Here is a 288358-nt window from a genome sequence, read left to right on the forward strand (position 1 = left end):
CAATTTCTGTCATTATTCCTAGTTCAACGTTTGTCTAGTGCAATAGACCTGTCGAAAAGGGTGTCCACATTTGTCAAAAAGGAACACTTTCCAGTTCCAAAATTAGAGGTGAAACCTGTTGTACCCAGCTCTGCCGAACATTCCACGCTCCTCAGTGGAGGAAGGAGTTGGCTCTGTCCAGGCGAGGTCTGAGGATCTGGAAGGTGTTCAGCCCCCACAGCTCTTGGCACGGTGTGGGGATATTTCAAGAGTGCCGCAAAGGACTGAACTTTGTGTGACTGACTGGGAAAATGTTCTGCCTGCACAATCACACATGAAACCTTTTCTTTTGGGAAAGTGTCATAAATAATACAGACAGCAAATCTGTTAACCTTTTCTGGACAGGACAACGTGTCTTGCTTATTTTAACACATGCTTCATGTATCAGTTAGCAAAGCTCTTATTTCACCACTAACTGAACATCACCGCAGCCTTAATTTGAACCAACCCTAGACTTTCCATGATGTCATGGAATTATCACATGTGGAAAATGCATTGTTCCAGTTCCTGCCTTCACACAGGAGGATTTAACTTACTCAGGGCAGAGTATTTTTTATGCATGACTTGAGTACCTTCAAGGAAGTCCATGATCTCCAGTGTTTGTGATCCGACGTTGACCTTGCACACTATTGTGATTTATATTGTGCTAGAGTGAGTTGTGTCCATGGGTAGAAAAAAAAGACATGGAAAGAAAGACAGCAATGCCTTTTGTATTAGTCTGTTTTCACGCTGCTGATAAAGACATACCTGAGACAGGGTAATTTATAAAGAAAAAGAGGTTTAGTGGACTCACAGTTCCACCTAGCTGGGGAGGCCTCGCTATCATGGTGGAAGGCAAAAGGCACATCTTACATGGTGGCAGGCAAGAAACAATGAAAGCCAAGTGAAAGGGAAACCTCTTATAAAACCATCAAATCTCGTTAGACTTATTCACTACCATGAGAACAGTATTGGAGAAACCCATGATTTTATTAACTCCCACTGGGTCCCTCCCACAACACATGGGAATTATGGGAGCTACTATTCAAGATGAGATTTGGTTGGGGACACAGCCAAACCATATCACCTTCTCTGGCAGTGTGGCAGAACAGGAAGACCATGGACTGAAAGCCAGGCAAAGCAGGTTCCAGCCCTGCCCCTTACTTGCTGGCTGTGTCACCTTGTCCAAGTAATATAACCTCTTTGACCTCAGTTTCCTCATCTGTAAAGTGAGGATAATACTAGCCTGTTTAATTGGATCATGAATAGTGATACAACTAGCTATTATTTATTGAGCACTTACTATGTAGAGTATTTGGCCCCAGCGCTTTATGTGTTATAACTCACTTAATATTCTCAACCACGCTAAGAGATAGGTTCTATTGTGATCCTGAAGAACCTGCGGCACAGTTCTTCATATAGCCATAAAGGGAGCCATTATGATCAATTATCATGATGGTGCTAATATTGTTTGACAGCATTGACAGCTAACGATGAAAGGAAGTAAAACTAACAGGAATTTCTTCACTTAAAAATATTATAAAAGCAAGATTTATATGAAAAAATACTGAGTAGGGGAAAGACACATCATTCTTTAGATTTACACTTGAATTTTTACCCCATGCATCTTTCTCCAGATTGAAAGGGACTAGCACACCAAACAAGAAAAGACCCATCCCAAGTCACAGCATCAAGGAAATTTAGGTACACCAAAAAGCAGACAAGATCCCAGAATCTTCCCAAAAGGGATAAACAAGCCAAGAAAAGCTGCTTACATACAAAGAAATGTCAAATAGCATTAAACTCCCCAACAGGAAATTAAAAGAAAACGGAGAAATGTCTTTGAATTTTTGAGGCAAAATTATTTTCGACTTACAATATTAAAACTGGATAAATTATCAGTTAATCTTGATTGTTATAGGATAGTCAAAGGCTCAAAATTTTACCTCCTATACTCTCTCTTAGAAAAATATTGGAGAATGCACTCCAGAAAAAAAGAGGAAGTAAATGAAGAAACAGGAATACTTGAGATACAGGAAATAGAATATGTAGCAAACTAAGAAAATTCCCGGGAGATAGTGAAGGAATGTTCCAGAATGACAGCTGTGCAGCCGCCCTAGATAGCACATTCATATTTGACCAAGTGGGGCAAAAGCTGTAGGAGAGAAATCTCCACAGAGGGGGAAAATGGAACTGATTGATCTGCTGTCTTTAGGTTTGGGGAAAGTTATTTTTAGTTGTTTGACAGATATGTTACAGCATTAGAAAAAAATATATACTGATAGATACAAAGAAACTAAGCAAATAAAAATATAAAGAAAGCAATTATTAATTCTAGGAAGAATGAAAATTGTACAAAAAGTAAACAATCGAAGTATAATAACTGAAGGAGAATAAAAAATATTTACCTAGCCTTACTAACATAAACAATGACTGCTGTTTTTGCCAGAAACTAAAATCTAACTCTATTGGGCAGATGGGATGTGGAAGTGGAAGGTAGGGCATAAGACAATGGCAGCCTCACCTACCATAATATGAAGCTTACATTGTCTAAAATTCATAAACCAAGAGACTATACTGTAAGTATTACCTAAAATGTGGAGAAACAGCTGAAATAACTGAACATGGCTGCTGCTAGGTAGTCTGTTTGGGAAGTAAAGAGGGATGGGAGGAGGACTGTTGGTTTTCAACAATAAGGCTTTTAGATTTTTTAATTTTAAAATATGTACAGGCCAGACACAGTAGCTCACGCCTGTAATCCCAGCGCTTTGGGAGGCCAAGGTTGGAGGATCACTTGAGATCAGGAGTTCAAGACTAGCCTGGCCAATATGGTGAAACCCCATTTCTACTAAAAATACAAAAATTAGCCTGGCATGGTGGCATGCACTTATCATCCCAGCTACTGGGGAGACTAAGGACTACAGAGTGAGAATTGCTTGAACCCGGAGGCAGAGGTTGTAGTGAGCCGAGATCGCACCACTATACTCTATCCTGGGTGACAGAGTGAGATTCTGTCTCATAAATAAATAAATAAATAAGTAAATAAATAAATAAAGCAATGGGAAAGGAAATATTTAAGACAGCAAATAACAAGTCATTTTTAAAAAAATTACTGGTTACTGATTTGAAATGAGTTCCTAAAAAGATTTATTCTTTCTCTTTGAGCCTTAGAAAGGAAACCCATGAAAACATGCGCCTAAAAGAGAGGAAAGAACTAATATGTTTTGAGGAGGAAACAGAACATTTCCAAACAGGCTGAAAGCTCTTCCTGGTGTGCATAACAGGGACTCACAGGCTGGGGGTCTGTCGTCTTCTTTGGGACAAGGGAGGATTTAGGGCAAATGAAGAACATGGAGAAAGAAAAATGTAAGTTTCCTTCTTTCCTAATTGGAGACAGGTTTGTCTCTGAATTAATACTCCTTTCCTTCTTCTATAGTTTAATAACTATTTGTGCTACATATGTTTCCAAGTGTTCTGAGTTTCTGGGTAAAATGACATTTAAAGCCTCATTTCCATTTGTCCAATGCATTGTGAAATTTGAAGGCTTGTGCACCACTATGGAAACTATGAGTCACAGGTAGATTGTTCTGAAGCAATGGTTGCCATTTTGATATCACCATTATTTATGGTACCAGAAGTTTGAAGTCCCTTAAACTCTGAGAAAAGAAGAACAATACACTAGCTTTTCTGTAAGACAAATATAGACACTGACTGTTTATTCCACAATTTATACAGCCATTTATTTTTTAATCATTTCTAATTATATTAACAAGAATTCTAGGAATAAAGGAGCCCTGCTCTAGAGTATTATTTTCTCTTAAGTTCTAAGTCTGGGTTTCAGCTTCTGTCCTCTGAAGTGGAAGAGCAAGGCATGAGTCTTTCCTAAAGTTCTCCTCACCCAGCTTCTTTTAGCATTGCTTTTTACCAGTCAGCTGGCTCTGTTGGCTCATCTCTTCCAATGTCCTGCTGGGGCTAACCACTGCAAAGGGTACCACATAAATTAACTATTTTTTGTAAGAGACAGGGTCTTGCTCCGTGACCCAAGCTGGAGTGCAGTGGTGCAATCATAGCTTACTGCAGCCTCAACCTCCTGGGCTCAAGGGATCCTGTTGTCTTAGCCTCCTGAGTAGCTGGGACTACAGGTGTTCACCACTATGCCCAGTTAAAAAAAATTTTTTTTAGATATAGGGTCTTGCTATGTTGTCCAGGCTTCTCTTGAACTTCCAGCCTCAAGTAATCCTCCCCTCCTTGGCCTCCCAGTGTGCTGGGATTACAGGGATGAGCCACCACACCTGACCACTAATTTTAGTTTAATGTGATTGAAAATAAACATGAACACAGAAAGTGTATAAAATGTATTTCCTTTATATACACACCCATACATGCACATACTCTGTGGTATACACTTCTGCATTAGAAAACCTCTGATTTCAAGTAAAGAAGCTTGGATTAAATTTTGTAAATTCAGTCTGGCATGTAATCTACATGGTTGAGTCATGAATAAGACCCAGGCCATGTTCTAACAGAGAACTGGTTTTTACAAAAACAGGGAGTGGTCCTCACTTGTCGTAGAGGATGCTCAGGCAATTTGGTCCATTTTATCATTTATACATAGGAAGACTTCACCAATAAAATGATAGAAAAAGCATATTCATTCAACAGATATTTGTGAGCACCATCTTCGAGGTGCTGAGGATTCAGTCAGAAGCCAAAATGTACAGAAAGCTCTACCCTCCTGAAACCTACCTTGGGGTGGAAGATGACATGAGAAGGAGAGTCGATGGAAAAGCAGATTTCCTTTTATAGAAATGTCCCGGCAAGCCAATTTGTAAGATGCTTCTCATAAAATGTCAAAAATGTATACAGATATTTCCTAAGTAAAATATTTCTTGATTTAGAAAACTTCTGGTTAGAGATTGGTTAACTTTTACGGTTAAAATTTTATTGAAGTATAATAAAATCCTGTTATTCAGCAACTCATCTATACTATAGATTTGATTCTGGTGCAAACACATGCAGTGTTTACATTTAGCTTCTTATACCATGGAGAACCTACAAATAAGGTGATGTACGCCAATTCTTATATTGTAACATGGTTCTACTTAGATGTAGCAAGATCTCTGTTTCTGTAACATGGGTTTTATATAATTTCAGTGCTAATGTCTGAGATTAATCAACTACTATCAGCCTAAGGAGGTATTATACTTACTACATGAAAATCCTCTACTTTCCCCACACAGCAGCAGTGATAATAGCAAGAAATAGAACAATAAACTCGGAGTCAGAATAATCATTCCGATTTTTTAAATGGGGCAAAGATGTGGGAAAAGATGGGTGAAAAACTACCCAATTAATTCAGTTGACATGTTACACAGGGCATTACTACTGTGCCTCTTGTTGTAAGGCAAACGGCAACCAGGATAAGAAGGTGGAAGCAGGGGCTGCCAGGGAGTCACAGTCAATATGGGAGAGCCCCCAGCACGACAAGTTTCAGAATCTATGTTCCTCCTGAGTTGCTCATCAACTAAGGATTAAGACAGCTAGTGGAATATGGTTAGGCTATTTTTTTTATTCTGTTTTGTTTTAATCAAGGCAGAGAATAGAGGAAGTTACTTATAGTATGGCACTAAAATAAAAGACCCATGGGTGAGGCAGTAGCTTTTAAATTTTGGTGTGCATCAGAATCACCCAGATGGCTTGTTAAAACACAGATGGTTGGGCCCCCAGAGTTTCTGATGCAGTAGATCGGGTGTGGGGCCGAAGAATTTGTTTTTCTAACAATTTCCAGGTGATGTTGGTACTGATAGTCGAGGGATCATATTTTGACAACCATTTGGGTTAGTAGATATACAAAAAAAGATGCAAAAAAAGGGAGGAGGAGGTGATAGGCAGAATTCTATGATGATCCCTGTTATCTGTGTGTGCTTCCCCTTGAGCACAGGGGAACCTGTAAACATGATGGCATATCCCTACCACAATTAGGTTAATAATAAGTCGACTTTGTAAAATCGAAAGAGAGATTATCCTGGTTGGGTCCTACCTAATTACGTGAGCCTTTAAAGAAAGGTGACAAGTCAGAGGCCAATCCAGCTGGCTTGGAAGAAAATAAATATCCATGTTGTGAACTGCCTTGGGGAGCCACATGTCACCTATATTTAACTGACCAAGTATTTATTAACTGACTAGTGTTTGCAAGATTCTGTTGGGCCCAGCTGTGGAGTTCAAAAAAAAAGTTCACAGTTCTTTTCCTCAAAAAGCTGACTATCTACTAAGAAGGATAACATAAGAACACAAACAATTTTTCTTCAAGGCAAATTACACTAAAAGTCCTAGGAGAGACATATGCAAAGTGTTATAACATTTTAAGGAAGAACAGGTCACATCTGGCTGGGAATGGAAATATTTAATAAAGAGGCATGGGAGAAAGTATTAAAAAATAAGATTACCATAGGCAGAGAGACATTGGAAAGAGAAGAGCAGAGGGGTTGGATAAAATGGGATCATATATTCCAGAGAGAGAGATCAAATAGACTAAGGCTTGCAGGTATGAAAAATACATAGCATATTTGTGGAATTGCAAGTAGTCTAGTATGGCTACAGTACCAAAACCAGTGGTGGAGCAGGAGGAGGACAGGACCAGAAAAGTCACTAGTAAGGGTTTCTAAATGTTAAGGGAGGATCAGTGTTCGGGAGAAGCAAGCAGGAGTGGGTGATGGGGCCTGTCCATAGAAGTCAGCGGGACTAGAATTCACTGACTGGATATTAAGTTGATGATTTACCAAACTCAAATCCTTCTTTTCTGCTAACAGGTCCAGGATTGCTCCTAGAGCCTTATAGTGCCTTGACTTTATTTATTTATTTATTTTTGTTTTTTGAAACAGAGTCTCGCTCTGTGGGACAGGTTGGAGTGCAGCAGCACAGTCTCGGCTCACTGCAAGCTTTGCCTCCCGGGTTCAGATGATTCTCCTGCCTCAGCCTCCCAAGTAGCTGGAATTACAGTCGCGTGTCACCACACCTGGCTAATTTTTGTGTTTTTAGTAGAGACAATGTTTTACCATGTTGGCCAGGCTGGTCTCGAACTCCCGACCTCAGGTGATCCATGTGCCTTGGACTCACAAAGTGCTGGGATTACAAGTGTGAGCCACAGCGCCCAGCCAGTACCTTCACTTTATACATGTGTGTTTGGGAATATTAAGAATAGCAGCGATGGACCAGGCGCAGTGGCTCATGCCTGTAATCCCAGCACTTTGGGAGGCTGAGGCCGGTGGATCACCTGAGGTCGGGAGTTTGAGACCAGCATGACCAACATGGAGAAACCCCATCTCGACTAAAACTACAAAATTACTCAGGTGTGGTGGTACATGTCTGTAATCTCAGCTACTTGGGAGGCTGTGGCAGGAGAATCGTTTGAACCCGGGAGGTGGAGGTTGCAGTGAGCCGAGATGGAGCCATTGCACTCCAGCCTGGGCCGCAATAGCGAAACTCCATCTCAAAAAAAAAAAAAAAAAAGCAGTGATATGAGGCACAGGACTCCATTGTACTTAGAAAGATAAGCTTCATGGCAAATTGGAAATCTCCTATGTATTTCTCTTGCTGTTTACGTGTACTAAAAACAGCTTATCATAACTTTATCACTTACACATAAATTTAATGTGGTATCTATATCCCAGTAGCTTATCTTCACTGCCAATTTGGTGTTCATTGAGAGGGGATTTTTATTTCCTTGGCTTTCCTTTTCTAAGGACAGCAAATTCTCATATTGCTTTTCCTATGCTGGTCATTAGAAATATGGCTATCTCTATGAGTCAGCAGAATTCCTTATCTTTCTGGAACTGGTCAGATGTTTCCCTGTCCCTAATCCTAGGAAGTATCACATGGAGGAAAAGAGATAATGTGTTTTCTGTATGTTGAGTAGCACCTCCTTCCTGTAACATAGATTTTCTTACCTTGTTTATAATTTCACAGACTTTTCTCGAAAGGCCTTGTTACAATTGCAAACATTAAAAATATTATAATCTCTCTTTAAGCATCACTTCTAGAATTCTTCTAAATTACATATAATGTATCTGACAGAAAGTGCTTAGTATTTACTAGTGTTACTGACCTTACTCAGCAATACATGGAAAACTGGGCTCTCATAAAACATGGCTTAATTGCAAAGTTTAATGTGAAAAATCAACTTCCATTTTAAGATATGATGGAGGAGCTTAGCATACACCAATGCACCCATGGAGAAAACACAGAAAAAGCTAATGAGATACACAAAATATCTGTTCCAGTGCATCAGTGGTTTGCTTCCTGAAGCAACCAGGAAGAAGAGAGCCCAAGATTGTGAAGATTCTGGAGAAGAGACAACAGTGGAGAGACTAGCTTGGAATCTGCAGCTGCTTTTACCATGGGTAAATTTGCCAATTTTGGATTCTAAAATCTGAGAATTGCCTGGACAGAGGGCTACTGGGAAAGAAGGAGACCAGCAGAGTTTTTGGTGGTCTTGCAGTACTGGGACTAGAAAACTAGACATATGAAGGGCTAGTGTTTGATTGAAAGGAATGAGTTAAGCACTAGAGTTGGCACAAGAAAGTTTCCCCCACAATATGTGCTGAATTCTGAAGCTGCATGAGACGGAAAAATAAGAAACTAAGAAAAAAGCCCCAGAAAAGGTCTGCATTTCTGATTCAGGACAACAATAATAATAAAGTTAAGAACTAGCCAAGAGAAGCTCCAGTGTACAGTATAGGTTTCCATGCGGAAGCCTTAGAGAGCCACACTCTAGAGAGGTAAAGAGAGTCTTTACCTGTGTGAATAAAGCTTAGTCCCTTGTTGTATTTGTTATCAGTCTTCATTCTATCTACCCAGAAAGGAAAGATGAAACTTCTCTGGAGAAGATTATGTGATCTGGAACCTCTATGATTTTTTAATGTATAGTGTTCAGAATTCACTTTTTAAAATTACTTAACATGCCAAGAAAAATATCATAAAATCAAGAATCAGTAGATAAAAAAGATCCCTATATGATTTGGTGATGGGATTTAGCAGACAAGGACTTTGAAATAATTATGATTAATATGTTCATTGAAATAGAAGAAAAGGACAAAAATATACTAAGATACTAAAAAGGGCAAGAATTGAAAGTAGAAACTCAGCATATGGATTTAACAACATATTATATATGTGAGATTGAAAGCATAAGGAAACCCAAAGTGAGGCCAATTCAACACTGAAGAACAGAGCTAAAAAAAAAAAAGTGTAAGTTACAGAAAAGAGTATGAAATAATACATGTGAAACATAGTGAAAATGTCCAAGAAACATGTAATTAAAGTCTCAGAAGGAACTGGAAGAGAGAATGTAACTAAAGCAATATTTGAAGAGATAAAAATGACTATTCCAGAAGATAAAAGACATCAAACACAAATCATTAAGCTCTGAAAGCCTTAAAAGGAAAAATACAAAAAAGGATAAATATTCCTGGCACTCTAGAATAAAACTGCTTTAAAAAACACATAGACAAAAAGAAAATTTTAAAAGCAGCCAGAGAGAAACTTTACTTTCAAAGCATCAGAACTGATTAATTGATGACTTCTCAACAGTAATAATGGAAAACAAAAATCAATAGTATGACAGAAGAGTGCTTAAAGATTGTAACTGCTGATCAAAAACTGTAATCCCCAAAGTCCTTCAAAAATTTAGTGATGTAAAGACGTTCCAGGAATACAAAAACTGACACTTAGACAATTTGTTGCCAATAGACAAGAAGTTCAAGAAATACATGAGTTCTTCAGAGAGAAGGAAATGATCATAGACAAAAATATCAATAAGTTACAAAAAGCAAGAGAAAAAATAAAATTTTTTGATAAATATATTAATAATTGAATATTGTCTGTATAAGATGATGATAATGATAATGCTGAGTCTTTACAGAGTTTAAACTACATAAAGAATTAAAAGGCAAATAAGAATAAGTTTAAAAGTGGGCAGGGATAAACTGAATCTAAAAGATATTAGGTCTTAGCATTATCTGGGAAGTATTAAAAGTAATAATCTATATTAGCTTATAATAAGTCAAAAATGTGAATTGTAATCTCCAGGGTAGTTACCAAAGAACAGTTAAAGATGAATAACAAGATAACAGTTGAAACAAAATAATCAAATGATTAATACAAAAGTGGACAAGAAAGGAGAAAAAAAAACAAAACAAGTGGGTTAAATAGGAAAAAAAAGAAAGAGGGAACATTTAAACCCAACAATGTCAATAATTACAATAAATGTAAGTGAATAAAATATTCCATGTAAAAGACTAAGATTTTCAGACTAGAGGAAAACAAAGAAAAACAAACAAAAAAATCTAACTATATTCCTTTTACAAGAGACATATTTAAATATAAGGATACAGGTTAAATATATAAGTATGAAAAAATAGTTGTTTTAGTTATACTAAGATAAGAGGCATTATAAGAGATAATGAAGAACTTTTCATAATGACAAAGGATTCAATCCACCAGGAAATATAAAAATTTTAAATTTGTATGCACTCAAAGATTCAAAATGTATACATCAGAAATTAATAGTACCAAAAGAATAAATCAACCAAATTATAATTACAGAGGAGTTTTTTTTTGTTGTTTTGAGACAGAGTTTCGCTCTGTCATCCACGCTAGAGTGCGGTGGCACGATCTTGACTCACTGCAAGCTCCACCTCCTGGGTTCACGCCATTCTCCTGCCTCAGCCTCCCGAGTAGCTGGGACTACAGGTGCCTGCCACCATGTCCAGCTAATTTTTTATATTTTTAATAGTGACGGGGTTTCACGGTGTTAGCCAGGATGGTCTCGATCTCCTGACCTTATGATCCACCCGCCTCCGCCTCCCAAAGTGCTGGGATTACAGTCGTGAGCCACCGCACCCGGCCAATTACAGAGGAATTTTAACACACTTGTGTAAATAGTGACAGAGCAAGCAAATCAAACTTTGTTAAGATTATAAAAATCTAAACAACACAATTAACAACTTGGTTTAAATAACATATCTAAAAAGGAGAATTCGTATTATTTTCAAATGTACATGAAGTATTTACCAAATTCAACAATATTATGGGTCATTAAAAATGTCTCAACAGGCTGGGCATTGAGAGAAAAGAAGAACAAAGAGATACTGAGATTGTTACAGCATTTCAAGCAAGTAACCTGAATTTTACTCTAATATGGCTGATTTGGATCACATGTTCACTTCTTAATTAGTTCACTTCTTAACAAAGCCAGGAGGGTAGATTGAACTGATTAATTTAGTTTGATCCTATGCTCCATCTCCTGAATCTGAGGGCAAAAAAGGTCCCATATCTATATGGAACCCCTAAAGAGACATGAGTTGTTGGGAAGAGGGTAATGCGGAGGTTCCCAAACTTACTTTCTTCTCAGTGCCCTTAGTGCCTCAATGATTTTTTCATAGTGCCCATGAATCAAAAGAAATATCAAACAGGTCCTTTCTTCTTCCTTTTATTAAGTAGTAACATGCAAACAACTCAATAATAGTAGTTCATGCAGTGTCCAACGAATGTCACAATATTTCTCTTAAAATTTAAAAATATTCCACAGTCCTTCTCTGAATTTTCTGTGGTGCCCCAGAACACTTCAGTGCATAATTTAGTAAGTGTAAGGGTAATGGCTGAATGGGAGGCAGCCACACATATCCACAGACTTCCCAAGTTAACAACCATAAAAAAAAAATCAAGCCAATTATTCAGGAAGAAAGGATATAAACTTTCATAAAGGAGAAGCTAAGAAAGTATAGTTGCAGACACCATTTGTCAATATTTCATCTTGAACATCCATAATCTCTAACAAGACCATAGAACGTGGAAGAAGAATGGGGCTCAGGGAAGGGGCAGAAAAGAGATGATAAGCACTCAATCTTGCTGCTACCCTCTGAGCCAAGAGCTTTGAAAGATGCTGAAAGTTCCTGTGCTTGCATTTGAAACTCCAGGTCCTTGGTTCTCTTCTACACTGGCTCATATGCAGATCAGAGCTCTCAATCAAGATAACTAAACCACTTTGTAGATTTGTGTTTTAGTCAAAGAGCTAGATTAATGGCAAATAAGGATATTAAAATGGCAAAACTAGAGGGACAAAAATAAGAACACTTAATAGCTCCTATTTTAAAGGCTATGGTTTTTAATATTAAAATTTAAAATATATGTATAGCTAATTAGGGTAATCTGATTTCAGAGGTCTTTCTGTCACCTGCTAAAACTGTTCCCTAGTTTTCTACGAACCTGCCCCAAGTGTTTCTAGGAGTTCCCAAAGCCTGTCTTACATGAGCTCACTAACAAATCTGGTTACTTTTCACCAAGAAAGTCAGAGTAGAAAAAGAGAATTCACCATCATAAATGGTTTTAATCCCTTTTTGTTCTGTGTCCCTCCACTGCTTATCACCACATCCAGGAGGCACTACTGTGTCCCCTGGGCATATCCAGGCCAGGCCCGCCAGGCACATAAGGCAGCACCACATTGTATGTGCACAGCTGGACACTACTGTCTCTTCACTCAGGTACCATTTCATCTACAGAATACAGTTGCATGGTTTTCCATGAGATGAGATACAGAATGCCTTTTTCCTATTGTGTACTACAGTATCATTGAAGGGAACCAAATAAGTGCTTTTTGTGTCCCAATATTTTATAGTAATGTTAGTGAAATTGTTTGAGTCAGTTGGGGTCCAATCAGGAGACAACACCTGTTCCAGTTATTTGAACAAAGAGAATTTAACATAAAGGACTGCTGCTATGGTTGGAATGTCTGCTTCCCCTCAAGAGTTATATATTAAAGCTAATCACCAATGTGATGGTATTAGGAGGTGGGCCACTGGGAGATGATTTGGTCATCAAGGCAAAGCCCTTATGTATGAGATTAAGGCCCTTTTATGAAAGAAGCTCCAGAGAGCTGCTGCGTCCCTTCTGCCATGTGAAACACAGTGAGAACTTGCCATCTGTGAACCAGAAGGCAGGTCCTCCCCAGACAATGAATCTGCTGGTCCCTTGATCATGGACTTCTCAGCCTCCAGAACTGTGAAAAATAGATGTCTGTTGTTTGTAAGGTATCTAGTTTATGGTATTTTATTATAACAGCCTTCCACCCTTCCAGGTTCTCTATAGCAGCTCCCCTCCCTGTACTGGCAGAGCCTAGAAGGATGCCAGCTGGCAAAGCAGAACTGAGGTCTGCAGAGTCCCGGCCACAGCATCACAAAGCAGAGGCTAGAAGAGGCTTTGGTGCTTAACAACTGGCATATGGTTCATTTAGTTTATTTACTTGCAGATCTAACACCTACAGAGGACTTAAGTTCACAGAGGCGTGAGGTGGAGAGTAACAAATCATCTGCTATATTTAATAGTTTCCTTTTCTCAATAACTGAGTTTTGGTTGCTCAGGCAACTTCCCTATATAACTCTCTCTTTCAGATTCTCTTCTCTTCCAATGAATTCTTTCCCAGAAGCTTCCTTGGCCATTCATGCAAGTAGACCTCTGTTGGACCTACTCCAGCCTTTCCCCAAAGAGCCAGCATTCCAGTGCAGGACACACTAGCTCAAATTAGGAATCTCTCTCACACTAGCATGCTGGAGAGTGCTGGTTCATGGGTGGTATAAGAGGTATCCATAATAAATTAGTTTGTATTCCTTCTCACCAATGATACAGTTCCAGCTTTAGATTTTATAAAATGAGATCATCTCATTGGAACATTCAGTCAGAGGTTTAGGTTGATGCAAAAGTAATTGCGGGTTTGCCATTGAAAGTAATGGCAAAAACCGCAATTACTTTTGCACCAACCAAATAATATAAAATACACAGTGGCATAAATGGAGTGTAATGGACTTGAGAGATATTAAGGAGATAGTATTTGTAGGCTTTGGGGACCATTTTGAGAGAGGGATAAGGAAGAGAAAGCAAAGTCGACACGCAGGTTTCTGGCTTGAAAAAATAGGATACATCTTGGTGTCATTCACAAAGAAAGGTGACCCTGAGGCTGAAATACATCTCAGATGTAGACACGCTGACTGTAGCTTTTTGGGGAACATCTTCATGGATATGTCAAGTAACCAATTGAGTATACAGATGTGAAGCTCGGGAGAGAAATCCAACTGGACAGATAGATTTTTGAATAATCAGCATTTAGATGAAATAAACTATGTAAATCTATAAGATCACCCAGAAGGAAAGTTAGGTGACATGTAAAGAGAAGCTGGCCATAGACAAAACCCTGAAAAATAGAAAAATTTAATATACCAAAAGTAAAAAAAAAAAAGAACCCAAACTGAGCATTTTTACCTGATCAACCAGAGAATTCACAGGAAAAATGCAAAGTTATGGTGTCTCATTTTGCAAGAGGAATAAGCAGATCATGGATGTCAAATGTTGTGATTTCTTTTTAGGATCTGCTGTGGTAGTGGTTTGCTAAATGTGGTCCAGTGCCAGCGACATCAGCATCATCTGTAACTTGTTAAGACATGCAAATTCTTGGGCTCCACCCCACACCCACTGAGTCAGAAATTCTGGGGGGTGGAGCCCTGCAATCTGAATTTCAAATCTTCGAGGTGATTCTGAGATGCACACTTAAGTTTGAGAACCATTGCTCTAAAAGGCTGGGTAGGGGCAGGGGGTGGATATTCAAGCCTAACCCTAAAAATTCTGACTCAGTTGGCCTGGAGAAGGGCCCAAGCACTGGTATTAAAAGTAAAACAAAACAAAACCTCCAAATGTGCTGGCAAAATTAAGAACTACCATTTAATGGTGACATTTCCTGTGTATTGTCATTGAAATGAGAAGACTTACATTTTTAAAAAATTAGGAAAAGTTTAGAGATACTATGCGTTATGGTCTGAATGTGTCCCTCCAAAATTCATGCTGAAACCTATCCCCATTGTGATGGTATTAATAGGTGGAGCCTTTTGAGATGTGATTAAGTCATGAGGGCTCTGTCTTCATGAATGGAATTAATGCCCTGATAGAAGAAGTTGAAGGGAGCTTCATGGCCCGTCTGCCATGTGAGGACACAGCAAGAGATACCATCTACAAAGCAGAGAGTGAGCCCTCACCAGACACCAGATCTGCTGGTGCCTTGATCTTGGACTTCTCAGCCTCTAGAACTGTGGGAAATAAATTTCTATTATTCTTAAATTACGCAGTATTTTGTTACAGTGGGCCAAATGAATGAAGACACTAAGTTTTGTGAGATTATTTGTTCTCCCTCACCACACTCCAACATGTGAAGAGCTTGGAAGTTGTCACCTAGCTTCCTTACAAGAAAAAAGCTAAATAAACTGAAAATCAACAAGTCTTCTTAGATCTGTCAGAAAATTGAAGTCACAGGGCAAACTGCTGTCTCCAAAAATAGAAAGGCAGATAAATAAAAAGAATCACAGCTTATCAGAAGCAGAAGTTACTGAAATAAGTAACTAGCAGGAACACTTAAATAGTAATTGATAAATTTCCAGAGGCTAAGGGTGAACTAGCTTGAGAGTTTAAAACCCCTGGGGCCCACACTTTCCTGAATTTAACTCCAGAAGCTTCATCAGGTTCTCACTGTGAAGATCAGAGAAAAATTCCTTTCTTCTTTAGGCAGGGAGAGGGGAAAAGTAAGAATTTTTCAGTACATCCAGGGGATAAGTAACCATTTTTAGATACATCCAGAATGTTCTGTTCTCTTCAGCAAAGACCTGATTTCAAAGAAAACTCCTTTACCAGAGCCTTATCTCACCTAAGTAAGGGCAATTAGACAAAATGAGCTCTCCCTAACCTTCTCACACAATGAGAAGGGTAAAAAAGGCTAACAAATGCTTTTGAAAGTCACAGTCCAGAGACTCAGGCCCACTAAAACAACCCCCGAGATTGAATCATAAGCTTAGAACACACTTCCCCTCCCCAGTACGTTACCATTGCATCAACAGGGCTTCACAATAATAGCAGTGGACTACGGTTGAGGGAGCTCATTACAGACTCTATTTGAGAAGGAGTTCTTAGGGAAGCTCAAAGATAACAGAGAAGAAAAAAAAAACACACCAAAAACCAAAAACCAAAAACCAAAACCTAGAGGAAACATAAGCCTCTGGCACAGCTACAACAAATTAAACATAGCTCAGCTCCTAGCCAGATTGACATAATATCTCACACTAAAAGCCTGATTACCTTAGTTCCTGTTGCCAGATACATCACATCTGGCTTTCAGCAAAAAATCACAAAGTTAAATGGCAAGACAAGGTTATGACACCCAACTTCCCAATAACACATCTGTAGAGACATCTGCCCTGCCTAGCTCCTCTTCCCAATGGCAAACGGATATTTTATGACCCACTGAGATTCTGTGGGCTTCAAAGTGAGGTACAGGGAAAAAGAGGTTGAGCCTAGGGGTTCACAAGTTTAAACCAAATGAATCTTCAGCTTTAGTGACATTGTTAAGGGTAGGGGCTCTGTAGCCACAGTACCTGGATATGAATACCGGCTCTGCTACATACCAGTTGTTGACTTGGCTTAGCTTTTCTATGCATCTATTACCAGTCTGTTAGATAGTGCTTATTTTCCATCTACCTCATAGGGTTGTTATAATGAGTAAATGGAATAATACAAATTAGGCACTTACAAGTGCACCTTGCACATAACAAGCACTCAGATATCTGCCACTATTATGCAGAAAGGCTCGAAGTCATTCAGTGATCTAGATTTCCACTACATCTCCTGTTCCCTTACTATTAGTGATCTTGTGTTATGTCAAGGAAAGATTTTATTCTGACGCATGGAGGAGGTAAATGACAAGGAGCCACAGTACTAATTTGCTGGCTGTAAAGAAAAAATTTTATTTGCTCCCGTCTAAATTTAACTATCTTTAGAGCACATTAATACATATAATATCCACTGCTTTATCACTAAGAGATTCTGATGTCTTCATGTCCTGGGGTTAAACTAAAACCCAATGTCAGCGGTAGGTACAGATTTAAACCACCAACAATTGTCCATTAGAAGAAAAACTCATCCTTAGAACAGCATGACTCAAGGATGATGGATTTTCAGAGAAAATGTGGCCTAATTCTGAGAAGACAATTTCTAATTTTAGGAATCTAAGTGAAACATTTTACTTGACTATAAGTATTATAAATTGATCACTTAATTATATTGTATTATAATTTCTATCTATCAATGTTGGCTTATAGTTTTGTTTGTCCATATTATATTTGACATTAGTTTTTATTAACTACTAAGGAAAAAATGGGTGATATGGCTATAAGCTTGGGGCAGCAGTAAATTATCTCCCATATGTATCCCTTTCCACTAAATCTCACATCAACCTTTAATAGTCTTCTTGCCTTAAGAGACACATTGGTTTCCATGTTGGTGCGTTACTTAAATTCTTGATTACATTTGTTTTGCTGTGATGTTGTATCCAGTAGCAATGACTACTCACAGAAGTATGGTTTGAGTTATTTTTAGTATTTAAAAATATTTATACTCTTAACCCAGCAGTTCTTGTATTTTCTGAAATATATGAAGATGCACACATATGTATGCACACACATGTGTAAGTACGCAGATGTTTGTTGTATCATTTTTGTAAAGAAAAAAACTGGAAGAACACTATTAGTAGAAGAAAGGCTAAATAAATTATGAAATTTCTCTACGTTGGAATATTATACAGCCATTAAAAAGAATGATACAGATATTATCTATATTTAAAGGACTGATGTAGAATGGATGTAGATATTTATGCACTGATAGGTAAAGTGCTGAAACTGTATTTGTGAAAAAAAAGTTGGAAGAGTATGATCTCAAACTCTGTAAAAAAAAAAAACACACACAAAAATGAAAACAAAAACCCACAATGGCATACACATGGAGAATCTTTTAACATGCTTGATTCTGGGAATTAGTAATGTGGGAGGGCAGAGGTAAAAGGGAGTTTATTTTCTATCGTCTGATGACTTTTAATATCTTAACATTTTATAAAAATATATTAGGTAGACAGACATTTGTCTTTATAAATAGATTTCAAACATATTTGAGGTGTAAAATAAGTCACAAAATAATATGTAAGGTATTATCACACTTCATTTTTTAAAAAAATATATTTTACATGTATTGAAAATGCAGGCATAGACTAATGTCTGGACCACAGAAGAATGTATTCATTTGGAATAAAAATATTATTTTAAAAAGCATTTATTTGATTAAGTGCCTCTTAAAACATTGTTTTCCCATGCTTGTGAACCCAAAATATCCAGGAAAACATACAGTAATAGGTATGGCCAAGGGTATGTTTTCCTGAGGTTCTACTATATTTATTAGTTCACATAATGCCTTTTCCAACAATTGTAGCACACTGAAACAGAAACAAATCAATTGGGAAAACAGGCAAACATGGTACCTATTTAGTTCCTATATTGCAATGGGGATTTTAAGAAATCTTTTAAGAAATATTGTAGTATAATAGAGACATATTAAAGTATAAATCATAAGTGTCTATCTCAGCAAATTAACACAAAGCGAACATTTTTATAACCACCACCCAGGTCAAAAAATAGAATGTCAGTAACACTAACATTCCAAAATCCTCCTCTTGGTCCCTCTCCATATCTAAACCCTCTCACTTTCTGAGAAGTAACCAATATTCTGATTTTTATCACCATAGATTAGTTTTGTCTATTTTTGAACTTTATATAAATGGAAACACAATGGTTAGTGTTTTGAATGCCCATTGTTTGAATGGACATTTTACACTGCTATTTATATATGTGCTGCTGTGGACATGTGTGTACATGTCTTTGCACTTATGTATGCAGGTGCACATATGTATGCAGTTACATCTAGGAGTGGAATTTTGCTGGGTCATAAGGCTTGAGTCTGGTCAGCTTTAGTATATAATACAAAATAGTTTTCTAAACTGCCACTACCAATTTACATTCCTACCAGCAATATATGTGTGTCCACTGCTCCACATCCTCTCCACAGAGCCCTGCCAGGCTTTTCTGTTTTATCCATTCTGGTGGATTTGAAGTGACATCTCTTTTATGGTTCTGTCTTCCGTTCCCCTGAAGAGTGATGATGCCCCTTTCCATAGCTTTATTGGCCATTTGGATATCCTGCTTTGTGGAGCTCTGTTGAAGTCTTCTGCTTGCTTTTCTATTTGGTTATTTGTATATTTCTTACTCATCTGTAGTTCTTCCATAGTCTCGGTATGAGCTCTTTGTTGGTTATACAGGCTGCAAATGTATGGGTCTTTTATGCTGTGGTTTTCAATTTTACTTTCTTGATGTCTTTAAATGATGGGAGTTCTTAATTTTAATACAGTCTAATTTATCAATCTTCTTCTTTTTAGATAATGCTTTTTTAATTCTAACAAAACTTCGCCTCTCCTAAGAACCTGAAAATAATCTTGTATTTTATTTTCTGGAAGGCTTAATGTTTGAAATTTCATATTTATATACAATCACTACAATTTGTTTGTATGGATTTTTGTGTATGGTATTAATTCAGGGTCAAGTTTCATTTTTACCATATGGATAGCCAATTGACTCAACACCATTTATCGAAAAGATGCCACCTGTCACAAAAGAAGAGTCTATAAACATACATAAATCAGTTTTTGAACTCTCCTTTCTGGTTCATTAGCCTTTTTTTTAAAATCCAAACTCTTAATTACTTTGTTTTATAATTTCTCTGTAATTCCTTTTCTTCTTCAAGACTCTTAGCTATTTTGGGCCCTAAGCATTTCCATGTAAATTTTAGAATCAGCTTGTCAGTTTTCATAAAAACCTACTGGAACTTTTATTGAATATGTTTGAATATATTCATTACATTAAACCCAATGAATGTAGGGAGAACTAACATCGTCCAATGCATACATATTTATTAAGGTCTTCTATGCTTTTGAAAATGTTTTATGGTGTTCTGTATAGAGGTGTACATTTTTTATTAGGCTTACTCCTAGGTATTTGATGCTTTGAAGAACTGTTCTTTATGATGTCTTTAATTTTTTTCTAGATGATGTTTATTTCTGGTATGGAGAATTACAACCAATTTTTGTGTATTGATTTTGTACTTAGCATTCTTGCTAAATGTTCTTATTCATTCTAAAACTTTATCAGAAGATTCTTTTGGGTTTTCTGTGACCCAATCATATCACCACTGAATGATTAATTTTATTTCTTACATTCTGATCCTTATGCATTTTATGTCTTTTTATTGCCTTATTGCACTGGCTAGACCATCCATTATAATACTGATTAGACATCATTATTTCACTTGGATCCTAGTGAGAGATACTATGTTTGATATAAGGTTTTTTCAGGTACTCTTCGTCAGATTAAGTAAATTTCCTTCTATTCCTAGATTTTAAAGAGCTTTCTTTACATCATTAAAGAATGTTGAATATATCAGAAGTGTTTTATGCAAATTTGAGATAGAGATAATCAAGGTGATCTTAAAATTATCAAAATTGAGATAATTTTTATTTTGTTAATATGATGAATTCATTAACTGATATTATGATGTTGAACAAAACTTGCATTCTTGGATTCATTTAATAACCATATGTTATATTTCCTTTTGGACAAAGGCACTTAATAGTCCCTTTTTCAGAATCATCTGGGCCTTCTCCAGTTTCTCTCTTATTCTCTTTCTCTCGCTTGCTCTCTCTATATAATACATATACACACATGCATGTACATGCACACACTATATGTGTATATATGTTTTATGGTGTTCTGTATAGAGGTGTACATTTTTTATTAGGCATGTGTATATATGTTTTATGGTGTTCTGTATAGAGGTGTAAATTTTTTATTAGGCATGTGTATATATGTTTTATGGTGTTCTGTATAGAGGTGTACTTTTTTATTAGGCATGTGTATATATGTGTGTGTATGTACATGCATGTGTGTATATGTATATATGTGTGTGTGTGTGTGTGTATATCTTTTACCACTGTATCCCCCAAACACAGGACCTGAAATCTATGAGTTTAGAGTAGATGGCAGCACTTAATAGATACTAAATAAACATTTGCTGACTGTATTTAGATGCTTTTAGTTGAATCACTCATAGTTAGTATGTACATATCAGATGTCAAATAACTCTGTTAGATATTTTTCTAGGTAGTCTCATAATTGTTTATGCCAGATTTTTGGAAATAACCCAGGAGAATGAAGTACTCTGTTTAGAATTCCTTTTAATAAGGGCATTTAAAAACGAGTATATGATTAAGGTAGTAGTATATTTTATGAGAATATTCTCATTAGGATTTCTGGAGAGTCTCTATTAAATTATTTAGATTTAGAATAGTCTTTGGAATCTGAAAACCCTTGGTTCTAACTCCCGCTCTAAGGCAGGAACATACCTGGTATATTCAAGGAGCATTGAGGAGGTGGATGTGGCTAGAATAGTGAAGAATGGAGACTGCAGGACATAACGTTGGAGGGATGAGTGTGGACAGACCATGCAGACCTTGAAGACCATTGTAAGAATGTTGGCTATAATTTACTAAGAGGTGAAGTCATTGGAAGTTTGAACAAAACCATGATCTACTTATGTGTTTACAGAATTACTTTGGCTCCTCTATTGAACCAGGCTGAAAGATGACAAAGGTAGAAACAAGAAATGCCAGTAGGGGAGGTGATAACACTCACCTGCCAGCAGATGAGTGATGATGGTGGCTAAGCCCAGGTAGTGGGAAGGGAACTGATTTAAAATAGTCAAATTCTGGAAGTATTTTGAAAAAAGAACATATGAGTTTTCTTAAGAATTGAACAAGGGGTTTAAGAAAAAGAATAGTCAAGTTTAACCCCAAGGTTTTGGCCCAAGCCTTTCAAAGGATGGAATTACTACTGTGTGAAATAAAAGATTGAGATTGCAGAAGGAACAGATTGGTGAGTGGGGTTGGTATCTGAAGCTCAGTTTGGGGAAGTTTTAAGTTTGCGGTGTCTATTAGCCATCCAAATAAAGAGGCCAATTAAGCCTGGAGTTAATTGATTCAGACTGGAGATATTTATTTCGGAGTCACTGGCATATAGATGATTGGCATAAAGCTAAGAATATTTATCGCTTAGAGAAGGTATGTGGACAGAGAAGGAAAGACACGCAAGGACTGGGCCCTGGCAGTCTAATGTTGATAGTTTGGGGAGAGGAGGACCAACAAGTAAGGGAGCCTGAAAGGAGTACCTAGAAAAGCATTAGGGAAATCAGGAGAGTACAGCATGGTGTCCTACAGGCCAAGTGCAGGAAGTATTTCAAGGAGGATAGAGGACCAACTGTGAGGATTTGCCACAGGAAGGAGCACGAGGACAGACAACCAACCACTGGCTGTAACAATATTACAGCACGTTGTATTACTGAGGGGGATACTGATGCAGAATAAAGAAGGTTAAGTTCAGGATAAAAGTCCTTGAGTAGATGAGAGGCTATAGAATTCCATATTCAAGGAGAGGGACTTCCCTTCTTTCTAGTTAAGAAGAAAACCAGGCAGAAAATCCCCAAATCCAAAAGTAGTACCTATTTGAACAATAAGGAAGACTATCCTAATAATCCTGTAAAGATCTGGAATGAGGCTGTTAAGTTTCCTTACCTGGGAAGTTATTTTAATCTTTAGAGACACTCAATAAATAATATGATGCTTTCTTCTGGGAGTGGGTGGGTGGGTCATTCCTGTTGGATAATGCTAAATTTCATCTCATTATTCAATATACAATTAAATTTGTTTACCAATTTCTTAGAATGCAAAAAAAAGAGTCTTAAAAGACTCTAAAATTTTTGAACTGCAAGAAAAAAATCCTTTAAATTTCAAGAATAGTAATTTTTATTGCCGCTGTTTCATAAAACAAAATGCCATAGGTTATTCTTTTGCAAGTCTAGTTAATGACCAGACTTAGGAAAGAGAGACCTGAAGCAAAGCCTATGGCAATTAATGTTCTAGAAACTCATTAATTGATAGAAGACTAAAATGACCCAGTGTTTAGCAATTCTACATCTGTAATAATTGGGACTGGAATATTTCACAAATTTCAACCCTAAAATTTTGGTTTCATTCATAAATTATAGAGAGAGTGTTTAAAAACTGGCTTTGAAATATTAATTTTTACAATATCATTTGAGAATTTTTCAAGCTTAAAAATTATGATTACGAATTATTATAGAAGAGATGATATAGAAGAGACAAAAATCTCTGCCTAGCAGAATTTATATTATAGTAAATGAGACACGTAACATGCAACAAATGCAATAAATAGATAAATTATATAATATATGTGAAGAGGATTAAATGCTATGAAAAAATAGAGCTGGGTAAGGGTTGTATTTCACCTTGGTTAAAAAGTTTACAGTTCATACACTAAGTGAGCATAAGATTAAAAATAAGCCAACTACAATTCTTTTTACATACTTGGTTGCTTCCCTTGCTGGAGATTATAACAGTTCTGTTCCTACCCTCCTGAGATGAAAAGAAAAGGTGAGATGAGGTGAGCAGAGCTGCTGGCTGGGGCAGGAAACAGAACAGTGGAGTGAAAGGAAAGATGCTTAGTCATGTAATGATGGGCACTGACTTAAACAATGCTAAATCTAGATTTGGTAAACTCTATTAAATACTTTTTCAGGTTTTACAACAAAACCAAGTCCCTTAAACAGAAATAACTTAGGTGTTGCTGTTTGTTTGTTACTGTGTAGTATTCTTCTTGACCCAACCCCTAACTAACCCCACTAGTTTGGTGACCTTGATAAAGTCACCTCTTTCTCAGGTTCCAAGGAACACTGACATCCTGACATCATAATGTTATTATAGGATTAAGTGAGATTTTAACTGGTAAAGAGCGTAAAGCTCTTTAGAACTATTATTACTGTGGCTTAATAATAATACATTACTTTCTTAATTCTAATGTTTTTTTCAAGGGTTGAGAAGAAAAAAGCAGAGGTTCCAATATCTATACGGTCTTGAATTTGAGTGTCATTAACAATAACCCCTACTGAGACTATTACTGCAGTAACATAGGTGCATAAAATTAAAAAAGCTAAGCAAAAGATACATGAAGCCAAGCCAAAGGCCCTAGCCTATCCCTAAGTTAGTAAATCTCTTCATATTCTTCGGTCCCTGCTCAAACGCAGGAGCTGCACATATTTATCTGTGGTAGTTAAATAAATTATTCCTCTTTTCATAAACATACAAACATAGATGATTATATTATCATTAACATTGATGGAAAAAATGTAAATGTTTTGTGACTAAAACTGCACATATGTTCAATTATTTTGTTTTAAAACAGTAGTGAAATGGTATTTGACAAAATGAAAAACAAAAGTAAGGTAAATAAAGAGAACAGGTGTTAGGGATTCAATTAATGGGAGACACCACAGATTTTGTTTATTATAGAACTCGTGAAAAACTATGTATTTCTATTATGAGAATTCTACAACTCACTTTCTGCTATAACAACTGCTTTGAACCATTCAAGAATTATTTAGTTAAAAATCAAACACTCATTTACTGGACAACCCCCGCCCTCGATATGCCTGGCTCCACAGACATCCCCCTTGATATACCTGGTGTGCACCTTTCTGAAAACATGTTGTAGAGGCACTCAAGTTTTCATGTCTTGTAACTTAAAAGAGGAAATCACAATTCCTCTGCAACTCCAATCACTCTTACCCGGCTCTATTTTTTCATAGCATTTAATCCTCTTCAAACACATTATGTAATTTACCTATTTATTGCATTTGTTGCACGTTACGTGTCTCATTTACTATAATATAAATTCTGCTAGGCAGAGATTTTTGTCTATCTGATTCCTTAATGTATCTTAAGAACTTAGAATAGTGCCTGGGTACGTAGAAGCAGGTCAATAAATATTTGTCAGAAAAATGAATAAAGGAATTCTTCTTAAGTATCTCTCTTTAAAAAATATTAGGCACTTTCCCTTGGATCCAAACTAGGGTTAGAAGGTTAAACGGCACGTTTTGACATATTTGGCTTAATATTTGGTCTCTTAATATTTTATCCTACATAGGTATGCAGCTCTATCCAGTTTTCTAAAAACATTCTAGCAGTATTTTCTGTAATGACCTACCGCATTGACCTTCCTCTCAACTGAAAGAACAATAATTACCATGCCTGAAACCAATAGTTAGCTCTACTCAGAATCCCTTAAATAATCATTTTATTTCATTGTGATTTCTTTTTTCTAAGACCATTGTTAATGAGTTGGATGACTTTTTTTAATTGACGAAATTGTATATAATTATGATGTAGAACATCTTTTGATAAATAAATACATTACGAATAGCCTAAGTCAAGCTAATTAACATATGCATCACCTCATATACCTTTTGTGTTGACAAAACTTAAAGTCTACTCTTCTAGCAATTTTCAAATATATACTATATTGTTATTAACTATAGGCACCATGATATACAACAGATCTCTTGAATTTATTCCTCCTAACAGAAATTTTGTATCCTCCGACCAGCGTTTCCCCAGCTCCTCCACCCTCTAGCCACTGGTGACCACCATTCTACTACTCCCTGCATCTGTGAGTTCAACTTTTGAGATTCCATATGTAAGTGAAATCATGCATTATTTCTCTTTCTGTGTCTGACTTATTTCACTTAATATAATGCCCTTCAGGACACTGTCACAAATGACAGGATTTCCTGCTTTAGGCCTGAATAGTACTCTATTGTGTGCATATACCACATTTTCCTTATCTATTCATCCTCTGATGGAAACTCAGGTTGGTTCAGTATCTTGGCTACTGTGAATAATGTAGAAGTGAACATGGTAGTGCAGATATCTCTTCAACACACTGATTTCATTTCCTTCAGATATATATGGCAGTGGCAGGATTGCTGGATCATATGGCAGTTCTATTTTTGAGAAACTTCCATATTGTTTCTCATAGTGGCTGTACTAATTTACGTTCCCACCAACAGTGTACAAGCGTTCCCTTTTCTCCACATTCTTGCCAGCACTTGTTCTCTTTCATTTTTGTTAATCACCATTCTAACAAGTAGGAGGTAATAATTCATTGTGGTTTTGTGATTGGTGATGTTGAGCATTTTTTCATGTATCTATTGGCCATTTGTATGTCATCTTTAGAGAAATGTCTATTTATTCAGGTACTTTGTTCATTTTTTATTTGAGTTGTTTTCTTCCTACTGAGTTGTTTGAGAACCTTATATATTTTGGATATTAACCCCTTATCAGATGAATACTTTGCAAATATTTCTCCCATTCCATTGGTCATCTCTTTACTCTGTGGATTGTTTCCTTTGCTATGCAGAGCTTTTTCTTTTGATGTAATTCCATTTGTCTATTATATGTTTGCTTTTGTTGCCTGTGTATTTGTCATCATATCCAAAACAATCACTGCCCAGACCAATGTCATAGAGCTGTTTCCCTATGTTTTCTTTGAGTAATTTCACAGTTTCAGATCTTATGTTTAAGTTTTTAACCCATTTTGAGTTGATTTTTGTATGATATGAGATAAGGTTCTAATTTCATTCTGCAAGTGGGTATCTAGGTTTCCCAGCACTGGAACAACTTTTAAAAGGTATTCTCTGTTGATATTTCTTTCTGGAAAAATTGTATTAATTGTATTTATATTTACACTCTTTCAAGTTTATTTTTCCCCTTTGGATAGTGTCGCTAGGCCCTTATCTTTTTATCATAATCATTTTTCTGAGATATTCAGTTAATACACATTTTGTTTCATTTTACTCTTTAAGATTCTCAGTCACTACATCGTGTGTATGTGTATGTGTCTCTGTGTAAAACTAAAACTATCTTTATTCTTATGGAAATCAGTTTTGAGGATCTGAGACACAATGACTCTAAAGTGTCCTAAAACATTTTTTTTAATGTGGTGGTAGGGAATTCTTTTCTTTTTTCTCCCTCCCTCCCTTCTTCCCTTCCTCCCTTCCTTCCTTCCCTTTGCCTAAATTACCTTTTTGGTAGGCTTCTGAGATTTCTTTCTACTCTGCAGTCATTTTTGACTAGAGGTAATCTTCTGATACATCTTTTTGAGAAAGGTTGCCCTGCTGTTTAAATTTCTTCCTATGACAACTATGTCTTGTGATATCTTTAAAAAGTTTTCTTTCCTTCACCCCTCTTTCTACCATTTATTGATTCCTCTATTTAACTAATTTAGAAGGTGCATATTGAAGACATGATACCTTGAGAGTTCTGAAAATTAATTATATATGTGGTTGGCAATTTATTTTGGTCCAAAAGGAACTACTATATTTATTACCTCTTGGTTCCATATACTACATTAACATAAATTTTTTATGTTCCAAAAGAATTTTAATGATATTTGTGGGTTATGCTACCAGCAATGGAATATTAGCTTTTCTCTCAGCTTAGTTGTCTCCAGGAAAGGTATACTCTTGAGAAGATATACTCTTGACCTTTTCTGTCTCCATAACTCCAGAGATGTATTATTATGTGTCCTTACATTCACGGGCAATCTAGATCCATTTTTATTCCAGAGCTATTAAACTCTAATTCAGAGTTTAAGTTGTTTTTGATAGTGGACATCTATCAACTTCTGACTATTTCCCTTTTTGATTTTGCCTAGTCATGGTAAAGATGCCTGCTCCAAAAATCAATCTTTTTTTCCTTAGCTCACAGGACTCAGATATACAATACACAAATACCATATGCAATGGTTCTAAAATGTAATGGTTAATCCTCGGTAGCTCATTTAAAAAGAGTTATCACTTTTTCAGCCTTTGTGCTTCTTATTGGGTTAGGTTCAGGTTATTTACTCCTCTGAGACAAACTGTGATCTCCTTCTATATCAGTTTCCAATTAGAACCCTTGTCCCATACCAGCCATAGATGGTATATCCATGGTATATCTATTTTTAAAATATGTTTTTCAGATGCGCTCATCACTATAACAGAAGTTATTAGTTATGGTGTCTATCATAAAAGTGTTTATAACATAAGGCATGGAACAATTGATTATAATACAAATATGGTAGATATTTGAGGTGGGTGGTCAGAGACTAGGGGAATCAAAAAAGAATAAAGGACAGATGGGGAGGGGTAAAGGGTGGGAAATGAGAGGATCTTCCTGACAAGTGAAACGTCAGAGAAGGAGATGTTTTGTGTTCACAGAACTGCCAACTAAAGAGGAAGTAGAGAAAGAATTATGTCATTCAAAATTGTGTATATTATGGAAACATTTATATAAATACTGAACATATAACAAAATATCCACTGAAATACTTCTCATATTTTTTTCTGAATATTTACACTTTAAGCTTTAGAATATTGTGCTGGCAGAGCTCTGAGTTTATGTTTATTGAGTACAACAGAATTTAACCATGGGATTTGTAGTTATGAAGAATAATGGGTAGATGGGGAGGGGAGGAGAGTGGGGAATAAAGAACCTTCCTTTCTTCTAGAATCTAAACGCAGAAGATGTATCATTCACCGTCTTATTGTGAAATGAGGCTTTCATTCTTTTTCTGGAACATGGCAGCAATCATTCTCCAGTTAGAGCTAAATGATTGAATTGCAAGGTGAACCGTCTTGGTGACTAACTCATTTTCCCTCACCTCCAGCACCCTCTTTTCCCAAGATCAAGCAATTTTCTTGTGTAATGAACTGTATCTGCTATCAAGTGGCCTGGAAATTAAGAGGTCCAAAGTGTCTTCCAAATCCTTGTTTCCTATTTGGTATCATGATGTCTTTCGCAGCTACATCACTGATCTATGTTTCCCAAGACTATACAAAGGAGGAATGCAGAAATGAATGGAATGGCAGAATAATGTTATATGTGGGGGAAAGGCTTCAATCGATTTTGGATTATTCAGGGAATAGTTTTCTAGCTAATGGGTTGTCCAATTCTTTGCATCAGAAGCTTTTGTGTGGTTGATAGCTTTTGGTCAGTTCTGTAATGACTAGCAGTGGAAGGAGAACGGATACAAGGACATTCTTTAAAAGCAACACCAACCTCCAAAAGTGGATCTGAGTGGTTTGATTTATACCCATGACATACCCAAAGTCTGGAGAAAGTGAGTTCAAGGGAGGACAAAAAAATGTAAGCAAACTGGGTAGTAAGGAAAAAAACAGAATTCAAGCTGTACGTTTTCTTGATTTACCATGACTTCCACAGACACAGAAAACAAAACCAGAACTGTAATCAATTTGTTCAGTTCAAGAGACTAATTATATTTTTTCATATAGTCAATTTATAAATCTTTATTTTAGCAGACAATATCTGTATACTTTCTTCTACTAGCCATTTCTGTTATTTATAAAGTTTATGCTAAACATTTGATGTTTTATATATTCATATATTACTTTTTGGCATTTACTAAAAATGTCACCAGTTGGCTAATGAAAATGTCTGCCAGAAAATCTTCCATATTTTTATGACATTATTTTTTAGAAATTAACATAGATATTTATTGGTGCTTACCAATCAATAGCATGATATTAAATGGGCAGATTCAGGAAATAAGCTACTAAAGAGAAAATTTACTTATTTCACGTAATTCAATATATGGAAAATAAGAAAATTCCATAACTATTTACAATATTAAAATAACATAAATTGTTGTTAGTAATAGCAAAACATGCTGATTAATGTTGGTTTCCCATGTGTATGCTTTATATACTATTCTAATTAAGAATGGCTTTACCTGTAGCTAAAATATGGCTTCTGAAGGTAAAACAACATACTTATCTAAGCCTATATAGCAATAATATAAAGCAGTATCAAATCTAGGAATAATGTAATTTGACTCTTCGTGGGCATTTTTTATGAAGTGCAGGAATACCTTATAAAGTAAACTAGAAAGAAACATGTGATTAAATTCAATCACATTTGACAATTAATAGAACACCTTGGCCAAAGTCTAGACAGATAATTTCAAAGACAGAACTGGTCATAAAACCAAAGCCATTCCTTTGCAAAAGCCTTCAGAAATAAAAAGTAACATTTTTTTTTGAAATGCTATTGGTGAATTTAACACAAAAGACCTTAACTAGGTCTCAAGATACTGAGCTAGCAGGATCACTGGCTTAATCAGTGGTGGAATTTATTACATATTTATATATGCTTGTGATTAGTCCATTTAAGTGTTTTCATATATATATATTCTAAAATGTTGAACAATTCATATGTTCCAGTGTGAATAAGCTACCAGTTTTGAAAAATTTTGAAGCATGGTGAGACAAACTCATATACTTCTAGTGGAAACACACATTGGTACAATCCTTCTTGAGAGGAAGCTGATAAAATATTTTAAAAGACACAACTGTGTTCACTCCCACTGATTAAGTAATTTCAGTTTTGAGAATACCTTCCCAGGAAATGATCAAAAACCAACCAAACAAAAACTATATCATAACAATGTTATTTACAAACAAAAAAGGGAGTAATTTAAACGTTCAACAATATATAACTGGCTTAGGAAATGACAGTATATCAATTTGAGAAACATAGCAGTCAAATGAAAAAGGATAAATATAAAGACTATGTACCTGTATCAGGAAAATGTATGTGATATATAAGTGAAAACAGCAGAATACTAAATTACATGTAGTTATCCTAAGTATATGGAAAAAACTAATTGTTATGTAACTATATAAACTATACACGGGAAAACAGATTCAATAATGCAGGCTTTATTGAATAACTCAGTTGGGGGTAGGAATAGGGATAACTGTTTTGACTCTAGGTATTGTGTGATGTTGTTATGGTGGGCATGTATTTGTCTCCTCAGACTTCAGAGTTCTGAGTCCATACCACCTTCATGCACTGCAGTAGGCCCTGAAAGAAAACAAAACGGAAGCATAGACAGACTCAGAGGCAAGAATGGAGTGGTGCTGCTTGCCTATCTAAAGGTGTTCCGATTCTTCACTTGTGTGACCTGCCTACATGTCTACTCTCAGGGTCTGTGAAAAAACAAAAACAAAAACTCTTATATCCTTATTATAAATTCCTATCATTTGGCTTGGACCAGTTTGAATTGGTACAAACCAAGAAACAAGACTAAGTTTTAATATTTCTATTATAGTCTTTAACTTGCGCTTTTTTTTTTTTTTTGAGACAGGGCCTCACTTGTTGTCCAGGTTGGAGTGCAATGGCACAATCTCAGCTCACTGCAGCCTTGACCTCCTACGTTCAAGGGATCCTCCTGCTTCAGCCTGCCGAGTAGCTGAGACTACAGGTATGTACCACCATGCCTGGCTAATTTTATTTTTTGTAGAGACAAGGTTTCACTATGTTTCCCAGGCTGGTCTCAAACTCCTGGACTCAAGCAATCCTCCTGGCTTGACTTCCCAAAGTGCTGGGATTACAGGCATGAGCCACCATGCCCAGCAACTTGTATTTTTAAAAAGAATTGTGTAAGAATGGTAAGAATCCTATGCCATCTAACTGCATTGCAAATAATTTATCCTAAGGTAAAAAGTTTACTTTTTTTTATTGATGCAGAATAGATGTGCACAGTTTTGAGGAACATGTGATAATTTAATACATTCATATAATTTGTAAAGATCAAATCAGTGTACTTGGGATATCCATCACCTTAATTATCTGTCTTTTCTTTATGCTAGAACCATTCAAACTGGAAGTTTACTTGTTGTGTAGACAGTTCCTTAAATAATAGAGCTAATGTAAGCTAACAGTTATTCTAGACAACATAATATTCTAACTAATGTTAAACAAACAGCATGTTAATATCTCTTCTTTTTTTATTATACTTTAAGTTCTAGGGTACATGTGCACAACGTGCAGGTTTGTTACATATGTATACATGTGCCATGTTGGTGTGCTGCACCCAGTAACTCATCATTTACATTAGGTGTATCTCCTAATGCTATCCCACCCCCCTCCCCCACCCCACGACAGGCCCCAGTGTGTGATGTTCCCCTTCCTGTGACCAAGTGTTCTCATTGTTCAATCCCACCTATGAGTGAAATATCTCTTCTTTTTGCTCTTTAGGTTAGAATTAATCCAACTATGTCTGAAGTGACATTTTTAGGGATACAAATGATCTTACCTTTAAGCCTTGAACAGAAAGGCACTGTGTAGAAATCTAGTGGATTATGCCCTTACTATCTGACTCTAATCTTTCCTGAGAGTCTGCTTTTGCTGTTTTTGTTACCTTTCATATACTATTTACCATGTGCCAGATCCTACATAAAACACTTCACATACACTGTCCCACTTGCCCTTCATAAAACTTCTGGGCCAGAATGTTTTACCAACTGCAGAAACTTTCCCTCTTTTCTACAATTATTGAGTGTACTTCCCATCAGACAATGTTTTCTGTATCAGAAATGCAAAGATGAAAGCTCAGACTAGGAGACAGATGTTAAAAAAAAAAAAAGTAGTAAAAGTGATAAATGTGGCCGGGCGCGGTGACTCACGCCTGTAATCCCAGCACTTTGGGAGGCCGAGGCAGGCGGATCATGAGTCACGAGTTCGAGATCAGCCTGGCCAACATGGTGAAACCCCATCACTACTAAAAATACAAAAATTAGCTACGCATGGTGGCACGTGCCTGTAATCCCAGCTACTTGGGAGGCTGAGGCAGGAGAATTGCTTGAACCTGGGAGGCGGAGGTTGCAGTGAGCTGAGATCGTGCCATTGCACTCCAGCCTGGGCAATAAGAGCAAAACTCTGTCTAAAAACAAAAACGAACAAAAATAAAAACAAAACGAAAAAACAAAAGTGATAAACACCACAGTAGTGATATGTACAAAGTACTTGGACGTATGTGAGGGAATTACTAGCTATTCTGGGTATTCTTGGGTATTCTAAGTCCGTACCAGCATGTGGTTGTCTAATCCCCAAGAATTCTGATACACCTGGAGAAATGCTGAGATAATTTGAAATCCAGGGAAAGAAAACTAATTTGCCTTCTCGGAAATATGTCAGGTAATCTAGAAGATGCAGAATCTGAATGACAGGACATTAGTATATGTTAGGCTGCAGTAAATATAATAATGAAAAACTAGCAAGTATTAAAAAATATGTTGGGGACCCTTTTTATATTAATTCATATATCATATAATTTTGAGGGCATGCCATGTACTAAGGCAGTATGAGGACCTGGAAAGACCACTGTAAAAAGGTATCACCTGGAACAACTTTATTAATATTGTAAACATGGGAAATATTAATTATGCTTTATATTGCTGAACTTTTAGCAGCAGTGCAGCACTACTTGTTAAAATAATCTAGGCTGCATAGGGAGGCCCATTCCTGTAATCTCAGCAGTTTGGGAGGCTAAAGTGTGAGGATCATTTGAGCCCAGGAGTTCTAGACCAGCTTGGGCAACATGGCGAAACCCCGTATCTACAAAAAGTACAAAAAATTAGCCAGGCATGGTGGCGCACACCTGTAGTCCCAGGTACTTGGGAGGATGAGATGGGAAGATCGCTTAAGCCTAGGAGGTCGAGGCTTCAGTGAGTCATGATCGCACCACTGCACTCCAGCCTGGGCAACACAGCAGGACCCTGTCTCAAAAAAAAAAAAAAAAAAAGATAATCTGCAAATATTATTGTTCATGTGTGCTTAATTTGCAAAGTCACATCTTATTTTTGTGTTGCTTTTCCTTGCAGAATTATTCCTTCTTATATGATTATTCAAAATTAATGCAAGAACAGAAAAATACACATACCACATATTCTCACTCACAAATGGGAGCTAAGCATGGAGTACACGTGGACATAAACATGGGAACAACAGGTACTGCAGACTACTAGAGGGAGGGAGGGGTGTGGGTTGAAAAACTACCTACTAGGTACTATGCTGACTACCTGGGTGCAATATATCCATGTAACAAACCTGCACGTGTATCCCCCATGTCTAAAATAACAACTGAAATTTTTTAAAAAGTTAAGTTCTCTTGATGCTGTCCTGCTCACTTTTTCGTTTCCCTCACAGAACACTAATTCACATCTTCTATACGGTAGATGCTGTTAACTTCAAGGCCCTTCACGGCCTACAGGTGTTTCAATGCAACATCCCACGTCCTTAGCACCTTTGTATGGCTTGGCTCCTACTTACTGACCTCTGAGGCCTCATCTGGAACTATGAGCCCATTTTATTCAATGCTTTAATGCTATTGGATTTGTACCACAAAGCACTATACTTTCATTTTGAGATTTCTGTATATGCTGTAACTTCTGCCTTTAATACTCTCTTCTCCTACTCTTCTGACAACACTATTACTTCTCCAAGAAAGATTTCCTTGACTCTGGGTTTGTTTAGATCTTCCTCTTAGGTAAACCATATTTCCTTGACATTTGTGTATCAGCCTTTTAATACATGTTTCTCCCACAAACCTGTAAGCTTCCTGAGGTCAGGGACCACATTAGGCATTTACAGTTCCATGCAGTGTCTGCCACATAGAATATGCTCAAGAATGTTAGACCTGTAATTCCAGCACTTTGAGCGGCCAAGGCGGGTGGATCACCTGAGGTCAGGAGTTCGAGACCAACCAGGCCAGTACGGTAAAACCCCGTCTCTACCAAAAATACAAAAAACTGGCTGAGCACGGTGGTGCATGCCTGTAATCCCAGCTATTCAGAAGACTGAGGCAGGAGAATCGCTTGAACCCACAAGGCAGAGGTTGCAGTGAGCTGAGATCCTGCCACTGCACTCCAGCCTGGGTGACAGAGGGAGACTCTGTCTCAAAAAAAAAAAAAAAAAAAGAATATCAGTTGAATAAATGAACTAATGAACAATTAAAACTTCTACATGGCACAATGCTAAATGTTATATACAGAGTAATGACCAATTAGCATAATGCTATAAATCTACAAATTAAAGATGAACAAATAAAACATATATCTCAATCATGAAATACAAAACTTGCATACTGTGAGTGGCGGAATAGTGGCTTCCAACGATGTCCACGTCCTAATCCCCCAAACCTGGGAAAAGGTTTGGTTATATGGCAAAGGGGAATTTACATTGTAGATGGAATTAAGCATGCTAATCGGCTGACCTTTAAATGAAGAGATATTTTGAATTATCTGGGTGGGCCCAGTTTAGTCACTAAGGCTCTTATAACTGGAAGAGGGAGGCAGAATAGAGGAACGAGCGAGCTGGCAAGATGCAAAGGACTCTGTTGGATGTTGCTGACTTTGAGGACAGAGGAAGAGGCTCAAAACCAAGGAATGTGAGCAGCATCTAGAAGCTGAAACAGGTCAGGAAATGGAGTCTCCCCTAGGCCCTTCTGAAGGAACTCAATTCTGCCAAAACCTTGATTTGAGTCTTGTGAGATCTGCTTTGGACTTCTCACTTCCAAAATAGTAAGATAATACATTTACTTTTCTTTTAATTAAAACAATTTTTTTTTTTTTTTTTGGAGACAGGGTCTCTGTTGCCCAAACTGGAATGCAGTGGTGCAAACATGGCTCACTGCAGCCTACACCTCCAGGGCTCAAGTCATCTTCCCACCTCAGCCTCCCAGGTAGCTGGAATTACAGGCCTGTGCCACCATGCTCAGCTAATTTTTGTATCTTTTGTAGAGATAGGGTTTTGCCATGTTGCCCGGCTGGTCTTGAACTATTGAGCTCAAGCGATCCGCCAACCTCAGCCTCCCAAAGTGCTGGGATTAAAGGTGTGAGCCACTGAGCCTGGCCGATTTATGTGTTTTAATCCACTAAGTTTGTGGTAATTTTTAACAGCAGCAATAGGAAACAAATACACATGCCCACATGGAACAGGATTAACTTTGGCTGCATATGACAGAAAACCTAAGAGAATGGCAGCTGAAGCAAGAGGTACATTTGTTTCTTTCCAAGAGAAAGAGAAATCTGGAGGAGGAAGTCCAGGGCTGGTAATGGTATTCCACAGTGTCAAGGACTCAGGTTCCTTCAGTCTTTTTGCTGTGCATAACTTAAGGAGCTCTAGACAGCTCTGCCGAAGTTGAGAAAATCCAGCAGGATTTCAATCCACAGGAAGAAGGTAAAGGATGATGAAGCATCTCTTCTTGAAGATCTTTGTCAATGTTGTGCACACCACTTACATCTCTTTGGCCAGAATTAAGTAGCATAGTGAGACCTAGATACATACAAGAAGAGAAACAGAACCTTTTTTTTTTTTTTTTCCTAGAAGCAGGTCTCACTCTGTTGCCCTGGCTGAAGTGCAGTTGTGTGATCAGAGCTCACTTCACCCTTGAACTCCTGGGCTCAAGTGATCCTCCTGCCTCTCAGCTTCTTGAGTAGCTGCGACTGTAGGTGTGGTTTACGATGCCTAGCTAATTTTAAAATTTTTTGTAGAGAGTAATCTTGCTACGTTGCCCAGGCTGGGCTCCAACACCTGGCCTTAAGCAATCCTCCTGCCTTGGCTTCCCAAAGCACTGGGATTATAGGCATGAACCACCACACCCAGCTAAGAATTATTTCAAGTGTGATAAAAATGGACAGTTCTATCATTTTAAAAGAGGAAGAAACATATTAGGGACAACTAGCTCTCTCTAACTTAATATTGTGGTATGATTTTTTTCTCTCATTGTTTTAAATATGTAAAAGTTGTCTCGCCTAGATTTTAGATTAAGGCAGAGGCCATCATTCCACAAATATTTATTGTTATTGAATAATTATTCAATAATAATTCATAGTTATTGAATAATTACTATGTGATAGTATTTGCCAGATTTTGCAAGTACGTACATTAGAACATAAGTATATACTTGTTCAACAAATGATGTAAGACATTTATATCACATTTAACATTAGTATTGTAATTAATGGAAATAGCAGAATTATTGGTTGGTAAGAAATAAGGTTAAAATGCTTTATTTCTATATGCATATTACTCAGGGTCCTGGCAGGAAGCATATAGCACATTCAAAGGACACACTGTAGAGAGTTTAATGAAGAGACTATTTACAGAGGTGTGGACAGGTTTTAAGGGAAGGAGTGATGAAGCAATCAACCATTACCACCCTGGGCCTGAAGACACAAAGAGAAGAAGCAGTTTCTGGAACTTGGCAAGACCTGTGGCCATGGGATGAGGGTGTCGGACAGGAGCCAGGGACCTCAGGTAGAGGAACGAAGCTAGAGCCACAGCCAGGCAGCAGGGAATAGAATAAATATCCTGACCTCTCTCTTCTTTCTTTCTCTGATCATTTGCCAAAGCCTCCAAATTGGCTGAAACCAAATAGGAACTAGAGGGCAAAGAAGCCTGGGTGATGTGACTTCCACAGAAGTCAGCCTCGCAGAGCATGGAAAGGCAGAGAATGAACTTTGAAGGACAGAGCATAACAAGGATAATATGAAAAAGCAAAGCATTTCACAGAGTTGGAACGATTCAAAAAATTTTAAACAAAAAGAGAAAGGGAAATGATCCAAACAGAGCGGGCACAAAGAAAGACAGAGGAAGGGAATGATTACAAAGTAAAACAGTGGGGAGGGGCACAATGTCTGATCTATTTATGTAAGTAGGATAGAGAGAGAGAGAAAAGAAATAGAGGCATGAGGTCTGAAGAGAATGAGAAGGGTGTGACCAGGGATCTTAAAGTTGTGGATATAATTGGACACAGCGTATTTATCACCAACTTTCTCATGTGAGTTTAATACAATGGTAGAACATCTAAAACCTGTTACTGACTGCAAACATTTTAAATGCATGTACACCAAGGATTGAACAGAGGCAACGACTGTAACTGAGGATCTGTGGTTTACAGAACACCAGCACTGTAGGTCAAAGAAACAGCCATACTCTGTAACAGAATCAATCAGCTGCTAAAAGAAGTCAAGATGACAGAAAAAAGACATACATGGATACAAAAGAGAAAAAACAGCAGTAGAAACAAGCTATCAGACCACTGATATCATGGTAAATACTTAAAATTCACTTAAATCAAAAATATGCGTGTTGCTTCCTCTCAAGTTACCTACGTATAATTAAGTGTAGAAAAAATTAAATGTTATTCATATTCATAAGTAATATTAGTAATAGAAACTACAATCTAACTTCTATGGAGGCAGCCTTTGAAAGAAATCCTTTTCAATTATTGTGACTTCATGGAAAATACTAGTTTTACTTTTTGGATGTTCACTGACATCCTGCAAACATCTTTCTCCATATATTTATATCTATCTCTGTATTAGACACGTTCCTGAAAAATCACCTCGTAAATAAGAAACTTCATGTGTTAACATTTCATTAACTTACATTAAAAATAGGAGCCTCATTCCCCAGAGGGGTAAAAACCATTTTGTGGTAAACTATGTAACAAAAATCACATGGAAGTATGGAGAAAACATTTGTCCCTGTGATACCTCCTGGGAGGCTGTATTCGAAGGGCTGGCATGGGTCCTGTGGCCAACTGTGGGTTCTGCATCACCCTGTAGTCATGTTTCCTTCCTGACTCAATAACTGCAGAATTTGGTGAGACTGCAACAGTGAAATGACCATTGCCCTTCTCTGTTCCATGGTGAACTGCAAATCCAGAATTACTATAGGTCAGGAGCCATGGTCAGAGCCAAGAATTGAGTAGCGGCTTTATGGGACCTCTAAATTCTGTACTTTGAGGGATAACATGTATCACATTCTTTTTCCTTCAAAAACTCTAAGATTAAAATTAGGTATTGAATTCAAGAGTTGCATTTACATGCTAGCCTTCCATGAAATTAGCCAACTTTAAATTTTGATGAAGACTAGAGAATTATACATTGCACTTCTCAATGTGTTTGGAAGAGGTATGTGGGAATGATATGCTTCATGTGGAACACCATGATTTTAAACTCTACATTTTAAACTTAACATAATTTTATGTCAAATTTTATCCTAATTTATACATGAATCATATATGAAAAGCAAATAGGTGCAAAGGGTTTATGAAAAATTTATAGAAAAAACTCAGTATTGGAACTATTCTATCCATTTACATTTTTCCCTGTAAATTTGGAATAGTATAGAAATTCATTTTTAGAATATCTCCCCTTCAGCATATATAATCCCAGTGCTCAGTAGAAGCAGTGTTAACATTTCATTGACATATTAAAAATAAGCATATATATTGAATGTATGCTGTATGACAGCACTACAATTACTAAAACCAAGAATGCAGGATACATGTTAAACTCATATATTAGTATTCCCTACCGTTTGATTTGAATAAACCTAAATTTTAATAATTTTCTTTTATAAATTGATTCTAAAGATTTTCCTCCTATTCTTTAGTTGTATTTAAGAGATAAGAAGCAACCGTCACACATGCATCATGTTTAAAGCAGTAATTTATTCTGAGATTTACTTTTGTCTGTTTTCTTTCCAGTCCAGATATCAATGTTTTCAAGAACATTAAAGTATAATAATCAAACATTCAATTAATAACATATATGCTTATCAGAAGCTTTTACAAAATGGAAATTTTATGTTAGAAGATTTGGGCTACCAGTAATATTCACTGTGCATATTTTTAAAAAAAGATGAACAGAGTTCATTGTTTAGGGAAAATGATTATGGAGAAACTAAAATCAAGAGCAATTTTAATCTGGATATTAATGACAGTAATCACTTTCATATCCATGACTTTATCTGTTCCTAAGGACTAAGGGGATGAAGGCAGATTATGTATTTTACTGTCAAGAACAGGGTCAGAAAAGGTCAACAATATTAATTTAAGAAATGTTTATTAAGCATCTACTATTGGCTACATACTCCACTAGGTGTTGAGGACATAGAAATAAGAAAAAAAAGGTTACCTGAAAAGGTACTTGTCCACACAGTTTGGCCCAAACTAACTAAACCAGAAACCACTAAAGTAAGGAAGAAAATGACTTCTGTTTGTCTCTTCACTTCATCTCTTTATGAGGTGAGGATGAACACTGAAGGAAGCTTAAGGGGTAGGTACAGGCCAGAAAGAGAACATGAGAAAATGCTATTTGTAATACCTCCTAAGTTTAAGAATAGGTAAAATGTGTGATAGAGCTGGAAAGTTTTTTTTCCTTTCTGGTCAGAAATCAGGGTAGCTGTAAAAATGTTGGTGGGGTGGGGGCAATTCCATAGTCTATGACCTGATTCGGCAGGCGATGAAAAACATTGTACAACTCTTAAAAAAAAAAAGGGAGGAAGAGCTCACACTTAACCAAGCAAAGTAAGGACACCGTGTTGACACGCACAAGTTTCGGTTAACACGGTATCAAGGAAAGCGAGGACTGCCTGTACTTAAAATGATCATTAAGACTAATGATTCTAGTTTTGGCATTGAGGATGAATGCAGATATATAGACATAATGTATAGCAAAGAATATTTACAGTCACATTTCACGGACCAATAAATGCAATAAATAATGCATTTACTTCTCAAAATGCCCAAGAAAATATGGGAGAGAAAATGTTCATCTATATTCAAGATTAAACTTTCTAACTTTAAATCATCAGACTTCAGCTGTAAATTTATTTCAGTTGAAAGGTTTGAAGACATTATTAATGAATATTCTAAAATTCCGGAAGGTATTTAAAAGATAATTTTAACCTAATAAATCCTGCCACAGAAGTGACAAAAATTATAAGCATAAATTTATTGAGCACCTACTATGTGTCATTGTGCTAGGTGATGTACTACGTTATTTCCAATACTTCGGTCACGTTTCAGTTTTCTCAATTTCTCTATCAATAACTCCTACATTGTTAATTTATAGTACTTGAAATACAGCTCAGCTTATTTATTCCATAAAGTTGGTCCCAAAGACGTTTCCTTATTCGAAGGAGGTGGGAAGCAGGAAGGAAATCTAAATCTAAATTCTACTTAATACTGAAGACGACTTTCTTGATATTTGTGGTTATCTGTATGGTCTTTTCAGAAATCCCAAAACTTGTACCAAGTCAAGGATAAAATAAAATAAAATCAGCAATCTATCAGGTTCAGAGATCACATCTGTCAGCCGATGCTTCTTGCCTTAAGGTCCTGCACGGCGATGACCGCTCATTTAGGAAGGAATTCATGGCCTGTGGATACCTTAGCTCTGAGTCCTGCCGCCTAGGATCCCACGGGTCTACGCGAGGAAGAGGGCGGGGAGCGCGGACCGGGTGGAGGAGGCGGAGGTGACAGCAGGTGAGGGCCGGGTGCGGATGGGGAAGTGAGACAAGCACCGTGTGGGTATTACTCATTCCGCTCTACTAACGAGGCTGCTGGCAAGCGGAACTTCTAGCCTCTCTTTCAGTCCAGCTGAAGTTCAATTTCATTGAAGTCACTTCCCATCCCGGTTCGCTTGGGGGGAAACCAGGCGTCCCTGGAAGGGAAGGGAAGGGAGTCCGGGCTGCGCGGGTCAGGTAGCCTCTCTCTGGTCGCCGCGTGTCCTAGCCGTCCCCAAACCTGCCCTTCCCCTCATCAAGGGAACTCCCCAGGGAGTCCAGACCGCGATCCCTTTCCTTGGCCCCGGGGTGCGAGGGGCGGACACGCGAGGCGTGGGACTGATGGTAGCCCTGCCTCCAGGAAGCAGGCAGGCATGGACCTCTGGGCGCTCGGAGGGGCAGCTCCGAGGGCACAGGGTACAGGGAGAATCAGCCAGATCCCTCCCTGCCCCGGGCAGCCGCGGCGGGTGTGGCCAGCGCGGAGGCAGGACGCCGCCGAGCCTCCAACTTTACCTTTCCAACTCCGACAGCCCGTCGCCTTTCTGACCACGTCCCCACGGTTTCCCGGCACCCGCCTCCCTCACCCCACCACACCTGAGGAAAACTTTTCCCTCGCCCCTCAATTCAAATTCAGCAGTGCCCACGGTTGCCGCAAACCGCCCGATCCCTAGCAACAAGGTTCCGGCCGTAGAGCGAGCGCCTCTAGGTGTAAGGAAGGTGATGTCGTAAAGCCGGGAGTGTCGTAAACCAGGTGCGGTGGGGAGGGGGGAGGGGTGGAGGCGGAGGGGTGGGGGGGAAAGGGGAGGGAGGGGGAGGAGGTGACTCGAGCATTTAGACACAAGCGAGAGGATCATGGCGGATGGCCCCAGGTGTAAGCGCAGAAAGCAGGCGAACCCGCGGCGCAATAACGGTGAGTGGCGGAGGGGACCGGGGAGCGGCGGAGTCAGGGGGAGCTGGGCAGCCGGGGCGCCCCCGGGGGTGAGGGGGGCGAGCCGGGCTGGGGGCGGCCGGAGCAGGGACGGCAAAGTGGAGTGGGAAAGTAGAAAGTAGTGCTCTCTGCCCCCCTCCGCTGCCGCCGCTGCCGGAGCCGCGCCGCGGCCGCTCGCTCTCCCTGAACCGTTATGTCTCTTACCTGGTCTCTCTCCGCCTAGCGGCTCCCGCCGCCCCTGCCGCCTTCCTGGACCGTTAGCCGCCGCCGGCGCCGCCGCATCCCCGGCGCAGGGCTGGCGGCCGGGACGCGCTGGCCACTTTTCTGGTCCCGGGTGGAGCGGCTGTTGCTTCTTTCCGCACTTTTCCCCACTCTTGTGCCCTTCGGCGCCTCCCTCTCCCCCTCCTCCTGGCCCCCTCAGCGGGATTCTCCCTCAGCGCCCAGGCCCCCGGGAGCCGCGGAACAAACTTGTGCCCGGCGCTGACCGTGCAAAGTGGCTTCCGCGCGCCGCGGCCCCGGCCAGCGCCGTCGCTCGGGCCCCGCGACTCGGGCCGGGCCGTGGGCGCGCGGCGGGCGGGCGGCGGCGGCGGGACGGGGCGGCCGCGGGTTGCGTGGGTCTGTGCGCGCGTGTGCGCGGGCGCCGGCGGTGCGCGCCGCGGGCGGACAGGGCTCGGCCGGCGGCAGTAAAGTTGGGACCCGCGGGCCGGGCGCGCTCGCGGAACGGGGATTACAGGCGCGGGGGCGCGGGTCCCTAAGCGCCCCTCCTCCCTGGCGGCTCCCGCCGCCCGGCCCAGAGCCCCGGCCTGGGGACTCCGCGGCGAGCCCCGCGAGTGGGGTCCACGTTTGGCGGGGCGCGGCGGGGCGGCGCGGGGAACAGGGCAGGAAAGGCACCCACTTAACGCCGCCGGGAGCCGCGCGGATGGGGGCGAGCTGGGCGGCGGGTGTGTTTTCGGAGTTGTTACCTGGGCTTAGAGACCGGGAAGCACCACAGACAGATCCCCCTCCCGGGGCAGACGCGGTCTGCGCCGGGATGGGCCGATGTGCGTGCGCCTCGCGCTTTTCTCTTTCGGTTTTTGGGGAAGTTGTTACCTGGGCCGGACGCACGGAGCGCTGAAGCCGGATAATGGGGCTTGGATGGCGCTCTGGGTCTCGGGTGGAAGGAGGGTGGGGGAGGGGGCGGACGGACCGACGGACGCGCGGGGCTGCTACTCGCGCCGCAGCTGCAGTGTTTATTGATTTGTACTGCTGTGCCAGGGGAAACACACACCCCTCTGCCTGGCGTGAGAGTTAAAAAAAAGAGAGACAGCCCTAGGGATCGAGACCTGAACATGTGGTGGTGGTTGCACAGTCGCCTTTTCCAGTTTGGAGAGACGTTGTAAGTTGATTGTATTTCTGGTTATCTCGGGGCGATGCTGTGCTTTCTCTCCCTCTCGTGCAGCAGCGAAATGTCTGCTGATTGTTATTGTCTGGACAGTTCCTGTGGCGAGAGGGGCGAGACTTGTCCGCCCGGGGGCGGCGGGAGCGCGGGGAGAGCAGCCCCCGCCCGCGCCGCCCCGGTACCTGTTTGTATAATAATGGGCGGCAACGGCCCTGCCGCCGGCCGCAGCCCAGGCTATATAAGGAATTACACGTACATTTCGGACCGAGGGGCTCGCTTTGGTTCCTGCGTTATTTTTAAAACGACTTTTAAGAGAGGGGCAATACATGCGTCTATAATGGGACCGCTGCAGCGTCGAGAAAACGAGGAAATACGTGTTTAGGAGAAAAACTCTATCGTGCTCCCCCCGCCCCACCCCCCGCGCCTGGGCTCCCTTTCTCCCTCCCCTCTGGGATGCGAAACGCGAGGTTTTGTAACCTTTCCTGGCAATTTTAGATTTTGTGTGGGATTTCCTGTCTAGAAGCAGATACGAAGATTTTTAAGCTGTTTCAAGATGTTTCCTTCCAATCCATAATTATATTTTTAATATATTGGAGCCATCATTAAAATCACTGCTTTCGTGAGTGATTTTAATTATTCAAATAAACACTTGCATTTTAAAGACGTCTGTTGATTATAATCGAAAGGTATTTTGGTATCCTCATTGTGGAGGGATGACTTGTTATAGCAAGGAGTGGAGCATAGGCTATTGCAATTTTAATTTCCTGTTTTAGCGTCAAATAGTGTGTGTTCTATATTGAGCTGTTGCCGCCGTTGCTGATGTGGCTTTATGAAAGGTAAGTTGGTTCGGAAAGAGCTGTTCGCTTTTTACCTTATTTAAAATGTTGATAGCCAGAGAAAGGGGCTTTTCTTGTTGCTGACGACATGTGTGTGACATGTGAGTCTGAACCACCCAGCGTCTGTGCAGCTGCTGTAAACATGTTTACCTGAATAGGAAAGAATGGATTTTTCTCCTTGAGATCCTGTGATATGAATATTACACTCGTAAGGCATATCAACAGATGACTTAAGGGGGGAAAAGCGATCCTGAAAGGTACTTGAAATCAACAGGAAAGAGAGGTTCTTGATCGCTGCAGCAAATGGCAACTTGTGCAGGTAGAAAAAAAGATGGTGTTTAGTTTTCTCCTGCATGTATGTCAGCCCCCTCCTGTCTGCTGCTTTCATTCTCAAGGGAGGGATTTATTTACCACGCTTGCTGTCAGTGTTTTTCCTTTGTGTTTAATATTAGAAAAACAGATTTGCGTCTGTTTAGCACAAAACGTCTTGTCTGCAGTATGCATTACTCTCAGAAAACAAAAGGTGTTTTAAGATAGCACTGTACTACTACAGGTATCTTCCATTTTCATCACTTTTGGCTCTGTCCTTGTATTTCTTTTTGTTCTCAAATGCATTTCATCCATTGCTGGTGATTATAGCCATGCTATTTGATTTAGCCTTATATTTTGCAAATTAAAAATGAAGTTATATTCCATTGTGTTGTGAAACCTCAGTATATGTGCTGGTTAATATTTCTTAGCAGTGCAGTCATATTTAAGTTGCAGATGTTTATTGGAGAAAATTGCCTGGCAAAATGTTAACTCTTAAATCTTTTTAATGAAGAAATATGTGATGTATACAGTGGAAGATTGTCGTAGAGATAGTTTATGTTGTTATATGTATGTAAATAATGTTTTATTCATTTTGAAATAAGATACGTGGATTTTGCTGCTAAGCCTTCTGTAAAATATTTTAATTTCCTTTCTGGAATATGTCTGAAGGTAGGATATTAAAGGGAGTATCAGGTAATGTAACTGACAGGGGTAAACCAATTGAGTAAGGTTTGGCCAAAGCATCAAACCTTGTGTGGTAACTTGATGATGTTAGTCATCCATAAAGGAGTGACATTAGAATTGCTTGAATTAGTTTTTGCCATTTATAATTTCATGCTTTGTTGCATTTTAAAAATCTGTCTTTTCTCTTTTTCTGCTTTCTTCTATGTGGTTTTCTTCTTGTTCTTCCTTTTTTTTTTTTTTTTGAGAGAGAGATGTACTCTACTAATGACCACATGCTGATTAATTCTCTTTAGATGGAATAGCAGGTACATATCCTTCTGTCATCAGCACCATTTCTCCTTGCTGTCATTGGAAACCACCAGTAGAGGATGCTAACAAAAATGATTATTGGGGTAGTAGCATCATAAGTCTCTCTATCGACTGTGCTGATTGGGACCTTCAGTATAATTCTAAGTCTTATCGTTACTTAAAACTAGCCTTGGTTAAATTAGGCATAAGCATTTTCTAGTTTGCCGAAACTAGAAAGAAGCAGGACAGTTTTAACTTGAATAATTTTATAAATTTGAGTTATTTAAGTCTCTAATTGAGATTGCTATTAATTCATTCTTGTTTTAGAGCAGTTGTATTACTCCTTATTTTAAAAAGATTTTATTTTATCTTCTTAGGTTTGGAGAAGAATATGTAATAATTGACCCATATTTATTTTGCATATTTAGAATACTTTTAAATCACGCCTTTTTAAAATTCATAGTAAGATCCCTTAAAATATATATTTTAGATGTTAAAATACATCTAAAATGGTAAAAGTTTAAGAGTAGTAAGGAAAATTACAATTGATAATACTGTGTAATTATTTTTATATAACTTATGTAGACTTAGACTATGGATGGGTTGGCAGAGAGCTACTAACGGAGGTGGTAACTAGCAGTCACTCAGATGTTAGCGATTTTTAGATTTTATCTTTTCCTTCCCCTTCAGGTCTTTTCCTACTGGTAGCCCTCCCCCACCTCTTTAGTTAAGAATCAGTGAGTGCATATGTTTTAAATTTGTCAGTTGTAATTAAGGAATATAAGTTTGCTTTGAGATCTTATATGCAGTAAAAAGTCTCTGTAGTTCGTACGTTGCTGTATGCTTGTATTAAAATAATTCCTTTCAAGAAACTATATAAATTGCATGTAAATAATTGCATGAGACAGTGTATTTAGTTATGTCTTTTCATTTTGTGTCCTTATAGGTATATTAATATAACTGTAAATTTTAAGCCTCTCATTAGGTAGAACATTAGAAGTATTTATTTCCTTAATTATTTTTAGTGGTGTTTCTATAAATGCATCAATATCAGTACCATAATGGAATAGCCATACTGTTTATCTTGAACTAAGTAGGTATTGAATTGCCAGGTAAGCCTGTGTTAATTTCTTATTTTAGGAAGTCATGGTTCTTCGTGTGTGTGTGTGTAAATAGTTTTTCATTTCCTGACAGGTATTTCTTGAATTTAGTATTCTAATTCCTGAGGGCTCAGTAGTGAATAGGTGTGATTCGCTTAAGTGTTTATGAACTCAGAAACTTTGCCACAAAGTCACGAGATACATTGTAGCATGGAGCAAAACTTAAAGTATCTTATAAATTGAAAGTATTAATCATTTATGAAGATGACCCTGATATAAAAAGCATGTGAAATATTTGTTTAATACCGTTTTCTTCCTTTCTCTAGTCTCTAGTATCTTTGAAATGGCATACGTCATATGTAGTAGCTTTTGAAGCATGTGCTGAGAAACTTCTGTTAAATTGAGAATGATATTTTTAAAATAACAGCATAATGATTTCTCATAGTTGTGTTTTTATTTTGCTTTTTCCTCTTTTGGATTTACCTGTATAAATCACTTTTAAGCATGTGGTTAGAGCCAGATGTAAACACAGATGCAGTATCATGTGGAATTATATTGTTAGCTACTCTTAACTACCTGTATTGAATTGCAGCGGAGGAGGAGAAAAATCATGGAGATGTTGGAAGAAGATATGCATTAGTGTGCAAGAGTACAACGAGAGGTTAGAAAACTTGAAGCTGTGGAAATAGGATTGAAAAAGGTTTCTTTGCAGTACGGTCACTAATTTATGTGGAAATGCATGCTCTTTATTTCTAATTGAGATATAAGCTAAAATAAAAGTACATTGTTGAAAGAAAACTCAAAAAATTTTAAAGTAGAAAAGGTGTCCTGATTAGGAAATATGATAAAATGATTTTTTAAACTACTTTTTAAAAGGGTAGATGTTGTACATATTACTGGCTAAATAATCATTCAACTAGGTATGAACTAAAAGTAGAAAGCAAATTGAAATATATGTAGTAGAGAAAGTTTTGTAGCAACCCTAGTTAAAATTCAGTTTGATCTATTATGTAGGCATTGCCATATAAACTAATCATTCTTTTGCATGGGGCAGTGTTTCGAGTATTATATCACTAAAGGAAACATCTTTAGGACATCAGTTTTACTAAATAAAAATTTCAATATGTTATCAGTATGTCTGGATTTTAGCCTTGATGGAGGTGGGTTACACTGTTTGTTAACCTAAAACTGGGTTGCTTAAAAAGATGGCAGTGTAATACAGTACTTAAGTAGCAAAATGCTCTCTAATAAGTAAAATTTGCTTTATGATTGTTTTCAGAGAAAACAACTTAATTTTTAGAACTTCATTAATTTTGTTAAAGCATATTTTTGGATTATATAATACGGATGTAGATAAATGGAAAGATTATGAAAGGAAAAGCAAAAAGTTGAATTCAAGTGTCTATTTGTATTATAGCGGTGAAACTTTAAGCTTTTTTCATTCTCTACGAAGTTACTTTTCTCTTTCTTCAAACAGCTCCCTGTTGTTTAATACAGGTTCCCTCTATACATAGGGATTGCATTTATCTGTCCATATGCACATTTCTTCTCCTAATCAACATTATGTATTTATTGAGACTTGGTACATGGAGGTTGAGGTATGAACTGTGGCTGTTTGTAGAAAACCTTACAGTATGGCAACCTGGGAAAACCTTCATCTCTTTTGCAGTAACAACTACATCTGTGCTGAAATTATTCACAACAGATGTTTTGTGATCTCTTAATTCCCTCCCTCTCCCTTCCCCTCCCCCATTCAGATTTAAAATTAAATGTGAATGGAAGATAAATTTATAAATTATGTTAATTTCTTTTTATTGTTTTATTCTATATTGAAAGTCCTCTGTTTTCTCTTTTTAAAATATTCTAATTTTAAATGTTTAAGATATTTTAAGTATTCTGATTTCAATTTTCTTTTAATAAAATGTGACATCATTATTTAGATATCCATTACTATTCATGCTCACCGCCTAAAATATATTCTGATTTCCCTTACTCTTAAGGTCTTTGTATTCATTTAATCCACAGTTCTAGCAGAGTGTTTGGTTTTGGGTTTTTTTTTTTTTTTTAGGTAGATAGTGCTGAGTGTAACTAGTTTGCTGATGAAAAAAACTCATTTTCTTGGAATCATATATTTTTAATATGGAAGATTCATCTTTTCCAAAATAACTTTTTATCTGAAAACTGACACAGATAAGCTGAAATTTAGGGCCTTTAAGTAGAAACTCTAGAGGAGACTTTAATGTGTGTTTTAAGAAGGGGTAATGCCAAGCAGATACAGCGACATATGGAATAGCATGTAGTGAAATCCTTCAAGGAGTAGATTTTTTGAACCTGGGCTCAGGTTAACCTTGCTCTGCCTTGAATACTTGAAAAGGCTGTCAAAATCACTGTATCTCTTTAATGATTTCTCCTTTCTACCCTAAAATTGCTATTTGCTCCTGTTGCTACATCACTTTTCTGAATCTCTTTTGATACACTTGGCTTTTGCTTTATTTGGGAGGGAGAAAGTAAGGGAATGAGGAATTGGAGTAGACAGAAAATAACTTTATATGAATAAATATTCATTAAGAAAATGAAGTGGAATAATTTTGGACTGGAGAGATTTGGGAGAATCATCCAAAGCCATTTTGCAGTAAAGCAGACAATCAAAGAGATAAGATGACTTTGCCAAGTTTACGTTACTAGTTAGCTTGGACTAGGTCACAGCTTTTTGGGTTCCTAGTTCGGTATTATTTTCATTAGGTCATTTGAGCATATTTATCTAAGACGGTAACAAGCAAGAACTAGATACCATGAATTTTCAAATTTATTATAGTTAAAACCAAAATGTGTAGAATGCTTCATCATCTCAAAAAAAGGCAAGTTCTAATACATATGCATACATGTATCAAATTTAGTAGTTGATGTAGTTATATCACTTAAAATATTTCAGATGCAGAGCGTTAGTATTATTTAGAGGCATCCTCTCATTTGGATTATACTTTTGGTCATTATTCCCAATTTCAGCTCCCATTCACTCTATCCTTCCTACCTTGGACCCAATCTAATATGTTTTATATATGCTGTTGGTTTTGTAGCTAGCTTTGTAAAATTTTGTACCTCTTTTGTGTGTTTTGTATTTACATAAGTGCTATAAGTGCTACTTTGCTATATCATTTACTTTCTTTTTTTTTTCTTTTTTTTTTTTTTTTTTTTTGAGACAGTTTGACTCTTGTTACCCAGGCTGGAGTGTAATGGCATGATATCAGCTCACTGCAACCTCTGTCTCCCAGGTTCAAGTGATTCTCCCGCTTCAGCCTCCCAAGTAGCTGGGATTACAGGCACATACCACCATGCCTGGCTGATTTTTGTATTTTTAGTAAAGATGGGGTTTTGCCATGTTAGCCAGGCTGGTCTCGAACTCCTGATCTCAGGTGATCCACCTGCCTCAGACTCCCAAATTGCTGGGATTACAGGTGTGAGCCGCTGCACCTGACATATAATTTACTGCCTTTACTTAGCATTGTTTGATAGCTAGATATGTTGCTATATGTACAGCTAGTTCATTGCTTTTAACCTTGCAGTAGTTCATTTGCGTAGTAAGCACAAATTACCTATCAATTCCCCTAATGGCAGATTCCCAGATTGACTCCATTTCTTGGATACCAATAATTCTGTAATAAACATCCTCCTACATGTTGCTAATGGCTGTGGAAGAGTTTCTCAGCACTACCATATCTAGGGACATGGTATTGTCCAGACATAGTATTGCTGAGTATAGGTCAATCAAATATTTAATAATTACTAAATTCTGTCAGATTATTTTAAAAACAGCAACACCATTTTTTACGCTCACCAACAATGTAAAAGAACTATTTTCTCACGTTTTTGCCAGCCTTCGGTATTGTACAACATTCTACATTTTGCTAATTTTTCAATTGCTAAATATAATCTAATAGTTGCTTTAATTTATGTTTCTCTGTTTATCAGGGAGGTTGATCATTTCTTCATATCCTTGCTAGCTGTTTGCGTTTCCCTTTCCATGTCTGGCCTATTCATACCCTTTACACCTCTTTTTGGATAGATTTCCATTTCTCTTGTGTATTTGAGATGATAATCCCCAACGTTTCAGTCATTTGACTTTGGTACAGGAATCCTTAATTTTAATGTCAAAATTTTGACTTTATGGGTAGTAAGAAGTCCTTCCTAATCTATAGATTATAAAGATATTTTCCTGGATTTTCTTCTATTAGTTTCATAGTTGTATTTTTCGTATTTATATGTCTAATGCATCAGGAGTTCACCTTTTGAATACAGCCTTTCTTAAGAGGAACAAATATAGCAGTTAAGAGTTTGGGTTGATCCTGTAACGTACTACCTATCACCCTGGTCAGGTTACTTAGTCTTTTTATGCTTGAGTTTCTCTGCATGTAAATTGGACATGACAGTCTCAGAATTGGGAAAGTTTAAATGGAGTACGTGAGGCATTGTGCCTAATACATGTTTTAAGCTTTCAACACATGTTCATTTAAAATTTTACTTATTAAATTAATTTATTTTAAATATATCTTGGATCAACTGACAATTTTTTATCCTTTTGTCCAGTATTAACTCCAGCTAATGTAACTACCATCTGAAAGGGGGTTGCTGTAAAATTTGTTCATTGTTTGTGTAGCTTTGACATTTAACATTGCTTAGTTCAGACCTTGGACAAACCTGTTAAATGATCAATGGACACTGAAGCTTCATCTTAATGCTACTTTTGGTATGTCTTTCAGCTTTAGGAAGGATTCCTTGGACTCTTTTTAAGGGCCATTATATTGAGAGAGACCTTACCATATCACTTTTATGTATAACATTGACATGAACTTCAAGGATAATGTCCCATTGTTATTCTGTTACATAAATCAAAGAACTCAAGTCCAAGGAATAAAAGCTGTGCATTCTATATTTGAATAGTCTAAGCAACATGGAGTCTGCACCTTGTCATACATCCATTTGGCTGGGAATATATTTAAGAAGATGACTGTCTTACTGTGTTCCTATGGTATAGATCAGGACTATTCTAAGCCAAAATTTAAAACCATACCCTGGTGTGTGTGTGTGTGTGGGTGTGTGTGGGTGTGTATGTGCGTGTGAACTTAATTGAGGTATAATTTATATACAATAAGATATACCACTATGCATGTACATTTTGATAGAGTTTTGATATACTTATATACATGTGTAACTGTTACCACAATCAAGATGTAGTAGAACATTATTTCCATCATCCTAAAGAGTTCTTGTGTACTTAATCTCAGCCAATCTTCCCTACCTGTTGCCCCCTAGCAATGATCTGCTTTTGGTCACTAGAGGTTAGATTTAATGTTTCTAGAGTTTCATATAAACCGAATCACGCAGTGTGTACTTTCTGTGCACCTTCTTTTGCACAGGATATTATCAAAATTAATAAGTATCAGTAGCTCATTCCTTTTGTATTGCTGAGTAGTATTCCATTGTATGAATATTATGTCACCAAATACACAATTTGTGTCGCCATTCACCTGCAATGGAACTATTAACTTGGGTTGTTTCTGGTTCTTTGCTCTAATGAATAAAGCTACTGTGAACATTTACATAAAAATTTATATGCATATATATCTTACATTTTTCTTGAGTCAGTACTTAGGAGTACAGTTATAGTACAGGTAACTGTACTCCTAAGTACATATAGTAAGTGTATGTTTAACTTGGTAAGAAACTGCAAAATTGCAAACTGCTTGTAACAAACATTTTTACATTTCCACCAGCCATGTATGAGAGTTCTAGTTGTTCCACATCCTTGCAAACAATTGTCCATGTTTTTAATTTTAACCATTCTAGTAGATGAGTGGTAGCATCATTTTGGTTTTGATTGGATTTCACTGGTGACTAGTGATGTTTGAAGATCTTTTGGTGTATGTATTGGCCACTTGTATATTTTCTTTTGTGAACTGTCTGTTCAAATAATTTGTCCATTTTTAATTGGATTGTTTGTCTTTTTATTATTTAGTTGTAAGAGTTCTTTGTATATTCTGGACCAAAATTTTTTGTTGGATACAAGTATTAAAGATATTTCTCTCTTTCTGTTGGCTTATCAGTTTTCTTAATGGTACCATTGAAGTGCCAAAGCTTTAAATTTTGATGGAGTTTAATTCATAATTTTATTCATTTAAGCTTTGTGTCCTTTCTGAGAAATCTTTGCCTATTCCAGATCTTCAGGATTTCTCCTATGTATTTTTAAGAAGCTTATAGCTTTACCATTTAAGACTGTAATCCATTTCAGGTTAATGTTTGGTCTTAACTCACCAGAATTTGGCATAAGAATTTTTATTTGAAATTTTTAAAAATGTTTCTCAGGGCCCAACTAAGACCCAAAGCTCAGGATTATAGAGGAACACAAGTCCTACTTCCCTGGTTTTGAACATTTTTAACTGAGAGTGAGTACATTGTGCCTAGTCAGGGTTTTCAAGATTCTTCATGTCCTTGACACATTTTAATTCACTGAAATATGCTTTATTGAGGATACAGTTTCAGAGAAAGATGCCTAAGGAGAGTGGCCCTAGTTAGGGGAATGCGAGTGTTGTCTTCAAGATTTCTTATTTCCTACAAGGTTTTAAGGAATTTAGCACTATACCAATTCATTTTCATGTTCCGTAGCTTTTATCTTTAGATGGGGAGTTTGTTTAAACCTAACATTTATCTTGAGTTTTTAAGGGATGTAGTTTTCTCCTTGAGATAAATGCTTGATCTTACTGATTTTTGGCTACATATTTTACCTCCTCACTTTGTTATAGCTAAAGAAAAAGTTTTTAGTTACTTTTAACTTTGATAAGTTGATTACAGATGAGTTTATTGTATTTGTTTCTTTCATTTCTTAGAACATATAGATGTTACTTATTCCTATGTAATTCTTAAGATAGTTTTTTAAGTTTAACTTTTCTGTTTTATTTTATCACCTATTCCTATTCCTTGAAAATTCATTATAAGTAACCTGTGCCTTATTTTTGTTTTTAAAGATCTCGCTTTTTAATACTCCTTTTAGCTCTGTGTCTCTCTTGAACGTTCTATATATTAATGCATAACTCCTTCTGAGCTGGTATCCTTAGGTGCATTTATAGAAAAAGCGTTGAACTGGGAAGGAGTCTTAAATTTCATTTTCTTTTCTTTTTTCTTTCTTTCTTTTTTTTTTTTTTTTTTTTTTTTTTGAGACAGAGTCTTGTTGTGTTGCCCAGGCTGGAATGCAGTGGCATCTCGGCTCACTGCAACCTCCGCCTCCTGGGTTCAAGTGATTCTTCTGCCTCAGCCTCCCGAGTAGCTGGGATTACAGGCATGTGCCACCATGCCCGGCTAATTTTTTGTATTTTTAGTAGAGATGGGGTTTCACCGTGTTAGCCAGGATGGTCTCCATCTCCTGACGTCATGATCTGCCCGCCTCAGCCTCCCAAAGTGCTGGGATTACAGACATGAGCCACCACGCCTGGCCCAAAGTGTTAAATTCTAATATTGAATCTGCCATTATTTGGCCTCTGAAATTGAGAAAATAATTCCATTTATCTTGGCCTATGTTTGTTCATCTGTGGGATGAATATGATGGATTATTGTATGCAAGGTAATGAGACTCTGAAGATGAGAGATATAGTACCTTGCCCTAAGGAGATTATAGTGTGGTAGGGAAGAAAAATGAGGAAAGAAACCTTTAGAATACAGTTTGGTAACTGATGGTGATATTCTGTCTTATATGCATAGAGGGGATGGTGCTTAAACCAAGTCTTAAAGTATGTGTGTGGGTTATCCTAGTAAAATATACTAGTGGAAAATAATATTCCATACAGGGGGAATAGTATGTGCAAAGGCATAACACACATGCACACACATATTGTGGGACTCAAGTCACGTTTGGTAAAACTGTGTAGGGTGAGCAGAAGAATGGCTAGAGATGAGGCTCGAGAATTGGATAGTAAGCAAATGAAGAAAAAATGCTTTATATTGCTTTCCTGAATTTAGATTTTATCTTGGACATGATGGGAAATTACCACAGGTCTTGAAGCAAAGAGTGACATGATTACATTTATATACAGTAATTCATAATATTATGTTTCTTTATATACTCAGTATTAATATGATTAAAAATTTAAGAATATATATGCTTGCTTTACTAAAAGTGAAAAAAGTTGTAAAACCTGATGTATCCTGCTTTCCTGAGTTTTTGCTTATCTATTCTGATAATACTAATATATTTGCATAGTAAGTGCTTCGAAATGGTGCTGCCACTACCACTTCTACCACCACCATAAATTAGTAGACGACTTATGCTACTAGAAGCATAAGCAGCCTTACGTTAGAGTGGCTGGTATCTATGCACCAAGTTCGGCTGTGCATTTCTAGTCCCTGCACTGTTAGGGGGAATTGTATATTTTTATTTTTTTCCTTTTCTCAAATTAGTAAATCAGTGCAAACACATATGTTGTGGATTTACAAACCTATGGAATAAAGTGTTTTTACTTCTATCAATTATGACTCTCCAAAGACATAAAATACTCCTCATTCACTACTACTAGATAATTTTCTGGATTATTTCTGGCCTTTGTTAATGGTTCTGCATAGAACTCCACCTTGTGAACCTGTTATTGTACTTCGATATAAGTTCTGTGTCATAGATATTTAATAAATAAAATAAAAGTTTATTTACCTGAATGTTTCTCATTCAAAATAGCTGAATTCAGGCCTGGTATATGTTTTTATTTGAATAGAAACAGTTCACTGTTTTTTTTGGAAGTTATGCCATATACTACAAGATAGATTAAAACCAGTGCCTTTTTTTAGACCAGCTGCTGAGGAAATACCTTTATCATGTTTCAACCTCTTAAGTTTAATAATTCTCATGTAAAAATTAGTGCTTGATTTATGCATCAATTTTCTAAACATTTCACATGTGATCTACTTTGTGTATTAATTCAGGGACTTTTGTGTTCTATGTTATTATATAGTGTATTTTTTAACCAAAACTTTAAAAATTAACCCCATTTCATTAGTATTTGTTTATACTGTACTATACCTTGTTTACATGCTTAATCTGCCTATGTATTATCTGTGACAGTAATGAAACTAAATGGTTATAAAATGTTAAATAATTTTATCAAGTTAAGCTGACTTTTTTGGTGGGGAACATCATCTTCCTCTTGCTAATAGATAAAGGAGTTTTACTGTACTAATTTCAAAAATGGTATAAAGCAGTAAGGCAGATCTTCACAGTCTATTCTTTGACAGTATATTAAGCATGTGGAGAGGAAAGCAAGGTGTTAGCTATTTTAAGTTTTCACAGCAACACTCCCATCTTGTTCATTTTCACCTGAGTTGTATAGAGCCTGGGAATTGCTATATGTCTTTAATGTAAAGTCAGCAGTGCAAGTAACAGTATTGGATCATACTTCCACCATTACATTCTCTGAGTTTCTGATCACCACATTCTCACAGATAAGGAAAATAGTTGTAGATGGAAGGTCTGAAATGTAAAAAGGATAAGGAACACAAGAAGTGGTAAATATGTTTAGGTTCAGACAGACATTGTATAAAACTTAGGAGGAGGGTAAAATTATTGATTAGCTATGGGTAGGCTTGGTAAGTTAACACATGCATGTTAAAATTTCTAAGATAAGGAATAAAAATCTAGAAGGTATGTGTACCTTCCAAACTAGTAGAGAAGGGAAGTAGAACAAGAAAAAATATTCAATCTGAAAAGAAGGTAAAGAAGCTGAAGAAAGAAAACATGGAAAAGAGAAGACAAGTAGAAAGCACAAAAGTATATAGCAGCAATAAGTGCAAATATATTAGTAATTACAGTGCATATGAGTTGAAAAAATCCTCCACCTAACAGAAACTGGTTATTAGATGGGATAAAATAACAAAATATATTTATATGCTGTTTACAAGCAATACCTTAAAAAGCATATTCTCGCTTGAAAGTAAAAAGGATTTTAAAAGATATTCCTGACACTACTAACCAATAGAAATGTTGTATGGCTATATTAATATCATGTAAAGTGGACTTTGAGGCAGAAAACCTGTCTGAGAGAGTGAGGGTCACTAAATAGTTATAAAAGGAAGGTATAATTTTAAATAAGTGACTACCTGATAATACACTTTCAAAATACATTAAGCAGAAACTAGGACTGCAGAAGAAATAGGTAAATTTATCATTATTGTAGCTTATTTAAAATAATCTCTGTTAATGTGAGAAGAAGCAGAAAAAAATTAACAAATATAAATGATTTTAATAACAGGACTTACAAGCCTGCTGTAATGGACATGTATGGAACATTGTATCCCACAACTAAAGTAGAGGAGGAACACTTAGAAAAACTGATCACATTCTGGTCAAATACAACCAGTTTTAACAAATTTCAGTGGATTGGCATCACATTACACTTTCTGTTTACAATACCATTAACTTAAATAGAAATCTTTTGTGTGTGTGTTTTGGAAATTAACATGTTTATTTCAAAATAACTTGTGGATCAAACAAAAACTTGTAATGATAGCAGTAAATTATTGTACATGACAACTTATTTATAGCTAAAATGGGAATTTATAGATTTTAATGCTTATATTACGGGACTAAAGGTTGAGGAATTATAAACATGCAATTTTAAGAATTAGAAAAAAAGCATTCTCCCTGATTGAAATAACAGGGGAACAATTAATGAACTAGAAAAAGTAAAAGTAATTCAAAGAGGAACAATGCAACTAAAAATAGATTATTTGAGAAGAGTAACAAAATTAGCAAACCACTGGCAAGATTAATAGGTGGGGAAAGAAGTCATAAAGCAGTATCTGGAATGAAAATGGGAATGTTACTACAGGTGTTTCATGAATGATCAACTTTATTTTATTGCAGTTGAAAGATTAAGTGGACCAATTCCTAAAAAAATGTAGCTCATGCTGGCCCAAGGAATAATAGAAAATGGAATAGCCTTAAAACATAAAGGAAAAATATTCTTACAAAGAAAAAAATACCAATTCTAGACAGGTTTACTGGCAAATTCTACAAAACATTCAAGGAACAATAATTCCAGTTGTACAGAGAGTATTTCATGGTTTGGAAAAAGAAATGACTGTCTCCAACTTTTTTTACGAAGCTCTAAGTATAAAAAATGATGATTGTTTTTAACTCAGACCTATGTACAAAAATTCATAGATTAGATACCATCACATGGTAGTACCCCCTTATCCATCCATAGGTGGTTACCTATGCTCAACCACAGTCCAAAAATATTAAATGGAAAATTCAAGAAATAAAAATTCATATGTTTTAAATTGTACACCCAGGATGTGGATCCTCCCTTTGTCCAGCATATCCACACTGTATATGCTACCTGCCCATTAGTTACCATTAGTAGCCATCTTGGTTATCAGATAAAAAAAAAAAACATAGTATTTATGGGGCTTCCATGCTATCCATGGTTTCAGGCATCCTCAGGGAGTCTTGAAACATATGCCCTGTTGATAAAGGGGAATTACTGTACTTGACCAATAATGTGTAAGAAAGTAACCCATCATAACCAAGTTGGGTTTACTCTGGAATTTCAAAGTTGGTTTTATATTAGAAAGTCACTTAATAGAATTTACCACATCATCTGTTTAAAGGAAAATAATCATGTGAGCATCTTAATAGATCCATCTATGATAAAACTCTTAGCAAGTCAGTAAATGAGAAGGCCCCTTTCTTAACCTGATAAAGGCATTTTTTTTCCGAAGAAAATTTCCAGCCCTACCTTCTTTCCACTTAATGGTAAAGTATTGAAGGCACTGGTTCCCTTTGATATCAAAGGACAAGTGTGCCTGCTAATGCCACTTTTAGTCAACATTGTACTAGAAGTATAGCTAGTACAGTAAGTCAAAAAACAAAGATACAATGATTAGAAAGAAAAAGCTATTATTATTTGCAGATTATATGATTATCTGTGTAACCCAGAAAAATTCACAGGTGAATTACTCAAAGTTTAAATTTGGATGCAGAATTATTATACAAATTCAATTACTTTTCAGACTTTTTGCTGGCATAGAAATGCAATTAAAAGGTAGCATTATATCATTATAAAAGTATAAAACACTGTGACTAAATCTAACAACGTGCTCAATATCTTTATGGAGAAATTATAAAACATTGGCAGACATAAAGATCTAATTAACATAATGTACCATGTTTATAGAAGGAGACTTGAACATTGTAATGGTGCCATTTCTCCCCAATTTTATCTGTAAGTTCTGTGCCATCTGATCAAAATATCGACAGGTTTTTGTTGAATTTGACACACTAATCCAAAAACTTATATGGAAGAGCTAAGAGATAATAGCAAGATACTCATTCATGAAATGGATCTGTGATGGCACTGGGATTGCCAATGAGTGAAACAGGATGACCCTTTCAATAATTGGGGTTGTTGGTTAATTAAATGGAAAAAATTGGGGTTGGACTGCTGCCTCACACTATTTAGAGAAACGAATGGATGGATTATAGATCTAAATCTATAGGTAAGGTAAAGGTATAGGTAAAGTAAAATGGTAACACTTTCTAAAGATGATAGGCTAGAATATCTCCATGACTTTGAGTAAAGATAAAAAGGCATAAAACACAGAGCAAAAGATTGGCAAATATGACTACATCAAAATTAAGAATTTTGTTTCACTAATAGATACTGTAGAGTGCCTAATCCCGTATTTAGCACGTATCAAAATCTACCACCCAGGGAAATAAAGACGAACAATCTGATAGAAAACTGGGCTTGAATAGGCACTTCACAAAAGAATAAACTCGTTTGGCCAAGGAATGTATTATAAGTTATTCAACCTCATTAGGAATCAGGGAAATGCAAATTAAAACCACGTTAAGAAGGCATTTCACGTCTCCTAGATTCTCAAAACTTAGAAGCCAGCTAATACTGCTGTTGGCATAGACATGGAACAAGTGAACACTTAGGCATTGCAGATGCTAATGTAAGTAGGTACATTCACTTTGGGAAATAATTTCACATTATTAAAGTTGAAGATACACATAACACTACGACCCAGTATTCCTAAGTATATGTCTTAGAGAAATCTCTATACAGACATGCCAGGTTATGTATGTAGTTGTTTATACAGTACTGATCATAATAACAAAACAAAAAAATAAATAATAATAGGATAAGTAAATCGTAGTATATTTATACAATGGAATGCAACACAATACTGAAAAATGAATGAATTACACCTGTGCTCAACAAGTTGGATCTTCCTAGGAAAATAATGTTTGAACAAAACAAATCACTGAAGAATATAGTGTGATTCCACTTATATAGAATCCAAGAACATGCAAAATTAAGTAATATGTTGTTTAAGGATACCGATACACATAATACAAGTCTATGATAAACATAAAATTTAGGAATGAGTGAGTTTGGCCACAGAGTAGATATCACAGGTCAGGATAATGTGTGTTTAAAAAAAACGATGGTGGAACTCAGATATTTATTGTATTACTTATTATACCTTAAATTTATTTTATAGAATTCTTTAATGTTTGATATTAATAATTACTGATAGTAATTTATGGCTACTGATAATCAGCATTTAATCTAAAATAGTAACTGAAAAAATGAAAGTGAATGATTTTTGGGAGAACTCAGTATTTGCCATGTATTTCCTACGTACTTATGTTTAATTTTTGAGTTCTGAAATGTAATCAGTTTCTTTTGAGTATCTTTGAGTATTTTGTACTATCTTTGTATTTAATATAGCAGATAAAGCATAATAATTTCTTTCTTTCTTTTTTTTTTTTTTTTTTTGACAGAGTCTTGCTCTGTCTCCCAGGCTGGAGTGCAGTGGCACAATCTCGGCTCACTGCTGCCTCCGTCTCCCCGATCAAGCGAATCTCCTGCCTCAGCCTCCCCAGTAGCTGGGATTACAGGCACCCACCACCACGCTGTCTAATTTGTGTATTTTTAGTAGAGACGGGGTTTCACCATCTTGGCCAGGCAGGTCTTGAACTCCTGACCTGGTGATCCACCTGCCTTGACCTCCCATAGTGTTGGGATTACAGGCATGAGACACCGTGCCCGGCCTAAGCATAATAATTTCTAAACCTGGTTGTGTGATACTCCAAAATGTATTCATTTATTTTTAGGGGTATAGGCATTTTTAATTCTTTTATATTTTTCTAATCACTAAATTTACATGGCTTCTACCTTTACATATTTTCTGTTTATTGACCACCTTTTAGGAAGTTTGAGAAAGATATTACCTTATTATATTTTTTTCTAACTTAAAATATGTGTATTCTTACTACTGCACTTGTGGATATAACATTTCATTTTAGAATATTTACATTTTATTTTGTTTATCAAACTATAGCATTTTTGTATCAGGCACTATTCTCAATGTTGTTAAAATATTAATTCATTTAGTATTCATTGCAACCCTATGAGAAAGATCCTGCTATCTTTGTTTGATAGGTCAAGGGAAACTGAGGCACGGAAAGTGTTGGGTAAGGTCACTTAGCTAATAAGTGGAGCCTGTGTTCAAACCTAGGCAGTCTGGTTCCACAGTCTGTGCACTTAACCACTAAGCTGTAAAAGACCATATGAAGTAGATCTCTAAGAGGAGTGTGTCATCTATTTCAGTGTTCTAAACAGGGTACTATTTTTGAGCAATGCCAGCATGTTGTCGGATTATGATAAAATATATTATTCCCTTTGTTTGATCTGAGAATGTAAAAAGCAATACTGGTAAATTACACACTGTTGGACATTGCTTAGATTTACTCTTCAATGAATTTTGTGTCCTTATGTTCATGAGATGAGAAAAATAGGCAAAAGTACCTGTTAGTCTGATTGCAGATCTACCCGTAATGCACAGATGGTGATAGTGTACTTTCTTCTTCCAAAGGTGGGTTAATGGAGTCATGATTTAAAATAAGAGAGTTTAACAGTAGCATGTATAAATTTGATATTTATACATCATAACTGATGTATAAATCATTTATAGGAGAGTGATATTTGATTCAGGGATGTTGACATGATACCTTTGGGAAATTCTCATAGTAAAATAGAGTTAGACTGTCAATAGAGAAAATTCTAAGTAATTTGTGAAGAAACTAGTAGTAGTAGTCTAAAGTGAGGCAGCAGGCAAAGAGAGAAGAATCAGACAAATCCTTTAGAGTAATAGTTCTTTACCCATTCAGACCCACACTCCATTTAGAGCATTTACTGTAGAAGTTCTTGAGAGAAGATCCCATCCTATAGCCATATATGCTCACTATATATATAGATATAAAACATCTCTAAGAATTTCAGCTTCTCTTTGTGCTTTTTGTTAGCTACTTTAAATAGCGTAACTTTCAGTGACACATGGTTTTAACAGGCAAAACACATGACTGTTAATGATTTTTCTTTAGAGCAGAAATGGTTTATATTGCCTAAATTGACTTTTAGAGATTATTCTAAGAGAGAGTATTTCCTGTCCCTTTGCATATGTGTGGCATATTGTAAGGACTTATTTACTTTTAAATAAAAAGGAAAGGTCTTGCAGTGAAGTAGACATTTATTTTGTTAAGAACCTATGTAAGGCCAGGCGCCGTGGCTCACGTCTGTAATCCCAGCACTTTGGGAGGCTGAGGTGGGTGGATCACAAGGTCAGGAGTTCGAGACCAGCCTGACCAATGTGGTGAATGAAACCCCTTCTCTACTAAAAATACAAAAAAACTTAGCCAGGTGTGGTGGTGCACACCTGTAATCTCAGCTACTCAGGAGGCTGAGACAGGAGAATCGCTTGAACCGGGGAGGCAGAGGTTGCAGTGAACTGAGATTGTACCACTCACTCCAGCGACAGAGTGAGACTCTGTCTCAAATTAAAAAAAAAAAAAGAACCTATATAAAATAGTTTATAGCGGTTTATAGCTGTGACCATCAAGTGAGATAATTTGGGATGTTCACAGAGAGCTCTGGGTAATTATGACAGTGTACCACCCACATCTCTTATTTGTTTTGGTTCATCTCTCTACTAGGGAGAGGAGGTCATATAATATATGGTATTTTTATGTTATTTTAGATAAATCCATATCAACACAGCACAGGAGAACAAATTATACCCCTGGTAGATTTTGGGGTATAAACTTCATGAAATGTTTCTCAGAAAGTGAGAAATATTTCTTGATTGTATCTTTAAAATTAATGCAAAATTGTTACGTTACTCCATAATTTATTTGTGTGCATTACTGTAAGGTTCATGTGTATTCATATTAAATTTTTTCTTTTAAAAATTGGGTTAAATGAATTATCTAGGATGATTGCATTGTTTGTGGCATCAAGTGTTGTTTCTCCCTTTCCATACCAAGCATATCCTGCTTTTGGTACAGGATATATTTTTTTTCAGATGTCAAAACACCTAGGGATACATTTTATGAATTACTAACTTTTTTAGGACAGACTTGAAATCATTTAGAGGGTAAACTCTAGCAATATAGAAATCTGTTTTTTGTTGAATGGAGTAGCAGCTAATCTTTAAGACCCATTGATAGCATTTTAGTAGTAGCACTTAACATTCAGAAAAGAAAAACAAATCATCCAGCTTCTGATCTTCAGTTTTATGTAACTTTACAATTTGGTACTTGATGACTTGGTATTGGTATGAGACTGGAGAGTGTGATGTTACAAACATGTGATGTTTGCCTACCATGTTCTAGGCACTGTGCCAAGTGCTAGAGATGGAATGGTAGGTAAAGCTGTGGTCTGTACTTAGGGAGTTCACAGTCAAATGAAGGATACAGTCACAAAACAGATACTTGTATAAAGTATGGTCACTATAATACAGAGAAATGGAAAGAATGGCCAGAGAAAGCTTACTTGAAAAGATAATGCCTGAACTGAATACTAAAGGGAGGTCAGTGGGAGAGACAAGGAAGGGTAGATATTGATTGTGGGTGTATGAACATTGAAATGAGAGGGCACAGGGGAATAGGAAGAGAGGAATAGCCTAAAGGAGAACAGGAGCAAAGGCACATGGGTGAGAAACAACATGGAATGTTCTGTACATACAAGCAGATCTCTGTTGGCAGGAGTACGAGATAAGGGTAAGAGAGTGATTGGAGTTGAGTCTGGAGAGATACGGAACCAAATCATGGAAGCTTTTTAAATGCCATGTTTAGGAGCTTGAACTTCATCTTTTTGTGAGTTGGACAGTCATTGAAGTGTTTTAAGTAAGGGCCCAATTTGATTGTATTCAGGTTTAGTAGAGTACTCTGATAGCTGTTGTGAAGGATAAATTTGAAAGGAAAAAGATTGGAGGCAGAGAGGCCATTTGGGAAATAGTTAGCTTGATAAGAGGTGATGAGGGCTTAAACTGACACTGTTAATAGAAATGGAGAAGAGGGAGTAGATTTCAGAGTGTACCTTTTTGTTGTTGATAAATAGTAAATTTAGTAGGACTCGATGCTTGGAAATGACCAGTGGGAGAGAAAAAATAGATGAGATTAACTCCAAAGTTTCTAGCTGAGGTGATTCCAGTGATAGTGATGACACCAAACAAAGAGTGACTATATGAATAATCAGTTGAGACAAACGGAAGTCAGTTTTGGATATTTTGAGTTTAAGATGGTTGTGACATCACTAGTGGAGGAAGGCTAACAAGGCAGTTAACCTTTGAACTTGATGCTGTGGGATATAGATGGGGGTCCTGGGCTGGAAATTCAGCTTGAAGAGTTCATCAGTTTGCAGGAGATGATTGAAAGCATAAGACCATCAAGGGAAGGTATGTGAGTTGAAGAGAAAAAAAGGTCAGAAGACAGGAGCTTGGGGAACAAAAGTGTTTCAGAGTCAAGTAGAGAAAAATAAGCCCCACAAAGATAAGAAAAGGCACTGAAAAAAATGAAATAATCAGTGGGCCAACCTGAAGATCCAAGCAAGACTAGAAACCACACATTTTTAATGGAACAAATCTATATCATTGTAATTTCCTTAGATAATAGCCTTAAATTAGTGAGGGAGATCGGAATGTAACATTAGTCTAGGATTGAGGTTTTACCAGATGGTACAGTAAAAGTGAGTTTAGGGAAACAAAGTTGTTGAAGTTAGAGCAGTTTAGATGATCAGCTGTGCCAAATATTGCAAATTATGGGCTGTACATTATTCTTTACGTATATTAACTTTTAACCCTCACCACAACCATAATTGTTACAGAAGATTCTAGAATATAAGTTCCAAAAGAGCAAGGTGGGTATGCTTTGTTGTCTGTGCTATTCTCAGTGCCTGACATACAGAATAGGCTCAAATGCTTGTTGAATAAATGAGAGAATATGAGATACATACTATTCCCATTTTACAGATATGGAAACTGGATAAGAAGAGATTAAGTAACTTACATACACAACTATTTAGTGGTAGAGCCAGTAGGAAAGGAATTGATCCCAGGATTAGGGAGCTGATGGAAAATAGAGAAATTTTAGGTCTGGAGATCTCTCTGAGGATAGTGGAAATGAAGGCATGAGAGCTGTAGAAAGGGTGAAAGTTATCATCAGAGAGTAAAATGGTGGAGGTTATGATTTTTTGAGATAGGGTTTTTCAGTGTTATGACAAAGGGTCAACACTTAGCAGTGGAGTAAAGGATGTTTATTATTGAATCTCTGTAGGCGTCTATGTAGATGTTGAAGGCTCCTAATGTTATACTAGAAGTTTGAATAGAGAGGAACATTATGATACCATCCTCATAAATGAAGTGGTATAATTGGAGATCTATAGATAAGAAGCAACAGAGAGTGGAATAGATAAGCTTTCTTATTTCAATTCTAGCTTTTTAAACATAGATTGAGGTTAGATCTGGTTTGCTGAAAAGACAGGAATCAATTGGGCTTGCTGCATATAATTTATTTCCCCCATATGAATAAGCTTGTTGGAAAGCTCCAGAAATATTCAGAATATAAATACAAAAGTTTCAAATTTTACCTGACGTGCCAGCTCTACTTAAGGTATGAATTCTAAATCTTGTATCTCTCCCTTGCAAGAAAAGCTACCTCCTCCTTTTTATATAGTAGTAGAACAAAATTTTTGTTTGTGTTTGTGGCAGCACATTTCGCCTCTTTGTTTCATAGCTGTTGGGTACACATTCCAAGGACGGTAAAAACAAAATGCACTTGCTCTTCTAAATCTTTAGCCACTGGCTAGTGGATTGCATTTATTCTCAATTTCTTTGCCGATCCTTTTACCCTTCCCCTCCCCCATTTTTCTTTTTGAATGGTTTTGTTTCATGAAGCTCTTGAGAGCTTTCTATGTTATATTGTGGCACAGGAAAAAGTTAATTCATTTTAGCACTAAACTATAGTTAACATTTTAAGTTAATCATTTTTAGAATGTTTTGATAAGCAATCCTGTTTCATTTTTAGAGATGATTCAATCTGATATTTCATTTGCTTTTAAAGTCTCTAATTTCTTTTCATCTATTTCCATAGCATTGTAATTTGTATCCTGAGTGTTTCTCTTCAGAGAAATATAAAAATCCGATAATCCATTATAGTATTGTATTAAGCCTAAGATTTCATTATTTATCATACACATTTATTTATTTATTTTTATTTTATTTTTTATCATACACATTTAAAGCACGGCTTTTGATTTATAGAATTTTTCATTTTGTGGTTGTGCCTGCTTATCTTTGTTTTTGTGTGTGTATGTCTTTCACACAAATTAGTATCATTCTGTCATAGCTCTTAGGAAATTCAGAGTTAATCAAATATGTTATAAAATGTGTTTTATAATGAAAAGCTTGGAGGAGATGATTCTGAAGGTGCCATTTAGAGCAGGTGTGCTATGGTTTGGTGGCTCTCTATTCTCTGCCCGCTTTAAATCTTAGTAGGCAGCAGGTGAAATACTACTAAGTGACCTTTGATACAGAACCCATGAATGCTCCAAGTATGATTTCATTTTACCACGTTCTTTGTAAACTCAAATGCCTGTCAAATCAGATGTGTGTTTAGGTGTTTTTACTGAATGCGCCTTGAGGAGGAGAATAAAGCTTCGGGTCAATTTGGCATAATCCCCACTTTTCTTTTTCTATTATAGAGGTTTCTTGGGGAAGGGGTGACATTTCTTTCTGAGGAAAAGGTGCAGGCTAAGTGTAGGTGGACTTTCTGTCTTCTCCATACTTTTTCTGACAGCCTCACTGGATCCTGGTGATATCATACATAAATGCAGAGCAGACTAGATGGGTTGCTGGTTGGTATTTTTGGTTACCATTTGATCTGGTGTCTTTGGTTATGTAATAGGCACATTAACTGACAAATTATATTAAGTAAATATATAGCCATGGGCTTTTTAAAATCTCACTTTTTAAAATCAATAATTAGATTAGATTGTCTCCCAGTAATTAAGTTTTTCATATGTTCATGGATATATGTAGTATATGTTAAAAGATTATTTGTGTATTTTTTACGTTAATTTGGTAATTTTGACAATTTGTCAACTCAAGTATAAAATATTTACATATAAATATACTTAAATAAGTATTTAAGATTTAATGTCTTAACTTTACAGTAATGAAATAGAAAATTCTTGAATGTTACTCATTTAAATTTTCTGATTTGAGTTCTGATAATCTGTTAGAAAATTAGTAATATGCTTAGGCTCACTTCAATTTCCACTGCAGAAACTGTTATATACTTACTGGTTAGAAGCTGCCAATAGTCATTAATTGTTAAAATATAAGAAGGTTGTGGGGGACCATATGACAAAAGAACTAGTTACCTTTACAGTTTGTTCGCTGTACCTCATACACTTTGTGTTAGAAGAAAAGCTCTATTCAGTGCCTTGAGTGAAAAGATCCTTACCTCCTTTTAGACTCCGATTGTGGGAATTTTCTTGCTGTCCTGGACATTTTAACTTGTTCTGGGTTATTTTGAACATATTAAGGTGGACTCCTGGAATAGTTGAGAACTAATTCATGTTTGTTTGTTTTTCTGAATCAGCAGTTTAGTGATTAAAGCTTAAGATTCTTTTAATAGTTTTAATGAAAAAGAAATCTTAACTTGAAATTTAAATTAATGAAAAATATTACCAGAGGAGATGTCTGATATTTTGATATGGGAAAATACAGAAAATAAAAATATTTAAAAATTTATCCAGATGTTAATGTTTGACTAGAAGTTTTCTACTGGAAGAATTAGTTTGGATTTTACAATTTGGGAGAGGCAGAAGGGAGCTGGGGAGGTGGTCAAGCCCAAATTAGCATGTTGAATATCCAGATTCACAGACATTTCACTAAACCATTTATGTATTTAGCATTTTTTTTTGACTAATCTTTTCATTTATAGTGCTCTTAAATCACTCCATTTGTCAGTTACTCCATTTACCTGAAAATTAAAGTATACACTGTGATAGAAGAAAACAGATTGGTGGGGGCGGGGGTTGTATTATATAATGTAATAAATCCTATTAAACCTTTTAAAGTAGAAACATTAATTTTACGTTTTAGAATTTTCTTAATGACCGGAAAGTAAACTGGTAACTAAAATTCATTTTGTTCCGTAGGTTTGTGGCATTTTATGTGGGGAATGTAGATCCTAAGTGTTACGAGTTGTCCACCTGTATAAAACTACTTCCCAGAAGCCTTGATGTTCCCATAAAGAGCTAAAGACAAAACCAAATCAACTGCTAACACCTTTTATGGGAGATCAACTTGTGTGGGTTATGAGGCCCACCTTGACTAAGCAGGACATCTCGGTAAACCTGCCCAGTTGGAATTAGTAGCTGATACTCTAAAAGGAGAATGGTGAACAGGAGGCCATTAGCAGAAACAGCCTCATTCATTTATGGAGATCATCTTGTTAAAAGGGAAATCAGCTTCCCTAGATCCCAAGGGGGTATTGAAAATGCTAGGAGAGAGCCTAGAAAACTTTTCTGTGCAGATTGTCAGAAAAAGGTGAAAATATTTTCTTTTACTGCAAAAAGAAAGAAATTTTTTTCCTTCTTCCAAAGATGCCTTACCACCTTTGAAAAAGATTTTTAAAAGTCTCAGAGAAAATGAAATATAGATTCTTAAAGTGGAAAGGGACCTTAAAAATCCATCTGGTCTGGTTCATTTTATAGATAGAACTGAGAACCTCAAAAAGTTATGTAATTTGGTTTACATCACAAGAGCTAGTTTGAAGCAGAAGCTACAATTTTCTTACTGGGTCCAGTTGGTTAGAAGTATGAATAGTCGTCATTAAAATGTAAGGAGTTTGTAGGGAAGCTTATGACAACTACTAGTTAATTTACAATTTGTTCACTGTACCTCATCTGCTTTGTTTCAGAAGAAAAATTCTATGTCTTGTGTGGAAAACTCTTAACCTCCCTATGAACAGAACTATAGGAAATTTCTTGCTAACTTGGATGTTTCAGCTACTTCAGGGTTATTTTAAGTAACTAGATAGTTGGTTTTCAGAATTCTAGTTACAGAAACTAGTAAAAGAATATGAGTTGTTGATACATGGAAACTTTAGACCCAAAATAAAGGTAGGATGATGTGAGTTTAGTGCTTACAAATTTAAATGAAATAGTATCTTTTTGAGGTGTTTTAGTAGTTGCCCTTAATGATTTATTTTAAATTAGATGGCTTTGAGAGTAAAAATACTGCTTTTAGCAAAAAATAAATATATAAGTGAAACTTTTGCATGTAGAGTTTTTTTTTCTTTTTGAGGTAGATAAAGCCATCTAATGTCCTTCTCTATCATGTCTTGATAAGTCAAGAGCAGACCACTTATTGAAAAAAAATGAAATATCATCTAAAATAGAAAAACATCCTGTTAGGAAAAATACCACCGTTTTTTCACTGCCTTTAGTCTGGTTGTTCTTATTGTGTGAAGGGAACTTAAATCTTGTCAAATTACATAGATTGTAAGTCCCATTTCTGTCTTAAAAGTGTAACTATGCATGCTCAATTAAGTCAGTTATCGTCTTCAGACTGTACTTTTGCTAATTCAGTCTTTTCCTTGGGGTTAAGATAAGACAAGATTTACAGATTTTTAAGTTTAAGGCCTGTAACTACTGAGGATGGTTTAAAGCGTTGATAAGTGAGATGTGGTGCTTTAAAGGAGGACTTCCTTTAGTCTCTCAAAAACACTTGGGAGATATTTATTACAGTTTTCCAAAGTAAGATAAAGCTCAGCTTTAATAATGAGGACCTTGAAGTTTTTTTATGTGGTAGGGAGGTGTTAGGAAACTCATTTTTTAACTACCTTCAAGTGATTATTGAGGCAGGTTTTTCTTCCCTATGAGGAAGAAAATGAATTGTGCAATGCCAGTTTAAAGAAACTAAAGCAATGTATTTCTTAGATAAAGTAGATCATTCTCTCTCCCTGTGTAACTGCCACCTGTTTAAAATAAGATTCTAGTCTTGCCTCTGTCAGTCTTAATGTGATAGAATCTCACTCAGTGAAGATCTGTGGATTTATTTTATTGAAAACATTTGTTTAGCATACATCTGTGTTATTTTAATTTTAATGTTTTTAGAGATGAGGTCTAGCTATTTTGCCCAGGCTGGCCTTGAACTCCTGGGCTCAAGTGATCCTTCTATCTTGGCCTCCTAGGTAGCTGGGACTACAGGCATGAGCCACCATGCCTGGGTAAGATCTAATGATTTATTTGATTGAAAACACTTATTTAGCATACATTCATGTATTTTTATAACTTGTTGCCTCCTGACAGGTCACTAAACATAGGAAAGTGCCTCTTTGAACACTTTCATAAAACCTTAACATAAACATTTTAAATTTCTTCATTATAGTGGAAATAGCATCTCCCCTTATTATTGGACATTTTGAAAAATTAAAAAAATTTAAAACAATTTTTATCATAAATACTAGACGGGAATAATTATATATGAAGCTTGTCTGACAAGTTGGATTTTTATGATAGGATAGAATCCCAGGAGTAGAATTATTGGGCATACGCTTTTAAGCCTCACGGTAAATTATTACTAAAGTGTGTTGCAAAGATTTTATCAGTTGTATAGACTCCCAGATATGAATTCCAGGGCCCTTCAGGGGAATTAGTGGGGACATTTTGCAAAGAGCAACAGATGGTGTCTGGAAACATGTCTTTTAATCTTTGCTGTGCCACATACTAGTTGTAGATATCTGGGTTAGTAACATAGGTTGTGTGGGCCTTACTTTCCTCACCATAACTCAGGTGAATTTTAACTACTCTACCGGCCTTGATTCTCGTTCTGTAAAATATGAGTATAATCAAGGAGAATCAGTGCCTATATATTACCAAGTGATTTGTCTGGGAAAAAAGCAGAAGCAGGGAATATCAGGTGTACCTAGAAAAAGGAGAAAGTTAGGGGAAATGCACAAAACATGATTTGCTCTTCTGGTTTTTTTAAGAGTAGAGTCTAGGCTGGGTGCAGTGGCTCACACCTGTAATCCTAGCACTTTGGGAGGCTGAGGTGGGTGGATCACTTGAGGGTGATCACTTGCCAACATAGTGAAACCCCATCTCTACTAAAAATACAAAAATTAGCCAGGTGTGGTGGCGGGCTCCTATAATCCCAGCTACTCAGGAGGCTGAGATAGGAGAATCGCTTGAACCTGGGAGGTGGAGGTTGCAATGAGCTGAGATTGCGCCATTGCATTCCAGCCTGGGTGACAGAGTGAGACTCGGTCTCAAAAAATAATAAAAAATAAAAAATAGAGTCCCATAAAATTATGTCAGATAGACACTCCTCCTGAGACTTAGGGATTTTCAAACCATTTCAAATAGAAAATGAAAGTGTAAGGAGACAAGTGTGTAACTTTCCAAAAGAAGTTGTGTTCTGTGTCAGTTTTAGATTACAGAATGACTCAAGCCAAAAAAAAAAGTATGTTATTCATTCATTTATACAAAATGCAAAATATTTTCATTCTCTTCTGTTATTTGTTTAAATTGATAAAATTATATTTATGATCTACAACTTTATTTTTTGATATATGTACACATTGTGGAATGGCTAAATCAAGCTAATTAACATATGCATTACCTCATATACTTTTTGTTGTGAGAACACCTAAAATCTACTCTTCACAATTTTCAGGTGTACAGTATATTAACTGTAGGCCTATGATGTACCATAGATCTCTTGAATTTATTCCTCCTGTTCAGATGAAATTTTATATCCTTTGACCAACATTTCCCCAGCCCTTCTACATCCCAGCCTCTGGTTACCACCATTCTACTCTCTGCTTCCATGATTTAGACTTTTTTAGATTCCACGTGTAAGTGAGATCATTGGCATTTCTCTTTGTGTGCCTTAGCTTATTTCACTTATTATAATGTCCTCCAGGTTCATCCGTGTCATTGAAACTGACAGGATTTTCTTCTCTTTGAAGGCTGAATAGTAGTCTGTTGTGTGCGTATACTACATTCTCTCTATCAGTTCACCTGTTGATGGATACTTAGGTTGATTCCATATCCTGGCTCTTATGAATAATGCTGAAATGAACATGGGAGTACAGATACCTCATCAACATACTGATTTCATTTCTTTTGTATTTATAACTAGCGGTGAGACTGCTGGATCATATGATAGCTCCAGCGTTAGTTTTTGAGGACCCTCCATACTGTTTTCCATAGTGGCTGTACTAATTTACATTCCCAGCAACAGCGTACAGGGGTTTCCTTGTCTCTACATCCTCATCAGCACTTGTTCTGTTTCATTTTTTTGATAATCACCAATCTAATGAGAGGTAGTCTCTCATTGGGTTTTAATTTGCATTTCCCTGATGATTAGTCATGTTGAGCACTATTTCATATACCTGTTGGCAATTTGTATGTCATCCCTTATGAAATGTCTACACCCTTTGCATGTTTTTTTATTAGGTTTATTTATTTTCTTGCTATTTAGTTGTTTTAGCTTTTTACATATTTTGGATACTAATTTCTTATCAGCTGTATGGTGTGTTTTCAAATATTTTCTCCCATTCTGCAGGTTGTCTCTTCACTCTTGATTGTTTTATTTGCTGAGCAGAAATTTTTAGTTTGATGTAATCCTATTTGTCTATTTTTGGTTTTTTTGCCTATACTTTTAGGGTCATATTTAGAAAGTCATTGCCCATACCAGTGTCAGAGAGCTTTTTCCCTATGTTTTCTTGTAGGAGTTTTATAGTGTCAGGTTTCATGTTTAAGTATTTAATCAATTTTGAGTTGATTTTCATAAATGATGTGAGATGAGGGTCTAATTTCATTCTTCTGCATGGGGACATTCAGTTTTCCCAACACCATTTATTGAGGAGACTGTTTTTTCCCCATTGTGTGTTCTTGGCATCTTTATTGAAAATCAGTTGACCATAAATGTGTGGTCTCTCTATTATATTCATATTTTTTAAGTAAATTATTTTGTGATGAGAAAGGTGGCAAAAATTCTGCATCATCTTTGATATGTAAGAAAAGGCCATTTGGGCACAGATTGGACCTGATTATTTCTCTTTTCAGGAAGCAAGTACCTTATCTCTATTCTTATTCCAAAGTGATTTAATCCCTATTAATAATTTAGGCAACCAAACATCATTACTGATTGTAAGAGAAATCTGACTCTAGTCTGTCTATACTGGTCAAGAACCAGGACTACCTCATGGAGACTTTGGTAAAATAAATCTCAACAGCACTCACCAGATGAAGAAAGGTTTTCTTGAACTAGTTTAAGATACTTGGTTATCAGTTGAACACAAGTAGTAATAATTTAAAGTTTCATGAATTGACATGTCTATAATTAGCTTCTTAAACTAAGAATAACAAAAAATGAGTAGTTTGTTAATTCCTAATAGCCTGTGATGAAAGTTATTATCTGGGGTTTTTTGGGGTCTGTTTTAAAAATTAACACTTTGGGTCTGATTATAAAATTTATAAATTGGAAATTGAAATTACTGGATAAAATACAATTTATGTTTTAAAAACATTTTCAAATGGAAAAAATTACAACTTGGCTGAATAGTGATAATTTTCAAACTTAGCCTTTGAGTTCACTATTTAGAATTCTCCGATAAATTGTTAGAGTTAGAAGTAGTGAGTTCATTCCTTGACTGAATAAATAATTCATATGGCACAAAAGCAGCTTTTTCTTTCTCTTCAGTTCCCTTCTCTCCCATTATGTTCACTTTCTCTCTTTTAAAAGGCTCCTTTCCAGCCAAATAGCAACCTTGTGTGAACATGCAGGGACTTGGGCATAGTTTCAACCTCAGTGTTAGCTGAGTATCTGGAGTCATGGAAGAGAATTAAGAATCTGTCTTGAATGTATATTTTCCAGTAGCAACTGAAAAGAAATATAGTGATTGTAAATTGCTAGACCTTACTCTTATGGTACAGTTGCCCTGGAAATCTCTTTTTAGCAAAATAGGATTTTATTTCTGGATATAGAATCTTTCGTGGTGTCTGCCTCAAAACAAAATTAAGTTTTAAAATTGAGTAAATCATTTAATTTTTTCTAGTTTTTTCAGAAACTCTTTTTTACCAGACTAAATAACTTTTCAGCATCAGTCAGATAAGCATAAAATTTTAAAAATTCTTTACTTGCTATTTTAGAATTCTTTATTTTCTAAGAATTATGAAGACTGTATTAGGTATTTATGTGGACTTCCTTTTTTTCCTACCTTTTATTATAGCACCAAAATTGGAATTATGCTAGATTATTTTCTCTCTGCTGTTTAAATCATAAGAGACTCTGTTTTATTGGGTCAGGGCAATTGTCTTTCTAGCACAATAATCTTCTTTGATAATGTCACTACTGGAAATTATGTTTATCCTTCATAAATTAACTACATCCTTATTTTTGTAATAAATTATCTGATATCCTTTAGAGGTTATCTAAAAATATTCCTTTAAGTCTGCATGTATTCAGCACATTTCATGGTATAACAAGACTTTTACAGTTGTATAACAGAAATTTAAAATAAGGCAATGGACTGTAATCCAGCCTTCTGTCAACTGGAAAGTTTTATGAAGTACTATTTTGCTGGTACTGATACTTCACCAAATACAATGTTTATCTTTAAAGAAGTTTCTAAATAAGACAAAACATTATGTTTAGTAAAATTCAATGGGGTATGTTTTACTGTATACTAATTCTTTATATAGCCCATAATCATAATACATAGGCTGTATAATACATGTAAAGCATATAATTTATAATACATAGGATACAAATAAAACATGAGCTTTATTTTGATATAATCAGACTTTATTCTGTTACCTATTTGTCTTTCTTTTTCAAACTTTAAGTGTTGCCCTTATTTTCATAAGACTTAGTGTGTCAGTCACTATTAACTTTATCCATAGTCATTGTGATTTTATGAAACATTGTGATTTTAAGTGCTGAACTATGTTGTTTTTTGATGTAAAATTAGTGTAATTTTTAATAATTATTGAAATTTAAGCTTTACTGTGATTTTTCATAATTCTATTTCGGTAGTCACAAAAAAACAAAAATTTGGTTTCTTTTTTTTTTAAATTTATTTATTTATTATTATTTAGGTTTTAGGGTACATGTGCGCAATGTGCAGGTTAGTCACATATGTATACATGTGCCATGCTGGTGCGCTGCACCCAGTAACTCATCATCTAGCATTAGGTATATCTCCCAATGCTATCCCTTCCCCCTCCCCTCACCCCACAACAGTCCCCAGAGTGTGATGTTCCCCTTCTGTGTCCATGTGTTCTCATTGTTCAGTTCTCACCTATGAGTGAGAATATGTGGTGTTTGGTTTTTTGTTCTTGCGATAGTTTACTGAGAATGATGATTTCCAATTTCATCCATGTCCCTACATCCCATTACTGGGTATATACCCAAAGGACTATAAATCATGCTGCTATAAAGACACATGCACACGTATGTTTATTGCGGCATTACTCACAATAGCAAAGACTTGGAACCAACCCAAATGTCCAACAATGATAGACTGGATTAAGAAAATGTGGCACATATACACCATGGAATACTATGCAGCCATAAAAAATTAGGGTTCTTATTGGCCCTTTAAGTGCCAACACTGGTGTTGTTGAAATACATTTCTAAGGAAGATGGTGAGTGTTTCACTTCACTAGTAGCTGCATGACAAGCCACCCCAAAGTTTAATGGCTTAAAACAACAGTAATTCATTATTTCTCATAATTTTGAGAGTTGACTGAATGAGTCTTCTGCTTTGTGTGGTCTTGGCTGGGGTGCTAGGAAAGAGGGCAGTCCGCAGTGGCCTCACTTACATAGCTGGCAGTGGATGCAGGCTGCTGGCGTGGAGCACAGTTGGGGGTGGCCTGGGTGCCTCAGCTCTCCTTAAGTGTGCCTCTCTGTGAAGTTAGTTGGGCTTCCTTACAACATGGTAGCTGGATTCCAAAAAGAAATGTTCCAAGGGCAAAGAAGCTGCAGCCTTTTAAAGGGCCATATTTAGAAGTTACTTAGCATTACTTCTGCCCATTCTGTTGATCAAAACAAGTCACAAGGCCAGCCCAGATCAACAGGAAGAGAAATAGGCTCCATTTGTTAAAGATGGAGTAGCAAGATTACACTGTAGAAGAGCAAATGGGATGGGATATATTGTTGCAGCCATCTATGGAAATGCAAACTACCACAAGGAAGTGCAGTTTTTGCTGAGCATGGGTATTTGCCATTAGCACATTTCAGAAACTGGTATAGTCAGGCACACATGGATTTGAGCACTGGATTTACACTAGGGTCACTTAAGAGCTATCAGCCACTATTTTCTTATCTGTATGACAGTAGTAGTATCAACCTCACAGGATTGACAGTTAAGTGAGATAATTTGGAAGTACACAGCATAGTGCTGGAAATTCCATTACTCCTATCCTGTTTATTTTCCCATGTCCCTCATGTTTGATTAATTTTTATATTTGTGATTATAATACTTAAAGTATGTTTTAAAGGTAAATCATAATTCGTCTAAAGTCTGTCTTACCAAGATAGTTCAGTAGTTCCAATCTGAATAAAGTTTATAACATTAACATAATTTATAGATCTTCTAATACAAGCATCTGTCTAATGCTAGAATTCTTTATAAACCACTGTATATAGGCTACTCATAATGTAATGAGCTACTAATTGGTAGAAACAAACAAGTGGCTATTTGCCATAGTTCTACATTCTATTCTACCATTTTGCAGAAAAATCTTACAACTTTCCTAAGCCATCTTTTTAGGTCAATTCCAGAATTTGTTTATGATCAAATTGACAAGTCCCTAGCCAAAGAGATTAAGATACTGAATCAGAGAAAGAAGTCTAAAGAGATAATTTTCCAATGATCATTTCTAAAGAAGGAATAGAGATAAAATATTTTAAAACAGGTACTGAATAGTCACAGTCAAAGTTTGATTATGAGTCAGCTTTGTTGGTTTTAGTTTCATTAGTCACCAGCACCACCAACCTGTCATATTAGCAATACATAGTTTTGGTCACCAGGTGAAGGAGTCATAGAAAACCAGTACTACTACTTACAGAAAATTAACTGAAAGCACATGTCCTGATTTGTTCTTGAAGATAAGACTGAGGTGAATATTGCTTAAAACAGTATCAGCAAAATACAAAACCAAGTGAAATATTACATTAAATATAACAATTGAAAGGATGAGGATAGACATAAAGAAGAACGTTCAGATGCTAGTGAATAGATATTAGAATTAGTTTCTCAGGAGAATATTTAAAAGAATTTAACAAATGACAGTGTTATGAATTATGTGGGCAGTGCTTAAAGTGGGAACAGAGCAAAAGAAGTGGATTTAGTTTTGTCAAGTCTGTCCATTCAGAGTTAGGGGGAACATTTTATTTCTTCTGAAACAATGATATTGGAATCCCATTTCATCTTTTCATTTTCAAACACTGACTTTATAAGTGACTTTGGGAGAAGCTTGTAAGTTTTATATAAAGCACTTTTTTTGTACCAAGCACAAAGTGGGCACCTTTAAAATTACCTGCTTGTATAGCAGTTAATTTAAAGAATATGTTCATATATGTTACTATATTTTCTCGATTCTAAAAGCTCATCAATTGTAAGGCACATTCTTTGATTTCATAACAACTTTTTAATGTCTCTTTTTGGAAAAATAAAACACTTTTCTTGGGGGAGGAGGAGCATTTATCTAAGGATTATTCTGAATTCCTTTGGGCCATAGGCACTGTAGCAAATGCTGCTCTTCCTGATCTTTAACACTTTTAGGATTGATAGTGTCATTCTGAGCGATGTCCAGGAATTACTTTGGTGAGGTTTCCATTTCCTATTTAAATTAAAAAAAATTTTTTACTAATTATATTACATTTCACTAGAAGTTAAATAACTTCTCTTGAAAGTCATCCAGAAGACTTTAACAGCCAGATATTTGGTATCTGCTCAGAATTATCGCTTGTGAAACCTTCATTAAACATAATTCAGCCACATGTCACAGAAAGTTCTGCATATATAATAACTTTTTGTTTCAATGCTGCATTATAGTGATCTTTAAAAGATATTTTAAGAGGTAATTTAGGGATTTAAAATTAAGTTAAAATTTAGCTGTGCATAGTTCTGTTGATGCTGATAAGTGACAGAAGGTAAATTCTTAGTCATGTCTAAGTTCACACAGAGATACAGTAATACACGTGGGTATAATACAAAGCATTATTTTGTGTAATATCTCTTTTGTTATTAAAAGTTCTTTTGATATCTTCAGTAAGACTCCTATTGATTTGAAAAATGTTAATGTGAAAAAAATGTGCTTTAAGAGTTGAGAAAGTAAATTATTCCTTTTTTTTTCTCAGCAGCTGTTTAAGGAAGACAGAGCAGGCATTGGATAATATTCTTATTAAGGTAAAGAATCTGAGTGTTTGAGCCCTAAAGTCACACAGCAAGTAGTTCACCTGGAATTATGAACCAGGTCTTCAGGACTTCCAGATATTTGTGCTGTCTACTATGCTGCATTTTCAACAATAATTCATTTATCTGTGGGTTAAATCCAATTTAATGAGACTCATTTATTCAACAAATATTTATTAAATGCTATTATTGCCAGTCATTATGTTAAATGATAGTGTAAGACAGTAAACAAGACAGATATCTTTCCATGTCCTCACGAAACCAGCAGCTTTGGAACTAAACAAATAATTATAACTAAGATGAGCATTAAGGGAGAAATCATAAGATGATAGGAAAGAATATAACAGGCCGACTTAACCTGCTCTGGGATGGTGGGGGAGCGTTGAATGTGAACTGAGAGTAGGACATGAGAAATAACTTTTGGGCTGAGATTGGAAGAATCACCATGAGTTAGCTTAAGCCTAGGAATTAGGAGAAGGGTTAGGATGGAACATTGCAGGCAACAGAAATAGCATCTACAAAAGTAAAAGGAAGAATTGAAAGGATTCCAGTGTGAGCATTGAAAAGAAGGATAAGTAAATGTAGAGAAGAATGTAGGAAAGAGATTATACATTCTTCAGGAGTTTTTGACCTATATCCTAAGGGATATTGGGAAACCAGGGAAAGGTTTTAAGCATCGGGGTATGCCATGATTAAATTTTTCATTTGAAAATCATGAGTCTGACTATAGTATATATAGAAGCAATGTTGTTAGATGCTATTTCTGTAGGCCAGGTTGGAGATGATGGTTACAGCAGTGGAGCTGGAGAGAAGGGAATAGATTTGAAATTTGGAATGTGGACAAAGCCTTGTATTTGACAGAAATGTAAAACTATTAATGGTATTATTGTTCCACCTATAGAATCTGATTGTAAGATTCTCTCTAAAATACTTTCAGGTAACTTGTACTTAACGTTAGGAGGAAGTGACTATATTATAAATACAATTTAGAAAACATCGTTCCTTAAAAAATAATTTTTGAATTGTGCTAATTCTTGTTATTGTTTGACTTCATTAACTAATATAGGGAGTATAGGGAGAACTTAGTTTTAAAAGACAATTTGACTTCCTAATTTATACATAAAACACATAAGTAATTTTGTACATATATGATGTATATATATATAGTGCAGGTCGTCTTGTTTACACCACTTATTAATGAATATCAGATTTGGAAGGTGACTCTTTAGGATTTTCCTATTGGTTGATTGATTGAAACTTACTTGAAGAATTTAACCTTTTGTTTCAAATAGCTTTCTATTAAGAAACACTTTTTTCATGATTATTCAGAGAATTTATTGCTGGATGATTGGCTCTAGAAATAGACTGCTGGTTAAATTAAAAGACGCCGGAGGAAACATTTTGGAAACAGACTTTACAGAATTCCTTATGAACTTCTGTACTTTCTTAGCCAGTCTTATTTCTTTCATGTACCTATGGCTATTACTAGCCTGTTGTATCAGGGATACCATAGTCAAGTACCTATACGGGCCTTAACTATAAAGAATTAGGCCATTTAGGGAAATAATAATGAGACTGGGGCTTTAGAGAATTTGTGCTCATCTAACTGAGTAGAGGGACAGCTAATATTCTGCTCCATCTGATGGTGATCATGGGAGTGTTCAGGCTGATTGTTACCCAATATTTCAGTTTTTCCAAAGGATGCTAAAATACAGATTTTTATGTAAATTAGTTGGTAACTAATTCAGGTGTTTTTAAGATACTCTGTGACAATAACTCCACAGGGCAAAATTGACCTGTTAAATGTATTTGGCCCGTAGGCTGTTGTTTTATAGCCTTGACCATATAGAAATCTTCAATATCTATTTAAAAGTAAGAGGTCAAAAGTATTTCTAGGTAAAGTGAATGCCAAAAGAAGGGAGGAAGGGAAGGCATAAATGAGATACTTTTTTAAAGAAGTACAAAACTAGTTATCTAGGTTATATTTTTAAACTAAGTTCAAAAAGAAATTCACTGTCCTGAGAATAATTTTCATATGCTTCAGAACATAATTCTAGCAACTTCAGCCATCTGCGTGTGTATAACTGGGAACTCAGAGTAAGATGAGAATGCACAGGGCATAGAGAACCAATGAACTGTAGATGAGAGCGTAGTGGTTCTCTGAAACTGTTGTGAGCAGAGTACAGCAGGAATAAGAGACAGTTGATATTGGAGCAAAATCAGGCTATAAGAACATAGCGATCTGAGTACATCATGGGCCCCTGAAAGCATTACTAGACTAAAAGCAGAATTTTTTATACTGATGATCAAGAAGAGGTCATATTGGTACACTAAGATTGAATAACTCTGCTTCCAATAGCACATGTAATACACAATCACTGTAAGAAATTAGGAAAATATACAAAAAGTAGCATATGGTTTTTTTTAAAGCTAGGAATGGGTAAAATTCTAAGGTTTTCTAAAAGTAATGAAAATAGAACTTGGCAATTGTTAGTTTCCTAATAGCTAATTAGTTTCCAAATTAGTCTAATTTGGCTTAAATAAAAAGAATATTGGTTAGCTCACATAAGAAAGTACATATATTAGGATTAGTTATGCCAGTGGCTCAGTGATTTTTTTCAAGGACTCAGTTTGTCGTCTACTCTACTCTTTATCCACAATATTTCCTTTATCCCAACACTAGTTGCCAAATGGCTGCTGGCTGCAATCAGGATTGTGTGTTTCCTCCTTCAGATCCAAAGAGAGAAATAAACTTCTCTTGGTGTTCTCATGGGCAATATAGGTTCTTTTCCCTGAGAAGTCCTCATGCACTCCTGCCCCCAACTTGCTCCTTATTGTCCTGAATTAGCTTAATTCTAAATATGCCTAAACTAATCGTTGGCAAAAGGGATGAGCTTACCATAATGGATTAGATTAATTGTGGTCTACCCTTGCAGCTCAGGACAGTCAGCTTACCCTGAGGTGCATTGACCACTGGGAGAAATGTGGATATAGAAATCCAATCATGGATCATTAGGAAGAAGGAAGCGTTGGATAGGCACTCAGTATGGTCCACCACGGGTGCATTAAGGATTGTGTATTATGTTTTTTACTTACGTGAAACGCCGCCTTCCCCCGTCAAGCCTGTAAGTATGAAGTCGAGTCCCTAGTGAATCTACTCTCTGACTCCTGTGTTTCAAGCACCCTCATTAGCAGAGCTTATATAGCTTCGGAGTTGAAGAATTTTTTTTTCCCAAAAATTCTCTTCTCATTTAATAGACACCTGTCTGTACAGTAAACTATGCGGGCCGTAAATGGAACAAAGATAGTTTAGGAAAATACAGTTTCTTAAATAAATTTCTTTTAAAAAGTATATTTTCTCTCAGCTCTTCTCTCCAAAGGAGTTTTGTATCATAACCTCTGTAGTAAATAGTGTCATCTTTATTGTCTGATTATAAAGGTGAAGTATAATTTATGGGATAATTTACAAAGCAAAAAAGAAATACTTATTTTTAAAGTTTAAAAATTTTCTGTGTAGAAAATACTATAATAATGCATGATTTTAAGAATCTGTTATTTTGGCTAAAATATTTAGCCAGCCAACCATATATCTTATTTCTTTCAGTTGCTAGATTTCTGAATGTTAGCCAAGTATTTTAGTATCTGGGTCACATAGTCATTACAAACAAATCTAGGCCAAAATGGTTTATGCTTCTCAGTTGCCAGCTCAGTTCTCTCTTTGACTTTTTATTATTTGTTTCTCTTTGAACTAAACTTTATTTACTTATATTAGCACAGTACTGTGTTAATTCTTTGTGTAGAACTGGTCTTCTTGTGTCATTTTGCCCCAAATCAAGGTAACAAACAAATAAATGACTGTGCTCTTGGCTGTTATTTAGAATTGTTACTATACAAAAGGTCACACATGTTAAATTACCTACTGCAGTGCTAATTATTGTGAAACCTTGTTCAAAATGCTAGAGAGACTGTGTTTTGGCACTTCTACTGTAACAGTTTTTAAAGATCCAACCTGTATGCATTTTGGTATTGAAATCCTCAAAACTCCTAAAGACCCTATGTTAATTTAAAATGCAAAGTTGTCTCACCTTTTTATACTAGATGAGATAGCATTTTTCTTAAAGTAAAATGAGAACTCTTATGTGTTATGATATAGAGGTAAGGGCAGGGAAAGAGAGGGAAAGAAGAAAGGAGTACATTGGAGTAAAAAAATTCCACCTTCATTTATAAAGTGCTATAGGCTCTAAAACTCCATTCTGAAATACTCTTTTAACTTTGAAAGGGGTATGTTTACTGCCAGCTTCTGTTAACACAGGAACCATAGTTTTTCTGTTCTTAAAATTAAGAACCTTATACCTTTTGGAATTTTTAATATTTTTCTCTATGTTTATAATGTTTTTAATTATGTTTATTACTAACTGATGTTATTAACTGTATAATTTGTACATTCTGTTCTGTTTGGAAAGTACAAAATGATACCATAGATACTTCCTGAATTTTTTTAGAAAAATCAAAATTTTATTCATCTTTATTCATAGCATCATTGGACATTCAGTTAGTAAATTTTCCAGATAACAAACACCTATCTTCTTTGATTGCTAGAACAGTTAATCTCAACCCTTCTTATTATAAAATATAGTGACTGTGGATTGTTGATGAAAATTTCTTAAGACAGTGTCTTCCTGAAGACACTGCCTCAGGGCTACTGAGGTATGTCACAGGGCCATTTGTCCTTTCAAAAATAATTCTCAGTAGCTATTGTTGCTTTGCATCTTTATAAAGTGTCTGTTTTTTCAAAGCTTGATATTAATTCTTATAGCTACTAGTGTACAGAGAAGGGTGTCTGTGAATAAAGTAAGAGAAAGAATGTTCATAATAGATTTGAAGAGCACTTCAATGAGTAAAGTACTTGGACTTTACAATGTTTGCTTTTACTTCACTGCCCTGTGCCCCTGCCCCTGCCCCTTTATGCCCTAGCCTCTTTTTTAACATGGTACTTGGCAATGTTCCAGGTATTTATTGTAAGAAGGATGAGCTTAGACTTGGAGCTAGACAAACATGAAGGGAATTAAAACAGGATAATTTAATAGCTGTGGGACCTTAAGCAAGTTCACAGCTGTAAAATGGGTTTGTATATACTATCTCTCAGGGTTGTAAGGATTAAATATAATGGACATAGTTTAGGAGGTATTTTAACAAATGCTAGTTCCTTTCCTTATACTTTAAGATAAATGACCCACTTACTTTGGAAATGGTATTTGCCTATTTTAGTATGATGCTATAAGGTTTAAAGGGTCAGTATCCCTAAAATATGATAGCTGTTAAGATCTCTTTAATTATTCAGAAATGAATGGTATGTGACAAGATATTATTGGTTAATTTGGTGGATCAGATGAATAAAATATGCTGAAATATTTTGGAGAGTGAAAATATAAATTTAGATGCAAGAAATATATTTTACATAAACATGCAAAACAGTTTTTTATCCAAGTCTAATCATGTTGAAATATTTTATGAATATCCCCAGAGAGTTCATAAATTAGTGAGTGATTTTTTTAAATGCAAAGGTAAATACCTAGAAACCATATATACACTTAAAGTAAAATCTCACAGAGTTCTCAAGGCCATTTTGCATTTACTAGTGCCACAGTAGTGGCATTACAGTGAGCTGCAGTAACCTGAAACAGTACTGCATAGATGCTCTAATAAATTGCATGTCTGTTATTATGGAATTTTATAACTGTTCATACCTTTTATTTCATCCATTCACAGGTCATATTATAGGATATCTTTCATTTAATAAGTGTACTAAATCCATACCTTATACCATTGAGTTTTGATAGTACCAGAGGGAAAAAAGAAGAAAAGCATGGCCTCTATCTTTAAGGAGCTGTTTAACAGTCATATGAATCACTTGATTGAGAAGATCCATATGTGTAATATAATGAATTCCATAAAAATTGCCTATTAAAATTTTTTGAAAAAGTAGGGGTGAGATTGAATATAGCAAAGCTTTATTGTTGATTTTTGTTGTTGGCCAGGCCAAATTTGTGAACATTTTACATGATCAGCTATATCGAAATACATTTGTATGCTCTACTGAATATAGGGAACATAATTTAATATTTAATTTAAACTCCAGATTACCATCATTTATAGGCTTTCTATGCATTAAACTGTTTTGCCTCTTCTTTCTTCCTCAGTAACAAGTTTAGGGCCTTTTGATGCATTCGAAAGAAAAGGCAGTTGCGAGCTGCCGGCTCTAGCAAATCAGAGCTAATCAACCTGAGGATAATGTTTGCACTTTCCCGCTCCCAAGTCTTTGCTCAAACTGTTCTCTACCTTTGCTCCCACAGGTTAGTCCTTTCCCCCTAATCTAAACTCTCTCTGACTAGCCCTGAGCTTACTTTTTATAGCTCTCACTGTCTACCATCTCCTTCATCTTGAATATACCAGGACAGACTGAGAAGTTCCAGAAAAAAAGACGTAATACTTAAATCATCTTTGATACCTAATTTGTCCTCACTGCCAATTAACTAATTAATTTTTTTTGTGTTATTTAGTTTTGTAAAGACAGGGTCTTGCTGTGTCACGCAGGCTCCTCTCAAACTCCTGGACTCAAGTGATCCTCCCACCTCAGCCTCTCAAAGTGCTAGGATTAGAAGGCGTGAGCCACTGCCCCTGGCCATAATTTAAATAATCCTTTAGATTCCCGTCTCTGTCCATTTTCAAAGCCAGGGTTACACTATCATAACATACCCCATGATGCACACCATTGTTTGCTAAAACAATCTTCCTGAAGTACTAATTAGATTTTTGAGCAGAGAATAAAACCATCCTTTCCAGCGTTGGCAAATACTCAACGTACTGTCCTGAAATACCTGTAGTACTTCCAAGTTTCTGCTTTGTGCTCACACTGTTTTCTTTGACCTGAAATGCAATTTTTGTGTATAAAAATCTTAGTCATTATGAGGTCTAGCAAAGATCTTTTTCTTCTATGAAGCCTTCCTGTCGACCCTAACTAAAATCTCTTCTCTGAGTTCCCAGCTTATACTGCTTGAGCTGGAGCAAGACTTCAGTGATCCTTGGAAGAAAGTGGGAGGTTATTTTCCCAATGAGATTCCAGGAAAGTTTTATGTCTTATAGTTCAGTCCCCTTTAGCGTTCCACATACAGTTAGTGCTCAAATATTTGATAATTGCTCTACTCATAAATTTTTTGTGTGTGAAATTGCTAGCTATTCTCTATCCAAGAAGTAATGAAGTATATAAGCTTCTTCAACTCTTTGTTGAGCCCGGTGCCTCTTACTTATTTCTGTATCCTTTCTACTCTTGAGTAGCAGGGTCATTGGAAAGCAACCACTGGGTTTGGGGATAAGTTGTGTGTATTTTAGAGGAGGAAGTAAAGGTGTTACTGGACTTCTAAAACTGAAGCTTTTTCTGTTTTAAAGTATTTTGCTTTCCGTTACTGTATTTATAAGATGATACTGGTATACATAGTGTCTTGGCTTTTTATCTATTCCCCTTTCTCTTTAACACAATATTCTCGAACTTTGGTGTGATACTGAATTAGAATCTCTGGGAGTGTGGCCTAGGACTCTACACTTTTACTAAGAATCAGTTGAGATGCTTATGAAGGTGGTGGTAGTAGTGATAATGGTAATGATGATGATGATGATTGTAATAGCTCTGCTTTCGAAGGCTTATGATGTACTTACTGCACTTTTCTAGGCAGTTTGCAACTATTAACCTAATGTTCACAGCAAGCCTATGTGGTAATATGCTATTATCTTCATTATACAAATGGAGAAACTGTGGCAGATAAAAATTAAGTAACTTGTCGCCAAAACGACTTTCTTATAAATAGGTCCAGAATCCATGAAAAGGATGAGGCATATTTTTTTGGTTGATAGTTTTTAAACTCACTTTCTAAAGGATTGCTTTAAGTAATGTGAATAATATGAATGTAAACTGGTTCTTATATAAATTGAAATATCAATATGCTGACTCTATATAGAATACTTCAACAACTAGACCTAAATATAGATACTTGCTCTTGCTTTTAGGAAGCCTGTCACAATTCTTGGTGAAAAAGTAGGCATGCACCCAAAAACTTGGACCATTGAGGAAAATTTTTAAATAATTACACTTTCTAAAATACTCACATGATTTTAGGAAGAGTGCTTTATTATATACTATATATATATATACACACACACATAGACATACACACATGTAGATGCATATATATTTACTCTATATGGGTGTGTGTCTATATATATAGTCATTCCTCAGTATCCTCAGGTGGTTGCTGCCAGGACACCCTTAGATACCAAAATCCAAATACTGTGCCATAGTATTTGCATATAAGCTATGCATATCCTCTCATGTACTTTATTTATTTATTTATCTATTTATTGAGACATGGTCTTGCTCTGTTGCGCAGGCTTGAGTGCACTGGTACAATCATGGCTCACTGCAGCCTCGACCTCCTGGGCTCAACCGATCCCCCCACTTCAGCCTCTCAAGTAGCTGGGACCACGAGCACGCACCACCATGCCAAGCTAACTTTTGAACTTTTTTGTAGAGATAGAGTTTCATTGTGTCGCCCAGGCCGGTCTTAAACTCCTGGGCTCAAGCGATCCTCTCACCTTGACCTCTCAAAGTGTTGGGATTACAGGCGTGAGCCACTGCACCCACCCATCCTCTTGTATACGTTAAATCATCTCTAGCTTACTTATAATACCTAATACAATACAAATGCTATGTAAATAGCTGTTATATTGATTTTTATTTGTATTATTTTTTGTTGTTTTGTTGTTTTTTAAATTTTTTTCCCTGAATATTGTGTGTGTGTGTATTGAGATGTTACTTTGTGATTTAATGTAATTCAAGTAAAACTCGTTAAGCATTTATTTTCTGTTTTAGTAGCATAAGATAAATCTTGGTTTCATATGCTAAAATATTTTATCTTTTTAATAATAAATGATAAGAATATTTTATTCCCTTTTAGTTCATAGACTGTGGGAAGTGGAGTAGGGAATGAAAGTGGTGGCTGTGGTGGTGGTATGGTGGAAATAATTTGTTTAACATCACTGCCTGTCCAAAATAATTTTGATGAATGATTTTAGGTGTTGCCTAATAAGTGCTCTGACTTTTGAAACCAGTTGAACTAGTAAGCATGTTGTGCTTTACTAGAAACATCTTGTAAGTTCTGACTTTGAATAGACAGTGGAATCTAAATTGAGTTAGTGGAGGACATATCTTTACAACTAAATCTAAAGTGTTTCAACTATTTCTTTTTTAATCTCCTGTTTATTTTTCTTGTAAAATTAATATTTTTGATTGACCAATCATAATTGCATACATTTATGGGGTACAATGTGTTTTGATATATGTATACAGTGTGATGTGCTTATGCTAATTAACATATCTGTCACCTCACCTATAATATTTTATATTGAGACATTTGAAATTTACTTTTATTATTTTGAAATACTTAATACATTATTATTGACTCTTGTCAACTTGTTACGGAATAGATCTCAAACTTATTCTTCCTCTCTACCTGAAACTTCGTAGCCCTTGATCAACTCCCCCCACCACCCTCCTACCCTAGCCTCTGGTAACCATTGTTCTATTCTCTACTTCTATGAATTTAACCTTATTAGATTCCACATGCAAGTGAGATCATATGGTATTTGTTTTTCTCTGCCTGACTTATTTCACTTAGCATAATATCCTCCAGATTCATCCATGTTGTTGCAAATGACAGAATTTTCCCCTTTTTAAATGCTGAATAGTATTCCATTGTATGTATATACCACATTTCCTTGATTCATCCATTGATAGACACTTAGGTGTTTCCGTATCCTGGCTATTGTAAATGATGCAACGATGAACATAGGAGTGCAGATATGCCTTTGACATATTGACTCCAATTCCTTTGCCTATATAACCAGAAGTGGGATCACTGGATCATACAGTAGTTCTACTTTTAGTTTTTTTGGGGGAAACTTCCATACTGTTTTCCATAACGGCTGAACTGATTTGCATTCCCACCAACAATGTACTGTATAAGAGTTATCATTTCTCCACACCCTGTCCAACATTTACCTTTCATCTTTTTGATAAAAGCTTATCTAACAGGTGTAAAGTAATATCGCATTGTGGTTTTAATTTGTAATTCTCTAGTAATTAGTGATGCTGAGCATTTTTTCTTGTACCAGTTGGCCATTCGTGTGTCTTCTAAGAAATGCCTGTTCAGGTTCTTTGCCCATTTTTAAAAATTGGGTTATTTGTTATTTTGTTATTGAGTTGTTTGAGTTACTTAAATATTTTAGATATTAGCCCGTTATTAAATGTATGATTTGCAGATATTTCTTTTTATATTTCCTGTTTACAAATTTTCTGAACTTCTCTTGCTGCTCATTTATATAGAGTTGGAATGAGTTATGTCACCTGAAGCAGTCAAGATAAGACTGTCTGCTGCTATCCATGTGGCAGGCTTACTTTGTTACCCAATCCAATGAAAAACGGTGCCAGGATGTGAAAGAAAAATAGATGTGATGGCCAGGCGCAGTGGTTCACGCCTGTAATCCCAGCACTTTGGGAGGCCGAGGCAGGTGGATCACGAGGTCAGGAGATCGAAAAATAGATGTGATGCCACGGAACATTCTAGGGAATTATCTTTTTTAGAGAGAGTTTTGATAAAAAATTTTACATATTTTTAAAACTCATATTCTTAGTCTGAAGAGTTGGGAATAAGGTTGAATGTGTGTCTTAAAGCTAATAGTATAAAAAGAGAAGTATAAAATTTAAGTTAATCATACAACTTTCTTTCCCTAACTTTATGAATTGATCTTTTGCAATTTCTGGAGCTAATGAGGTGAACGTCTGAAATTGAGTATGTAGCTTAAAAAGTTGAAATTTTCCTAATAAAATTATATCTCTTTCTACGGTGTAACTGTTTCTTTCTTTGATTATAGTAAAAAGAGCATCTGTGGTTCTTAAGAGGTCTTGATTTTGCTGCCAGCTAGTTGTGTGACTTTGGGTAAATAGTGTCATATGACTGGACCTGTTTCTTTATTTGTAAAATTGTGTGTGGTGTTAAATTCTAAGACTGTTTTTAAAAAATTTTTTGTGGAGACTGGGTCTTGCTTTGTTGCCAAGGGTGGTCTGAACTCCTGGTTTCAAGCAGTCTTCCCCACCTTGACCTCACAAACTGCTGGGATTACAGGCATGAGCGTCCATGCCTGGCCAAATTGTAAGACTCTTATAATGGAAGAGTAGAATATATTTAAGATTATATAAAAACACAAGTCACTTCATGATCATCATCTGCTGGAACATGAAACCAGCTTTCTTGTGTAGATGTGTTATCAGTAATGTTATTCACACCAAGAGGATCATTCTGTGGTTTTTAATTCATGATTTTGTAATCTGATAGTGACTTTTCATTATGTCTCCTAATTTATAATTACATCACAGCCATTATGATTGGAATCATTGGGAAGAGTTGAAATGAGCAATTTAGAATTGTTTCTGAAATACAGAAAGCCTTATTTTTTGGTGGGGGGTGTGATGGAGGAGATATCTCTATGTTCTGTAATTTCATTTGACTAAGGATTTTATCTTTGGTCTTCTTCCAGAGTGAGGACATGAATGCTTCCATAGCTGTATTCCGTATTAATCACAGTTTGCTTTGTGGGTTTCATTAGGCTAAATAAGAAAAACGTAGTTATGTATTTTCTGCTTTAAAAAATGCTGCTTGATATAAATTCTTCTCAGATCAGTCCCACATGTGATAAACCTATTCAAACTATTAAACTGCCCCAATGTGCTTGTTTCTCTCTTGGAAATCTATCCATTTCTGTGTCTTTATGTACCACTCACTCTCCCCCATCATATTTTAGGTTATAAGCTCCTTTCCTTTATATCTCATAGCACCCAGGAAAGAACTTTATTAGTCTCTGAATAGTTTATAAGTGTTATTGATATTGAGAATTTTGGATTTAAATTATTGGAATGAATAGAATAATGCTATTTCTAGTATATCTAACTGGGGGTCGGTGTTATTAACTCAAAGATATAGCAGTTTTATTAAGCTCTAGGCTTTGTTTCTGAAGTCAGTTTCTCTTAATCATAAGCAGATTATTCACTTTATATTCTCTTATATAATGCCTTGGTATCAGGTTATTGATAGGTAAACATCAGGAATAAGTTGGATAGATATGCATGCATGTGTACACATGCACATGTATGTGAGAGAGAGAGAGAAGGATTACACATAGAATATATGAGAATTTGAGGTGTGTGTAATGTTTATAACTCAGCTGAGTCTTACATAGCTATCTAGTTATGTACACTTAATTTTGCACCTTTTATAGTTGAAATTCAGAAACATTTTTTAAGGAAAATAAGGGCGTGTTTTTCTTTCCTTCATGTTTTCAGTTTAGCTTTATTTGATTGTATTTTTGCTAAAGACTTAAATTGTCAATAGTAACTATTGAAATGGGCCAACTTACAGCTGAGCACAAAGTATGTTAGGGAACTGAGATATATCTTAACATTTGGGAATAATTTAATGTGTCTAATATTTGAGAAGGATCAAAACAGACTGTACAACCCAATAATCATAAAGCCTGTGGTCAAAAATCGTATATAATTGACAGTCCCTATGAAGAGTAGCTGTAAGAATCAAGAGAAAAAGAGCCTAAACTGGTACAGAAAAGGAACTGAGTCATTTTTGTATTGTAATTAGAAGTTGGTAACCATAAATTTTGTCTTCCCAATACAAAAAGTATCATGATCAGGCAGGGTTATGCTAAAGTGTAACCTCTAACTTCTTGTGGTATGTACTATTACAAGTAGTTGATGATTTAATAAATATAAATATAGATGATACTGTCAGAGTGTTTCCAGACATTACAGTTAGCTTTTAGGTGAAGGCAGTGCTTGACAGAACCTAAGTTTGTGACTCCATAATTTATTATATCATCTAATGTATTAATTTGGGTTATAGGATAATTGAGGTAACTTTTTGGTGAGGGATTGAAATTTTCTTAAAAGCATTTTCAGAAGATACTAGAATTTTATGGGATTCTTTTATTATATAGCATGTCTTCTGAAATATAATATTAGGACTACTTGAACAGGAGGTAAATCATATTCACCTTATTTTCCAGTTTAGAGTTATTGCTCTTATCAGTTGGTGGGTGTGGGAACAACTTAATAAAGTTTGGGTAATTTAGTTTTCAGTTTAAATTCTCAACTGGCAATTGGCCGAAAACTTCCATCTGAAGACATGATCATCCAAATGTCATTTTGTGATTTGGCTACTGTCTGCTTGACATAGGAAAGCACTATCAAGAAAGACTAATGGAGTGACTATCAAAAGGAAGTCAATGGTAAGAGTTTTCATTTAAATTGTGTGTGTGTGTGTGTGTGTGTGTGTGTGTGTAAAGCCTACCAATTTATTATATTTGAATTAAAATTTTAGAACTTTTAAAATCTAGGACATAATGACAAGTGTTTGAATTTTATATGTCTGTCACTTATATTTTAATAAAATATATGCAAAGAATGGTTTTATAGATAAGAGATTTTACATACTTAATGTTGATAAATAGTATAAAAGTATGGAAAATCAATTATATAGTTCATGTCTGGTTTAAAAATTCAATTTTTGTATTTTTATTTTAGTTATTTAAAATAGTGTATTATAAATATTGCTTGACTGAAGTTTAACTTCTAAAAAATTTATACTAAACTGAGTTTTTCTGTTCAGTTTCATAAGTGCTTCTTAAAATAGACATAAATTTTGTGGTAGTCTTTTGAATGCTGTTTTTGTTTTTTACTTTCATTGTAAAATAGGAAAGAAAAAAGTATAATATCATATGACAAAATCCATTTAGTTTAACAATAGTTCTTTAAAAATGTATAATTGCTACTATACTTTGGCGGAAACTATTAAATTTGTAGGATAAGATGTTTATACTGTATACCCAAAACAAAGTGGAGTAGCTGTTCATAATATGGCGCAGAATTAAATTTTGGTGATAAAATCAGACATCTCTCTCCTGCCTTACACATACTCCCACTGAGAAAATAATTTCTAAATTTGGTTACATTTTCATATACTTCAGATGACCTTAAATTTATATTTTTCTCCTGAATATATTTGATTCCTGCGTATCCCTTCTTTTGGGCATCTGTGTCCAATCAGATCCATGATTAGTCATGTTAACTTTGGACAAGAATGGAGGTAGCATCTTAGCAAGTTTGAAATCTTTAAGATTGATGTTTACCTGAGATTATTCCAGCATGTCCACGGACATAGTAGTTTTGTGGTAACAAGATAATGGCTGATGAAGATTAGCATATTAATAATAGATTATAATTCTGTTAACCATTCTATTGTCAAATATGTGATTTTTGCGATTCACATAGTTTGAGTAATTTTTCATGCCCAATTAGAGATATCAAAATTATGTTAATTGAATCTGGCCATGTTCTTAGCTGTTTTCTAGAGCTTAATAACAAACATATCAGGAAGAGCTCTTGTGACAAGCACCCAGCACAGCATCTGTCATTATGTAATCATTCCAATGTTTACAGTGAACTAAGTACTTGAGATGGCAACATTCATACTTTAGTCCCTCTGTCTAATAATTCATATTTGTATAGTCTGTCTACTATGTGTCACCCATTTAGGTAGGTGCTGAGAATAAAATGGTGGGGTTAAAAACAGATATTCCCTAACTGTTATTGAACTTCCAGTGCCAGTGGTAATTACCGTGTAGATATAATTACACACTGCAACTGGAACCAATACTATAAAATGGCATAAGTTCCTATAAGAGAAGGAACAATAAAGTTAGTGTATAAATAAAGCACAGAACCTACACATTTATTTGAGTGAATTGATAACTTGCTTTTGAACTTTTAAAATTAATTCTATTAATATCTGCTAAGCTAGGCATCAGAAAGACTAAATTCTAACCATAGAGAAATACATTTTTTATGCTGCTATTCTATTTTCTTAGATTTCTTAAGAATTTACAACAAAGCCCTGTCAAAGCAGCATTCTTACGTGAGAATTTCACTTATGGGAGAGTTCTTATAGGATTTCAAGAAGGAAAGCCCTGAAGAGGGACACTGATTTCCTCAGCTGAATTTAAAATTGTTACATGCAGACATTTTTAAAGGTAGTATGATTTTCCTTAATCAAGTCAACTTTATATCTTTTTAAAGAAGGGAATGTGACATTTATGTTTTTCATACACACACACACACACACACAGAGAAGCATACATGTTGATTACGTTTTGGAAAATAAAATCCAAAGAGCATTTGGATGTCTGAATGTTTATGCTTCATCTCTGCAGTGACTTCTAAATTTAGTTTTTTTCTGGATATACTCAAAGTCACCAACTGGAGTTCAAGTATTCTGATTTAAAGATCTCAACTTAGAGATCTAGGCAGTCCCCCTTGTCAGTGCTAGGAGAAAGATGTCCTTCCCATACCTTCCAGAAAGAGTGTCTTGAAGAAATATTCCTTCCTGGGTAACGTGCTTTGGAATATACATGATATTCATTTTTCTTTGACAGCTCTTTTTGGTTCTGTTTAATTGGCTTTGATGGGTTCATGATGCCCTGTGGAGAATTTGGTATTTAGCCACAAAAAGATATTTAAGACACGTAATTATGTAAATATTGCAGATGGAGGATGATACATAGCATTTCTTTTATCGAAATGAATTTGAAATGACTTCTTTCTAAAACAAAATTCTACCAATAGTCATCAGTTTTTAATTATATAACTTCTCAATATAGGAAATAATCAGGGTCTGATTGGCTGTGTATATTGGAATGTAACGGCTTTTGTTTTGAATTTGGCAGTTTCTACTGTCAGAAGAAATGAGTTGCGAATTACAGTGGTGTTAGAAGAAATGAATTGGAAGTTCAAATGAGAAAAATTTAAATAAAAGTTATTGTTTATAGATATGGAAAGGAAAATAATGTTTTCAGTTCAATATGAGAAAGAACCTTTTAAATGTAGAAAATAAAATGGGGTGCCTCTCTACATCCATTCTTAAGAATTTGGCAGAAGTTAAGAAGAAGTTAAAAAGGAGTTCCTGCTGATATAAGTCACAAGGATTATTTGAAGGAAATTTATGTCACATCTTGTAAAATCATGATATTGATAATTATAAATATGTAAAACGTGAAATAGTTATTACTAAAAATATTGAGCTACGATTTATGGTGAGATCATTATTAAATAAATTTAACAGATGGAATAGCAAATCACATTTATTCATTCAATATATTCTTACCAACAACCTGCTATATGTCAGTCATTGCACAAGGCATGGCACAGTCATAAATAAGACTGATGTGATCCCATAGGTCTTGCAGGGAATATAGACATTAAGCAAGTAATTACAATAAAGTGTAGTGGCTTATGATATTATAAAAACAAAGCAGTCCTTTCTTAAGTATACCTTGAAATTGATCTGTAGTATGTTAATTTTAATCCATTCATATTCCTCATGAAATGAGGTTGTTCATTTTGATGTAAAAATTAGACTGACCTTCTTTACAGTTAGCAGAGACTGAAAAAGGTCTTATTATTTGTATAACTTATTTAAAATGAGAAACTGCTGTGGAAAGATCTACAGGTTTCTGAGATACCAAGAAACGTGAATATGAGCAGAACAAACACTTGCATATTATACACATTATAAACGTCATTTAAGACAATTGTATGAAGCAGTTTTACATTTAAAACTACCAAGTTGTAGTAGTTAAGAAGCTGGGCTCCAGAGTCATACTGGTTGGGTGTGAGTATTAACTCTGACACTTACCAGCTTTGCAATCTTAGGGAAGCTGCATAACTCTACTGTGCTTCAGTTTCCTTACCTGTAAAATGGGGATAATAAGAGTATATATCTTGTGGAAAAATATATTATTTGATATATGAAAATGCTAGAAGAGCATCTAGCATATGGAAAGTGCATAGAAAGGGCTCCATATGTTGGTTTAGTTAATAATAACAATAATGATAATTTCTTCATCTTAAAAATATCCTGCTTCATTCATAAAGCTGTGCCAACGGAAATAATTGCAGATGATGCTTAAAATACATACAATATATGTTTCAGAGTGGTATGTAAAGAGCTTTTATTATTACTGCTAAACAAAAAAAAGTCTGTGAAATTCTCATCTAAGCTTTGGGGCCTCTTCAGCTGAATTTCAGCAGTCACTCAAAGGCTTTCTAGAGATGCCATCTAGAGATACTTTATAACCTAGTGTCTTTTTTTTTGCAATACAGAATTTTTTTTTCATTGTAAGATGCTGAATGAGAGAAAATTATTTCAATACTACAAGTATGGTTTCCCATGACCACAATTAGTTCTAATGTAACCAGTCAACAGTTGTCTATTGAAAACCACTAGCTATTAATATAGTGTCATGGTAGCCTAAAAAATTATGCTATCCTTCTACTTAGGCTCTAGGGAGACAAGAGCCATGTAAAGAATACTTAAAGCACAAAATCTGAAACCTAGTTCCTGCTCTGCCACTAATAAACAGAGGTATCTTAGATATATGAACCTGTTAAAATTATGAGGCCATCTTAGCATCTCAGTACTCTTATATATATCGTGTGTATACACACATGGCCATCCAATATTCCTTTTCCAAACTGAAATGAGAGGAATTCATTAAGGTTGTTTTCATTTCCAAATTTACTGAGTAAAAGAATTCTGTTCTAAAAATTATTTTGTATAATGCCTTCAAATTGAGTTTTACATGTACTATTTCAAGGCTTCTCAGATATTCCCACATAAATTATCTAGTGTTTCTGCATCACTTTGTGATCTTTTCATTAATGTCAAGTGTAATGTTTTTTAACTTCACAAGGGAAACATGAAATTCCTTTAGTGTGCCTCATTTTCACACATTTTCTTGTTGATTAAAATTCCTTTTTTAAATAAACTTTCAGCATGTACTAAATAATTTTTTTACCTTTGAATGAACTTTTTATAAGTGAATTTTAAATAATGACAGCCGTCATTACAAACTCTGCTGTTGGCAACACTAGAGGGCATTTCTAGTTCTTCAGACAGTGTCGTGAGTTCTCAGAATAATTTACCAATTCATTAAACAGCAGACTAGCATTTTAAGGGAAAGGAACTAAAACAAGCACGATATATGTATCATACATATATATAGTATGTATATATTATGCATAGACAGATAATATAAATATCCATATATAATATATACATTATATAATATATGGATAATACATATATATTGGATGTATGTATACACACGTCTGCTTTACCAAATGTTCTCACTGAATCACTACTCCTAAAAAGGCGGGGGAGTATTTGTGATCTGCTCATTGAAGCACCACTATATTATCCAGTTGTTTATTAGTGTCGTGGAGGTCTATGCTCTGATATGTTTAGCATCAAGTGAACATTGAGTAAAAAATATATATGTATATACTCATACATACATACATACATACTCATCAGAAGTTAGTTGCTGTGCTTATTGAACTACTAGATGCTAACATAGTCATAATTAGAATAATTTTTCAGATAAAAAATGAGAGTTAAAATAGATCCCCTTTATAGGCTTAGTAGAAGATTTAAGAATACCTATATTTTGAATTACTGTATTTTAAATGTTAAAATATTTTCAAGGGTTTTGAATGCAAACATTTTTAGGGAAAGGATACAATTATATAATATTAAATATATAATATTAAATATTAACATGCAATGATATGAAAGAAGACTGAAGTTTATAAGAAAATTCAATTAGCATAAAGAAAAACTTTTTTTCTTGGGAGGATTTGCTTACTGTGGTGTATTGGGGAAAAAATCTTATATATCATTAAGTAATCATTAACACGGTAAAAGTAAAGTCAGGGACCAGCAAAAAAGAACCTAATTGTTGTGAAAATAAGGTGACAAATAGACAATCCCATCTTACACTGTAACATACTTTGTATAAGAGGGGATACATGATAACCACTAGAACAGTGGTGGATGTGCAGGTGGTAGATACACAAGGGGTATAAGAAAGTCTTTCTAGTTCAAATGTATTTCTACCATGTACTCTACCCAGTAGAAATGCATTTACATTTTTAAGAGGAGCATATAAATCTTTCAAATATTTCTGTTGATATATATACCTATCATTCATTTAAATACCTGAGTACCTACTAAGTATAAAATACCCCGTTATTTTATGTTTGGCACAGTGAGGCTGTAACAGTTTATACTCCTATTTAGCTGAGACCAGTTGGTCTCTTTTAGAGAAGGGAGTATCAGTTAGTTACAGAAGGACTCATTTGAATCATGAGATAATTTGTGAGAATGCAGACCCAAGTAATATGCTCTAATAAAATCAGAAGGCAGCATGCTTTTGTTGAGAAATGGAGGTAGGAAGGTAACAACATAAAATAACCTACAATATATTGGTTCAGTGTACCCCGTAAACTGTCATCTCTTGTTTGCTTGTTTTGAGGGTACAAATTATTTCATTTTCTGATATTCTCTTTCCTAAAGTATTGTTGGACTGAAACTTAACAAATTCTCCTCTTTTTCTGTCTCTGTCTGTCTGTCTGTCTCTCTCTGTGTGTGTATATATATATACATATATTCTTTCTACACACACACAGTAACAGTATGTGCAAGTCAAATTTAATTTTAAAATGAATCTTTTAAAGCGTGGGTGAATCTGTGTCAGTCACACACAGGGCAGTCTGTCATATCTTTTGCATCCTTGTTTTGTATTGGTTGTGAATGTTTGTTATATAGTAGGGTAGGTAATTCCATTTTTACTTGTACTAGACTATATCTGGCTTAACAGATGATGTTCAAAAGGCTTGAATTTAAAAAAAAAACAAAAACCTTAGTGTAAAAAATTTCAGGCATACACTCAAGAGAGACTAGTGTAATAAACCGCATGGCCTAGATTTAACAATCAGCAAAATTTTGCCACATTTGCTTCATCTACTCTCTTCTTTTTCCTCAACTATTTTTAAAGTAGATCCCAGACTTCAAGTCTTTTCACTCCTACATTCTTTCATATGCATTTCTTTAAAAGAAGGAATTTTTCTTATATAACCACAGTACCTTTATTACATCCAACAAAATTAACACAACTACTAACCACCTCATATTCTCTCTGTATTCAGTTTCTCTGCTTTTGACTGAAAAATGTCATTTTTACGTTTAGATTGTTCTTTCAGAATCCAACCAAGATCTGTATAGCATTTGGCTGTTAGGACTGCTCTATAATTAAAAGGTCTTTTCTTTCCCACCACTTGTTTACCTCACTCACCCCAAACCCCCTCCTTCCTCCTTCCCTCCCCTTTTCCCTTTCATGTGTTAATGACAAAACTGGGTAAACTATCCTGTAGAATATCCTCCATTCTGGATTTCTCTGTTGCCTTCTAACTTGTTCCTGTAGCCTCTGAATTTCCTGTGAATTAAAAGTTGGCTTGAAAGACTTAATTAGTTTCAGGTTCAGCTTTGGTTTTGGTATTGAGGATGGAAGGCATGCAGGAATACTTCGCACATGGAACTGTTTCTTCATACTGCATCACATCAAGGAGCATACAATGTCTGCTTGTCATACTCTTATCAATGCTAAAATTGGGCAGTGGTGCCAGCCCAATCTCTCTATTGAGAGTTTTCTACCAATCTTTCCTCCCGTGGAAAAAGTTGCTGCCTGTTCTCCAAATCAATTCTGTCATTAGGGTTTGCAAGAGAATGAATTTTTAAATCTGCCACCCCTTACACATTTATTAGTGGAAATTCTTCTATAAGAAGAAATTTCCTTCATAAATTACACCTTTTTGATTTATCTGAAACAATGTATACTGGAAAGAAGCCTGGTGTCTTAAATATCATCTGTTAATACCTAGTGTAACATTCCAAAGGTAACTTGAGATACTGCAAGGACCACATAGCACCTTGAGTACCTGTTTTACATGTGACTCTGAGGACTTTCACAGAATAAAGATATTTCTTATTTTATTTTAATGAACATTGTCAGTATCAGGATAATTTTATGTAGTCAACATATATACAGTGTTGGTCCTATAGGAGTTGGAGACCTTTTCCCAGTTTTATTTGGTCAAATACATTATTTTGTGATGAAATAACTGTGAGTGATGAGTTGAGCCTCAAACAATGATACTTCATTAAATCAGCAAGCTGAACAGTATCATCTAACCAAAGCTGTAGAATAAATGGTGAAAACTTAAATTCAGGAATAAAACAATCACCATTTTTGTTACAAATTTGTCCACCCATCATCACTAACCCCATTTTTATTTAATACTGGTAATGAACAAAACCTGAAGAAGAAATAAAACTAAAATATTTCATTTGTAGATGACATGATTAATTATCTAGAAAAATCTACAGCAATCAGCTCTAAAATCATTTATTAAATAATAAAAATTTAATAAAGTACCAGATATACTGTATCTTTATACCATGTGAAAATCATTCTGAGAAAATATCCCATTCAGAATTGCAACAAACAAGATGTAGTATCTAGCAATACATTTGAGGGAGATGTTAGATCTTTGGAAAATAAATTAACATCCAGTGTATTTGAAACAATTTTAGATTCAAATAAAAGCAGAGAAACTGTTTCTAAATCAAGAGTATTGGCTAATTATTTGACTAAAAGTAATTTATAGATTTTTGGGTTTAACCTCTAACTTCCAAAATTTCTAGTGATTTATTTTATAGTGATTCTGTAATGAGAAGTCTTGCCCTACTAAATATCAAAAGGTTTTAAAGCAAGAGTGTCTAAAACAGTGATAATGTTGTAAGAATAGGTGTGTTACCCAGATACCAGAAGAGACTTCTCTGTCTGTTGGAGATTTAAGTATAAATTTTCTGGCCGGGCCCAGTGGCTCACACTTGTAATCCCAGCACTTTGGGAGGCCAAGGAGGTCAGATCACTTGAGATCAGGAGTTCAAGACCAGCCTGGCCAACATGGTAAAACCCCATCTCTACTAAAAATAGAGAAATTAGCTGGGTGTGGTGGTGCATGCCTGTAGTCTCAGCTACTCAGGAGGCTAAGGCAGAAGAGTCACTTGACCCCAGGTGGCAGGGGTTGCAGTGAGATGAGATTATGCCACTGCACTCCAGACTGGGCGACATTGAGACTGTCTCAAAAAAAAAAAAAAAAAAAAGTAAATTTCCCTTAAAGCCCAACTTCATGGCCAGTGAGAGTCAAGAGACATGGCCTGCATCCCGTGACTTACACAAATCCCTGTGGCTGACTCAGACCTTAGTTTCTCTGCCTCTGCTTGCATGCCACCTTGGTTTCTGCCAGTGTCAATACATATGTGAAACCAGCCCCTTTACTAGTTTCAAACATTTAACATTTTGTGAGTTAAGAAATCCTGAATAGGTGATAGACCAGCAAATGATTTTCTTATTTTTTGAGTGGAACATGCTATCTACGTTCATTCTTTTCTTCTACTCATACTTCCCTGAATTAATGCAGTTGTTTTCTTAAGAGGAATACTGAACAAATGAGCTTGTTTTCATTTTGTAAAACATAGATTACCGGAGCACTATGAGGAATACAAAATTTGTCCCATCTATTATCATATACAATAACTAAATGTATGACAAAATATTCTTTCCTAAGAGAGGGGCACTTAAAGGATATTTGTTAAGTGGTGTTGGATGGTACTATTCAGTGATATGTCTCAAAACTAGACAAAAATCACCCATATATTACACAACCATAGGAATAAAAAAGAAAAGGTAGCAGAGAGAATACCTTTACATCTCATATTTGAAGAATTAGTAGAACTCACCCAGAAGATACTTGAATATTAAAAATTTTTGTTGGATCAAAATATTATGATTAAAAGGATAATAGAAAATTGTGGAAACTACATTAAAAATTATAAGGAAAGTGATAATAGCTATAAGTTATATATTGTTGTAAATATGCAAGTTTAGATGTCAAGATTATAATACATAAATGAGAAATGAATATGACAGATTAAGGATATGAAAGTAAAGACATATGAATAATAAAGAAATATGAGGTTTTTTTCATTGTATTAAAGGACATAAATTTTTAAAAAGAGAAATCTAATATTTGCAAGTAAGCAGTGCCAACAGACCCTTTCGGGAAATAATGCAGGAATACATGCTGAGAGTCACAATAATGTTTAGAAATTTCATAATAACATATTAGGAAACACTGTGCTAATTATCAATCATGTATATATATATAGAAAATGCCCAGCTTAAAAACTAATTATAGAACAGCAACATAAAATATTACATTTAAATGATTATTTTTGGAGACTATAGAACAACACTGTTCAGGAGAGCTTTGTGGTGATAGAAATATTCTATGATTGCACTGTCTAATATGTAGCCATTTGGCACATGTGGCTACTGAGCCCTTAAAATGTGGCTAGGGCAACTGAGAAACTGAATTTTTAATTTAATGTTAATTATTTAAATTTAAATAGATAAATGGGGCTAGTGGCCACAATTGTAGATAGTGTAGTTCCAGAAATAAAGAGAAATGTTTGGTATAAGTGAAAATAAAATAGTAAATTTATATGCCATGATTACAAGTATGTACATAATGTACATATGGAAAGTGATAGTCACAATTAAAATATTTGTGTTAGGATTGAAGGAAATAGGTAATTTTTTTAAATGCTAAATTTTTAAAAGGTTACATGACAATAATGTAACACTTCAGCACTGTACTGGTACTGTTCAGTATGGTAGCCACCAGCCTGATGTGCAATTTAAACTTACATCTAAGTAAAATTAAAAATTCAGTACCTTAATCACACTAGCCACATTCCAAATGAGCAGTAGTCATATATGGCTAATGTTTACCTTTTCGAACAATGAAGCTATAGAACATTTTTGCCATTGCCAAAAGTTCTATTATACAGTGTTGTAGAAAGAACTGATAAAAGGAATATACTGGAATAAGTCACTGATAGTTTGTCAGTAGTTTCTAAGGGCGCATGAGAATTAAAACTGGAAATTGGATTCAGTAAAAAGTATAAAGGAAGAGTATCATAAGATCCTACTCCTGTAACCTAGATTAGTGCTCCTTTTTTGTTTTTTTTGTTTTTTTTTGAGATAGAGTCTCACTCTGTCGCCCAGGCTGGAGTGCAGTAGTGTGATTTCAGCTCACTGCAGCCTCACCACCTCCTGTATTCAAGTGATTGTCCTGCCTCAGCTACCCAAGTAGCTGGAATTACAGGCATGTTCCACCACTCCTGACTAATTTTTGTACTTTTAGTAGAGATGGGGTTTCTCCATGTTTCCCAGGCTGGTCTGGAATTCCTGAGCTCAAGTAATTCACTTGCCTTGGCCTCCCAAAGTGCTAGGATTACAGGCTTGAGCCACTGCACCTGACCTACACCAGTGCTCCTTGAAGAATGGGCTATGAACTGGTGCTGGTTTGTTAATCAATCCATGACTAAATGCTTACTCTCAATTTCTGTATTGGTTTAGAAACTCTTATAGTCATGTGATATTTGTGTCATTCAGGCACATCACCTGTCTCCCTGGTTGAAGTTCAGGCCAGTAGTTTTAACGCAGTTGCCTGGAGAGTTTTATGCAGAGTGAGCTGAGTATAGTCATGATGGTAGTCCATGAACCTGGGTCCCCAATAGGGAGAAAACAGTCCTTCACTACAGATTGCATGAGAAACATTGGCCAGCATTAAAGAAGGAAAGTAGATTGCTCAGGGAAGTTTTGTAGGGAACTTAAAATGAGATGTTAGTATGGCTTAGTAATCTGTATTTGCAGGTGAAATGAAAAATTCAGCCCTAAATCTCTGAATGTGGTAAACTTAGACTTCATCTTCTGCAGGTGGAAATGAGGTAAGGGATCCATTATCCACAGCATGAGTAAGTTTCTTGTCAGTTCCTCTGTCTAGGGAGTTTGTTTTCCCTTTTTGCCCTTGTTGGCCTGGGAGATTCAACCAGCTAGTAGTCTTTTCCTTTCAGTAAGATTTCCAACTTTGTGTTGGTCTTTACCCCTTTTTAGCTCTTTTTGTCATATTATCTGCACTTAGTACTTTGTAACTGTTTTTACCCCTTCCCCCAAAGTTAGTTCAAAGGCTTACAGGATGTTGAAAATAGGAAAATTGTTTTTAAATTAAGTGAGTTTTTGTGTACACTTATTTCTTTAGTCTAAAGTTTTGTTTTAAATCTCTTTTTCACATTTAAACCTGATTCCCTGAGACAAGATATAAAATAGAATTATTTGTGAAATGCGGAAAGGTTTTTACTGCCTGTAATCAAAGCATAATCTGTTCATTAAAGCATTATTTTAGTGATGAAGGGTGGACATACATCCCAAGTTTACTATCTGTTTTCTTACTGTGGTTTTGACCATACAACAAATGGTATTTTATACTCTGAAATGAAATGCACCATACACATTGTCCAGTATGTTTTGAGTTTTAATTCTACATTTTCAGATTTTGGGGTCAAATGGAATCAAATACTTTATAAATAGTTGCTTCTTCTGATTCTACTGGCCTTACATATTAGATTTTTTTTTAAAGTATACACATTCAGTCCTTTATCAGTACCATTAATCTAATGTTGATTTTAGCATTCCTTCATTTTTTTTTCTTTTTTCTTTTCCTTTTTTTTTTTTTTTTTGAGACGGAGTCTTGCTCTGTCACCCAGGCTGGAGTGCAGTGGCACAGTCTCAGCTCACTGCAACCTCCACCTCCCAGGTTCAAGCAATTCTCCTGCCTTAGCCTCCCAAGTAACTGGGATTACAGGCGCTTGCCACCACGTCCAGCTAATTTTTGTATTTTTAGTAGAGATGGGGTTTCACCATGTTGGCCAGGCTGGTCTCGAACTCCTGACCTCGTAATCCGCCCGCCTCAGCCTCTCAAAGTGCTGGAATTACAGTCATGAGCCACCACACCCGGCCAGCGTTTCTTCTTTTTCTAATTTATCAAATTTGGAAACAGTTGGAAAATATTTAAAGGAAATAAGTCTCTGTGTTTTTAATAATAGTTTAAAAGTTAAACAAATGAATAATATTCTGTTTATTACAGTGAGACAAAATGTACATATTAAAATACATAAGGAAATATAGAATGGCATCTTCTGATTTCAATTAATATGGTAATGATTTACTTAGGCAGAATTATAGCTATAGACAACCATTTTATCACTTGATTTATATTGATCTACTCTCTATGGATGAAAACAGTTAATACTAAAGCATTAAGAAGGTATATTACTTTTCATCTGTATTAATATTCTTCTGATATTTGATATTTAATAATATGTTTTAAAGTACTATGCATGATTTCCTGATCTTAAAGCATTCCATTCCTTTCAAGGAATTTGGATTATAATAATTTATTTATAGTATTTTCTCATTAATATTTTAGGATATGGCATCTTAAAATATTGTATTCCTAACAGTTATTTAATATATAATTAAACATCTATATTAGTATTATTTTATATAACATATTTTCAAACTCCTCAGAACATTTGTAGGTTTTTGTTTAATTTTATGTAAGTTTCACCTTAAGAATATTGACTAATTGGTTAATATTCTTCTTAATCATCAAAATTTTTTTAAATGCTTACTATTTACCAGGACCTATTTAAGGTACTACAGATAATCAGTGTGTCAAAAAACAAAACCAAAATTCCTTTCCTCATGGAGTTTTACATTCTAGTAGACTGGTTCTACTGTTGATTCATACTAAATTAATTTATTAATTATAGTAGATTAATTTATTGATTCTGTGGCATTTAACACAATTCAAAGGGCTACTTTTCTGTTGTTAGGAAATAGCATATGCCATTATCTTGGAAATACAAAGGGAGGACAGAATTTCCACTGGCTCTAACTCATTGCTTTTTAATGAGTTTAGCTGTGTATATGTTTTTTAATGGAATTTATAATTATGATCATTTGGCAACCTACAGGTTTTCTGTATTTTTTTCAACTTCTCAACTTCCCAGTGATGGGGGTGGATGTTGAACTAGTCACTTAAGGTTTTGGGTCTAAGGAGTAATGTTTGAAACATGCAGTATTTAGAGGAGATACTTTTTGTGAATGAAGAGAATGTGATTTTAAGAATACTCGTGATTTTATCTAATTTCTGTTCTCAAAACTTCATTTTGTAATATAGAAAGATAAGCTTGATCAAAATAGTATGATCTCAGTATAATCTTTTACTCTTCTCTCCTCCCTCAGGACAACCTTAAAGTTCCACCACAAGAGGAATATAAAGAGGTCCCTCCTGCACCAAGAAAGATCTGCAGATCTTTTTCAGTGTTCTTGGAGGTGTGGGGTGTGAGAACTTGATCAGTTTGTGTCAGCCACCTTGTTCTCTAAAGGTAAGCACTGTGTAGTGAGTGCACACTCGTGGGCTCAGGCTCCTAACCTAAGACTGGTTTTGGAATGCTCCATCGAGGGTGTGAGACCTTCAGACGTTCTCACAGAAGGGAGGCCCAGACAGCTACCTGTGGGTAGGACATCACACATTCATCAAGAGGTGCTTTTTGTTATTTAGAAGTGAAGCATGTCTTGGGGATGTATGGATATTTTTGTTTTGTTTTACTTTAAAAAAAAATCGCAGTCATGGTAAAACCTTCGAGTTTAGTCTGCATTTATTCAGTTAATAACTGCTGGGGTTAATCAAAAATTTTTCTTGTATGTCTTGAGATACGGATTAAGAATTTTGAAACAATGACACCATTTAGGCAATCTAGTGACATAATAGCTTCAGTTGATAGAGGCAGCTGTGAAGAATTACTTTTCATGATCTTTTTGAAGCTGTATCTTATCTTTACTTCAGGGAAAGTCCCTCAAACCATTTTGTATTCTGTATTACACTTCAGAAAGTGTGGAAGCAAAGGTCATCTAATCTTTAAAAGGTATGTAATCATAAAATTTTTTATGTCAGATCTTAATTGAAAAATATTACTTAAAACTTGAAAAAATTACTTAAAATTGGCAATTTCTTTTTCATCTTACAACTTTTTCCTGTCTTCAGGAAATGAAGAATAAATATGTTGGTTCCATCAGGGAAACCTTATGAAGGATAAACAAATGAATGTCTGTGCTTTACTTCCAAATTCTAACATCAGAAAACCTTATTGTTAACTAATATAATCTATAGATGTCTCTCAAAATGACCAGTCTTAAATTAAAATGTCATTTGGATGTCATTAATTGACTATGGAGAAGAGCAGAAGCATGCTGATTTCGAAAATGTCATTAATATTAGGATTAGGTCAGTCTTAGACAAGAATACTTTGAATAACGAGAGACTAAATGTCTAGTAAAACATTTTAGATTGTGATTCCCAGTATTCTGTAGTATTAACAATGAGACTTAAAGTGCTGGTGAAGAAAATAAATTTGTCCATTTCATTTCATTCATCTTTTCTTAAAGCTCTTAAAGTGATCCTGAAGACTTTAGTTCTACAAAATGTGAACTTCTTATGGACCATTAAAGTGGGAAGTAATCTGCTGATTTTTGTCTAGCAACCCTACCTCTGATGCAGGATAATTTTTTTGTCTTTTCAAAACCGTTGTTCTTCCTATATCTGTATAATCAAAGATATTAAAGAGGAAAAGTACTTGTGTGTTTGCTGTTAGAATGAGGAAAAAATACAAATTGGACCTTTTTGAAAAACCTTGAGAACCAGTTTACTTTTTTTGTATGTAAATGGTCAAGGAGTTAGAACTAGTCTTGGTTATTATAACTGCAGGTAAACTTAAAAGATTTAAATCTTCAAAACAGATATCATGTAGGTTTTATTAGAAAAGAAATATAGATTATTGGGTATATAGAGATTATACATATATACACAGTTTTTAAAAAATTTTTATTTGCAAGAGCATGCTAAATATCTTAGCCTTTATAATAGCATAGAATAGAATGGACAAATGTGTTATCTCTTTTTGCCAGTTGAGAAAACACTTTGAAATCTCCAACCTAATGAAAATTATAAGGTGGGTTATAGAAATAACTAAACAGGTTATTATTTCTTAACCAAACTAAAGGTTTATTCTAACTAAAATACATGTAATCTAAGAAGTCTCCCTAAACATACATCTTTTTTAAAGTGAGCTTTGTTTTATGATAGTACATATTTTAGCAACATATTTTAGAAAAGAAAAGTTTATTTCACTATCCCAGAACTCGTGTTCTAATTTCAGATCAGTTTTGTAGGATGTATAAATAAAAAGGGGACCTATGAGATCTATGAGATCTTGCCGTCTGTATCTACAGTATCAAAAATAAGATCATTTCCTAACAATTCTTATTAATAACTTACCCATCTCAATTCATAGTAGGTGACAAAATCAACTATTGTTCTATGATTTTGATCACATGTAGGAGGGAAAACCCAAAATAATGGTACTGAGGGCTTCTTCCATTGAAACTAATATCTGGGAGAAGATATGATTTTCGTGTGTACATATACCCATATTAGTGTTTATTTCTTTTTTCTAATCATGTAAGAATGATTTGTCAAAGATCAGTTTCTGATTTGTTTTTCATCGGTATCGGTGTGCCACATTTTGTTTTTGTTTTTGAGGTGTTCCTAGCCAGTTCATGCTAGTCCCTACTAGAAATTTTGTTTCCCTGGCATGATCATGCTCTTTACCTACTCTGGTAGCTGGAGGCAGGTGAGAGAAGCAGTCTTATGTGTTTACCGTACTGATTTTTTTTTAGAGATGGGACAACAAAGAAATTCTAGCCTTTGGAGGCATCTAGACCAGCACTATATGGTACAAAGATAATTCGAGCCATAGATAGAAGCTACGTATGTAATTTTAAGTTCTTAATGGCCATATTAAGAAAATAAAAAGAGGCAAAATTAGTTTTCATTACATTTTATTTAACCCAATATATACAAAAATATTATTCCAACATATAATTAATAGAATATTTTATGAGATTTTTTTCATACTCAGCATTCAAAATCTGTGTATTTTATACTCACAGCACATCTTATATTGGACTAGCCACAGTTCAAGTGCTCAATAGCCACACGTGGCTAGTAGCTACCATATTCTACAGTTCAGATCTAGACAATGAGTGGAATTCTCATTTTAGCCTCATACATGCTAAAATCCACTGGATGACCCTGTGAACTCCCCTTGTTTAGAGTTTCCAAATTTAGCAGAAGGAAAAAAGAAAACAAAACAGGATGTCCAGTGTAATTTGAATTTCAAGTAAATAACAAATAATGGTTTAGTGTAATTATGTCCCATGCTATATTTGGGGCAAACTTTTACCAAAGAAGTTACTGCTTATTCGAAATTCAAATTTGACTGGGTGTCCTATATTTTATCTGACAACCCTTCTCTGGTTTAACTTGAGAAGAAGACATCATCAGGCTTCCTGGAATCTTGGAGGACTGGAAAATAGAGCATCTCTTCCTCTGCGCAGGATTTTAACAATACTCCAAAAATCAGCCTGTAAACTAGAAAATATCTCTAGCCCATTTCTTCCTGATGACCTAGTATATTTAAGACAGAAGAGGGGCTCAAATGGCAAGGATTTAGTCCATACATATTTAAACATTTTAAATCTAAATTATTACATTAAGGTATAAGGTTTACGAAATTTTACAATTTGAATGATTACTTGAATTTATAAAATGTAGATCATCTAACAGCACATTGCTGCTATCATTTCTCTTGAAAACTAATTCTCCTTTGACAGTAACCACAGCAGTTTTCAGGGTCTTGGCCATTTCAGGGTATTTTCCTACCATTGGTTTCCATTGCATCTGTCACATAAACCTCTGGTAGTCAAGCATGAACACAAAATACAAGGCTACTGAATGCCGGGATTAGGCTTACTTCATTACAAGTATTTAAGTACTTGTAATTCTTAGCTCTGGTGTTGACCATTGGATCCTGACCAGTTCAGCAATCAGTCTCCTAAGAGCTTCTTTTACAGAGGAACATCTTTCCGTTTTCATTCTTTAACATTTTTAATGTATTAATTTTAGTACATTTTTGAAGCATACGATCACCTCCTTAGTAGTGTGGATCTACCCTCCTTAAGCGCTATAGAAGAGACTGTTTGTCTCAAAGACAGTCATTGCACCATCTCCCTCCAGAGAATACTTTTCCTTCACAAGGTACATGACTCTAGGTGACAGGCTTACATTATTATTTATGTAGGCAGGTGGATGCCAACTGCCAGTGCAGGGTGGCATAAGTTAGCAGTTCCAAAGTTAAGCTATGGTGCATTCCAAATCCATTCACACTTAGGAGAATGTACCCAAGAGTGTGGGGATGTTTTCAATTACTGCATTTCCTTCAGAGAACAAGAACCACAGGTAAGTTTTTTTGTGTGTGTGTGATCCAATAATTATTTTTAAATAAGAAATTTCAGAATCTGAAAATATTGCCCCTCCCCCAAAACAGTCACCTGAAAGGTCTCAAATATAGCTTTGTGTATATAATATTTTTCTTCCTCACTCTAAGAAGGAAGGTATTGGAGTTGGTGGTGATGGTGGAGTTGGGATGAGGGAGACAATTTACTGTCATTTGAAAGCTGTGAATGTCACACATTTTCATGTCTAGAAATATCCTGGGTTTATGTAAGAATCTGATTTTGCCTAACCTCTACTGTCTCAGGTATGAATTATTTTGTCAGATTAACACATCTATATATAAGTAAGGTGTTCAGCCTTGCTTAGCTAATGTCTTCAACAGCAATGAGTAAACTAATGAGTTGTGTCTGCATGTTCACTTTTATTCTGAAGACTGACTTCCTTTTGTTTAAAGGCTTTTGCCTTATTTCTGAAACCATAATTTAAAGCTACAAAAGACCTGAAATATAATCTAGTACCCTTTTTACCTGGGGATCCTTGGATGGATTTCAGAGATTCTGTGAATCCCCTAAAATTACAGTCATATTTTGTATATATGTGTTTTTACTGGGGAGAATGTCCATAATTTTCATCATATTTTCAGAGTATTTCATAACAAAAAATTTGGTCAACAACCACTGTGATCTAGTCTAATGTGATCATTTTACTGATAAACTGAAGTTGAAAGAATTTAACTTATCTTCATTCATTTGAAATTTAATACTTGTGAAAATTAAAGTTTATTTCTTTAAAATTCATACCGATTTTTAAAAGAAAAATACATTTAACTTCAATTAATTAAGCTTGAAAATACCAGCCTAAATGGGAGCAGTTAGTTTGCTAATGGTTTCTTCTGTTCTGCCCTTTGAGTGGACTCTACTAGTTAACATTAAAATGGCCTTCCAATAAAGTATGAGACTGTGTGATAAGTTCTTGAAGATAGATTAAAAAGAAAATGAATTATCCATTATAATTTGAATCCCTTTTTCTCTTTTCAAATTCTGTCTCCAAAACTGAAACTCAAGAAAATAGGTGAATAATGTTATTTTTGTATTTCCAGAATATTAAAAAAGTAGGTAATTGCCTTAATAAACATTACACTGGGCATTATTGGGACAGTTTTAGGTTCTGAACCCTAGTTAAAGAAATTCTTCAGTAGCCTATATACATTTCCTGTTGTTTTTCAGTGATAAGGGCATTTTAAGGTCTTTTTGATAATAAGATGCTTTTAATGTTATAGTAGGACTTTAGAAATGGTAAGTAAGCAAGTTCTGTATTAATTAGGGAAACTAATACCTTTTTCTCAAAATAAAAGAAATACTATTTTTTCTTTTTCTTTTCTTGGTACTAACCAGTAAAGTCTGCCTAGTTTAAGATCTAGTGCATTTATACCATAAACTGAATATTAGAATAAAAAGAAATATAGGTGATGATATATAAAAGACAATTATTTTCTGAAAGGAGTAGAAAACAAGGCAACTTGGAACACTACATATATATAAATGTAAAATATATTAATATACTTTTATATAGGCGATATTATATATCTATATATATATATACATATATATGTATATATATATACACATATATATGTATATATATATGTGTGTATATATATACATATATATGTATATATATATACACATATATGTATATATATATATGTGTGTATATATATACACATATATATGTATACATATATATGTGTATATATATACACACATATATATATATGTGTATATATATACACACTCTGTCACCCAGCCTAGAGTGCAGTGGCACAACCACAGCTCACTGGAGCCTCGACCTCTGAGGCTCAAGCCATCCTTCTGTCTCAGCCTCCTGAGTAGCTGGAACCACAGGTGTGCACCAAGATGCTGAGCTAATTTTTCTGTGTTTTTTGTTGAGATGGGGGTCTCATCGTGTTGCCCAGGCTGGTCTCAAACCCCTGAGCTCAAGCGATCCTCCCACCTTGGTCTCCCAAAGAGCTGGGACTATCAGGCGTGAGCCACCATGCCCAGCTGTACTATTTATATTTTTTATTTAAATTAAATTATGCTTAAAGATTCTAAAATGTATAGTATAAAGCTCATTATAGAAAATGGTATTGACTTCTGAAACATTATAGTTTTGGTTTTGTTTTTATACCTTTGGACATTTTTACTTAAGGTAGTTATCACTCATGCTTTTCTGCTATTATAAAAAGTGACCAGATTTTGCTTTTTTATCCACAGTTTGTGAATGCCACTTGATAGGCCACCTGTGTTATTTTCCATGGATATTTCTAACAAATAAAAAGTTATATTTTTACTTTGTATTCATCAAATTATTTTATGTTTAATTTAGAAAAGCTTAAATTCTTCTTAGGAATGTTTGCAAATATTCGTAAATAGTTTTTTTCAAAAAAGCTGAGGTAGACAGATATTAAATATTTTTGTGACTTCTCATTAAAAGAAACTGAAGCAATTAGTTGACCTCACTCAATTCATTAAAATAGTGCTAGATTCCTGGTTTTCGTGACATTAAAAATAATTCAACATCTGTGTGTAGACAATGACTAAAACTTTATGATTTTGTTTCGGAGTTTTATTACCATAGATTATTGTTTAAAATAGAACTTTCAAATACATTTAAGAACCATTAAAAGTGACTTCTCCCTGTGCTTGAAAGATACATGCATGGCTTATATCTTTTTGTGTATAAACAATTTAACGTTTAACTTTTATTTCCTTTAAGTTTGCATATCAAACACTCTTAGCAATCTCATCATTTATACTGGAGTCCTTAGACTTTGAAACTTTGCCACAGCTACCTGCCACGTCCTTGTATAGGATATAAGTAAATATGTTCAGTCATCAAATCTGTAGAGAACTGTGAGAATAGAGTGGTAAATAAAACACATTGCCTGCCCTCACAGCTAAAGAGGAGTGATGGTGGGAAAATGGAAATGATCAGAACCCAATCTGAGGTCAGAAAACAAAACTACAATCTATTTCAGGTTGCACAAATGAAATTTTAACTGAATCTGAGGGACATTAGATTTAATCAAACCAAATGAGAAGGCAAGGTTGGTGTTTTGAGCTGAGGGCACAGCAGATGTGAGAGTCATAAAGGAAGAAGAACAAAACACATTCAAGATAAAAGACATGGAGAGAGGGAAAGATGACACTGTATGGTGAAATATCTTGTAAGTCAGTATTAGATACTAGCCTTTGGGCTTTAGCTTGAGAACAGTGGGAAGACATTGACGCTCAGATTTGTATTTTTTCTAAAATTTTTTATTAATGCCTAATACATATAGAAGCATGAGTATACTGCTTCGTGAATTTTCACAGACGTAACACACGTATGTGATGAACACCTAGATGAAGAAAAATAGTAATATCAGCATCCTAAAAGTTCCCCTTAATTTTCCTTCCAGTCAGTCCTGTCTCTTGCCCACCAAGGGAGACCTCTTGCCTGACTTCTCACTGTATATGGAGGGTGTTGCCTACATTGTACTTAATATAAATAGGGGCATACAATGTGTATTCACTTGGGTGAAAGAAGCATTATGATTATGAGATTTATCCATATTGTTGACTATGGTTGCTAATTGTTCTCATAGCTGTATAATGTTCCGTCGTATGCATGTACCACAGATTTGCATTTTTCTGAGATTGCTGAATCTGCATCATGAAGGATGGAAGGGTGTGAATTTAGTAAGCTTCACAGTAAATCTAGGAAAGAGATACTGGGGCTTGAGCTAGTGTGGTGACAATGAGGATGAAGAGAGGTGGGTATATAGAGAGATATTTACAAGTTAGAACTTAATTGGATGAGGAGATGAAGAATCAGATATACCAGAGATAACTCCTGGGTCCTGACTTTGGCGGGGGTTAATGGCAGTGCCCTTCATTAAGTCCAGATACTGGAGAGGAAGTGGGTTGTTGCTCATGCTTTAGTGATAGAGGGGATTAACGAATTCAATTTCTGATACAGTTAAGGCATCTGTGAAACATTGCATAGATCTGCTTTATACAACTAACTGTTTTATTAACTGAATTATGAATAACTTTACCTTTATTAACAACAGTGTGCTAACAAATAGTTCTACATATGGAAAACTGCAAATCTTGTCTATTCTCACTGTTCTTCACTTCTGAATCTCACGAGATACTCTTTTCCTAAATGTGTTAGGAGTGGTTTTGTTGCATCTCATGCTTTTTTTCTTATTTATAGAATATACTTCATCTAAACTAGTGGTAACTTTATGCAAAAAGAGTAGCACTTCCTAGGTATATGATATGAAAGGCATTGGTGAAATGCCTTCATACTTAAAAACATTGTTTTTCCAACATTATGGTCTTTCCTTTAGCACAATAAAGACACCTTAAAATGAATTTGTTTATAGGAAATAACCTACTTATCTAATAAGACTTTAATGGACTGAAGTAAATATTCAAGAGATTTGGGCAGGGGAAAGAAAAGAAAGATAGGGATGAGGTCTGACCTGAGCACAAACCTAGGCAGGGTGCCACAGGGGGAACCCTGAGCATCAGAGAGCAGATTGAATGCACCTGATTTTAAAGGAAGACTATGCCAAAAGAGTGATGTAGGAGCTGTAAAGGAGGGACTTCACCTCTTTTCGATGCTGCCTGGGACTAGTTATATTTCTGGAAAATTTTATGTGAAGATAACCAATAAGTCTAGCACTGAATGAAACAAATGCCTGAGACCTACTGGAACATTAAATAGACTTTTATGCCAGCCAGTTATGATTCAGTGCTATATTTAGACCACAAAATTTGAACTAAAATCAAGGCAGTTTATTCTTGTCCCATCATGTCCATGGGGTGGAGAGGAACAACTAAGTAATCATGATCATGCACTTCAGTTTATAGTGTTTTCTCTAGCTTTGGGCATTGTCACTTAACAGACAATACAGTTTTAAAAATTAAATGCTCAATTTCATTTCATTGAGGTTTTTTGTTGTTGTTGCACAACATTGTAAATATACATTGAGTTGTTTTTTCTTTTAAATTGTTGCGTCTAATTCAGGTTTACATTGAGCAACCAAATCAGTATTTTCAGAAACCATTGAAGTTAATTCATTTATTTAATAATTACTTATGAAATATGTCATGTATAATAGTGCTATAGCCTAAGATGATGATGGTGAGAAGTATTCCTACCTTTTGTTACTGGCACGATGGTGGCGATACTCAGAACAAACAAAAACAGTGTGATAACACAAATTATTATATGACTCGCTGTTTTAATAGTGTTTACAAAAGCAGTGAATCCTAGAAAAATAAACTATTGGCTACAATATCAAAAAAGAAATGATGGAAGTGGTAGAATTTAATTTGGGTCCTGACAAATAGGTAGGATTTGAACATGTATGGCAAGAACACTGCAGGCAAGGGTAACATCTCATGAGAATTGATGCAGAAAAAAATACAGCATGTATTGGCAGAGTGAGAAACTGGCCAGACTGTAGCAGAAATCACAAGCTGGTGTGAGGAGAGAGAGAAAAGCTTCATTAAGGAAGCTTTGAATTACTGAAAAATTCACCAGTCATAAGAACATGGATTATTGTGTTGCTGTTTAGATTATCTGTAAATGTAATTTTACTTTACTCACCACCATGTGATAATTATGTAGGTTTTTATCTTTTTAGAAACCTGATGTGAAATTACCTGAAGGAATGAAGTTAGTGTGCTTTTAAGTTAAGAGTATCTTCACTCAGTATCCATGGATAGGCTTCAGGGAATCTGGATCTCTCTGAAATTAAAGTAAAAGTTTGGATGTATTTCTTTTTCTGGAGGAAGGATCCATTGCCTTTATGAGTATGTAACAGTCTAGAAGAAGTTAATAAAATAGCTCGAGCTCTCCTAACTTAAAACTTTTTTATTTATTATTATTATTATTATTATTTTTTGTAGAGATGGAATCTCACTCTGTCACCCAGGCTGGAGTGCAGTGGCGTGATCTCGGCTCACTGCAACCTCCACCTCCCGGGTTCAAGCAATTCTCCTGCCTCAGCCTCCCGAGAAGCTTCATCTTAGGTTTTTTATTATTAATATTATTATTATTATTATTATACTTTAAGTTCTAGGGTACATGTGCACAACATCTTGGGTTTTTTTTTAATGCAGTAAATTAAAATGGGGAAATTAAAACATGTTAAATGCTTTCCTTTTATTTCACTATTTACTGATACGGTATTTAAGAGATAATCCTGAAAAGTTTATCAGCTGGGTTGATTATATAACCAGAGATAGTGGCTGTTTTATCAATTCCGTGGTTTTCAGTAAAAGGACAGCTCAATTGCCTTTTTAGATACAGAATGTTTCTGAATATGCTATTTCAAGTAGAAATTCCTTCCTATTTTTGGACAGGCATATATCTACTTTCTGCACAATATAAAGAATTTTCAATGTGTCCAGCTTCAGTCCTGAAATTTGACACACCTGGATCATATTTAATCTTTTGTACAACTGTTTAAAGCAGGAGTCAACAAATTATAGCCCATGGGCCAAATCCAGCCCTCAACCTATTTTTGTATGGCCTATGACCTAAGAATTGTTTTTACATTTTAAAATTGTTAAATTTAAAAAAGGATTGTAAGGGATTAGGGTTATAAAAAGAAGAATATGCAACAGAGATTTTACATGGCCCTCAAAGTCTATGGTGTTTACTAACTGGCCCTTTTTTTAAATGCCAATCCATGATTTAAAGTACAGTTTTTAAGTTCTCCTAGATGCATGTGTTATTCTACAAGCAGATACAATGCTTGTGGATAGATACTATTTTTGAAGTTGGGAGTATATTTATATAATTTTAGCAAAGTTGACTGAATAAGATAACCTGTTTTCTATACTGAATATTCAGCTAATAGTTTAGCTTTCTAAAGTCTGGATTTAAAAGTGTATGAACAAAATGTGGACTTAGTAATCTACTTCAAAGAACTATGTGAATATGAAAGTAGATTTTGTTTTTCATGAATATATTACACAGCAACCACAATTCAGATCAAGTGAAAAGTATTAAAATACCATCTTTGTTTTAGAAGACACCACTTAAGGCAAATAAGGCAAAAGAAAACGTGTACCTGTTAATGTGTTGGGAAGGGCAGCTATTAAAAATTATACTATTCATTGGTTTATTCAACATTTATACTTATTTTTAGAACCATTATATATATTGGCTTCTTTGTATTACATTTTATTAATATTATTGTATGAGATACTATGATTCTAAATTTTGGATAAATATTGAAATTATTTTTAATGGGGATATGTCATAATTAGTGAGTCTCAAAAAATTGGGGCAATTCTGCCTTCTGTCTCTGCATCATTATTTTTCCTTCACTACTGGATCTTTTCCACCAACATACAAATAATGTTGGGTTTTTTCCCCATCTTAAAAAAAATCTTACTCCCAGTTCCTCCTTTAGTTACTACCCCATGTCTTTCATTTAAAGCCGGTATCTCTGAAGTATGTAGTTGCCTGTGCTGTCTGAATTCAGTTCCTATAACCCCTGCCATTTCACCAGAATTGCACTTCTTAATGACTGCCATGCTGCCAATCAGATGGTCATCTCAGTCTTCCTCTTATTTGACCTGGCAACGGTGTTTAACACTCCTTGTTTGGCCTTTTAGATACCGTACTACACTCTCCTGTGTTTTCCTCCTACCCCTCTGGCTGCTGCTTTTTCAATCTCTTGCTGATTTCTTCTTGCCTCCCCATCTCTAAATTGGGAATGCTCCAACATTTGGAATTTTGAGGCCTTTAAAACTGCACGTTCACTCCCTTAGTGACTTCATATAGTACCATGGCTTTATATGATCATCCATTTGCTAATGATCAGAAGTCCTTTAGTCTTTTTTTTTTTTTTTTTTTTTTTTTTTTTGATATGGAGTTTTGCTCTGTCTCCCAAGCTGGAGTGAGTGCAATGGCATGATCTCGGCTCACTGCAGCCTCCTCCTCCTGGGTTCAAGCAATTCTCCTGCCTCAGCCTCCTGTGTAGCAGGGATTACAGGCGTGGGCCAGCACACCTGGCTAATTTTTGTAATTTTAGTAGAAATGGGGTTTTACCATGTTGGCCAGGCTGGTTTTGAACTCCTGACCTCAGGTGATCTGCCTTCCACGGCCTCCCAAAGTGCTGGGATTACAGGTGTGAGCCACCGTGCCTGGTCCCTTTAGTCTTCTTAGAATGTAACTTAGAATAGTAAACTTAATTCCTCATCTTTCCCCCACCAAAACCTCCTCCGGCAGTTTTTCCCATCTGAGTAACAGCACCTGCTGTCTTTTAATCAGCCTTGGTGTCACCAAGGATGCCTGTCCTCCTTTCATTCCACATATGATAATTCTTCACATTTCTGTTACCAAAATATTATCTTGCTTCTGTCCCAAAAATATTTCTGAGATTCAGTTATTGCTTACCATCTCTACTCCTACAACCCTAATCCAAATCACCTTCATCTCTTACCTGTATTGATGCAAAAAGCCTCCTGTAATTGGTCTTCCTGTTTTTTCCTGTTGACTTACTTCAGTCCATTCTTAATATAGCAGATAAAGTAGTTATATTGAAATATAAGCCATATTATGTCACTCTTTTGATGAAAATCCTCCATTGACTTTTCCTCTCAACCAGAATAAAAACTAAAGTTCTTAAAATAGCCTACCAGGCTCTGTGCTCTGGGCTGTCATTCCCAGACAGCCACTGCCAACCACTCCTGCCTGCTCACACCCACTTTGCTCTAGTCATCCACACTGGCTTCTTTGCTGTTCTTAGAACATGCCAGGCAAGTTCTTGCTTTGGAGCCTTTGCACAGGATATTCTCTGTAATACTCTTTCCCTGTATATCTACAGGGATCATTCTCTCATTACTTGAGATTTTTACTCAAATGTCAATTTAATGAAGCTTTCTTTAGCCACTTGATCTAAAATTGCAGATTTCCCCTACTTCACCCCAGTTCTTCTTCCTGCTTTATGTTTCTTTTCTTGAAGACCTATTAACCATCTACCATCCCATGTATTTTACCTACTTTTTTCATTTATTTTTTGCCGCCTTCCACTAGAATATAAAGGCTTTTTGTTTCCTTTGTTCACTGGTCTGTCCTCAGCACGTAGAAATATAGTGTTTGGCCCACGTTATACACTTAGTTAATATTGATGAATTAATAAATAAGTGGAATTTAAAAATAGCCAACACAAAATTTTAACATAGTTCAGGGATTTTTGAGAGCTCCTGGGATCATTGAATAAGCATTCAAATATTCCAGTAAATAACATGCATGGAGCTAAAGGTATTAGAAATATGACTGTATACATTGATATCATTATATACATAGAACTTTCTTTTTTGCACAGATCCTTAGCTTTGACCATTTATTCCATTTTTAAAGTATGGAATACTCAAAAAATAAATATTATTTGAACTTAAATATGATTACTATTTGAGTATGCTATGATGTGGATACTTTTTAAAAGAATCTTATCATTAAAAGTAGTCATTTAAGTACAGTAGGAATTTTTTTTACAAAAAAACTTATAAAATAATTTAAATTTTCAGAAGAGTTTCAAAGGCAGTACAGAGACTGAACTTTTCAGGATCCTTGTTCTGTGTCTTATAAGTTTATATCTTCGAAAAGCATGGAACAAATACTAATTCAGCCTACCAACATAGCTTTTGTTAAAGTAACTGCTTTTTAAAATAATTTTTAAATACATAAAGCTACCAAATAATTATTTTCAAATTTCATATGAATTTTGTCTTGACTATGTGCATAACTGATTTAGAGTCATAATCCAAATTTTCTCAATTATGACATACATTTCTTCAAGTTTCATTATAGTCTTTTTAAATGACTAATAATAGACCATCTTGCTGATGTATCATTATTAATGTTTTCTTCCTGTTGGACATCTTAAGGCTGTTTTGTTTTACTATTATTAATAATATGGTAGGTGATATATTTGTGCATGTAACTTCTTGCATTTGCCTAAATTATTTCCTTTAGCTAATTACCCAGAATTAGATTGGGCAATAAAAATCATAGGGCTTATGAGGAAAATGGGGTTGGAGTACAGCCCACAATAATTTTGTCAGTGACACATTTTTAAAAAGACAGAAAACTAATAACAAGTGCCGCACAGTTTTACATATGTTAAATGGTTAAGAAATACATAATCACCGTTATACATGTGACACTTTACCTTGAACAAACCCTGATGTTTGCTTGTGGAAGTAGGTATGGGATTGTGATCTCCAAGTTAATGTGAAGTGGTAGAAGGAGGATTATCTGAAATCAGAAGGAAAGTTGTAACATTGCATGTGATGGGTGTGGCTCGTAACAGAAGCACAGTGAACAGAAGTGGCTGGTAACTTGAGATGTGTGCAGGTGTGCTTTTTGTTTATTCTTATGTGACTTAGTTAAGCTGGCAGCAATTTTCTGTGTTCACTTAGTGTTTCTCGCAGATAAAATCATGCATAAGCAAAGGTGAAATACTCTTTATGCTCACCTAGTTCTCTAATAAACCAACTGCACTGAAACAAATTTGCATTTTCAAAATAAGTGTTATGGCAGAAGAGACTACACTAATTTGTTATCCCACCAATTTTAACATCGTGCTAGGTTTTTAAGCTTTTATATGGTAATTTTTCTGATATATTTTTAACCAAAGGCCTTTAGAATACAGTTTGGTGCAGTCTTAACAGATATAACTCCAACCGTAATAGGCAGTGGAGATGTTATTTTAAAATAATAATAAAGCTTGGTTAATTGCACAGAGACAAGAAAAAATGGAGGACAGGTTTCTTTCAAGAATGGCTGAAGCCAGAATAGAGGTTAGAGAAAATAGAAGAAGAAGAAGAAGAAGAAGAAGAAAAAAAAACCCTAAAACCTGCAAAGGGAGTTTGTACCTAGGTAGAGCAGTGCCTTGAATACCAGATTAAAGTTTCAACTTTCAGAAGGCAACCAAAAGTCAGTATTTTGTTGTTGTTGTTGTTGTTGTTGTTGTTAACAGGAAAGATGAAAGACCAGATGAGGAGGAAAGGCCAAAAAGGAGGACATAGGAAAAGTGTAGGTTGGAGATGGTATGATTACCGTCCAATAAGAACAGAAAAGAAAGCATAAATGTAAGGGTTTTGTTAGCAGTAGTATTTGCCTCCTGATTAAATGATAAAGAAGATGTAAAATAAATGTTTGTCTAAGATTACTCCAAAGTATTATCCTGAGTGGCTAAAGAATTAGTGATCCTAGAAAAAAAAAATTGATGATCAGGAAGAAGAGCTGTATGAGTGGGAGAAGGTATTCCTGAAATGATGAGTTTAGTTTGAAAGGAAGCCTGACTGAGTGGACATAGCCCCTGATTGAGCATTAAGAAAATTTTTGATTAATTTCTGGTGGGGCCCTGGACAGTAGTATACTTCTCTGGCTTTCAATTTTCTCACCTGTAAAATAAGTGTTGAACTACTAGTGACTGCTGAAGTTTCTTCCAGCTTTGAAACAATTGCTGTGTGTTTTTTTTTATTTGAACTTTATTACTGTTTCTTCATGATTGCTGTCTAGTGACCTTTTATGAAGACTTTGGTTTATAATGAAACAAGGATAAAATGCTCAGTCCTGAGTCTGTTGGAGATTAAACTTTCCTGACTCCTGAAATGCTTGACTTGACACCGGAAGTGCCACAACTGCCATCTCACTTTATCTTTTTTCTGCCAAAGGATGCTTCTTGCAGATCAAAATTGGGAGCAAGGAGAATTGGATGTGTAAAGCCAAACTTGGAAAAAGCATTCTGCAATTTTTCTTAATACAGTCTTTTGGAGCTCTATTTGTTATTAGCTGTCAGAAATCCCAATAAATTATTTGGAAAGAAATTCAGTACAAATATAATAATGTTATAGAAGTATATGTATATAGTAAATATAATCTAGGAGAGGCTTACCATAGAAAAGGTGCAGGCTTTGGAATTAGCTTGAATTCAAATATTAGTTTTATTACTCTACTAGCTATGTAACCTTAGGTAACCAGAAATGAAAAGCTTTATTTTGGAGGATGATTTTATTTCTTTCTGTGTAAAGTGGAAATAGTAATACTAAGTTTCAGAATTGTTGTGAGAATTAGAGAGAATGTATGTAAAGAACTGAGTGCACAACCTGATACTTAATAAACAGTAACCTTTATCAGTTACCAGGTAATGGTTATTGTTGTAGTATGAGGACTTGGTAAAAACTTTTTCAAATTCTTACCTGTATTAAACACTTACCCTACATTCTCCTCTTGTAATCAGAATCTCGTATGCATGTGTGTAATGATGGGTTCTCTAATACTCAGTTTTCTGGCAGATTAAAACATTTGACAAAACTAAAGAATTATGTTAAAAATATTTAGAGTGTCAACATATTCAATTCTTAGATGGAATAATGATCTTTAAAGAGATGAGACTAGTATGTAAAAAGTTCATTTTTAAAAGTAAGAATCTTCATCCTAATTATCTGCTAGCTCAGACAAAATAATAGAATCAACATTCTTACAGATTTTGGTTTACACTGCCTCCTTTAAAAGATGCCCAATACTGTGGATATTAAAGAGTGATTACTAGTATATTATGTATATTATATATTCAGCTTGCCTTTTATAAATTGATTTTAAACCTTTCCAAGAAATAGTTTCAAACTAGGTACTTCTTAACATCTCTTATAATTTTGCCTTAAATAAAAACACATTGATAATGCTAATTATATGGTAAAACTGTTAGGTCTGCAGAAGTCATATTTTTTTCTGAAATAATAAAAATACATTTTAAAACAGATGCAGAAAATGTGAAAGGTAGATTGCTGCTGGAAATTCACATAGTCTTTAAGGAATAAACTATGTACGTGTTGACTATGAACAGACTAGTCTATATTTACTATATTAAATTTTCACCAAGTTATAAAGATTCAGTGTATTATCCTTTTGGAAATTTAAAAAATAGTAAAACACATTCTTTTTAAGAGCAGGAACAATGTACTTGAAGCAACAAATTTATGATTGCAATTAGAGTTGAAGATTATATATCAGTATAATCCTTGCTTCTCTGATTGCTGTGTACCCTTTTCCGCAGCCGTTTTTTTTTTTAACTCTTAAAGTCTGTGCTCTATTACAGTGATTCTTTTTCTTGTTTCTAAAAGAATAAATGAATAGTTTTTTGTTAATAATTAATGTAGGCCTCTGCTTACCTGCTTTATACATTCTTTACCTGCCTGTACGTAGCACTTGCCTATACAAGTATTCATTTACTGAAAAAGTTACCAACTTTGTAGCCTTGAAATCATTTTAAAAATATGTTAACTGACTTGAATACTCTGGTTAGAAGCAAAATGCGTACCTTCTACTTGAAGGAATTTGTTTTCACCTTTACTGAAAAAAATACGTATTTAGTCGTATTTTAAACACTACTTACTTTGACATAGTAATCACTTTATATAGTTTTCTAGCAAGTTCATATCTCCTTTTGTTGCACCCATCAACCCATCATCTACATTAGATATTTCTTCTAATGCTATCCCCCACCTAGCCTCCCACACCTCAAACAGGCTCCAGTGTGTGATGATCCCCTCCCTGTGTCCATGTGTTCTCATTGTTCAACTCCCACTTATGAGTGAGAACATGCGGTGTTTGGTTTTCTGTTCCTGTGTTAGTTTGCTGAGAATAATGGTTTCCAACTTCATCCATGTCCCTGCAAAGGACAGGAACTCATCCTTTTTATGGCTGCATAGTATTCCATGGTGTATATGTGCCACATTTTCTTTATACAGTCTATCATTGATGGACATTTGGATTGGTTCCAAGTTTTTGCTATTGTGAACAGTGCTGCAGTAAACATACATATGCATGTATCTTTATAAGTAGAATGATTTATAGTCCTTTGGGTATATACTCAATAATGGGATTGCTGGGTCAAATGGTATTTCTAGTTCTCGATCCTTGAAGAATCGCCACACTGTCTTCCATAATGGTTGAACTAATTTACACTCCCACCAACAGTGTAAAAGCATTCCTAGTTCTGCACATCCTCTCCAGCATCTGTTGTTTCCTGACTTTTTAATGATCGCCATTCTAACTAGCATGAGATGATATCTCATTGTGGCTTTGATTTGCATTTCTCTAATGACCAGTGATGATGAGTTTTTTTTTTTTCATATATTTGTTGGCCGCATAAATGTCTTCTTTTGAGAAGTGTCTGTTCATATCCTTTGCCCACTTTTTGATGGAGTTGTTTTTTTCTTGTAAATTTGTTTAAGTTCCTTGTAGATTCTGGATATTAGCCTTTTGTCAGATGGATAAATTGCAAAAATCTTTCTCCCATTCTCTCAGTTGTCTGTTCACTCTGATGATAGTTTCTTTTGCTGTGCAGAAGCTCTTTAGTTTAGTTAGATTCATTTGTCAATTTTGGCTTTTGTTGCCATTGCTTTTGGTGTTTTGTTCATGAAGTATTTGCTCATGTCTGTGTCCTGAATGGTATTGCCTAGTTTTTCTTCTAGAGTTTTTTTATGGTTTTAGGTCTTATGTTTAAGTGTTCAATCCATCTTGAGTTAATTTTTGTATGAGGTGTAAGGAAGGGGTCCAGTTTCAGTTTTCTGCATATGGCTAGCCAGTTTTCCCAACACCATTTATTAAATAGGGAATCCTTTCCCCATTGCTTGTTTTTTGTCAGGTTTGTCAAAGATCAGATGGTTGTAGATGTGTGGTGTTATTTCCGAGGCCTCTGTTCTGTTCCATTGGTCTATATGTTTTGATACCAGTACCATGCTGTTTTGGTTACTGTGGCCTTGTAGTATAGTTTGAAGTCAGGTAGCATGATGCCTTCAGCTTTGTTCTTTTGGCTTAGGATTGTCTTGGCTATATGGGCTCTTTTTTGGTTCTGTATGAAATTTAAAGTGTTTTTTTCTAATTCTTTGAAGAGAGTCAATGGTAGCTTGATGGGGATAACATTCAATTTGTAAATTACTTTGGGAAGTATGGCCATTTTCACGATATTGATTCTTCCTATCCGTGAGCATGGAATGTTTTTCCATTTGTTTGTGTCCTCTCTTATTTCGTTGAGCACTGGTTTGTAGTTCTCCTTGAAGAGGTCCTTCACATCCCTTGTAAATTGTATTCCTAGATATTTTATTCTCTTTGTAGCAGTTGTGAATGGGAGTTCACTCATGATTTGGCTCTCTGTTTGTTTATTATTAGTGTATAGGAATGCTTGTGATTTTTGCACATTGATTTTGTATCCTGAGACTTTGTTGAAGTTGCTTATCAGCTTAAGGAGATTTGGGGCTGAGACAAAGAGGTTTTCTAAATATGCAATCATGTCATCTGCAAATAGACACAATTTGACTTCCTCTCTTCCTATTTGAATACCTTTTATTTCTTTCTCTTGCCTGATTGCCCAAGCCAGACTTCCAATACTATGTTGAATAGGAGTGGTGAGAGAGGGCATCCTTGTCTTGTGCCGGTTTTCAAAGGGAATGCTTCTAGCTTTTGCCCATTCAGCATGATATTGGCTGTGGGTTTGTCATAAATGGCTGTTATTATTTTGAGATACGTTCCATCAATACCTAGTTTGTGGAGAGTTTTTGACATGAAGGGGTGTTGAATTTTATCAAAGGCCTTTTCTGCATCTATTGAGATAATTATGTCGTTTTTGTCATTGGTTCTGTTTATGTAATGGATTATGTTGATTGATTTGCATATGTTGAACCAGCCTTGCATCCCAGGTATGAAGCTGACCTAATCGTGGTAGATAAGCTTTTTGATATGCTGCCGGATTCAGTTTGCCAATATTTTATTGAGGATTTTTGCCCTGATGTTCATCAGGGATATTGGCCTGAAATTCTCTTTTTTTGTTGTGTATCTGCCAGGTTTTGGTATCAGGATGATGCTGCCCTCATAAAATGAGTTAGGGAGGAGTCCCTCTTTTTCTGTTGTTTGAGACAGTTTCAGAAGGAATGGTAGCAGCTCCTTTTTGTACCTCTGGTAGAATTCAGCTGTGAATTCATCTGGTCCTGGGCTTTTTTTGGTTGGTAGGCTATTAATTACTGCCTCAATTTCAGAACTTGTTATTGGTCTATTCAGGGATTTGACATCTTCCTGGTTTAGTCTTGGGAGGGTATATGTGTCCAGGAATTTATTCATTTTTTTCTAGATTTTCTAGTTTATTTGCATAGAGGTGTTTATAGTATTCTCTGATGGTAGTCTGTATTTCTGTGGGATCAGTGGTGATATCCCCTTTATCATTTTTTATTGTGTCTGTTTGATTCTTCTCTATTAGTCTGTCTAGCAGTCTATCTATTTTGTTCATCTTTTCAAAAAACCAGCTTCTGGATTCATTGATTATTTTAAAGGGTTTTTCGTATCTCTATCTTTTTCAGTTCTGCTCTGATCTTAGTTATTTCTTGTCTTCTGCTAGCTTTTGAATTTGTTTGCTCTTGCTTCTCTGGTTCTTTTAATTGTGATGCACTTATTCTAAAATCAACCACATAGTTGGAAGTAAAACACTCCTCAGCAAATGCAAAAGAACGGAAATCATAACAGTATATCAGACCACAGTGCAATCAAATTAGAACTCAGGATTAAGAAACTCACTCAAAACCTCACAACTGCATGGAAACTGAACAACCTGCTCCTGAATGACTACTGGGTAAATAATTAAATTAAGGCAGAAATAAGTAAGTTCTTTGAAACCAATGAGAACAAAGACACACCATACCAGAATCTCTGGGACACAGTTAAAGCAGTGTTAGGAGAGAAATTTATAGCACTAAATGCCCACAAGAGAAAGCAGGAAAGAACTAAAATCGACACCCTAACCTAGACTCTTTTTCTAGGTCTCTTTCTTGCCAAAGTTTTGCTTATTTTATTTACTGCACAATCCAACTAAAACCAAATTTTTTACATCATTTCATTTGAGAGTTACCTTTTATTCTAATAAACTGTGGAATAACTGGGGTTGGGGAGGAAATTGCTGAAGTTCATAAGGATTCTTGCAAACTTGAATGTGTCGATATAAGATTATTTTTTGAAAATTTGTAATTCCATTTCACGATCTCAACCAGAATTCATTATGTTTAAACCACCTGATATAGACTAAAACATTTTTTCAGGAGCACAATTGTAAAAAGGATGGGGAGAAATATTTAAAACATTACTTATTTCTTTGCAGATTTAGTGAAAGTATGTCCTACTTTTACGAAATGTCTTATTTTCCTCTCTTTTTTACACATATAATAGAGAACTAACTTTTAAAAACTAGATAAGAAGGGAATACTAATTTTTAAATTATGATGTCACTTGTAGAATTTGTTTTAAAATTGATAAAATACACCTCTTTTTTATTATTATACTTTAAGTTCTAGGCTACATGTGCACAACATGCAGGTTTGTTACATATGTATAAATGGCCATGTTGGTGTGCTGCACCCATTAACTCATCATTTACATTAGACATATCTCCTGACGCTATCCCTCCCCCCTTCCCCCACACCACGACAGACCCCGGTGTGTGATGTTCCCCACCCTGTGTCCAAGTGTTCTCATTGTTCAATTCCCACCTATGAGTGAGAACATGCAGTGTTTGGTTTTCTATCCTTGCAATAGTTTGCTGAGAATGATGGTGTCCGGCTTCATCCATGTCCCTGCAAAGGACGTGAACTCATCCTTTTTTATGGCTGCATAGTATTCCATGGTATATATGTGCCACATTTTCTTAATCCAGTCTATCATGGATGGGATAAAACACACCTCTTTAAGACTGCTTATAGAATGCTATGGACTCATTGGCTTGGTTTTTTATTTCCTTGGTTTCAGTCCAAAGTGTAACAAGCTTTTCAGAAAGTTTCTCCTCCTGGATGTGTAAAGAATACCAACAGATATCAGAAAGCATATGGCTGAAGGTTTAAGCAGGGAGTATTGCTATTTATCCAGCGAAGGTGGTAAAACTCTCCTATATCCTGGAAGTATAACTAACTGAGAGAGAGAGGCCCTATATAAAGCCAGCTGACTTACCCTGCAATTGCTTGTCTGGCAAACAGACAATTTTTAAAGACTCATATATCTAGGAATTTTTAAATGCCATAGAATCTACATACAAAATGATTTTCATTTATCTTAATCCAAAATCACAAGATTGATTATATACTTAGGTTATATGGAAAATCAGCATTAGAAGCATTAGTTCTACACCTCATTTGCATGACATTGTTACAAGGTATTAACTGTAAAAATGAAGTAAATATAATATCTGTTCACCAGATGCCTAAAACATACAACATTAGTATAGACATATAGAAGGATCTACAAGCAACTAAGCAAGTAGCGTAAATCAAAGATTATACTGATAAAGTGGTAAGTGCCTTTTGGGCTTCTTAGGTAATAAGCCTTTGTATCTGCCAGAATAGTCTAGCAAAAAATGCATTTTTTTCTTTAGCCTAGGGAAACTTTTCACAGGAGATGGAGTTTTAGGTATCGTGTAGATGATGGGAGAAATTGCTTTTGATAAGCTTCAGTGAAAAAGGAAGGGAATGTGTTATTGCAGATAGGGAGAGAAACACTGGTAGTTGGTCATAGACTGGTAGTGGTGTAGAAATAGAAAGTAAAACCTATTGGACAAAGGAACTGAACAGATTTGTCAAAAGAAAAAGGAATGGGATAAACAGATATGAAAGATAAGGAGTAAGCTGATACAGGCTGGTGAGCTCACTGATAGCAGAGTCCACCAAGAGGCATTTAGTGGTTTTCCTTCAGGGCAAAAAGTTTGAAAGAGAAAAATATGATCTCTAAATAGGGCTACTCATAAAAAATGTTGACTATTAAGAATATAGATACAGTCTGTATCTTTAAGGCTGCAATTTAGTACAATTTAATTTTGTTTATAGGCTGAACATTTTTATAATTTCATAGTGATTAACTTGATATTCTTAAACAAAAAAGGGAAAATTTCTTGGTCTTTCTGCCAATCTGTGTTTCTAACTGACCCTAAACAACTCTGTTGGTTTCCTGCTCTTGCATTAGAGCTTGTCGATGGCCACAAGCCCCTCTTTTCCTATCAGCCCTGCAAAGACCGCCCCTTCCAAATTGCCTTCTCCTCTTGATGGCACATCCAAGCACTAGCAAATTCGGAATCATTTTTGACTTATCGTTTCCTTTTACCCTTTTTAATCCTAGGTACAATCTTTTGCAAGTTGCTTAATCTCTCTGACCTTAGTTTTTTCATATATAACATGGAGTTAATAAAACAATATTGCCATTTTCAGAATTCAATGAGTTAATGTGTAAAAGCACTCAACATAGTGCATGGCATATAATAGTTGAGCTTTAATTGTGCATGTTACTTGTTTTTTCTCTCTTCTCAACTGGTAATAATAACGCTACTGAAAAGGTAGTAATTTAATGAAAAAAATTAAATGCATTATGGTGTTTGCCAAAATTTTTGGTTTGTATGTACGCACTGGATTACAGTTTTATAAATTTGTCCTCATGAGATTGATTGTCAGGTGTTTTCTCTTTAGTTGTTTTGTTAAAAGGTTAATTGGAGCATAACAAATGCATCACTATCCTATGTAGCTCCTATAAAAACATAAATACTTTAAAATAAATTTGAAAATTAGAGGGGCTACTACATGCAACTGGTTATAGTTCTAATTTTAGTTATGAAATTTACTTCTCAACTAAGGCAGAATCTCTAATTCTGTATCTGCATTGATGACTCAGTGATTTTAGAGGTTGTGAGTTGATATTTTCACATTTCTACCTATGATAACTCATTACAGAATGTCTGATCGTGATATCCTGTTCTGTGTAGCATCATAGTGGACACTTCATGATATTTCTGCTAAACCCTTTACCTGTCATAACTGTCTCCTTTCTGTTTTGCAAATTCCCTCAGCAAAGTCAAATTCAGTCCTCACTTGGTTATAAATAGCATTATAAACCATATTTTTGATTTAAATAAAGCACACAAATCTCAAAGAATGATAAAAGCATTGTTCATACTTTGTAAAACTTAATCATTGATTAGAGATTGAAAATGAAACAACATGAAGGGGTCAGACTCATTCACAGAAGGTTATTGAGAACCAGGAATCATAGATTTCATTCAATTCAAATTACCAGTTGTACATTGTTTCTTGTTCAAAATCATTTTACAATCCACTTTGCCCACCTCCATCTTCCTTACATTACAAAGAACTTTGATCTGCTAGGCACTGCTGATGGCAGAATGCCATGCCTTTAAGGTTTCCCTTTGGAATATAAAGTCTATGTTTTCAATAGAATTAACTGTTCAACAGAGAAAGAACAGGATTTCTGTGCAAAGATAGTACAGTGCTAGTAAAATATATAGCCTCTTTACTGTATACATTAAGCAAGGATGATACCCTAAGAATTCTAGCTGCTGCTGTTGATGCTGCTGCAACTATTGCTACTACTACTTCTACTAATCACGAGTATAGAAAAATATCTCTTTGATCCTGTGTGTGTGGTGATAAGGTTTTGGGAGAAGCCATTATCTATGGGTGGTGGGATCACATATATTTTGAAGTCTTTTCAACCATGTTCGTTTTCTAATTTTTCTCAAGTAAAAGATTCTTCTATACTTTTAAAAAAACTAATTAAAAAAAAATCTTATTGGACTTGTTTAAATTATCAGATATTTTTCAGTTATGTAATTGGTTTCTGGCGTACATAGACTTTTACCATTTGCTCTGCTTTAACATACCTTTATCAGTTTTATAAATACAGTTCGAAAGGATTGTTCTAAATATATATAAAGGGAAAATTTCATTTGAAAGCAAAATCTGTATTTGGGACATTTGTTGTCTTTTTTGCCTTCTAAAGGGTAATCTAGAAACACTAATATTGATTGGTTATTTTGTTTCATAATACTTTATAGCTGATTCTTGGCAAAAATGGTTGATTTCTCTTTCATTGTAAACAATAACAAAAAAGTTACTCAGAATTTCTCCAGTGTTTTAAGAGCTGTCCAGGTTGACATCCAAAAATTTAAGAAAACATTAGAACACGGGATATCTAATTGTTAATTGAGACTGGAATTATTTCTAATAATCTTAGATGTAAATACTAATGTCTTATTAGTCTTCTTATCTTTGCTAGTATAAAAATGGTTGAAACATTTGAAATTATTTTCTCAGTTACAGTTATGCCCTGTGTAGAAGTGTGATTATCTAAGAAGTGATTTTTTTTCAGATTTCAAATATGAAGTATTGTTTAATACTAACATATAGTTACAAAGACTATCGTGACTATTTTTGGTGTTCTTAATTATGATTTAATACTTCATATTTTAGGAAAGACGATTTAGTTTTAAATATATTTATAAGTGAGTTCCTAATTTTTTGTGTGCTGTAGATTTCTAAGCTAAAATTGATTAATTGAATGTTAAGCATTTTCATTTTTTATGGCTTACTACTTTAATGCAAAGTGGAATAAAATACTACTTTGTTTCTTACCCTCAGATGATGATGTGCTGATGTATATTTTCCAGTCTTGTCATAAGCTCACAATTACCTACATAATGGTCTTGAACCAAACGATTAAATGGAAGACAACATTTCTGGTCTTCCATTTTAATTAGTGTGGTGCAAGACTATTATGTAGGTTTTTGTGTGAAATGTGGAATGTGAATCCTCAACTCTTTAGTCATTCTTCCTATTAGATATTGAAGCAAATTTTTAAATATGCCATTTGACTACAGATATCAAAGTGCTTTATAAAGATATTACAATGTACGTAAGTCTTGTTTTAGAGCACCAGAGAGAAAAATAGAAGCTCATAGAAGGAATAAATTCAGTTGCACATTTTGTATTTAATCTAATGACTCAACAGTTACATGGGCACATGTTTACCAAATTAAATGCTTTCATCAAACATCTTCTTGATTATACCATAAAAGCCCCCAAAGTTTTTATTGGTAGCATTGCTCTGATTAATGAAATGAGCTTCAGTGCAAAAACTTGGACTGTTAGAATACTTACAAAACCATTATTGTCCGGTTCTATAGCTGCCACCCTAGTCCCTGGCTCTCATCTTTTTATACCTGGTTTACCACATCAGCATCCATGCTGAGAACCATGCCTCAGTCTTGCACTGCTCAAATACATTTAGTCGTGAACTTATTTATTCAGCAGACCTTTGAGGACCTACAATGTGCCAACAATTTATTTAAACAATATTTGTATATTTTCCATCCCCAGGCTAGGACTTATAGTCCCCAGTTGGTTATCAAATCTAAACTAAACTCAGCCTAAAAATTTAGAATTTTCTCCAAATCTCACTTATTCTTGTTCTTTCATGCCAGTCTCCTCATGGTAACATTCATTCTTATCACAATGCGTGTCTGTTCCCACTTCTTGTCCTAGTGCATCATCTTTCCTCTTCAAGCATGTACTCCTTCTCCTCCTTAAAATTTTAAAAATTACAGCTAAAACTGCCCTGTGAGGTGTGTGGTTTAGGTTGGTGTAGTCATCTGACTTGGATCATTCTTTTTATTCTGGATCCTGAGAGTATCTAGAGGAAATTGCGTATTCTGGTTAATGAGTGGCTTATCACATACTGTCTTAACAACACTAAGCACTCTTTTTTCGGTAAAAGTTCACACCGTAAGAAAATATATTGTAATGTATTTAGTGCTTCTTCGGTGATATATAAGGTGTTCTACTTAGAAATTTAGATTTGTAGGAATGCTGGTTAATAGAAGTTTCTAATATTTACTGTCTTCCATATTTCCTGATGTTTTGTTTATTTTAAGCTATTTTAAATATTTTCCATTTCATATTTTTAACCAGGCAGTATCTCTGTTCCTCATTCTGAACACCTAATATGGTACTTTGAACATAATAGAGTTTCATAAAGTGCTTGATTCAGTCAAAAAAAATTGAACGTCTACTATGTTCCAGGCATTTTGCTGGATTTCTGGACTACAATCATGAAAAGACAGTCTGTTCTCTCAGCCTGCTTATAGTCTAGTGGGAAAGATAGGTTGACAGACAGCCCTAATATAGTATAAGTTATTGAATACAGGTAAATACAAGAGTATAGGGTACCTAGTCTCTTCTAGGGGTGTCAAGCAAACTTTTTTAGTAGAAGCAGCCTCTGCACCAAGGAGGGAATTGGGAAATTTTAGTGCCTAATAATCTCCTTCAGTCTCTTAAATTATACCAAATGAAACAAAGTAACAGTGTGTGTTTGCTATGGGAATACACCTGGAAGTCAAATATCCAGCATGCACTCCCTAAAGCGTGCCACCCTAAACCTTCCCATGTAGGAATGCCAGCGCCACCTCTGAGAGGAAGGGATGGCTAAACAGAGGCAAGCAGCAGACAAGAGCAGGAGGATTCCTGCAAGGGGAATATGAACAAATGCCCAGTGGCAAAAACAAAACAAAACACCAAGGTGAGTTGGAAGAAGTCATTTTCCAAGGCCAGAATGTAGATTTGGTTGGACGGAGTGGATGGGGGGATATAGGCACAGTCATTGAGCTGCAGAGGAAGGCAGGAGCCAGGTCTTAAAGGATTTTAAATCAGTGATTTTTTAAAACCTTTATTTTCTTAACAGTAGAATTCTTAAGAATTTTAAAATTTTAACTTTAGCTCAATATTTAAAAAATAATAAAAACAGAACTAGTTTGGTTTTGATGTTGTTTAAGGTTTATTTTGTTGTGTGTTTTGGTGTGGTGGTAGAGGTGTTGGTTTCCTTGGTTGCTTGCTTCTCTCTGTACTCTACTGAGGTTAGGAATTGTGTTCTAGAGTCACATCATGTTACTAACTGGGGCTCTGTGTTCTGACTGGTAGTAGCAATAGGTTTCATCCTTTGTGATTGAGTAGTCTCCTAGGAATTTACTTTCGTCTGTTCAACAAAAATGTGTATACAGGTTGAGCGTCCCAAATCTGAAATGCTCCAAAATCTGAAACTTTTTGAGTGCCAGTATGATTCTCAAAGGAAATGCTCAGTGGAACATTTTTAGATTTCAGATTTTCAGACTAGGGATGCTGAACCAGTAAGTATAATGTACATATTCCAAAAGAAAAAATCTGTTATCCAAACACTTCTTTTCTCAAGGATTTTGGATAAGGTATGCTCATCCTATATTCTTAGTACTGGTAATGTTTCTCTGAGCAAAATAGACACAATCCCTGACCTCATGGAGTTTCCAGTATAATGTCAGAGATGGTTATTAAAAAGTAATCCTGTAACTATAAGCTGTGAGATAAATGCTGTACAGAAGAGGTCACTTACATTGAGAGATCTGTAAAGAAATGACATTTAGATAGAAACTTAAGTGGAGATCTGAACAATGAGCTGGTGGTGGTAGACAGTGCTGTAGGTGGGGCTGTAACATGCATGAATGCCCTGGGGGGATAAGGTTTGTGGCAGTAGTAAAGCTGGAGAGGAAGGTAGAACCCAGATTATGGACAGCCAAGTTAAGGATTTGGATTTTATCCTCAGTGTAATGAAAAAATCATCAAAAGGTTTTGAACAGTGGAATAATATAAGATGACTTGTTTTATTAAAATATTAATTACTATGGCTAATGTGTGGAGATTGGCTAAGAGAACAGGTAGAATGAGTGAGTACGGGGACATCAGTTACAGGAGTCATATTCTCACATCTGCCACGTAGTGGGCACTCATTCACCGTTTTGCGGTTAGCTGAATGATGACTAGATCACTGCCTCTGTTGTAACATCTCAAATTATTTGTACTTTAACCATGAGTTAAGTTGGATATTTTTGAGGAATCATGAAGTGTTGCTGATTTGTACTAATTTTTCCTCATAAAACTTTACATATTTTGAACTGCTGCTTCATCTTGCCCAGGGTGAAAACAAGGCATTTATTCATTCATTCGAGAAGTGCTTAAGCTGTGCCAGGTACTGGCTGAGAGCTGAGGATACAGACTGAATGAATAAGTTAGGCATGATATCTGCCATCAAGTGGCTTGTAGTCTGGGTAACCAGAGCTGAGTAGAGCAGGCAGTATGTTGGCCTCATACCTCCGAAGTAGTATGTCTGGAATTAGCCTGTCTGTAGTCCCAGCCTCAGTATCTGGAATATCCTAGGTGAAGATGAGATCTCTTAACAATTTAATTACATTTTCTCCTACCTCCTCTTTGTTCTAATGTATACTACTACATTTCTACTTTGATGACCTTTGCTGAAAATACAGCCACTCTTAAGTCCTATAACACATGTGCCCAGGACCTGACAACCTAAAAATTAAATCCTGATTCTTCTTTACTCTTAAAAAAGCTGGGACTTTCCTTAATGGATTAACCTTCTATTGCTGCATAACAAATGACAAGAAATTTAGTGATTTAAACAACACGTATTTATTATTTCATGCTTTCATGGGTCAGGAGTCCAGGCACTGCTTAGCTGGCTCTTCTGCTTAAGGCAGCAATCACAGTACCAGCCAGGCTACATTCTCATATCTAGCTCGGGGTCCTCTTCCAAGATCATTCAGGTTCTTGACAGAATTTGTTCCCTTGCACTTGTAGGAAGGTTGCTTCTCTCCACAGGCAGTTCACAATATGGCTCTTCACCTTTTCAAAAGTGGCAGAATAGAGAGAGTCTACTGCTTTGCCTCTCTGAATTCAGAGAAGGCCTAACTCCTCTTTTAAGGGTTCACCTGATTAAATCAGGCTCTCCCAGGATAATCTCCTTTGATAAACACAAATAGCTGTTTGGGTACCTTAATTGCATATGCAGAATCACTTCACATTTGCCAGATAACATAATCACTACAGTAATATTCCATCATATTCTCAGGTCCTACCTATACTCAAGGGAAGGCGATGATAGAAGACCACGGGTCATTGGAGGTCAGTCATCTTAGAATTCTAGCCACCTCACTTGCTTTTTTGTAAAAACTCTCACATCTTTTAGTTTCCAACAAGTGATGCTTGTCTCAATCTCATCATATCTTTGATGACTTCTTTACCATTCTTTCTCTTCCTTCATTCCGTAGATATTGAGATTTCTCAAAACATCTCATCAACAATCCAGCCTGTTTCTTGACGCTGTACCTCTTATTTTTCATTGGCTGAGGACCAATTTTCTTGTTCTAAAAATAAAGCTAAGAGCGGGCACTTTTTTCTCCAGTCATTTGCTGAAAAACATAAACTCATCAGATAATAAAACAAATGCTGTTTCTTGCCAGCCTTGTACCAATTTAGGGAGAAGTCTAGGGGAGAATGACTGGTTTTAGCTCCAGCCACTCCAGGTAGGGAAAACTGTGCATGGATGATTGGGAGAACCTTACTAGATGGGGGACAGGCAGTTGTGTCAGTGAATTCTAGCAGATGCACCCTCCATGGCATGGAGGAGTATTGTCCTTTTATGCCAGGGTACCTTAGAAGAGTATGGGTGTGGGTTGTGACTTATGAGAGGGGCTACACATGCATGGGTTGGGACAACCATGTGGTATTAATCTACCAATGGTTTCAAGTTATATTGATAAAACAAATACATTCTTACAATTTAAGTGTAGCCTTTATACCTGAATTCAACCATCTGCTATCTAGCAAAATTCAGTATCTTGCAAACTTAAGGCTGTCAGGCGTCTGCTGCTAATTTAAGGATAGCTTGGTGGAATTTGCATGGAGGGAGCGGTTCTCTTTTCTCTTTCTGAAATGACCTTCATCTCTCTTTTTTATCTGATTGGTTTATCCGTTAAAACCCAGCTTAGGAAAAAAAAAGCTTAGACATTGCCTCCCTGCTAAAGCCTTTCCATTTCTAGAAACCTATCTCCAGGGTCCATCCTTGAGAAAGTCAATCCTTCTTTTCTCTCTTTGTTCTCTACCTGGATTGAAGTTGTTTCTGTCAATTAAAACTACCAGATTTTATTATAATTTATTTACATGTCTGTCTCCCCTACTAGTGAGATCCTTGGGGATAGAAACTGATTTATTCATTTTCTTAACTATAAAGTGCCTGACATGTGACAAAAGCTCAATACATGTTTTGAGTAAATCACTGCACCAACTCAAATCACAGTATTCCCCCCTTCCCCGCTGATTTCAGGTGACCACCTCTGATCCCCTTAGACACAAACATTGACCCTGATTAAACCTTTGTTTGCTTTGATCCATAGATACACATTTGAACTACAGGCCATCCTTTCTGGAGGGGGTTTTGTTACTCTGGCCTACAGTTCTTTATTCTTTTTCTCCCCACTGACCAGCATGTATTAAAGTCACAAGACCAGTCTTTCAGATAGATGTTCTGAGTGGGGCAAAGCCTTTTTGTCTTGAAGCCCTGTAAGTCACTCCAGAGGGTATGGGAAAAGCAAAGTGCTTGGCATAGGGTACGGTAGTAGCAGAGGATCTTAATTATAGTTCTTCACATTTGAGCGAAGTTCTGAAGCTATGAAATAGAAAGTAGGAATTATCATCTCAGTTACCTTAGTTTTGATGTGTGGACCAAAGAAAATGTTCAGGAATCTTCATATTGTGAAATGTGCAGTACATGTTTAAGGTTGTAGAATATTGGCTCTAAGGAGAATTTTATATTCATTCTTAAAAGAGAACTAAGTTAGAGACAGTATCTTCAGATTATCGTCTCCCCCAAAGACCCTTACCTGGTTTCACTGTTGAATTAAACAGTAAAATTAAACTGTTGAATTAAACAGCATTAAAGATGGTGCAGTAGCATCATTAGATGTATGGCCTTGGAAGAACATAGCTTTCATATCAGAAATGTACTTTTCAAAAAATCTGTATTTCCTTTTTAATAATTTTATAATCTCAGCTTTCATTTTAGAGTTGGGGGTACATGTATAGGTTTGCTAGGTGGATATATTGTGTGATGCTGAGGTTTTGGGTGCAAATGATCCTGTCACTCAAATACTGAGCATAGTACCCAATAGGTACCTTTCCAGCCCTTACTCTTTTTCTTTTGTTCCTCCTTTGGTTGTCCCCAGTGTCTGTTCCAATCTTTATGTCTATGTGTGCCCAATGCTTAGCTCCCACTGAGAAGTGAAAACATGTATTTGGTTTTCTGTGCCAGTATTAATTTGCTTAGGATAACGTACTCCAGCTGCATCCATGCTGCCACAAAGGACATGATTTCATTCTTTTTTATGGCTGCATAGCATTTCATGGTGTGTGTATATATATAAATGTATACATAAATGTACTTTTTCATGTGAGAATTCTTCCAATAAAATATTGATGACTGTGGCATAGGCGTGTAAAATTAGAAGTGCTTCATATGGATAACAATGCCTACATTTCAGAAATCTTCATGCAGCTCTTCTGGAATGTGGGCAAATTAGTCTCATGGTTTTCTCTATGGTCAACCATTTTCTATTATACTCACCTTGTCAGAAGATATTTAATTTACCACAATTAACTACAAGCTTTTGTTTAAAAAGTATGTCTTATGGAAAACAGAACAGAGGTGACTAATCTTTTGTGCGCAGTAAATGTTTTTAAGTAAACATTTCTACAACCAGGTGAAGGAAATGATTAAGTAGAAATTGGGACTTGCATGTAATTTTTTAAAAGATTGTGAAACTTGTTGATATTATGCATGTGTCCAACTTCTTTTCTATTTTCAAATTATTCCAATAACAAAGGTTTATGCAATAGGTATACTCCCAAAATGTTGTGTTACTATATAATGCAAATGCATGAGGATCAGTGTTTAAGCAATTAGTCAAAACCTCTAATTTACCTCTTCCCAAACGTAATGTATTATCTCTTGAGTTATCTATAAGCAGCCAGTTGTAGGAAAAAATGAGAAAAGTTGGCTATATAGCAAGTTTGTTCATCCAGAAAACTTCAGGGTTTTTAGTTTGAAACCTTCATTAGAAAATTTTAAATAGTTAAAAGCAACTGTAATTGTAGCTACTTGTTATCAGTTGTTCTTCAGGCCTAGTTCTTAAAAGAGATTTTAGGAGTATGCTACTCTAATTTCAACAGATAATCATTTAAGATGCTGTAATGATAGAAAACAACTCCTGAATAATAAGGATAGTTGATATGTTTCTTAGAGATTCTGTAATGATCAATTTTTAGAAAGTACACTTCATACAAAGCCAAATATTTGCTTTTGTTTTTTTGTTGTTGTTGTTTTTCTTTTGTTTGGTTGATTTCAGCCAACCCCATTTACCCCATTATACTCAGTTTTAATTTAATTGTTTTGAAAAATGTTGTTCCATTTCATTACAACATTTTACATTTTCTCTAATATGTGTTTATGTAAATTCACTTTGAAGAAATGCGTTTATACCATCAGCTTTATGGAGTTATTGCAAACCAATGCCATCATCAGTGACACTATAAATTTTTTTTTGTAGACTAGTCTTTTCATCATGACTTTGCATAACATTGTTCCAGCTAGACCAACAAATCGATTCTTATGTTTTACTATATCATGAATAATGCCCAAAGGCTTAGTAATATGAGTGAAACTTACTGGGGATGATATTTTATTTAAGCTGCTGTATTTAAATGGTGCTGCAATTTAGGTATTCCATTGAATCTACATATAGTGCATACTTGACATAGTTAAGAAAAGGTTTTGTTACTTTTCTGTATATTGAATATTTGAGTAATACACAGTTCTGTTGTACGTTAGGATTTGAGTCCCTTATGTACAAAAATATTTACTACCTTCTTTGTTTCATTTCAGAATGACCTTATTTAAAAATGTATGAGGCTATTTATAATCAACTCTGTGGAAGTGATTAAAGAGGTGTGAATAATAGGTTATTGGAACTTGACAGCTCATAGTTTGCTAAACTAGTGTTAGAACATTTATGCTGCTCAGATGTACCTTATTTTCCTTAGGTGAGAATTTCTGTTTTGACATGTGGTTTGTTGATATAATATATTGCCTAGGTTTTTCTCTTTTAAGTGGTTTACCAAATGTTGATATTTTATTGCCTTATTTTACATTTTCAGCTTGATGAATCAACATTTTATGCTTAATAAGAATAACCTTGGTACAGGCTATAAACAAAACAGTCAGTATAGACAGAGTACGGTCCTTAAGTGGAGCATCAGCCTTCCATTTCAAGCTATCCTATAAAATAAATACAATCAAGTTTTTTTAAAATGGGAAAAAAAAAACTCTTACAGAAAATTTGAAAACATTTGGTAGGTTAGCATTCAGCAGTTGTTACTCTGGGAGGAATGTTAGAACTCCTGAAGAAATTTGGGATAGCCAATATATCCATAAAAAGAAGAGGTGCGTATTTGGTATTTCATTAAATCTTTACTAATTTTAAATACAAAGACCAGAAAACCATGAATCTGAATCAATCGAATTTGAGTTAGACAGCCTTTTTATTTGAGAATAAAAAGAAATCTAGGAAAGCATTTTTAAAATTTTGAGTAAACCATTACTTAATGAGTTTCCACTGTTAGTTCTAATGGATTCAGAGCATTGTCATTTGGTAGTACTCTCAAGTATTCTCAAGATTTACTAAAATGCATTTTAATAATCGCAATTCAGTTTTCCCTAACCACCCAGGAGGTAATGTTTCTAAAAAGAATGTGGTTGGGAAAACTGTGGCCGAGAAAATCAGGCCTCGTAGACAACAAAGGTTAGAGAAATAAAAGTAAAAATTACTGTGTATATATTCTACAATAAACCTGAGAAATTCTTTATTAAAGAAATCCAAAATTAACCACATTTCTCAACATGAAAAACTTCCTAGACTAATTCATCCCTGGACCCATTTACTCAGTTGTGATCTGTAGCATTAGTCACCCACAAATTTTGAATTATGTAAATTACACCCATTTTAAAGTTTTTAAACTATCTGGCTTGAAACCTAATTTTTCTGTTGATTTCCTCTTGTTTTATTTTTCAAGTCTGAGAAATTATTGTGTAGCAGTCTATATTTTGGTGGAACTTAAGGGTATATTTTTCTAGACCTGACCTCATTTATTAAAAAATTGGAGTACAAGTGTTTATGAAAGGATGGTATAATTGTTTGAAAGTATCAGTTGTATATGCATACATATAAATAGCCCAAATGTTTTATAAAAATGAAGTGTGATGATATATTCAAAGAATGCTGCAATAATTTATTTTTGGAGTACAATGGTACTTTGGAGAGAACTCTAGAGACCTGTTTTTAATCCTTTTCTTCCAATTACTCTCTGTGTGAATTTGAATAGTTTGCTTAGCTTTACTAAGCTTCCTATATCTTTTCCTTAAAAAGTGATGATAATACCAACTCTACCAGTGTTATAGTATGTTGTTCTAAGGATGTTCTAGTTAAAGTGCTTTGTAACTTGTGAATTGCAAGGGAATTGTAAGATTTGCCAATGTTGCACTTGTTGCCAATCTGAAGATTCAAGCTATAAGTTGAATACAAAGTATGTGACCTAGAGAAAACATTACTCTGCCCCCTACCCTACCCTTATCCCACCCCCATGACTCAGGTTGACAGCTATTCTTAGTTAAGAGATACTTGGGGAAAAGAGGACAGTTTAGAGAACTTCCTGTAGATATTCATTGACTCGTAGTTCATTTTGGTCTTCTCAGACACTTTTCTTAAAAGACAGTTTTATATCGGTAACTTCACTCTAAAGTCTGTAGAATAATAGGACATTCTGATTATAGAATCAGTCTAACTTTATAACCCTAGAGTAGTACAGAGAACTCTCATGTTGTTTAGGTTTTCCAACTGGGGACATCCTGTGATCTGACTTCTTAGTGCACAAGCTAATCCCACCCATATCCTGTTTGTGAGTAATTGGATGGATGCCTGGAAAATCTAGTGCCAGATTGTATAGTGCCTTTTACAACAGAAATCTCTAGTTTGAGTTGATTTACCCTCTACCTAAACAAACACCTCTCATAGGTGAGCCTCTATTCTCAAAAAGGCAAGATTATATAACATAGATCCCTAGTTCTTGTTTCCATAGTCATGCTTTGGATGGTACTCCCATTGATCTGGATCAGAGACATATGTAAAATACAATTTCAGGGTGTTGTTTTTCTGTATAACTGAAGCAGTAGATTTTGATTTGTATACTTCTTCCCATGAATATAGAAGACAGCTTTGTAGGAAAAGAAATAATTTCTTCTTAAATTATCTTTTTTATCTAAATTATTAAGAATAGGAAAATACCATTTGCATCATTGTAGTCTCTCTTACTTCTTGGGGTCTCTTTACAAGATATCAAAATATGTTAAAAAAAAAAAAACCCGGATACATATAGGTGTGTGCAAGCTTGTCGTAATTCAGAAAAAAAATCCATTGTTACATTTCAAAGACGTGTGATAGTGCTAGCATTTACTACAGCATTGTGATAAAGGGCACAAGCTCTAGAGTCAGTATCCTGGGTATAAATGCTAAATCTACCACTTACTGAAGAATTCTACCAGGCATGGTGGAAATAAAACCTTTCTTCTAATTGCCATATTCTTAGCCATAATTTGTGAATTATTCAAAATTAATAATTTGTTTTGGAACCCCAACTCAGTAGGTATAAGCCAAAAAAGGGAAGGACTGGAAAGTATAAAAAGTGATAGCTTCAGTGAGCCCTGGTTGATACCAGGGCTCAAATTATATTATAACTCACTCTCTTTCTCTCCCCCCACCTCCCTTGTATTTCTTCCTCCCTTTCCTCCATCTAAGACATAGGTCTTGAACTGATTGCTTTAAAAAGCAATGAATCTTGGCCGGGCGCGGTGGCTCACGCCTGTAATCCCAGCACTTTGGGAGGCCGAGGTGGGTGGATCACGAGGTCAGGAGATCCAGACCATCCTGGCTAACATGGTGAAACCCCGTCTCTACTAAAAATACAAGTGAAAAAAATTAGCCGGGCGTGGTGGCGGGTGCCTGTAGTCCCAGCTACTCGGGAGGCTGAGGCAGGAGAATGGTGTGAACCCAGGAAGTGGAGCTTGGAATGAGCTGAGATTGCGCCACTGCACTCCAGCCTGGGCAACTGAGCAAGACTCCATCTCAAAAAAAAAAGAAAAGGCAATGAATCTCTAATGGTTGATTGTATTTCTGTGGGGTCAGTGGTAATATCCCCCTTGTTGTTGTTTCTGATTGTGTTTATTTGAATTTTTGGTCTTTTCTTCTTTATTTGTCTAGCTAGCAGTCTGTTTTATTAATTTTTTTCAAAAAAACTAGCTCCTGGATTTGTTGATCTTTTGAATGGTTTTTCTTGTCTCTGTCTCCTTCAGTTCAGCTCTGATTTTGGTTATTTCTTGTCTTTTGCTAGCTTTGGGATTTGTGTGCTCTTGATTATCTTGTTATTTTAGTTGTGATGTCAGGTTGTTAACTTGAGATCTCTCTATCTTTTGATGTGGGCATTTGGTGCTATAAATCTCCCTCTTAACACTGCCTTAGCTGTGTCCCAGAGATTCTGGTACATTGTCTCTTTGTTCCTATTAGTTTTAAAGAACTTTTTGATTACGTCCTTAATTTCATTATTTACCCAAAAGTCATTCAGGAGTAGGTTATTCAGTTTCCATGTAATTGTATGAGTGAGTGAATTTCTTAGTCTTGATTTTGAATTTGATTGCACTGTGGTCCAAGAGACTGTTAAGATTTCAGTTCTTTTACATTTGCTGAGGAGGGTTTTACTTCCAATTGTGTGAGCAGTTTTAGAGAGAAAGTGCCATGTGGCAATGAAAAGAATGTACATTCTGTTGTTTTTGGGTGGAGAGTTCTGTAAATATCTATCAGGTCCATTTGATCCAGTGCTGAGTTCAGGTCCTGAATATCTTTGTTAATTTTCTGTCTCAGTGATCTCATATTGTGAGTAGAGTGTTAAGTTTTCCACTATTATTGTGTGAGAGTCTCAGTCTCTTTGAAGGTCTCTTAAGAAGTTACTTTATGCATCTGGCTGCTCCTGTGTTGGGCACATACATATTTAGGATAGTTTGATCTTGTTGAATGTAAACCTTTACTATTGTATAATGCCCTTCTTTGTCTTTTTTAAATCTGTGTTTGGTTTAAAGTCTGTTTTGTCAGAAACTAGAATTGCAACCCCTGCTTTTTGTTTTGTTTTGTTTTCCATTTGCTTGGTAGATTTTCCTCATTCCCTTTATTTTGAGCCTATGTGTGTCACTGCATGTGAGATGGATCTCTTGAATACAGCATACCAATGGATCTTGGTTTTTTATCCAATTTGCCATCCTGTGTCTTTTAATTGGGGCATTGAGCCCATTTACATTTAAGGTTAATAGTGATATGTGTGGATTTGATGCTGTCATAATGATGTTAGCTAGTTACTTTGCAGACTTGTTTATGTGGTTGACTTTATAGTGTCACTGGTCTGTGTACTTCAGTATGGTTTTGTAGGATCTGGTAACGGTCTTTCCTTTCCCTATTTAATGTTTCCTTTAGGAGCTCTTGTAAGGCAGATGTGGTGGTAACAAATTCAGCATTTGCTTGTCTGAAAAGGATCTTATTTCTCCGTCACTTATGAAGCTTAGTTTGGCTAAATATGAAATTCTGGATTAGAATTTATTTAAGAATGTTGAATATTGACTCCCAATCTCTTCTGGCTTGTAGGGTTTCGGAGACCATTAACCTTAGCAAACTAACACAGGCATACTGCATGTTCTCACATGTAAGTAAGAACTAAATGATGAGAATACATGGGCACACAGAGGGGAACAACAGACACTGGGGCCTACCAGTGGTGGAGGGTGGAAGGAGAGGATCAGAAAAAATAACTAATGGGTACTGGGCCTAATACCTGGGTGATGAAATAATCTGCACAACAAACCCTCATGACACAAGTTTAACTATGTAACAAACCTGCACTTGTACCCCTGAATTTAAAAGTTAAAAAAAAAAATAGCCAGTGAATCTGTTGTGAATACTTACAGGCAGAACTTTTTTTTTTTTTTTTTTTTGAGTTGAAGTCTCACTCTTGTCCCCCAGGTTGGAGTGCAATGGCATGATCTCGGCTCACTGCAACCTCCGCCTCCTGGGTTCAAGCGATTCTCCTGCCTCAGCCTCCTGAGTAGCTGGGATTACAGCCTGCTACCATGCCTGGCTAATTTTTGTATTTCTAGCAGAGACAGGGTTTCACCATGTTGGACAGGCTGGTCTCGAACTCCTGACCTCAGGTGATCCACCTACCTTGGCCTCCCAAAGTGCTGGGATTACAGGCATGAGCCACCACGCCCAGCCATAGGCAGAACTTTTACTTGAGGGAAGGATTGATATAAGATTCTGACATTCTGTTTTTTATGTTCTTTGTATATAATTGCATATGATTTTGAAATATAAATCTTTTAAATTTCTTATTAAATTTCTAAATGATGTTTGTAATCGTATGCAATTTAAGATTTCATACTAGTTAAGGTATAGACTGTTAGAATGAATTCAGGGTAAACTGTGTATGTTTGTGTACTGGGGAAACTGTGTGTGGGGATGGTTTATAGGGTCATCTGTTAATTAGTTACTGCGATAGGCAGTTTATATAAATTGCTCATTCAGTCTTTAAAAAATCTTATAAGTAGTTATTATTCTCTCATTATATGTGAGGAAAATAACAAGAAACTGCTTCCTTTTGCAAACCAAACACTGCCTTTAAACTTAGCATCTTAGACTGCCACTACCTGCAGACATGACTAGAACTTATTAAATATTGTCTATTTTCAGTTTAATAGTTACTTAGTAATAAGGCCTTTATCTAAATTTCCTAATTTTGCTATGTTAAAATGTAAACCTATTTGAACTATGAACTTTGAATTTACTTTAATAAAAACAATTTCTACCACTGCTAATACAATGTAAAATGTTTAGGCTTAGCATAAGATTAATGTTACTTTGGAAATAAATTGCTGCACATTTACACACGTAATTTATATAGGAAATAAATCAGTCTATGGAAATATATTTAGATTATAAGCCTTTTTAGCTACAGAAACAAAATTGTTTAGAATGAACTTACATAGCAAGACAAAATTGAAAACAGAGGCTTTAGAAGTTAGTGTAATATAAAGTTTACAATTTACAAAAATTACTTCGTTTAAATAGCAGTTATTTTTATTTACTTTCACTGAAGAAATAAAATCCTATGATTCAACTTACAGTATACAGTCTTTTTGCATGGAGGGATGATTTTGTAAGGCCCAAATCAGTACTGCTTAAATCAGTACAAACAGTGTATTTGTTTTATGGATCATGTTTCTGGTGTTTTCACCCAGAACAAAACTTTAAAAGGAAAAATTTTCTTCTGTTTCCAAAAGGAATCTATTGGGGTATGTGGAGGGATTGATCCACAACCCTAAATTGGCAGAGAACTTGGGTGTGTATATAAGCAGCTAATCTCTCACCTAGTTCCAGGTACATATCTTAGTTGTTGACCAGAAAAGTGCCTGACCAGAAGTCCACACACCTCTCCTGTTATTTTCCTTCCTATAAATGTGGCCTTGCCTGCCAGGGAGCATTGCCTTAAACTAAACTGGAAATAAGAAGCAGCATTCATTATGCTATACACTTGATCTTAGCCAAAAGGCCAAGAAGCAATCATTCATTATACTATAAATCTCTATTGTATGAGGAGTAATAGAGGGCAGATATATCACTACAGGACATGCCTAGTATTTTGACATCCCAGAGTATGTTGCAGGGATCCTAGTATGTAAAAATCTCAGAAGCATAAACAAAATTTATTTTAAATTTTAGTTTTAATAAGCTTTTTTAAACTCCACATCATACTTTTAGTGGGATATAAGGGTTATCAAATCACACTTCAAAAAGTTAGAAACCCTACAAAGGCCATACAGAAAATAAAATCCTCTGAACCTAGGTGCTACTAATTCATTCAAGATAAATTTAATCATATTATTATTTATGGATATAATCTAATGGAATAATTTTAATACTTTAATGAAAACATGACTTTCAATCAGATGTACAGAACTCATAGGAAAACTTGAAAATTCTTAATTATAACTGTAAGACCTACGTAGTATAACTAACAGATAAAAGGATTGTCTTGACACTTCTCAAAAGAAGACATTTATGCAGCCAAAAAACACATGAAAAAATGCTCACCATCACTGGCCATCAGAGAAATGCAAATCAAAACCACAATGAGATACCATCTCACACCAGTTAGAATGGCAATCATTAAAAAATCAGGAAACAACAGGTGCTGGAGAGGATGTGGAGAAATAGGAACACTTTTACACTGTTGGTGGGACTGTAAACTAGTTCAACCATTGTGGAAGTCAGTGTGGCGATTCCTCAGGGATCTAGAACTAGAAATACCATTTGACCCAGCCATCCCATTACTGGGTATATACCCAAAGGACTGTAAATCATGCTGCTATAAAGACACATGCGCACGTATGTTTATTGTGGCATTATTCACAATAGCAAAGACTTGGAACCAACCCAAATGTCCATCAATGATAGACTGGATTAAGAAAATGTGGCACATATACACCATGGAATACTATGCAGCCATAAAAAAGGATGAGTTCATGTCCTTTGTAGGGACATGGATGAAACTGGAAATCATCATTCTCAGTAAACTGTCGCAAGAACAAAAAACCAAACACCACATATTCTCACTCATAGGTGGAAAGTGAACAATGAGAACACATGGACACAAGAAGGGGAACATCACACTCTGGGGACTGTTGTGGGGTGGGGGGAGGGGAGAGGGATAGCATTGGGAGATATACCTAAAGTATAATAATAATAAATAAATAAATAAATAAAAGAAATACTAAAATAAAAAAATTAAAAAAGGATTGTCTTTAAATCTTTATGAAAACGTGAAATGAAGCAACATAAACATTAATTCATTGACAAAATAGTTTATTTTAAACACTTAAGAACAGAAAAGGTGGAGACTCAGTGGTTGTAAATTTGGACAGGAATATATTGAAATATCATGTGTATGTGGATACAGATATCAGTATTCTGGTTCCTGCCCTCAAAAAGCATATGTTCTTTTTAAGGAGTTAACACAGATATGATAAAATACTGAAAGAATAATACCAGTGATACTTAGTAAGTGCTAATAACTACCTTCAGAATATAGTATAGACCAACACTGTCCAGTAGATCTTTCTTGGATGAAAGAAATGTTCTCTATTTTATCTAATAGCCACTGGCTACCTGTGGTTATTTGAGCACTTGAAATGTATGCTGTATGAATGAGGAATTTAATTTTATATTTTATTTAGAAATTTAATTAACTAATTTAAGGATAGACATGGTGGCTCACACCTATAATCCTAGCAGTTTGGGAGGCCAAGGCAGGTGGATTGCTGAAACCCAGGAGTTTGAGACTAGCCTTGGCAACATGGCAAAACCCTGTCTCTACAGAAAATTTAAAAATTAGCCAGGTGTGGTGTTGTGTGCCTGTGGTCCCAGCTACTGAGGAGGCTGAGGAAGGAGGATCACTTGAGCCTGGAAGGTTGAGGCTGCAATGAGCTGTGATCATGCCACTGCACTCCAGTGTGAGCAACAGAACGCAATACCCTGTCTCAATTTTTTTTTAATTCAGTGTGAGTAGATACATTTGATTAGTGGCTAACCTTATTAAATTCTACATTTCTCAAAAGATGCTTGTCTCAGGAACCCTTCATTTAAAAGTGATTTACGGCCCCAGAGTGCTTTTGACTATGTGGGTTATATTTATTGATATTTACAGCATTAAAAATAGAAAAATTTTAAATATTTATTCATTCTTAATAATCAAGTTACTACATGTTAACATAAAATATCTTTGAGGAAAAACCGTTTTTTAAAAAGAGTGTCATTGTTTTACATGTTTACAAATCTCTTTAACGTGTGGGTTAATAGAAGGCAGTTGAATTCTCATATCTGCTTCTACATTCTAGCTGTTGCAATGTGTTGAACTGTATTAAAACCTAACCTCACATAGATACGTAGTTGGAATTAGCCTTTTTAGATAATTGTGGATATTCTTTGATTACTATACCAAAACTCACCAAGTAGCAGTTTCTTAAAGTTTAGTTGTGATGTAAAATATGAAACCATGTCAATGAATTTTATAGTTTGTTACATTAAAAACTCACTGCTCTTTTGAACTTTGAGTGGGCCTTTTACCCACTTATTAATTTGCAACATCATGCATTAGTTATTTGGAAGATATTGGTTCACTGAATTGTCCAGATCTTCCAAATGTTGACACATTCCATTTTACCCAATCAAAAAATCACTAATAGCAGCACCAATCTCTTCAGAAGGGTCTTCAAAATTAGGAAATTGCAAAATTCAACTCAGCTGCAGTTAACATGTTTTCCAAAATTCTCATTTACATCTGAAAGCTCAAATTTTATTGGCAACAAATTTGGCCAATTTGTTTTCCTTTAAATGACAGGCTTATTTGGCTTATTTGGCTTATTTTTGAGAAAATATCTGCCAAATACTCAAACCTGAATAACCATTGTTTGTCAGTTGGTTATTCTTTCAAGTTAAATAGATGTACCATGAAAAAAGCAGCTAGTTCGGTAGCAACTTAAACAATTCCAGGAGTGATTTTCCATAAGACATCTGTTATACTTTGATGTCCAGCAGAAGTGTTTTGTGTATACATCCCATTTTGTTGTACACAACACTAAAAAGACATACACTACAGGGTCAAAACTTATTAAAGTAATTTTTACTACTTCATCAAGGATGTACTTAAGTGAGACTGGCAAATTTTTTTAACTGGAAATGAGTGGCAGTGAGGGCTGCAAGGATATAGTTTGCTGCTGCTGCCTTGGTAAGTGCTAAGATGCCAACAGTTTGACCTACCATTGTTTTTGTATCATCAGTGCAAATGCCAAAGAAGTGAAAAGGGCAAGTAGTGCCTTAGTATTATTATAAAAATGGTTTTGACCTTGCTGGAAAGACAATAATGGAGGCAAGAAATTGCTTTTAGTTCAAATAAGTTAAAGAAGACTCCATGATAAAGATCAATGTAATAGTCATGCCCTACTTTATTTATTTTTCTTTACCTACTTTTTTCTATAAAAATAAAAGTAGGAAAGCAATTAGCATGTTAAAAATTATTTAACCATGTTACTTTTAAAATCATTCTTTGATTCAGCAATTATTTATTAACTATTTTGCATAAGTTATTTTTGTTGTTGATAAGTGGGCAATATGTAATGTTTAGAATAATGAGCATGCCAATAAAGCATCTGTGCCCCCACTATAGAGCACTACTGTGTGCTGGGCACTGTGTTTATGTGCTTTTAAATGCATTCACGGAATCTTCATGGTAACCTTAGGAGGTAGGTTTTATAGAAAGTTAACTGAAATTAGTGCCAGTTCACAATTTTTATAAAAACTAGATAAATTACTTAGCTTCTTTGGGTTTCAGTTTTCTCAAGTATAAAATACGAAGCTGAGACATATCTTCAGATGCTTACCAGGCTTAAAATTCATTAAATAAACATGTATTTCACAGCAGGATAACCCTTTATTGCCACATTATCAGAATACTCCGAATTTTATTAGGAAGCCATAAAAACAATTACCAAATCATTAACATAGACTTTTTGAAACTTTATGTCCCTTTCATTTTAAAATTCTTTGAGTCAATACATTTTTCATAGCACTTAATCCTTTACTGACACATGATCAGAACACTGAACACTTGACCAAAGACCTAATGATAGATGTGAACATAATGTAAACATGATGGGATATAGTCACTATTGTAGCGGAATAAAAAATAATACAAAAGCTCAAAGAACAAGAGTCAGGAAAGGTCAAGAAGAGCATCAATAAAGCAGCAGTGTTTTAGTTTGTTCATTAGTTCAACAGATGTCTTATATGCCTTTGTTATGCCCTGTAAAGCTTGGAATTTAGACTACTGGAGGGAACAAAATGATGTCCTTGCCCTCATGGAGCTTACATTTTAGTAGGGGAGTATGGTAGGTAGGATAGTGACCTCCAAAATATGTCCATGTCCTAATCCCTAAAACCTGTCAATATGTTACATTACTTAATAAAGGATTTTTAAGTAGCAAAGGAATAGGGAGATTACTTTGGGTTACGTGGCTAGGCAAAATGCAGTGTTAAAAGTGGAAGCTGGAGTTTGAAGAAGGGTCAGTGTCAGAATGATGCGACATGAGAAAGTTTCAGTTGGCCGTTTCTGGCTTTGAAGATGGAAGGAGCCATGTGCCAAGGAATGCAGCAGCCTCTACAAGCTGGAAGAGGCAGGAAAGTGGATTCTCCTCTAGAGTCTCCAGAAAGAACACAGTTCTGCCAACATCTTGATTTTAGTCCAGTGAGACCCATATTGGGTATCTAATTGTGAAATAATAAATGTATGCTATTTTAAGCCTCTTAGGGATATGTTAATATGTTACATCAACAATAGAAAACTAATACAGAGTATAAGAAAGTAAACAAGTAACTGAACAAGATAATTACAGACTGCGATGGATGCTTTGAAGGAAATAAATAGGATGATGTGAAAGAGTAAAGGATAAAGCATGTTAGTTTAGGTGATCATGGAAGTCTTCTTTGGAACTATGACACTGGAGTGGAAAAGACACACCCAGCTGTGTGGAGTGGGAAACAGAATCCCAGGCAGAGGGAAGGGCAAGTGGAAGGGCATGGAGTAGAGAAGGCTTGCCATTTACGAAGAACAAAAACAGGTCATTTAGCGAGAATAAATAGAATAGTGGAAAAGGTGCAGGCCCAAAAATGTGGAGCCTTGCAGGAATGATGGAACAATGGAGAGCCATTGAAAGGTTTTAAGAAGGAGAGTGATACATTTTGCTTTACATTTTTGAAAGATCACCCCGGCTGCTGTGTGGTAAATGGAAACAAGGGACCAATGACATGGTATTGTAGTCCGGAGGAGGAAGTTTACAGGTGGAAACAAACTAGTGGCATTGGTGCCTGGAGAGGATTGTTGATGATAGACGGGATATGAGTTCCAAAAGATGAGTAGGAATTTGCCCCTAGAGAAGAGGAAGAATACATAGCAGAAGCATGAAAGTTCAGGATGTCTGGGAAATTGAATATACTTTGCAGAACAGTAGCAAGTGAAGATGAAGAGATTGTTTAAGCGATAATGTATGCAGTCAGGAGACCCTTATTTGCCATGTATGGGAGTTTGGAATTTATGGCATATGCAATGGAGAGCCATCTGAAATTTCAAATCAAGAGAACAAAACAATCTCTTGACCTGAAGTTTTGTGATTATTATGTACGTCCTTCATTTTCATTCTGAAGTAAAGGAGAATAATAAGGGTGCTTTAAATTTTATCATCTTAGATTCTGAGAAGTTCAGAAAGATTTGATTAAGTACTTGTCAATGAAGTCTTTAATAATTCATTGGGAACCACATTTTTATTCTGTTTTGGTTTTTTGTAAGGCCTTTTTTTTTTTTCGTTTATGGGCTCTACTCTTCTGCTGTCTTTGGAGAGACAGCACAGTAACCTGATCAGAGCATGTCCGGAGCCACGTGGCCTAGGGTACAGTCCTGGCTACCAGTACTAACTGGTCAACCTTTGGCAAGTTATGTAATCTAAGTCGTAATTTCATTGTCTATAAAATAAGGATAATAAAAATTCTTACTTCAAGTGGCTTCTGTAAAGATTAATGGATTCAGTGCATATAAAGCACTGAATATGTAATAAGCACTTTGTGGATCAGGGTTGGAGCAGGGTGCAGAAGTACACGAGGAGCATTGGTTGTAAGCTTTTCTATTTATCAGTAGTAGAAATGTGACAGGTCATAATTTCTTTAAAGTACGTTTAGAATACCTATTTCCCACTTCATTTTTATATATGGTATTAAATTTGCTACTTGTGTGTGTTTTCCAAGAATTTCCACTTCTTTCATCACAAAGCCCACTTATTCTCCAAAAAGTTTGTATAAGAAAATGAGTAGTTAGTTTGCATGATCTTCTGCTTCATTGGATATTATTTATTTTCTGGAATAAGTTATGTCCAGAGATGATTTTAATTCACACTGCTACTCAGGTAACTTAGGTAAAACAAAACATCAGGATTTTTTGGTACTACAGTTCAAATTTATTTAACTTCCCAACAATATATTTCAAATCAAAAAGAAACAAAATACTCAATTTTACCTCTGTGGCACATTAGCAAGGCATAGAAGAGAGATTAATATAATTAGGTAAGGACTCTTATAGTATTTATTTTCTGCATCACTTTTAATTTAGCATTTAATTATGTACTATGACATTTCTCTATATAAAACTTCATGTATATTACTCATATTTGCAAAGATTACATGTATCTCAGAGGTGGAGACTAGATATTAAATGTCTTCATTCTCCTATCTTCTGAAGCACTTAAGTCAGAGGAACTAAATTATTCATTCTGATTTGACAACTCACTAGCTTGTAACATATTATAATGCTTAGAAAAGCTCAGTAAAACTAAACTCTAGTTACCTATAAATTGTTTGTTTTTAATACTTCATCAGGAAATAAATTCCAATTAAAATTTCGTTAATTATCCCCCTTGTTCTTTCATGTCTTTCCAATGAAGGAGTAGAAAGACTTTCTTTACAAAACTAGGCTCAGGGAATTAGTACCCCATGTTGAAATTTGGCTCTCAGGAAAGCTCCCAGAAAGGAAGTCTCCTAGTTGGCAACCAATAACCCTTACTTAGATTACTATATGTTGTCATTCCCATGGAAGTAAGGGAGGATCCGTCCTCAAACTACATCCTTGGGTTTCATGATCTTTTTCTTTTCACTTTTCCTATGATTTATCTTCCCATGGTCAGGAGTTTTAAATTACACATACAGCATTACTAGTTTGAAGGAATCTTGGGGAACCAAATGAAATGAATTAGAATATAATTCTTGTCCTCTTCCTTCATCTTATTTTTCACAACCAGTTCTGCTACTAATCGATGAGCCTCAAAGCCAATCAAAGGAAAATTACCTTCTGGGATTAGTAAATGTCAAAATATTTCTTAAAATTTTTTCATAAAATGAGAAAAACTGAAAATCATGCCAACTCCTGTGGTTGAAACTATTTAAATAATTGACTGTGTGTTTAGGTGTATGTGAGATACTATAACCTGTACTTTGGGGATGCTCATTGCCCTTGACAAGTGAAAGCATGCGCTCTCCACGAGGCCTCCCTCCTGGTGTCTGTGCAGTAAGAGAGCAGCTTCCCTCAGCACTAGCTGGAAGGAGAAGTCACTTGTGCTGGTGTTCAGCAAGTATTACCTTCCTTTTCATTTTACATAACGTTATGTAGCCATGAATAGGAAAGGTAAATGTTTTTCATACTTTAAATAGATTACTATCTTTCAAAAATAAGAAAACAGATCTTATTATTGTCTCATAAAACCATAAAATAAAAATCGTTTTATTTCAAAATCCACAGATGTTTATTTACAACATAGTATTCATCAACTAATAAATGTCCTTTTTACCTTTCATTATTCTTTAGATTTTATTTCAGTATCCTGATTAGTGTTTTTAATTGTACCTCCTATTCACTGTGATAACAAATTCAAATAACATAAAAATGTTAAGGAAGAGAGCTGGGTGCAGTGGCACATACCAGTAATCCTAACACTTTGGAAGGCCAGGCCGGAGGATTGCTTGAGGCCGGAGTATTGCTTGAGGCCAGGTGCTCAAGACCACCATCGGCAACATAGTGGGACCCTGTCTCTATAAAAAAAAAAAAATTTCTTTAAATTACCTGGGTGTGGTGGCACAGGCCTTTAGTCCCAGCTACTTGAGAGACTAAGGCACGGAGGATCGCTTGAGCCTAGCAGTACACAGGTGCAGTGAGCTACAATCATGCCAGTGTGCTCCAGCCTGGGTGACAGTGAGACCTCGTGTCTAAAATATACATACATCTATGGAAATATACACATATACATACGTACATGCATACATACATAAAGAGCCAGCAAATGTTTTGCCCAATCCCAGTTCAGTTTTCTAAAGTTTGCCACTAGCAACATGCTGAAAATTATTTGGCTTTTTCTTTGCACATTTAAAATATATCTTTAAAATTTTTTTAAAGTTAATATAAACATTAAAATAATATCAAAGGAATAAGGCAGAAAAACAAGTCGCTCTTTTGGTACCTGATTTCCTTATTTGTATGTCCTAGACATCATGAATTGATCTTAAGGTACATGTATAGTATGGATACTATACTGCATCTACTGTATTTTCTGCAAGGATGGAATCACACTATTTTGGAAGACTTTCTATATCAGTACCAAACAATGTGTCTTAGATGACTATTAAGGTTTTTTTTTATAGTTAAAAACAAGTTTTCAGATAAACATACGTATGCATATTTGCATACATGTGTTAATTTGTAGGGTGCCAAGAAATTGTTAGATCAACAGGTCGGCATTTTAAATTTTGATAAATATTGCCAAAGTAACACAGCATATAAGAGTGTACTCTTTTATTTAAACCTTGCATATGTCAGGCGTTACTGGGACTTTTTTGCCAATTTACTAAACATCATTTATCTAGGGATTAGTATCTACAGCCAGTGTTCTAGATGAGGGGAACAGTGGTGATCAAAACAGAAAAAATTCCTGTCCAAATGGAACTTGCATTGTACTGTAGTAGACAATCAATCAGTAAGATATTATAGTGACAAGTATTTTTAAAAGAAATAAATTGAGGGAGAGAGTAGGGAGTGCAATGGGGGTGGGGGTGGTATTTAAATAGAGCAGTCATAGGAGACCTCCCTGAGGAGGTGGAATTGGGCAGTTAGTGGCAGTAGTCAGTGGCAGGGAATTGGTAGTGAGTGGTCAGACCTTGAATATATTTTTATAGGTATTCCCTTCCAGATTAGATGCATGGGATATGAGAGAAAAAGAGGAGTCAAAACTATCACTGAGACTTTTGGCCTGAACAACTGGAGGAATGGAATTGCCGTTTACTGAAATAGAGAAGACTGAGAGACCAGGAATTGGATTTGGCTATGGTAAAAAGTTTCCCATTAGAAATCCAAGTGGTGATATCACCAAAGACAAAAGCCACATTGTTATCTCAATAGATGCAGAAAAGGCCTTTGACAAAATTCAACAGCCCTTCATGCTAAAAACTCTCGATAAATTAGGTATTGATGGGACGTATCTCAAAATAATAAGAGCTATTTATGACAAATCCACAGCCAATATCATACTGAATGGGCAAAAATTGGAAGCATTTGCTTTGAAAACTGGCGCAAGACAGGGATGCCCTTTCTCACCACTCCTATTCAACATATTGTTGGAAATTCTGGCCGGGGCAATCAGGCAGGAGAAAGAAATAAAGTGTATTCAATTAGGAAAAGAGGGAGTCAAATTGTCCGTGTTTGCAGATGACATGATTGTATATTTAGAAAACCCCATTGTCTCAGCCCAAAATCTCCTTAAGCTGAGAAGCAACTTCAGCAAAGTCTCAGGATACAAAATCTGTGTGTAAAATCACAAGCATTCTTATACACCAATAACAGACAAACAGAGAGCCAAATCATGAGTGAACTCCCATTCACAATTGCTTCAAAGAGAATAAAATACCTAGGAATCCAACTTACAAGGGATGTGAAGGACCTCTTCAAGGAGGACTACAAACCACTGCTCAACGAAATAAAAGAGGATACAAACAAATGGAAGAACATTCCATGTTCATGGATAGGAAGAATCAATATTGTGAAAATGGCCATACTGCCCAAGGTAATATATAGATTCAGTGCCATCCCCATCAAGCTACCAGTGACTTTCTTCACAGAATTGGAAAAAACTACTTTCAAGTTCATATGGAACCAAAAAAGAGCCTACATTGCCAAGACAATCCTAAGCCAAAAGAACAAAGCTGGAGGGATAACGCTACCTGACTTCAAACTATACTACAAGGCTACAGTAACCAAAACAGCATGGTACTGGTACCAAAACAGAGATATAGACCAATGGAACAGAACAGAGCCCTCAAAAATAATGCCACACATCTACAACCATCTGATCTTTGACAAACCTGACAAAAAGAAGAAATGGGGAAAGGATTCCCTATTTAATAAATGGTGCTGGGAAAACTGGCTAGCCATATGTAGAAAGCTGAAACTGGATCCCTTCCTTACACCTTATACAAAAATTAATTCAAGATGGATTAAAGACTTAAATGTTAGACCTGAAACCATAAAAACCCTAGAAGAAAACCTAGGCAATACCATTCAGGCCATAGGCATGGGCAAGGACTTCATGACTAAAACACCAAAAGCAATGGCAACAAAAGCCAAAATTGACAAATGGGATCTAATTAAACTATAGAGCTTCTGCACAGCAAAAGAAACTACCACCAGAGTGAACAGGCAACCTACAGAATGGGAAAAAATTTTTGCAATCTACTCATCTGACAAAGGGCTAATATCCAGAATCTACAAAGAACTTAAACAAATTTACAAGAAAAAAAACCCCATCAAAAAGTGGGTGAAGGATATGAACAGACACTTCTCAAAAGAAGACATTTATGCAGCCAACAGACGCATGAAAAAATGCTCATCATCACTGGCCATCAGAGAAATGCAAATCAAAACCACAATGAGATACCATCTCACACCAGTTAGAATGGCAATCATTAAAAAGTCAGGAAACAACAGGTGCTGGAGAGGATGTGGAGAAATAGGAACACTTTTACACTGTTGGTGGGACTGTAAACTAGTTCAACCATTGTGGAAGACAGTGTGGCGATTCCTCAAGGGTCTAGAACTAGAAATACCATTTGACCCAGCCATCCCATTACTGGGTATATACCCAAAGGATTATAAATCATGCTGCTATAAAGACACATGCACATGTATGTTTATTGTGGCACTATTCACAATAGCAACGACTTGGAACCAACCCAAATGTCCATCAATGATAGACTGGATTAAGAAAATGTGGCACATATACACCATGGAATACTATGCAGCCATAAGAAATGATGAGTTCATGTCCTTTGTAGGGACGTGGATGAAGCTGGAAACCATCATTCTCAGCAAACTATTGCAAGAACAAAAGACCAAACACCACACGTTCTCACTCATAGGTGGGAATTGAACAATGAGAACACTTGGACACAGGGTGGGAAACATCGCACACCAGGGTCTGTTGTGGCGTGGGGGAAGAGGGGAGGGATAGCATTAGGAGATATACCTAATGTAAATGACGAGTTAATGAGTGCAGCACACCAACATGGCACATGTATACATATGTAACAAAGTTGCACGTTGTGCATGTGTACCCTAGGACTTAAAAGTATAATTTAAAAAAAAAGAAATCCAAGTAGAGATATCAAGTAGACAGTTTGCTATGTAAGTATGGGATTCATAGGAGAAGTCACCTGGGATATAAAACTGGGAGTCAACAAATGGTATTTAGAGCCATGAGACAGATTGAGGAAGTGGAGGAAAGAAACGAAAAAGCAGTTGGTGAGTTAAGAGGAAAACTGATAGAGTCAAGAGAAGAGATTGTTTTGAAAAAGAGAGAGTAATGAATTATGTCAAATGCTGCTAAAAGATCAAGTCAAATGAATACTGATAATTGTCATTGCATTTAGCAGTGCTCACAGTCATGACAAGAACAGTGTTGGTGGAGTGTTGTAATTGGAGTAATTTAAGATAAAATAGGAAGAAACAAATTAAGAGACACATGTAGGCAACTTTTCCAAAAAGCTTTGAAGTATAGAGGGACTGAGATATAGAATTAGGAGTGCTGGAGTTTAATCAAGGTAAGAGGTTAGCCAGAATAGAGATTTTGAAGCCAGAGAGAGCAAGAAAGTTGAGAGTGTATGTGAGAAGTGATTATAAAAATGTAAGATTAAAATGGATATTTCTTCCGTTACTGAGGTTGAGCATCTTTTTACGTGTTTATTGGGCACTCATTTTTGTGGGTGAATTGCTTGTGCATATTCTTACTGGGTGGTTCATCTTATGAGTGTTTAAGAATTCTCTGTATAATAAAGATGTCAGCCTTTAGTCATATGTGTAGCACATATTTTTCACAATTTGTCGTTTGTCTTTTGACTTGATTTTTTTCTGTGTATAGTTATGGGTTTCATGTCATCCTTATAATGGCCTTCTTATTCCAGGTTTGTAAAAGGATTTGCCTATGTTTTCTTCTAATACTTTTATGGTTTCAATTTTTTTTCTAAGTTAAAGTCTTTGATTCGTGTGGGTTTCATTTTGGTGAAAGTCATGGGGTGGGGATCTGATTTTTTTCCAAATGATTTTTATTAAATAATGCATCTTTCACCCCACTAATTTGCAAGACTCCTATTTGTTTAGGGTCTATTTTGTATTATGTTCAAGTCCATTGATTGCCCATCCCTGTGATAGTACAAATCTATTTCCATTTCTGTAGCTTCAAGATAAAGTTTATTCTCTGGTATATCTAGTTCATGTTCTCCTACCACCACCATTACTATTATTTTTCTGAATTTTCCTGAATATTTTAATGTGTTTATTTTCTCAGATAATAATACCAACAGTATGTATCAAGAATATATGTGCAGTATTACTAAGTGTTTTGCATATATACCTATTTTCATGATTGTGATAACCATGTCAGGGGTATATACTATTATTATTTCAATCTTGGCAATGAGGAAACTGAGACATTAGAAGAATATATAACATGCTCAAGGTGACAAGGCTAGTAAGCAGTGAAGCTGTGATTTGAGCCAGGCAGTTAGGTTCCAGAGACCATGCTCCTACTTCTCTATATAAACTGTAGACGTATTGATCTAAGTCATTTAGATTTAGAATCCAAGATACCGTGTGTAGCATTTGGATCAAAATTGCATTGAATTTATAGAAAAATTTAGGTAGAATTGACACATTTATGATACAAAATCATTCTATTCAAAACCAAGATACAGCTTTTCATTTATTCAAGTATTTGATGACTTTTACATAGAATGCTAGTTTTCTTCGTGTAGGTCCTCCATGTTTTATTTTAAGCTTTTTCCTTCATGTGTTTCATTTGTGTTGCTAGTGATAGAATTTTTTCCTCTTTCGTGTTTTTAGCTGGTTATTGTTGATTATTGGAAAGCTGTTGATTTTTTTCTGTTGGGAATATATTGATTTTTTTTGTTTTAAATTTGTAATTAACCATTTACCAGATGTTCTTACTGCTAATAGTTTTTTCATTGATTTTTCCTGAATTTTCTATAAATGTTATTTCGCAAATAATTTTGCTTCTCCTTTCTAATATTTATACTTTCTCTTTTATTCTTTTTAAAAATTGGTTTATTCTTTTAAAACATTGTTAACTAATGATGAAACTAAGCATCTTTATCTTAGAAATGCCTCTCATTCATAATCATTTATTATGATACTAACTTCAGTTTTCTTTTCATGCAAAAGTATCAGCAAGGGAATGGTGAATTTTTTTCAAATGCCTTTCTGTATCTATAGATGTCGTTTGTCCTTTATGTTAATATAGTAAAAGCTCATATATTTTCTAATGTTAAGTAATGTTTGCTTCATTCTTTTAATTGAATATTTTATTTAGGACCATTGCATATTTTATTTAGGACTGAGCGTGTGTGTGTGTGTGTGTGTGTGTGTGTGCACCACATGCATGTGTATCCTTCCTCAGATTTTAATTATTATGTTGACTTCCTAGAATTCAGACTTTTCATTTCCCTCTCTCTTTAAAAAGTTAGAAAATTATCAGTCCTTTAAAGATCTGAAGAAATTTACCTGTGAAAACACCTGGCAGTTTTGAGTGGTTAACTAGTATCTTCCTAAATTTATTCTATGATGTGTCTGTCTATGTCTCTTAAATAATTTTCCAAGTTCTATAATATAGTGATAATTGTTTACATTTTCCTAGAAAGGGTTTTCATCTAGGTTTTCAAATTTATTTGCTTAGGTTTGGACAAAATATTTAAAAAGTAAGTTTCCTAAATTTCTTTATAGTTGTAGTTAACTCCATTTGCATTTTAATATTGAACATTCATGCCACTTAATTTTTTTCTCTAGGATTAAGTAGGCTGGTGATTTATCTGTTTTCTTGATTCTTTAAAGTTTGGGCTTTTGGACTGATATATCAATTACATGGCTTCTCTATTTTTTGACTAAGTACTTTCCACATTTGTATTTTTGATTTTGTCTTCACACTTTTCTTAGATTTTGTCATACTACCTATCTTCCATAAGTAACAGTTTCTATGAATTAAAAAGCATCCTTTTATAAATGCAGACTTTACTTGTGAAGGAAATATTAGTTATAGGTAATTTAGTGTGAATTATTTTAATCCAAATACTTTCCTCAACACAAAAAGGAATCATCTTTTTTGGGACTGAATTTAATCTCTTGAGGACTTTGCTTTTTCACTGTTTAATCTATCTGTGAGTTGTACGAACACTGGCTGAAATTAGCTCATTAAGTGGATGGGAGTTTAGATAATGCAAGAAACGGGGAAGGTAATTTGGGAGGATGGCTCTTGTTGGGGGCAGATAGATACAGGATCTGTGGAGGAAGAGAGAAAGGCCAGAACAAGAACTGAGAGAGTAACAAAGAAATCCTATGAATCCTTAGTAACTTTCATGTAATGAGAGACAGGAGAAAATAAGAACTAGGATTCTGTGAGCAATGACAACCCTTTCCCTGCCTTTGCCTATCAGTTTTCATTCTATTAATAGCGTGTATCTGAAGATATTAAAAACCACCAACCCTTTTGCAGGGATAAAATTTAGAATAATTGACTTTTATTGGAGTTAGGTTTTAAAAGATATTTTGAAAATATAAAAAGAGTTTATGAAGATTTTACCTAGAGAAGGATTTAAAAATTTCACCCAAAATTTACTGAATCATTAGAATTACTAAAATCTAACATGTTCATGGTACTTGGGGTACTCTAAAACCATTATGATACCTATTTTTAGATTATTTAAATTAAAATTAGATAATATGCACATTGTACATTATTATATTACATTTGTATATTACATTATATCCTTCATTATACAGTAAAATATATATAGACAGTAAGCTAACGTTATCAGTTCAGTCAAAAGTCAGATTAACAAAAATTTACAGTACATGCTTAGTATTTATAGACAACTTAAGCTTCTCTTTCCTGGAGTAATATTATATGCAGAAGTTTTCTCTGATCCTATGAATTATCACATGACCTCTCCTTTCCATTTTGTATGCCTATTTGCCTGGTCTGGTTATGACTACAGTTTTGTTTTCATTTTCCTGAATTATTGCTAACACTTAAGTATATTGACTTGTTTCTTCACTGAGAAGAAAAAAGTGTGGTCCCATATTCAATTCAGCAAATAATTCTATACCTACTACGTAGAAGGCAGTATGCCAGTGACTGTATTTAGGATAAAATGTGTGTGTGTGTGTGTGTGTGTGTGTGTGTGTGTGTGTGTGTGTGATGTTATTGTAGTCCCAATTGATGTTAAAGAAACATTTGGTCAGTGTCTCCACCGTATCTTTGCATCGCTCAGCATTCATGCCTAAATTTGTGGTGTTCTCAGCATTGTGCTAATGTGTAAAATATTCTAATACTTAATATGAGTACAGTCTTTTGGCTCTGTAGAACACAACTCAAAGTGTATGTATTTTTCTAGGTGTTTCTTAAATTATGACAATATGCTAATCTGATATATGTGGAACCAGTTTGTTAAAAGTAGTCTGTTAGTTTTTAAGGATTAGTCTTCTTTTCTAAGAAAGATTTTCTCTTAATCCAGTCTATCATTGTTGGACATTTGGGTTGGTTCCAAGTCTTTGCTATTGTGAATAATGCTGCAATAAACATACGTGTGCATGTGTCTTTATAGCAGCATGATTTATAGTCCTTTGGGTATATACCCAGTAATGGGATGGCTGGGTCAAATGGAATTTCTAGTTCTAGATCCCTGACACCGCATATTCTCACTCATAGGTGGGAATTGAACAATGAGAACACATGGACACAGGAAGGGGAACATCACACTTCGGGGACTGTTGTGGGGTGGGGGGAGGGGGGAGGGATAGCATTGGGAGATATACCTAATGCTAGATGACGAGTTGGTGGGTGCAGCGCACCAGCATGGCACATGTATACATATGTAACTTACCTGCACGTTGCGCACATGTACCATAGAGCCTAAAGTATAATAATAATAATAATAATAATAATAAAGACATGAAAAGCAAAAAAAAAAAAAAAAAAGAAAGATTTTTCTCTTTCTTTTCTAACATGCAAATGAGTGCGTGCTTAGGGGCTTGATGGCAATGAGTGGGATATAGTTAAGCACATATTAAAGGCATAACATAATAAGAGTGTCCTCTGGAAAGAAAAGCCTTTACACAACCCAAAATAGGTAAAAATGTGGCCTTCGCCTGTGGCTTTAATCAATACATGCCACAGTTATCATTGGACAAGAATTGAAGACCTCAAAGTTAATCTTTTCCATCCTCCTTCCCCACTTCCCTAAGTTTCTTCCTCTACATGGCCCTATCCTGCTATTCCAAGTCACAATAAATGATGATAGTGAGATTCTTTATGAAGCATTTAGGTGATCTTGCTTTCATACCAATAAATAAAAAATTGAGAATGTATTGGTTTGTTTTGGAACCATACTCATATAAGTTATCTAATGCTTTTTTATGATTGTACATTACTTAAGAAACAGATATTTACGTGAGACTTTAATTACTATAGGTTGATACAGTGCTGCATGCAATCGTGCTAAAAATAATATGTGAAAGTTCTTGTAAAGATTTATTGACCTCGCAAATAAACTAGAAAATCTAGAAGAAATGGATAAATTCCTGGACACATACACTCCCAAGTCTAAACCCAGAAGAAGTCGAATCCCTGAATAGACCAATAACAAGTTCTGAAATTGAGGCAGTAATTAATAGCCTCCCAATTAAAAAAAAAATGTCCAGGACCAGACGGATTCACAGCTGAATTCTACCAGAGGTACAAAGAGGAGCTGGTACCATTCCTTCTGAAACTATTCCAAATAATAGAAAAAGAGGGAATCCTCGCTAACTCATTTTATGAGACCAGCATCATCCTGATACCAAACCCTGGCAGAGACACAACAAAAAAGGAGAATTTCAGGCCAATATCCCTGATGAACATCGATGTGAAAATCCTCAATAAAATACTGGCTAACTAAATCTAGCAGGACATCAAAAAGCTTATCCACCACGATCAAATCAGCTTCATACCTGGGAGGCAAGGCTGGTTCAACATACACAAATCAATAAATGTAGTCCATTGTATAAACAGAACCAATCACAAAAACCACATTATTATCTCAATAGATGCAGAAAAAGCCTTTGATAAAATTCAACACCCCTTCATGCTAGAAACTCCACAAGCTCTAGGTATTGATGGAATGTATCTCAAAATAATAAAAGCTATTTATGACAAACCCACAGCCAATATCTTACTGAATGGGCAAAAACTGCAAGCATTCCCTTTGAAAACTAGCACAAGACAAGGATGCCCTCTCTCACCACTCCTATTCAACATAGTATTGGAATTTCTGGCCAGGGCAATCAGGCAAGAGAAAGAAATAAAGGGTATTCAAATAGAAAGAGAGGAAGTCAAATTGTCTCTGTTTGCAGATGACACGATTGTATATTTAGAAAACCCCATTGTCTCAGCCCAAAATCTCCTTAAGCTGATAAACAACTTCAGCAAAGTCTCAGGATACAAAATCAATGTGCAAAAATCACAAGCATTCCTATACACCAATAACAGACAAACAGAGAGCCAAATCATGAGTGAACTCCCATTCACAATTACTATTAAGAGAATAAAGTACCTAGGAATCCAGCTTACAAGGGATGTGAAGGACCTCTTCGAGGAGAACTACAAACACTTCTCAAGGAAATAAGAGAGGACACAAGAAATGGAAAAACATTCCATGCTCATGGATAAGAATCAATATCGTGAAAATGGTCATACTGCCCAAAGTAATGTATAGATTCAATGCTGTCCCCATCAAACTACCACTGACTTTCTTCACAGAATTGGAAAAAACTACTTTAAATATCATGTGGAACCAAAAAAGAGCCCGCATAGCCAAGACAATCCTGGGCAAAACAAAGCTGGAGGCATCACACTACCTGACTTCAAACTATACTACCCGGCTACAGTAACGAAAACAGCATGGTACTGGTATCTAAATAGATATATAGACCAATGGAACAGAACAGAGGCCTCAGAAATAACACCACACATCTACAACCATCTGATCTTTGACAAACCTGACACAAACAAGAAATGGGGAAAACATTCCCTGTTTAATAAATGTTGTTGGGAAAACTGGCTAGCCATATGTAGAAAGCTGAAACTGGATCCGTTCCTTACACCTTATACAAAAATTAATTCAAGATGGATTAAAGACTTAAATGTTAGACCTGAAACCATAAAAACCCTAGAAGAAAACCTAGGCAATACCATTCAGGACATAGACGTGGGCAAGGACTTCATGTCTAAAACACCAAAAGCAATGGCAACAAAAGCCAAAATTGACAAATGGGATCTAATTAAACTAAAGAGCTTCTGCACAGCAAAAGAAACGACCATCAGAGTGAATAGGCAACCTACAGAATGGGAGAAAATTTTTGCAATCTATCCATCTAACAAAGGGCTAATATCCAGAATCTACAAAGAACTTAAACAAATTTACAAGAAAAAAACAACCGCATCAAAAAGTGGGCAAAGGATATGAACAGACACTTCTCAAAAGAAGACATTTATGCAGCCAACAGACATATGAAAAAATGCTCATCATCACTGGTCATTAGAGAAATGCAAATCAAAACCACAATGAGATACCATCTCACGCCAGTTAGAATGGTGGTCATTAAAAAGTCAGGAAACAGCAGGTGCTGGAGAGGATGTGGATAAATAGGAACACTTTTACACTGTTGGTGGGAGTGTAAATTAGTTCAACCATTGTGGAAGACAATGTGGCAATTCCTCAAGGATCTAGAACTAGAAATACCATTTCTAGCCATCCCATTACTGGGTATACACCCAAAGGATTATAAATCATGCTGCTATAAAGACACATGCACACGTATGTTTATTGCAGCACTATTTACAATAGCAAAGACTTGGAACCAACCCAAATGTCCATCAATAATAGACCGGATAAAGAAAAGGTGGCACATATGCACCGTGAAATACTATGCAGCCCTAAAAAAGGATGAGTTCCTCTCCTTTGCAGGGACATGGATGAAGCTGAAAACCATCATTCTCAGCAAACTATCACAAGAACAGAAAACCAAACACCGCATATTCTCACTCATAGGTGGGAGCTGAACAATAAGAACACATGGACATAGGAAGGGCAGCATCACACACCGGGGCCTGTTGGTGGGGTGGGAGTCTAGGGGAGAATAGCATTAGAAGAAATACCTAATGTAGGTGACGGGTTGATGGAGCAGCACATCACCATGGCATGTGTATACCTATGTAACCTGCACATTCTGCAATGTACCCCAGAACTTAAAGTATAATAATAAAAAGATTTATTGACTATAAGGATGATATTATGCTGTAATATACTGTTAACATATTATGACATTCTAATGGTTAAAATTGTTTAGTCATTTGAAAATATCTGCAGTGGTAAATTGTTAAGTATGGAATTTCATTACCCCAAAATAAGTATACACACAAAAGTTAAAGAATATTTTTCATCAGCGCAACGATTTTCAATCAGGAGCCTTTGCACATAATGAAGTATTTAGGCTGTGGAATCTAGCCAACCTGGCTTTCACTCTTCTACTTAGTAGCTACATAACCTCAGACAGGCTACTTAGGTACTCTATTTTTCTTTGTCTGTCAGAGGGATATATAATAATACCTACTTCTTAGGAGCTGCTGTAAAGATTTACCAAGATAGTAGTAGTAGCAGAAAACACTTCTCTAGTCCTTACCGTGTACCAGACACTGATCTAAGCACAATACATTTAAAAATCATTATATCTTCACAACCACTGTATGCAGTGGGTACTGTTGTGTCTGGCATTAAATATTAGCAAATAATACCAACAACTACCACCATCAAGAAGTCAACATGTCCTTAACTACATTCTGATGACAATAAGAATGCATTGAAAATGTTACCATCTTTTATTGAAGTTTAAATTCATATTATCTATCTTAAGTCATGTTTAAAGATTTTTAAAACTGTTTACTATATTTTTTACCATTGCTTTCTTGATATTTTAATTAAAATAAGAATCAAGATGTGATGATCACCTATGATTGTTATCTTCAGATAAACTATAATATATTTTCAGCCACAGGTTGAACAGTTCAGGGGTATAGAGATCATTGGACAGAACATTTAGATAACTGAAGCCCTCATTGGCTACTAGAATTTATCAAGGGCCTGCGTTACTCTGTATGCTTTTGGTGGTGGGCCATTTTTTAAATGAGCTGTGTAGATCCACAAACAAAATGATAGATTCAGAAATACAAGTAAGCTTGACTATTAATTTAAGTTTCAGTCATTAATATCAGTAGTTTTCACTGGTTTTTTTCTCTCAGCTAAGTGACAGAAGCAAAAGACAGTAAAAATCTTGGAAAATAGTTATTGGTCTTTTTTTCCATCTCAGCAGATAAAATACATTGATTTTTTGGATTTTTCCCATTTTATGACACATATCAAACATGCTCTGGGAAAATTCACAAGATAGTTATAAAATACATACAATCTCTGTGTTTTAGATTTATGACATAATCTATCTTACAATGGCAGCTTATACAGGGGACAGGAAGGAGTTTTGCTAGAGTCCCAGAAAGTGATAGGCAGTCTTTAAGAGTGCTTTGAGCTATGGTTGACTCGGGCAGAATAGAACACCCAGTATCTCTGGTTAAAAAGAACTCAGTAAAAAAATATGAACCATGCAAGCAAGCATTTGAACCAGAATGCATATATGTCTTAAAGCCTAATTTGGGGGAAGTTTTCAAGCCCAAAATACTCTAGATATAAATGTGTTAAATGTGCAATCCAAGGTCAACCAGAGAACCTACAGCTAACAAAATTGATAATATAATGCTAAGCTGCAATATTGCATCATTAAAAGGTAAGAGTAAGAATGGCACCAGCATAAAACCATGGCCAACTCAAGATACCAAACATGTCCGGAAGCCTCCCTTCGCAAAACAGCAGGAATGTCAGCTATCTAGGCATGCAGTTTCACTGGTCAAGCATATTTGAGAGCCTTGCAGTGAACCAGACCTTACATGATAGCCAGATCTTAGTGGAGTGTAGAATTGATTAATCCTCAGCAAATACTTACCATGTTCTAATTTTAGCTTGTCATATATAAATGCCAACTTAAAATGACTTTAACAAGTAGGTTGCTAATAAGTACTGAAAGTAAAAATGAAAGTTAATAGCATTGTGCATCATTTGCCAGTAAGCATCTCCATTCCGCGCGCGCGTGTGTGTGTGTGTGTGTGTGTGTGCGTGTGTGTGTGTGTATTTGCCTGTTACTATGAGTTAAAGGCCCATCAGGAAACTCTTAACAGTCAGGAAGCTTAAGCTTATAGTCAGCTGTGAAACAGCCTTTTAAAATCATTCCCCTTACCCACACACGGACTTCACTCTGCTTATAGTGCGGCTGCTAATAGTGTGGCTGTTTTGCCATCTTGACACGTATTTTCTCATTACTATATTAAAGTGACCTTTGTCTTTATTATATTGATATACTGAATAGACCTCCTCAGATAATATTTATGGAAACATAAAACCATTCTGGAAGGCAGTTTAACAGTATCTACTTCATAAGTCTTCCCTTTTACTCAAAAGTTTCACCCCTACTAATCTGATAAGTATATTTAAGGAATGGCCAAAATTATACATATTTACAAGAAAAATTATGGCATTGTTGCTAGTGCTTAACACAGGCAAAAAAATTATCAATAGACATAGGTTGAAGTATATCTGTACAATAGAATGCTGTGTAGCTATCCGGAGGGAGATAAGAAAGCTTTATGTATATAGATGCCCCTCGACTTATGAATTATGATGGTGTTATGTCCTGATAAATTCATCTTAAGTTGAAAATACTGTGAAATCGAAAATGCATTTAATATACTTAACCTATCAAACATCATAGCTGAGCTTAGCCTGCCTTAAATATGCCTGGAACACTTAGCTTACAGTTGGGCATATCATAACATGAAGCCTATGTTTTAATATGATGTTGAATATCTCTTGTCATTTATTGAATACTGTACTGAGGGTGAAAAACAGAATGGTGTTGCACCATCATAAAGTCAAAACATTGTAAATCAAGCCATAATTAGCCAGGGACCGTCTGTACTGACATAGAAAGGCTTCCAAGACATGTTATAAAGTGGCAAAATATAAGTGGCAAAGCAGTATGATGTGATCATGTGTATTTTGAATTATATATACACACATTTGTATATAGGTGATGCTGGATTTATATTAAATGTAAGATAAGGTGAGGTTTGTGTTACAACTAAGTAAGAAAAGGTATATAAAATGAGTTACATCATGCCTACTTAGTGCATTGAAATAATTAATAAAATTTGCCATTATTTTTACCTTTATGGAGTGGATTGAGGAAGGAAAAATAGGGCTGCCTTTACTTACTTTACATGTTTTGCATTGGCTGATTTTACATGCATTACTTTTATAATAAAATAAGAGAGAAAACCATTTACTCTTGGGAAAAGATCTGGAAAAGCATATTCACACTAAAATATTAATGGCATAACAAAACTTGACGTTTTCCTTCTGACACAAGATATTGAAGAACTCCTAATATGTGAGCACAGTGGTGACCTCTGGTACTCTTTTGGACAAGGAGTCTTCCTAAAGTCTATAAAAGCAGTTTTGGAGTTTTGGTTATTTGTTTTCACCTTTAAATATCTACCCATATTTTCAATTGTATTTCTTCCTTTGTGTTCTCAGGAGTGTGTGTGTGTGTGTGTGTGTGTGTGTTGTGTGTGTGTGGAGAGAGGGATATGTATGCATATTATTTAAGCATTTAGGTGATTATTTTTCAAAATTGTTGGAACATTTAAGGAAGCAATGGAAAGAATAACTGATAGTAATTACTGCCTAGTTATCTAAATAAAGTGAAGCTTCTTTTTCTCCCTTCTTCCGAATCTTTTCTTAGCAAATAAGAATCACCCTGAAAGTAGTTTAAAAGAGATATTCTAGTGACCATACCCAATGAAGTACTAAATATTCATCCTGTTAGAGTGATTATTACAAGGACTCTAAAGGAAAACATTGATTATACTAGATATTTATTTTATAGAATTTTATTCTCAGCTTATACTCCTGATTCTATGAACTATAGAACTCACTCAGAATAATAAAATGCTGATGTTATATTTTATTGAAATTCAGGTGCTCATTTGAAAACTTCCAAATGTCAGTTATTCAGAATGACAAACTTAATTACATAGAAATTGACTAAATTGGTAGATTCTTTCTAAAGTCAGTGTGGGATTAATAATGTAATACATGGGTCTATTGACAACTTAAAAATACTTGTGGTAAACTTGATGATGTAATGCTATTTTGTTAGGAAAGATGGCCTCTTTTCTTAAGTTGCAATCCTTTAAGGATTCAAAGCCCTAATTGTACATAAGCAATATCTTATGCTGTAGGCTCATTATCATTGGAGGGGAGGTTTAATATAGAGTTTAAGAGCACAAAATATGGAATCAGACCGTTGGTGTTAAAATCCTGGGTCTGCCACTTCCTAGCTGTGATCTTAGACAAGTTACTCTCTCTCTGCCTTGATTTTCTTACGTATAAAGCAAGGATATAAGTAGTAAGTGGTAGAACTCTTATTTCATAAAGCTATTATAAGATTGTTGTAAGAATTTAATGGGTTAGTATTTATAAAGCAGGTCTATATATAGTAAGTGTTCAATAAGGGTAGCTACTATTTGTCATTTTGATCATGTAATATCTAGTGTTACATATGTGTGTTGTCAAATCAGTTGTTTACATATTATTTAAAAGAAAACATTATTGAATTACAATCTGTTTTAAGCATCTTTTTTACTTTTATTTTTCTGAGATGTAAAAACTGATTTTTTTACTAGTTGGTTTTGATTATTTGTTTCTTGTTTGTATTACAGTTACAAATTATAATACTGTGGTAGAAACAAATTCAGATTCAGATGATGAAGACAAACTCCATATTGTGGAAGAAGAAAGTGTCACAGATGCAGCTGATTGTGAAGGTGTACCAGAGGATGACCTGCCAACAGACCAGACAGTGTTACCAGGGAGGAGCAGTGAAAGAGAAGGGAATGCTAAGAACTGCTGGGAGGATGACAGTAAGTCTGATTTTTTTTTGGTAATATTGTATTCTCATGATTCGTTTTTTAAAATATATATTAACTGAAAAGATAAATTGGATGAAAAGTTTGAAATCAATAGTAAATTTGGCTATCAAATATTAGGTGTCCTACTTACTAAAAAGTAGATTATGAAGCAGAATAAGAAAGTTATTTTGACCATATTTACAATGCATATAATGTATTGAAATTTAGTAGAATTTATTAACCAGGATCAAGCTTTCCAAATATTGTTGATATAATTGAACCTACCTTTAATTTTTTATTGTAACCCCAAATGAATACTCTACTTAGAAACCAATAAATATTATATAGATATAGTGAAATTATAATTCAATATGCAAAAATCCCAAACACATATAAATCATGGAGGTATTTTTAGTGCTTGTAAACCTCTCTATACATACATCAGAATCCTTTAAGTAAGGTGGTTTTTTCACTTTAAATTTTTACTTTTACTCAAAGTATGGGTGAGTGGAAGGAGCGGTGAAAGTAAGGAGACCCTCTACTTGCTGCACTTTCAGTGAGTAAACACTGAAAGTTTAATCTTCTTCCTCATCTGTCAAATGGAGAAATTGGACCTAGTCTTTTATTCTAGCTCTAAAATTTCTTCTTTCTACTTTTCCTAATAAACTAATTAAATTATTTAGCCTGTCTTGCCAGGTTAAGCACCAATGATATAAAAATAGGATATGGAAGTGGCATAGTGTTAATTAGATTGGGGATCAGGAACAAGGGCATCAGAAAAGGTAAACAAGTGCATGCAATAAATCAAATCCAAGACCAGTCAAAGGAGAAGCTTCCCAGCAAGAGTTCAAGTTCAAAGAGGTCGTCTAGACAAGATATCAAAACTAAAATCTGGAAAAGTGGGTCAGGCATGCAGGTCAGGATATTATCTGGATAATGAAATATGGAAGTGTAGATAAAAGCTCAGATAATAGGCACAGATTGGCAGAAGTTAAGATTTCTACAATATGACAAATCTAATGGTTAACAAGGGACTTTTGAAATAATGTAATCAGCCCTCTCATTTTATAGTGTTGTTCATTCGTCCGTTCAGCAACCTCTGTAGAAATTGGTTGCAACTGTGGATAAGACTCTCTGCATGAATGATGTTTATATGGCTTAATGGAGAAGAGAGATAAATAAGTCACAAATACATTATAGTTTTATTTAGGTATACATTATGTGGCAGCATCAAGGAGGAGCATCCGAATTAGAGAAGGAAGGAGAAGTCCTAGAAGAGTTCTGAGTGAAACAGAGTTGGTCTTTAGTTCTTAAGGACCGATGGAGGTTAATTAGACAAAGTAGAGTGAATAGAAGGTTTTCAGGCAAAAGAGGCAACATACATGAAGCCACAGAGGCTTGAGCAAAGTGTTCACAGAAAATGAGATCAGAGAAGTAAACAAGGGAAAAAATATGAAGTGATTTGTGTACTGTGTCAAGGAATTTGAACCTTATCATGGAAGCTATGAGAAGAACATCATTAAAGTAATTTATAAATAAGTCTGGTGTAATATGGAAAAAGAATTTTAGAGGGAGGGAGGCTGAGGTAGTGTCTTCAATGAGGAGGCTATAATAATCAGGCAGTGTTAATGGTTTTTGAGTTAAAGTAGTTGCCCATGGGATGGGAATAGAAGGGAGATAATTGAAAGACAGAAAGGAGATAGAATATATAAGAATTGGAAAGGGCTGTTTTTAGATACAGTCCCAGGTTTCTAGAAAGTGAGACTCAGTGAAGTTGACTTGCTCACTTATGACAGCTGGTTAATTGTAGAGCTATGAACCTGTTAATGTTAATGCTAAGCTCAAACATTTTTGGAGCAAGGGTTTCTTATGTATTTCTTATCTGTGGCCTGAATTATGTAGTTGATCCAGAGTCTTAATAGGTAATCAAGAAGGAAATGATCTGTCTGGGGAAAAAAGGGGGCAATAAGAAGAATAAGGTAGATGAAGGGAGAAAGGAAGGTGAAAAAATCAGTGAACAGGTTCTGCTTCTGAGAATGTGTTGGGTTCGATTATTTGAACTAACCCTTTTTACTGAAAACAGCTAATGGTGCTAGATTAAAAACAAAAACAAAAAACTTCTTAGCACTTCTAAAGAGCTAAGTAAGACATTACCTTGTCAAAATCTAAGTGAAAAAAGGAACCCATAGAAGTAAACAGAGCAGATCATAGAAGACACTTTGGTCCTGAATACATTTGCCTAGCCAGGGAAATGTAAGGTGATTTTCAGGCTTCTGAGAGGAAACAAAGCCCAAGACCACTAAAGATAGTTTAATAGCAGTATGGATTATGTCTCGACTGTGAGGATGAAGTAAAAGCAAACCATTTACCATCTCTACCATCCTTGAGAGTGAGCAAGCAAAGTTTCCCTGGTTAGGTATTCAGGGAATGGAGGATTGTCTTTGAGAAGTAGTAACCACAAGCTGTCTCGCACTGATTTGAAGTCCAAGTTTACATTGCTGTGTAGCCTGAAAAATCTCAAGCCATATTTGAGTTTAAAGTGGAACTGCTACAAATATCTATTGGCACCAGGCAGAAGTAAACACAAGTCTTTTGGAGAAATACACCTTCATCCTAGTACTTTAGAAGTCTCCCAAATAATTTAGCAAGAAGGTAGAAACATGAGTGAGAATTACCAGAAACAAAAAGAAGCAGAAACTGACCCATAAAGGCTAATTGCTAGAGTTATGTCATACAGATTTATAAAATGACTACTGTCTTGTTTAAAGAAAAATCAGATGGTTATCTGCTATGATATGATAAAATATAACCAGTGTGTTTTAAGAATAATCTAATAGAACTAAAAATAAAAAATTGAATAGTAAGAATTTGAAATTCAGAGGATACATTTAACAGCAAATTAAACAGGGTTAAAGAAAAATTAATAATTTGGAAGACAGAGAAAAATTACACTAAATGGAACTCAGAGAGACACATAGAAAAAATATGAAAAACAGGCACCTGTAGTCCCAGCTACTCGGGAGGCTGAGGCAGGAGAATGGCGTGAACTCGGGAGGTGGAGCTTGCAGTGAGCCGAGATGGCGCCACTGCATTCCAGCCTGGGCGACAGAGCAAGACTCTGTCTCAAAAAAAAAAGAAAAAAGAAAAGATATGAAAAACAGGTTAAGATACATGAAGATTCAATACATCTTATGCCAGGAGAAGACACTAGGGCAGCAGCCATAGTTGAAGAAATAATGGCTGAGGTTTTTATTTATAATCGGTGAAAAACACCATACTACAGATTCAAAAAGCCCAAATGGGCATTCAGATCTGTAAAGATCAAAGAAGTCCAATAGATTGAACATAAAAAGGTCTTCACCAAGGCACATTACAATCAAATTATGAAAAGTCAACGACAATTTTGAAAGCAGCAAAAGCAAAGTTGGAAACTCCATAAGACTGTAGGCAGATTTCTGTGCAGAAACCTGTCAAGCAAGGAGAAAGTGGGATGATATATTCAAACTGCCAAAAGAAAAACACTGCTGACCAAGCATACTATACCCAGCAAAGTTATACTTCAGAAATGAAGAAGAAATACTTTCCCAAAAACAAAAGCTGAGGGATTTTGTCACTGTTAAACCTGCTTCGTAAGAAAAGCTGAAGGCAGTTTTTCAAGTTGAAACAAAAGAACGCTAATTAGCAACATGAAAACATGAAAGAATAAACCTCACTAGTAAAGAAGTTCAAAACTATAAATACTATTCTATATAGTGAGAAAGAATGAATAAGACCTACTATTTGGTAGCACAATAGGGTGACTGCAGTCGATAATAACTTAATTTTGCATTTTAAAATAAAAGAGTATAATTGGATTGTTTGTAACTCAAAGGATAAATACCTGAGGGGATAGTTAAAAAAGAAATAAATTCAGAATGCTGTGATACTATAATGATGTTGTGTAAATGTCTTGTAACTAATATAAAAATAAAAAACAAGGTATTAGAATATAGCTACAATAATTTTTAATAGATATACAATATACAAGTATGTAAATTGTGGTATAAATTAACACAGAATGTGGGAGGGGAGAGGTAGAAGTGTAATTTTTATATGTGATGGAAATTAAGTTCTTATCAGTTTAAAATAGATTGTTATGACTATAAAATGGTTTTTGTAAGCCTTTTGGATAATTAAAAGAAAAAAACTGTGTTAGATACAAAAAGATAAATCAAACCATGCCATTGCAAAATATATATATATATATAAATATATATATATATATAAAATATCAATGGAAGCAGCAGAAGAAACAAAGGCACTTAAAACTTTTCAGAAAACAATAAAATGGCAGTAGTTATTACTTATCAATAATTACTTTAAATGCAAATGGATTAAACTCAATAATCAAAATACATTGTTACTATGCATATTTTTAATACAGAGATAGGGCCTTGCTCTGTCACCAGGGTAGAGTGCAGTGATGCAGTCACAGCCCACTGTAACTTCAGCCTCCTGGGCTCAAGCAGTCTTCTTGCTTTAGTCTCCTGAGTAGCTAGGACTACATGCATATGCCACCACATGTGGCTAATTTAAAAAAAAAAAAAAAACTTTTATGGAAAGATGGGGTCTTGCTATGTTGCTCAGGCTTTAAATGCATTTTTTAAAACTGACCCAACTACAAGCTGCCTACATGAGACTTACTTTACCTTTAAAGATACAGATAAGATGAAAGAGGAAGGTTGGAAAAATATGTTCCATGTAAGTGGAACCAAAAGAGAGCAGTGGTGGCCATATTTATACCAGGCAAAATAAATTTTAAGTAAAAAATTGTCACAAGAGGCAATAAAGGTCATTGTATAATGATAAAGAGGTCAGTTGATCAAGATGATACAATTCTAAATATATTTGCCACCAATTTTGGAGCACATAAATACGTAAAGAAAATATTAATATAACTGAAGGGAGAAATAGATAGCAGTACAGTAATCATAGGGGTCTTCAGTGCTTTCAATAATGGAGAAATCATCTAGACAGAAAATCAATAAAGAAACAGTGGATTTGAACAACACTAGACAAAATGGACCTGATATACATATACAGAACATTCTATTCAACAGTAGCAGAATACACACATTCTTCTCACTCAAACATGTAACATTCTCCAGGACAGATCATTTGTTAGGCCATAAAATAAGTTTTAACAAATTTAAGATTAAAATTATATCAGGTATCTTTTCTGTCAACAATGGCATGAAACCATAAATCCATAACAGGAGGAAAATTGGAAAATTCACAAATATGTGGAAATTTATCAACACACTCCTGAACAACCAAAGGTCAAAGAAGAAATGAAAGGGGAAGTAAAAAATATCTTGAAACAAACAAAAATGGAAACATAACATACCAAAACATGGAATGCAGCAAAAGCAGTTCTAAAAGAGAATTTTATAGCAATAAATGCCTACATTAAGAATAGGGAATGATCTTAAATAAACAACTTAATATTGCACCTCATGGAACTAGAAAAATAAGAACAAAGTAAAACCAAAGTTAGAAGAAGGAATGAAATAATAAAGATTAGAGCACAGGTAAATGAAATAAAGAGTAGAAAAACAATACAAAAGATCAACAAAACTGAGTTAGTTTTTTGAGAAGATAAAATCAACAAACATTTAGCTAGAATTAAAAAAAGGAGGGAATATCCAAATAGAATAATAAATGAAAAATGAGGAGAGGGATTAAAGATGGCCAACTAGATGGATCTGGGATGCACCTCTTCCACAGAGAGGAAGCAAAATATTGAGTAAACGTTCACACTTTGAACAGATCTTTTGAGAGAAAACACTGAAATTTAATATATAGGCCATGACAGACATGATTGAAGAAGTAGGAAGCAACGCTGCTGGCTCAGTATTGCCAGGCACCTTGGGACCAGAATGGACCCAAGGAAGGTGTGAGTGAAGAAACCCGGAAACACCACTTTCCCACTGTCGACCTCTGAAATTCTAGAGAAGTTCCCACACCCCTGAATACGTTTGGACTGGTAGGAGAAGCTGCCTGGAGACCATACAGAGGCACTACTTGAAGCCACAAGGAGCCCAAAAGGCTTCAGTGTGCTAGGCAGCTGCAGCAAAACATGACTCTGGGCGCCCATCCCCCAGTGCCCTGCATCCAAGCGGCTACATCTGCTGTCTGCCACACCAGGATAGAGTGGGGCCCATGCATGCTCACATGCCCAATTCAGAATCCACCACCATTCCTGCAGGACTGAGGTGAATCTAAACCACACACGACCATGCCTGCCAGTCCCTCCTAAGATTGCCTGCCTGGCCATTGCTGTGGAGTGGGACCCAGAGCATAGCCTCCATTGCCTCACCTAAGTGGTTTATTGGCTACCTGGGAACACTTCACTCCTCCTATCACTGCCAGTGGTTGATCCTAAGGAGCCAGAGGACAAATCCACTGGCCTGGTCTCAGTTTGCCAGGACTCAAGCATACCACCCAGGAATATGGGGATGAGATCTGTGGCCTGATCTCAAGCAGGGGAGGAGCCCCCACTGTCAGAACACAGAGAAGAGTGTGGTGCGGGTTTTTCAGGTGGTACAGAAGCTGGGCACCCCTCCCTTCATGAGAATAGACTAGGAAGGGTGTCGCCTCATAGCCTTGGTTTCTGCTGCAGGGAGTCTTGTATTCTGGAATGCCTGGGATGGCATGGCAGTCTGGGCACAGGTGGTTTGGGATTTGCATAACTAATTGGGCTGGCTGCCAGGGTGGACACTGGAGGGAGACCCACCAGTCAGGGGTGTAGAAGCTGGGTGGGCCTCATGGCCGTCTGCTGGAATGAAAACCCGGGGCCAACCCTCTTACCGTGAACCAGCTCTTGTGGCACAGAAGAGGTGCCTCCACCCTTCCCTAGAGTGTTGTTCCAGCTGCCTGAGAACTGCCCCTACAGCCCTACCAAGGTCACATCTGCCTCAGAGAGCCTGATCACGGGCTCACCAGACCCAGTCCCACCCAGCTTTGCCCCCTCTAGCCCCAGCCTTGGGAGCAGAGCATGGGATGGGACCACTGAGAGCTCCACACCCCCCACCCATCACCAGGGACACTCTTGTATTTCTTATCAACAAAGGCCAAGTAAAAATCCCACTGTCATCACTGCAGCTGCCTCTCACCTGCCAGCATCACCTACTGACCAGGAGGTCAAACTGCATGGCCTGTGGCAGCAACTGTTGATATCATTGCACAGCCCTCAGACAGCTCTTACCTGCAGGCATCACCTACTGGCCTGTAGGATGAACTGCACAACCCAATATAATTCCTGCTGACAAGTACACAGCGTTAAGGAATGAGGTAAGTTTCTCCCAAAAGACCTCCAACTTTGCATCTCTATAGGAGACAGTGAGCCTTACCACATATACAGCATACCACTACTACAAACTACAAACAATTAACATTTGAGAAAACGACTACACTAAGGCTATCTGTAACCAAGGAATTTATGCAGAGCCTTGGCCCCCTAAAAGCACATAGAAGCAAAGCCGAAGGACGCAACCCAACATATGCAAGAGTCACACCCTCAAGGGGCAAAGAAAAATAATCCCACCCAAATTAAGATAAATCCAAAAATAAGAAGTGCCAGCTTCTACACATGAGAAGGAACCAGCACAAGAGCTCCAACACCAGGAAGAAATAGAATGTTGTGACACCCATAAAGGACCACATTAGCTCTCTAGCAATGAATCCTACTGAAAATGAAAACTTTGAAATGACAGATAAAGAATTTAAGATATGGACTGTAAAGAAGCCTAGTGAGATCCAAGAGAAAGTTGAAAACTAAAGCAACTAGAGAAACAATCTAAGAGATGAAAGACAACATAGATATATTTTTTAAAAAACAAATGGAATATCTGAAAATGATAAATTTGCTGAAGGAACATCAAAACACTGTTGAAAGCCTTAACAATAGACTAGACAAACCAGAAGAAAGATTTCAGAGCTTGAAGACTAGTCTTTCAAATTAACCCAATCAGACAAAAAATAAGTTTTTTAAATAAACAAAGCCTTCAAGAAATATGGGATTATGTAAAGCTATCAAAACTATGACTTACAGGCATTCTTGATGGAGAAGAGGAAAAAGTAAAAAGCTTGGAAAAATTTTTGAGGGAATAATTTAGGAAAATCTCCCAATCTTCTAGAGATGTAGACATCAAGATACAAGAAATTCAGAGAGCACCTGAAAAATACTGTACAACATTAACATGACCAAGGCATATAGTCGTTAGGCTATTCAAGGTCAATATGAAAGAAAAATCTTAAAGGCAGCTAGAGACAAGTGTCAAATCACCTATGAAGGAAGCTCATCAGCCTAATGGTAAACATCTCAGCAGAAACCTTATAAAACAGAAGAGCTTAGAGGCCTGTTTTTAGCCACCTTGAAAAAATGTCAGCCAAGAATTTTATATCCTGCCAAACTAAGTTTCATAATTGAAGGAGAAATAGTCTTTCCCAGATAAGCACACATAGAGAGAATTCATGACCACTACACCATCTTACAAGAAATGCTCAAAGGAGTTCTGAACATGGCAATGAAAGGATAATACTCACCATCGTAAAAGCACAGGTAAGTAGAAACCTCAAAGATCCAATAAAGCAGTTACACAACTGAGACTCCAAGGCACCTAGCTAACAAAACTATGATGGGGGAAAAAAACCACATATTAATATTAACCTTGAACATAAATGGCCTAAATATTCCATTTAAAAAATAAACACTAGCAAATTGGATAAAAGAAGCAGGACTCAGCCATCTGCTGCCTACCAGAGACCCACCTAATGGCAAAAGACAACTACAGACTCAAAGTACAGGGACTGGCAGAAGAAGAGAAATAACAAAGAGCAGAACTAAATGAGATTGAGACCAAAAAAAATGATGAAAAGGATCAACATAATGAAGAATTTGTCCTTTGAATGGATAAACAAAATTGGTAGACCACTAGCTAGTTTAATGAAGAAAAAAGAGAGAAAATTCAAATAAGCACAATCAGAAATGATAAAGGTGACAGTATTGCTGATACAACAGAAATACAAAAGCTTATCAGGGGTTACTATGAGCATCTCTATGTGCACAAACTAGATAACCTAGAAGAAATACGTAAATTCCTGGAACACACAACTTCCTGAGATTGAATCAGGAAGAAATAGAAATCCTGAACAGACAAATTATGAGTAAGGAAATTGAATCAATAGTAAAAAAAACCTTCCAACAACAAAAAAGCCCAGGACCAGAGAGATTTACAGGACAGTTTTGCCATATCTACAAAGGAGAGCAGGTACCAGTCTTACAGAAACTATTCCAAAACACCAAGGCAGGAAGGATACCTCCCTAACTCTTTCTGTGATACTTGTTATCTCCCTGATGAATATAAATGTAAAAATCCTCAACAAAATAGTAGCAAACCAGATTTATCAGCACATCAAAAACAAAATGTATCACAATCAAGTGTGTTTTATTCCAGGGATGCAAAGATGGTTCAACATTTGCAAGTCCGTAAATGTGATTCACCATATATGCAGAATTAAAAAGAAAAACGATATGATCGTGTCAATCAATAAGTGGAGAAGAGGCTGTTGGTAAAATTCAACATCACTTTATGTTAAAAACCCTCAAAAACTAGGCATTGAAGGAACATACTTAAAAATAATAAGAATCATATATGACAAAGTCACAGCCAACATCATATTGAATGGGGAAACGTTGAAAGCATTCACCCTAAGAACTGGAACAAGACAAGGATGCCTACTCACACCACTTCTATTCAACATAGTACTGGAAGTCCTAGACAGAGCAGTTGGGCAAGAGAAAGAAACAAAAGGCATCCAAATTGGAAAAGAGGAAATCAAGTTATCTCTGGTCACTGATGACACGCCCCCATACCTAGAAAATCCTAAAGACTCCTAGACTTGATAAACAACTTCAGTAAAGTTTTAGGATATAGAATGAATGTACATAAACCAGTAGCATTTCTGTATACTGTTACTGAATCTGAGAACCAAGTCACGAACTCCATCCCGTTTACAGTAGTCACACACAAAAATAAAATAACTAGGAATACATTGATCCAAAGAGGTGAAAGATCTCTACAGCAAGATTATCTCATGCTTATGGATTGGAAGTCTTAATATTGTTAAAAATGACCATAATGCCCAAAGGAATCTGCAGATTCAAAGCAATCCCTAATTACCAATGTTATTCTTCACACAGAATTAGAAAAAACAATCCTGAAGTTCATATGGACCAAAAAAAGAGCCTGAATAGCCAAAGCAATCTTAAGCAAAAAGAACAAAGCCAGAGACATTAGATTACCTGACTTCAGATTATACTACAAGGCTGAACAGCATGATACTGATATCATGATACCATGATAAAGATGGACACATAGATCAGAGGAATAGAACAAATAACTCATAAATAAAGTGACATACCTACAACCAACTGACTTTCAACAGCTTCAACAAAAATAAACAATGGGGAAAGGACATCCTATTCAGTAAGTGGTGCTGGGAAATTGGCCAACCACATGCAGAAAAATGAAACTGGACCTCTGTGTCTCATCATATTCAAAAATTAACTAAAGATGGATTAAAGACCCATAAATGTAAGATGTGAAACTTAAAATCCTGAAAAGAAAACCTAGGAAAAACTATTCTGGACATTGGCATAGGCAAAGAATTTATGACTAAGACCCCAAAAGAAAATAAAACAAGAACAAAAGTACACAGATGGGACATAATTAAACCAAAAAGCCTGTTCACAGCAAAAGAAATAACAAAGCAGACAACCTACAGAATGAGAGAAAACATTTGCAAGTCATACCTCTGACAAAGAACTAATATCCAGAATCTACAATGAACCCAAATAACTCAGCAAGAGAAAAACAACCCCATTAAATATTGGTCAAAGGACATGGACAGACATTTCTTAAAAGAAGACATAAAGTTGCCAACAAACATTTTAAAAATGCTTAATATCACTAATCATCAGAGAAGTGCAAATTGAAGCCACAATGAGATATTATCTTATACCAGTCAGAATGGCTATGATTAAAAGTCAGAAAACAACAGATGTTGGCATGGATGCAGAGAGAAGCGTATTCTTATACACTGTTGGTGGGAATGCAAATTAGTACAACCCCTATGGAAAACAGTTTAGAGATTCCTGAAAGAACTAAAAATGGAATTACCATTCAATTCAGCAGTGCCACTACTGGGCATCTACCCAAAGGAAAAGAAATCATTATATAAGAAAGACACCTTTTTGTATGTTTATTGCAGAACTACTCACAATAGCAGAGTCATGGAATCAACCTAAGTGTATATCAGTGGATAATAGGATAAAGAAAATGTGGTCCATATATACCATGAAATACTATGCGGTCATAAAAACAAATGAAAGTATGTCCTTTGTAGAAACATGGATGGAGCTGGAGGCCATTATACTAAGTGAAATAACTCAGTAACAGAAAAGCAAATACTGCACATTCTCACTTGTCAGTGGGAGCTAAACAGTGGGTACATATAGATGTAAAGATGTAAATATCAGACGTTGGAGACTCCAAAAAGGGGGAAGGTAAAAGGGGAATTCAGATTTTTACAATTACCTGTTGGGTACAGCTTGTTCACTGTTTGGATTATGGGTACATTAGAAGCCCAAACCTCACTATTATGTAATATATCCATGTGATAAACCTGCACATGTGCCCCCCAAATCTAAAATTTTTAAAAAAGATATTTAAAAGGAAAAGGGTGCACTACAACTGATACTAAACAAAGACAGAGGATGATAGGAGACTGTTATGAACAGTTATACACTAACAAATTGGATAATCCTGAAGAAATGGATAAATGAATAGAAACGTACAACCTACCAAGATATACCATGAAGAAACAGAAAATATAACAGACCAAGGAAGGAGATTGAAGCTGTAATCAAAAATCTCCCAACAAAGAAAAGTCAAGATGAGATGGCTTCATTGGTTAATTGTACTAATCATTTAAGGAAGAATTAATGACAAGTGGTCAACTTGTAGAATCAGTTCTTCTCAAATTCTTCTAGAAATTTGAAGGTAAAGGAATACTGCCAAACTCATTCCATAAGACCAGCATTGTTATGATATGAAATTCAAATAAGAACACAAGAAAATTATAGGCCAGCATCTCTGGTGAAGGTAAATGCAAAAATCCTCAACAAGATAATAGCAAATTGAATTCAGTAGGAAATTTAAAATATCATACACCATGATCAACTGGGACTTACTCCTGGGATGCAAGAATGGTTTAACCTATGCAGATAAAAAATGTGACATAACACATTAATATTCTGATATTCACGGATCTGTAACATAATGTCAAAGATCTAAATTATATTGGGAAATATAATATGCTATTGAAATTGTAAGTATGTAGTAAGTACCTTTAAAAAGCTGTTATCTGTGAAAGAAACTCCAAATTAGGATTAAGTTCTTAAAAGAAGAATTATATGGAAAAAGGAGTATTTTATTGTAAATATTAAACTAGGACATGTTTGTTATTAAAAATAAACAAAATTTATACAGTAAGTGCTATTAACTTAAAATACTATCAACTTTATTCTCTGTAGAGAAGAAAGTGTAAGTTGGCAATGTTCCAACATGTCCATATTAATCTTACAAGATCTTGTGGTTCAGCCAAAAACTCTCATGCTTGTGTCAGTTAAACTTTTTAAGTATAACTTTTGAAACACCTGTCTTAAAGGCTTCCTTATGCTTTCAGTTTTTAAAACATATATAAAACTAATCTGATAATGTGAAATGTTGTTTAACATGTTAGCTATTTCTTAATATTTTGCAATTGATGAGTTTTAAAACTGTCCCAAGTTAACAGCGATTTAAAAACATTTTTCTCACATGTGGTTTTTAAAGCTCTCTAGAAATTGACGTTTACAAAACTGCCAAGACAATTAAACTTTTTATGTTAAAAATGTTTAAAACTCTGATCATATAGCACATAGTAATAATGCTTTCTTGGGCATAAGTTATAATAAAATACTATAAGTAATACATGTAAAGAATGTATCAGTCACTATCTAAGCCTTGAAACAAATTGTATTCATCCTTCAAGATTCAGTTGAACCTACTCTTTGGAATCATTTTCAACCAGAGGTGGTGTATGATTTAGAAAAGGTTGAGCACATGGCTTCTAGTCTTCGCTGTAGTGTCTCTTGAGTTCCACTTGTACATATGTAAAATGAAAGCAATGGGCCAGATGACCCCTGAGTGTTTTATTTTTTAGTTCTACTTATAAGGGAACACTTCCATTTGCAGTAAATATACTGTATGAATATTTAAGTATTTCTGGGTATCTGAGTATTCAGAGGTGGCACTAATGAAGGAGTGTAGGCTTTCCCTGCAATGTTGAACCTTGGTGTACATTCTGTCCTCTTTAAAAAACCAATCAAACAAATTTGCTACCTAGAGTACAGTGTGTATAGGTCTTTTAGTCATTAGCCTTATAATAGGTAGTCATTTAAAATATTTTCCAAAGTTACTTAGGTAATTTCTTGTTTTCCATACCTCATTCATAATAGTTTTATTACTGTTGGTATTGTATTTTTCATTCTCCCTATCTGCTGGATGATTTAAATTATTTATTTTTTGAGGGAATAGGAAACATTGCCATAGTTATATAAATAAGCTGTACAAAAAGGTGTACTCAGGGAAGTGTCACTCCTCCCCCTATGCCTACTACCCTGTTTCCATTCTCCTTCCACTTATTAAATTTGTCATAGAGATTTGGGTTGTTCTGAAACTACTTAAGTGTATACTGGGATATAACAAGTAAATATGTTTAAGATAATAAGACCCAGATTTCTCACTGTAAGATAAAAGGCTAGTGTGTTCAGGGCTGTGGTGTTCAGCTGGAATTGGAGGTATCAGTATGAACTTATGGTTCTGAATATATATAAAAACAGATAAATATGAAAATATAGATGGGGTATGTTAGTGTACATACATGTATTTCCAAGCCCTGCCTACTAACAAGACATGAAAGCAGTGACACCCAGTAGTAGTGAACATAGATAATACCCAGATCTAGGATTCAAATACCATTCTCCAGTAGAAGGTACTCAGCCTCCTTGGAGAAATGGCTGATTCTATATCTAGGGCAAGGAAAATGGAAGATGAGCCTGGAATAGTAAGTACACATAAATAAGTAAAAAAAATAAATAAATTTCAGGTGCAGCGGCATGCACCTGCAATCCCTGCTACTCAGGAGGCTTTGTAATCCCAACTACTCGGGAGGCTGAGGCAGGAGGATCACTTGAGACCAAGAGTTTGAGACCAACCTGGGCAACTTAGCAAGACTCCATCTCAAAATATGAATGACTAAATGAATGAATGATGAGAACATGTCAAAAAAACACAGGAGCCAACTTGAAGGAGTTCCCAATAGCCAATTCTGGAACAATTTTAGCAGCAAAATAAATAATGATAGCATTATAATAATCCAGAAAATAAAAGAAATATCCATCCATCTGTATTGATATAAATACTTAAACACCTGGGAGGGAAAGGCCAGGTCTTCCTTACAGTAGAAATCCAATTATAAATTAATAAGTAAATATGGAAATGGAGACTCACCATTAGGCAAATATCATGGTAATAATTGTTTAAAAGAACCATCAATGGGTATTAAAATAAGTGGGGGAAAGTGTCATGAGAAAAAAGATTTTTTGCATAATTTTGAAGTATTTTCCCAGAAGATAATTAATAATTGCTAAGAGAACCATCACAACTGGTGTGGAAAAAAAAAACCTGCACGCACCACCTTAACCAGATGATTAATTACAGATGATAATATCACCGGTAATAAGACATAGTGACATACCATGTGCCACTAGTGTGGTATATTGACAAGGGCACCTATTGCTTTATTCGTATTTTTGCTCAAAATGCATCACCTCAATCTAATAATTAGAAAACATCAGAGAAATCCAAGTTGAGGGGCATACGACAAAATAAGTGCCCAGTACTCTTCAAAAGTGTCAATATCAAGGTCATAAAATACAAATAAAGACAGAACTTGTCAAAGACAAACAGATTGGATTATCAAATTTTGGTAGAGGTTACAGGAGGTTATGGACACATGATACAGTGTGGCATACTAAATGGGCTCCTGGGCCAGGAAAAAAAAAAAAAGGATTATTGGTGGGGAAACTGGAAAAGGGCAAATAAGGTCCCTAGATAAGTTAATAGCATTGTATAATGTTAATTTTATATCTTTCATAACACTGCTGTGATTGTGTCATGTTCTCTTTAGGGGATACTGGTTAAAGGGTATACAAGAACTCTGATTTTTTACAGCTTTTCTGTAAGTCTGAAAATTTTCAAATTGAGATACTTAGAAAATTTCTTATCAAAATGAAGCAAAATCCTTTCCTTGGGCTTTGTTAGTATATATTATCTGAAAAAAGTTGGAATTTTCAAAAATATTTTAATAAGCAGTAATAAAACAAAAGGGAAAAATATTGGAATATAATAATAATTCAGCTTACAAAATGCATAGTAGGTCAGAGGATCATTCCTAGATCTCTGACTCTTGTCCCATTCCTTAGCCTAATAGAATGTCAGATATCTTGCCCCAAAGGAAAGTTTTTTATACTTTTCCTGATCTGCCTCCATGTTGCAGAGTGCCAGCTTACTTCCGCGCATTTCAGACCTGGTCGCGATACCTTGAACTTCAGGGGCAAGGATAAATCAGGGTAATTCTGCTTTCATTAGGCTTTTCTGTTCAGGCCTGGTTGGGGTTTGAGAGAATATGCCTCTTCTCTAAAACACTGGAGGACTGGGAAGGCTGAAACAATAAATTAACAATCAGTGGCAATCCCACATTTCACATATTTGGTAAGAAAAATAATACTGAGTGTACCTGTACAGACCTAATGCTAATTGCTTTCCCAAATATTATTTATTTTCATACTTAGAATAGCTCTGTGAGATAGATGTTTGCTCCTTTTTAAAAATAAGGAAAATGAGGCTCAGAAAGGTTAAATATCTTGCCAAGATGGTACATTAAGTAATGGAAAGCCAAGATTCAAACCCAAGTCTATTTGATTCCAAAGCATGCTATTCTTTTTTTCTTATAGGTCCAACAGAAAAATACATATACATTAAATATGACATCCATACATATAATAGAGCAGTGCAGAGGTAATTCTGTCAGTATCAATGCCCATCCATATAGAAACATCTTAAGAGAAGTTACCATATCATATATTCTTTTTAATTTCCCATGGCCTCCAATAAGGCTAGAATCCAGTAATTACTACATTACTGGTGATTTTCAGATTCATAGTATCTGATGAAACTAAAACAGCAAAAACAAAACAATATTGACATCTACAGGGCAATCTTACCTGTAGCTAGCTGGCAGATTGCTGTTATCTTCATTCTTCTCTCTGTTCTATAAATATTTAACCACCTGTATTGGTTTTCTGTTGCTGCCATAACAAATGACAACACACTTACGATTTAAACAACACAAATTTATTTTCTTTCGGCTCTGTGGGTTGTGAGTCCATCCCAGGTCTCACTGGGCTAAAATCTAAGTGTTGTATTCCTTTCTGTAAGTTCATGGGGAAGATTCATTTTCTTCCTCAGATGGTGGCATAGTCAGATCCTTTTGGTCATACAAGGACCCCATTTCCTTGCTGGCTGAAGGCCATTCCCAGCTTCCAGAGGGTACCTGCATTCCTTGGCTTGTGACTTCTTTTCTCTAACTTTAAAGCCAGGAAAACAGGTCAAGTTTCTTTCGTATCATGTCTCCACTCCTGCCTCCCTCTCTTTCACTTTTAAGAGCTCATGTGATTAACTGGCCCACCCAAATAATCCAGGATAATCTCCCCACCTTGAGGTCCATAATTTTAATCACATCTACAAAGTCTATTTCACCATTTAAAGTAATATAGTCACAGGGTCAGAGTACTAGGGTGTGGACATCTTCGTGGGTCCCTTATTCTGCAGACCACAATGTAAAAAAAATCACACAAGTTCATAAACCACTGGCTAATATTAATAATCATAACTAACTTTACTGAGCAGTTTATTTGTGTCAAGTAATGTTCTAAATTGTGTTTTATATATTAATCAAATCCTTGCAATACTGTAATGAAGCAGGTTACTTAGCCCTATTTTATAGATGAGAAAAAATAAGTACAAAAGACATTAGGTAATTTACCAGAGTCACTGATAGTAAGTATCATCTGTAATTTCAACCAGGCGGTCTGAGTCTGTAAACTATGCCATTAACTTCCGTACTATCATAAGTCACTCAGATGATTCAGGACTTTGGATATTTTACTTAACTAATTAGGGTCAAAATGTTTAGCAAGCCTATACTCTATGTGGGCTGGTTATTCTTAGTTTTTTCGGTAAATGAATATTTTTTTCTTTCTGGCTGAGAGAAAAGGAATGATAATGAGGGTACACGGATAACTGAAATTGAATGTTATTTCCTTATATTATTTTACTCATTATCACTGTTGTATAAGAATATGTCACTGTTTGTTAAATAAGTTCCTTCAGAACAACTTAGAGAAAAAATATGGTAATTAGGTTATCATGTAATCCAATGACATACATCTCTGTTGCGGCACTTGCAATGATGTTGTAATTCTCTGTCTCTCTCTCCCCCAACCTTTGTTCTTTGATGTTAGTGGTCTTTCCAATTTTGTATTTCAACATCTACAGAATTTCTGGCTCATGGATCCTCAAATAGTGAATTGGATGAATGGATTAGTTAATTAATTAAATCATTCCTATAATTGTCAATCCATTTGTACCCTGCTCTTAAAATGTAATGAATTAATTTGAGGTGAAAAGGTTTCAGACAAGATGATCTTCAAATTCTACATGTAATAAAGATAATTTTAAGAGTCTCAAAACAATTTGTATATTTATAGAATCCCTAATAATGGCCATTTGCACTCTGCTAGGCATTGGGCTAAATGAGAGCTCAGTATTCACAACAATCCTATGATGTAATGCTCTAGTGGTATACATGTGGAAACTAAGGACTGACTGAGTTGTATCACTCCCCAAAGTCTACTCACGGACCCAGTAGAGCCAATGTCTTCACCTAGGAATAATTGACTCTAAAGCATTTGCCCTTATCCACTGCCTCATTTCTTTTTATTCCTAAAGTAAAACTACTCATAAGATTTCTGGATCTGATTTCTGTACTACTTGTGGATTGATTAAATACAAAAACATTATTGTGTATTATTATCAGTTGTTCTTTCAAATAACTGAGACCAAAACATTAAAATAGTTTTAAAAATCTGTAAACACTCCTATTCTTCTGGATTTCTACTTACAGAATTAGCACCTAGAACTAGAAAAGTAAGTTTCTTTCTTTTTTCTGAGTGTTAAGATCTCAGGAAATTTTTTTTAATTAACATACTATAAAATTGACTTGATAATTTATTTGAGCTTTAATACACACACAAACACACACACACATAAGTGTATTCATGTAGCAACCATGACAATCAGGGCACAGAACAGTTCCATCATCAGAGCACTATCGTGCTACCCCTTTTTAGTCACATTTTCATTCCACCACAAATCCTGGCAACCGTGATCTTTTGCTATCATTTTCTCTTCTTGAGAATGTTATAAAAATGAAATCATACAACATGAAACATAATCTGTTTCACTCAGCATACAATATGAAACATTTCTATTTCACTCAGATGTATTCAAGTTGTTGCATGTATCAATAGTTTGATCCTTTTTATTAATGAGTAGTATTTCATTGTATGGGTGTGCCACAGTTTATCCATTCATTAGTGGAAGGACATTTGGGTTGTTTCCAATTTACAGAGATTACGAGGAAAGTTGCTATAAACATTAGCATACAGGTTTTGAGGGGTGAAGTTAAGTTTTCATTTCTCTAGGGTAAATATTTAGAAGTGTGATTGTTGCATAATATGTTGTACATATTTAATGTTTCAAGAAGCTGCCGAACTTTTCCAGAGTGGTTGTACCATCCCACCAGTAATAAATAAGAGATGATCCACTTTCTCTGCATGGCCACAGGCATTTTGTTTTATCAGGTATTTTTTACTTTAGCCATTCTAATAGGTGTGTTTTCATAATAGGTTTGGTTTTCATTTGCATTCCCCTAATGGCTAATGAGGTTAAACATTTTATCATGTGTTTATTATGTCCTCTTCAGTGAAGTGTCTGCTTAACACCTTTTGTGTATTTTCTTTTCTTTTTTTTCTGTAGTGTGGTTTTTTTTTCTTTTTCTCTTATAATTTAACTTCTAGGGTACATGTTCACAATGTGCAGGTTTGTTACATATGTATACATGTATTTTCTAGTTGAGTTACTTATTTTATTAAATTTTGAGAGTTCTTTAGAGTTGTAGTAAAGACTACTGTAGCTTGTCTTTTCATTCTCTTATCCTAGTCTTTCACAGAACAAAAGTTTTAATTGAGATTTAGTTTATCACTTTTTCTTTTTATGGATCATGATTTTCATCATGCTTGGTGTCATGTGCAAGAACTCTGCTCAACTCCAGATCATCAGGATTTTCTCTTTGTTTTCTTCACCTTTTTATTAGGGCTTGTTCTATTTTGACCTATTTTTTTTTTATAAGATGTTAGATTGAGGTGAAGTTTCATTTCTTCAGTATGGATGTCCAGTTGTTCCAATACTGCTTGTTGAAAAGACTGTTCTTTCTCTATTGAATATATTTTGCATTTTTGTCAGAAATTAATTGTCTATATTTATGTGGGTCAGTTTCTGGACTTTGTTCTGTTCTGTTGATCTGTACCTCCATCCTTTTGCCAATACCACGTAATCCTGATTACTGTAGCTTGATAGTAAGTCTTAAAATTGGAGGATGTTATTTCTCTAATTTTATTTTTCAAAATCATTTTGGCTATTATAGTTCCTTTGCCTTTTCATATAAATTTTAGATAATCTTATTTATATTAAAAATAATCATGCTGAAATTTTAATTTGATTTGTGTTAAATATGCAGATCAATTTGGAGAGAACTGACATCTTCCTTAAAGTATTGAGGAGCCTTCCAATTAATGAACATGGTGCGTGTTTACATTTATTTAGGTTTTCTTTTTCTGACATCAGTGTTTCATAATTTCAGAATACAGATCATGTACATAGTTTGTTAAATTTACATCTACATATTTCTTTTTTGGAGGTAAGAACTGTGAATGGCTTGAAGTTTTTTTCTTTTAATTTGGTTTCCAGTTCCTTGCCTATGTAGACAGTCTTGTTTTCTGCAAATAGGGACATTTTTATTTCTTCCTTTCTAATGTGTATACCTATAATTCTTTTATTGACTTATTGCAAGACATCAAGAGTGGTGATAATGGACATTCTTGGCTTTTTCTTAATCTTGAGAAGAAAGCATAGCCTTTCTCCTTTAAGTGTAATGTTAAATGTAGGTTTCTTGTAGATACGCTTTATCAAATGAGTAACTTCCCTTCTATTCCTGGTTCGCTGCAAGTTTTCATCATGAATAAATGTTGCTTTTTTTCAAATGCTTTTTCTGCATCAATTGAAATGATCATATGGTTTTACTTCTTTAATCTGTGAATATGGAGGAATGCACTAATCAATTTCAAATATTGAATCAGGCTTTATTCTCTGAAAAGCCTCACTTTATCATTGTCTTTTTGTATATTGCTAATATTTTGTTGAAGATTTTTGTGTCGATGTTCATAAGGGATGTTAGTCTATAATTTTTTTTCTTTTTCCTTTATTTTCTTTGTACTATTGTCCTATAGTTTGGGTATTAGAGTAATCCTGGCCTTGAAAAAAAATATTTAAATTGGTGTTATTTCTTCTTTAAATATCTGATAAAATTTGCAAGTGAAAGTTGGGCCTGGAGTTTTGTTTTGTTTGGGAGGAAGATTTTTTTAATTCAATTTAAAAATATTTACAGGAATATTCAGGTTTTGTATTCATCTTGGATGTGTTTAGTGTCTGATTTTCAAGGAATTTACTTATTTCACTTCTTTAGGTTTATGTTTACACAATTGTTCAGAGCATTCCTTTATACCCTTCTAATATCTGCTGGTTCTACAGTGGTATTCTCTTTTCATTCCTGATAGTAGCAAGTTGTGGCTTCTTTTTTTGCTTACCAATCCTACTAAAGTTTTGTCCATTGCATTGATCTTTACAAAGAACCAGCTTTTTGTCTCAATGTTTTTTTTTCTTTTTAATTTTATTGCTTTTTGATTTTTATTACTTCTTTCTGCTTGCTTTGGGTTTATTTTGCTCCTCGTTTACTGTTCTTTTAATACACAATTCAGAATTTTGATCTGAGACCTTCTTTTCTAGCACAAGCATTTAATGCTATAAATTCCTCTCTATACACTGTTTTAGGGACACTCCACAAATTTTTATGTGTTTTTTATTTCCCTTTTTGATCCATAGATTCTCTCTAAATCAGTTTATTAATTTCCAGCGTTTGGAGATTTTCTTATCTTTTTCCTATTGACATCTGGTCATTATGATCATAGAACATACTTTATAGAATTTCAATCCTTTAAAATTTGTTTTGTTTTATGATCTTGGAAGTGGTGTGTCTACATGAATATTTTGTGTACATTTGAAAAGAATGTGAATTCCGTCATTGGGGTGAGTGTTCTATAAATGTTATTTGGATCTAGTTGTTAATGTTGCCTGGTTCTTCTATATCCTTGCTAATTTTTTGTCTATTTGTTCTGTCAGTTAATGCAAGAGGAGTATTAGAAGTCTGCAAGAATATTGTAGATTTGTCTCTACTTTTTGTTCTGTTCATTTTTGCTTTGCTGATTTTAAAGCTCTGTTGTTAAAGGCATACACATTTAAGATTGCTCTGTTTTCTTGGCAAATTGACCCTCTTATCATTATGCAATGTTTTTCTTGATCTCTGATAATTTTCTTATCACTGAAGTCTACTTTGTCTGATATTAACTGTAATCACGCTAGCTTTCTTCTGGTTAATGATATAATTTTTCATGATAGAATTTTTTATCCTTTTACTTTTAAACTATGTCATTATAATTGAAGTAATTTTTACAGATAGGATATTAATGGAGATTGTTTTTATTATTTTTGGTCTATTCTGATAATCTCTGCCCTTAATTGGTTTGTTTAGGCCATTTATATTTCATAAAATGTTTGATGTTTGGATTTGGGTTTATCATTTTATTATTTGTTTTTTGTTTTTCTCTCTGTATTTTCACTCTTCTGGTCCTCTTTTTCTGCCTTGTTTTGGATCATTTGAATATTTTTTAGTATTCCATTTTAATTTAGTTTTGACTATGTATCTTTGTATAGATTTCTTTTAGTGGTTGCTCTATGGATTAGAATGTACATCCTAACTTTTCACAGTCTATTTAGAATCAATCTTTTACAGTGCCGAGTGGATTGTATAAATCTTTCATGTAAGTCTTGTTATTCTCCCTCCTTTATTTTATAGTTTTTATATGTGCTACATCATTTCTCTTCTTCTTTTATTCCGGACATTCCAAGTGTCCCTCATTTCACCTTCTTTATGACAGTCTTCCTTTAGTAATTCTTTTAGAACAGATCTGCCAGCAATGAACTATACTTTTTATCTGAGAATGTCTTTATTTTACCTTCGTTTTTTAAAGGATATTCTCATTGAATTTAGAATTTTGAGCTGACAGATATTTTTTGTTTTAAACATGTTCCACTTTCTTATGGAATCTATGATTTCTGATTATAACTCTGTAGTCTTTTAAATCATTGATCCCCTATAATTATATATTATTTCCTCTGGCTCCTTTTAGTATTTTTTTAAACTAGTTTGATTGATGGATTTGAGCCTAGTGTTTGATTGATGGGTTCAAGCCTAGATTTGGGGGGTTAGGAGGTTACTATTTGAGGTTCAGTTCTTAAATCTGTTGGTTTATGTCTTTAACTAAATTTGGGAAATTTTTAAACATTATTCAGTTTTTTTTCTGCAGTACAGCTTTCTTTTCCTTCTGGGACTCCAGTGACATGAAAGTTAGATATTTTATTATTGTCCTGCATATCCTGAGACTCTTTATTTTTTAATAAGTATTTTTACTCTGTCTTATTCAAAGTGGATAGTTTCCATTGATATACTGTCAAGTTCACCAGTCTTTGTTCTCTCATCTCCATTTTACTATTAAGCCCATCCAGTGATTTTAAAACTTTGGTTACTGTATGTTTAGTTCTAAAATTTTCTTTTACTTTTTATTTAAATATCTTCCATTTGCTGAGACATTCTCTTTCCATTCTTTTCAACAGTGTTTACCCTTACTTCTTAGAGCATTTTTACAATAGTTGTCTTAATGTCTTAGTTTAATAATTCTAACATCTTTTTTTCCCAATGTTGCCATTTTTTGATCATCTTTTCCTATGTGACTTGAGACTTTTTCTGATTCTTCACATGCCAAGTAATTTGAGATTATATCCTGGATATTTCAAGTATTATGTTGTGAGATTAATAAGTTAAATAAGACTAATACTTCATCTTATTTAAATCCTATCGAGAATTTTGATATTTTTTGCTTAACAGGCAATTTATCCAGTTGTATCCAGGATGCAATCTCCAGCCAGTATATAGGTTGTGATTCCACAACTGGTTCATTTTTCAAAGCCTTTGAAATGCTGTTCAGATCTGTCCTTCATGTACCACCCAGGGTCCAATCTAGAACATGGGTAATTGTCTGTCTATACTTAGTTTCTCACAGTCTGTGATCAGATTCATACATGAGAAGTTTGAGCATAAACCCAAGAGCTCATAAACAGCCCTATGAGGTCACTTTCCTGAGCCTCTCTCTTTCATGATCTCAGTACTTTGAGTTCCTGGAGACTCTGCTTTTCAGTCCTCTAGCCAAAACTCTGGGACTTTATTTACCCTACTTTGCCACATGCTTCCTGCATCTATGCCTGTAGAAGAGCTGAAAGAAGACAGGGAGAGAAAGAGCTCAGTGGAGTTTATATTATACTCTTAGGGCCACAGCTCCTCCTACTGGAGAGGAAGTTTTCCCTCCCTCAAAGTTTTAAATTCTTGCAGTTATCATTATCTCTGCTACTACCTTGAAGGCTAGGATGCAAGAGAATAAAGGAGAAAAGGGCAGTTTTTCTCTTCTTTAAGACTTTTCCTGCTCCTTGAGCCTAAACTAGAAGGATTCTCCTAGAGCCTTCACTGCCGTGCCCCAGGGCCCACTTTCAGGTTTTAAGCTCCCTTGAATCCAGGCCAGGGGTACCTTTTAAAAAAAGAAGAAGAAAGAAAAAGGTAAGGGGAATCACCCTGTGCTACTCTGAATTCTTGTCATGTCATCTTCTCCAGTCCATCTGCTGTGACTTACCCTTTAGAGTCTTTAAATAACCGTTCGCTTCATTCTCCTCAAGTTTTATTAGCTAGATTCAGTAGCAGACATAAACAGTTTGTGGATTCTCCATCTTAACTGAATCTGACCTCAGGTATATATTTTTAATCATTATCTAAGTTAATGGGTATTCATGGAGGTTGTGAGTTGTATTTGTTTTAACTTTGCTAGACAGTTATACCCCGAATATTCACATACATATTATAAAGTGGAAGATACAGGAGTGGGAAAATGAAACTATCTGGAAAAGTATACAGTGAAACATTTCATCTCTAAAGTTTGAACACGTTTAGATTTGAATTCAGGAATCTGTTGGCATTCGCTTTTTTGATAGTTTTCCCTTAGCAGGAACAGTAGGGTAGGCATAGCAGAAAGCTGTCTCAGCGATGACTTACAGAATGAGAGAGATGTGAATTGGCCTTTTAAAAATCTGTGGAAGTTACCCATTTGGACTGGGTAAGGGTTTTCTAGGCAGAGGGAACAACTTCAGAAAAGGTATAGAGAAGGTCCCCAACTTACAACATTGACTTAAGACTTTTCAACTTTATGATGGTGAGAAAGAAATATGTATTCAATAGAAACCACAGTCCAAGGACCCATGTAATCGTTTCTCGTTTTCAATATAGTGTTCAATAAATTATATGAGATTTTAATACTTTATTATAAAATGGGCTTCATGTTAGATAATTTTGCCCAACTATAGGATACTGTAATTGTCCTGAGTATTAAGGTAGACTAGGCTGAACTGTGTTGTTCAGTAGGACCGGCGTATTAAATGCATTTTGACATGATATTTTCCATTTATAACGGGGTTTATCAATATGTAACCTCATCACAAGTCAAGGAGTATCTATACAGGTATAAATGTGAATGGCATGTGTGACTGTGTGTCAAAGAGGAGTAGACAAACCAGGAAAGGGAAATCTGATTCAGTTAGGCATTTACTGTGCCTTCTTAGAGGTTGCAATAAGATATTCCCATGAACATATTTGAAATGATTAGAAACACATGGGTGTGAATTTCAAAAAATACAAGTTTTTGAATTTAACACATATGCTAAATAATCAGTCCTTCAGGTTAAACTATGTTATCCTGCAAATGATAGTAAGTCTTCTGGATTTTTATTAGAATGAATCACATTTTCCATCCTTGTTTTTATTTACTAGGAATTTCATCTTATGACTAAAAAGAACAAGTCATAAGCTCTTTTGGTCTAAATTTGCAATATTTGCCTTTGACTTATTTTTAAATTAAACTTTTTATTTTGACATAATAATAGATTCACAAATAATACAGAGAAATCCTGTGTACGCTTTACCCAGTTTCCTCCAATGGTAACATAATATAATGTCACAACAAGCATATTGACATTGATACAGTCACGATACAGAGCAGTTCTGTCACAAACAGGCTCTCGTTTCCCGTTACATGCTCACCCTTGTCCCTCTACCTTGCCACATTGCTTACCCCTGGCAGCCACTAATCTCCATCTTTACAATTGTGTTATTTGAAGAAAGTTACATAAATGAAATCATACAGTATGTAACCTTTTAGACTGGCTTTTTCATTCTCTATAAATTCTTGGAAATTCATCTGAGCTGTTGCTTGTATCAATAGTTTGTTCTTTTTTATTGCTGAGTAGTATTTCGTGACTTATTTTTTAGCCCACCTTTTTCCATTATTTTTCATTTTGAAAAAACAAAGTCTTACTACTCAGGCATTTTTCTCACATATATTTGCTTTAGAATTTATACTAAAAACAAAAACCTTAGGAGCATTCTAGTGTTCTTTTTAAAATTGCATTTAGGTTAACCAGTCAATCTGTTGACATTATTACGTCTTACAGGAAAAAAATATGTACATGTAGATTTTATTACTTTACTCCCCTTTTAATTCCTAAATCCAGAAGTAAGATCAGAACACATGAGAGATACTGCTGCTTGAAAAATACTTAGCACAGCCTGTTTGCAGACACACTCGTGCTAGTCCACGGCTGATGCAGAAAGGAGCCTATCCCGAGGCAGCATTTTTTTGCAGTGCTAATGGCCAACATTAGGATGTTGTCTATTTTCATTAGGCATCATAGTCTTAGTTGCTCAACCAAAACTCCAGCCTCAATAATGAGGGAAAAAAATATACTTCTAGTTTCTAAATTGTGGGAAATAGGTCTGGGAGTAGATTCTGAAGTATGTTAAATACTCATCTAAAGAGCCTAGAATTTATCCCGAGGGGGGATGAAGAAATGAAGAAACAAATAAATTAATCAAATTGCAGTTCCTAAAATAGTTATAAGTAGAAAAATTAGCAGTGTCCAAAAATGTCATTTTAACCTTTAATATCAACATCATATTCCATCTTACCAGGTAGTAACTCTGGCTGTTTTGATTTTCATTTTAGAAGAATAAGGAACATAGGTTTACAATAATCAGTAACTATATTACCATCATATAATTACCAAGTTGGCATACTGTTTATTATTTTAGTTTAAGGAGACACATTGAAGCGAGAAAAAGGAGGTGCTAGAGGTTTGCAGACACTTAGCAAACACTAGTGTTTATCCTACAGCTTTGTAAACACTTTACCAAGAATTTTTAAACTGTCATTTTGCTGATGGAAAGTGTAAAATGAGACTTCAGCAGAAGTTAATCTCATCATCTACTTAAAATAGTGTTTTTTACATTGATCTAAAGAGGTTTGTGCATATTTTAACTGTTTTTTCTATATGATCATCTTTAAGTACTAGTATGAAAGTTAATGAGTAAAGAAAATCTGCTGAATAAATCCACCTGATAATCCAAGGCACTTAAAAGAAATACATGCTATGATGCGATGCAAAGATTTTACTTGATTAGTGCTCTATTTCTCAATTTAACAATCAAACCTAAGAGAAATCTAAATCAAGACATTTGACTAACATATTCAGTGCAATTTGATTAGGGTGCAGATAACTACACTATTTCGGTGTGACTGTATAAGTATTCTGATCATAATTATGACATAGACTGTGCTACTAGTTAGAAAAAGAACAGTTTTTAACTTCTTCATGCCTTTCATATATGCACATGTTCTTAATACACTATTACAATAAATGTACCTGAAAATATAAAACATACTTTTTGCTTGTCCAAAAAGTATGCATTTATTTATAATACAAAATATTTATTCTGAACCTATGCTGTATGATAGCCCTCTATAAATGTAGAGGTAGCAAGGGAAGATGACAGATATCTAAAAATATTTGTTAGTAGCACTATATTGTTGATTACTACATATCAGTAATTAGAATAATGAATAAAGTGAAAGAAAAAGCATAATGCCTTAGGTGTTTACTTTGGGCACAGTAACATTTGGTCCAGTCATCTTTCTAGTTTTCTGGTACCCTAGTTAAATGAGCAAGAGTGTGATAGAAAGTGGGCTTTGGAGCCAATCAGACCTGCATTTATATTTCATTTCTACCACCTAATAGCTGCATGTCTTTGGGCAAGTTATTTAACTTCTCCAAGCCTCAAGTTTTTTAACTTATGAAATATGTTGTTACAAAGCTTGAAAGAAGTAAGTTACTAGCACAGTGCCTAGAACATAGAAATTTGTGCTTTAGAGAAGAAATAAAAATATATAATTCTACCATCTATAGGTAGAGCTCTTTTCCCAAAACAGTACTAAAATTCCAGTTTGCTTATAATCCTAAAATATTTATAATTCCAGAATATCTAAATCTGTACTGCTTTTACTTCTCTAAGATATCTTTGTGAGTTTGATAAGACTGTCCACTTAATTTCTTTAAACAGCTTTACTTTTCAAGGACACATTACCATATTCATAAAAGGAAAAAATCCAAGTTAAATATAATCTGTACTGAAAGTTTCCTTTTCAGATTTCGGGAAGTTAAAATGTTTGTGATACCTGGATTTGTTTTTTTAATCTTTTATTGATATATAATAGCTGTATATATTTGGGGAGTACATGTGATATTTTGATACATGTATACAGTGTGTAATGATCAGATCAGAGTAATTGGGATATCCAAAACTTTAAACATTTGTCTTTCATTTGTATTAGGAACACTAGAGATCTATTTTAATTTCTTCTTCTTTGATTTCAGCAGGAAAGGAAGGGCAAGAAATCCTGGGGCCTGAAGCTCAGGCAGATGAAGCAGGATGTACAGGTACTCTGCTGCGACTTTCTTTCATACCATAGCCTTTAAAAGGAGGTCTTTTGTGTCACTGATTTCTCATTTGTGAGTCCTGAATTTAGTCCGTTTCCTTCTCTTTTATCTTACCTTCCTTAAATGTTTAAGTACTTAGGCGTATGGTGCACTACATAAAAAGAAGTAAATATTCCTTAAATACAGAGTAACTTACAGATTCATATTATATAGCAGATTTCTCCATTCTATAAGAATGACAAGTATAACCTACAGATAATCCAAAAAATAAGTGTTCGAATGATTATTTGAACTTTATCGAGTTTTTGACCAAAGTTAGAGAAATGCAGATCTAACTTTTGAGTTTCGTTATTAGTTACCTGGGTCTGCTTTGAATTGCCCACAAGACAAAAAGCAGAAGAAAATAGAAAAAGCATGGATTTATCTATAAATCAGATGAGAATCATGAATATTAATGAGTTGAGTGAACATGTCACAGCAAACGAGAATCAAAAATTTGTCTTAAAATTTTCTGTGATTGAAAAAGGGTAAAATGAAGTTGAATTATAATAAACAAGGAAATTTGCTTTTAGGTGACTAAAAAGTACATATTCCCTGAAACTTAAGGCTATTCCTCTGTAATGGATTCAGATCAGATTTAAGAAGCAAAAGAGTAGGTGGAAAAATTAAATCAGATCTTATGTATAGTAATACCGGTCACTTTTTATTGTATTCCCTAAGAGAGCCAGAACTGTTAGAATGTAAACTTCAGAAATGCATTCCAGATTTTTGAAACATTTCCTCAAAATATTATACTTAAATGTAGTGTAATTGTGCTTTGTATATTCAACCATAAATTAGATATTTCTGTCATACAGTTTTCATGACATTTTCTTTTTCCTTCTGTTCTATGAGTTATCATTTATAGATTCGTTTTTTTACTTTGCTGTGCATTTTAGGAATATTCCATAAAGGCTTACAAATTATCTTTCATTAGGTAAGATGAGGTATGGTTCATGGCTAATAAGTGTCAAGATTAGATTTTTATCTGTAATATAAACAATAGCACTCCTGTACTCGTCAGTGATTTCTGTAAAACAGAGTAAATCTTTGTGCTGTTACTAAAAGTGAATTCCAAATTAATTAAATAATAATGGAGTATGTGATAATTTGTGGTGCCTATAGCCTGCGATTTTATGTTTTGCCCCTAACTTGGTTCTGTGTAACTTGCGTGAATAATGTATTCAGATATGCTTGTTATCAAATATTTGCCATGCTAAGCTATAGAATATGTAAAATATTTAAGCTGGACATTTGTTAGTAGTAATACAGTAGTGTTAATAAACATAAGAGTACGCTATTTACTTTTACCTAGAATCGTTAAACTTTGATGACTTATATTACCAGAGTTACAGAAGACAACTTGCCCTTCTAGGTAAAATGCTATCCAAAAAGATGCTCACAGGTTTACGGTATTTTATCTGTCATGCTGTTCTTCACTATAAAAATAAATGAATTCTTTCAGTTTGAAGTACTGAATAGTATGTAAATTTCCTCAAAAAAATTGCATCTGGAAGGCAGAGTAACCTTCTCAAATTTGTGTTTAACAAAAGTTGCTGCTGAAGTGTAGAATCTCCCCCACGTACACGATGATGATCCCTGCTGCGTTATTCGCCTGGAACATGGGGAGTTAGGAGTAAGCAAACTTCCATTAAAGCTCCAGTGAGTGTAGCTTGAAAAGGAAATTTAACTTTTGAGACTTTTGAGCAGTTAAACTGTAAAATTATGTCCTGCCTTTGCTTTTGTTACTTCCTTGACTTCTAGGGAATAATATGCTAACAAAATGAGCAAAAGCATTGTACAGCAGTCGCCATCATTAGTTCAGAATGTTGTCAGATCTTTTTTATAGCAGACTTCCTTTTGCAGCTCGTGAAGTTAAAGACTGTAGTCTGAACTTAGTAATCAGAGTAAAAAATTCATTGAAAACATTCTTTGTTCCTTCTGAGCGTCTCTTTTTTTGTTTATATAGTTGATAATTTTAGAAAGTTTCAAACATGGAGGATAAAGATAAGAGGAAGCCTGAGGATACTTTATTCAGGATGGAAAGATAGATAGATAGATAGATAGATTTAAAAATATTCAGTGTTTATATTAAATATTTGCTCTCTCAAATACATGTATATAGTCATTTAATTCTATACTTTGATTGTCAATTTTGAGTTTTGTCATATTTAAAGAAAACCCAATTACCTTTTATGCTCTGTGTATTTGCTCATCTCCCTAATATTTAAATATATAAGTTTATCATCTAAAGACCAGGACATTTGCTTTATAATTGACCTTTTCAAGATGTGCTTTTCCCAACACTTTAAATTTTAAAAAAACTGCAGAAATTCTGGTCTCACTTTGAAATTGGGCCTGGGAAATGTGGGTTCATGGAGATAGAGTGTAGTTTAATGGAAAGAGCTCAGATTTTATACCTGACTCCTAATACCAATTTGTCTGCTCTAATAGTAATACATTTTCTCTCTGTGATCTCAGAAGAGCTTTTCTGACCCTAATTTTTTTATTGAGGAAAAATTTTAATTGTAAAATTATGATATTCACCTTGCAGGACTTCTTTAAGGTGTAAATAGCTAACAATTACATAGTACTTACTACATACCAGGTACCCTACTAATAAGTACATTACTGTATTAATTAATTTAATTCTTACAACAACCCTAAGAGGTACTGTTATATAAATTTTATAGGATGTAAACTGATTATATACTGCCTCACAAATTTCTTAATGGACATATAAAATTTTTCATTTTAAATGTCAGTAGTTACAATTTAATTTCTGGCATAGTAAAACATTGACATTTTAACATCACTATTACATATGAAATCCATAGTATATTAATACCTATTATCATTTTTTAAAAAATATGAAAATGCTCTTTAAGAGTAAGAAATATTATGTCATTATGTTTACTTTTTGAGCTCATACTTCCATTCTATATCCACTGTAGAATTTTATACAAACATATATTAATTACTTCATAAATAGTAATTAATTGTAATAGCTTAATATTACTTCTAGAAGGAAAAGTGTTCATCATTCAGTTTCTATTTTTTTAGCATTGAGGTACCTTTATTCTCAAATAAAAAGATGAAATAAAATTTTATGTTATAACTGAGTTGCTCAGTTTTTATGCATCTTCAGATATAATGTCAAAAGTTACTTGTCAATGAAAATATTTTAATGTCCTGTCAATATTTCTTCAATTTTGTTGAAAACAAAAATTTAAAGCCATCTAATTTGCAAAAAGATTTGTTTCCCAGTCATTACAATCATCTATTCCCTCATTTTCTGGAACGTATACCAGAAAGACTTTACCAATAGTTATTTATCAAAGGACTAATGATATCTGTTTTGGGCTTTAAAATTTTTTTTCTCACAGTCACTTTGTTTAATGTATTCAAAAATGATTAAGGAAACTGTAATATGTTAATTTCAGTATCTTTTATCAGTATATTTTTCATGAAAAACACTTTTATTACATGAACTGTATTTTGAGCAATACCTTATTGGTTCACCCAATTTCTGGAAAATTTCCAATAACCTACCCAGCAAAGCCAGTTATCAACATCACACCAGCCAGCCAAGTCAGACTTACTTTCTGTCAGGAAAAAAAAGCATTTTTTCATTTTTTGAACTCAGTGTGTCAATACATATTTTGAGGAATTCTATAAAATCTCGTCAATAAGGAAGTGTATGAAGGATATATTTAAAATACAAAAGTTAACCAGGCATGGTGGTGCATGCTTGTAATCCCAGCTACTCGGGAGGCTGAGGCGGGAGAATCGCTTGGACCCAGGAGGTGGAGGTTGCAGTGAGCCAAGATCGCGCCATTGCACTCCAGCCTGGGCGACAAGAGCGAAACTCATTCTCAATAAAAAAAGAAATTATCAATAATGAAGAAAACATAAAGTATACGTAAATACATCTTATAATAATACTAAGTAGTAAAGTCAAGATTAAGATTATGTAGATCTAATCTAATTTGTATGTTAAAAAAATCTTTATCTCCAAATGTGTACATTTAGACCTAATCAATGTATAGGAAAGCTAGAATTTATTGAAGTAGCAAAATTCATATATAAAATACAGATCATGCAGTTCTGAAAAGTGTATACTATTTAAAAACTCATTATTCCAACAGCTAGCACACCTATAATTTTTATTAGGATGTAGAAAATATAAGATGGAGATTGCTTAATTGAAATAAATATTTTGTAATATAATTTGATAAAAATAATTTTAACTATCTTAGCAATTCTACATGGAATCTGTAAGAAAGCACATAAAATAATAATTTCATTTTTGACTTTTATCTAGTTTAAATTGAAAAATTGAAGTTGCTTTGAAAAGAATGCCACTGATTTGTTCTGCTTTAGCTCTTCAGAAATGCTTATTGTTCTACCTAATGACAAATCCTAGGAATGATGTTTGAGAATATTATTTGCTTTGCTCTTATCAGTCTCCTGAAAAGCAATGAATTTTTAAATAATAGTTAGGGAGGTCATTAAGGGAAAAGTAACCTCACTCCCTCTGGCCATATTATATAGTTAATTGCAGCTTCCCATCCAGGACCAGCATACCCCCATTTCAGTTGTGCTTTATGCCTAATAGAAATTCATGTAAACAGGAAAGACCAGAAAACCTATAGTGATTCTATGTTGCTTTGATTTGTCAGTAAAGAAGGCTTTCCCTAATCAGTATTTTGAACTTTACTCCTTTGGCACCCTGGAGGACTTTACACTCCAAGCAGTGTACCATAATCGTGTCATGGATGGATAGAGGAATATGCCTTTTCTCTTTTTTTCTTTTAAGAAAGTGAGAACAAGGTATACCGTGTAAAAGGGAGAGCAGGGAGAAGAATTTTCAAGGATTCTAGAAAAGAGTTTACATGGAAGTTGAGGATCTGGGAGTTGATTCCTTTAAACCCAACAGTCCAGCTTACCTTTTAAAAGTCTTCACTTACCTCTGGATCCAATAATCCCAGTTGGGTAACTATTGACATGAACTAAATAATGCAGTTCTTGGTATATAGCAAATGCTAAATAATTGATAGCTATTGAAAAGTGGGGAAAAAATTAGGATCACCATTTGTTACTGTCATTGGTTCTCAGGTTTTAAACAGCAGTCACCCTGATGAGTTTGGTTACCGCTATGGTGCAAGGAGATGTAGCAAGATTGTTTTAATAACCATCAAACAAAAAGATGCCCATACATCCCCATTTTAATTTGGCCAAACTTCAGCCTGCTGGGAATTGCTGTTTTACAAATTTAGATCTGACAGTTCAGAGTCTGTAAAGAAGTCATCCCTGAGGCATTTGGGAGCCGTACTAAGGCATTGCAGTTACAGCATGGAGTAGAGGCCCTCCTCTGGAGCCAGTGGAGGAAATGGAGGAAAACCATAGTGCAGCAATAATGCTTTAGAAACTTGGCAGCACTCTGGGCTGCCTTCTCAAAGCATAAGCCTTTCTAATTCAAGAGAAGTTGCCTCTGCCTTAATCCCACAGTTAAACATTTACTAAGGCAGAAATAGAGAAAGAATAGCCTTGTTTTATATGAATACTAGCATAGCTAAGAAACAATTTTCATAGATTTGATACCCTTTGATGCTTATTAGAAATCCTTCTAACTATAGATAATTATTAAAAACTATTTTCTAAGAAATCATATAACTGAACTGAACGTCAGAGTGGTTTATATGAGAATGATTCAAAGTACAGCTCCCCCCCGCCATTATCTGTGGCAGATAAATTCCAAGACCCCCCCATTGAGTGTCTGAAAAAATACTTATATATACTATACTGTTTCCTACACATATATACATATGATAAAGTTTAATTTATAAATTTTATACAGAGTTGCAACAAAAACTATAATAAAATACGGTTATAACAATATGCTGTAATAGTTATGTGAATGTGGTCTCCCTCGCTCGCTCTCAAATTATTCTTCTTGTACTGTGTTCACCTGATTTCAGATTGCAGTTGACCACAGGTAACTGAAACCATGGAAAATGAAGCCACAGATAAGGGGCTGTCTGTTGTCCAACTTTAAATAAATATTATGATATGATAGGTTGCTAAGAAGGTGACCTTTGAGAACTAAAGTTTTTTTCTTGCTTTATCATTAATTGAGAAAGAATTCAGTCAACTATATTGCCTTCTCTGTTTTATTAGTAAAATGCAATAGAAGTGTGACTTTAACATTTGAAAGGGATACTGTGAGAATTTCACACATTTATTACACTTTAAACTTATAAAGCAAAGATATATCTTAATACATTACAACAAAATGAGTGGAATTCATTTTTAATTTTCAAGAAATATTTTCTGCAGATTCAAGAACAATCATATGTTCTCTCAAGATAACTAATTTCTTATTTAGAAAACCTTTGTAATAACTTAGTGGTGAGATTGCTGTCTTAAAAGTATGCATTTTTTTTAGTAAAAGATGATGAATGCGAGTCAGATGCAGAAAATGAGCAAAACCACGATCCTAATGTTGAAGAGTTTCTACAACAACAAGACACTGCTGTCATTTTTCCGGAGGCACCTGAAGAGGACCAGAGGCAGGGCACACCAGAAGCCAGTGGTCATGATGAAAATGGTAAATGGATCTTAACAGTTGTGTTTCTTTCCCTCTTTAAAGGATTCTTGTTTCTACCATTCTACTATGGGAACCTGCTCTACTATAGGGAACATTCTTGAAGACCAAACTTTATTACAGGTGCCTATAGAGAGTAATCTGTTTTATCAATGGAACACTATGATGACCATGCAGCAATAAATTATTAGCTGCTCATGTATTGTGGTAGTAATGCCACTGCATGTGAAATGCTTAGAACAGTGTCTGGACATCAAGTTCCATTTACTTACATGGTAGCAGGCAGTAGAAGTGAGAACTATACCTTTACTGCCCTTTGGATTCTTTCCCACTATTCTTTTAACAAATAAAAATATGGTTGTCTGCTTTATACCAGAACATACTAATTTGGAAACAGTGGTTTTTCTGAATCTGCCTTAGCCCACTGTGATATGAATAGTCAGCATACAGAGTGTGGAAAATGCAATAAAAATGTGTTCAGACTCTCCTGAGAAGAAATAGGCTGTGATACATTACAGTTTGGGAGGAAAAGACTATGTTGTCGTTTCACCAGAAGAAACTAGGTTATCAAAGAAATGAAAAGGAAATACAAAATTTAAAAATATGTATGTATTTATGTAAAATTTTTATGTGACAAAAGACTTTCAAAAAGCCTCACTGAAAGGAAACAATGAAACCTAAAGAAATGATCCATTATGTAGTTCTAATAAAGGTTAAACCTTTCAAAGTTTATCAAGTCCACACAGTACTATCTAAAAATTGAGGAACTACCGTTCTGAATTAGTTTGAATTATAGAATAAGTTGTTGGTTTTGTTATTCATTACTTTCAGATATTTAATGTAATTTAATTAAATGCTAATAAAGCATTTTGAAGTATTCTGTCATATCAGCGACATTTGTTTACATATTTATCCCTTTTTATAACCAAATAGTATTCATTTGTGTGTATATGCCACATTTTCTTCATCCATTGATGTACACTGAGGTTGATTTCATATCTTTGCTATCGTGAATAGTACTGTAATAAGCATGAAGATCCAGGCATCTCTTTGATATACTGACTTCCTTTGGATAAATACCCAGTAGTGGAATTGCTGGATCATATAATAGTTCTATTTTTAGTTTTTTTTGAGAAACTCCATAGTATTTTCACAGTGGCTGTCCTAATTTTCATTCCCACCAAGAATGTATGAGAGTTCCCTTTTCTCCACATCTTCACCAGCATTCATTAGTTTTTGTCTTTAATAGCAATTCTAACTGGGATGAAGTGATATATTATTGTGGTTTTGATTTGCATTTCTCTAATGATTAGTGATGATGAGCATTTTTTTGTATATCTGTGGCCATTTGTATGTCCTCTTTTAAGAAGCGTTTATTCATGTCCTTTGCCCACTTTTCAATAGGATTATTTGGGTTTTTTAAACCTGTTGAATAGTTTGTATATTTTTCATATTTGTCGCTTGTCAGATGAGTAATTTTCAGATATTCACTCTGTTGTTTCCTTTGCTGTGCAAAAACTTTTTAGTTTAATATAGTTCACATTTGTCTATTTTTGTTTTTGCTGCCTGTGCTTTGGAGGTCTTAGCAATAAAGTCTTTGCCTACCCAAATGTCCTGAGCGTTTTCTGTATGTTTTTTTCTAGTAGTTTTATGGTGTTGTGTCTTATGTCTAAATCTTTCATTGATCTTGAGTTGATTTTTGTATGTGGTGAGAGATAGGAGTCCAGTTTCATTCTTTGCATGTTAATATTCAGTTTTCCCAGCACCATTTATTGGAGAGTGTGTCTTTTTCCTGGTGTATATTTTTGGTGCCTTGTCGAAATCAAATGGCTGTTAATAATGTGGATTTAATTCTGGGTTCTCTGTTCTCTTCCACTGGTCTGTGTGTCTGTTTTATACTAATGCCATGCTGTTTTGCTTACTGTACCTTGTATTATATTTCGAAGTCAGGTAGTGCGATGTCTCCAGCTTTGTTCTTTTTGCTCAGGATTGCTTTGGCTATATTGGTCTTTTGTGGTTCCATAAAAGTTTTAGGATTGTTTTTTCTGCTTCTGTGAAAAATGACGTAGATATTTTGATAGGGATTGGATTGAATCTGTAGATTGCTCTGGGCAATATGATCCTTTTAATAATGTTAATTCTTCTGATCCATGAGCATGGGATGTCTTTCCATTTACTTGTGTCTTCTTCAATTTCTTTCATCAATATTTTGTAGTTTTCCTTGGAGAGGTCTTTCACCTCCTTGGGTAAATTTATCCCTAGGTATTTTACTTTTTTGTAGCTACTATAATTGAGATGGTCTTCTTGATTTATTTCTCATCTAGTTCATTATTGGTGTACGGAAACACTGCTGATTTTTATGTTGATTTTTGTATCCTGCAACTTTCTGTTTATTTAGCAGATTGCAGTTTTTTGGTTGTGTCTTTAGGTTTTTCTAGATATTAGATCATATAGTCTACAAAGAGAGACTATTTGACTTCTTTTCCAAATTGGATGGCTTTTATTTCTTTCTCTTGCCCAATTGCTCTGACTAGGACTTCCAATACTATGTTGAATAGGAGTGGTGAAGGAGTGGAAATCCTTTTCTGATTACACTTCTTGGAGGGAAGTCTGTCAGCTTGTTCCATGCAGTATGCTGTTGTTCTGTCATATATGGCCTTTATTATATGGAGGTGAACCATCTTTGCATCCCTGGGATAAATCCCACTTGATCATATTGCATTATCTTTTTGACATGCTGTTAGATTTAGTTTGTGAATATTTTGTTGAGGATTTTGTATCTGTTGTCATCAGGGATATTGACCTGGATAGCTTTCCTTTTTTTTGTTTCATCTTTCTCTGGTTTTGGTATCAAGATAGTGATGGACTTATATAATGAGGTAGGGAGAATTCCCTCCTCTTCAATTTTTTGGAATAGTTTGAGGAGAACTAGGGTTAGCTCTTCTTTGATAGTTTGGTAGAATTCAGCAGTGAACCCTTTCAGTCCTGGACTTGAAATATTCATTATGGATTCAATCTCATTAATCATTATTGGTCTGTTCAGGTTTTCTATTTCTTTCTAATTTAATCTTGGTAGGCTGTCTGTGTCCAGGAATTTATCCATATCCTCTAGGTTTTTCAGTTTTTTCATGTATAGTTGTTCATAATTGTCTCTTTTGTATTTCTGTGGTATCATTTGTAAGTCTTCTTTTTCATTTTTTATTTGCATCTTCTCTGTTCTTTTCTTAGTCTAGCTAGTGGTTCATCAGTTTTGTTGCCTTTTCAAAAAAACCAACTTTTTGTTTTGTTATTTGTGTTGTTTTTTAGTCTTCATTTCATTTATTTTGTTCTGATTGTTATTATTTCTTTCCTTCTTAAATCCTAATTTAGGGTTTGCTTTGTTCTTGCTTTTCTAGGTTCTTGAGGCACATTGTTAGATTATTTATTTGAAATATTTCTGTTTTTTGTTGTAGGTATTTATTGCTATATACTTCCTCTTAGTGCTTTTGCTACATTTCATAGGTTTTGATATGTTCTGTTTTGATTTTCATTTTCATTTAAAGAAATTTTCATTTTAATTTCATTTAAAGAAATTTTAAATTTTCCTCCTTATTTCTTCCTTGACCCAGTGGTTATTCAGAAGCATGTTGTTTAATTTTCATGTGTGTGTAGAGTTTCCAAAGTTCCTCTTATTAAAATCTATAGTTGTATTACTTTGTGGTCTAAAAGCTACTTGATATGATTTTGATTTTTAAAAATTTGTTTGAGACTTGTCATGAGTCCCAACATACAGTCTATCCTAGAGTATGTTCTGTGTGTTGATGAGTATATGTATCATTTAGTAGTTGGTTAAAATGTTCTGTAAGTGTCTCACATCCATTCGGTATAAAATGCAGTTTAAATTCAGTGTTTCTTTGTTAAGTGTCTTTCTACATGATCTGTCTAATGCTGATAGGGGTGTTGAAGTCCCTAACTATTATTGTATTAGAATCTGTCTCTCCCTTTAGATCTAATAATATTTCGTTTATATAACCAGGTGCTCCAGTCTTGGATGCATATATGTTAAGAATTGTTATATCCTCTTACTGAATTGATTCCTTTGTCATTCTTTAATGACCTTCTTTGTCCCCTTATACTGTTTTGTTTACTGGATTTAAGAGTTTATCTCATTGTAGCTACTCCTGCTCACTATGGTTTCCATTTGCATGGACATCTTTTTCTGTCCCTTTACTTTCAATCTATATGGATCTCTACAGGTGAGATGAATTTCTTGTAGGCAGCACATAGCTGGGTCATAGTTTTTATCCATTCAGCCAATCTGTATCTTTTAAGTGGAAAGTTTAATCCATTTAGGTTATTATTATTGATATGTTAGAGCCTATTGCTGTCATTTTGATTTCTGGTTGTTTTGTATATCATTTGTTGTTCCTTTCTTACTGATTATTATTGTGGTTTGGTAGTTTTCTATAGTGGTAACATTTGAGTTCTTTCTCTTTCTTATTTGTACTTGTTCTACCAGTGGGTTTTATATTTTCATGTGTTTTCATTATGGTAGATATCTTCCTGTCACTTCCAGGGGTAAGACTCCCTTAAACATTTCTTGCAGGGCCAGTCTAGTGGTCATGAATTCTCTCAGCTTTTACTTGTTTAGGAAAGACTTTATTTCTCTTTCATTTATGCAGGATAATTTTGCTGGGTATGATATTCTTGGCTGGCAGGGTTTTTTTCTTTCAATACTTTGAATAAATATGTCATTTCTTTCTCTCCTTGCCTATAAAGTTTCTGCTGATAAACTGCTATTAGTCATATGGAGGTTCCCTTACAAGTGATTGGACACTTTTCTCATGTTGTTTTTAGAATATCTCTTTGTCTTTTACTTTTGATAGTGAATATAACGTGCCATGGAGAAGATCTTTTTGAATTGTATCTATTTGGGGGTTCACTGAGCTTTCTGTATCTGGATGTCTAAATCCTTTGCTAGACTTGGGAAACTTTTGGGTATTATTTCATTAAATAGGTTTTCTATCCCTTTTGTTTCCTCTTTGCCTTGTAACACATCAAAAATTTGAATATTTGGTTACTTTATAGTTTCTTATATGTCACGCAGGCTTTGTTCATTGTTTTTTTATTCTTTTTTCTCTTACTAGGTTATTTTAAAAGACCTGTCTTCAAGTTCTAAAATTCTTCTTCTGCTCGACCTAGTCTATTGCTGAAGCTTTCGGTTAATTGTCTTTCATTCAGTGAATTCTTCAATTCCAGAATTTTAGTTCTTTTTTATGATACTTATCTCTTTGGTAAATTTCTCATTTATATCCTGATTTGTTTTTCTGGTTCCTTTGTGTTGCTTTTCTGTTTTCTTGTATCTCACTTAGCTTTTATAAGATCATTATTTTGAATCATTTTCCAGGATTTCATAAATTTATTTTGATTGGAATCTGTTGCTGGATAATTATTGTATTTTTTGGAGGTGTCATATTTCCTTCCTTTTTCATGTTTCTTGTATTCTTACCTCGATATCCACACATATGGTATAATAGTCAATTATTCTGGTTTTTTGGATTTGCTTTCGTTGGTTGAGTAGGGCATTTTGGCTTTGATCCTGGGTACATGTGGTAATGTAATTTCTGTATGATATCTTTGGTTATAAATAGTGTGAGTAGGGTCTGTGATTTCCTCGTTGGCTTAGGTGCAATTGTTAGTGGAGGCTGAGGTGAAGTTTGGCTGGGACAGGGATGCCAGGTGGACCATTCCTTGGGCCCTAGTGGTGGTAGTAACGGGCTTACAGTACCTGTCCTTAGACCACAGGGTGGCACATTGACACCTTGTGTTAGCAGGTCCAGTTGGGCTGATCCTTGGACCTCCAGGTGGCTTGCTTGGGTGCTGGTAGTGGCAGTGGTAAGCTGGGCAGGTGGGCAGGTTCTTAGGCTCCTGGGCAGTGGATGTCACTTGGGCAATGGCAGTAGCAGTGGCAGGACACCCTCTGGTTCCCTAGTGATTCACGCTGGTGTTGGCAGTGACTGCAGTGGGCTGGGTGAGTCAGTCCCCAGGCCTACCAGTGGTGCATGCAGGAGGGTGCCAGCTGTAGTGATAGTAGCAGGTTGGGTGGACCCAACCTCAGGCCTCCAGGAGGAGTGTTCAGGTGACAACAGTGTTGGACTGGGCTGGGTCATCCCCACGTCCCTGAATAGCATGCTCAGAAACTGGGGAGGAGGTAAGCTGGGCCAGATGGACCTGTTCTCAGGCCCCTTGGTGGTGTGTGTAGGCATTGGCTATCATGGCAGGGGCAGGATGATCCCAGGCCACCAGCAGAGTGCTCAGGTAAGGACATCAGTGGTTGCACTGTGGCCTTCTTACTGGGGAGGGCAAGGTTGCTCTCAGTGGCAGCAGCCATAGGGAGGGAGCTGGGAAATGTGCGCTTTAGCCCCAGACAGCGGCTGTGGATGGGGTAGCCTGTCCTCAGGTCCCTTATAAATACTCAGCAGCTCAGCTGCTGAGGAAATTGGGGTCACTGCCAGTGGCTAGCACTTTGTCCCCAGCGGTGGAAGCCCACAGTGGCAGCAGTCTGTGGGGAGTCTGTCCTTGGGGCGTGTAAAAATGTGTGCAGCTCCTCTGCTGGGGGGAGGTATGGTCACTGCCAATGGCTTGCACTTCAGCCTTAGCAGCCGCAACCAGCATCAGTGGTGACTGTGAAGGGCGGTATGTTAGCGGGGCTCAACAGGATGTAGTCTGTTGGGGGTTGGGCTCTCAAAATAGTGCTGTGCTGTAGCTACTTAGAACTCAGGGGGTGTACAGATTCAGCATAAGCTCCCTCTCCGGAGCAGCATTGTCATGTGGTCTCCACATACCTCCCTGTATTAGTCTCAGAGCCCACGATGGTCCAGGTGTTCTCCCATGCTAGGATTGCAGGAGTCCATGGTGGGAATGTGGACCCCTGGGGTTCTCTCACTCTTTCCCTGCATTGGAGAGCCTTTGCAGATTGCTTCACTTCCTTCTTCCTTACTTGAGGTGTTTCCTGTCACTTTTCTGTTGAATTCCAGTGTTCTCTCTTAGATGATCTATGTGAAGTGTGATTATCATCTCATTATTTTGGTTTTTCCTTGTAGAGGAGGTGAGTACCAGATGCCTCTATTCAGCCATCTTGAAGCCCCTCTCTCAACATATTTGACCAACTATTTAACATTCACGTGCTCAGTCTATTATTTGCAGTCTGGTCCTTGAGCAAGACATTTGATTTATATGGACTTGAATAAAGGAATATATGTTTAGAAAGCACTTGGAGAGTTTATGAAATTATCTTTGGTGGTTTGTTTTTCTATAGTGAATTCAAAATGAAAATAGAGATGATGTTTACAAAAAGATATCACTTAATAACTTATTTCACTGAAGAAATGTCAAATATGGAAAACTACTCTTAGTTAAGTAATATTAATTGGCAAAATATTACATTTTAGGATTGTCAGGCTTAGACAGCTCCAACTGTAAAAATAAAGTTCATTCGGTAAACTAATTTATTCAGAATGCCTTTGTTTTCTAAAATCTATATATATTCATACATATACAGTTATATAGCACATTTGCCAGTGTATTTCAATAGGGGAAATTACAAGCAGGGTCATGCGTGGGATGTGTTTATGTAGCAGGCCTAGATCTGGCCCCCATCAGTCTTTCCTTCCCCACCTTACACGCTGTCTTTTTGGTGTGAACTCAGTCCTATGGCCACACCTACCTGCAAGGGATTCTTGGAAACATAGTGTGTGTGTACTGTTTACTCTTTGATGATAATGACTTGGTAGTTTCATTTTCAAAATCAGAGGAATAAACATTAAATAAATAATGATACATACCATTGTTACCAATAGACTCTGTTGTAGAGCACAATTCCCCTTTAATTTGTATACACTTACAAAGGCAACCTACATTCTAACTTTACTTTTGTTTTCTTTTCTAGCTAATCACATGACAAAAGGGAAGAATTATGGTTTAGGGAAAAAGATGGGACTTGAAGGTCAGACAGCCCGTATTTGAACCCTGACTTCATCATTTTCTGGCTCTGTGACTTTTCTTTTAAGTTATTTAACCTTCCTGGGCACCACTGTTCTCTCTCTTATAAAATAGAGATGAGTATCATTATATTGTTTTGAGGATCAAATATAAAGTGGGTAGCACAATATCTGGAACATAGCATGGGGACTTAGTGGAAACTTTGGTAATATTTTCTGAATGTTTTAAGTTTAAAATATATGATCTTTCTTTTACAGGAACACCAGATGCATTTTCACAATTACTCACCTGTCCATATTGTGATAGAGGCTATAAACGCTTTACCTCTCTGAAAGAACACATTAAATATCGTCATGAAAAGAATGAAGATAACTTTAGTTGCTCCCTGTGCAGTTACACCTTTGCATACAGAACCCAACTTGAACGTCACATGACATCACATAAATCAGGAAGAGATCAAGTAAGTGCAATGACTGAGAGTTCACTAACTTTCCAGATTTTGACAACTCAGCCCTCAATGGAAGGCAAGGATTTTAATATATTTGAAAGTTAAAAGAATGTACTAAACAGTGCTATATCTGCAGCCTTATAAAAGTGCAAATGATTATTTATTTGAGTTATCTGGTCATTCCTGAGATTAAAAACCACATACGAACATTACTTTAGAGGTAACTCAGTATTTTTTTCAGGTAAGACCCTTTCCATCTTGACTTAATTATTTTGCTTATGCCATAACAGATAATTGTTCAAGTTTAGAAGATGGTAAATTGCATTCTATTAAAATGTTCAGTGTAGGAAAAATAAATACTGACTATATAAACCACATTATACTAACCAAATTGACAAGAAAGTCAAATTACAAAGTTTAATTTTCTTTGAACCAGTTACTATTTATTCTCACTATAAGCTATGTGGTTTTTTTCCCCCATAGTAAAGGGATTTGCCTCCTCTAAAAATCTAAAGTTTAGATTTTTTTATTCTGAAGACTCAATTTTTATATGGTTTATTCTACTTCTGTGTCACTGTGCCCCAGTTTTCAGAAGTATAAACCAAGACCATTTTGTAACTATAAGTTACATTTAAATTGCTGGTTCTATATTTAGGATTAAAGTCAAAAAAGCTTTTATCAGTTGTTCTTCTTTTACAAGGTCCTCATCGCTATCAACCATCAACAATGAAATTAATATTGCCTTAATTCTAACTTTAAAAATTAAATAAATTTTCAACCACACAGGGTTTGTGAGGGTACATGTTGGGGTTAGGCCACATTTCCAGTTTCTTACATCAAAGAATGATGTATATCTACATACCTGAACTCTGCCCTATGGATGTACCTAATATGTGTCACATATCCCATAGAGAACAAGTTAGACCATTTGCTAAGGTGATGGCTAGGCCAAACAAACAACAACAAAAAATTGTAACAGAAAAAGAATGACTGAGCAGAGTCAACCTATTTCCTTAGTACTTTGGCAACGGTACTCATGAAATAACAAGATAATAAGAAGAGGGTGGCAATCAGGGAGAATAGAACCAAGATTTTATAGGTTAATGGTCCATAAGCCCATGAAGGAGCACTTGAAACAGGTGAGAGCTCCAAGAGAAGGACGAAATTAATACAGAGAAGGGACGACTGAAGGCAAATGCCGTCTCCTTCCAAGTGCCCCTATTAATGAGTCTTATCAGAGACAGACCAGCAGAAGAGTATGTTTTGTACCTTAGCGCTGTGATGTGGCCACAGTGTAGACAAGGCTTGGGAAAGAGCCTACTCACGTGACATTCAGGAAGCAGACCCATCCTGCAGCTGCTGCCACCATATTCCCTCTACTTCAAGGGCCATCGTGAAAGGAGAGGACAGATTGAACTGGTGGTGAAAGCAGAAGATGCCATTATAAAAACAAACTCCAAAATCTTTGATGAGCATGAAAACCAATTCTATGATGATTTTTCCAGTGGGTGCAAATGTAGTAGGATTTACATATAAACCGTGGGTCAGACTAAGGTCAGGAAGAAGCTGTGATAAATATGGGGAGCAGTAATGTGAGGAAATATAACTGGGAGGTCTTGGAAACAATTTAGTTTACAAGGCAGCAAACTAAAAGGTAGAATGTATATTTTGCTGGCCCTTGAGAATCATACTGTGACTAACAAATAAGCATTTTCAAGTCTTACTAACTTGTTTATTCAACAAACATTTGTGTTTCTTTTATATGTGAGGCCCTCTTCTGGGTGTTAAAGGCACAGTAGTGAAAAAGAAAGTCCCTGATAGTAGGGACCATACATTAGTAGATTATATAAAACAGAAATAATATGTACTATGAAGAAAAATACAGCAGGATAAGAGGATAGAAGGTGATGAAAGCTGCTAGGTTTTACAGAGAAGGGAGACTTTTCTGAGAATGGGATATCTGAATACAGTGAAGGAGCCAGTCATGGAATATTGGAGAAGGGCATTCCAGTCAGAGGAAACAGTGAAACATAAGAAAGCCTTGAGGCCAGAACCTGCCGGGCACACCCTGAGAACAGCAGAGGCCAGTGTGAAAGGGAGAAAGGTAAGGCCAGAGAGGTGTTGGGGGCTACATATTATAGGCCCTTTTGTAGGCCAAGATAAAGACTTTGGATTGTATTCTAAAGTGCAGTGGGGATGCCTGTCAAGGATCCAGGAATTTTTAATTTTTATTCTTAGGGGAATGCTGACTGTTGGATGATAGATAAGAGAGACAAGAACGGAAGCAGGGAGAACATTTAGAGGCTTTTGCTGTAATCTAGGCCAGAGGTTTTGGTGGCAGACAAATGAATAAGATTGTTGGCTTCAGAACATGTTCATATGCTTGCTGATGGATTGGGTGAGGTTACACGAGTAAGAGTGTAATCAAGAATAACTCCAAAGTTTAAGGCCTAAGCTATAACCGAATAAATGATAGTGCTATTCACAGAGATAGGAAATACTAAAGAGAGAGCTGGCTTGCAGGAGGGAAATTAAGACTTTGGTGTTAATGTTAAGTTTCAGATCTCTATCACCTTCCAACTGGCAATATCAAAGAAGCAGTTGGTTGTAAAAGTCTGGAGTTAAGGGGAGAGGTTTAGAGATACAAATTTGGGAGTCGTCACCATATATTTGGTATTTTAAGTCGTGGGTTTTAATGAAGTAGGACCTGATTCAGAGTAAGTACTAATTCTCTTTCCTTCCTGTATAAAAGGCAAAGGAAGGGAGATTCCAGTTGGAAGAGCATGAAGCAGTAGTTGAGTTAAGCCGTTAAAGGCTGGGTAGAATCTTAGTAGTCAAAATTATGGGAAAACACAGTGAAGGAGTAAGGAATTATATAAACCAAAGCCAAAAGATAAAGAGGAGCAATATGTGTGCAGAAAACCATGGCTCGCTAAATGACTGAGGCATAGACTTGTCATAAAAAACTGGTGAAGAATCATCTTGGAAACTCAGGGACTATATTGGAATCTGTAGACTCGGAATCTTTATTGAGGGGTTAATGGGGATCCTTCAGAAGTTTATGAGCAGGAGTTGATAGAATGCAATTCAAGCAGTGCTTTTGTAAGATTAATCTAAGTATGAAGAATACATTTGAAATATGTGAAAATGGGAATTTGATAAACCAGACAGAAAGCTATTATAATAATCCACATTTGGCTGAAAAAACTGGAAGTATTTCTTAATCATCAGATTAAAGCACATTTTGGAAATATCAAATAGAAGAGACAGGATAAAGTACAGGAAAAATCCTGTCTTTTCTTCTATTCAGGACCTTGTTCTATTGAGTGAGCTTTAGACAGGTTATTCAGTATTTGTGGATGCGGTTTCTATATCTATAAATTGGAATGCAAACAAGTTAACCTCTAGTTCCTAGCAAAGTATATATTACTTTATTTTTACTAAGTTTGAATATCGTTTAATAAAGGATGAACTCTGATACTTTAGAAAGTTGGTATTTTTCTGTATCAAATGCTGTCCCCACTATCACTATCCTTTTTGGTAATAATTTCAAGAGTTACATTTTTGTGACTGCTACAACTGCTAATAATTTTAAGAGTTAGATTTTTGTGACTGCTGAAATTTGAGGTCTTTAAGAAACGAAACAAAACAACCCTCAGGCTCACAAAAATGTCACTCTTAGCAGACTGGATGTTCTTTAGTCTAAAGATCTTTTGCTTTACAAATAAAATACCAATTCTTTTCTTACAGAGACATGTGACGCAGTCTGGGTGTAATCGTAAATTCAAGTGCACTGAGTGTGGAAAAGCTTTCAAATACAAACATCACCTAAAAGAGCACTTAAGAATTCACAGTGGTAAATATTTTTTTTCTTTCTACACCCTGAATATCATAGCATATGTGGTAATAAATAAATATCATAACATGTAATCTACGTACATGCTCAGAAACTCCTTGCATTTCTTTTGGCATACACTAATTGGGAGAAATTTTATGTTTATTTTATGTTTTATTAGAGTCTTAACCTTTGACTAAAGTATATCAAATTAATGTAGTATGACATACTCCAGATTTCCTAATCAGAAGATAATATAGCATGTTTTAGTAAGTACAACCTGAAAACATATTAGCTTTCTGATTAATGTAAATGTCATTGCCTCCTTTGCACAATTAACAGGGGAATGGAAAAGAGTATAGAGATACAATTTGCACAAGAGAATAGGGAAGTGAAGATATCCTTTATTTGAGAAAAGTTGATGTAACTCAAGATTAGAAAATATTGGAGAGATGATATAGAGGCAATGAGAGGGGGTGAAAGGATTACAGCATTAATGAGAATCTAAAAGAAAAATGTGCTCACCCACCATCTTCACCTGTCTATTCCATGTCATTCTCTAAATTATTACTTACAAGGTTAATACTATTATGTGATGAAAGTGTTGTGTCTATTTTAGGAACTCAGAGTAAACAGAGAGCTATATTTGCATTTCTTTGGAGACTCTACCTGAACAAAACGCAAAAGGAAAACTTGCTAGCATCCCACGACGCCCTATGAAATCTGTTCATCTCCTGATAAATTTTGATATGTTATTTTAGATTTAGATAATTTTAATGAAAAAATTATTAACCATGAATGGGAAATTATGAGTTTTCACACATTGCTTATTTTGTGAAAATTATATATTGACATTTACATTTTACAAACATCTTCCTACAAAAAAAGTATAGTTGGATAGCTTTGTGAATCATAGTTGGTGATATTTATGTTTTATTTTGGAATTGCATTTCTAAAAGTTATACTGTATTGCTCATTAAGGCTAACCCTCAATGTTAAATGTGCTGAAGTTACCACTTGAAAATGCTTAAACCAAGATCCTTACCAAAACATTTATTTTCACACATTGATTATTGTTTCTAAAAAGTAGAGGTTGTCTTTTGCAGCCTGCCACAATATTCTATTTCTTAGCTCCTATGCTATTGAACAATTTTTATCAATAATAATATATTTTAACAACCTACCTTCTTACCAGAGATGATTTATAGTTGTTAATAGAGATATAGCTAATTCAAGAGAGATTTTAAAACGTTGAAATCAGGGCAGAGGAAGGAAAATGAAGCTAACAGTAAGATTCATGTATATAATGAGTCATATTCATTTTGTCATATTGCAGTCATAGAGGAAGATTTATCAGATCTATAAATAATACAAAGTTGGAAAGTATAAATCAGAACAAGGATTGAAATACTGGTCTAGAAATAAGAAGTTGAAAGTTAAGCATTGGTATTTAAAAATCAGTCTCAATCAAGTAGTAAATTTGAATGGCCCAGAGCTTAATATGAGCTGACTATATGCTGCTGCTGCTCAAAAGCTAATGCAAATTTAGGTCAGATCATGGAACACAAAGCTCCCACTGTACTCTGCACTGTCCACTCATTATGTACTTATTTCTGTCTTGTTTTTAAAACATCTAATGTGAGGCTTGTATACCTTTAACATAGCAAGTAATTTTAATTTAAAAATATGTAAGAAAAATTAAAGACTAACATGAAGTAAATTGTTGGGGGGACAAAATGAATGCTGTGAAATGCCATACGTATGCTGGAAGTGGACCACAAATTAAGCTCTAAGGTTTAGGAAGAAAATGACAATCAGTAACCAAGACCCAGGGTGTCTGTAATTAAAAAAAAAAAAAAAAAAATCAGTTGCTAGAAAAAGGACTATTCTGCCTTCCTGATACCGAGTCCATAGAAAACGTTATTCCTTGGAACAACATAAAGAGAAAAGAACAAAACAGAAGTTATATACTCCTCAGAAATATCCTTAAAATAACACAGCAGAGAATTTGATAGGGTTTCTTTTTTAAATCAGATTGTTCAGTTGAAGCCAGTCATAGTTCACCAAAGTGCGATTTAGGAAAAGCATTGCTCCAGGGTGGCCATGTAGATACAGTTTAAGTACATAGCTCTCTGATGGTCTGGTTGATTCCAAGAGAAGATTTTCGAGCAAAGGCTACCCAAAGTGTCATCTCAGGACTGGTACCAGTCTGCAAACCATGTGTTACTCATTCTTGAGATAAGTACAGAAATTGAGAGTAAGCATTTAGCATTTATTATACCAAGACTTTGTGGCATTTTACTATATTTTATAAAATATTGGTCCACAGTAGATTGGAAACTTAAAAAAGAACCAAACAAAGCCAATTGGTCATTCACCACAAATAGTTTGAAAAGCTCTGCTTAGAGTATCTAATAATGGAAGAGCTGAATATCCTTTAGGAAACCTCCATAACTTTCTTTTCACATGACTTTTTAAAAGATGTTGAGAATCAGGATCCAAAATTATACCCTCTAAAATTACCTATATTGTTGCTAAATACTGGTACCCAAAAAATTTTGATCATGACCCTATGCAGAACCATGTGTGTAATAATTAGTTGATTCTACATGTAGGAATTGAGCTATCATGAGGAAAAGGCCGCCAGACCTCCACTCAGATTAGAGACAAAAGAACACCTGCACATGGCTGTGGTCCACCCCCAAAAATAATTTTCCATGGTCTTAGTAATTTTTGCCTGGAAAATTTTTGTATCAGATGCAGCCAAACACCCACCTTAGCCATTAAAAAAAAAAAAAAAAGTCAGTATACATAGTATACCGAACTTTGAGTAGTGAAACTTCCTGATGTAACCTTCAGGCTAAACTACTTGTAAACCCTAACCTCGATAGATAAATTAGTGATATGCCTAAGCTATAAACTATAAAGCTATGAAGCTAGAAACAGGGAGTTTTAAATGAACAAATATAGTGACTTTGGCTTTAGAATAATTGTTGTGTAAACTTTCTTTCTGGCAATGATAAAATATCAAGATAATTTTTAACAATAATAATGATAACTAGCACTTATTGGATCCTTAGCTATGTACAGCCACATGTTAGTTATTTGTGTGCATTAATTCATATAGTCCTCAGGATAACCCTACGGAGTAGGTTTTATTATTTTCTTCTTTTTTACTGATGAGAAAATTGAGGCTCAGAGGGCTTAATTAACTTGTCCAAGGTCACTCAGGTAGTACATGGCAAAGCTAGGGCTGTGATGTAGTCATCCTGACCCAAAGTCATTCCCTTACCTACCATTTCTGTCCCCCTGTTTTAAAAAATAAATAGTTTGTATTATAGATGTTTATCTTTCTAGCATCTCTAGAAAGAAAATAAGCATGTAGTTCATGTAAAAATGTTATCAAGTAATTAAAAGTGTTAAAATAGAGATATACTAGAGTATATTCCTTGGTTTACCCCCACTGGAAACTTATGTCTGATATATTTTGAGAATTGAATCCTATTCCAGGCATCGCATTGGAAAAATATTGATAAATTGGAGAATCTCCAGAGGTGGGTTAACAAGCAGGTAAGGGTTCTAAAAACCACATCCGGTGCAGAATGTTTGAAGGACCTAGGTATATTTGACCTGTATAAGAGAAGTTTAAGAATACATATAGCAGCTCTTGATCCATTTGAAGGTTTGACTTAAGAAGAAAAGTTACACTTGTTCTGTGTGGCATCAGGACAAACTAGGATAGGGAAATAGGCATCATAGCAAGTCGACTTTGGCTCATACTCAGCCTGTCTCTTAGTAGAATTGCCTTTTTAAAAAGTGGCTAGCATTTGTTGAGAGCATACTAAGAGTTTTGCTATATAATCTCATATGACCCCTATAACAGTCCAATGAGAATGTATCTGCATTTGCACATTGAAAAACTAAGGCTTGGACATGTTAAGAAAATACTATGTGATAGAGCCAGGATTTGAACCCAAATCCATGGACCTCAGCAGAACCAGACAGGACCTTCTTGTGCAAGGCTGTCCAGTAGGTCCTAACTCCCCTTTTATTAAAGAAGCTCAAGCAGAGATTAGCTGGTGTCAAGAATGATATGAAATGAACTCTTCATTGAAAAGGAGGCTGTACTACAAGGGCTTCTTAAATCTCTTCCAATTCTTAAATATGATTCTTCAAATAATCATATTTATTAGAAAATATAACTCACATTTTTAAACTATAGCACTGAAGTTACTATTGAAGCAATTTTTAGTAGGGCTTAAATTGACTTCCTCACTGCTTTCATTTTAATTCTTAAAAGGAGCAGGAGATGGAGAGTTTTATTTTGATACTAAGTAGACAAATCAGTGTCATCACATCTCATCATTCAACAATTAGCCATTCATTCATCCAAAAAAGGTTTAATGAGCATCTTTGCAACCTGTACTTTGATGGGTGCAAGGGATAAATGGCAAACAAGCCTCAGAGGCTCCTGCCTTACTGAAGCTTATAGTCTGTAACCTTTAAATTATAAATTAGTGAACTATAACTTAAAACTCAAAGGAAACATTAGGTTTGTAGGAAAATATTCCATTTAGCTTGGTGCTTTCAAAATTTTCTACCAAAGTATCCCTAACAGCCAAGGAGAATGAATGCCTTTTACCCCACAGAGTCTAGGGAAGCAGCTTGAGGGAAGCCTCTGCAAGCCAAAGGCTACTTTGACAGTGTGTGGCTTTTCCTAGCAAGTCACACAAATGTGTTTTTCTCTGTTTTAATATAAAAATAATGTTTTATCATATCCACTGTCACTAAAATTGAAACTCCAAGCTGCTTTGATACCCACTACAGTGTTTATCCTGGGGGTATATACATTCCAGTTTAATGAGCCAATGTTTATAGAATATCTTATATTTAAAGTTTTCCTCCCATTAGGGAAAAACTATTTTCAAGAAAGCCCTATGGGTACGGAATTTTTATTAATCAAAGATAGATATTCATACTTGTTAAGTCATATGGGACATTTTACTTATTTTTCTTTAATATTTCTCCTACAGATGGTTGAGTAGAGTAAAATATAGAAAATTATGTAGGTCGGTGAAACGGGATGAGAAAAAACATACTTGAAAGAGTAGAATGTAATTAATTACTTTTGATACTTGAGAATTATTTGAAGTTATAAAGATTGGCGGAAATATTAGACACATATGCTGAGAAGATTCCATGATTGTTTAGCAGAACATGTACCTCAGACTTAGTTACTAGCATTCATCACATCTATATAGGTTTTGAAGCTAAAAAGATTATTCTAAATACAATTCTGTCACAAGCATGCATGGCAATCTTCTTTTTAAAATTGATACCGCTTGTTTTAGGGAAATGAGGATACATAAAAATTTATATGTAATAATTCAGTGAATATAATTTGTTTGTTTGTTTGTTTAGGAGAGAAGCCATATGAATGCCCAAACTGCAAGAAACGCTTTTCCCATTCTGGCTCCTATAGTTCACACATAAGCAGTAAGAAATGTATCAGCTTGATACCTGTGAATGGGCGACCAAGAACAGGACTCAAGACATCTCAGTGTTCTTCACCGTCTCTTTCAGCATCACCAGGCAGTCCCACACGACCACAGATACGGCAAAAGATAGAGAATAAACCCCTTCAAGAACAACTTTCTGTTAACCAAATTAAAACTGAACCTGTGGATTATGAATTCAAACCCATAGTGGTTGCTTCAGGAATCAACTGTTCAACCCCTTTACAAAATGGGGTTTTCACTGGTGGTGGCCCATTACAGGCAACCAGTTCTCCTCAGGGCGTGGTGCAAGCTGTTGTTCTGCCAACAGTTGGTTTGGTGTCTCCCATAAGTATCAATTTAAGTGATATTCAGAATGTACTTAAAGTGGCGGTAGATGGTAATGTAATAAGGCAAGTGTTGGAGAATAATCAAGCCAATCTTGCATCCAAAGAACAAGAAACAATCAATGCTTCACCCATACAACAAGGTGGCCATTCTGTTATTTCAGCCATCAGTCTTCCTTTGGTTGATCAAGATGGAACAACCAAAATTATCATCAACTACAGTCTTGAGCAGCCTAGCCAACTTCAAGTTGTTCCTCAAAATTTAAAAAAAGAAAATCCAGTCGCTACAAACAGTTGTAAAAGTGAAAAGTTACCAGAAGATCTTACTGTTAAGTCTGAGAAGGACAAAAGCTTTGAAGGGGGGGTGAATGATAGCACTTGTCTTCTGTGTGATGATTGTCCAGGAGATATTAATGCACTTCCAGAATTAAAGCACTATGACCTAAAGCAACCTACTCAGCCTCCTCCACTCCCTGCAGCAGAAGCTGAGAAGCCTGAGTCCTCTGTTTCATCAGCTACTGGAGATGGCAATTTGTCTCCCAGTCAGCCACCTTTAAAGAACCTCTTGTCTCTCCTAAAAGCATATTATGCTTTGAATGCACAACCAAGTGCAGAAGAGCTCTCAAAAATTGCTGATTCAGTAAACCTACCACTGGATGTAGTAAAAAAGTGGTTTGAAAAGATGCAAGCTGGACAGATTTCAGTGCAGTCTTCTGAACCATCTTCTCCTGAACCAGGCAAAGTAAATATCCCTGCCAAGAACAATGATCAGCCTCAATCTGCAAATGCAAATGAACCCCAGGACAGCACAGTAAATCTACAAAGTCCTTTGAAGATGACTAACTCCCCAGTTTTACCAGTGGGATCAACCACCAATGGTTCCAGAAGTAGTACACCATCCCCATCACCTCTAAACCTTTCCTCATCCAGAAATACACAGGGTTACTTGTACACAGCTGAGGGTGCACAAGAAGAGCCACAAGTAGAACCTCTTGATCTTTCACTACCAAAGCAACAGGGAGAATTATTAGAAAGGTCAACTATCACTAGTGTTTACCAGAACAGTGTTTATTCTGTCCAGGAAGAACCCTTGAACTTGTCTTGCACAAAAAAGGAGCCACAAAAGGACAGTTGTGTTACAGACTCAGAACCAGTTGTAAATGTAATCCCACCAAGTGCCAACCCCATAAATATCGCTATACCTACAGTCACTGCCCAGTTACCCACAATCGTGGCCATTGCTGACCAGAACAGTGTTCCATGCTTACGAGCACTAGCTGCCAATAAGCAAACGATTCTGATTCCCCAGGTGGCATACACGTACTCAACTACGGTCAGCCCTGCAGTCCAAGAACCACCCTTGAAAGTGATCCAGCCAAATGGAAATCAGGTAAAAAATAACCCCCATCCTGAACCTGGCTAGTAATATGCTATTTGACTAATTTCAATTAACTTTGTCTAATAAATATGAGTCCCATAGAGCCAACTAGATTATTACAAACTGTCATTTTTAAAAGGATCAATGTTTGCTTTAACTTTTCTGGCATGATGTCTTCAGTTGGTTGTTTGCTAATCCAGGGTATTGTTACCAGCTTAAAGTTTGAAATGCTATTCTACTGTGAAAGATGATTTATATGTCCCAGCTAAAAACCTGTTTGAAATTAGAAATCAAAAAACAAAATTGAAATACTCGCTAATTGGGTTTCTGTTTTTATAGCTAAATTCCTAAAATTAGTGATAGTTTCTGCCTTGATTATGGTCATTAATGAATGAAAATATGTTCCCATTCACAGGTTCATACCAGGAAAACTTATCTATCACTTTTATATACTAATACATCTGTTTATAAAAGGTTCTAATTAAATAAACAGGAATGAAGTATACAAAGAATGCATCTTGGGAATTTACTGATCATTTTATGAACTGGGCATAAACAGTGTTCAGTCATAATGTATATGAGGAAGTGTGGCTGTGAACCTAAAAATACATATGCATTTTCCTCCTTAACTATCACTAGTGTTTACCAGAACAGTGTTTATTCTGTCCAGGAAGAACCCTTGAACTGGTCTTACCCCAAAATCCACAATAGTTTTGGATAGAGCTATTGTATGCCTCATTGTCCAGACCTTTTCCACGTCACTGATGTTGATGTTTTCCCATTTTTTTCCATCAATTTCTGATGGAACCAAATGAATACTAGAGACAAATTTGGTATTTTATGCAAATATTTTCTATAAGTATAATAATTTCAATATCCTGCTCAAACTTGTGTTTGCTGCTTTTGTTTTCCTTTAAATATTGCTACTGATTGGGTTTCCTGTAATTGTGATAACTCTTGAAAAAAATTTCTTACATGGTCATTGAAGTCCTCTAAATTTTTAGTGTACAGAACACTTTGCATGCCTTTGAATAGAAAAAGAGCCATCCTTAGCATTTCATAGACTCACGTGTCACGTGACTAGATCAAGTAGCAGTGAAAGTAGAATCAAGTTACTTCAGCACCAGGGCCACTCACAAATGACAGGGACAAATGGCTGCACCTCTCTTGCCTCATAAAGCCATAAGAAATGTTGTGAAAAACCTTCAACTTTTAGAAAATGTGTGGGTTTGAGGCAATGGCATGGAACACTCTAGATAAGGTAGAACGATCTTAGGGGACCCAGTTCCACAACAGGCTCCCTGCAGGGTTATTTGGCTTACATAAGAACGTGCTGCCCAAAATTATCTCCATGAGACTGCCTGGAGTTTCTTTTTATCACCCTGGAATTCTAAAGGTTCATTTTGATTAGCAATTATTTCTGTTAAAAAGATAGACCCTCCTGCATTGTTTTTCCATCTTGCTCCTTAGACAAGTGGTAGAGCACACCTCTCTCTTTTCAAGGAGACCGTGGAGGTTAAAGAACCCTGAAGTTCTGGAGGATACAATTGAAAGACCAGGTTTTAAAAATAGAATGTTAGCTTTTGCTTAGTGAAACCCAGAATGAAAAAAATGAAGGCAAACGATGCAGTTAGTAATGAGTGATTAATTAGCAAACTAATAAGTTAAAACCTTCTGCAAATTTCTCGTAAAGTAATGATTCACATGAAACTAGGTAAACTCTGTTACTATATATTTTACATGCTTTCTTTTGGGTGTCCTTGTTTTCTTTCCAGTACCAGTTGAGTATATGTCTTTGCTATAGTTTTGACTGTGTTATCCCCAACCTCACTCTTGTCTTTGTCATCTCCACCTGTGATCTGGCCCCACCCTTGGGGCGCATGTGCAGTGAAGATCATTGTGCTTGCTTTGGTCAAGTCCTTGAAAGTATAAAAGTATAAGTTAAAGTAGTTCTTTATCTCATGCTTTTATGTATATCTCTTGTTTATCTTTTAATGTTAAATTAAATTTTCTCACACCTTTCTCCCTCTAGGATGAAAGACAAGATACTAGCTCAGAAGGAGTATCAAATGTAGAGGATCAGAATGACTCTGATTCTACACCGCCCAAAAAGAAAATGCGGAAGACAGAAAATGGAATGTATGCTTGTGATTTGTGTGATAAGATATTCCAAAAGAGTAGTTCATTATTGAGACATAAATATGAACACACAGGTATGTCAGTGAACACAAACATAAAGTGTCCATCATATGATATACTGGAAGATGCAAAATTAAAAACTAAAGTTTTAGAATTTTCTTTCTTTCTTTTTTTTTTTTATTTTGTTTTGAAACGAGGTCTGGCTCTAGTCACCCAGGCTGGAGTGCAGGGGCGCTCAATCTCGATCTCGGCTCACTGCAACCTCCGCCTCCCAGGCTCAAGCCATCCTTTCATCTCAGCCTCCTGAGTAGCTGGGACTATAGGCATGTACCACCACACCCGGCCAATTTTGATATAGACAGGTTTTGCCATGTTGCCCAGGCTGGTCTTGAACTAATGAGCTCGAGACATCTACCCACCTCGGCCTCCCAAAGTGCTGGGATTACAGGCATGAGCCACCATGCTTGACCCAGAATTAATTTTCTTATTTTTTACTTCTCTGATCTGGCCATTTTCACCTGTTTGCCCACTTCTACCTAGTACTTAAGGTCTGTGCCTTTCTTTTGGTTTTTTGCTTCATCTGTTTTTTTGTTTTTTTCATGACTTATTTCCTTTAAGCTGACACAGCATTTATTCTGTCCACATTCATTTAATGCAAGCTTATGCTATATTAATAAAAACATAGTACATAGTACCCATTAATAAAAAATATGAGACCAGTGGGCTAAAGTCACGGGGAGACAGGATCTGGCTTCATAAAAGAAAAAGCTGCTTCATAAAAGAAAAAGCTGCTTCATAAGCATGCAGCAAGCTGTCCTGGCAAGTCAAGATCTTTTGTTTTAAGTAAGAAGTTCTGCCTAAGAGGTTGGACTAGAAGATTGTAAGATCCTGTAATTCTGAGATCCTGTAATTCTGCCACAAAATATGCCTCCTTAGGTTGACTCAGGGATGGCAAACTATAGTTCACAGGCCAAATGTGAGCATACCCATGTTTTTCTAAGGCCTATGAGGTAAGAATGGTAGTTTTTGATTTTGTTTTTACATTTTTAAGTGATTGAAAAAGATGAAAAGAATATTTATGACTGATGAAAATTATGTGAAAGTCAAATATCAGCATCCCTAAAAATTAGTTGGAAGACAGCATCGCCCATTCATTTACTTTTTGTCTATGTCAGCTTTCATGCTGTTCTACAATGGCAGGATTGAGAAGCTGCTGCAGAGACCATTTGGCCTGCAAAGCCTTTAATACTCACTACCCTTTACAGAAAATAGTTGCCAACTCCTGGCCTATTTCATTCCTTCCATCAGTGAAGTACTGATAAATTTTAACACCTGGTTCTCTGAAGGGTGGGGAAGCCCTGATTTGTAGTGTTTGCAGCTTTTTGTGGCATAAATACTCCCATCATGATGGATTTCAAGCTTGAATGTGATGTCAGTCAGCTTGCAGAATTCCTGAAAATTTAGCAGTAGACTCTCTCCAGCCAGTACAAACTGGCTCCAGCACACTCCTGTGTCTCTCTCTAACGTGGGTTGCTGTAGAAGGGGCTGGGTTTATCCTGAGCTCTTTAATCCCCTACCTGCTCTTCCCTGCCCCCACTACCAGCCATTACGACTACAGTATCCATATTTATCTTTCATATTCTTAACTGTTTCAGTGTATTTTTTACTCTTGTGAGAAAAGATAGAATTGTTTTTCCTTCTTCAATCTGTGGATTCATACAGTGACACTTGGAAGGTTCTTGGAGCTAAAAACTAGTATTACATAAGAGAAAGTCACACCTCTCAAAATCAGCCCCTTGTAACTCAGTCCTCTGGTTTTCAGAGATCTAAGAAAAGTTAGAAAATCCCCTTCCTCTTCAGGCAAAGTTAAATATTAGCAAATATCAAAGTGAAAAATATATATGAAAAACTACACTATTTCTAAAATTAAAAATCATTTCTGCATTTGTTAGTGTTAACTGCTTGATAGCTCTGAAATTGGACATTATCGATCCTGACTATGATCAGTTGTTGCCAGTCCTTTTCATGTCTGGGCAGCAGCACTCCTGTAGCCCATGCATTCTCAGGAGGGGCAATATTGCCCTCACGGGCCAAAACTTGTTTCTTAGGGGGCAAAAAAATCTGAGATACTACAATGGCTGTGGTTTTCTAAAGAAGCTTAGTATATACACTGTATATTTATGAGTTTTATCGTATATAAAAAGTGTATAGTAAACATAAAAATTTCATTGGGGGCAGAGCTTATGACTAGGAAAACAAAATGACTAAAAAGGGACCTTGTAGTGATCATGAAGAACACAAGGTGAGCAGCACGTCTGTCCCTGCCTGCCCTCACTGTGGTCGCTCACTACCAGACATCTCCTCCCAGCTGCACTTGGCCCATTTTCCACCTCGCTGTCATGATGCTTGTATTTTTGGCATTTCAATCTCATGTAGCTCCCATTGACCTAATCATCTGCACAGCAGAGTGTAGAGCACTACGTTTTTTAATGTAAAGAACAAACCAAATTGCAGTATTATATGACAAAGAGTTTGGGACCTGGAAATGTTTTAAAAGTGAAACTAATAACCCTCCCCCTTCTACAACATGAAGTACCCCAAAAACCATGTAAGGATTTTATTTGCTGAATACCACCATTTTATTTAACAGAATTCTTATTTTGCAGGTAAAAGACCTCATGAGTGTGGAATCTGTAAAAAGGCATTTAAACACAAACATCATTTGATTGAACACATGCGATTACATTCTGGAGAAAAGCCCTATCAATGTGACAAATGTGGAAAGCGCTTCTCACACTCTGGGTCTTATTCTCAACACATGAATCATCGCTACTCCTACTGTAAGAGAGAAGCGGAAGAACGTGACAGCACAGAGCAGGAAGAGGCAGGGCCTGAAATCCTCTCGAATGAGCACGTGGGTGCTAGGGCATCTCCCTCACAGGGCGACTCGGACGAGAGAGAGAGTTTGACAAGGGAAGAGGATGAAGACAGTGAAAAAGAGGAAGAGGAGGAGGATAAAGAGATGGAAGAATTGCAGGAAGAAAAAGAATGTGAAAAACCACAAGGGGATGAGGAAGAGGAGGAGGAGGAAGAAGAAGTGGAAGAAGAAGAGGTAGAAGAGGCAGAGAATGAGGGAGAAGAAGCAAAAACTGAAGGTCTGATGAAGGATGACAGGGCTGAAAGTCAAGCAAGCAGCTTAGAACAAAAAGTAAGCGAGAGTAGTGAGCAAGTGTCTGAAGAAAAGACAAACGAAGCCTAATCGTTTTTCTAGAAGGAAAATAAATTCTAATTGATAATGAATTTTGTTCAATATTATCCTTGCTTTTCATGGAAACACAGTAACCTTTATGCTGTGATTCCTGTTCACTACTGTGTAAAGTAAAAACTAAAAAAATACAAAATTAAAAAAAAAAAACCACACACACAAAAAAAATAAATCCGGGTGTGCCTGAACCTCAGACCTAGTAATTTTTCATGCAGTTTTCAAAGTTAGGAACAAGTTTGTAACATGCAGCAGATTAGAAAACCTTAATGACTCAGAGAGCAACGATGCAAGAGGTTAAAGGAAGCTGATTAATTAGATATGCATCTGGCATTGTTTTATCTTATCAGTATTATCACTTTTATGTTGGTTTATTCTTAAGCTGTACAATTGGGAGAAATTTTATAATTTTTTATTGGTAAACATATGCTAAATCCGCTTCAGTATTTTATTATGTTTTTTAAAATGTGAGAACTTCTGCACTACAAAATTCCCTTCACAGAGAAGTATAATGTAGTTCCAACCCGTGCTAACTACCTTTTATAAATTCAGTCTAGAAGGTAGTAATTTCTAATATTTAGATGTCTTAGTAGAGCGTATTATCATTTAAAGTGTATTGTTAGCCTTAAGAAAGCAGCTGATAGAAGAACTGAAGTTTCTTACTCGTGGTTTAAAATGGAGTTCAAAAGATTGCCATTGAGTTCTGATAGCAGGGACTAACGTTAATCTGATAAGGACAGCAAAATCATCAGAATCAGTGTTTGTGATTGTGTTTGAATATGTGGTAACATATGAAGGATATGACATGAAGCTTTGTATCTCCTTTGGCCTTAAGCAAGACCTGTGTGCTGTAAGTGCCATTTCTCAGTATTTTCAAGGCTCTAACCCGCCTTCATCCAATGTGTGGCCTACAATAACTAGCATTTGTTGATTTGTTTGTTGTATCAAAATTCCCAAATAAAACTTAAAACCACTGACTCTGTCAGAGAAACTGAAACACTGGGACATTTCATCCTTCAATTCCTCAGTATTGATTTTATGTTAAATGATTTTCAGAATTTCTCTACAGAAACGAAAGGGAAATTTTCTAATCTGCTTTATCCATGTACTTGCATTTCAGACATGGACATGCCATTCTTATTTGGCTCATAACTGTTTCCAAATGTTAGTTATTATGGACCCAATTTATTAACAACATTAGCTGATTTTTACCTATCAGTATTATTTTATTTCTTTTAGTTTATAGATCTGTGCAACATTTTTGTACTGTATGTCTTCAAACCTGGCAGTATTAATACCCTTCTTACTGACATATGTACTTTTAGTTTTAGAAAACTTTTATATTTATGTGTCTTATTTTTATATTTCTTTATTTATTACACAGTGTAGTGTATAATACTGTAGTTTGTATTAATACAATAATATATTTTAGTATGAAAATTTGGAAAGTTGATAAGATTTAAAGTAGAGATGCAATTGGTTCTCCTGCATTGAGATTTGATTTAACAGTGTTATGTTAACATTTATACTTGCCTTGGACTGTAGAACAGAACTTAAATGGGAATGTATTAGTTTTACAACTACAATCAAGTCATTTTACCTTTACCCAGTTTTTAATATAAAACTTAAATTTTGAAATTCACTGTGTGACTAATAGCATGATGCTCTGCAGTTTTATTAAGAAATTAGCCTAACCATAAAACTCTCATTTCCTTAGTAAGCCAAATTAGGATTATCTTCTATAAACAGTGTTGGGAACAATGTTTAACATTTTGTGCCAATTTGTTCCTGTATTCATGTATGTAAGTTACAGATCTGACTCTTCATTTTTAAGTTCCTTGTTACATCATGGTCATTTTCTAGTTTTTTACCAGACTCCCCCCATCTCACAATAAAATGCATCAACAAGCCTGAACTGCTGTCATTCTTTTCATCATTATCAGTATTTTCTTTGGAAAACTGTGAAATGGGATACATTGTCATCCTGCATTTGATTCATTTGAGCTGAATTTGGGTAACACTAAATGTTTTAGATATTCTCCACTAAATTATGGATTTTCTTGTGGCTAAATGTTTCTGGAGAGGTCAGAGTTGACAAAACCTCTTCACAGGTTGCTCCTTCTTCCTGAAATCCTTAATCCTCCACATCTCATGCTTCAGGTCGTTTCAGGGAAGCCTGGGTTTAGATGCCTTTCTCACTCTCAGCTCCTACACTTCTGTCATCATACCCCTGATACTATTATTTATATTCCTTCCCCACTAGGAACAAGAACCACGTTGTCATAGTCATTCTCACATTCCTCACTGCCTAACAGGGTGCCTGGCATAAGTTGGGACAACAGATATTTGTTGAAAAAAATATAATTTGCATGTTTATGGAGCTCAGCTATGTTCTCACTTTTTTTGCTTCTAATTCCAGAATATATATGTTAAATGATCTAATAATTTGGTTATTTTCTTATAAGTCTTATTAAACACTAGTCACAATAGACACAATAAATTATGCCTTCTTTTTCTATTGCCTTACTATTTTGATTTTTTGAAAGTGTATTTCTAGGTGTCTTCCTGGTGCTTAACCTCATGGTATATGGCACAGGTATTGCTGGCTTGTGGGCATGACTACCTCCAATAGGAGTGATAGGACCAATCCTAGTCGGCTCTCCTTTTGTAGAATTCACTTCCCTTTCTAGGACCCCACATTCCTAGGTGCTCGTTACCATGTTGCCTGATTTCCGCTGTCACTGAGAGCAGCTACCAATAAACAGATTGACTGAAAAGGATTAGGAACTAAGAATAAGAAACTCTTCTTAGGAGGTATCCACAATGTAATATAAAGCTCAATGAGGGCAGTGCTTGATATGTATGAATAAATGGCTAATAAAGGAATTTAGGCATTACCACAACTCTTCAGAAAGAAAATGTACATGGACCTTTCCCAGTATTCCCTCATACGACATACAACAAAAATAATAGCAGGGCCATATATTATTTATTCATGCCATGCACGGGTATTTCACTACTATCAAAATGTTCACAAAAGCCTCATTAAAAAATACAAATAAAGACCATGTGCCCATGAACACACACATCTTAAGTAGCAGAATGAGGATATGAACACAGGCTTATCTGAGTCCAAAATCCATGCTTTTTTTTTTATTTTTTGAGGCAGGGTCTTGCCCTATTGCCTGGGCTGAAGTACAGTGGTGTGAACATGGCTCACTGCAGCCTCAAACCTCCTGGGCTCAAGTGATTCTCCCACCTCAGCCTCCTGAGTAGCTAGGACAACAGGCATACACCACCACACCTGGCTTTTTGTTTATTTGTTCGTTTGTTTGTTGGAGAGTCAGGGAGTCTCACTGTTTCCCAGGCTGGTCTTGAACTCCTGGGCTGGAGGAATCCTCCTGCCTTGGCCTCCCAAAGTGCTGGGATTATAGGCGTAAGCCACCATGTTCAGCCTGAAATCCATGCTCTTACCTAGCCTGTATCACATCTCATATGAGAATAGTTTACAGTATCTCAATCTTCGCCTTGAAGTACATGAATAGAAAATATAAGACGAATACACATTTCATAGCCTGGTGGAAAACAATGGATGGGGAATGAGATTTTTCAAATCTGTGAGCAAACTTAAAAAGAACCTTGAAAAGGATACTATTAAAGTGCAGTGATTATGTTGACATGAAAATGTAGAACAGATTTCATCTCGTCCTGTCAGTGGGAGAATATATTAGGACATTCAATATGTGAACATTGTCCTCTGCTCTAGTTCACATTCTATTCAACAATAGCAGAATACACACTTTTTTCCTAACACATGGGACGTTCATGAAGAGGGACCATATTATGGGCCATAAGTCAACTCTCAGATTTAAAAGAATTGCAAATAAAGTATTTTATTCGACTACAAAAGAATTAATTAAACTAGAAATCAGTAAATCAAATGTATCTGAAAAATCCCCCAAATTATTGGAAAATTGACAATACATTAGCCCAGATGTGGTTAAAAATAAATTATAAAATATGACCTAAAGGTAAATACAACATATCAAAACTTGTAGCTTGCAGCAAAAGCAGTGAATATAAGAAAACGTGTAGTATTAAATGCTTATATTAGAAAATAATAAAGGATTGAATCTTAGCTTCCATCTTAAGAAATTAAACAAAACAAAATTAAACCCAAACCAAGCAGGAAAGAGGAAATAATAACAATAGCACAGAAAACAAAATAGAGTAAATCAATGAAATCAGTCTATTTTTTTTAAAGATTAGTAAAATTGGTAAGCCTCTACCAAGATAGATCAAGGAAAGAAGAAAAGAGATACAAATTACTAATACCAGGACTGAGAGAGGGACATCATTACAGAGCCTATAAAGAAATAATAAGGAAATATTAATGAACTTTATGCCAGTAAATTTGGCAACTTAGATGAAAATGACATATTTCTTGACTCAAACTACCAACATCCACTCAAGAAGAAATAGATAACCTAAATTTCTATTATCAATGGAAATTACATTTCTAGTTAAAAATCTTCCCAAAAAGAAAATTCCCAGCCCAAGCAAATTCACTAGTGAATTCTACCAAACATGTAAGGAAGATAACTGTACCCATTCTACACAAACTCATCTATAAAATTGAAGAGGAGAAAACACTTCCCACTTCAGCCTGTAAAGCCAGCATTAACCTAATACCAAAACCAGTCAATAACGTTACAAGAAACAAATCTACACATTGATGTTGCTCATAAACGTGGATACAAAAATTTTTAACAAAATTTAGGAAATCAGTTTGGACCATATATCAAAAGGAAGATAGATCATGACCAAGTGAGATTTCTCCTAGGAGTGCAAGCTTTTTAAGCATTCAAAAATCAGTTGCAGAAGCTTCTTCCCAGGGGTTACAGCCTGACAAACCCATCATAAGTTTAAGATACCATGTCAAAAATGCATTTAGTATGCCTACTGAACATCATAGCCTAGCCTAACCTAGCTTAAACATGCTAAAAACACTTACTTAGCCCACAGTTGGGCAAAATCATTTCACACAAATCCTATTTTATAAGAAAGTGTTGAATGCTGGCAACACAGTACACTGTGGCGTATCAGCCGTTTACCCTCGTGATCATGTGGCTGACTGGAAGCTGCGGCTCACTGCTGCTTTGCAACATCACAAGAGTATTGTACTGCATATTGCTAGCCCAAAAAAATCAGAATTACGGTTAGTCAAAAAATATTTTGATCAAAATATGGTTGCTATTGAATATGTATTGCTTTTGCACCACCATAAAGATGAAAGATATAAAGTCAAGTCATCATAAGGCAGGGACCATTTGGAGTGTAATTCACTGTGTTTATAGCATAAAAAGAAAAAACAATCATCTCAATAGGTGTGGAAGAAGCATCTGACAAAATTAAACACCAAGCCATAAATGTTCTCAGCAATCCAGGAATTGAAGGGAGTTTTCTCAACCTAATAAAGAGCATCAACAAAAAACCTACAGTTAACATCATACTCAGTGTGTAGGATCTAGTGCTCTCCCCCTAAAATTAGGAACAAGGCAAGAATATCTGCTCTCACACCTTTATGGAACGTTGTACTGGAGATCCCACCCAAGGAAACATGACAAAAATAAATGAAAGAAATACACATTGGGGAAAAAATAAGTAAAACTTTATTTGCAGATAGTGTGGCTGTCTGTGTAGAAAACAAGGAATTTGCAAAAAACTAGAAAAGGTAAATGTAAGGTTACAAGATACACAGCCATTATGCAAAAATCAATCATATACTATCTAGTGATAAGAATGGAAAACAGAGGAATTTGCAAAAAACTAGAAAAGGTGAATGTAAAGTTCCAAGATACATAGTCATTATGAAAAAGTCAATCATATTCTATCTAGCGATAAGAATGGAAATGTTTTAAATATCAAAAGTATAAAATACTTATATTTGATAAAATATGGGCAAAGCCTGTACACTGAAAACTACAAAATGTTGCTGGGAAGAAATTAAAGATGCAACAAAAATTGAGAGATACTCTATGTTCATGGATCGGAAGACTCAATATCATTAAGATGTCAATTCTCCCCAAGATTTATTGACTCAGTGCAATTGCACTAAAAATCTCAGCAACATATCTGTAGAAATTGACAGGCTGGTTCTACACTTATATGGAAATGCAAAGGACTTCAAGTAGGCAAAGCAATTTTGAGAAAAAAAAAAGTTGGAGGACTTACACTACCTGATTTCTAGAGACATTTTTATAAAGCTACAGTAATCAAGGCAAAGTTGTATTGGGTGTGAGAATAGACACATAGATCAAGAAAACAGAAATAATAGTAGAAAAAGGACCCACATATACATAATCAATTGATTTTTGCCAAATGTTTCAAGGTATAAATGGTGACACGATCGTCCTTTCTAAAAGCAATGCTGATATTAGATATCTGTATATTAGATATCCATATGAACTTGATTCTTAACTCATACCATATACAAAAATTGTTTCAAAATAGATTATAGACCTAAATATAAGAGCTAAAATTATAAAACTTCTAGAGGAAAATAAATTCTTTGTGATCTTGAGTTAGACAAAGGTTTCCTAGATAAGACACTAAAAGCATGAATCATAAAATTGTTGGATTGGACTTCATCAAAATGTAAATCTGTTAGGAAGATGCCGTTAAGAAAATCAGAATGGGATACACAGATAGGGAGAAAATATTTGCAAAATATATGTGCATATATCCAAGAGATGTTTAAAGCATGTCTACACAACTTATATATGAATGTTCATTGCAGCACTACTTATAATAGCCAAAAAATGTAAACAACCCAAATCCATCAATTGATGAATAGTTAAAATGTAGTATATCTGTACAATGGAATACTATGCAGCCTTAAAAAGGAATGAAATTCTTGTACATGCTACAACATAGATGAATCCTGAAAACATGCTAAGTGAAAGAAACCAATCACAAGAGTACGTATTCTATTATTCATTTATATTGAATGTCCAAAATAGGCAAATCGATATAGACAGAAAGTAGATGAGTGGCTGCATAGTTCTCGAGGTGGGGAGAGAATGGGGAGTGACTGACTACTAATGGGTATGAGTTTCTTTTGGGGGTGATGAAAGTGTTCTAAATTAGATTGTGATATTTGCACAACTCTGTGAGGATACTAATCCATGTAATTATATATTTTAAGGGGTTAACTATGGTATGTGAACTGTATCTTAATAAAGCTGTTAAAAATATGTGTTTATACATGTTGAATATATAAAGAATATCTAAAAACTCTTACAACTAAATAAAAAGAAGAAAACACTATTTTTTAATTGGGCAAAATTTTAAACAGACACTTTACCAAAGAAGGCATTCAAGAGAGAAATAGCATATGAAGAGATGATCAACACCATTAGTCACTAGGAAAAGACAAATTAAAACATACACTGGCCTGGGTGTGGTGGCTCATGCCTGTAATCCCAACACTTTGGGAGGCCGAGGCGGGTGGATCACGATGTCAGCAGTTCAAGACCAGCCTGGCAAACATGGTGAAACCCCATCTCTACTAAAAATACAAAAATTAGCTGGACGTGGTGGCAGGCACCTGTAATCCCAGCTACTCAGGAGGCCGAGGCAGAGAACTGCTTGAACCCGGGAGGCAGAGGTTGCAGTGAGCCAAGATCACACCATTGCATTCCAGCCTGGGCAACAGAGCAAAACTCCGTCTCAAAAAAAAAAAAAAAAAAAAAAAAAATACACTGTGCTATCACTACACAACCAATAGACCAAAAAAAAAAAAAAAATACACTGTGCTATTACTACACAACCGATAGACCAAAAAAAAAAAAAAAAATACACTGTGCTATCACTACACAACTGATAGAATGGCTGAAATTTAAAAGACTGTCAGTAACAAACACCAAATGTCGCCCAGGATATAGAGCAACTGGAACTTTTGTACATGGCTGGTAGGAATTTAAAATGGTAAAGTAGTTTGTCAGTCTCTTATTAAAAACCCACATATTTAACATACAACCCAAAAATCTCACCCCTTGGTATTCATCCAAGAAAAATGAAAACATATATCCACCTGAAGAATTGTATTAATACGTTCATAGCAGTTTTAGCAGTTTTAGTCATAATAGCCAAACTGGAGATAGCTCAAATGTCTATCAACCAGTGAATGAATAAACAAATTGCATTATATCCATGCAATGGAATACCATAACAACAAATAACAACAAATGACATGGATGAATATCAAAAATAGATATACTAAGTATAACATGATGGTGTGGTGGCTATATAGGTATACAAATTTGTCAAAACTAAACAAATTAGTGTGTTTAAAAACATGTATTTTTGCATGCAGGTTATAGCTCAATAGGGCTGATTTTTAAACACACAGGAGAATGTATTAAGATAATCAAAAAATGAATTAAATCCCTGAAGCTGTAAGAAAGCAAAAGTTCCAAGCTCAAACAGAAATACAAATGCACTTTTACATAAAAATCATCTGATTTTATTCAAAAGAAGGTAGGTATGTCATTCTAAAGTTAAGTCTTGGAAAAACATTTTTAACTTTAATCTGTTTTATAAGTAATAATTCCATACAATGAATTATCTCATTTAGTGACTTTGCTGTACATTTCACAACTTACCTTTGAAAACCATCCTTTCTGAAAGCTAAGCATTTGTGAGTATAACTTGTTGGGATGTTACTTTGACTAAGATAGACATTCTAATGACACCTGCTTTTAGATGTTGGGTTTTTTTGTTTTGGCTAAAGTAGATTTAATTCTATGTAATATCCAAACTATAGAAAAGGTTAGAGTGCATCAGAATAACGAGGTATATAATTTATAATTTGGAGGACAGAATATCCTTTTTGATGTCAACCTCACATAACCCGCATTTCCTTTATTAATTAAAAACAGACCAAAAGTACTTGTTTTATATTTTAAGCATAATAGTAAGCACTCTTTTATGTTCTAATAATACGTTTTGAGCTTTGTTGCCCTTTTTTGTTCAGTAACTCATATATCTGTTATTGGATTAGGTTTGCTTTTCTTTCAGTCTTAGAATACTAGAAGGTGGGAAGGGAGAAAATATCTTCAGTACAGGCATCTTCAAGGCAAATTACAAGTTATATGTTTTTAATCATCTGTATCTTCAGAAAATGCTGTGTTCTTCTATTGCTGAAACCTAGACCTGTGATGTTGTCCTCATGTCATCTCTGATCCAAAAATTGTCCAGAGCATTAGGTCAGTTCTGGAGCTAGTCCAAACCTGACTTACTTGAGGGAAATAATTTTCAAACTTTTGAAAAAGGAGATGGAAATCCAATGTGTGAAGCATGTACAAGCAGCGCTGTTCTGGTGGAAGAGAAGGAGATGGGGCAGGGCCCAAACCCAGCAGCTCGTGTTCAAGAACTGTTTCCTACAGCAAACGTTCCTAGGGGGGTGGGGTGTTCACTGAGTTTACAAGTCCTGGAGCTTTTCCAGACCTGCCCTAGACTGGCCCAAATGTAAGCCAAGATCTGAACACCCAGACTACTGAGGCAGGCCTGGCAATGTATATTGGCTTGACATTCACCTGAGATGCTTATGCATTTGAAAAAGACAGGATTTTAGAAATACAGTGACTTTTAGAAAATGCTTTCCTCAAGAGTATAGTTAATTGTAGATGATGATAGCATATAACTCATTTTTAATATTAGAAACTCAAGAAGTTTTTGCTTCCAGATCTTCAAAATAAGGAATTATGACTAGAAAATGTTCAGGGTCATCAATATAAAATCACCAGAAATCCTATGAATTATGCACAAAATCTGACGAACATGATTCCCAATGTAAACAAATCATAGAGCTTGTGTCAGTATTAACTCGTGTAATTTTTCATCAGTAATTTTATTTTTCATAGACTTAAATGAGGGGAAATTTTCTGCTCCAACCTACTTCTCAGAGATATACTAAAATACATGGCAAGATCTATGAAAGTACGCTTGGAAAAGTAGACGAAGAACTCTAAGACCATGTGTGTGCCTGTGTGTGTCTCTATGCACACATATACACATGTGCTTACACATACACAAGTATACATCAACTTATTGTTCTCTACTAACAGGTGATAAGGACATCTAGCCATCCCAGGAGGACAATCATATCTTGGCTTTGATTCAGCTGCACAAACAGAAGCTGAAAAAAGTAGAAATATATAGTCCTCACCAGGTGTCAAGGTTAATACTGAATGCTGTAGGTATCCGCTGTGTGTTAGGAATTAGTTACAACATTCCTATGAAGTAGTCAGGGTAGTGGAACACAAATTCTGCAGGTAGTAACTACTCACAAAGCTGACTGCTTGAGCAAGGCTCTCTCTAGAAGCCACTGGGGGGACTATGATTAAATGTAAAGATTGCTTTACTCTGGCACATGTTATCGAGGGAAGGCTGACAAACAAAGAATGTTGTAATAGATGTCTTTCCCCTTGGCTGAGGTAGTCACTAAGTTCAGAAGAGAGCTAACCCTCCAATAGAACAAAGAGAAGAGACGTGCTGGCCAGAGGTGATCAAAGATTTTCAAATCCATTATTTCTTTTTTGGGATTGTGTATTCTTTTTTTATTTTGGTAAAATTTACCATGTTAACCATTTTTAAGTGTATACACTTCATTGGCGCTAAGTACATTCTCCGCATTCTGCATTCATCACCCCCATCCATCTCCAGAACTTTTTCATGATTCCACACAGGAGCTCTGTACCCTTGAAATACTAACTACCCCTTCTCTCCTATCCCCAGGCCCTGGTAACCTCTATTTTACTTTCTGTTGCATGAATTTGCCTATTCCAGATATTTCACATAAGCAGAATCATACAATATCCTTTTGGTTCTAGATTATTTCACTTAGCACAATATTTCCAGCTTCACTTATATTGTAGCGTATGTCAGAATTTCCATCCATTTTGTATACACCACATATTGTTTACCTATTTATATAGCTCACTGCAGCTTCACACTCCTCTGGCCCCTGCCTCCTGAGTAGCTGGGACTACAGGTACACACCTTTGTACCCAGCTAATTTTTTATTTGTTTTCGTACAGAGTCTCTCTATGTTGCCAAGGCTGGTCTTGAAATCCTGGCCTCAAGCAAGCCTCCCAACTCCGCCTCCCAAAATACTGGGATTACAGGTGTGAGCCACCTTATTTATTTTTTGATGGACATTGAATTGTTTCCACATTTTGACTACTGTGAATAATGCTGTTATGAACATGGTTTGCAAGTATCTGTTTGAGTCCCTGCTTTCAATTTTGGGGCATGTGTACTCAGAAGTGGAATTACTAGATCATATGATAATTCTAAGTTTAATTTTTTGAGGAACTTCTGTCTTCCACAGTGGCTGCACCATTTTACTGACCTTCAGTAATGCACAAGAATTTCAATTTCTCCACGTCCTCACCAACACTTGTTATTTTCTGTTTTGTTTTGTTGATAACAGCCATTTTAACGGGTGTGAAGTGATATTGTAGTTTTGATTTGCATTTTTCTTCTGACTAGTGATGTTGAACATCTTTTCATGTGTTTATTGACCATTTGTATGTCTTCTTTAGAGAAATGTCCATTCAGGTCCTTTGCCCATGTTTGAATAGGGTTGTCTGAATTTTTTCTGCTGTTAAGTTGTAGGGGTTCTTTATATATTCTGAATATGAATCCATTATCAGATATATGATTTGCAAATATTTTCTCTCATTTTGTGAGTTGTCTTTTCACTCTTGATAGTGTCCTTTGATACACAAAATTTATAATTGCGATGAAGTCCCAGTTTATGCTTTTTTGTTGTTGTTGTTGCCTGTGCTTTTGGTGTCATATCCAATAAATCATTGCCAAATACAATGTCATAAAGCTTTTCATTGGTTTTCATCTAAGAGTTTCACAGTTTTAGCTCTTACATTTAGGTCTTTAGTCCATTTTGAGTTATTTTTTGTATATGGTGTACGGTAAGGGTTCAACTTCATTCTTTTGCATGTGGATATTTTTCCCAGAACATTTGTTGAAAAGACATTGCATAGTCTGGGCACCCTTGTGGAAAATCCATTTATTTATGGCGATACCACCCTGAACGTGCCTGATCTCATCTGATCTCGAAAATTCATTCACCATTATACAAGAATTCTTTTCTGGGCTTTTTTTTTTTTTTTTTTTTTTTTTTTTTGAGACAGAGCCTTGCTCTAGGCTGGAGTGCAGTGGTGTGATCTTGGCCCACTGCAACCTCTGCCTCCCAGGTTCCAGCAACTCACCTGCCTCAGTCTCCTTAGTAGCTGGGATTACAGGCGCCCGCCACCACGCCTGGCTAATTTTTGTATTTTTAGTAGAGATGGGGTTTCACCATGTTGGTCAGGCTGGTCTTGAACTCCTGACCTCAGGTGATCTGCCCGCCTCAGCCTCCCAAAGTGCTGGGATTACAGGCTTGAGCCACTGCACCTGGCCTCTGGGCTTTCTTCATGTCTGCTCTCAAATTCATTCTTGCTCCAAAAATAAGAAAAAGGAGACATAAAATGTGTTGAAGACAAGAACCTACAGTAGGTGGTCTTTCTCTTTTACTAAATATTAGGTCAAGATGAGTCACAAAATTTTAAAATCCGAAAAGGATGTTTTCCTCCTGGAATATTGTTTTATTTATTTTAAGTTCCAGTATCCATGTGCAGGATGTGCAGGCTTGTTACATAGGTAAACATGTGCCATGGTGGTTGCTGCACCTATCAACCCATCACCTAGGTATTAAGCCCAGCATACATTAGCTTTCTCCTGGAATATTGTTTTGAAGGGTTGGTGATTATGCACTATTGCATTATAAGTCTTATATTTCTAGTCCCCCAATAAAAGAAAAAAAGAACTGACACAAGAGTGAATTTGGCTTAAATTTCATCAAAGAAGGACTAGCAGTTATGAACTGTTTGGGAGCTTTGCTTCCTTACTTGTTTGTTTTGTTTTGATCCCAGCCTAATAGTTTAGCAGAATATTTATTTAGCTAACTCTATTCACATATTGTTTCTTACTATATACATGTTCATTATTACTTAGGGCAATTGTAATATCTCAATAGTTCTTCTCTCCTACATTGGAACATGCTGTGAGACAGTCACCTTTTCTGTTGATATTGATCAGCCAATGCTGCTTTATCTTTTCATCTGGATATAACTAAGTTTGTAAACTGAAACTGTATACAATTTTCATTAGCTGCTTTACGCCTTCATTTTCCTACTATGTTCACCTAGTAGTCATGCATATTCTTTTGTTTCCTCTGCCAGCCCCTCTACCTCTACCTTATCTCAAAATACTGGAATACCCATGACTCCCTTATAAGCCCTCTAAGGTTGCCTGGTTAATTAACAGCCTGTTCTCTCAAATGTATATCTCTAGCCCCCTGAGTTCCAGGCTACCCACTTAATAAGTCCACTTAGATGACTAAAAGACATCTCAAACTTAACCAGGTCCAAACTGACTCTTGATTTCCCCACCCTTACCCTCAACCTATTCCCAGCCACCCCCATCCCAATAAAAACCAGTGCCATCTACCCAGGGACTCAAGCCAAATCCTAGAAGTAGGGAGCAGGCACTGAAGGAGAGAGCCTCTTTCCTGCAGGATATCTTCAGGAGATCTGATCATCTTATTCTTCCTTTCAGAAGAGAAAACAGCAGTCTTGATTTTTCTGATTCCCATAGGCTCCATTATTTTAGTTACAAATATTAAGCAAGGTAAAAATCAAGACATCAGAAAGTAGAGCTATAATTTAATTTAGTGAGTATTTGTTGAAATGGAGTTGGAAGGCAGTGGGTGTCATAGTAAAGGGCAGAATAGGGAATCAAACGATCATGTTCCCATCCCAGCTTGGACGATGATCACAACACCTTAGTGCCTTAGTCTCCTCTCCAGTAAAATGGAGATGATATTAATAGCACCCACTTGGAAGGCTGTTGTGATCATTCAATGAGTTCATAGATTGAACTCTTAGAGTGGTGTTGGGCACATTGTTAGTAATGAATGTTAGCTGTTTTTATCTATTATGAGGCAGGCACCATGAAAGATTCATGTGTAAAATAACAGTGTACTGAAGCAGACTGCCACACACACAAAGAAGACATGCAACATGGGGCAACACATGGAAACCACCCTAGTTTCTTTCCCATTGCCTCTCCATCATTTGCATCTTTCTCCTCTTTCACACAACCAAATTTCTTTGTAACCTGTCTTCCTAACACACACGCACACACAAAAAACCTCCCAGTGGTTTCTTCCAGTCAGATAGATCTAAGTTTAAACCTGGAAATGTAAGAAATCACTTGTCAGATTCATTTGTAAAATGTACTTAATATGTTCCTTTTGAAGATTAAATGAGAAAATGTGTGCATAATTTCAGCATGTGCTACATACAGTAGGTGTTCAATAAATAGAAGCCTCCTCTCCTATTTGTCTTCTATTTGCTGTGCAAATACTTTTCCCTAAGGACAACTTGATTACAGCTCCTCAAGCATGTTTGACCACTGCCTATGGAGTAGAATCTAAATTCCTCAGAATTTCCACCTTATTTCCAATAATAATATTAATGATGTAAACTAAAAATAAAATTCTAAGCCCCCAACCATCTGAATGGACTTGTCCTCTTGGCCAACGGCATTCCAAAGTTAACCTGAAAAACTAGTTCACGCCATGATGGGAGTAAGATTGGGGAGGGAGTCAGACATGCCTCATTTTACCCTCCTTTTGGAATTCAGGAAAAGTTGACCAGCATTATCATCAACACAGACATGAAGACTGATAGAACAGACTCTTTAAGTCTGATAAGAAACATTTACAATCTATTCTCTCTGAAACCTGCTATGGTGGAGGCTAAGTGATAAAATCTTGGTATTCACAACACTTATCTTACCCCAGACATTTCTTTCTATTGGTTCTAAGTCTTTAGACAATAACTTAACTCTTTCAACCAACTGCCAATCAGAGAATGTTTGAATCTACCCATGACCTGGAAGCCCTTGCTTCAAGTCATCCTGCCTTTCTGGACCCAACCAATGTACATCTTACATGTATTGATTGATGTCTCATGTCTCCCTAAAATGTATAAAGCCAAACTGTAGGCCGACCACCTCAGGCACATGTTCTCAGGACCTCCTGAGGGCTGGTCACAGGACATTTGTCACTCATATTTGGCTCAGAATAAATCTCTTCAAATATTTTACAGCATTTGATTATTTTTATTAACAATGGCTAATATTTATTGGGCACTCATTTTTGTCAGGCACTGGGCTAAGTGTATTACTCTTATGAACTCTTTAATCCTCACAACAACTCTTTGAGATAGGTGCCTGTGATATAATGAAAAATTGCAAGGAAAACAATTTTTTGTAATTTCTTCTACTATACTTTTACAACACACATCCACAGTGGATACCAGCTGGTTGTCCTCTAATTCAGTTCAATTCTAACATTATTTGGAGATAGTATTGGGCACATTGTGTCAGATCCCACAGGTTGAGGGCTCAGTCCACAAGACTGTCCCCGCTTCTGATGCCAATCACAAGCCCTAGGTTGTATTACCACCCGTGCTTCTGACCAACTGGTATAAATCGGGGTTCCCAAAACTCCCTCTTTGGGTTGGATTAACTTGCTAGAGTGGCTCATAGAACTCAGGAAAACACTTAAGCTTACCAGTTCATTATAAAGAGTATTACAAAGGGTACAGAGGAAGGGATGAGTAGGGTGAGGTATAGTAGAAAGAGCATGGAGTTTCTAGGCCCTCCCCGGGATGCCACCCTCCAAGAAGCTCTACATGTTCAGCTGTCCGAAAGTTCATGTGAACCCTGTTCTTTTGGGTTTTATGAAAGCAACTTTACATGGGCATGATTGATTAGATCGTTGACCATTGGTGATCAACTTCAGCTACACTTCCGTGCTTCTCCACTCCCTGAAGGTGAGAGTGGGATGAGTGTGTGATTGGGAACTCCCAACCCTCTAATCACGCTTCAGTCTTTCTGGTGACCAGCCCCCATTCAGGAGCTAACTAACTAGAGGCTGCCAACCATCAGTCAATCATTAGCATACAAAAAGACACTTATCACTTTAAAGATTCCAAGGATTTTAGGAGTTGTATGCCAGGAGACTGGGATGAGGACCAAGCATATATTTTTTAATATCACAAAAATATACTGTAGATTTGATCTTTGCACAGAATCCTAAAACCCTTGGAATTTCCTGAACTAAAGGAGTGTCTTTTGTTATTCATAATGAACTCTTTTCAACTATATCTGAGTTTATGCTAACAAGGTGATTTAAGGTGGCCCCCTCAGATGTTTCGAGGGAGCAGCTGGCCCTGCCAGAATAACCCTGCAGAGAATTAGGTGGTTGGAACTTTCAGCCCCACACCCTGACCTCCTGGCAGAGGGATGGGTCTGGAGATTGAGTTCAATCAGCAGTGGCCAATGACGTCCTCAATCATGCCTATGTAGTGAAGCCTTGATAAAAATTCCTGAAACACTCTTCTCTCTCATCCCTATGTTCTTCTCATAATACATTAAGATCAAACACCAATGCCATCTTCTACACAAATTCTACCCCATTCTGTGCTACAGCCAAGTAATGCACCTCATTTACATGCCATGACAGACCGACAGCTTCACTCACGATTACACTGCTGTATTTGCAATGAGGCTACACTACCCACAGGCTGCTCCTAGTGTGACAGACTAAGGCAGGCTCAATACTGGGAGGTTCAAGTCAACTCTGTCATTGACTTGGCACAGGAACTCTCGATAGCCTTACCAAGTCTTCCTTGGGCTGCACACACTTCTACCTAACCCCCTCCTCTTTCCTTCACTCAGGGTCAGGCTCGTATGGTGGCTCTATGGCTGTCCCAGGCTTTCTCAGCTTCCTCCCTGGTTTGGATCTGTGTCTCACCTAAATTTCATTTCAAATTATAATCTCCCATGTTGGAGGTGCGGCCTGGTGCAAGGTGATTGGATCATGGGGGTGGATCCTTCATGAATGGTTTGGCACCATCCCTTGGTGCTGTTTCGTGACAGAGCTATCATGAGATCTGGTTGTTTAAAAGTGTGTGGCCCCTCCCACTGCTTTGATCTTGCTCTTGCCATGTAAGATGCCCACTCCTGCTTTGCCTTCTTCCATGAGTAAAAATACCCTGAGGCCTCCCCAAAAGCAGATGCCACCATGCTTCCTGCACAGCCTGCAGAACTGTGAGCCAATTAAACCTCTCTTCTTTACAAATTATCCAGTCTCAGGTATTTCTTTATAGCAGTGCAAAAATGGACTAATACAGAAAATTGGTACTGGGAGTGGGGCGTTGTTATAAAATGAGACTTGAAAATGTGGAAGAAACTTTCAAACTGGGTAACAGGTAAAGGCTGGAAATATTTGGAAGACTCAAAAGACAGGAAGATGAGGAGAGGTTTGGAGCTTCCTAGAGTCTTGTGGAATGGTTTTGACCAAAATGCTGATAGTGATATGGACAGCAAAGTCCAGGATCAGGAGGTCTCAAATGGAAATCAGGAACTTATTGTAAAATGGAGCAAAGGTCACTTTTGTTATGCTTTAGCAAACAATTTGGAGGCATTATGCCCCTGCCCTAAGGAATCGTGGAACTCTGAACTTGAGAGTGATGATTTAGGGTATCTGGTGGAAGAAATTTCTAAGCAGCAAGGCATTCAAGATGTGGCCTGGCTACTTCTAACAGCCTATGCTTACATATGTGAGTAAAAACATGACCTGAAACTGGAATTTACATTTAAAAGGAAGCAGAGAGTAAAAGTTTAGAAAATTGCAGCCTGCCCATGTGGCAGAAAAGAAAATCTCATTTTCAAGACAGGAATTTAAGCCAGCTACAGAAATTTGCATAAATAAAGAGGAGCCAAGTGCTAATATCCATGTATTAGTCTGTTTTCACGCTGCTGGTAAAGACATACCCAAGACTGGGCAGTTTATAAAAGAAAGAGGTTTATTGGACTTAGAATCCCACGTGGCTGAGGAGGCCTCATAATCATGGTGGGAGGTGAAAGGCACATCTCACATGGCAACAGACAAGAGAAGAGCTAGTGCAGGAAAACTCCCGTTTTTTAAAACCATCATATTTAGTGAGACTTATTCGCTATCAGGAGAACAGCACTGGAAAGACCTGCCCCATGATTCAATTATCTCCCACCAGGTCCCTCCCACAACACATAGGAAGTATGGGAGCCACAAGATGAGATTTGGGTGGGGACACAGAACCAAACCATATCATTCCACCCTGGCCCCTCCCAAATATCATGTCTTCATATTTCAAAACCAATCATGCCTTCTCAACCGTCCCCCAAAGTCAACTCATTTCAGCATTAACTCAAAAGTCCACAGTCCAAAGTCTCATCTGAGACAGAGCAAGTCCCTTCCACCTATGAACCTGTAAAATCAAAAGCAAGTTAGTTACCTCCTAGATACAACAGAGGTACAGGTGTTGCATAAATACAGCTGTTTCAAATGGGAGAAATTGGCCAAACAAAGGGGCTACAGGCCCCATGCAAGTCCAAAATCCAGGGGGGCAGTCAAATCTTTAAGCTCCAAAATGATCTCCTTTGACTCCATGTCTCACATCCAGATAACACTGATGTAAGAGGTAGGTTCCTATGGTATTGGGCAGCTCCACCCCTGTGGCCTTGCAGGGTTCAGCCTCCCTCCTGGCTGCTTTCAAGGGCTGGCATTGAGTGTCTGCAGCTTTTCCAGGAGCACAGTGAAAACTGTCAGTGGATCTACCATTCTGGGGTGTAGAGGATGGTGGCTGTCTTCTCACAGCTCCAGAAGGTGGTGCCCCAGTAGAGACTCTGTGTGGGGGATTTCCCTTCTGCACTGCCCTAGCAGAGGTTCTCCATGAGAGCCCTGCCCCTGCAACAAACTTCTGCCTGGACATCCAGGCATTTCCATACATTCTCTCAAATCTAGGTGGAGGTTCCCAAGCCTTAATACTTGACTTCTGTGCACTCACAAGGCTCAACACCACATGGAGGCTGCCAAGGCTTGGGGCTTGCACCCTCTGAAGCCATGGCCCCAGCTCTACATTGGCCCCTTTTAGCCATGGCTGGAGCAGCTGGGACTCAGAGTACCAAGTCCCTAGGCTGCACACAGAACAGGAATCCTGGGTCCAGCCCATGAAACCATTTTCTCCTAGGCCTCCAGGCCTGTGATGAGAGGGGCTGCCAAGAATACCTCTGACATGCCCTAGAGACATCTTCCCCCATTGTCTTGGGAGTAACATTCAGCTCCTCGTTACTTATGCAAATTTCTGCAGCTGACTTGAATTTCTCCTCAGAATATGGGATTTTCTTTTCTATCATATTGTCCAGCTACAAATGTTCTGGGCCTTTATGCTCTGCTTCTCTTAAAAAACTGAATGCTTTTAACAGCACCCAAGACACATCTTAAATGCTCTGCTGCTTAGAAATTTCTTCTGTCAGATACCCTTAATCATCTCCCTCAAGTTCAAAGTTTCACAAGTCTCTAAGGCAGGGGCAAAATGCTGCCAGTCTCTTTGCTAAAGCATAATAAGAGTCACCTTTGCTTCAGTTCCCAACAATTTCCTCATCTCCATCTGAAACCACCTCAGCCTGGACCTTATTGTTCATATCAGTATCAGCATTTTTGTCAAAGCCATTCAACAAGTCTCTAGGAAGTACCAACCTTTCCCACATTTTCCTGTCTTCTTCCGAGCCCTCCAAACTGTTCTAACCTCTGCCTGTTACCCACCTCCAAAGTCGCTTCCACATTTTTTGGTATCTTTTCAGCAATGCCACACTTCACTGGTACCAATTTACTGTATTAGTCCGTTTTCATGCTGCTGATAAAGTCAAACTCAACACTGGGCAATTTACAAAAGAAAGGTGGACTTACAGTTCCACCTGGCTGGGGAGACCACACAATCATGGCAGAAGGTGAAATTGCAAAATACAATCCTCCCTTCTCAATAGTTCCCCAAAGTCTTAACTGATTCCAGGATTAACTCAAAAGTCCAAAATCTCGTCTAAGACAGGGCAAGCCCCTTCCACCTATGAGTCTGTAAAATAAAAAACAAGTTAGTTACTTCCAAGACACAATGGGGGTACAAGAACTGGGCACATGGCAGCAGACAAGAGAAGAGCTTATGCAGGGAAACTCCCGTTTTTTAAAACCATCAGATTTTGTGAGACTTATTCACTATCAAAAGAACAGCACAGGAAAGATCCACCCCCATGATTCAATTATGTCCCACTGGGTCCCTCCTATAACATGTGGGAATTATTGGAGCTATAAGATGAGATTTGGATGGGGACACAGAGCCAAACGATATCAATCTAAGACAATGGGGAAAAGGTCTTGAAGGCATTTCAGAGACCTTCGCAGCAGCTCATACCATCACAGGCCCAGAGTCCTAGGAGGAAAGGATGGTTTTGTGGGCCAGGCCCACGGCCCTGCTACCCTACACAGCCTCAGGACATGCTCCCTGCATCCCAGCCACTCCAGCTCCAGCCTTGGCTCAAAGGGGCCCAGATGCAGCTCTGGCCACTCCTTCAGAGGATACAAACTGTAAGCTTTGGCAGCTTCCACATGATGTGAAGCCTGTGGTTATGCAGAATGCAAAAGTTGAGGCTTGGGAGCCTCCTCTTAGATTTCAAAGGATGTATGGAAAAGCCTGAATGTCCAGGCAGAAGCCTGCTGCAGAGGTGGAGCACTCACGGAGAACCTCTACTAGGGCAATGTGAAGGGAAAATGTGGGGTTGAAGCCCCCACACAAAGTCTCCATTGAGGCACTGATAGTGGAGCTGTGAGAAGAGGGCCACTGTCCTCCACACCCCAGAATGGTAGATCTACTGTCCTCCAGATCCCAGAATGGTTGATCCAGACCCCAGAATGGTAGATCCCTAGAAAAGCCATAGGGATTCAACACCATCCTGTGAGAGCACCCACAGGGGCTGAAACCTGGAAAACCACAGAGCCAGAGCGGCTTAAGGCTTTGGGAGCCCACCTCTTTCATCAGCATACCCTGGATGTGAGACATGAAGTCAAAGGAAATTATTTTGGTGCCTTAAGACTTAATGGCTGTCCTGCTGGGTTTTGGAATTGTATGGGGCCTGTAGCCCCTTTTTGGGGGGCCTGTTTCTGTCTTTTGGAATGGGAATATTTACCCAGTTCTTGTACCCCCATTGTATCTTGGAAGTAACTAACTTGTTTTTTATTTTACAGACTCATAGGTGGAAGGGGCTTGCCCTGTCTTAGATGAGATTTTGAGTTAATCCTGAAATCAGTTAAGACTTTGGGGAACTATTGAGAAGGGAGGATTTTATTTTGCAATGCGAGAAGGACATGAGATTTGGGCGGGGTGGAATGATATGGTTTGCATCTGTGTCCCCACCTAAATCTCATGTCAAATTGTAATCCCGTGTTGAAGATGGGGCCCATTGGGAGGTGACTGGTTCATGGGGGTGGATCCTTCATAAATTGTTTAGCACCATTCCTTTGGTACCATCTTGTGATAGAGTTCTCATGAGATCTGGTTGTTTAAAAGTGTATAGCACCTACCTCCACCCCCTGACTTTTGGTCCCGCTCCTGCCATGTAAGACAACTGCTCAGGCTTTGCCTTCTGCCATGAGTAAAATCTCCCTTAGGCCTCCCCAGAGGCAGATCCCACCCTGCTTCTTGTACAGCCTACAGAACCATGAACCAATTAAACCTCTTTCTTTATAAATTACCCAGTCTCAGGTATTTTTTATAGCAGAGTGAAAATGGACTAATACACCCCACATTTCTCTGCAGCTATACCTCCTGATTGAATCCCTGCACATTTAGTTCTGTCTTGGAGTCTGCTTCCTGAAGGACCCATACTAACACACTCCCTTGAGTTGAAATAATATTTTCCCTCTCTGAGTCCCCAGAGTGCCTCTTCAGCACCTCTCTCATGACACACAACAGTCTATCTTAAGCTGCCATTACTGTCTTATTTCCTCCACTGAACTGGAAGCTTCTCTCAAGGCTCTAAGTCTGAATCATTTTTTTAATTCTTCTCTACATCTGGCAGATGTCAATAAATATTTATTGACTAAATGCATAGGTAAATAAAGATGTGAGATGAGGCAACACAGTGAAGCAGGGAAACATTTCTCAAAGTGTGCTTACTGGGATATTAATGGGTGTTATTTGAAACAAAACAAAAAGCAGAATCCCATAGTCAAATAAATTTTGGAACGGATGAACCAAACAAAAATTAACAGGTGTCTACTGTAAGAATTCTCTGGGCATTTAAGGTGCTACTTCTGTTTTGTGACACTCCAGGAGGCACAGTCCTTGTGTGATCATAGGCTTGGTGTTCTGTGGAACCCAGTTTGGGTTCATGTAATTAGGAAGAACAGGTAAAGCTTCCAGAGGCATGGCGCTTGAGTCTTAAAGAATTGTAAGGATTTCAGTAGGCCAAGATTGAGGAAAGAAACAGAAGGACTTTCTTACACTACAGGCAACATTTCTTACACTACAGAGGCAGGAAGGCACAAGACATATTCATGGAAGAGCATGCAGACTGTGTATCTACCAGGTTTCTACAGGAGACAGAAGGGTAGCAAGGCCAAGAACAAAGGTCATAAAGGAGCTGTATTCAGACTATGATATTGGCACTTTATCATATGCTATGAAGGTTTTTGCACCAGGAAATGATGGAATAAATGGTGACAAAGGGAATCACTAGTTTTAATTAGAAAGGCATACTGCATGTGTAATGACTTGGCAAGAAAAATTCCATATGTTGCAAGAACAAACGAAGCAATCTCAAATTTTATATCCAAGGCTATTTGTTTGTCACATTACTAAATCCATAGTCATAATAAGGCTTCTGTTATGCTTAATGTTCTAGTTTGCAATAGGTGTCATGCAAAGAATCTATTAAAACCCTATGAGGATGAACAAATTCTTTTTTGTTGTTGTTTTTTTGTTTTTTTGTTTTTTGAGATGGAATCTTGCTCTGTTACCCAGGCTGGAGTGCAGTGGCATGATCTCGGCTCACTACAACCTCCTGGGTTCAACTGATTTTCCTGCCTCAGCGTCTTAAGTAGCTGGGACTACAGGTGCCTGCCACCACGCCTGGCTAATTTTTGTATTTTTAGTAGGGACGGCTTTTCATCATGTTATCCAGGCTGATCTTGAACTCCTGACCTCAGGTGATCCACCACCTCAGCCTCCCAAAGTGCTGGGATTACAGGCATGATCCACCGCGCCCGGCCGAGGATGAACAAATCCTTTTGCATCAACTTCTAAGGAACAGAAGTGGTAAATCACATCCCCTCAAATTCCTGGTTCTTTTGTGACTCAAATTGTTAAGTTACACTCACATCTTTGGTACACTTGTACACTATACAGCTACAGTTTATTTACTTTAAGTAATCCTTAATTTTGTTAACTTCAAGAGATATTTAATGGTTGTGGGTATTGTCTTGAAACCAAAATGCTGATATATAGCAGAATGCAGACTCAAGTGCCAGTGCATGCCCATCGCTTCCTCAGTAGATCAAAGTGCAGCAGCAGCACGCATTGCTGCTGAGTTTGTGCTTTTAAGCAAGTCTGATGTTTGCAGATTCTCCCTTGGATTATACGATCTCAAGGGACTAATTTAAATTTAAATTATTTTTAATTTTGCAGCTCAACATTTTGGGCTTAAACTATTCAAATCAATGTAGGAATAATTTCAAATTGTTCTAAAGTCAACTAGTTCTATCTGTCCATCTCTGCACTGGGGTTTGAGATCCGCGGGTGCTTATTGACCCTTTTGGGTTGGAGTTAGCTCAAGCGGTTACCTCCTCAGGCTGGACTTTCTATCTGTCCAAAGCCAACTGATATGGTTTGAATATTTGTCCCCTCCAAATCCCATATTGAAATTTGATCTCCAGTGTTGGAGGTGGGGCCAAGTGAGAGGTGTTTTGGTGACAGGGGTGGGTCTCTCATGAATGGCTTGGTGCCGTCCCCATGGTAAAGAGTGAATTCTTGCTCTGTTAGTTCATGTGAGAATTGGTTGTTTAAAAGAGCCTGGTGCCCACCCCTTGCCATGAGACATGCTGCCTCCCCTTGCCTTCTGCCATGAGTAAAAGCTTCCTGAGGATTCACCTAGAAGCCAGGCAGATGGCAGCACCATTCTTCTTGTACATCCTGCAGAACCATGAGCCAAACAAACTCTTTTTCTTTATAAATTACCCATTCTCAAGTACGGTGTATTGGTCCATTCTGATGCTGCTGATGGAGACCTACCCAAGGCTGGGCAATCTGCAAAAGAAAGAGGTTTAATCAACTTACAGTTCCATGTGGCTAGGGAACCCTCACAATCAAGGCAGAAGGTGAAAGGCATGTCTCACCTGGTGGCAGACAAGAGAAGAGAATTTGTGCAGAGAAACTCCCCTTTTTAAAACCATCAGATCTCATGAGACTTATTCACTATCAAGAGAACAGCATGGGAAAGACCTGCCCCCATGATTCAATTACCTCTTACCAGGTCTATCCCACAACATGTGGGAATTCAAGATGAGATTTGGGTGGAGGCACAGCCAAACCATATCATATGGGTACTTTATAGCAACACAAAATGGACTAATACACCAACATTTGTTGTGGCACTTGTAGTGAGTTAGAGAGGAGTGTTTCCTGAAAGTGTCTTCAATGACTAAAATATGTATTTGCAACTGTTCTTCTTAAAAGAATGCAAATAAGATTTATATCTTTCAATTTGACATTTTGCTTTTCCAATATTAATGCTTATCTCTTTTAGTTTATAAGCTAAGACTTTTCCCCAACCATTCTCTATCTAAACATACAACCAACTCCACTGTGTCAGACTAATGTCAAAGAGAAACCCATGGCCACAGGAATCCCTGAATGTATTTTTTTTCACTTTCTCTTCACTCAGTCACACTGGCTGCCTGACCCCAGGAGCTTGTTCATTCTTTTTCCTCTATATAAAATGTTGTTTCTTCTCCTCCTCACCAGGTTAACTCCCATCACTTACTCAGAGAAACCTTCCCTGTCATAATGGAGTCAGTGCTTCCTTTATCATCTCTCTTAGCATTTACTTTTAGAATGCCTAACAGCTGTAAATTTTGTGCTTGTGTGGTTAATAGTAGCCTGATTTCTTCTGGACTCTAATCTCCCTAAGATAATGAATCTGGTTGTCTTTACTATCATATAGTATATGAAATTACATTTTATATATATACTTAAACCCCTTTAATAGGATTCCCAAAAAGTTGTCTACTTTAGAAATTTCCCAAAGAAAACTGAAAAGAGAACAAGCACTACTGAATAGATGGGAAAGTTTTGCTGATTTTTTTTTTTTTTTTTTTTTTGGCAGAGTCTTGCTCTGTCACCCAGGCTGGAGTGCAATGGCGCTATCTTGGCTCACTGCAAGCTCCGCCTCCCAGGTTCACGCCATTCTTCTGCCTCAGCCTCCCGAGTAGCTGGGACTACAGGTGCCTTCCACCATGCCTGGCTAATTTTTTTTTTTTTTCAGTAGAGATGGGGTTTCACCGTGTTAGCCAGGATGGTCTCGATCTCCTGACCTCGTGATCCGCCCGCCTCGGCCTCCCAAAGTGCTGGGATTACAGGCGTGAGCCACCACACCTGGCCAAGTTTTGCTGATTTTTAAAGAACAATGGGCCGGGCACGGTGGCTCACGCCTGTAATCCCAGTACTTTGGGAGGCTGAAGTGGGTGGATCACTTGAGGTCAGGAGTTCCAGACCAGCCTGGCCATCATGGTGAAACCCCATCTCTACTAAAAATACAAAAATTGTACAGTCATGGTGGTAGGCACCTATAATCCCAGCTACTCGGGAGGCTGAGGCAGTAGAATTACTTGAACCCGGGAGACAGAAGTTGCAGTGAGCCAAGATCACACTGTTGCACTCCAGCCTGGGCGACAGAGCAAGACCCTGTCTCAAAAAAAAAATAAATAAATAAAAATGAATAAAATAAAGAACATTGGATCTGCTCTGGCCAGTGGAAATATATTCTGAGACAAATCTGTCTAATTAAGTAGACAAACTTCTGGCACATCTGCACGAGAAAATCAAAGACAATGCAAATCAAATAAATGCTGAATTAGAAGGCGGAATAACTATGACACAATGGAAATATAGCAATGATAGAAATATTAAGAACTTAAGTAATGTAGAAAATCTATACAAAATGAATCAATTTCTGGAAAAAATATATAATGCAAAAAAATGGCACAGGAAGATAGAGAAATATTAAATAGAACAATAAATATTAGGGGAATTAAATTAAAGTTTCCAAAAGTACCCAGACCCAAAGGGTCTTATGGGTGCATCCTACCAATCTCTGAAAATAAGAATACAAGAAAATTCATAATTCTTTCTACTTATAACCCCTAAGCAAAATATTAGCTAAACAATAACAGTGGTTATTGATGATATTGCTACATCATAAAGAAGGGTTTATCCTAGAAATTCAAGCATAATTTAACATCATCAAAGCAATCATATTAACTTCTTAGTAAAGGACTGAAGGGGAAAAAATCATGGAATTCTGGTAACATATGCAGAAAAGTACTAGATAACGTTCAACATCTATTGATTTTTATTTTCTAAAAACCTCAAAGCTAGAAATATGAGTATTTTTGTATAGTGATAAAAGCTGTATACCAAAAAATCAACATACTTAGTCAACAAAAATATCAAATTTAATAGGAAAACCCAAATATTTCCTTAATGATTGGAAATGACTACCATTGCCATTACTACTTAATATAAACCTCAAAGTACTGGCAATCACAATGAGACAAGAAAAGAAAATAAGAACTAGAAGAATTTCAAGAAAAAAGTTAAAACTGTCCTTATTTGCAGATTTAATAATCTATATAGAAAAATCAACAGAGAACTTTCAGTTTTCAGCTCCAGCTTAGAAGTCACCACTTCATCCTAACAACAAGTAAAAAGTTGAACAAGGTGAAAAATCAATAACTCTTATAGATTATTATTAATAACTCTTGAGGGCAAATCACTTCCCCCAAAATTGGAAAGACGTGTACAGATATAGAGAATCATAACGTACCAGACCAGAAACCCCCATGGGAACCAGTGCCAGGGTAGGAACACCTGAACTGCAATTGATGAATTGCTGGAGGCTCAGTGTGGGCAAGTCAGAGAGTTGAACACTCCAGGGGATCCGGTCACGGAAGGGCCCTCACGCTTTTGTGAGTTTCACTTCCAGGAGCTTGCCCAGGTTCTCATGGTGAATATCAGAGAAAGATCCCCTTGCGTTTCCAGTAGAGAAGGGGCAAAGGAACCATTTTGAAATGTAACAGAACCTTCTTTTCTTAACAAGGTCTGCCCTCTGGAGAAAGTGGTTAACCACACTCTAACCTGCTGGGATTTTATCAGAGCATGAGTAATCTAGGGGAAGGGAAATACCAAATATCAGCCTACTCTATCCATCCTAAGTAGATGAGAAAAGAACCAAGAAACATTTGTGAATTTCAAAGTCCAGTGACATATGCTCACTAAAGGACAGACCAAGTCACAGGACTATGAAATACTTCTCCCCTCTGCCACCATATTACAAGGCCTATTAACACACTTCTTTTTCATCCAGTACATTATAATTCAGCTATCAAGAAAAATTACGAGGCATAATAAAAAGTAAAAACATACCTTGGTTTGGTGTGGTGGCTCATGTCTGTAATCCCAGCACTTTGAGAAGCTGAGGCGGGTGGATCACCTGAGACCAGGAGTTCAAGACCAGCCTGACCAACATGGTGAAACCCTGTCTCTACTAAAAATACAAAAATTAGCCATGCGTGGTGGCATGCTTGTAGTCCCAGCTACTCAGGAGGCTGAGGCAAGAGAATCACTTGAACCCAGGAGGCAGAGGTGCAGTGAGCCGAGATTACACCACTGCACTCCAGCCTGGGCAACACAGCAAGACTCTGTCTCAAAAAACAAAAACAAACAAACAAACAAACAAACAAAAAACATAGCTTGAAGAGACAGAGCAAGAGTCAGAACCAAACATCGCAGACACAGATGTTGAAATTATCTGATTAGGAATTTGAAACAACTATGATTAATATGCTAAGAGCTTTAATGAATAAAGTAGGCCACATGCAAGAAAAGATGATTAATTAGGCAAAGAGATCAAAATCCTAAGAAAGAACTACAAAGAAGTGGTAGAGATCAAAACTACCATAACAAATATGAAGAATGCCTTTGATGGGCTTATTTGTAGACTAGACATGGCTGAGAAAAAAAAAATCTCTGTTCATAAGGATATCTCAATAGGAACCCTCAAAACTGAAAAGTAAAGAGATAAAGACAAAAACAGAAAGGAATATCCAAGAACTGTGGGGTAACTACAAAAGGTGAAATATATGCATAATGGAAATATTAGAAAAACAAGAAAGAAAGGAATCGAATAAATACTTCAAACAATAATGACAAAGAATTCCCCCAAATCAATGTCAGACACCAAACTACATATTCAGGAAGCTCAGAGAACACCAAGCAGAATAAATATTTTTTAAAACCCTAGATGTAGGTATATCCTCTTCAAATTACAGAAAATTAAGATTAAAAGTCCTAAAACTAGCCAGAGAGGAAAAACACCATACTTCCAGAAGAGCAAAAATAAGAATTATATCCAACTCCTCAAAAGCCAGGCAAATAAAAAGAGAGTAGAATGAAATATTTTAAATGTTGAAAGAGAAAAAACACCAATGTAGAATTCTGTGCCTCATAAAATTATTTTTCTAAGATGAAAGAGAAATACAGACTTTCTCAGACAAACCAAAATTGAGAGAATTTGTTGCCAGTAGACCTGCCTAGCAAGAAATATTAAAAGAAGTTTTTTAGAGAGAAGGAAAATAACATAGGTCAGAAATTGGATCTACATAAAGAAAGGGAACATTGAAGAAAGAATAGGTGAAGGTAAAATAAGAAAATTATTTTCATACTCTTAATTGGTCTAACAGATGACAGTTGGTTCAAAATATCATCTGAACAGATGACAGTTGGTTCAAAATAGCAACAGAGCAAGATGGTGGAATAGGAGGTCCCAGGCTTCACTACCCTTCACAGCGAGTCCAACTAGCAACTATCCACAGATAAGAATATCTTGGTGAAAATTTCTAAACTTGGGAATAAGCCTGAGACACCTGCATGGACCACAGAACTAAATAAAAACTGCATTGGAAGGATCAAAGAAATGGTCTCACTTTGACTCTTTCACCCTTCTCCTTCCCTCAAGTTTGCACAGTGCCACACAGAGAGGATTTCCCAGGGCTCATGGTATATACAGTTGGAAAGGAGAACTAGAAGTAGACATTTGGCTTCCCTAGCATTCCAAGACACTTCTTAGGAATCTCATTTTGGTCTCACACCACAGAAAATACAGGGGGTAACAACATGACTAGACAAACTGGGGTCAGGTAGAAACAAAGCAAGAAGGTTGAGCCACAAAAATCAGCTTGTAGATCTTGGTGGTAGGTCTATATTGCACCTGCTAATGGTGGTGCCCAGTCAGAGGTACTAGCTAACAGCATAGTCTACCTGCAAAGCCAAGCTGGACATTCCAGAAGTGATGGGAAGTTCTACCTGACTTGAATCCCTAGAAGGCCAACCTCCAGGCCCAGCCTCAGATTCTTCCCGAAAGCCTGACCTAGTGAGGAAGATGCCTGCCGCTGCATTTTGGCAATGAACAGGGGCTAGGTCTGCCACACATGGGAGTTTAAACAGTCCTTAGTGGGGCCTCAAAGCCCACTGCAAGACCCCACACAAAGGCATGACCACCACAGCACATTTCGGTAAAGGGCAGGGGCTAGTGTAAAGACATGACCACCACAGCACATTTTGGTAAAGTGCAGGGGCTAATTCTGCCACATCCAGAAGTTTAAACAGCACTCAGCTCAATTTCAATTCCCACCCAAGCCTCCCACCTAAGGAGGGAGGCAAACCTCAACCATGCATTTATACTGAAATAGCAACTGGTGCTTCCCACCCTGAGCAACAACTTCACTTAACCTCAGGGCCCCTTCTGCAACCCTGTCCAACTGCAGAACTCAGACAGCCATATTATCTGGCCAGGGAATACACCCAGAGGCCCCAGCCTGATCAGAGGTGATTGCAGTGCCCAACGAGTACATCTACCTGATGGCAGACCTCAGTCAGTGGTCTTGTCAGACAGCAGAGCCCAGCTGGCTGCCCCACCTGAACTCAGAGCAAAGGCAGCGGCCCACCCATCCAGAGAATCCAAAAGCGAGATCTGCCTGCCCACAGTTATTACCAACTGGCCCATCCAGAATCACAGGTTAGACTAAATAGTGAAGGTCTACCCCTGCCAAAGAACACTTATAAAAGCCAGAAGAGGTGGCCGTCTTCTCAAATGCACAGACACCAATGCAAGAACATAAGGATTACAAAGATTCAGGAAATTATGACACCTGCAAAAGAAATGTAAAAAACTCCAACCATGGATCCTAAGGAAATTGAGATATTTGAAATTACAAAGAAATCAGAATAATCCTCTTAAAGAAGTTTGTTGAACTACAACAATATACAGAAAAAATTTAAATAACATTTGGAAAACAATACATGATCAAAATTAGAAGTTTGACAAAGAAATAAAAACAATAAAAACAAGTAGGTATCCTAGAGATGATGAATATAATGACTGAACTGAAAAATGCAATAGAAAGCTTCAACAACAGGCTTGATTAAGCAGAAGAAAGTATCAGTGAGCTTAAAGACAGAACATTTGAAATTATCCTTAGAGGAGCAAAAAGGAAAAGGAATGAAAAAGAATGAAGAAAGCCTACAGGAATTGTGGGACACCATCAAGAGACCTAACCTTTGCATAATAGGAATTTGAGGAGGATAAAGAGAAAAAGAGCCAGAAAGGGTATTTAATGCAATACTAGCTAAACATTTCACTAATCTGGAGAAAGATGCCAACATCCAGATATAGGAAGCACAGAGGCTGCAAATCAAGTTGAAATAAAGACGACTTCTCCAACACACATAATAATCAAATGATTAAAAATCAAAGACCAAGAAAAAATCTGAGAGCAGCAAGAGATAAGAAACACATCAGTGGATTTTTCAACAGAAACTCAGCAGGCCTGGGGGCAGTGGGATGATATTTTCAAAGTGCTGAAGAAAAAGAAGAAGAAGGAAAACTGTGAATACTTTACCTACAGAGCTGTCTTTCAGAAATGAGGGAGAAAGCAAAACTTTCCCAGACAAACAAAAGCTAAAGAAGTTCATCACCACTAAACCTGTCTTACAGGAATTGCTAAAGAGAATCATTTAAACTGAAACAAAGGCTGATAATTAATTTAAAAAATTTATGAACACACAAAATTCAATTGTATAGTAAGCAATACAGATTGTATAATATAAGTAATACAGAGCCATACTCAGAATATTCTAGAGCTGTAATGGTGTTATATAAGGCAATTTTATTCCCAGCATGAGAGTTAAGAACAAAACTATTAATTACAGCTGTAGCTAAAAGAAATGGTCAACAGATACATATTACAAAATGATATAAATTCTGACACCAAAAATACAAAATGTGGGAGAAAAAAGGATAGAGTTGTTGTATGCAACCAAAGTTGACTTGTTATTAGTTTGAAATAGACTGTTGTAAGTATACAATGTTTTATGTAAGTCTCATGGTGACCACAAAGAAAAAAATTGAAGTAAATGCACAAAACAAAAATAGAAAAAAATCAGACTGGGCATGGTGGCTCATGCCTGTAATCTCAGCAGTTTGGGAGGCTGAGGCAGGTGGAGCACCTGAGGTCAGGAGTTTGAGACCAGCCTGGCCAACATGGTGAAACCCCATCTCTACTAAAAATACAAAAATCAGCCAGGCATGGTGGCAGGCACCTGTAATCCCAGCTACTCAAGAGGCTGAAGCACAAGAATCTCTTGAACCTGGGAGGCAGAGGTTTCAGTGAGCCTTGGTGACACAGCAAGACTCTGTCTCAAAAAAAAAAAAAAAGAAAGAAAATGAAAAGTAAAGAAAGGACTCAAAGCATGTCACTAAGCAAAACCATCAAATAATGAGGAAACACATCAAGTAAGGAAGAAAGAAACAAAGAATATACAAAACAGGTAGAAAACAATTAGCAGAACGTTACTAGTAAGTCCTTACCTATCAGTAGCAACTTTGAATGTAAATAGATAAAATTAAATGAAAAGACATAAAATGACTGAATGGATGAAGAAAACTCAAGACTCAACCATATGCTGTCTACAAGAGACTCACCTCTGTTTTAAGGACACACATAGGCATACATAGTGAAGAACAAGAACACACATAGAGAAGGGAAGGGTAAATATATTCCATACAAAGGGAAACCAAATGAGATCAAGGGTAGCCATGCTTATATCAAGCAAAATATATTTTAAATTAAAACTGTAATTTAAAAAAAGCCAACAAGGGGCATAATAATAAAGGCATCAATTCATTAAGAGGATATAACAGTTATAAATATACATGCACCCAACATTAAAGCACCTAAATATATAAAGCAAATATTAATAGATCTTAAGGGAAAGTTGGACAGCAATACAATAATAGTAGGGACCATCAGTATCACATTTCAACAATGGGTAGATCATCTGTACAGAAAATTAATAAGGAAACATTGGACTTGAACAACTCTTTAGATCAAGTGGCCCTAACAGACAAATACAGGACATTCTCTCCAACAGCAGCAGAATACACATTCTTCTCAAGGCTAGAATGTGGAGAATACATGGAACATTCTCCAAGATAGATCATATGTTAGACCATAAGACAAATGTTGGAAAATTTAAGAAGACTGAAACATATCAAGTATATTTTTCTTGCCACAATGGTATGTAACTACAAATCAATAACAGGAAGAATTTCAGAAAATTTACAAATGTATACAAATTAAACAACATGCTTCTGAAGGGTCAGTGACCAAATTAAAAATGAAATTTAAAAATATATTGAGTCAAGTGAAAATGGAAACACAATAAATCAAAATTTATGGAATGCAACAAAAGCAGTTCTAAGAGGAAACTTCATAGCAATAAATGTTACATTAAGATTAAATAAAGATCTCAAATAAACAGCCTACATACCTCTAGGAAACAGAGAATAATAATAAACTAAGTCAAAAGTTACTGGAAGGAAACAAATAATACAGATCAGAACAGAAATAAATGAAATAGAGACTAGAAAAACAATACAAAAAATCAACAAAACTAAGAGTTAGTTTTTTGAAAAGATAAACAAAATTGACAAACCGTTATAGAATAGCCATTATAGAAAACTGTATGAAGGTTCCTCAAAAAAAAGTTGAACCAACTTGAAAAGAAGAGCCAAGAGAATCCAATGTCATAAAATCAAAGAATGAGTGTGTTTCAAAAGACATGGCCAATAATTTTAAATGTTGCAGACAAGTCAAGTAAGATGACATTCAGCAATCTCTTACCAAGTATCTACTATGTGACAGGCATAGTGCTAGGTGGACACAAGCTGAATAGTATACCTGGATCTTTATGATCCAGCAGTCCCACCTTGGGATGCAAAAGACTTGAAATCAGTAAGGAAGAGATGTCCACACTACTATGTTCATTGCAGCATTATTCACAACAGCCAAGTTATGGAACCAACATAACTATCCATAAACAGATGACAGGATAAGGGAATTTGGTATGTACACAAAATGGAAAACTATTCAAGCTTGAAAAAGAAATAAATTCTGTCATTTGCAACAACATGGATGGAATTGGAGGACATTATGCTAAATGAAGTAAGCCAGGCCTAGAAAGACAAATACTACACATTCTCACTTATAAGCGGGATTTAAAACAATTGTACTCATAGAAGCAGAGAATAGCATAGTGCTTATCAGAGGCTGAACAGTGGGAGAAATGGGGAGATGATGGTCAAAGGGCACAAAGACTCAAACAGGAAAAATATGGCTTAGGGTTTTTTTTAGACCAATTGCAAAGCTTGGTGAAAACAGTTAAGAGTGTATTCTACATTTCAAATTTTCAAATGTTTTTACCACACAAAGTGATAAGCATTTGATGTGATAGATATGTTAATTAGCTTGATTTAATTCTTCCATATTGTATTCATAAATCATAACATCATTCTGTCCTCCACAAATATATACAACTATAATCTGACAACTTATAATAAAATTTTGTAAAAAGTAGAGATGATTAAGAAATAAGAAACTATGATAACTGAGTAGGCAGGTTTGAAGAAAAGACCCAAATATAATTTTGGGGAAAAAAAATGATAATTTATGTACAAAATAAAACCTCAATGGTTGTATTAAAAGTGAGCTGGGAGAATATTTGAATTGGAGAACAGATCACGTGTTATTCTCCAGTAAGAAGCACAAAGAGACAAAGATATGAAAAAAATCTAAATGAGGTTAAGGAACATTGAGTATGGCATTAAAAAGTCTAAAATATAGCTAATTGAAGTTTCAGAAGGCAAGTGTAGATATAATATTACAGAAATATTCAAAGAGATAAAGTGCTATGTTTTTTTTAGATTTAATATAAAGGAAAAGAGAGGCTGGGTGCAGTGGCTCATGCCTGTAATTGCAACATTTTGGGTGGCTGGGGTGAGAGGACCACTTGAGGCCAGGAGTTCGAAACCACCCTGGGCAACATAGTGAGACTCCTGTCTCTGCAAAATATAAAAAGATTTTTAAAACTAGCCAGGCATGGTGGCATCACCTGTAGTCTCAGCTACTCAAGAGGCTGAGGCAGGAGGATTGCTTGTGTCCAGGCTGCAAAGAGCTATGATTGTACCACTGTACTCCAGCCTGGACAACAGAGTGAAATCCTGCCTCAAAAAAATAAAAATAAAAATAAGAACAGAAATGAGAGGAGAAAATAAAACAGTACCTTGAAGAATACCCACACTGAATGTGTGGTTGAAGGAAGGAGGATTCAGCAAAGAAAACTGACTTATTAGGGAAGAGAGAGAAGATCCAAGTTAATCCAATGTCATAAAAGCAAAGAGAGAATGTGTTTCAAATGTTATGGCCAATAATTTTAAATGTTTCAGATGAGTCAAGTAAGATGACATTCAGCAATCTCTTACCAAGTATCTACTATGTGATAGGCATAGTGCTAGGTGGACACAAGATGAATAGTATACCTGATCTTTGTACTCAAAATTATGGGAGAAATGAAAATAAACAATTACAATCTAGTGTGATTAAGGCTATAACAGACATGAAAAAAGTACTCTATGAGCAGAGAGAAGGAGATTTTCTTCCAGTGTACAGATCTTTCTTTCTAATGAACTCTCCTCACTTGTTTATCTCATGTTTTGTTTTTGTTTTTAGAATTCAGAATAAACATATATCTTTCATCGAAATGTTCCCCTTTAAACACAGATTGTCAGCTCTTTCTCCCTCTTTATCTGCACCTTTTTTAATACATATACTTTAAGTTCTGGGATACATGTGCAGAATGTGCAGATTTGTTCCATCAGTATACATGTGCCATGGTGGTTTGCTGCACCCATCAACCCGTCACCTACATTAGGTATTTCTCCTAATGCTATCCCTCCCCTAGCCCCCCATCCCCCAACAGGCTCCGGGGTGTAATGTTTCCTTCACCGTGTCCATGTGTTCTCATTGTTCAACTCTCATTTATGAGTGAGAACATGCAGTGTTTGGTTTTATGTTCCTGTGTTAGTTTGCTGAGAATGATGGTTTCCAGCTTCATCCATGTCCCTGCAAAGGACATGAACTCCTTTCTTTTAAGGCTGCATAGTATTCCATGGTGTATATGTGCCACATTTTCTCTTTGCAGTCTATCATTGGTGGGCATTTGGATTGGTTCCAAGTCTTTGCTATTGTGAATAGCGCCTCAATAAACATATGTGTGCATGTGTCTTTATAGTAGAATGATTTGTAATCCTTTGGGTATATACCCAGTAATGGGATTGCTGGGCCAAATGGTATTTCTGGTTCTAGATCCTTGAGGAATCACCACACCGTCTTCCACAATGGTTGAACTAATTTACATTCCCACCAACAGTGTAAAAGCGTTCCTATTTCTGCACATCCTCCCAGCATCTGTTGTTTCCTGACTTTTTAATGACTGCCATTCTAACTGGCATGAGATGGTATCTCATTGTGGTTTTGTTTTGCATTTCTCTAATGACCAGTGATAATGAGCTTTTTTTCATATGTTTGTTGGCGGCATAAATGTCTTCTTTTGAGAAGTATCTGTTCATATCCTTTGCCCACTTTTTGATGGGGTTGTTTGTTTTGTTCTTGTAAATTTGTTGAAGTTCCTTGTAGATTCTGGATATTAGCCCTTTGTTAGATGGATAGATTGCAAAAATTTTCTCCCATTCTGTAGGTTGTCTGTTCACTCTGATGATAGTTTCTTTTGCTGAGCAGAAGCTCTTTAGTTTAATTAGATCCCATTTGTCAATTTTGGCTTTTGTTGCCTTTGCTTTTAGTGTTTGAGTCATGAAGTCTTTGCCCATGCCTATGTCCTGAATGATATTGCCTAGGTTTTTTTCTAGGGTTTTTATGGTTTTAGGTTTTACGTTTAAGTCTTTAATCCATCTTGAGTTAATTTTTGTATAAGGTTTAAGGAAGGGGTCCAGTTTCAGTTTTTTGCATATGGCTAGCCAGTCTTCCCAACACCATTTATTAAATAGGGAATCCTTTCCCCATTGCTTGTTTTTGTCACGTTTGTCAAAGATCAGATGGTTGTACATGTGTGGCATTATTTCTGAGGCCTCTGTTTTGGTCTGCCGGTCTATATATCTGGTTTGGTACCACTACCTTGCTGTTTTGGTTACTGTAGCCTTGTAATATAGTTTGAAGTCAGGTAGCATGATGCCTTCAGCTGTGTTCTCTTTGTTTAGGATTGTCTTGGCTATATGGGCTCTTTTTTGGTTCCATATGAAATTTAATGTAGTTTTTTTCTAATTCTGTGAAGAAAGTCAATGGTAGCTTGATGGGGATAGTATTGAATCTTTAAATTCCTTTGGGCAGTATGTCCATTTTCACTATATTGATTCTTCCTATCCATGAGCATGGAATGTTTTTCCATTTGTTTGTGTCCTCTCTTATTTCCTTGAGAAGTGGTTTGTAGTTCTCCTTGAAGAGGTCCTTCACATCGCTTGTAAGTTGTGTTCCTAGGTATTTTATTCTCTTTGTAGCAATTGTGAATGGGAGTTCACTCATGATTTCACTCTCTGTCTATTATTGGTGTATAGAAATGCTTGTGATTTTTGCACATTGATTTTGTATCCTGAGACTTTGCTGAAGTTGTTTATCAGCTTAAGGAGATTTTGGGCTGAGACAATGGGGTTTTCTAAATATATAATCATGTCACCTGCAAATAGAGACAGTTTGACTTCCTCTCTTCCTATTTGAATACTCTTTATTTCTCTTGCCTGATTGCCCTGGCCAGAACTTCCAATGCTATGTTAAATAGGAGTGCTGAGAGAGGGCATCCTTGTTCTGTGCCTGTTTTCAAAAGGAATGCTTCCAGCTTTTGCCCATTCAGTAAGACATTGGCTGTGGGTTTGTCATAAATAGCTCTTATTATTTTGACATATGTTCCATCAATACTTAGTTTATGGAGAGTTTTTAGCATGAAGGAGTGTTGAATTTTATCGAAGGCCTTTTCTGCATCTATTGAGATAATGATGTGGTTTTTGTCATTGGTTCTGTTTATGTGATGGATTGTGTTTATTGATTTGCATATGGTGAACCAGCCTTGCGTCCCAGGGATGAAGCTGACTTGATCGTGATGGATAAGCTTTTTGGTGTGCTGCTGGATTCAGTTTGTCAGTATTTTATTGAGGATTTTTGCATCGATGTTCATCTGGAATATTGGTCTGAAATTTTCTTTTTTTGTTGTGTCTCTACCAGGTTTTGGTATCAGGATGATGCTGGTCTCATAAAATGAGTTAGTGAGGAATCCTTCTTTTTCTATTGTTTGGAATAGTTTCAGAAGGAATGGTACCAGCTCCTCTTTGTACCTCTGGTAGAATTCAGCTGTGAATCCATCTGTTCCTGGGCCTTTTTTTTATTGGGAGGCTATTAATCACTGCCTCAATTTCAGAACTTGTTATTGGTCTATTCAGGGATTTGACTTCTTCCTGGTTTAGTCTTGGGAGGGAGTATGTGTCCAGGAATTTATCCATTTCTTCTAGATTTTCTAGTTTATTTGTGTAGAGGTGTTTATACTACTCTCTGATGGTAGCTTCTATATTTATGGGATCAGTGGTGATATCTGCTTTATCATTTTTTATTGTGTCTATTTGATTCTTCTTTCTTTTCCTCTTTATTAGTCTGGCTAGCAGTCTATCTAATTTGTTAATATTTTCAAAAAACCAGCTCCTGGATTCATTGATTTTTTGAAGGGTTTTTCGTGTCTCTATCTCCTTCAGTTCTGCTCTGATCTTAGTTATTTCTTGTCTTCTGCTAGCTTTTGAATTTGTTTGCTCTTGCTTCTCTAGTTCTTTTAATTGTGATGTTAGGGTGTCGACTTTAGATCTTTCCCACTTTCTCCTGTGGGCATTTAGTACTATTAATTTCCCTCTCAATACTGTTTTAGCTATGTCCCAGAGATTCTAGTACATTGTGTCTTTGTTCTCATTGGTTTCAAAGAACTTATTTATTTCTGCCTTAATTTTGTTACTTACCCAGTAGTCATTCAGGAACAGGTTGTTCAGTTTCCATGTAGTTGTGAGGTTTTGAGTGAGTTTCTGAATCCTGAGTTCTAATTTAATTGCACTGTGGTCTGAGAGACTGTTTGTTACGATTTCCATTCTTTTGCGTTTGCTGAGGAGTGTTTTACTTCCAACTATGTGGTTGATTTTAGAATAAGTGCAATGTGGCACTCAAAAGAATGTATATACCAGAATGATTTGGGGTGGAGAGTTCTGTAGATGTCTATTAGGTCCGCTTGGTCCAGAGCTGAGTTCAAGTCCTGAATATCCTTGTAAATTTTCTGTTTCATTGATTGGTCTAATATTGACAGTGGGGTGTTAAAGTCTCCCATTATTATTGTGTGGGAGTCTAAGTCTCTTTGTAGGTCTCTAAGAACTTGCTTTATGAATCTGCTCCTGTATTGGGTGGATATATATTTAGGATAGTTAGCTCTTCTTGTTGAATTGATCCCTTTACCATTATATAATGCCCTTCTTTGTGTTTTTTTATCTTTGTTGGTTTAACGTCTGTTTTATCAGAGACTAGGACTGCAACCCCTACTTTTTTTTTTTTTTTGCTTTTCATTTGCTTGGTAAATATTCCTCCATCCCTTTATTTTGAGCCTATGTGTGTCTTTGCACATGTGATGGGTCTCCAGAACACAGCACACCACTGGGTCTTGACTCTATCCAATTTGTCAGTCTGTGTTTTTAATTGGGGCATTTAGTCCATTTACATTTAAGGTTAATATTGTTATGTGTGAATTTGATCCTGTCATTATGATGCTAGCTGGTTATTTTGCCCATTAGCTGATGCAGTTTTCTGATATTGTTAATGGTCTTTACAATTTGATATGTTTTTTCAATGGCTGGTACCAGTTGTTCCTTTCCATATTTAGTGCTTCCTTCAGGAGCTCTTGTAAGGTAAGCCTGGTGGTGACAAAATCTCTCAGCATTTGCTTGTCTGTAAAGGATTTTTATTTCTCCTTCAGCTATGAAGCTTAGTTTGTCTGGATATGAAATTCTGGGTTGAAAATTATTTTCTTTAAGAATGTTGAATATTGGCCCCCACTTTCTTCTGGCTTGTAGGGTTTCTGCAGAGAGATCCACTGTTAGTCTGATGGGCTTCCCTTTTTGGGTAACCCAACCTTTCTCTCTGGCTGCCTTAACATTTTTTCCTTCATTTCAACCTTGGTGAATCTGATAATTATGTGTCTTAGGGTTGCTATTCTCTAGGATTATCTTTATGGTGTTCTCTGTATTTCCTGAATTTGAATATTGGCCTGTCTTGGTAGGCTGGGAAGTTCTCCTGGATAATATCCTGAAGAGTGTTTTCCAACTTGGTTCCATTCTCCCCATCACTTTCAGGTATACCAATCAAACATAGGTTTGGTCTTTTCACATAGTCCCATATTTCTTCGAGGCTTTGTTCATTCTTTTTTCTCTAATCTTGTCTTCACACTTTATTTCATTAAGTTGATCTTCAATCTTTGATATCCTTTCTTCCACTTGATCTATTTGGCTATTGATACTTGTGTATGCTTCACGAAGTTCTCGTGCTGTGTTTTTCAGCTCCATCATGTCATTCATGTTCTTCTCTAAACTGGTTATTCTAGTTAGCAATTCCTCTAACCTTTTTTCAAGGTTCTTAGCTTCTTTGCATTGGGTTAGAACATGCTCCTTCAGCTCAGAGGAGTTTGTTATTTTCCACCTTCTGATGCCTACTTCTCTCAATTCATCAAACTCATTCTCCATCCAGTTTTTTTCCCTTGCTGGCAAGGAGTTGTGATCCTTTGGCGGAGAAGAGGCATTCTGGTTTTTGGAATTTTCAGCCTTTTTGCTCTGGTTTTTCCTCATCTTCATGGATTTATCTACCTTTGGTCTCTGATGTTGGTGACCTTCAAATGCGGTTTTTGAGTGGATATCCTTTTTGTTGATGTTGATGCTATTCCTTTCTGTTTGTTAGTTTTCCTTCTAATGGTCAGGCCCCTCTGCTGCAGGTCTGCTGGAGTTTGCTGGGGGTCCACACCAGACCCTGTTTGCCTGGTTATCACCAGCAAAGGCTGCAGAACAGCAAAGATTGCTGCCTGTTGCTTCCTCTGGAAACCATCCCAGAAGGGGCACCCACAAGATGCCAGCCAGAGCTGTCCTGTATGAGGTGTCTGTTGACCCCTGCAGGGAGGTGTCTCCCAGTCAGGAGGCACAGGGGTCAGGGACCCACTTGAGCAGGCAATCTGTCCCTTAGCAGAGCTTGAGCACTGTGCTGGGAGATCTGCTGCTCTCTTCAGATTTGAGGCCTGTCGTATTCAAAAAAAATTTCAGTATCTGGTATGAGCATGCATGGCAGATCTTTAAATAACATTTACATACCTGTTCTCTGAGTCTGGGCAAAATAGTATGGACTTGTTTCTCCTTTTCATTCTCCCTGCCCTCAACTTAGTTCAGAATCTCATCACATCCACCTGGGCTTATCATAGCTTCCATATTTTAGTGCTGATCATAACATTCCCAGCTCAAACCCTCGTTCATCTTAATACAACCCTATTCAAGGCACTATGACTTCATGGTGTAGACATTCAATAAATAAATGTTGAAATGAAAGAATGTTCAACATAAAACTAAGCAGAGGTAAATCTTCCCCCAAATAGTAATAACGCATTGGATTATGTATGCTTATGTAGATATCATGTCTGTATACATGCTTATGTATTAATAAAATGAATGACAGCAATCATACAAAGGACAAAGGGAGAAATTATGATTACTTTGTTATAACAAGGTACTCACCCTAGCCATGAAGCGGTATAGTGTTATTTGAAATAGAGCTTGAGTTAGTTGTAAGTGTGCCTTGCAAACTCTACAAAAACCACTAAAAAAAAGTTTAAAAAATGTATAACTAATATGCCAAGAAAGGAAAGAAAATAGAATAATATAAAATGCTCAATTAAAACTAAAAACAGCAGAAAAATAGTGAAAGACAAAAAGAGAAACAAAAAGCAAGGGAGACAAATAGAAAAGAGTAGCCAATATGATCGATATTAATACAACTATATTAATAATCACTTTGAATATCAATATTCTAAATTAGAAAACAGAGATTGTCTGAATGGATCCAAAAACAAGACTCAACACTATGTCATCTATAAGAAACAACTTTATTTATAAAGGTACATATACATTAATAGTAAATGGATGAAGAAAAATATACCATGTTAATACTAATCAAAAGAAAGTAAGAGCAGACTTTGAAGCAAGGGAAGTTATCAGAGACAAGGGCATTACAAAATAATAAAGGGGGCTGGGTGAGGTGGCTCACTTCTGTAATGCCAGCACTTTGGGAGCCTGAGGCAGGTGGATCACAAGGTCAGGCGTTCAAGACCAGCCTGGACAACATAGTGAAACCCCCATCTATACTAAAAATACAAAAAATTAGCCGGGCGTGGTGGTGGGCACCTATAATTCCAGCTACTCAGGAGGCTGAGGCAGGATAATCTCTTGAACCTGGGAGTCAGAGGTTTCAGTGAGCTGAGATCATGCCACTGCACTCCAGCCCAGGCAACAGTGCGAGACCCCGTCTCAAAATAATAATAATAATAATAATAATAATAATAGGGTCAATTCTCCAAGAACAATTGGAGAATTGCCTAACAACAATGAGGCAAAATACATGAGGCAAAAACTGATAGGACTGCAAGAAGAAATAGATGAGTCCACTATTATAGTTGGAGACTTTATCCCTCTATCAGCAATGCACAGATCCAGCAGGCAGAACAATCAGTGAGGACATAGTTGAACCCAAAAATACAATCAATTAATTGGACATGATTGACGTGTAGATGACTTCATCCAATAAAAGCAGAATACACATTTTTCTAAAGATCACATGGAGAATTCACCATGATAGACCATATTTTGGGCCATAAAACACATCTTAACAATGGAAAAGAAGAGAAATCATATAACGTCTGCTCTTGGGCCACAGTGGAATTAAACTAGAAATCAATAATAGAAAGATAATTGGAAAATCCAAAAATACATGCATATTAAATAACACACTTCTAAATAATGTATGGGTGGCTGGGCACAGTGGCTTAGGCCTGTAATCTCAGCACTTTGGGAAGTCAAGGTGGGAGAATAGCTTGAGCCCAAAAATTTGAGATTAGCCTGGCAAGATGGTGAGACACCATTGCTACAAAAAAAAAAAAAAAAAAAAAAAAAAATTAGCTGGCCTGGGGGTATATACCTGTAGTCCCAGCTACTTTGGAGGCTGAGGTGGGAGGAGTGCTTGAGCCCAGGAGTTTAAGGCTATAATGAGCTATGATCATGCCACTGCATTCCAGCGTGGGTGACACAGAGAAATCCTGTCTCTATTTTATAAATGAAATAAAATAAATGAATAAACAAATATCACATGGGTCAAAGAATAAATCTCAAGAGAAATATTAAAATATTATGAACTAAATGAAAATGAAAATAGAACTTATCAAAATTTGTGAGATGCAGTGAAAACAGTGCTTAGAGGAAAATTTATAGCATAGGGTTGAATGCATTTATTAGACAAGAAGGAAATATTTAAAATCAATCATTTAAGCTTCCACTTTAGGAAACCAAAAGGAGAAGAGTGAATTAAATACAATATAAGCAGAAAAAATAAAATAAAAATTACAGCAGAAATCCATGAAATTGGAAACAGGAAATGAATAGAGAAAATCAGTAAAACCAAAACCTGGTTCTTTGAAAATGCCAGTAAAATTGATAAGCCTCTAGACAGGCCAAGAGAAAAAGGAAAGGGGATATAAATTACTAATATCAGAAATGAAAACGGAGATATCACTACAGCTCCCATTTGCAAAAATGAATGAAAGAATACCCTAAACAATACTATGCCCCGAAATTTAATGACCTAGATTAAATGAATCTATTTCTTGAAAGACATAATGTACCAAAACTAGCACTTGAAGTAACAGAAATTCTGAATAAGCCTATATCTATTAAGGTGATTGAATTAATAATTAATAACATTCCAAGACAGAAAGCACCAGGCTCAGATGACTTCACTGGTGAATTCTATCAAAATTTTCAGGAAGAAATTATACTAATTTTCTACAGTAACTTTCAGAAGATAGTAACAGAAGGAACATTTCTTAATTCATCTTATGAGGTTGGCATTACCCTAAAACCCAAACCAGAAGACAGCATTACAAGAAAAGAAAAATACAGATTAATATCTCTCATGAACATAGATGCAAAAATCCTCAACAAAATATTAGCAAACTGAACCCAAGGATACATAAAGAAATTATACACTACAACCAATAGAGATTTAGTCCAGGTATGCAAGGCTGGTTTAACATTTGAAAATCAATTAATGTAATCCATCACATCAACAGAATAAAGAGGAAAATTCCCATGATCATATCAAGAGATGCAGAAAAAGCATTTGCAAAATCCATCACCCATTCCTGATAAAAACTATTAGTAAACTAGGAATAGAGGAGAACTTCTTCAATTTGATAAAAAAAGGAGAACTTTATCAACTTGATAAAAAAAAAAAAGAACTTCTTCAACTTGATAAAAAAATCTACAAAAAAAAAATCCTGCAGTTAACATAATACTTACTGGTGGGAAGCCAGAAACTTTCCCACGAAGATCAGTGATAAGACAAGGATGTCCAGATGTCTCATCACACAATATTTTAAACATTGTACTGAAGTCCTAGCTGATAAAATAAGTCAAGAAAAAGAAATAAAAGATATACTGATTGGGAAAGAAGAAATAAAACTGTACATGTTTGCAGATGGCATGATTGTTCATGTAGAAAATTTAAAAGAAATGACAAGAAAACTTCTGGAACTACTAAGCAATGATAGCAAGGTTGCTGTATACATAGCTAATATACAAAAGTCAATATTTTTAAAATATACCAACGAAGAAGATTCAGAATTTGGAATTAAAAACATAATACTAATTACATTAACACTCCAAATGAAATACTTAATTATAAATCTAACAAAATATGTACAAGATATCTATGAGGAAAACTATAAAACTCTAATGGAAGAAAACAAAAAAGAACTAAATAAATGGAGATATATTCCATATTCAAAGACAAGAAGATTCAATATTGTCAAGATGCCAGCTCTTCCCAACTTTATCTATAGAGTCAGTACAATCTCAATCAAAATCCCAGCAACTTATTTTGTAGATATTGACAAACTGATTCTAAAGCTTGTATGGAGAGGCAAAAACTCAGAATAGCCAACACAACACTGAAGGAGAAGAACAAATTTGGAGGACTGACTACTTGACTTAAAGACTTACTGTAAAAGCTACAGTGATCCAGACAGTGTGGTGAAAAGTAAACAAATAAAACAATGGAACAGAATAGAGAGCCCAGCGATAGACTCACATCAATGTATTCAACTGACCTTTGACAAAGAAGCAAAGTCAATATAGTGAAGCAAAGATAGTCTTTTCAACACATAGTGTTGCAACAACTGGCCATTCATATGCAAAAATAAATAAATAGATGAATTTAGACACAGACCTTACATTCTTCACAAGTATTAACTCAAAATGGATCACTGACTTCAATGTAAAATGCAAAACTACAAAATCTGAGAAGATAACATAGGAGAAGATCTAGATGACATTGAGTTTGGCAATGGCTTTTTAGATACAACACCAAAGGCACAATTCACTAAAAAAAGAATAAATAAGCTGAATTTCATTAAAAATAGAAATTTCCTTGCTGCAAGACACACTGTCAAAAGGATGAAAAGACAAGCTACAGACTGTGAGAAAATATTTGCCAAAGACACACCTGATAAAGGGCTGTTATCCAAAATATATAAAGAACCCTTAAACCTCAACAATAAGAAAATGACCTGGTTTAAAAATGAGTGAAAGACCTCAACAGATACCTCATCAAATATATACAGATGGCAAGTAAACATATGAAAAGATGCTCCACATTATATGTCATTGGGAAAATGCAAATTAAGACAACAATAAGATGCCACTACATACCTATTAGAAGGTACAAAATGCAGAACACTGACAACACCAAATATAAGTAAGGATGTGAAGCAACAGGCATTCTCATTCATTGTTGGTGGGAATGCAAAATGGTATAGCCAATCTGGAAAACAGTTTGCAGTTTCTTACAAAATTAAACATACTTTACCATGAAATACAGGAATTGCACTGCTTGGTATTCCCTCAAAGGAGCTGAGAACATGTCTAAGAAAAACCTGCACACAATATAGTAACTTTTTTCATCACTTCCAAACCTTGAGGGCAACCAAGATGTCTTTCAGTGAGTGGATAAATAAACTTTGGCCTGTATAAACAATGTAATATTATTCAGTGCAAAAAAGAAAGGAGCAATCAAGACATGAAAAAACATACAGGAAACTTAAAAACATATTACTAAGTAAAAGAAGCCAATCTGAAAAGGCTACATACTATAGGATTTAAACTATATAACATTCTAGAAAAAGCAAAACTGTGGAGACAGTAAAAAGATCAGTGGTTGCCAGGGGTAGGGGGAGGGAAATGCTATAATAGTGGATACATGTCATCATACATTAGTCCAAGCCCATAGAATGTACAACACCAGAGTAAACCCTAGTGTCAACTATGAACTTTGAGTGATAATGATGTGTCAATGTAGGCTCATTAATTGTAATAACCATACCCCACTCTGGTGGGGGATGTTGATAGTGAAAAAGACTATGCACATGTAAAGTGCAGGGGTTCTATGAGATGTCTCTATACCTTCTTCTCAATTTTGCAGTAATCCTAAAACTGCTGTTTAATTTTTAAATTTTCTGTAAACCTAAAACAATCAACAGTGCCATTCGATGAATTACTATAACTAATAAGTGTATCAATATTGCAAGATAAAATATCAACTTAAAAAAATTAATAGTGCCATTCTATGAAAGCCAACTTTAAAATATAATAGAAAATAAGACACCATTCACAATAGTTACAAGAACTACAATGTACATAGAAATTTATCTCATGAATAATGTAAATAAAAATATTTAAATATTTTTAATTGATACAAAAGAAAATCTAAATAAACAGTGAGGTATACTACATTCATGGATGGATAACTTAACAGTCTAAGGTCAGCTATTCCCTAATTAATCTTTAAATTAAATGCAATGCCTAACAAAATTCCAGTTGGATTGCTTCAGTGTTTCAAAGACTATGTAATGAAATGTCTATGAAAAACTATACGTATACAAATAGGAAAGTTCATTTTGAAGAAACACAAAGGGTGGGGAAATCTATTCTATTAGATGTTGATATAATTCCAAAGTATAGTATTTATGAATTCACCCACTTGCTAAAATTTATTTTAGCAGTCATTCCCATACATGCACAGAAGTGAAAACTTTGAGTTGCTCAACATGCCTAGTCCCAGCTGAAGCTGAACAAGGTGACACTCTGTCGTCTTGTTTCAGCTCTCAAACTGTAAAACAAGTGTCATGTTTTTCACATTTCTGTGCATTTTGCCAGTGATTTCTCTGTTTAAAATGGCCCCTATGTGTAGTACGGAAGTGCCTGCCTAGTGTTCATAAGTAAGAAAGCAGTGATGTGCCTTATAAAAAAAATACATGTGTAAGCTTCATTTAGGCATGAGTTACAGTGCTGTTGGCTGTGAGTTCAATGTTAATGAGTCAACAACACAGTACATCCAGAGTAAGGAAAAGGAAATTCATCAATCCGTATATGAGACTGCTTTGGCAAGTACCAAAATAACATCTAGAGTACATGAGGAATTATGCAAAAGGTGGGAAAGCAGCTAACTGTGTGAATTCATGAGAGGATGACCAATCAGAAATTCATAGTGGACAGCATTGTTATGAAGCTGAAAGCCAAAAAAATTTACAGTCATGTTACCAAGAGTCAGGGAAATGTTAAATCCTTCTCAGCTGGTGTGGGATGCCTCACAAGTTTCAAAAGACAAAACAGCATGAAAAATGTGAAACTTGCAGGCAAGGAAATTTCTGCAGATCAGGAGGCTATGGAAGAATTTTTTTAATACCTGTTAATTGTTGTACAGAAAAAGGGTTATGTGAAAGACGGGTTTTTCAGCACTGAAGAGACAGGCTTCTTTGGCAAGGATGTTGGCAAACAAACCTGTAACACAAATGATGTCCGAAGTGCCTGGCTTTAAATAATTCAAAGACCATAACATTAATTATCTTATGGAAATACAGAAATGTATGTAGGCATAACTAATTTTATTGCATTTCACTTTACTGTGCTTTGCAGATATTGTACTTTTTTAATACAGTGAAGGTTTGTGGCAACACTGTGTTAAGTGCATTTATGCCATTTTTCCAACAGCATATGCTTGCTTCATGTCACTGTGTCACATTTTGGTAACTTTAGCAATATTTCAAATCCTTTCATTGTTATGAAGTCTGTTACGGTGATCTATGTTGAGTGATCTTTGATGTTACTATTGTGTCACAGACTGTGTCCACATAAGACTGCAAGCTTAATCCAGAAATCTGTGTGTTCCGATTGCCTCACTCATTGGTCATTCCCCCATCTCTTTCCCTCTCCTCAGGCCTCTATATTCCTTAAGACACAAAAATATTGAAATTAGGCTAATTAATAACCCTACAATGGCCTCTAAGTGTTCAAGTGAAAGGAAGAGTCACATCTCTCTCTTTAAATCAAAAGCTAGAAATGATTAAGCTTAGTGAGGAAGGTATGTGGAAAGCCCAGACAGGCCAAAAGCTACACCTCTTGTACCAAATAGCCAAGTTGGGAAGGCAAAGGAAAAGTTCTTGAAGGAAATTAAAAGTGCTACTCCAGTGCACACATGAATGATAAGACAACAGAATAGCTTTATTACTAAGAAAGTTTGAGTGGTCTGAATACCAGACCAAAGCATCCATGGTATTCCCTCAAATCAAAGCGTAATCCAGAGCTTCAATTCTTTGAAGGCTGAGGGAGGCAAGGAAGCTTCAGAAGAAGAGCTGGAAGCTAACAGAGATTGGTTCATGAGGTTTGAGGAAAAAAGCCATCTCTATAACATGAAAGTACAAGAAGCAGCAGCAGGTTCTGATGCAGAAGGAGCAACAAGTTATTCAGAAAATCTAGCTAAGAAAATTGCTGAAGGTGGCTACACTAAACAATAAGTTTTCCATGGAGATGAAAACAGCCTTCTATTGGAAGAAAATACCATCAACAAGAAAATGGAATAACATGAATGAAACCTAACTGAAAGAGGCCAGACTCAACAGCTAATGATTCTATCCATTCTAGAGAAGACAAAACTATAGTGACAGATGACAGACACAAGCACACACATGCACACGCATACACACATCCCACAGGCTGCCCTTTTCTCTCTCCTTATTTCTCCCCACTTCTCTATTGCCAAGGCTTCCTCCAGGGAGTCCCCACCTCCAAGGGAATAGAGATGAGCTCAGGAGGAAGGCTTGCATCGTATCCAGCCACCTCACAGATCAGTCAAGCCTTTGTGGGCTCACCCAAGACTCTAAATTTCCACCAAGCAAAGCATTGTTTGACAGGAACATGCCCTGATTAAGAAAGAAAGAAGAAAGAAAGAAAAACAAAGAAAAAAGAAAGAAAGAAAGAGAAAGAAAGGAAGGAAGGAAGGAAGAGAGAGAAAGAAAGAAAGAAAGAAAGAAAGAAAGAAAGAAAGAAAGAAAGAAAGAAAGAAAGAAAGAAAGAAAGAAAGAAAGAAAGAAAGGAAGGAAGGAAGGAAGGAAGGAAGGGAAAAGTATTCAGACAACTTCCCTGGCCTTAAGTTGAGAAATGTGATGGGTTCCCTCAGAACAACTTAAAGGGTTGCAAACTGGGCCAATGGTGTAGACAGGGCCAGTAGAGGGTCTGGAGGTCATCCCACTCTGACTGTGCCTGAGGAGGGATACAGCACAGCTGAGCATCAGCAAGCCCAGGCAAATAATGCAGCTGATGGAGATATGAACTTTCCTTTCTGCTTTCCCACCACTGTGGTTTGAATGTGTGCCCAATGCTTATGTGTCAGAATCTTAATCTCCAATGCAATGGCATTAGAAGGTGCCTTTAATCACCTTTAAGAGGTAATTAGCTCATGAGGGCTTCCCCATCATGAGTGGATTAATACTATTATCTTGGGATGAGTTAGTTATCTTGGGAGTGGGTTCCTGATAAGAATGGTGACTTGTTCTCTCTGTCTTGAGTGCTCATCCCTGCCTTCTGCTTTTCCACCATGGGATAACCCTCACCAGATGCTGGTACCATGCTCTTGGACTTCCCAGCCTCCAGAACCACTAGTCAAATAAACTTACTTTCTTTATAAATTACCCAGCCTGTGGTATTCTGTTACAGCAGCAGAAAATGGACTAAGGCACCCACTTGTTTCCCTCATGTATCCAGCACACTGGCCCTTTCTCTACACTCACCGTATGGAAGCTCTTCTTGGAAAGTCTGTTTTATACCAAGCTGCAAAACCTCATGAGAGTAAAGAAAACACTTCTCCTAGGACTTGATCTTTATTAGGGAAATAGGCCTTAATCAAGCCAAAGCCTTTCATTTCACAATTGCAGGAATGTTGTTCAGTCATGGAGGAGGCTTCTTGTGCATCTGAAATAATCAAATAGGTATAATGATGGAGCATACTCCATCTATGCATAAGGAAGTCTCTGCATGTCTTCTCCAGCCTGAGCCCCACAGACCTGGCCTTAGTCTCAATGTCTTTCCGGGTACCAAAGACCATCATGAAGCTATAAACACCAAGGGCACTGATGATGGTGGCCAGGGTCCAACCCATTAAAATGAGCTGAATGTCTTTATGAGTACACTATTTAAAAGAACCTCTCTGTCTGAATAACCCTGTGGAAACCTCCCAGTCTCCTCAGAAGGCATTAAGTTTTCTAGACCAGAGCATCTGGCTCCAAAAACACATCAACTTCTGCATGGGGACATACTGGCTTGAATTCCTTGGTCCTGGGGTAAACTGGAGGCGCCATAAAATTTTCCTTCCTGGGGTTGTGTTTTAGCACCTGCCAGAGAGCTGCAACAGGACTGTCACCATCATCATGTTGATCAGCAGCTCAACACAGAGATTAAGGAAAAAATGGCCTGAATGTCACTGCCCAATTTAAGTTGATTAGTGGTTCCCAAGGCCTTCAAGACTAAGCACAGACCCTCACATCATGACTAAGCCTCCTGTTGGCTCCCTGCCAGCCTCCAGCAGGTGAGCCAACTGCAGCCAACTGCTGCAGCCTCCAGCCAGCATGCCATGCCCTAAATGCCCTCATCGCTCGGCCTACAATGCAACCTCCCTTCCTCCAAAACCACGACTCCTTTCTTTCCACTCTGGCCAAAGCCTCCTTATTCCTCAATCACTGTCACCCTCCAGGATGGCTGCTCCATCCTGTGCTCTCTTAAGGTACAACACACCCAAGTCAGGCCTCATCACTGTGTCCTGCCCTGCACTGCCAGCTCTAAACAGTGCCAGGAAGCAGTGTCACAAACCAGCGTCTTTCATCTATGTCCTCAGATGAAAGGGCCTCCTCATCAAACAGGTCTTTAAAAATAGGTCAGACTCTCCCCTGCCTACAAAGACGTATGTGCCACCTCCTGGGAGGCAGGGAGATGGCTGAGATGACTTGCTAAGGTTGAACTTAACCCATATCAAGCCATAGGGAGCAGGTCATCTGTCATGACCTGGCTTGGAGGAACAAGGAGCCTTCCTCCAATCTTGGGTCTGTGAAGACCCAGAAGGGAGAATCCCAAGACACATCCTCTTCCCTCAGATTCTGCTTTAGCATCATGGCCCTGGGCACTTCATTGTGTTTGTAAAATGTTCAAGGGTGACATCCCCATCAGCTAGCCCTAGGGCTTGTTTTTGTCAGAGGCTCTGTAAGAGCTCCGGTATCTCTGCCATCAGGCACATGGCAAAAAAGGTCTGCTGGGGATTTTAAATAAAATCACCCGATGAGTCATCAGTCACAGCTTAGGATTGTGGCAGGGGCTTCACTCGTGCTTCAGTGGGTTTCCAGCTCATTATGGATGACCTGCAATGAAGGAGGACTTTAGAACATCTGTGTTTGGGCCAGCCCTGCCCAGAATCACCATCATGGGGAATCTAAACAAAGCCCTCAAGACTTTCCAGCCAGGATGGGGCTCAGGAGAACTAGTGTCTGCTGATAACACCTCTGTCCAAGCCACTGGAGGTTCAAGACTTACAGTGTCCCCAGCAGTCCCATCCACTAGGATGGCCAAGGCTGGACTGAGGTTTGGTGCATGAAACTTAACTGACACCAGAGGTTGGGGCCAGTCAAAGGAGGAAAGAATGAGGAGTCATTGGGATTTGAAACGTCGAGGCAGGCATGGAGTCAGCTGTGGCCTTCACAAAACCACTTAACCTCCCCAGATCTTGGTGTCTTTGTCTGTGGTCTCAGTGGGATGGATGACCATATTTATGATGAAATGAGAAAACATATAGGAAAGCAACTATGTAGCATGACAGAAACATGAACTACTTTCTGAGGTCCCTTCCAATCCCAAACCATATGTTTCTGTGAACTCCAGAGGCAGAGGGGCCAGCGACTTGGTGACTTGGCAGAACGGGTGTGGGCTAAGCACAGGCTGGGGCAGTATAGGGTAGGAAAGAGGTGGATGGGGACAAGTAGTCTTCCCAAGGACACAAGCACACAGGGCTGATGTGGTCACATGAGTTGCACACCATAGAGAAATTCAAGCACATTGCAAAAATGACATGTGTGGTCCTTAGTATCTGAGATATCTCTTCTGGAAGCTGGGCTCCTTCACTCCTAAAATCTGAATCTATAATGGGCCTTTCCAGTGCAGCAAACTGCAGAAATCCCAGAGACCAACACATTCAGTGGGCCAGAGATGCAGAGGACTGCAAGGTCACCAGGGCTTCATGAAAGTGCATCTAGGCTCATGGTGCACAAACATTTTGGACACTCGGCTTTGTTCATCTCTCACAGCAAGACAATCACAAAGGGAACCTTCCAGAATCCCTGGCACAGAGGGGAAGCAGCTGCATGGAGAGCTGGAGGGCAGAGAAACCGAGAGAGCCACTGAGGAGGCCACGGCCATGGTCTGTTGGTTGGGAAGAGTGGCATGGCCATCAATCACTCCGGTCAGGCTGTTCTTCTAGGGAGCTGATATGGTTTGGTTGTGTCCCCATCCAAATCTTAGCTTGAAGTGTAGCTCCCATAATTCCCATGTGTTGTGGGAGGGACCCAGTGGGAGATAATTAAACATGGGGGTGATTCTTGTGGTAGTGAATAAGTCTCAGGAGTTCTGATGTTCTTATAAAGGGTTTCCTCTTTCTTTTGGCTCTCAATCTCTCTTGCTTGCTGCCATGTAAGACGTCTTTTGCTCTTCCTTCATCTTTCGCCATGATTGTGAGGCCTCCCCAGCCATGTGGAACTGTGAGTCCATTAAACCTCTTTCTTTTAATGAATTACCCAGTCTTGGGTATGTCTTTATTAGCAGTGTGAGAATGGACTAATTCAGGATCCCAATCCAGGCAAATGCTGCCGGTCCCGAGGGAGGCCCCAGCATCCACTATAGCTATGCCCCCAGTGAAGAGGGAAGTCAGTGAGCTCTTTCAGGCAGAGATGGGAAAGACTTCTGAGAGGGCTGGAGGCCAAGGGCAGGGTCGAGCAAGGGAAGGAAGTGAGGGTGTGGATGCCCGCCTCTATCCTACAGCCAGTGCTGAGGGCTGCAAGGCCCAGAAAGTTCTTAGCCCACTGGAGAGAGGCTATCCCTCTTGTTTTTGTTGCTGTTGTTGTTCAGTTTGCTTATTTCTGAGAAAAGCCTCGCTCTGTCATCCAGGCTGGAGGGCAGTGGTGCAATCATAGCTCACTGCAGCCTCGAACTCCTGGGCTCAAAGGATCCTCCCACCTCAGACTCCTGAGTAGCTGGGACTATAAGCATACACCACCATGCCTGGCTAATTTTTTTGTTTTTTGTAGACTATGATATCTTAGATGTCTTGCTCTGTTGCCCAGGCTGGAGAGCAGTGGCAAGATCAGAGCTCACTGTAACCTCAAACTCCTGGGCTCAAGCAGTCCTCCTGTGTCAGCCTCCTGAGTAGCTGGGATTGTAGGTGTGCACCCCCATGCCTGGCTAATTTAAATGGTTTTTTTTTTTTTTTGAGACAGAGTTTCGCTCTTATTGCCCAGGCAGGAGTGCAATGGTGCGATCTCAGCTCACTGCAACCTCCACCTCCTGGGTTCAAGCAATTCTCCTGCCTCAGCCTCCTGAGTAGCTGGGATTACAGGCATGCACCACCACGCCCAGCTAATTTTTTGTATTTTTAGTAGAGGCAGGGTTTCTCCATGTTGGTAAGGCTGGTCTCAAACTCCCTACCTCAGGTGATCCGCCCGCCTTGGCCTCCCAAAGTGCTGGGATTCCAGGAGTGAGCCACCGCGCTCAGCCTAAAAATATTTTTGTAGGAATGAGGTCTCACTATGCTGCCCAGATTGGAGTGCAGTAGTTCAATCATAGCTCACTGCAACCTCAAACTTCTGACCTTAAGCAATCTTCTCACTCCAGCCTCCCAAATAGCTGGGACTAGAGGCATGCACCACCATGCCTGGCTAATTTTATTTTTTGTAGAGACGGGGTCTTATATTGTTCAGGCAGATCTCAAACTCCTGGTCTCAAATGATCTTCCTGCCTTGGCCTCCGAAAGTGCTGGGATTATAGTTGTGAGCCACTTTGCTGGCCTCCTTTTATTGGTATGTGCCTCTCCCCTTGTAAGTCTTTGAAAGAGTTGACTGAGTGGGTCAGATTTTCACCTTTCACAGAGAGCGTCCTAAGTTTGGTGTATGTCTCAAATCCACATCTTGAAAAGAATTATGTGGGCATTTTTGTTGTTGTTGTTCTCTGACTCTTTTTCTAGCCCTGTCCCTGAGGGCTGTCTACTTTCACAGAGCCACTAGAGGACAGTGACTAAAAGGGGAACTAGGCTGCCTGGGTTTTTTCTCTTCGTTTCTCTCAGTCATTTCCCCTCTGGGGTAAGCCCAGAAAGATGAATGGCTATAGCTGGTTTGTGAGCGGCAACTGCCAGGGACCCAAGAGGGCTCGCACGCGTCTGATCTGTCTGCTTCCCTCACTCAGTTCTTAGATTTATCTGGAAAAAGCTCTTTCCCGTCTGTCTGTGGAATGATTACATAAATGCAGTATTTCATCTACATCAGCTCTTGGAGGCTTGGCATGAGATTGACTTTAATGCTGAAGGAAGAGAACACAATCTATTTAGGGGACCAGGAACATCTCAAAAATGCCCGTCCATTCCCGTTCCAGCTGCGCCACGATGACATTTACACAAAATGGCATAAGATAATCACATTTTTTGAGCACCCTCATTCTCCAGCTGTGTGCCCCGGAATGAAATTAGCTCAATTTAATTACAGATAACAAATGGCTGTGCCCATCTCCTTGGCGTGCAGCAATCCCAAGAGTTCACCATGGGCACCCCTCATCTCCACTCATCCCTGAGACAGCATTCTGTGGAACCCAACATCTCCCTCAGGGCCACCCCCAAAAGGGAGGGAGCTGCAATCCAGGCTTCCTCTACTGTTTGTTTATCTTGGCAACTGTTGCTAGGGCTGGTGGATTTAAATTGCTGGAGCAGAGCAGGCAGGACAGAAATAAAGAGCCCCAGAGAGCATCTAGGGTTCAGGGCTCCCACCCACTGCCCCAGAGTATATTGGTCTTCCCTGGGCGCAGCCTTCCCTGCTCTTGTCACCTGGTATAACCTACGGCTTCCTTGTACAGCATGACTCAGCCCCGAGAAGCCATGGGACAAACACGTAGCCAGTGCCCCAGGGGCTGAGGCAATGCCACTTGGGTCCCTCCTGCCTGAGCTGCAGTCACCTTTGGGTCCCCTACCACATAAGGCAGTGGGTTCCTGGGTGCAGTCATTCCTGGCCCATGGCCTCTCTGTGAGCCCAGGGTCTCTCTGCATTTGCCCAGTAAAATTTATCTAGCACTGTCTCTGAGCCACACCCTGCATAGGTGCTAGGGATTCAGTAACTAAGTGAACACAGTCGCTGCCCCTAAGGGGGTTCACAATCTGATTATCCAAAAGGACAAGCTAGCTGCTGCTCTTGCTCTAGAACAGTCCAGGGCTATCCTGGAGGATTTTGTTTCCTTTTCTAAATTCAGAAGTATCCCGGGATGCAACAGCTTTCTGCGTTGCCGAGCAAAACATCCAACAGCTTTTGGCCTCTGTCTCCACCCTGAAGAGCATGAAGTCAGCATTTCCCCAAATGTGAGCAAAACAGCAGCTAAACATAAGCTCCTGAGTAATAAGGGGGAGGTGGATAGGAATGAGGTGTCCCCTCCCAGGAAGAGCCACTTGCTGATAAAAAGGTGAGATGCAGGACCTTTGCTGGGGCTCGCTCGCTCCCTGTCCTGGCTCTGCAGGGTGGGCTGCGCTCACCTCCACACCCAGGCTGCAAAAAGCTGAGAACCTTCCCAGTCACCATAGTGACAGAGCCAACAGATCCAAGTGAGGAAGGCAGCTTCCTAAATTGGAGTTATTCCGAGTTAATAACTGATTTGTCTGTGGACAACGACAGCAGTTATTTCACTGAAAGACACGAGATGCCCAGAATCTTTAGAGCTGGAAGAAACTGCCCTCCTCTCTCCAACTGTGTGGGTTATTTTCTCTGTTTGCTGTGGGTAAAATTGCTTGGGCAATGGTCAGCTTACTGCCCCAGATGCAATTGTATGCATGTGGTGGGGAGAGAGGGTTTGTGGGGGATGGGTAGTGGCGGTGCATCCTTCCAGGAGGAAACCTGGGCAGTGGAATATTCCACCCCAGGCCAATATCGTAACATCAAAACACGACGCCTTGCAAAGAACTAGCCAGCCTGCCCCAGTGTCCTCTCCTTTGCTTGCTGGGAGAGTCGGGGAACAAGCCCCCCGCCCCCAACCTTCCTGCACAGCTCCCGCATCCCACAGGTGGGGATGAACCCTGGGTTGATGTGAAGGAGCAACAGAACACGCCCAGCAGTGGAGGGGAAACCAGGATGGCGAGCCAGTCAGTTCCAAGCTCATTGCTCAAACCTGCTGTCATTCACTGGCTGGAGGGTTTCAGTTCTCCACCCCTAATCAAAGCAGAGATAAGGCTGGGGCGGGGGGCGGGAATAACATGGTCAGGAAATGCCCACTCCCTCCCTGCCTTGACCAGCTGGGAGGTGCTTAATCTTTATCACCAGAAGCTGCCTGTCTGCTCGGCATGCCCAGCAAGCTGAGAAGACCGAGGAGGAAGAGGAGGAGCAGGATGGAGCCTCCCCTACTTCCTGCCGCGGCACCCCCAG

General features: G+C 36.3%; 1 protein-coding gene and 1 long non-coding RNA gene across 23 annotated transcripts; one reads left to right on the forward strand and one right to left on the reverse strand.

The window, feature by feature from the left end:
* Positions 1–30650: 30650 nt before the first annotated feature.
* LOC103891608 (uncharacterized) lies at positions 30651–43185 on the reverse strand. Of its 2 annotated transcripts, none has more exons than XR_008510374.1 (3): positions 42980–43185; positions 33390–33507; positions 30651–30811 (listed from the first exon to the last, which is right to left on the reverse strand). It is a non-coding gene; the product is annotated as an uncharacterized LOC103891608 (long non-coding RNA). The 2 variants fall into 2 exon arrangements; XR_008510372.2 differs by lacking the exon at positions 42980–43185 and adding an exon at positions 42222–42578.
* On the forward strand, positions 39237–233169 carry ZEB1 (zinc finger E-box binding homeobox 1). Of its 21 annotated transcripts, none has more exons than XM_063727011.1 (16): positions 41882–41999; positions 78389–78437; positions 81380–81568; positions 91692–91847; positions 93486–93647; positions 105732–105874; positions 106336–106414; positions 115812–115934; positions 170947–171147; positions 199662–199724; positions 206212–206373; positions 214608–214810; positions 218549–218654; positions 224055–225865; positions 227886–228066; positions 230659–233169. In XM_063727011.1, exons 8-16 carry the CDS (start codon positions 115814–115816, stop codon positions 231249–231251), a joined length of 3441 nt encoding a protein of 1146 aa, XP_063583081.1. In that variant the 5' UTR covers positions 41882–41999; positions 78389–78437; positions 81380–81568; positions 91692–91847; positions 93486–93647; positions 105732–105874; positions 106336–106414; positions 115812–115813; the 3' UTR covers positions 231252–233169.
* The last annotated feature ends 55189 nt before the right edge of the window (positions 233170–288358 follow it).

Source organism: Pongo abelii, chromosome 8 (assembly GCF_028885655.2).
Source record: "Pongo abelii isolate AG06213 chromosome 8, NHGRI_mPonAbe1-v2.0_pri, whole genome shotgun sequence".
Lineage (NCBI taxonomy): Eukaryota > Metazoa > Chordata > Mammalia > Primates > Hominidae > Pongo > Pongo abelii.

What these genes read in the sequence shown, in the direction of transcription:
- ZEB1 (XM_063727009.1), top strand. Translation starts at nt 115,814, where the DNA reads ATGGAATCTCACTCTGTCACCCAGGCTGGAGTGCAGTGGCGTGATCTC. An exon ending in AGATGAAGCAGGATGTACAG is followed by an intron (nt 199,725 to 206,211) that starts GTACTCTGCTGC and finishes CATTTTTTTTAG; the next exon opens with TAAAAGATGATGAATGCGAG. An exon ending in CAGTGGTCATGATGAAAATG is followed by an intron (nt 206,374 to 214,607) that starts GTAAATGGATCT and finishes TTTCTTTTACAG; the next exon opens with GAACACCAGATGCATTTTCA.